Source organism: Schistosoma haematobium, chromosome ZW, assembly GCF_000699445.3.
Source record: "Schistosoma haematobium chromosome ZW, whole genome shotgun sequence".
NCBI classification, from domain to species: Eukaryota; Metazoa; Platyhelminthes; class Trematoda; order Strigeidida; family Schistosomatidae; genus Schistosoma; species Schistosoma haematobium.
The window spans coordinates 32,822,738-33,111,095 of NC_067195.1; the positions used below are offsets into that span (position 1 = coordinate 32,822,738).

At 35.4% G+C, this 288,358-nt stretch overlaps 7 protein-coding genes across 11 annotated transcripts; 4 read left to right on the forward strand and 3 right to left on the reverse strand.

The window, feature by feature from the left end:
• Positions 1-17,431: 17,431 nt before the first annotated feature.
• ERBB2_1 (Receptor tyrosine-protein kinase erbB-2) lies at positions 17,432-135,897 on the forward strand (the record flags this gene model as incomplete). The annotated part of the gene is made up of 26 exons (XM_012943434.3): positions 17,432-17,468; positions 17,504-17,557; positions 17,589-17,720; positions 17,757-17,966; positions 19,381-19,536; positions 52,327-52,416; positions 65,782-65,894; positions 67,489-67,630; positions 79,156-79,263; positions 82,343-82,472; positions 83,450-83,607; positions 84,021-84,212; positions 87,799-88,166; positions 88,931-89,114; positions 90,431-90,706; positions 93,672-94,012; positions 96,162-96,428; positions 97,261-97,602; positions 98,898-99,115; positions 100,691-100,887; positions 107,659-107,805; positions 110,599-110,696; positions 112,816-113,281; positions 115,489-115,953; positions 120,268-127,384; positions 134,917-135,897. 25 exons carry the CDS (start codon positions 17,432-17,434, stop codon positions 120,474-120,476), a joined length of 5,100 nt encoding a protein of 1,699 aa, XP_012798888.2. The 3' UTR covers positions 120,477-127,384; positions 134,917-135,897.
• Positions 22,434-23,373, reverse strand: MS3_00003327 (uncharacterized protein). The gene has a single exon (XM_051211087.1). It carries the CDS (start codon positions 23,039-23,041, stop codon positions 22,643-22,645), a length of 399 nt encoding a protein of 132 aa, XP_051071122.1. The 5' UTR covers positions 23,042-23,373; the 3' UTR covers positions 22,434-22,642.
• MS3_00003329 (uncharacterized protein) lies at positions 122,774-134,184 on the reverse strand. Of its 2 annotated transcripts, XM_051211089.1 has the most exons (8): positions 133,745-134,184; positions 133,536-133,708; positions 132,013-132,243; positions 131,837-131,968; positions 131,308-131,796; positions 129,748-130,051; positions 128,933-129,361; positions 122,774-123,692 (listed from the first exon to the last, which is right to left on the reverse strand). In XM_051211089.1, exons 3-8 carry the CDS (start codon positions 132,238-132,240, stop codon positions 123,301-123,303), a joined length of 1,974 nt encoding a protein of 657 aa, XP_051071123.1. In that variant the 5' UTR covers positions 132,241-132,243; positions 133,536-133,708; positions 133,745-134,184; the 3' UTR covers positions 122,774-123,300. The 2 variants fall into 2 exon arrangements, with proteins under 2 accessions (XP_051071123.1, XP_051071124.1); XM_051211088.1 differs by lacking the exon at positions 122,774-123,692 and having other exon boundaries at positions 128,153-129,361; positions 131,837-132,243; positions 132,300-133,708.
• Positions 135,898-137,149: 1,252 nt separating the features above from the next.
• KATNB1 (Katanin p80 WD40 repeat-containing subunit B1) lies at positions 137,150-172,465 on the forward strand. 2 transcript variants are annotated; one of them, XM_051211091.1, is made up of 13 exons: positions 137,150-137,223; positions 140,021-140,272; positions 142,176-142,276; positions 146,236-146,361; positions 149,219-149,473; positions 151,048-151,407; positions 154,102-154,215; positions 157,436-157,826; positions 158,503-158,564; positions 159,898-160,190; positions 165,303-165,377; positions 169,320-169,436; positions 170,846-172,465. In XM_051211091.1, the coding sequence occupies exons 2-13, from the start codon at positions 140,089-140,091 to the stop codon at positions 170,973-170,975; spliced, it is 2,208 nt and encodes a 735-aa protein (XP_051071126.1). In that variant the 5' UTR covers positions 137,150-137,223; positions 140,021-140,088; the 3' UTR covers positions 170,976-172,465. The 2 variants fall into 2 exon arrangements, with proteins under 2 accessions (XP_051071126.1, XP_051071125.1); XM_051211090.1 differs by having other exon boundaries at positions 158,503-159,772; positions 159,810-172,465.
• Positions 172,466-191,541: 19,076 nt separating this feature from the next.
• Positions 191,542-209,614, forward strand: DDX46_1 (putative ATP-dependent RNA helicase ddx46; the record flags this gene model as incomplete). Its single annotated transcript, XM_012944153.2, has 13 exons — positions 191,542-191,603; positions 192,351-192,738; positions 192,813-193,028; positions 194,901-195,391; positions 196,132-196,508; positions 197,084-197,331; positions 200,888-201,219; positions 202,065-202,311; positions 203,144-203,395; positions 203,971-204,023; positions 204,215-204,556; positions 205,984-206,254; positions 208,423-209,614. The coding sequence occupies 13 exons, from the start codon at positions 191,542-191,544 to the stop codon at positions 208,465-208,467; spliced, it is 3,324 nt and encodes a 1,107-aa protein (XP_012799607.1). The 3' UTR covers positions 208,468-209,614.
• Positions 209,615-227,617: 18,003 nt separating this feature from the next.
• Positions 227,618-246,445, forward strand: TMTC3 (Protein O-mannosyl-transferase tmtc3; the record flags this gene model as incomplete). The annotated part of the gene is made up of 19 exons (XM_051218723.1): positions 227,618-227,791; positions 227,828-227,964; positions 228,018-228,060; positions 228,107-228,203; positions 230,951-231,078; positions 231,112-231,350; positions 232,153-232,411; positions 232,627-232,835; positions 234,923-235,021; positions 236,208-236,345; positions 237,599-237,723; positions 239,300-239,489; positions 240,532-240,604; positions 242,130-242,216; positions 243,384-243,457; positions 243,864-243,984; positions 245,563-245,667; positions 246,043-246,126; positions 246,215-246,445. 19 exons carry the CDS (start codon positions 227,618-227,620, stop codon positions 246,443-246,445), a joined length of 2,613 nt encoding a protein of 870 aa, XP_051071127.1.
• A 1,633-nt stretch (positions 246,446-248,078) lies between these two features.
• On the reverse strand, positions 248,079-257,903 carry DDX46_2 (putative ATP-dependent RNA helicase ddx46). 3 transcript variants are annotated; one of them, XM_051211093.1, is made up of 12 exons: positions 257,815-257,903; positions 257,613-257,778; positions 257,525-257,573; positions 257,333-257,478; positions 256,872-257,283; positions 256,249-256,443; positions 254,286-254,366; positions 253,261-253,400; positions 251,216-251,300; positions 248,715-248,847; positions 248,248-248,371; positions 248,079-248,203 (listed from the first exon to the last, which is right to left on the reverse strand). In XM_051211093.1, exons 5-12 carry the CDS (start codon positions 256,893-256,895, stop codon positions 248,170-248,172), a joined length of 816 nt encoding a protein of 271 aa, XP_051071128.1. In that variant the 5' UTR covers positions 256,896-257,283; positions 257,333-257,478; positions 257,525-257,573; positions 257,613-257,778; positions 257,815-257,903; the 3' UTR covers positions 248,079-248,169. The 3 variants fall into 3 exon arrangements, with proteins under 3 accessions (XP_051071128.1, XP_051071129.1, XP_051071130.1); XM_051211094.1 differs by having other exon boundaries at positions 256,249-257,283; positions 257,333-257,492; XM_051211092.1 differs by having other exon boundaries at positions 248,120-248,203; positions 254,286-257,229; positions 257,262-257,283.
• Positions 257,904-288,358: the final 30,455 nt, after the last annotated feature.

The window sequence follows — 288,358 nt, forward strand, 5'->3', positions numbered from 1 at the left end:
TATATCACAGATTGATTGACTTATTCTCAATCATAGAGAGCCGGATACATTCATATGTCATACCTCACACAATCCTCTGTGTTTCACAACCTGTTGAAAAACACTATTTCTTCAAGTACCGTTTTACAAGCTTATCGGGCAGTTACAAGTTATGGACTGTGGGTAGGGCATCGATGCAGTGCTTTAATTGACCATAGTATAAAGTATAGTTTGCCAATCAGAGTATAAGCACTAAGAAGGGCATAATGTACGATAGTTGTTTATTCAAGCAGGCGGAAAAGTATAGAAGTATATGGGTTGTAGATAAGGTAATGAGTGGAGAAATAATATTAATTGCTAGCAAACATAGTGTACAAAAGAGTAAAACGCTAGTAAAGAATAAGCAGGAAGAAACTCACATTAACTTGATGCCGATGTTATTTTGTGTTGTCCTAACCATTTGATGGGTAACAGGCTACATAGATGCAAGACCACTGGCAGTTGGCAGTCGATTGTGCGGTCCTCTCGACTTTTGAGGGTGGTAGTGAGTGTCCCTTAGCGACCCAGTTTAGTTGAACAGTATCGATATGTCCAGTGAGTTACCTGTCTACTTTAAGTGAAGAAATAGGATGGAAAAAGTAACTGATACAGCTGCAAAGTAGGAAAAATAAGGCAAACTGAACTTGAGGTCTATTTTGGTCTAGATTTAGAGAGACCCTATGATGTCTGAGTGGGGCGCAGATGTGTTCGTACGTGCTAAATCAGTGCAAGTGAGGGCTTGATCTAGCAGTTTTACAAACGTATGTAGTTCATCTGCCATGCGTATATTTCGGAGGGAAGACTGTTCCATACTATTTCATACTTGATGAGGAAGAAGTTTTCCCGAGTTTTTGATCTGTATTTCTCAACTTTGACGGTAGATACTTTGCTTCGAACTCCGTATTCACGTGAATCTCGGGTTTTTGAGTAGTTTGAAGTAGAGAATCAAATTAGACCTAATACTTCACTTCCAAACGGGTGCTATTTCTAAGATTTGGCTTCGGGAACTGTAGTCAATGACTGAGTCAGTTTTAAGTATTTTGCGGGTAAAGTCTCGCTGTATTCCTTCCACCTTTTACTATATCAGATAGGCGTAGGTTCGAAAATGAGGACAAGCATTATTCAACGACAGGTCGTACACAAACTTTATAAAGAAGGATTTTAGATTCATTTTGATAGAAATTACGGAGAATGAAGCCAAGCAAGTTCCGCATTTTAGATGCTTTGGCTGAGATGTGTTCAGTAAAATTAAGACTGTGTGAGTAATTTACTCCTAGGTCAGTTACTGATGCCAGTCAGGGCAGTGTGTGATTGTTAAGTGTTAGTTTTATTTTAAGAGACGTGCCTCCTATACATAACCAGCCGCATTTCTCTGTGTTGAGCTGTAATCTCCAGCATTTGCACCAGTCGTATACCATGTTGAGTCCATGTTGGGTTGTTTGCATAGTACTACGTACATCGCAAACGTCAATTTTATAGATGACTTTTAGGTCATCGGCACAGAGGTAGGTCTTACCTGTGCTAAAACACTTGCATATATTGTTGATGTAGATTATGAAGAGCAATGGACCCAAGATACAACCCTGCACAACACTGGTTATTGGTCGAGGTATAGATGTTGTAGAGTTAATCTTGGTCATTTGGTACCTGTTCGTAAGAAAAGACTTGATCCATTGCAAAAAGGGATTTATTATTCCAACTGACTTAAGTCTGTTGATTAGAAGATCATGAGGTACTTTATCAAACGCTGTCTTAATATCGGAATACAGTATAACCTCGTTAAAGAAGTCTATCAGACACGTACCGCAGGACCATGTTCCAATGAAGCCATGTTGTGATGGGTCTATTAAGTCTTCCTTAAGCAAGTGGTCAGATAGTTGATTTTGTGTCACTTTTTCCTTTATGCGTGATATAACTGGAGTGATATTTATGGGTCTGTAGATTTCGACTAGGTTTCTCGGTCCGGATTTGTGTTTGGATGAACATACGTTACCTTCCAGGATTCCGGATATGTACCTGTCTCCAAAGATAATATGTATATTTTAAGTTATAGCGTCTGTATCCGGTCCTGTTATTTTATAAATGATTGGAGGGATGTCATCGGCGCCAGAACTCTCATTTGGCTTAAGGGTTTTGATGGCGGTATGTGTACTCCTAATGTCGAAGTTCATGGTACTAAGATAAGTTTTGCTGATGCACCTTATGTTGATATCTGGGACATAAGATATATTCCCATTATGAGAAAACCATTCACTTAATGGATCACCTATGATGGTTCGGTCATTATACGTCACTCCATCGTGCTTTCAAAGCACAATGGACCAGAACGTGCCGTCCAGTTGATGGTGGGAGGGTTGAAATCATCACATACAATTTTGTAAGTGAATTCAAGCGAGGCAGCCTGAGCAAATGATCCACTTATGGTAGTATCAGTTGAACTAGGAGTGTTAGAAATTCGATATATGCATCCGAATAGTATTTTACATTCATGAGTGTGCACAGTAAGCCATATCGAATCGGGACGTTTGCTGAGAACATGGTCGCTACAGATTTTGGCTCTCAAATTTTTTGGTACGTAAAGAAGACAACAACCACCCTTCTTAGTGACTCGATCACAGCAGAAGAGCTCACAGAAGTCTGTTTGTAGATATGTGTCTGTGGTATCGGAGGACAGCCAACTTTCCGTTATTATAACAAGTGAGCCTGAATAAAGCGCCAAAATTAGTTCCACTAAAAACAATCGTGAGTCTAGACAACTATTTTTCTCCTGATAATAATTTACGTAGAAGTCATATCTGGCCACTAGAATAACTATGTGCCGTCAAAGTAGTGATGGACGAGCGATGGAGGAGTTCTACCAAGTCAATCACGTGCCTCAGCTCTTTCTATTTGATAGCTGATTTGTGATGAGTGTCTGAAATGTAGCCGCTTGTTTTCGAATATAGAACGTTGAGACTGCTTCAGCCACTATGATTTCATTTGTTAAGACATTTTATAACAATTTATGTCTGAAAGTGCATATTTTGAGACAACTATTCACAGTCGCTCATAGCAGAAGGTGTATTAAGTCGACCTGAGGAGAAGACACATCTATTAGGTTAAAAGAAAAATCTATCAGTTTCATTCACATGTCAGTTTACCTCAGCTGCAAGGGGTGTGTACACGGTGTCTTTCATGCGTGATCTGGTGAGGATGTTTTACCCAGAGCCCTCAGCTAGGGTGTGTCTAGTAAAACAAACGAGACCAACATCAATGTTGAGGACTGGCAGAGCTATTTATTTTTGGGAATTGTTTATCGCTATAGCTTAGCCTAGTGGAGTGGAGGTGACCCTGAGACGTGGCCAGCCAGAAGTTTAGACCCAGCAAGCTCGTCGTTGGCAAACACTCTCCTGATAGCTTGCCACTTTCAGCAGCATCTGGTCGTCTTTCACTAATATAGGGACCATGTGTTCCAATGTAGCAATGAAAAACAGGTACAACGATAATTGCTAGCCATCATACTCTTCGTCAGTTTTTCATCTTTTCCTGCTGCCCCAGAAAAAAAGAAATTATATATGCATTTTGAAATACACTCGAACATGGTTAGGGACACAGCGTGGTAAAAAAGAAAACTGGTATACGCACGTGTAGATAACATGTGATAGAACAAACATATTGCACAATGCTTATTTTGGACAACTTTTAGGAAAAAATACACTCACATGAGCATATTGGAGGGAAAACACTTTTATTACAGTCTGTTTTACACAACAACAGAAATAAACGAGAGTGAACAGATATTGTGCAGTATCCTACTCGCATTGGTCCTTTAAGTGTTCTGAAACCCTTACACTTCTTTCAAAGTGCATTGCTTTTAGCCGGCTGTCAGGTTCCAGAAAAGTTTCTTTGTTATTGTCGATTATCTAGCGGGCTATTGTGATTGTGAGACTCATGCCGTTCAAGTGTACAGGGGAAAACTCAAAGTTATTAGGGGTACTTTCCAAATACGTGACTTCCGGACAGTCAATGCTGACGTTATCGTTAGTTCCGTTCCCACTGATAATACAGTATTCAAGTTTGCGATGAAAGACTTTGAAGGGTCTTTCGTATGCCATTTCGAGAGGTCGACGAAATGAATCGCGATCTACAAAAAGGAGTGTACTACATCGTAGAGTAGGTTGAACGAAAACATCAGCCAGGTGGTTGCTCGAATACCTAGGCTAGGAGAACTGTGCAACACATTGAAGACTCTGCGTCGACTATGTTTCGGAACTATTGGACGATGGGGATGTGTCACATAGTAAAGTTGAACATACTGAAGTGTTTGAATGTGGTCAGTTCTGGGTAATCCAGGATGGTAGCCACTTTGATTTCCAGAGGGCGCATACATCGAACAGCAATAATTCACCAGAGAATGTTCAGATAGTCGGTTCCGGTCTGATATTTCTGAATGTTTACACTACTGCCATATTTTTGTGGTCATTCGAAAACAAGTTCCAGATTATGCAAATGAGCAGTCATCAACAAACTGTCGTCTGCGCACGTGTGTACGGAGTTGTGACATCGAAAAACGTTGTTGATGAATCTCTCAAACGTTTGTGTAGCATTTCCTAAACCAAGGGTCATGCGCAAATATTCATAGAGTGCGAAGAGAGTGATGATAACCGTTGTAGGAATGTCCTCTAAGGTCATCGGAATTTGTTTGTATGGTTTAACCCGATTAACTTTCGAAAAAGACGGTTGCACATTTTAGGGTAGCTATCAGGTCGCAGATGTGAGGCAGAGGTTAACGGTTGGCAGTGGTTTTTGTATTCGGCCGTTGATAATCATCATTTGGAATAGGAGTGATACAAGGAGTCCGCTGTCTCGTTTCAGAGTTATATCATTCAGGTAGTCTACTAGGCATGTATCGCATGATCTAGACCTAAGAAATCCATGCTGGGAGGTCGAGATGAGATTATTATTTAGTAGATGTTGGACTACAGCCGCCTTAACTACTTTTTCCATCACTCTGGATACCACTGAAGTTATTTTTATGGGCCGGTAATTCTCAACGTTTGCTTCAGGTCCCGTTTTGATTTTGAGAATGATATGTGTAGTTTTCCAGGCATTAGGGTAACACGCTGTAGAGAGTGGTATCGCGAATAGTTTGAGAAGCAAAACACACATATCATCACCTCCACGTTTTAGCATGCTAGATGGAATACCATCTGTTTCATCAGTGTAGAAGTGTTTCAATGTACTAATTGCCTTGGAGATATTTTGTACATTGAATTCTACATTAGTAATTTCACAGGGAGGTACTGGGATTGGTTCTGAATCAGTAAATGGTTTTTCGTTAGTTGGTGAGAAACAAAAGTGTTCACTAAATAATTCCGTGACAAGTTTGGGATCTTTGTATACTTGTTTGCCTTTAATGAATATACTCCCTCTCGATTTAGAACGTTTAAGTTTATTTTGGAGTAGTATGGTGAGTGCAGAGGGGTTATTATTAAGTTCAACTGCACGTTTTTCCTGTGCGACTGCTTTTTGTTTACTTATTGCCTCTGTTCGGACAAGTATTTCTGTCATCGTTACTAAAGAGGAAAAGTCATTTAAGTTGTGGAATCGAGTACAATGTCTTTGAAGACGTCTTCTTGTACTGACCGGTATATAGAGATCTTTGGAGAACGTAGGTCTATAGTATTCTAAAGATGCGGTTTTGTTGATGATACTTTTGATGTTGTGATAAAATATATTAGTTAATGTGTCGGTATTGTTTGAGGAAAAGAAAGTACTCCAATCAGTGCTTCTTAGGCAATTGTGGAAGTTATTCCAACCAACCTTGCGATAGTTTCTACGAAGTGTTACGATTTTACGTTTACTGGTCGTGGTTTTTATATTAAGGCTGCATATGACAATGTTATGATCACTACCTGGGAACTTTTTTCCAATATACAAAGTATTGGGGATGAGGCCACTGGTAAAGACTAAATCTAAGATGTTTTGATGTCTGGTAGGGCTATTGACATACTGAGTCCATTATCCAAGCTCTAGACATTCAATAAATGATTCATAACGTCTCAGCGCTTTGACTGGGAGCCAAGAAATTTCGGGCATATTAAAGTCCTCACAAATGAGCTTGCCTGTGAATGAGAGGGATGATGCTAGTGTGATAACCTCCGATAATACTGCTATTTCATCTATTTATGCGTTAGGTTGACGATAAACACAGCCGAGCAGTAAGGTAACGGAATTCGACGGCTTTAATACAATCCACACCGAATCCTTCAGTTTGTTTAGTTCAGGCATATCACATAGTAGTGAGTTTAGGCTAGAGTGAGCGTAAATAAGGCATCCTCCGCCTCGTCCATTCAATCTATCGCTTCTATATAGGAAATAGTTATAAGGAGATATACTTCGGTCGGAAATATTACTGTTAGTCCATGCTTCATATATCATTATAAGTGATGGTTGATATATGGATACAAACAGGGATAGATCCGTGTTTTTATTGCAGATCGATTGAGCGTTGATAAGACATATATTAAGCAAGTGGCCTACTAAGTTAAAATGCGTGAGGGTATCTCGGATAAAGTCGTCGTAACCCTCACGGGTGTAAGGTGTGTTTGAAGTGAGGGATTGAATGTTCCTCAATAGCTCGATATTTTGATAGCTAGACTTAGTGGGAGATGTATCAAATGAGCTAGTAGGGTTGATTGGGGAGTTTACCCATGAGGAAAGGGTGGGAGTACTCTCTGATGGAAACTGTACGGAGGAAACAAGTTTACGTTTTGCATGTGGTTTGAAATAACTTGGGCTATATGCTTCAACAGAGGTGTCACTAGGGGTCTTATTCCAAAAAAATATTGTACAGGCCTACTGTGAAGTGTATGGTTATTTACAAATAGTCTTGATGGTTAGACTCATAGCCTCCGTTATAGCTATTTACGTTAGCGTGAGAGGGGTCTGCTGAGCGTAACTGGGAGGAGTTGCGACTGTTGTTATACATGGGAGCCGTTTTTATGTAATGTGTTGGTACAAGAGGGTGTGAAAAGCTTTCTTTCTGAGAGTAATTACAGTTGTGATCCTGGGGAATGTAGATAGGGTGTGGAGTGAGAAACATATTATTACCATTTCTATTAATGGTTTTGGGCGTCAGGGGGTGATTTGGGTGGTCAGTTCTCTGGTAGTTTTCGTTAGTCTGCGTGTGAGACGGCTTGTTACGCTGAAGCCCACCACTCATTTTGCAACTAAGAGGTGTTGAAGGCAAGTTATACGATGGCAGCGGGGAGAACCTGTTCACTGTTCTTGGGATACCTATAGAGCAGTCGGGTTCAATCTTACGTGTTTCACTATTGGGTATCGTGAGTTTTGTCTTCCCACTCTTTCTTGTCAGAGCTGGAGTCTTTCGTTGTCTCTGTGAGATGAACTTAGATTCATTCAAGTCTACTTGTGGGGTATCTTTAGGAGGGCAAATTTTCAAGTGCATAGGCTTAGTTGGATGTGTGTTGTCACACGACTCACGTCTTAGTACATTACTAAGCGAACAGACGGGATTAGACATATCGTTATTCTTTTTGGTGTCAGTTGGGGTCCGTATCTTATCCAGAGGTTTCTGATCGGCAGACTGATCTAGATCAACAAAGTGATCAGCCGTTTATGGAGTGATGTCATGCTTATTGTTCATGTGATTTAATCTACTTACTGTGTTACGAACTTTCTCCGACTGGTTATTTACTGTAACACTCCAATGCAGCCCTATCGTTTCACGTCTTCCCACACGACGTTGACAGGGCGTAAGGTCTGGAGTGACTTTTATATTTTTGTATGGAATTAGTGAGCTAATATTTTTGCTCGAATCAATAAACTGCTTAGCATCGTTACGTCAGCCAAACATAAACAGGAGGGGACAAGTTGATCTGTCTGACTTTTTTCTAAGGCGGATGACTTTACAGATAACGTTCGGCATACCGCATGCTCTAAGGCAAATATCCCTTAACTTAGATGAGTGTGTGCGGTCGGGGAGGTTATACACAACTGCATTGAAGGAGGACATCACCCTTTTCGTCACTTCTTCAGCCACAAACTGCAAAATACACTCAGCTTTAGTGAGTTGCCCAAGATTTCTATCAGTGTCTAGGCCCCATATATATGTGAGGGGTGCTAATTGCTCAAGTTTGCCGTCAACTTCAGATAGAGAGTTTTGTAGCTGTCGGATGTCATTACTATATCTATCAGTATCTACGTATATATGAGATGAACTACTGGGCACTTTCGTCTTTGAAATTTTAGATTTAGGCCTCGGTAGAACATACTGTCTAGTAGACTGTGCTGACTTTTCGATGCACGTCGGTATGGTGTCTTGTATGTCAACCAGTCTTACCGTTGGCATACTGCACGTAGAGACAGAGGGGTTGTAACAAGGAGAAACAGGTGGTGATAGTGTCATTTGTGTACAATACGCACATTGTTCAGTCGTTAAAGGTTCGACATTGTCAGATAATAAGTCGTCACTAATAAGGGTTACACATTTGGACCTTTTATTTGGCTTAGAATTTGGTGAAATTTCTCTCTTACTAGAGTTACTGGCCATGATTTGAAACTGGGTGAGCACAGAGCTCGTTAAATATAATATCTGACTATTAGTTGTTATTAAGTATTAACCCGGTTAATATTAGGATCAGAGACTATGAGTTTATATTAAATTTCAGATCTATTTAACACTTAAGTCCATGATAGGAATAATATTAACTGGTAAGTGTCCGTTGGAAATTTTTTCAGGGTAAAATGTACCCGATATGCAAGACAGGATGTTAGTCTCCGTATAATACACCCTACAAATGAATTGGTCTAACAGGTCTTAAACCACGTGAAAAACAGTTACCACTTTCAAATTTCGCGCATGATGAAGATGAGATACACAAATAGGCCAGAAAAAAGTACCTGAAAATATAATAACTATGTCATTTTGCAAAAATGGGAATTAAAAAATATATATATACTACCTTACAATAAGAAACAAGGAAGGCTATTTATATGTTGAGAAGCGTTTGATCTGTGCTGGCCAACAGGTACACATGCTTGATCCGGTACGGATTCATGATCGAGTCACCTCATCTAGAATATTTCTAGTAAAAGTAATGAGGTCAGCGTCAATGCAAAAGACTTACAGAACCATTTATTTTGGCAATTTATTTACTACTACAAAATATTGTGATGAAAATATGACTACTTTTCAGTACCTGGAATAAGTTACAATCAGTGTCTACTATCAGTGTTTTTGCGGAATTAAGATTCATTCTGTAAGTCTTCGATATTGATGCTGGTCTCATTGTTTTACTAGACACACCCTAGCTTGGGGCTCTGAGTAAAACATCCGCACAACACCACGCATGAAAGACACCGTGCACGCACCCTTTGCAACTGTTGAAAAGCTTAAATCAAACAATTCCCGATGCATCAATAGCCATCCAAATATATCTTCAAACCCCTTATCCCTGTCGTTTGGTTTGACCGGTTCGGTATACCTCGATTATAAAGGTGTTACATGTAAAGGCATTATCACACTCCAAATACCTGTGGCATCTTTACACTATATTCTGTCTGGTGGTGTCGACCCCATGGACTGACTTATTCTTTTCTGAACTTGATATATCCTAGAAAGCATACCTCAAGCTAGAGACGCAGTTGCTTCGGCTTATGTTTATATCATACTGATGTAATAAGTTGAAGACTATTTTCATACGATTTTCATTTTATTTGAATCAGAACCAGATAATTACTGGGGATTGTCTGCTACCAAGTGTTCGACCCTTAAATAACAACCACTTATCGTCCTTGTTTAATAACCGCAGATATCGATGGGTCCTATAGACCTAAATCTTGACAACAATGGGTTATTTATTTTAAAGCTAAAAAGTTCTGACAGTATATCGTGTAACCTAGCCTTCCACACTAGGATATTTTGTACCAGGCTCTCATAATCGATTTAACTCTATGGGCCAAAGGTATGACCTTAAGGTGTTAGATGCGTTGGCCATGGTTACAGGTCCTCGCGTCTCTGAAAGGCCTAATGGAACCGTTGCTGTCTCTTAATATGTTGCAATAAGCACCCAACGCTACAGTTCTTCAGTTATTTTCTGTTCGAAAGTTTTAATATTTGATTTGTTAGCAGCCTGATGCAAAATTGATAAGGTTTTCATTCCAGCTGGGCTTTATATTAAGAGATGATGGCAAGTCCACCAAATACTCTACACCGTCGCCCTAAAACCAGGCATCAAATGAGTGTCCCTTCAACCACTATTTCTGTGTACCCCAGTATGTGGGATAGAATTATTACTTTTTCAAACTATTAGATGTTGATTCAAGTTAAGTGGATGGTCAGGCATACTTGGCTAACTTAGGAACAAATTTTTGGATAGTCCAGGCAAACTTTCTCAGAGCTCTCGAACTATCCTGGTTAGCCCTGCGGTTTTTGCAGCTTACGGAGTTTTGAATCAATCCTTTTTACAAATCCTAGTCATATCTAAGCATCGGTCTCTGTGAGAAATGATGACTGGTTTAACTAGGACTCAGTTATATTTCATTGGCCCTACAGACTGTAAAAAAAGAACCCAATAAAAACAAGCTCCATTATTAGGATTTTTATTCAAATATGAGTTAGAGGCTTTTGAAAAATAGTAGCTGATCACAAATGATATATAAATTTTATCCAACCAACTGTTGCGTTACTTCGAAGTCTATTGTTGGACATATTTGTGCGGGATTGTATATCTGATCTCGTAGCTGTTAGGTTGGCGGTTAGCCAGCCTGTCTGATAGGTGTTTTATCTCCCTCTTTATATTCAGCCCTGGTCAGAAGTAATATGGATATACGTACCGGTTCTCAATAATTTAACCAGAATATTGCTGTATATATATGTCACGTCGGATATGTATGCCACATCCAAATTAATTATTCCACCCAAACCTGCAAGGGATACACCTTTTATTCCGAAGTTAAGGATTCGCCTGCGCCACTCACCTAGCAGTCATTGTGGTGCTCGCGACCAGGTTTACAATGTCGCACACAATGAGTCTCCACATTTAATTGGAAATTTTGGTGATCATGATTCATTTCATACAAACATTGAGTCTTTGGTGGGCGTTTGCTCTTTTTCAATGTTGAGAAATACTGCTCAAAAAGGTCCTCATCCCAACTCTTTTGCTAAGCTAAGCAAATCACGACAAAGACAGTTGTCTAGTTTTACTTCTGGATGTACTATTAGGAGAGCCACAAGCAAAAGAAAACAGTCATCTGCGTTTGTAGATACACTGGATCTGGAGAATCCTGATTCACTTTTGACGAAGGTTAATCTAAAAGTAAGTTTCGATGTTTTTTTAAAATAATACTCTACTGTCATACCGCACTTATATGTTGTTTGATTGTCCTCATTTCAATTTCTTCGTAGAGTTGATCGACAACTTTAGTATCAAGTCAACTGGCATATGATTCTCAGATGTTATTATATCAAGTTAGGTCGCGTGGCTGCTTGTGATGTCTTCATCCGAATCTCCCAATTTTGGGGAAAATTTGGTGAGACTATAGTTTATTGCCGAACTTTGGGCGACTCTGAAGTGACCATGTGGGTGGACACCTACTGATTAGGACTAAATGGAAGTTATAAAGCAGTTAGAATTCTCATTTTCAGTTGATGGTTAGGGTTAAAAACTAGATTTACGGTTCTCATCACTAACTGACATCAGTTATAATGCCAAAACTCAATTTAGCCAAATATATGGGTGAATTTCGCGCCAAAACTCGTGACTCGTTATCTTATATGTGGTTGGTTTGTCCATAAATTATAGTCTCTTCGAAAGTTTTATCCGTTTTGGGGATGACCATTAGACTTTGGGGGAAGCCCTGAAATAGAGAGATTAGGATCTTGACTACGAGTTAAAGTTATTTATATGCTAAAAAGCTCCCTTAAACGCCTTTTTACTGTTGTTGGTATAAGTGCTTGTGGCAGACCTAAATATTATTGAAGGAGGCCTAATGAGAATGATAGCCGGAAATGCGCCTCGCAGATATAAACTCATCCACTCAGTCTACATGTATCAGATGTTCACATAGGTGTTTGGATATATTCCACTCAGATATGCATGCGCACGCAGTACATGTGAGTCGCTATATCTCTCATTACATGCTGTGACTTCAAAGACTAAGGGAAGTTGGAGTGCCTTGTTTATCCACACTTCGTAATAATATGAAACGAAAAGCTAGGGGTAGAAATGTACCAAAACCAAGGGTATGAGCGCCAAATGGCAAATAGTTGGTACTAAGATATTCATGGTTTAGATGGAGATTAGGCATGAACTCAACTGTATCACTGACAAATTTTATAGCATACTGTGAGTTGTTTTCGATACGTAATATTGAGTGTTTCACTCAGCAGGCATACTTATTATGTACAACTTCGGTAAGAATTCAGTGAACTCAGAAAGATCAGTCCTTGAAATAGCTTATCATGAATATCAAGTTTCCTGTAATTCCTTCTTATTTCTGCCTTAGACATCAAGGTTTGATGTGTTTAGTTTAAATGACTGTTGTCAGGTTCGAAGAAAACTGATACTTTTAGTAAAGCCCAGTCGTCTTTGTTCTTAAATCCGTAACATCTTAGGCCGTACTGAGCCCCAATAACAAGAAGTAACCATGTATTTCGGGACGTTTAATCCTCAGGTAAGCTTGCAGCTGGACAATTTTGAATACAGACAACTAAGTGGCATGTATGACTTAGAAGTGAAATATTCTAAAGGCCTTTCACTCACCGTACAGGCTACATCCCGTGTCTCCAGAGCTCGTAGACTTATTGGACTTATTAATAATTATTTCCATGTAAAAGAATCCAAAATAACTTTCTATGGGGTATATGTTCGGCCCCTACTGGATTACTGCCCAATTATATTTAGTTGAATGCGTTCAATAGACCGGCGGAAAATTATAAAAGTGCAATGCCATTTTAAAAGAGTTCTCGCACCTGATCTATCATATAAAGATAGATGCGAAGCATGGAAACTGGAACCCTTATCGTTAAGACGAATTAACGTGACCTTATAATGCTTTACAAAATTCTATATAATAAAATTGTAGTAATTTGTGATGTGTTAAAGTTTGCCAAAACCGTCGGAATCGGGATTTCGTACTAACGATCTCGTGACCAAAAAGCTAAGTAAATTCGACTATCTTTGTTACACGTTATGCAGGCTTATGGAATGGGTTGCCAGTAAACATCTTGTCAGGTCAAACGCTAACTCGATTAAAATCTTCTCCAAGCTACTTTATGGACCAATCCAAAGTTTTCCACAGGCCTATGGAGCTTATCTAAGACAAGCTACACTTAAAAATTGATCATCCAACATATAAACATGTGATTAAATAACCGACTGGCACCTAGTCACTGTTTTCAGCACTGTATTTGATAACAACACATAATCCCATACTTCCAGCTTCTTTCTGAACCACTTCCATTTTTGGTTGTTTATCCACTCACATCTTGCTTACACTTTTTTTTCTTTAACATATTAAAATGATCTTGCCTAATAAATACCTTAATAAAAGAGAATTAGACTGAGTAGTCATACATTAAATATTCCTTCATGGACATTGTCTGCTCTGCTTCTCATCCTTTCTTTTTCTTGCACTCTTTTTCAGACCCCTTGAAATATGACACTGAAAACAGATGTGGAACGGGTGACTTCGTTCTGCACCTTCATTAAAGCCTCAGATATTCAGAGGGATATAACGTTGCGGTTTCTAGTAGCCCCTAACTTCACATGGATCTATTCTCGACCGTTGGTTGCACGTCGCGACGCAGCCTTCAAAAGGCGTGCCAACTGTGATATTGACAACACGATTCTTACTAAAACCATCTGCAATCATATCTCATAAAATATCAACCCAGCTGAGTAATTTACTACAGTGAAAATTGTATCTTTTTTGGTAATTTGATCTTGCCTGTAAACTGGCATGCGTCATGTAACAAACATATATTATTACTTTTATTATGTCACAAACAGCAACTAATCAACAACATGTTTGGTGAGTTTTTCTTTTAATCCCCATAACAATTGATGATGTTGTACACACTGAGCCTTAGAAGTACCTTGGCTTACGACAATGAATCACCCTTATCCCCTCCATCGACACCACATCTCTAGACCGAGGATCGTTGACTGATTGTAAAGAATCATCTGCAAACATAAACTGCATGAGCATTAAAAAATAACTTTTCGCCCACCAGTTCATAGTCAGAAAACTTGCTAACCCAGTGAGTGCCGCTCAACTATGTTCGATCATAGGAAGCTTAGACTACCTAAATAGTTGTGAGTTCCTTTTGTTGGTGATCCACTGCTACTAGACACAGAAGCCTGTCAAGCGAAAGCTTCTTCTATTCCGTCCACAAACATTTGGACCATTGATGCTAATCTTGTGCTGAGTACCTCCTTGACCCGTGTATGTAACCTGCAGTCAAAACTGGATAATTACGCCAAACAGGAGTTCACTCATGACTTTTAAAAGTTATAAAATAAAGACGAGTTGTAATAAATTTGACCAAAAAATGCCAGTCAGTGTTCGAAAACTGTTTTCCTAATGATTTTTAAAATACACAATCACAAACTTTCAGTTCTCTTAAACCATTTCAATTCAACGACATACTGTGGCTTGTTTTCTTGAACCTGGTGAAACATACTTGCTTAGAAGTTGATCTAATGAAAGAGAATGAGTCTTAGTGACCATACCTTTATTGTTCCATCACAAATGAAAACATGATGGGATTATAATTTGCGGACAAACTTGGAGCGACTCTAAAGTGACCCTACTAGCCGGGACTAAATGACGACTATAAGCCACCGTGAGAAATAAGGATTATGATTTGCAGTTGATGGTTAAGGTTAGGAATCAGGTTCAGGGTTTTCATTACGAACCGAATATATATGTGGAACTTATGATTTCGTCCTACACCACCAATAATACTTCCGGAATTCACCTGCTATGGCTACCAAAAAGCGCAAAATGATACGTTAAAGTTGTCATCTTCAAACGACTGCTCTGGACTTAAATCCCATTCATTCTCGACCACCAATAGCTTGTCGCAACGTAACCCCCATCAAATCTCACATTGAACATTAAAGTCTTACTATCATTAATATTCCGATGTATGAAAAGTTATCCTCTGTTTACGCAGCAAACTAGTCTTACAGCATACCAACGTATTTAAGTAACTTTTTAACGTAAAACCTGTAGCATATGTCACAGTTTGATCTTGTCTGTAAAATGACATGCCTCATTTTACATATTCTTATCTAGGAATATTTATTATTATTATTACTAGAGCATTAGAAACCTCCTAATAAATGCAGGATACTAATGGTCACCAATCATACTCTATTCATTGGATAATTTCTGAAGAATCCCGATATTACACTTTCCACCATTCAAAAGAACTTCCTCAAGTATCCTTTTTCACTCGCGTTCTGCAGTGAATAATCGGTACTCACTCATGAGGCCCTATCTAGAACACTCGGTAGCTTGACTTTGCAATTATTTGAAGTTGTTTACTATTTTTGCCTGACATTTGACCTTGGAAAAGGCTCTTGAGTTGTGTCCTCATACCTTGAGAAAAAACGGTTTACTTGGAGTGAGTTGGAAATAAGTAAATGAGAAGGCAACCCGACTGAAAAATATATCGTACTCAGATTGCAGAGAAGCCCTTAGTTTACACCTAGTGCAGTATGAAAAGACAAGAAGAATACTACCATGATGCATCATGCAGTTCACAATCCTCTCCACTTTAATAGATCATTGATACGCTACAGAAGTTATTCGTACATTAAAAAAATCCCATCGAGATAAGACACGACAAAAGTTGCATAAAAATCCCACCAAGCGTTTTGCTGTTTGAATATGCTATAGAGATAGCATCAACTGCAAAATCTTTGAAGGGGAGACCTCTTAGGTACTTTAAGTAATACTCCTTCATCACATCCATGAATAACAAAATTACTTTGTGTTCCATTTTCAAGGGGAAACATAGTAAGAATAATTTTTCTCCGTAACTGAAGATGCACTCGAACTACTTATATCCAGATCTCAAAGAAATAATCAACTCACTTGTTCAGCCTGACGATAATTTCGTGAATGCTTTTGCTACAATACAATATATACTTTTAATAGAGAAGGTTGCAAAGAGATCTCTCTCTGTTTTACTGCCTACGTGAATCTGAAACTACATAGAGAACAGTGTGTTTCGTATCAAAGTAAGTGGAGTGCAAGGGATTGGATAGTTTCAATATCAAGAGTTTCACAAGAATCAATCTTACATCCACTCCTATTCATGATCTTTAATAACGACCTGTTAGATGTAATTGACTCGACTGAGTTGATTTTTACAGACGACGCAGATATCTGGAAGTTTGTAAACAGCGATATGGGACTCATTTTACTTTCAAAAAGACATTACAGAAATAGAGGAATAAGCAGCTTTCAATTGATTAAAGCTTAACCCGTAGAAATGTCATGTTATGAATATACTACCTCATTTGATATAAAGCCTTTACGCTCCCTATGGAAATTCCCTCTCAGTTGACTCTCCTGATTTTCATCTCGCCCGTTGAACCACTAAGAGCTAGGAAACCGTCTCAACTGTGTGAGGGATGCATCCAAAGTTGGACTGAACTTTCAACTTTATGCTAAGACAACAACATCTCACAGTTGTTCCTAAAACTGTTTGAGACATACGCACGGCATTAATTTGAAGTGCATAGTGTCCTTGCGTCTCCTCTATTCTGAAGAGATATAAATCTATTAGGACAAATACAGAGACGGGTAACCAAGTGGTTGATAAGTCAAAAACAAAAATCTTACGAGGATAGACTCTAACACATGGGACCACTAGAATCATTATCATTTTCGCTTTCCCTCTTGTTATTTCAAGTCCATCTTCTCACAATGTCTGCATTACCAGTTAACCAACGTATTCGTTCATTCCTGAAACAATCACCTTAGCATTCGAATTATCACTTTGTTATTTTCACATTAAAATCAACCCACCCACCTGCTTAGTAGTGTGACAGCTCTTAGTACCCAGGATCCTTTCATTTCTGAGACATAATCGCTCATTGAAAACAATAATGTATGGGAATTCACGAATAATTATCAAACTGACTAGAATTGGTGCAGTTGAATGGCTTGGTTATAACAGTTGAACATTGTGAATTACCTGAAACTGTATGAAAACAACATGTAACGATCTCAAAAAAAACTAATCGGCGTATACGAGCCTGTGACAAAGATAATAAAGATATATTGCGGTTACTTGTTGGGTTTGAGTGCATTAATTTTGCCAACCCTGTAGGTTAATAGTGTTTGGCACGTTTTCAAAAGTTAATGGGATGTTCGACAGGATAATTCTTAAATGAATTTTTTATCACCGACTTTGGTTTTTATTTTCGGTATTTCATCTTTCCTCAGTAATACAGATTTTTAGCTCTTAATTGCTGGTCCTTAAAATTTTCCATTTCTGAGTACCCATGGATTAAAGGTCTGTGAAGTTTTTAATTTGATATCTTTAGCCTGTCGTGTTTGGGAGAGAGACTGCGGAAAGCCTAATCCAAAACATATACAGCTAACATACATCAAGTTTTTGTACGGGGGTTGTACCCACATAATCGGGAATTTGGTTATATGTGGTCTAGAGAAACTTGGTATGGTACCATATTGACTAGTGTTTGATTAAGTAGAAAATGGATCCGATCCTGATCTTTCTTTTCTTGAAAAGATTGAAGATGTGTCTGGTTATGTGTACATTGGTCAAAACAGCGTTAAAACGATATCATTACCTTCTTTGAAAGTTATTCGTGGCGAACCAGGATATCGTATCATGAATACTAGTGCTGCACTTGTCATTAATCGAAACAGTCTTGAAATCCTAGATTTGCGGAGTTTGACGGGTAAGAATTTTGTTTAAAGTGTGTTTGTTATTTTATGCATACGCCTTTACCATGCTGATGATATTTCTACTCCTTGTGTCTACGTGAATCTAACTTGAGTTTTCCACTAATTTGTGTTCGAAATCCAAGACGAGGATACAAGTCAAATAAAGTGAAGAATTTACTTAAGATAAACCATTTTGTTCTGATAAATTCACAATTACTAGGAGCCTCTGAATTTTTCACACGTACATTGAAAAAAAGGCAGGTGTTAAGAGTTAAAGACTTGCAAAGTAAACAAAATGAGTGAAGTTAATACTTTTACTTGTATGCTTATTTGAAAATATATTGAATCTGAAGTACCCTCTCTGCTTATTTTTCTTTCCTTCGTATATTTGCACACTTAGCTCTATTCAAAGTACTTGCCTTTACTATTAAATATGTATTAGTATTACAGAAATGAAGTTTATGTTATGTTTTGTATTGAAGCTTATTTTAATCACCGTTTGCACTTTTTCATGCCTAATTTGTAGTTAATGGTCAGTATGACACACTCTCTAAAATATCTAAGTTGCAGAAATTAATTCTCATATTTAAAAACTCTGGGATGGAAACTAAAACTTAAAACGTCATACTGATTGCCGTTGGTTAAAAGTACTTACTTCCTGACTGACACTGGATTGTATTAATTTGTGGCCTGTTGGGTTACATTTACTGCTATTACCCTAAAAATAATGGTCGTCCTCTTGCTTGGTCACTCTTTTTTAACACTCCACATTTTCTTAGATCTTATTGTGACATTTATAACTAGAATCAAATGAGGGTAATAAACCAGCGTGAGGAGTTATAATTATAATTTACAGTTAACGGTTAGGCTTGGGAATTAGATTTAGGGTTTTCGCCCCGAATTGACATCAGCTTTAATGTCAAAACTCTATTTAGCCAAATGGCTAGGTAGATTTCGCACCAAATTTTGAGACTTGTTATCTTACATATTTACCTGGTTGGTTCGTCCATAAATTAAAGTCTCACCTAAATTTGGTTCGTAACCACTGGCCAAAAGAGAAGCGTACAGTAATAAACAAGACAAGTTCTCTACTGAAACTGCCAAGTTCTGTATTGATAGCTTTTTATGATAGGACTTTATTCCTATGGCAGATATAAAAGCAGTATCATCGAACCTTATTTGAGGGAAGGAAAAACCAAAGCATATTGTTTTCGAACGTTTTCATCATAATAAGCTACAAACCCTGGTAGTCACACCGTTTTAATTGAGGAACAGAATATCTGTAGACAAGGGATGCATAATTATGGCTAACTATTTACAAAAACACTTCGTTTAGTTAGATCTCTTCTGAAACATATTCGACAGCATAGGTCTCAAGGCAATAATTTTATTGCTTAAATGACATTTGTTGTTTTCTATCCGTTTCAGCCATTCAACGCAACGATATTGTGGCGCTAAATAATCAGTTTTTGTGCAACTTTGGTTTCACGGTTGATTGGGTACAGATTTTTGAAGACAACAGTAAGCAGATGTTTATACCTGATAGAAAAGAAAAGACAGTTTCTCACGCCGGTTGTGATATTGGTGAGTGCAATGTACCTTTTTATTTACCTATGATTGTTGATTGGCATGTTGCTTGACGACTGTATGATAAAATCAGAATATTATTGCCTATTGTTGCGTTGTAACCTATCAGTTTTACAACAGATTTTTATTTTACTTGGATAAGTATTTCAATATGATTCTCAACTGTATCTTCACCGCTTTTGTTGCTTTAATTTTCCCAGCTATACGAAAATACACTGACGGTAGGTAATGCTTGCTAATCATACAGAGTGATTTGAATGATGTTTACCTGAGGAATCAAAAATATTTCATATCTGAAAGTCTGTTTTTGGTTTTGCCTGCAATTACACAATTTTATTTTACAGTACATAATTTTAATCATGTTTCTTTAGAAAAAACAAATATGGGTTGAAAATATTTTATTATTATATTTTTTTGCACACCAAATCTTAAGCCTAAATGCACAGGTCTTATAAATCGTGATTTCAAGGCTCATCGGCTTGTAAGCATAAATTTGGTTAAACATTCTGAAGTAATTATTAAAATGTTTGGTGAAAAATGATATGTCAGAGCAACCTAAACAAATTTTGTGACAGAATTTTGATATTTCAGCCATTCGTGGTTTTGGCTACCATTATCCTTAAAAATCTTGTTATTGTGATAAAACCGCTGACAAAACCCGATCTTCATCCCTTTGAGCGAATGTATAGTTTTAAGCTTTCACAAGAGATTAGGTTACTTAGAACGAACTTTGGATAATTGAAGAATCATGTGAGTTCAACTTTCATCCTCATTCGAATTGTCCAAAACAACATTTTTTCAAACCTGGTGAATAAATTTCGCTCATATAGCTGCACATTTTGTTTAAATTTCAATATCTCTCGACACTGTTGTGCATGAAGCAGTCCATTTATATTGTATACTGGAATGATTAAGAGTAAACAGTATTAGATAAAAATTAAAATACCAAAGGTTTTGTCGTTTTTTAATAATTTTCCTTTTATATATAAACTTGTCTCTTATCTTGATATTGCATGAACCATTCATTAAGCAAACGCATGGAATTGGACGTTTCTGGTTCAGATTACATTTTTTTGGGTTTGTCCAGGGTGTATATTTCACGTACACTTGTGATTGCTTTGAAATACAGTGCGACGGACGGATTGGTAACTTATAAGTTTTTTCAGTGCTTCTTGGTACGTCTTTTATTCTAGCATCTACAATCTTTGACTTTGGAGCTCCCACGATTCTCGTTTGTGAATTCAGTTTCACATTCGGTCATATAAATATATTTATTAACCCCTTTAGCATTCTTATTATCATTTGGATCACATTATACAAATGTTACTATGGTTTAACGAAGCTATGTGATCTTCATCCTTAGAATACTAATTTTATGTAGTTGAACCGATAGATGTGGAATGCAAAGCCCCTGCAGGACATCAAAATTATTTCGCGATTGTTTAGCCACAGTTAGCTTGGTTTCACATAAGCTGATTCATAAACAAAACATTACTTCTATTAACTCGCAAACATCGGTAAAATATTAACCTTAATTAAGAAGACTTAAGTTATTGAGGAAAACAAAAGTTGAAGTCTTTATTTCGACAATGATACCGCTACCTATCCCTTGACCACTTTGATCGAACCAAAATTTTCAGTTTAATGATATTCGATGTAACGGGCATTTTGAGAGGAAATAATTTCCAAAGAAATAAGTGATTACTTGATGGAATGTCAAAAAATATTACGTTTTACGTTAGGTCAAAAGGATTCTTTCAAAGTTTACTAATTTATGGACAATTATCATGAATAACAGAAGTCACTTTTAAATTGTTGCAGTTACCATCAACAAAACAACTGTATTTTTGAAAAGCATTCTCTAGGATCAGCATAACTTAGTCTTTCTATGTTAAAATAAGGTTAGCGTGGTCTAAAAACGATGATATTATTTCTTTAGCCGCTTATAATTTCCAGTACGATCTATCACTTTACAGCATTATTGACCTAATTGCAGACTCCATAAACAAAAGAATCATAAGCAGAGTTAGGTGTGAGGGATAATACGTATGTAAAAAATAACATTTAGTAGGAACTTTTGTCACAAAATTAAGGATGAATATTCACTAAGTTGTTACATTTGGTTAGACTGTAACTATTTGTCTTATCATAAGTCAGTGTTTATCTAAATATCATAAAGTATCGAAGAGTGTTGATGACAAAATGTTGTCCTCTAAATATTACCCCTCTTAATTTAACCAAATGCACCGGCAGATTGTTAACCTTTGTTCATATTAAACTGGTTAAAGTCAAGGGTTTCCTCCAAACTACTTCTAACCATTTAATATCATATATCCATTTACATGTAATATGCAGTACCCCTTCTGTTGCCAGAATCTGATTTGTACAAGCTTGTTTGAAGAAAGGTCCATTAAATTTAGGGATATACCAGTGAATCACGTAAAAGAAACTCACGTATCTTTAAAGAGTTTACAATATCAGACTTTTTTAAACCTATGCAGAAAATCTTACGGCAGCTATGGTTATGAAGCTTTGATTTCCTCGAAACGTTTCAAGCCATACAATCATTCACTTTCGTTTCACATGATTCGGTTATTACACATGAGTAGACAAGCTCTGGTTAACGTGAATATCCGAACATTGGTTACGTAACTTTTGAACTTGTAATAACTAGATTGAGGTGATTTTTAGCCCATGGTTAGGGTAGCTGGTCTACAGCATCAGTTTAATATACCTCGCTGTCTTGAATAGATGTTGTGACGTGTGACTGCAGATAAGAGTGAAGCGTATTATCGATCGGATCAATGGCACGAAAAACACGTACGAACGACCTAGAGTCCTGATTGGCCCTGCTTCGCTGTCTAGCCCAGCCAGTTGAGTCCAGAACACAAGTCTCAGCCTCTGAGATATGAATCATTATATTTCAGACATACTCTGTTTATATACCAATCAAACAAACCACTTCGTACCATAAAATAGAAAACAACATTTGTACAATATTTAACAAGTGAAATAAATACTGACCAATAGGGAATGTCCATTTAACGTCCAAGGACACCATTAGACTTAACATGATAATTATTGATATATTTATCCGAATATCCTAATACCTCCCTTTTTTTTGAAGATCCGGAGTTGGTGTCCGGATTTTAAAATTTTTCCGCGTCCATCCTCCCCCGCAAAATCGTGTTGGGTCCTCATATCCCCAAGTTACAATTAATTCGACTTTATTTAAAACATGTTTCCCGCATTGAGTGTAGAATCCACTAGAAATGACTAGATGGTAATGAACGATTTTTGATTTGAGGTCAGAGTTTGGTTCTTCTGAAGCATTATTTTCAAATTCATTAAGAATCTCATCAGCGGATGATGGGTCATTAGGAAAATCAACATCAAACAAAATTACATTAGATCTTTGACCATCATTTGACTCAGCCGATATATTTTCCTCATTTTTGTAAGAAATTTCATCAAAATTATGTGCATTATTATCAGAACCCATATCTGGTACATTGTCATTAGAAACTGGATAAGTTGATTCAATATAAAGGATCGTTTTGAGGAGGCGTCATTTAATTATTCTGAAAATAATATGAATGCTTTTTGATTCTTATGTTTCGATTCTTTTGGCTCAAGTAGTAGTAGTCAACAACATTTTATCAATCATCCCCAACACAAGCGTAATCGAAGTTATGGATTTATCTTATATGGCAACCAAGTGAAAATATATCTAACTTCATCGGTCCAAGCAAAACTGATTTCATAGTCTTTCCAAAAGGTTGTACACTTTTAGATTTGAAAACAGTGATGGGATTTATTGGAACAGCTGCGTTTTCGTTATTTCAGTGATATATATATATATATATATTTGAAATGCGTGCATCATATTACTGTTACGTTAACAACAGTTTGTTGACATTCGCAACAAGAGTTTCAGTTTAAAAAAGCTTATTCAAGTCTAGTTTTAAACGTTTATGCCTTTGTTTTATCTGATTATCTGTTTCAAACTATTCGAGATTGAATACCCTAACTTTACGCCTCAGTTTGGTAAAGTAGAGTAACCTCAACAATTATTGGGGATCACTTTTGTATTTTTACAGTTTGTGTGACAGATTATTTATATTAAAATAATTTTTCTTTTTTGCTTTCAAACGTAAACTGGTGTCCTAAATACCCCAATTTTTTTCATCTAAAATTGCATCAGGAATTCTTATCGTTGAAAAAAATGGAGAGCTAATTCACCTTTCTCTTTCAATCTGTGGTATCACAGGTGTTTATGGATTAGTGTGTGTCAGTTCATGAATGATTTATCGTTTCTTTGGTCATTAGTTTTTATCAGGATTTTCCTGATAGGTGTTTTGAGTTTGTATGAGCTGACCAGTGATACCTATCTTAAACATAAACATAATCGTTGCTCCTTCAGGTATCATTTAACATTGAAGTCAAGAATTTCATTATCTTCGTTAGGAAAATTAAATCATACTATTGGGTCACAGAGTGGAAGTTCCTGAAGTATTACCAGTTCTTTCAATGGTAAAAACATGCCTTACTGATGATTGGTACTATACAGGTCATATTTGAACATCCAGCAATAAGGCAAGCGCATACCAACGTGAAGTCGTTTAGCATAATCGCCATTTTAACAAGATTGTTTGAATTCTATGGACATAAGGACTATACAAGTCAACAGTCATATATTTATTCATTATCTTTGAAAGGACCTAACTATTCTGATGGGAGATCTAAATGCCAAAGTCGGGATAGACAACACTGGATACGAAGATATTATGGGACGACATGGACTGGGAGAAAGAAACGAAAATGGAGGAAGATTCGCAAATCTATGTGCATTCAACAAATTGGTCATAGGGGGCACAATATTTCCACACAAGCGTATACACAAGGCCACATGGATCTCACCGGACCACATCACAGAGAACCAGATAGATCATATTTGCATCAACAAAAAATTCCGAAGGGCAATGGAAGATGTGAGAACCAGGAGAGGTGCTGACATAGCTTCAGATCACTACCTAGTTGTGGCCAATTTAAAACTGAAGCTAAAAAAGAACTGGACAACTGAACAAACAGCAATACAAAGGTTCAACACAGCCTTCCTTCGAGATACTGACAAACTCAATGAATTCAAGATAGCTCTCAACAACAGGTTCCAAGCCTTACAAGATCTACTGAAAGAAGAAGAAACTAGTATGGAGGACAACTGGAAAGGCATCAAGGAAGCATTAACTTCAACGTGTCAAGAGGTTCTGGGTCTAAAGAAATACCATCATAAGGAATGGATCTCTACAGAAACACTGGACAAGATCAAAGAAAGGAAGAACAAGAAGGCAGCAATAAACAACAGCCGAACACGAGCAGGAAAAGTCCAAGCACAAGCTGAATACATAGAAGCAAACAAACAAGTGAAGAGGAGCATTAGATCCGACAAGAAGAAATACATGGAAGAACTAGCAACGACGGCGGAAAAAGCTGCAAGGGAAGGAAATATGAAACAACTTTACGATACAACGAAGAAACTAGCAGGGAAATACAGTAAACTAGAGAGGCCGATCAAAGACAAAGAAGGCAAGCCAATCACCGAAATTCAACAACAGCGTAACAGATGGGAAGAATACTTCGAGGAACTCCTGAATAGGCCGGCTCCAATGAATCCACTGGGCATCGAAGCAGCACACATAGATCTTCGTATAGATGTCAACCCACCAACGACGGAAGAAATTAAAATGGCCGTCAGACAAATCAAGAACGGGAAAGCAGCAGGACCCGACAACATACCAGCTGAAGCACTGAAATCAGACATCGAAACAACCACAAGCATGCTTTATCTTCTATTCAAAAAGATTTGGGAGGAGGAACAAGTGCCGATGGACTGGAAAGAAGGACACCTCATCAAGATTCCAAAGAAAGGAGACCTGAGCAAATGTGAAAACTACAGAGGCATCACACTACTGTCAATACCAGGGGAAGTCTTCAACAGAGTGTTGCTGGACCGAATGAAGGATGCAGTAGACGCCCAACTTCGAGATCAACAAGCTGGATTCCGTAAGGATCGGTCGTGCACAGACCAAATTGCGACACTACGGATCATCGTCGAACAACCAATTAAGTGGAACTCGTCACTGTACATCAACTTCATTGATTATGAAAAGGCATTCGACAGTGTAGATAGGAGGACATTATGGAAACTTCTTCGACACTACGGAGTTCCTGAGAAGATTGTCAATATTATCCGGAACTCATAGTGCATGGAGGACAGCTGACAGATGCATTCCAAGTAAGGACCGGAGTCAGACAAGGCTGTCTACTCTCTCCCTTCCTCTTTCTTCTGGTGGTCGACTGGATTATGAAGACCTCGACATCTGAAGGAAAACACGGAATACAATGGACAGCTCAGAATCAACTAGACGATTTGGACTTCGCAGATGGCCTAGCCCTCCTATCACGTACACACGAACAGATGCAGATGAAGACAGCCAGTGTAGCAGCAGTCTCTGCATCAGTAGGCCTCAGCATACACAAAGGGAAAACTAAGGTCCTCAAATTCAAAGCGGAAAACAGCAATCCAATCACTCTTGGTGGCGAAACTCTGGAAGATGTAGAATCCTTCACATACCTGGGAAGCATCATCGATGAACAAGGAGGTTCAGATGCAGACGTAAAGGCGAGGATCGGCAAAGCAAGGGTCGCATCCCTACAATTGAAAAACATATGGAACTCAAAACAAATTTCAACCAATATCAAAGTGAGAATCTTCAATACGAACGTCAAGGCAGTTCTACTGTATGGAGCTGAAACTTGGAGAACTACAACAACCACAATCAAGAAAGTACAAGTATTTATAAATAGCTGTCTACGCAAGATACTCAACATCCATTGGCCGGATACCATCAGCAATAGCCTTCTGTGGGAGAGAACAAACCAACTTCCAGCTGAAGAAGAAATTAGGAAAAGACGATGGAAATGGATAGGACATACATTACGCAAATCATCAAACTGCATCACGAGACAAGCCGTAACTTGGAATGCTGAAGGGAAGCGGAAAAGAGGAAGGCCAGAGATCACATTACGTCGGATAATAGAAGCAGATATGAAAAGGATGAATAGGAACTGGACGGAGCTAGAAAGGATTGCCCAGGACAGGGTTGGTCGGAGAATACTGGTGAGCGGCCTATGCTCCTTCACGAGGAGTAACAGGCGTAAGTAAGTAAGTAAGTAAGTAAGGTAATGAACTATAGTGTAGAGAATTGGTGCAAGACTTATCTATTTACTGTTCATATTAATCAGCATTAATAAACATATTATGAGAATGGTTTTTGTGGAGAGTTTTAGAAATTTCACAGGTTGAAATCATGAGTCGATTGAAGCTAGATCACCATGGAAAACGTGGAAGCAACGAAACGGCCGTCCAGTGCTTCCAGGTTTTCCATGGTGGTCTAGCTTCAATCGACTCATGATTTCAACCTGTGAAACATATTATGATCATCAGTAGGCATTCTGCAGTCTAACTTTAAGTTTTATATAAATATTTGATTATCACATAGTTGATTTTAATCTTGTGGATGTATATATCAGGTTTTAGAAGTGAGTAATTTTCTTATGCATTTATTTCGAAATCTTATCACCTTGTAAAAGTAGTTGATCAGTGAGAATAAATGGTTGTACATCAGTATGCACCAGTTTTACATATTTTATCACAATACAAATATCCATGTATTTTATGATAAGTTTGATTACATGAACATTTCAGTTTCCTAATTATAGTTACATTAAATGAACGATGAATTAGAATTGTTTGTGCTATTCGGTAAAAGTAACACGATGTTAAAGTCAGTGAAGTGGATAATGATACTGTAAAATGTTATATTAGTTAATCATACAGGAAAAAGCTTGTTTGAATCAGTAAAAAAGCAAACAAACAAAATAACCGATATTGAATTCCATTCATCTCTTCTAACTCATTAAAACATTTAAGGTGAATACAAACAGTGGATATGTTGTTTTAGGACACATCACATTCAAATGAATCAATAAGTGTACAGCACCGATGTTTGTGTGTGCGCACATGGTTAGAAGTTGAATTATCTTCACACTGGTTTACTAATGACGCATTGATAAGTTTTCTTCACTTAAGATTATTTGCATACATACAAATTTTATAAATGATATAGTTAACCAGCAGGTATATTTGTTAAAACGTACATTTATGTTCTTTTTTTTAATGTTTATTAATTCTGATGTCTGGCCATTTTATTATTGTTGTTAAATGATATTTTTAGGATTTGCCGGACCTAACCATAATATATCTGAAAAAAATCGTTGTTGAACTCTTATTCAGCGGCTTGTATATGATAACGGTAGAAGCAGTTCCCGAAAAATATACCCTGAAGCTTTAGATCACTCTCCAAGTCTTATACTAAGTTAGGAAATCTTAGCATTAATAAATTCGAATCGTGCTTATTGACACAAGTTAAGAAATATTGACTTGCATTATATAATTATGTATTAAACATTTTAGTTTACTTGGATATTTAGTATTAAGCGTCTTATAGAATAAATATTTGAAATGATGAAACTGACCTCGATCATACTTGTGAGGTTTACCATCTACATGATATATCTCATATTATTCGGCAGATGTTTGTCGAAGAATATCAGCCTGATTCATTTTTTTAAAATATGAACTACAATTTTTGTTGGGCAAAACTATTAGTTTCAAAGCTAAGAGACAATCAAACGATTCATATACACCCATGTCTGGTATCGTAAAATTTCAACAATTTATGTTCATTATGCAGTTCAATAAAGAAGTCGATGGATTTGCATAAGTTTTCTTTCAGGTACTTTGATTATTCGCAAGGGAAAAAATTTCTTGATAAACAAATTAAGATTATGAATAGGAAAAAAGTTATTGGCGGGTTTTTTTGTTCCTCCATTTTCAAAAAGAATCAGTCTTGTTATCCTAAACATCATATGTTACTATTTAGTTATCGAAATTATTACTGTTAGACAAACAAATTAAAGATAAATTGTTAACTTTTTAGTGGTTTTTAAATTGTATGAATATCACTTGATGAAATGTGTTCAAAGATCAAGAAACCTGAGTGTTCATATGGACTAAAATATATATATATAAGGTCATTCTAAATGGTTTCTATAGTTTGTTACCTTTTTGGGAGATTGAATGCTTTAGCTTTGGGAAAAATCACCATTCCGCTTGAAATGAATGGCACTTATATAAAGTATATGTGATTTGTGATGCTCAGTCGCTTGAAATTACGCTAATAAATTAATGCTTTTCTAGTCTTACCAGCTATTCTTTAAAAAAAATTCTTAGCTTTTCCGTAACCTTCTGATGCATTGCATAAACAAATTATAAAAGTAGTCAGTAAAACTTGGCCGAATTTCATATTCAATTGAACGTTATAACTAAGCGCCTTGGAATAGATAATTTTGATTTGTTTTCAATTTTGTTCAAGTTGAGAACATTTTCTTATTATCTCAGGTCACAACAGTTTAAGACTGATGGTAAATAAATTCACTGTGAATAAAGCACATATTTATAACTCTACTCTTAAACTCTGTGTTGATGAAATAGTTTAAGTAAGGATTATTTTATTTATTTATCACTCTTTGGAAAAATTGATATTTATTTGTTATTTTCTATGATGATTTATTAACTTTCTCTATGTTTACTTTACGATGGTAGAATAAACTAATAATTCATACAGTCTTTCTAATTTTATATTACTAATCATGTTAATCGTCTCAATATTTCAATTAGGAATTCATTAAGCCAACATTTAAGAACAGTTAATTGAACCATTTGCATGCTTGAAATGCTATAGTTTGTTAACACTTTTAATAATTTCTTAGTTAAGAATAACTAATTCATAAGTTCACTCCTGTTAGTTGGATATTTTCCTTTATCCTTCGCTATCTGCAGTAATTATTTTAAATTTATATTAAGTTTCCATTTACAGTTGTTTTGCACTGAAGTACATAAGTAGATTAAAGTTAATGCTGTTACGTTCGCGTCTTTAAAAAGAGAGAGAAGTCATAAGCCTTTTGTTATTGTACAAATTGTCACTATGTTTAATTTAAAATGCTTTCATATGTTATTTTTACTACATTATGTCCAGTAAAAATAACCGAATTCCCAACTTCAATCATCCAGATAGGCCGATAACTTATATGATAATGGAATTCCTTTAGTAAGCAACCAATCACTGAGCCCATCTGCTGGATTCGATTGGAAGTCATTGGTTCATTTAGTTTATTTGATCAAGGACACGAGAAAGCTAAAGGTTGAGAACGCCAACCATCGTAAATTTTGAAGATACTTTGTTTGATCACGGAAGTGACATGTAATGTTTATGATTGAGAACTCATAGACTAGAAGAAAATAACGCCTTATTATCAATGAGAGTTCAAACGACCATTACATATAAATTAAAATGTACCGCATCTCACAAGCCAGTGACTATCTGAATTCAGTAGCTTAATGGATAAAGTGGTGGCGTTTGAGGTTAGTTGTACTGGGCTGGAGTGCCATGGTGAATTTTTGGTGGGAGATTATAGAACAATGAAGTACATAAAGCAGTAGCCTTTCGGTTGAAGCACCTAACTATCAACCACTGAATCTCAAACATAAACTTCCCATCTACCTTAATTTTTTAGTCTAGTTGTATACCTGTTTGATATACTATAAATCTGTGACTGAAAGCAAAATAAGTAAAAATGTATTTGGTTACTAAGTCGCATCAGTTTAAATGTAAATTATCAACGTTAAGATTATGGTTAATCGTTCAGAAGGGGTCCCATCTTCAACACCTGAAAGTTATTTACTAGAAAATATATTTCACTAACCAATAATACTTCAAGCTCAGTTTACTGAGAGTAATACAAGATGTTGTTTTGGGGGACACGTAATATACATATATATACTCCTCTTTGGTCAACTGAATTATAAATGTCTGAGGCATCAGCTAACCAGTTCGTCATTCAATATTATTACCTACAACATCAGGGAATTACGGTGGTGAAGGACAATATTTTACGTTTAAGATGATTTTGTAAATTAACCCTTACTGTTAAGTGATGTCGAAAAGAAATAAAATTGATCATTTGAGTTTTTCTAAATGTCTCCTTAGCACACATAACACCAAACTTAATACATTATGATGTTTAGTCATTCAGATTACTGGTCACTTTGAAAATGTTACTAGTCAATACTAAATGTTGGAAAAGATCATAATATTTGCTATCATTCTACTAATTAGTATAAATATCTAACATTTTCATGTGGAACGTGTTGAAAATTGAAACAAATATATGGGCCTAACTCTAAAGTCTTAAACGATAACATCAATATTAATAAGTCTGTTTTAAATTTATTTGTCTTTATGAGTGATCATAACAACCTTACACATTCATTACAGTGCTTTAAAGAGCATGAACACGTATCATCGTTCAGGTTTATACTGAATGATCATATTTCTTTAATTAATCATTAATATAAACTGCATGTACATGATATTTCTATGTAGATGAATATTACGTTGAATGTTAAACTTGACTAGTCTATCTACGACAACAAAATAGATTGATTTTCCAGTCAAACACATGCTTAGAAATCATGATTCATCTGTTATAAAGAAACTTTACTTGCTCATTTCTTTTTTAAGTGCTTATGATGTTGTCAAGAAAGACAATGAGTGCTTCACAACTTGATCATTTAGCTCAGAAAACACAACACCAATACTATAATCATCGAAATTTTCTCTGCTTATAACTAAAGAATATAAACATCACTAAAATGACTTCAAACATTTCCTGAGTCTGAGTTGTATTGGTATTAGCCTTCGTGATCAATTAAATATTGGAATGTTTGTAAAACCTGAATTAAACTCAGGCAACAGTGCGTTTTTATCACTCACATAATAGATATGGAGGTTTAATAACCGTCCTAATCTGTATAGATCACTCGAATTTCCTAGATCCAGCTTGCGACTGACAAAAACAGAAATTATACATTTAGTATACCATCGAAAATAAAGTATTTAATACGGGCAAGCACTTTTGTCATATGAAGATATATAAAATAACTGCTGATATATGGGTATCGGCTAACATTATTTCACTTTAATGATATGGTGAGTGAAAATTATTTAAACTTCCAAATATTTCAACGATAAATGTTTTCCTTGTTTGGGATCACCTGAAGATCAGGATGACTGTTTCACTTTCGGAAACAAAAAATATTTATGACCCGTATACATTTAAACGGCTTTATGTAATTAGTTAGAAAAAGTATTTGAAGTTTCAGTAAAGTGAAAATTATTTGGTTGATTTACCCCAATGCAACTGTCACCTAAACACAATTACATGCTATGAAAATAAAGGTGACAATAGGGGGATTCTTTCATATCTATTTCTTGTTAAAGAAAAGAAACAGGTGCTTACTAATCATGCTTACGTTGTGTATGACTTTTAAGAGTGGAAGAAAACTGAAATAATACCAAGTGAACTGAAATTCACCCCATTACACAAGCAAGTGGCTATCAGGACTCAGTAGCTAAGTGGATAACGCGATGGCGTTTGAAGTGAATGGTACTGGGTTCGATTCCCAGAGTGAACATCAACCCTGAGATGCAGGTACATCCAGCTGACGAGTCCCAAATAGGACGAGACGCGCGTCCTGGATCCCACTGCTAGCCGCTATCCATCATTGCTTACAAAAAATATTTTAAATAATGTTTCTGTTTTTCCTGTCTGCAAAACTCCTTTTTATTGTTGTTTTCACATAATGTTAAATCTAAAACTGTTAGCAACTAGATCGGAGGGACAAACGGTGACAATATTTGTCATATTATTATTATTAGATACAAGCGGAAATGGTAAATGAAATAGGACTAAAACTAGGACAAAAATGTAAGTCAAGGAAATATATTGTGATGTTAACCATTTATCGGTTGTCATATCATTAGGGAATGGGTAAGCTGTAGCCACATATTTGCGATTATTAAAAAATACAACGTGCTTATGGTACACTTTATTTGGGTACATTCATTTATTTCTTAAACAAGAAAAAATCATGTGACATAAAGTAATGGCAGCTTAAAAAAAGAAGAAAAATCACCAGTTAAACAATCGTAACCCTCCTCTCAATAAATTTACTAAGGTTATCTGATGCAATTAAAATGTTTTCCTATAGTATTTAACCCGGAAACCTTTGTAAGTAAGCACATGTCATAATTAAATTATATATTTAATAACCTGTGATCCGAGCCTTGAATCGTGCAATTTTTGAATCACGAGGGTTTGTAAGTGAAATTTCTGTTCACCTTAAAACTATGGCTCATTCAACATATTTACTTCGCGTTCATTTTTATTTGTTAAAGTTTATTTACTAGATTGATGGTGTTTCATTTTCATATTGTTATCTTAGAATATGAAGATAAATGTAGAACTAGCAAAATGCAAATAGTGATAATATTATCCATCCACTTTTCAAAAATAAAATCTGAATTATAGTCAGATTTTTTTGATTGATCTATGAAACAGATATTCACTACCAAACTGTGTGTGTACCTTTCATGCATCTCACAGGTGATGTAAATAGTCCTCCAAAATAAAAGATCTAAGACCCACCTAAATGACAACTAATTTCAACGTCTATTTCTTTCTCAAATTTGAATAACCCTAATTAAATTATTATATTCATCATCTTAAAGACAGCATTAAGTCATTCTTTAACAAAAACCATCTACTGTAACGCAATAGTACATTCATATTATTAATTTACTAAAGCAGCTGAAAAAACAAGTCTAGTGAATAGCAAAAAAAGACAACAGAAAAAAACATTTGATTAATGATGAACAGATGTTCTTATTCTCATGTGTTTAGTTCAAAGAAAAATTTTTAAAAATTAAGTTGCCACGAATACTCATTCTTCACTAAAGTAACTTAAGTACACTCATGTGACTGACTCCGAGTTTTGTTCATTACATCGAATTTTAAACATTATTCATTTTCTGGTTTAACAACTGGGTATAAAACAGAACTTTTCTTCTTTGGCTTTTGAATTTATCTAGTCATATGGTAACCCGTCTTTTCTATGTATCATCAGAAGTTGAAATCATACGATCAAAAAGTCACCATATAAAGGCCACATATTTATTCGCTGATTCACTCGATGTCTCATTACATCGTGTTGAATACATGATTACAGGCACTTCGTCGTCGTACTCTAAAATTCACCTTTTTGTTCATTATTACTCATCTTCATATCACAAGTACAACTTTTGAGGATTTACACTGAGTCAGTTGGTTTTTTTAAATTTAGTTCCAAAACTAAAACGGTAGGTGTTGGACATTTTAATAAATAAGTTTTTAAGTGAGGATGGCGATATTCTGATCTTAGTTCTCTTGATTTTTGGGTATATCATACTTGTTTTCGTAATTATGCTGTTGTATTTATTATAACTTTTAAGTTAGTATTTGAACTGGTTTAAAGATGATACTCTTGCACACAAATTAACGTCCGCTCACAGCAAAGTCAATCTACACCTTTCATTAAAGCCCTGTATACCATGGATGTACAGTAATTGATCGTAATCTGGAGGGCTTTTATAACTTCACGAGATTAGGCGTTTGTTTTCAGTCCGTAATTTTGGGAAACAGCTTAGTTTTAATCTCAAGTTACATTTTGTGGTATCTCAGCATTACAATGTAATATAGCCAGGTAACTAATTTGTTCTAGCTTCTATATACTAATTTACTGGTCGAATCTGTGTCACCGTTGTATTTCTCACTCACTAGTTTGTTTTTGCGTTCTGTTGTGACTTTTCCAAATATACTGAAATAGTACTTGACTATGTCACAACTAGTCTGTCACTAAACAAACATGAACAGGATAAAAGTTCATTGTAATCTGATTGGGTCGCCATTCAAAACGCTTCATAATTTGTCATATCCATATGTTCAATAATCCTGAGCATGTCAGTTTACTGCTAAATATCAACTCTTCCAGATTGCCACTAAAATTAGACTAGTTCCCATAAACTTACTAATTATTTTCGTCCATCCATTAAATATATCTAGAATAAACAGTTTCGTGTGAATAAATGAATAATTGTTTTAAACCTTAAACTCTTAATAAAGAAAAATGAACTGTAGAATTACGTCGACAAAATGCAGAAGTGTAACCAATGTTACGATTGAATTACCATTCTTGACAACGAGGTATAGAATGATAATAATAAATATATATTTTGTTATATCTCAATTAGTAGTAGTGGGCAGAATTCGGTTATTTATTTACATTGAAGAAGTAGCCTAGATTAAGTCACGAAACATCAGAAACACAATTTTTCTACTCTTTGGGATATAATAAAAATTTTATTTATTATTGAATTTCTACCCCATGCTCAATTTTTTTGAAACTATTGAAATATCGAATGATTCATGCAGTTTAACTACTCCGCCCGACTGATCATCGTTAAGATACGATCTTTTTGCTGTTGAATAACTGAAGGCTATCATAAGTTAACCTTATAGACTGAGCTTATTATTATCAAGAATATACGATATAAAGATTAAAACTATGACAACCTTCCCTAAAATGTAACGCGAATTGCACGTTTGTTGCTATAGTTCCTATAAATCTCTTTTTTGAGCCAACAGCTTTATAAGGTGGTATTTGAGTTGAGTTTCTCTTGTAATTGACCGGTCATTAGTGATCGGTCCGTTTGAGTCTTTATTTTAATTCATTATGTTTGTTGAAACGAACTTTAAGAGGCTTGAGCTCATAACGTACAGCCTAGAAGTTACGGGTTACTCACTGTTTATTGATGCTATCGTTATTATTGCAGCACAATGATAATTATTACTATTGTGACTAATGAACAATAAACAATGATCGAGTATTGGACCTTTACATACCTATAGGCATTATACTGCTGGTTAGTTAGGATACAAGTTAAAAATTAGAACATTTTTGTTGATACATTTTCTATATTACAGGAATCAATAAGTAACTTAACTGAGAGTACAATATAAATTCATTATCAAATTTATTGTTCTCGATTCCATCACAACTCAAACTTCTCAGTTTTACTCAACAGTCCATCATGAATTCATAAATGAACACTCATTTTAATCTTTAAGTTACTAAATGAAGTATGTCAAATCTTTTTAACCACTTTGAACTGTGTCGGCTTTCAAAAACTGGCTTTCCACACATTTAAAAATTTAGTTTTCTATACAATGGACAGGATGACATGATCAGGAAGATGACGTGACATTTATACCATAAACAATTCGTATTTCATTAACTGTTTATTTTGTTGTATATGGGTACTCTTCAAATGCCATCTTTTACCTTGTAGGCCAGGTGTTTTTATGGTTGTATTATATTATTTTTTAGCACGTTCGAACAATAAGGATAGTATTCACTGTCATTTGAGCCTAATATTATACTGTATTTTCAGGCTGAAATAAATTTGACACAGCAAATATTTACTAAAAACATGAATTACATATTGTTTAAGGGGTTCTTAATCTCATATTTAGTGACTTTCATTTGAATTTGCACAATTTTCAGTGTGCACTATATGTATGTGATTAAACTGTATAACTCAGTTGTTAAAATTTAACATATTGCTTGGTGTTTATTTAGATTTTTCCTTATTTCTTATGTACACAGGTAATCATTTAAGTGGTTGTTCTTCTCTTATTCTATGATAATATTTAACTCAAAATGAACTCATTCAATTACAGGTCTTCAATACGCAACCCTTTCTATTTACTCATAAACTACTTTTGAAATATCTCGTCAGTTCCTAAACCTCATTTGAAGGTTTAGTTTATTATGTCTGAATCAGTCAGTCAGTCAGTAACAACGTAGAACTTCGTACGTACGTACATCAGTTCGAGTTGTCATACCACATTAGCACAGAGATGCAGTTATCGATTCAAATCCCGTAGTGGTAGAGGTAGTAAGAGTATAAGCAGTAATCGGAAAGATTAAGGTTTGGAGATGTTATTTAAAGAGTATAATCCAGTGAAATGAATTTGGGAAGAGAAAAAAAGAGACAAGGAGGAATCGGGAGATTAGAATTTGTGAGAACACAAAGAGTGTATGCACCTGCGCCATTGCAAACGATTTTGAGCCATGTCATTCAGGGTCTCTAACCATCGGTTGCTATCGTCTCACAGATCCCAACCACGTAGTCTACACCTACCAACATGACTCAGTCCACTTGTCAGTGACTTCATGGACTTGTGCCATGTTTTGGTCTGGCCGCCCCTAGCTTTCTTCCAACCTACTCCTATACTATTGAACATCGCACGTCGAGGCAGTCGGTCGTTGGGCATACGTATCAGGTGTCCCAGCCATCTCAACCCGTTTCCTAACAACTGCGTTACTTACTCGGTGGTCCCAGGATATAAGAGCAATGTTTCGAAGACACCCATGATCAGATACTAGTAACCTACGAATATCCTCTACTTTTACTGGCCATGTTTCACTGCCATAAATTAGGACGGAACGAACTGCTGTTCAGTGAACCCATATTTTGGTTGGTAGACGGATATCTCGCCTACGCCTTGAATGACGCAAGTTGGTAAAAGCTAGTCGAGCTTTCTGTATCCGTGCTGAGATTGCGTCACACACCAAAACACAAAGGCTAATGAGACTCCCAAAATAAGTAAAGCGGTTGACACGCTCAATTACTTCACTCCCTATCATTAGTTCCGGTGTCAATGCAACCCAATCCTGAAGCAACATTTTGCATTTCGAGGGGGAGAATAGCATGCCGAACATGCTTGCATTGTTGCTTAGAGTGGTCAGAAGACTCTGCATTTTGTCGGCGTCTTCACCAAATAGAACTATGTCATCGGCATATTCTAAGTCAACAAGTGAATCTCCTGGTAGAAGTTCAACCCCTGGAAATTTAGATGAGGAGAGTGTTATCTCTAAAAGTACGTCAATGACAAAGTTGAACAAGAATGGAGATAGTGGGCAGCCCTGACGAACACCACTTGAGGTAATTAATTCTGATGACAGTTCGCCACAAGCTCTCACTCTATCAGTTGTGTTGGAGTAGAGAGCCTTTACAAGGTTAATGTACTTCTTTGGTACTCCTTTCAGTGACAAACAATGCCATAGAACCTCACTATGGGCAGAGTCGAATGCCGCCTTAAGGTCGAGAAATACTACCATTGTGGGGCGTCTGAATGTGTGTCTGTGTTCTAGAACCTGACGTAGTGTGAATATGTGGTCTATACAACCACGTCCAGGTCGAAAACCAGTCTGGTTTTCTCTAGTCTGCTCTTCACGAGCTTTAGTTAGGCGTCGAAGTATTATTGAAGCTAATATTCTAGACACTATATTAGTCAAGCTGATTCCTCTATGATTGTCACAAGAGGACTTTTGTCCTTTCTTATAGACTGGCACAATCAGTGATTGAGACCAGTCAGATGGGATTACGTCCAGTTCCCAAATTCTACCTGAGACCTCAGTTAATCTCACTGCTAATACTGGACCACCATCCTTAAAAATCTCAGGAGTAAACCTGTCAGGGCCTGCTGCTCTCCCTCGCTTCAGATTTCCGATAGCTTTTTCAACTTCATAAAGAGTCGGAGGACCTACATTAACTTGCCATTCAGGTTGACCGGAGATCGTGGGAAACCGAAGTGTGGCTGAAGGCCAGTTGAACTGATCCCCAACGTGTTCTGCCCATCGATCCAATCTCCTGGATTGAGAATGTATAATATGTCTTTCTTTCTCTGAGAGTGTTTCGCTAACATTTGGGTTCCTAATACCGGTTTCCTTAACGAGTCTGAACAATTGTCTGCTATTACCTATTGCCGCTGCCTTTTCCATCTCTCTTGCTTTCGCCACCCACCACTGTTCGCGATCATTGCGTAGGCTTCTTGTCAGCTTGCGCTTAAACTGACTCCGCTCTTCGTTATGTTCAGATGCAGATGGAATGAATTTTCGAGAATCTATCAGTGCGATAGATGCTGCTTAGATCCAACGTTTCTCCCTAACCTTGTGGTTTACCTTACTAGCAGATATCACTGCTGTTTCCACAGCTTTTCGGATATAATTCCATGCTGCCTCGGGGTGGGCATCACATGTCTTAATCATAACTCAGGAGTAAAAATGTTATCGGAAACTTGAGTTCTCTGAAAAAATTGTTTATAATTTGCTACATTTTGTCGAGGAAAATGAAGGGAGAACGTGAAATCATACTAAAGGATATAAAGACAACTACATAAGTCAGTCTGGATAATTATCTCACTGATTATAAATCATAAATTTAGGTCAATTCACTCCATCCATGTGTATTTGATTACAAACTATCATTCAATTTGATAGTCTCAGAGTAACCAGTAGAAGAGCCAGTTAGGAAAGTTACGGCTCAGTTATTTCTCAAGATATAAAATTATGAATCTATGTGATCCCTGGAACGGTGTTCGTCTACGACAAACCTACTTAAAGTTTAAAAAAGAATATTATGTACAGCATGAAAACCGAATTTCAGTAAAGTACCGTGCTTGTATGTTTTTGGAATATTTGAGGAATAACTTATTTAAGAAAACTTTACATAAATGGTTGAAAGAGGCTGAAAAATAGCATAAAGCCAAGAGATCTGTAAGATCCTGTTTGAGACTGCCCAATAATGGATGACAACTATCGGAACTTGAACCGAACAAAGGAAAAAGACTTTCAGGTCTTTTACTCAGCACCACATTAGTGAAGCTACAACTTGTAGTTCACTGCTAGCAATCTTCGGCCATAATCGATTCGTGATACAGAGCACCTAGCTAATTCATACTCAGCTCGTCTCTTAATTCCTTAGCTTACATACAGTTTACAAATGAAGGGCTTGACATGTTTTCAGAACCATTTTTGAATAAATGAAGTCACAGAATGAATTATAGAATAAGGTTTTATTATTAGGATTAAATAAAATTAATAACATACTTACTAATTTGAGACCCAATTTTATAATGAATTAGATAATCTAAACAAAACAGAGACAGTAAAATTCGAAATCACAGCTGTATTTATTTTATATCTATAAAAAAGATAATTTTCGTTTTACCAAAAGCATGCTATGAGATACGAATACAATTAGTGATAAATTTCAGGAGGGAAAATCTCAACGATTGAATTTTCAGTAAATCCAACGTTTCGCTCTGCAATCGGGTTTAAGCTTTTTCAAGAAAATATAATCAAACATCAAAGTTATCTAATATAAGTAGGTACATGGTTCTATGGTTAATTATATACTAAACAGGTCATTTAATCAAGTTAGCTATGTTGAAAGTAAGAATTTTGATTGCGATCATGAATCGATTGATGTTAGACCACCGTTGATCTCAATCAGAAAACTTAACAATCTCCACAACTCCATACTGAAAGTAAGAATTAGATGTAATATGCATGTGACCCCTGATGTGTAAAGAAAAGTGTGTTGAGATAACGGATTGTGTGCATGTGTAACTGGATCTGAGGTTAGAGATATTTCATTGGCTATATGCCGCCTTTGATTGATGAATTTCTGAAAAAAAAACAGCCGATTTTATAGATGATATGAGCCAAGCATGTAATTGCATGCATAAAATGAAGATAAATAAACGAAATAAAATTAATTTTGTTATTATGTTGATCAAGCTAATTGTTCATCATATATTCAGATAAACCAACTGGTTAGAACAGCTGAAAATAATTATTGTTCAGATAATAAGTGATAGATTAAGTGGAATAAAGAGTTTTTAGTGAGACCCTTCATTTTGACGTCAATTAGATCGAATAATGTTGTCGACGGGCTCACCACTTTAATGACCCGGGATCTGACTCCAGTTAGATTGTATGAATGATTGTTAATGATTGATTGATTGATTGCTGTTGAAATACATATGTCGTCAATCCTCGTATATAATCAACTTGAATCGCGTTGGTGAATAATGGAATTAAATAAGTCAAATATGAGAATGAAGTTTTGAATAGGTATATATTGTACAATCGTTGATCAGAACAGACAATCAGAAAAACTGAGCGAAGGGAGCAAAGAGAAGAGAGCGAGGCGAAATGACGCGCAGTGGAGAAGGCGTGTGAACCAACTCGGTTTAACTAAGCGTGAATCACTATTTATAGTCAGATAAAAGTAAGTCACAGACACGTGATGAGTAAGATGGGAAATGCACACACACACACATTTACATAAAACCAGTCAAGGTTGACGAGCGAATATTTAATAAGGTCAAAATATAGCATGAGGAGAATGGATAAGTTGGTTTATTCAGAAGCAGGAATAAGCTATGTGCACTCGACATAGGACCAGCCACTACAAGTTATTAGTTGCCAGCAAATTACATACCATCTCTCCTATTAATACTGTTTGGACTCGTCCATATGCGAAGGGCTTCAGCTGTTAATCTAGCTTTGTAAGGACTAAAACCTTTTTAGATGGCTCTTGTGCCATTGAAATTGACTGTCTGGTCCAACTCTATTATGTGTAATGCTATCGTTGACTTGTTTTCGAGCCTTTTCAGATCATCTGATGATTTAGAAATGTGCTTCAAGCAAAGTTTGTGTTCATTCACTCTAATATTCAGTTGTCGTAACGTCTCACATAGTTAGAGTTACAACCACTACATTTGGTCCCATATACATAGTTTCGTTGTACCTTCTTTCGTTTTAAATGTTTGACTGTTTGCAGTTTAAAGTTTAGGGCATTGTTTACTCGAAAGAATACTCTTGTATTTTAGAGATTTACAATCTTTTTAATCTCTTCTGAAGTTCATTTATGATATGGGGTCACCACTATTTTATTTCATTCTTTCAGTTTATCCTTTTCCTTTTTGATCTTCTTTCTTATTTATTCTTTTTATAAAATCTCCAGGATATTTATCCATAATCAAAGTGGATATAACTAAATTCATTTGTTTCTTTATCACTTAGTTCAGTGAAGAGTTTTTGAACTCTGTTTATCAAACTCTTGGCTACTATCACTTTGGTGGAATGGGCATGTTCTGACTTCTAATATAGGTATTTCTCAGAAAGTGTTGGCTTTTGGAATACATTAATCGTTAAACAATCATTACGTTTCCTTTCAACCAAACAGTTCAGAAAAGGTAATTTTTGGTCAATGGATTCCATTTCCTTAATGAATATGATGTAGTTAGCTATAATGTTGACGTTCTTGAACAGTTCATCTAATCCATCTCCTTTTATACGGAAAAAGGTGTCCTCTATGTAACCCAACTACATTTTTGGTGGAAGGGGACACTTTGAGATTGAAATTGTTTCCAATGAATGGATAAATAAGTTGGCATCAGTTGAAGAAACAGGTGATACCATAGACACCCTCTGTTTGTCCGTACAATCTGACATCAAAAACGTTTTTCTGGATCGTTTGTCTGTTTTACTATTTCACAACTACACGTTATTCTAAACATTTATGAGCCAACGAACTTGCTTTCTTTATTTCATTATCTCCTCGAACTATGAAGTAAAGCTAGGTAAATTGATTATTGTCTTTCGGATTGAAAATAAAAACACAATGAAGTTTTTGTTAGGTAAACGTTTCTTTGCTTTTCCTTCTTTCTCATACATCTCACTTATCTGACCACATGACCTCAGATAAACGTCACAAATGTGTTGAGCATGTATAATGTACTTCAGAACAATTCATCTATTTAATAAAGAGAATAAATATTTTTACTAACAGGACCAATTATGAAGCTGTTTTGTCATAATAAACTGGTTCGAACAAGTAAAGAATGAAAAATCACTCTCTTGTACTTTTTTGATTTTATACAAAAGGCAAACACATGGATATACAAACACATATATGGTAACCTAAACAAATATTTGGTGTGCTGGAACACTTAGAGTCAGAGTTTAATCGATAAGTTAAGATTTCTGTTATGTGCACTGTAATATACCTCATAGTTCAAATGATTGGTGGAAAACCTTTACGTATTAAGTAACAAATCCATCCTAATTCAGATTCAATAGGTAATATATTAATTTGTGTTAGTACCTGATTTTAAACAACCCTAACTTAGTAGTTAACCAGATGTCAATTACCGAAATATCATTTGCACAGATTACTAAGGTTTGAGCATTTCTTTTAGAATCAGTAATTTACGAAGGTACAGTAGTCCAATAATCAGAATCAATCGACATTAAGTCTTTTTTGACTGTCGGGTTACGCCATGCAGTAAATGTATTTCTGGATAACTTCTGTACGTTTTGTGCTATAATGTTTCCCGACCATTTGGGAACCCACTACCTGAATGAATAAACGGAAAAACAAGAAATATATGCACAAGTATTATTCTGTTTGACCCACCAGTATCTGCTATATAAAGGAATAGTGATTGTGACTTTATTTTTCACTTGTTAAGATAGTCGGATCAGAAAAGACTGAAAGGAAATGCTTGGTTTTTTGCCACATTTGTAATTAGAAGTTTGAATACACATGTGTCTTCCTTCACAAAGCCTACCAAATTGATATAACCAGCTGGTTTTCAAATGGACTTCTGACTGCCTTTGCAGTTGGATGAGAAACCAACGATTGCTAGAATAAAGTCTTCAGTTCTCAGAGATTAAAGATAATATCGATTGTCATTGATTGTGTAGCATGTCGATTAGAGTGGTTTACATGAGTTTTCGAAAGTAAAGCATCTCACTTTTTCTCATACTTAGTAGTTTTTAACTCAAAATAATTCTAAAACACATTTCAATAAAATGACCATTATGTAATTTATTGAAGTAACAATACTTAGAGTAATGCTAATCATCAACTATTATATCTACTGAATGCCATATTTAAAGTCGATACTTTTCAGATCAACCAACTTTGGAAAGAAACAATCTTTCGTCTGCAATGGATTCACTTGTTGCACTTTTGTTGTTGATATTCTATGTCCATCAGTTTCAGTTATTGCCATACTAAGTTTTTTATCTGTTCTTAGTCTGTGTTTGTTTCTATTGAAATCAATGTGAGTAAGAGACTAAGTTTTGTACATCACGGTAATTTTAGAGTTTTTTTTCACCTATTGGATGATTTTAATTACATCTTATTCATAAGAAAATTTTCTATCCATTAGTCATTGATTATAATCTTATTTGATTCATATGTCATCCAGTAGTCTATCATTTTATATAGATTGTAGCATTATGGTTCGATAACTAGGCTTTATGTCAACGACGATAATGAAAAAATTCCATATTTGTTGTCAAATTGGGAAGGACTGAGTTGTGTGATTTGTCAAAAAATTATTCTCTACCGGAACACACCTCGTTTTCAAGAAATAAACATATGCATTTATAATAGATGAACAAAGCAAAAGAAAAAACGTTTTATGATAGTGCATCATTGTAATAAAAATAAGGAGCTAGAGAAGGATTTTGAGAAATACAGTAAATAAAAAGTAGTTTGATATAGACTGTTCATTAATGACAAAGAAATGAAAGGGATGTACTGCAAATTATAGATTCGAATAAGTAATATCATATCTTTTTTATTTCTGTGATGATTTAACCAACGGTTAGTTGTTTTAAGAACCTTTTAATTGTCTAGTAGTTTGGCTATTGTGCGACGTTTTTGCTATTTTATTCGATAAGTATACGATATCAAAGGGAACATTTACTCAGCATACAGCAGAAAACATTTCAAGTATACAATGTCAACAAAACTGATCTTATTCTACGTTTAAACAAAAGATAACTTATTTTATTGCTGAGACAGATGGTCACAATGTTTTGAAACTGTTGGTTATAAAAATATTGCCTTTTTAGCTATTTTCTGGGTTTATTAATTGTGTTTATTATTCATACAAACCAGAAATGTATACTGTTGAAAGTTCTAACTGTCCTTTATTTGCTACTGTTATATCTAGGAGCTCTAACAAATATCAAACAGGTCCTCTGCCCTCATAAACAATATTTTTTAGTTTGACAGTCCAGTAGAGTACGATGGTCAAACCAATCGAATCACATATTTTTGATAAAGGAGCCAAATCTAAATGAATAATGAGTTAAGTACATAAAGGGGGCATATTTAAAAAATACAACTAATTTTATCTGTTTTCTTGCCCAATAAAATAATATTTTATGATGGTTTTGAATTAAGCAAATCTACTAGCAAAAATAATAGTGAAAATTTTTAGAAGCGTTTGAATAGTAGCTGATTTATATCTCATGAAATTCCTCTATTTAGTTTAAACGCTAAGGATAAAGCCTCAAAAAATAACTCGTTCAATAATGTTTTCTGTTTTTGAGAATGATCTAAATTGTCAACTAGTTACCAAGTTTTCTGGCTATATGACTTCCTTTAATGTTAAGTATACTTGAATTAATGATATTTGTCTCGCAGTTTTAGACGTAAATAGACCCTAATTAATAAATACAATCTAGTGAGTCTGTAGGTGTCATTACTGAGGTTTGACTTGATAATTTCAAATAAATCTGTTTATTCTCTGAAGAAGTGGCTTACACTGAGTCACGAAACGTCAGGAAATTTAAAAATTCAATTTACTTATTCATTGGGATATTATATTACGAATATATTATTTTTATTAATAAATACAATCGTTTAAATTTTCAGTTTTCGGAAACATTGAAGAATATTTACATGGCTTATTCAGTATTTGTGTATGTATACAAAAAGCTTGGGAAAGTATGAAATATTACTAATCAGATTTTTCAAAATTCATCAGTGAATAAAGGATTTTTAGATGACATTAAAGTCTAAAAATGTTGAATTGAAATTATTTTCATGTTACACTGGATTTTGAGTAGTATTTATGTAACCAGTAACGTTTTCTCAGGTGTAAGAAGCTGTAGTAGTCAAGCTGCACATTTACAGTTTATGGGAAAAAAGTGCTATGAAAGTGGTTGGACGTCAATTACAATTTCGAATATAGATTCTTGGATTTTCTAGTAACCTCCCTAAATTAGATGCGGGGACTAAACAGTCATTTGGGAGTAACCAGTAACAAGCTGTCTAGTATTAAACTTGGTTTAATTTTTATTGAATAAGTTCTTGATGTGGCCGCTAACATAAATATATTCATATTATGCCAAATCCGTTTTCTGGATTCCACTGCTGGCCACAATTCAATTTTACTAAAAAATAACGGTTATCTATTTTTAAATAATAACTGTATAGCTAGAGATTGTTAATTTGAGTGTTCTTGGATAATAACGAATTGTTATTAGTATAATTATTCATAAACTGACCAAATAATAGTTAATTCATATAGTATATTTTTTGTGTTTTTAAGTTTTGAAATTCCCTATCATTAATTATCCAAAGACGTTTCTAGATATGAACTTTAAAACTCCAATGATATATGTGAAATCCGTCTATCTGTACTTGCAACGTCTAACTTTGATTAGCCTATAAATATTTTAATGTTTTGTTTTCGGTAAATATATACTTAAAATCCAGTGACAGTTCACAATGTACAACTGACGAGCCAAGAATGAAAATGTTATTTCTTTCAGAGGTTTGTATCATCTTAATTTGATCAATTTGTCGTAAATTCTTTCGGCGATTTCTAGGTCAAAAGGGGTTAGCGTTGTATTTATTTAGAAAAATTAAACTCTGAATACGTTACATTTTGAAAACTATATACTTTCTTTTAAATTTGCATGAAAATTAAATGGAATATTCATAAGAAATCTTTCCATTTAAAACCACTTTTAAGAAGTGACATACTTTTATATTATAATGAGCAACTACCTTTTGACATAAATAAATGCATTCTTCATTAAATGTTAGTCTTCAGCTTGTTAGTATACCTTAAACAGGAGTTTTTCGGTTGGAATTTTAGTGAACAGAGCACTTCTATAAAATGTTTAAAAGCGCACAGAGAAGACAAAAGTTTTCTAAATAATCTATTAAGTATTTTTATGAGCTTTTGAACGCTTGTTTTCTAGACTAGTAGTTTTGGTTTGGCAGATTAATTAAATTATAGGTTGTGTGTTATACATTATTGAGATAAAGAGTCAAGTTAAAAAAGAATGAATGCTATTTTGTCATCATTCTGTGTGAATTTTACGTCCAAAATTTAAGAAGGCAATTGATATTCATAAACTGGTGTTACTGGTGTACATCTTAACTAACTTTCCTTGGTGCTGTCGATAACTCAGTCTTTGAAGTTTGTGTATACTAAACATAATTTTAAGATAAAAGAGGTTAATATGTAAGTTGCTATTAGTTTTCATGTTCTCATAAACAGAGCCGTTGTTACTTTTTAGTTATGCAAACCGTATTTAAATTTCAGCATACATTAAATTTTCTTGCACCAACTTTTAACATGATGGAAATGTTTTTCCAAACATCTTTTTAGTTAGAACACTCATTCTTAATGGTGATACGATTTACTGACTTTGTTGGTAACGAAATACTTCATCAGCTATTATATTGACTAAATAATTGAATAATAAAGCTCATCATATTGCAACGAAAAGAGTTATTGATGGCTGACAGTTATTCTATTTCGGATTGACTGGTGAAGCATATGTGTTTTGATGTTTATACTGTCTCATAAACAATTAGCATTGTCTATCTCTTTAATAATTTTTAATATAAGAGAAAATTTTAAGGTTATTTCAAATAATCAGTAATGAAATTCTTTGTATATTACTGAGGAACACATCGATTGAATTCATTCATTAAAAAAAATAACATTCAAAGAAGATTCTGTCATTTCATTTGTGCATGGAAACATGAAAATCCATATTTTTCGTTGTGTGTTAATTCTCAGAATTAAATTAACTACGACAAATAAAAACTTACCTACATTTTAATGCACATCGATGAAGCAGTAATCGATAGTGTTTTAAAAAGAATTAACTTTATAGTTAATCGGTAGATAAATCTGTATTATTCATAAGGCACCTACAAAACAAAAAAAGCATATCATTCATTAATGAGTTAACATCAAAGCCATCATAAGAATACTCTAAACAATCAATTTTCTAATAAATTCGTAATAAGTCTAGTTTAAGTAGCGACTGAAATGTATCCTAGAAACATTTATTTTATCTGCTGTCTACATTATGTCACAAAAACTATAATGTAACAACTCTGGTCATGACTATTATTGCTTACAAATGGCGTTTAGAGCATATACGGAGATCCAGTCTATGTGCATCATATACTCTATATTGACACAAAGCAGATTAACAATCTCAAGAACTTTAGGAATAAAATCAATAATGGATTACATAAAAGCATCACTTTACGATTGCTTTAATCCTTCGTAATGCTTAATTGATGATAATTAACACAGAGCATTGAGTTAATGATGTTCAGTTTTCATTTAACGCCAGTTATTGTATATATTTTACAGTTTTACACACAATATAGTATATAGTTGTTTTTCAGGTCGATCAATTGTTTGGCATTCATTATTAGGCATACAACTATCAAGTATGGTATATTAGATACACATGTTTCAGATTCTATAAAATCGATCGTTAATCAACATACATTTATATTTGTGTTATTCAATCGATTTATGTGATATTTTGATTGTATTGGTTATTTAAAAATAAATGAAAATATGGTAACATTTTCTAAGAAACATTTTTTTTTGTAAATTAGCTCTTGAGGTGTTCCGCCTTAAGTAAACTTTCAATTCTAAAATTCTGAATACAATGTTTAAATTAATGTTAGAAACAACGTATAAATAGAGGATATGAACACTGTCAATTTGGATTTTGAAATGTGAACAAGAAAAGTTTTGATAATATAAAAATAAAACACAACTAAATGTTGATTTTTATTTAACTGAAAATTGATATATATAACAACAGTATACTGATTATAACGTTCACCACATTTGCGTATATATTATTTAAGACTGACAGACTTAAAGTCTTTACTTTCATCTCTTTATGAGAAATCTTCTGAATATATGTTGATCTTCATACTGACTTAGTTTCCTTTAAAACTTCCTGTCTTCTTACACATTGTAGCAATTAGACTAAAGTTGAAAAACACATTTTATGGTTTCAGCTGGACCAGATATTGTTGGATTTTAGGTTCTGTAATCTAATAACTTAATTAATATTTCATGAAATTTGACGTCTTATTAGTAGGCTTTCGTTACTATAGTTGTTAACAGCTGATAATATATGCTGGAATTATTTGGTTGGAATGATACAAGAAATCCAAATCTTTAGTCGAGGTAACCTTACAGTTAATCTATAAAGTTCTATATCATTAATATTTTTCACAATAATTTTTGATTAGTTTTTGTTTGGAAGTGTTTGCTTTATAATGCTTAACCGTTGGTCGTCAATTTTGCTACTTACTTAGCTATTATTAGGCTGAATTACTTTTAAACAACCCACTATATTTGAGTTTCTATCACCATGAGATATCATGTGTTCTATTATGAACCATAACTCAGTAGGCTGTTGTTGGAAAATTGTAAACTAAAACGAAAAATTTAGTCGTTCAATGTCCATTGACTTATAAAGATTCTGCAACTAGTTTCAATTCACATGGCAAAGTACTTGACTTTTGTTCATTAGGTAACGCAAATTTCTCCTTGTGATATATGGAAAAGAAGTTGAATATATTTGTATGAATTTCGGGCGATAAAATTTTAATGTTCAATCAACAGAACACTACTAATTCTCATTTATTTATTCGTCTCAGTTTTGTTTGTTGATTAGATTTATTGCTTTTGTCAGGTACGAACGAAGATTCACAGTTTACAACTGTATTAAATGACTCTATCTTTCTATACTGTTCCAATCTAATACCTGTGGAGAAAACTTTTTATTAGTATTCATACTAACAATAAGTATTGAATCAAAGATTGGTTTACATTAAAACGTCAAGTTTTAAAGTTTACGAGTTCAAACGTTTCACTATTGGTAAGCTGCAAAAATGCACTATTTATTGTAGATCTAGAATACCTACTATTCTCTGTAAGCTAGTGATTATTTCTTAGAATTAATTAAAAGTTATCCGTTGTACTAGTGATGTGAACATACCTAAATCACTGTATTCAGAAGACCGAAATACATTGCAATAAGACTTCCCTAAATTCTCGTCCTGCGTCTTAATTTGTATGTTGTTTCATTTTGAGCTTCTCAGATTCGAGGCTGACTGGAAACAGGTAACTATCAACTTAGAAAATTGACATTGAAACTGGTATCAAATCATTTAACTATCTACCAGCCTATCGAATTATAAAGGCTTTAATTTGTTCAGTTTTTCACTGTACAAAAATGTGGAATTCAAACCAGTATTCATAACTTATCACGGTTGTAAACAACTATCAGTGATTTCCAAAGTAGAGTTTCAGTGATACGTTAATCACAGTTGAGCACACTTAATCTACTAACGAATGACCTAAGAATTGACTTCTCAACACTAAGCAAAAACTATTTGGAAACATAAAGCAGCTTTAACAAGTAACTCACATATAATGGTTGTGTAGGTATCAATGCCAAGGTTGGACCTTATATTTTCAAATAAATTGAGCATTTTGTAGAAAGTTAATGATAATAACTATATTCTTATTATATCCCAAGAATATATTTATTATTACTAACTCACACATTTTTTAATTAGTAAATAATAATGGTTAGGATAATAACGTTCATGATAGAAATTTAATAGTTTTATCCCATATATAAGACAAAACTATCTGAACTAGTTCAATACTTCCTACCATTTTTATACACATTTGATAAATATCACGTCATGTCACTATCGAAATTCTCAATAAAAAACAAAATATTTTCTTTCAACATAATGTAACGAAGCAATAAAGCGTTTCATTATCAGTAATGAATTTCGAAAATTGTTTTACTTACTCATCCTTAACATTGTCCACTTGGAATAAATACTCTCTTGATCTACTTTCAGTCTTCAATCATTTGTCCTATTACATAAATCGTTTTTCACTTTGCCTTTCTATTTCTCTCTTATTTTCTATTCAAATTATTTTTAACTCTAATAAACAATCGAAAAAAATTCAGTTGCAAGCATTCTATGCAAATAGACATAACATTTTACAAGAACAGTTAACTGAACAAAAGTTTGGCACTCGCTTGACTTGCTTCAATCTGGACAACAGATTAGTATCGCCAGTCTCCAAGCTCGATATCAAGTCCATGAACAAAGTCTTTATAGATTAATCCTATCTAAACCACCATAGGAAATCTAGAAGCATTGGACATCTTACTCTTCTTGGTATCTGTCTTTAACTTGGACACTATTCACAACCCTTCTATACTAATAACACCTATTACTAACTAGTGACTAACATCGGATAGAAATGACTAGAATTCTCCAAAGATGCCATGGCCAGCGAAGTTCAGCCATGTCAAAAGTGAGACAATTTTTAAGTATTTATATAGCTAAAGTCATTCTTTGATACAGTTCCAACAGGCCTCTTACACAAATACGTGTTTCGTTACCACGTTATATTATTTCATAAATTAGAAAGAGACCATTTTCCAATACTGAGTGAAAAAAAATATTTTTTGTAGATTTAATTTGAAGACTTCAAGTGATATAAACTTTAAAAGTTAAATTCAAGAGTTTTAGCTTAATGGGTTATGTCAGTTTTAAATAATCAGATATGAGTCTAGTTGGTCGCACCATTTAATTTTCACACAATCATGAATTTATTATATGGTTATGATCTAATATGCATGAAACGTATCTGGGTTCAGCTTTAATTATATTTTCAGCATGTTCGGGTATTGTAAGATTGAACCCCAGAGATATTTTTCATCTTTTAGGTCCGTTGACAATAAGCTATGTAGAACTAATCATTTAAATGATTTCAAGATGTGACGTTAATTAATCGTTTATCATTTCAATTATGAAAGTTTCTGATGCACGGAGTATTAGTATGTTTGCGACATTTTGTATGAAATTCTAACCAAACTGGAATATTTCTAAATTCATTTTCGACTTCTTGTGGTTTCTGTGAATATATTTAAGCATTTCAGTCAATCAGGAATATCCGAAGAAAAAACCTTGTTTACGTTGTTTACTCGATGAAACAGTAATCCTATCCTTGTTAGATATTAGTTTTTCAAGTTTTTCCCAGAATCTAGTGTTAAATAAATCACAATCTTGTGATTTTATAAGTGATTATTTGAATTCCAAAGCCAGCAATACGAACTGAACTATATGATAACTTAGAAAGTTAGCAAGTCGTTTTTGAACATTGAATTTACCAGTCTATAGAGACTTTTTATCACTTGGTAAAATTTGCCTTGCTAGATGATAAATTACAAAGTGTTCTGTAGTATTCATACTAATTTCAAAGAAGTCGCTATAAAATTCTACTGAAATTACAGTCTGACTAGACTGATTTAAGTAGTATATTTAAATTACCAATCAATACTGTTAGCAAATGAAAACAATACTTTTATAAAACTAACAGATTGTGTATTGAATCGAATTGAGTTGGGTGCTATCAGCAAAGTGTTTTTGTAATTTTTATGCTAATTCAGTCTATTCACACTTCCAGTTTATCAATCTTTCATGTGTTATGGCTAAGTTACACTTTCCATATTGTTTTATATAAGTATATAGTGATTTCAAAGTTGAACAGTGAATACTAAGTTGTTGATTCTGAAATTTGTTCACAGTAAACTTTTAAAAAAGCATAATACAGGGTATTCTCGTCGGAAGTTTTTTTTAGAACACGTTATTTTCAATTCTGTCTTTTCGATTACTTTTCTACTTACAGATCGCACCAAACATTCCTGTCATGGTTCCTGTCCTGTGGTAAATGGACGAGGCTATTGCTGGGGTCCAAAGCCTGAGATGTGTCAAAAAAGTAAGCATACCAGTTCATCCCTACAGTTTCAGAAATAAATATCAGTTATTTGTTTTACAATAAACTTAAACAATGTAATTCATTCACAATTCATTTTGAGTCACATATTCTGCTGAATGACACCCAGCATATACGTCTACTTAAAGTGAACCTTAATTTTGGTATAAGTGGTATTTGTCTCTCATGATTCTTCGTGTTCTTGCAAACCGTACTGGGGTATCACCAACAAACTTAAAATAATCAGATTCCACTTGACTGAATTAACATCGATAACATAAGTGATCACAAAAATTCACCTTTAATAAACTACAAGCAATTTTATGGCATCTGAATGTTCTTCAATTTAATACACGATTTTCACGTGATCACTGTGCTAATTTTTAACAGACACAGTCACAAATCGTATGATTAGGGAAAAACTTAGCGCTTGTTTTCTTTTCTCTCAAAAACATCCTACAAATCACATTGTGTCATTTCTCTTAGTCTAGCTATTTAAAATTTCTATTTTATTTTACATATGAACACCTATTATATGGTCATTTTAAATAATAAACAATCTAGCAGTTGTTAAGATAACAACTGTTGGCTAGATTTTCACTTTAGCATGCTAATAATGAGTGAAAATGTAAGTAAAGTTCAGTCTGACTAATTAAAACAAGAATCTTTTAGAAAACAAATACCATAATTAGATCATTGGCTGAAGATGTAGTAAGAATTCAGGTTTTTAAAGTTGTAAGAAATAGCCAACTTAAGTTTGAGATCAGTTTATTATTCAACAGCACATTACTTTTGATTTCACAGTACTGTAGCCTTTAAATACACATTGGTATGTGTAACCTGAATAAGAAAACTACTTAATAACTCATACTACTGGAGTTTCACATTAAAATTCACTAAAACTAAAATCTGATATCCTCTTGTTAATCCTACGAATAACAAAACACGCAATAGAACTCTCTAATCAGTGATCGGGTTACTCCCCATTGCGTCATCAGTATCTTTTAGTACAAACCTCTTTCAGTCACACGTAGATCATTAGTGATCTGAAATTGAAAAGTAGGAAACTTTATCATTATTTAAAGGTGTGAATGTTCATAAACATAAAAAACCGTTTAAAAAATAGTTCTAACCTTCATACTCAGATTTCGACCTCTACTGACTTGTAACCATGAGTTCAACGACAAACAGGACTATATTCGACTGAAGTTGTGGCACATACCAGAAAACAGACTGATGCACTTATTCCTGTTACTCATCGTACAGGAGCATAGGCCTTCCAACAATATTATCTATCAAACTCTGTCAATACTTCTCAGTTGTTTCCAGGTGCTATTCATTCTTTTGATGTCTGCTTCCTATTCCCGACGCAATCTGTTCTTTGATTTGTCGCCTTTCCTTTATCCTTGAGGATTCCAAGTAACAACTTACCTCGTGATGCAGTTTTATGATATCTGAAATGTGTATCCTATCCATCACTAATGCCTTTCCCTAATTTCCTCTTCAATTGGAAGCTAGTTCGTTCTCTTCCACAATTGGTTGTTGTTGATCATATGCGGCCAACGGATGTGGAGTATCTTGCATAGACCACAGTTTCTAAAAGATTGCACCTTTTTGATAATGGTTATAGTAGTCTTCCAAGTTTCAGTTTCGTACAATAGAACCGTCTTGTATATATTGCAAATTCCGACCTGTGTGTTGGCTGACAGGTGCTTTGAGTTGCAGATGTTTTTCAGTTGTAAGAGTGGTGTCCTTGCTTGTGCATCTGTATCAGATCCTCTTTCTTTATAATTGATGCTTTCCAAGTACGTAAAAGTGTCCACCTTATCTAGAGCTTCTTCATCAAGTGTGATTGGGTTGATGAACTGTGTGTTGCATTTGAATATTTTGGTTTTTCTCTGGTGTATGTTGAGGCCCACTTCTGCATGTGCTGCTGCTGCACCGGTTGTGTTCACTTTCATTTGTTGGAGTTCAAGGGATACAAGATTTAGGTGATCCATGGAGTCTAAATTGTCTAGTTGTGTACGAAGTTTCCACTGTATCACATGTTTCTCTTAAGATGCGAAAGACCTTTATAATCCAGTCGATCACCAAAAGTGAAAGGAAGGGCGAGAGTAAGCAGCCTTGTCTGACACCAGTCTTCACTTTGAATGCATTTGTTAAATGACCTCCTTGCACGACTACTTTGTATGAATTCCGTATAATGTTAACGAACTTACCAGGCATACCATGATGAAGCAGATTTCACAAGGTTCTCCTATCCACACTGTCAACCACTTTTTCATAGTCATGTAATTTGATGTATAGTGACGAGTTCCATTCAATTGGTTGTTCAACAATGATCTGTAGTGTCGCGATTTGGTGTGTGCTCGATCGAGTCTTACGAAATCCAGCCTACTGATCTCGAAGCTGAGCGTCTACTGAATCTTTCATCCGATTCGGCAACACTCTGTTGAAAACTTTTCCTTGTACTGACAGTTGTGTGATGCCTTTAAAGTCTTCACATTTGCTCATATCTCCCTTCTTTGATATCTTGATGGGATATCCTTCTCTCCAGTCTGTCGACACTAGTTCTTCCTCCCTTATATTCCTGAATAGAACATGGAACATTTTCGCAGTAAGCTCTATATCTAACTTTGGTACATCAGTTGATATCTCATTCGATCATGCTAGTTCTCCGCTCTTGGTCTGTTTAATGGCCATGCTGATTTCCGCGATTGTTGGTGGGGTAAGGGTTATAAGAAGATTTGTATGTGCTGCCTCTTTGTCCGGTGGGTTCAGTGGAATTGGTCTACCCAGGAGCTCTTCAGATTATTTAACCCACCTATTCCACTGTTGTTGAATCGCAATGTCTGGTTTGCTTTATTTCTTTTTGACCGGTCGTTCTCACTTACTATATTTCCCTGCTAGCTTTTTCGTTATATCATACAATTGTTTGATAATTTCTTCTCTTGCAGCTTTTTCTGCTGTCGCCACCAAGTTTTCCATTTATTTCTGCTTGTTGGCTTCAATGCTGCTCTTCTTTCTTGTTTGTTTCTGTGTATTCGGCCAGTGCTTTGACTTGCGCTATTCTTGTTCCACTGTTGGTGATTGCTGTAGTCTTTTTTCTTCCTTTCCTGAAGCTTGTCTAGGTTTCCGAAAGAGACTGATTCCTTATTATGATACTTTATGATGCTCAGAACCTCCTGACATGCTTAAGTTACTTTTTCTTTTGTCCCTTCCCAGTTGTTCCCCGTAGAGCTTTTCTCCTCTTTGAATAAAGCTTGTGAGGCTTGAAACCTCTTGCAGAGAGAGATATTGAATTCATTGAATTTGTCAGTATTTTGAAGGAAGTCTGTATTAAACCTTTGTTATGATATTCCCACAATCGTGCATTGCTTCTTCAGCTTCAGTTTCATCTTGGCAACTACCAGGTTGTGATCTGAAGCTATATCAACTCCTCTCTCTTTTCTCACGTCTACCATGAACTTTATATATATTGTGTTGATGCAAATATGATCTATCTGGTTCTGTGTAGTGTGATCTGGTGAGACTTATGTAGCTTTATTTGTGAGCTGTGGGGAATGTAGTGCCGTATATAAACATTTTGTTGAATGCACATAAATTTACCAATCTGTCACTATTCTAATTCGTTTCTCCCAGTTCATGTCGTTCCTTATATTTGCATTATATTTGTCCATTCTGAATTTGGCGTTTAGGTCTCCCATCAGGATGTTCAGATCATTTCCTGGGCACTTCTCCACGTTCAACTACAGCCTCTCACAAAACTGATCTCTGTCTTCTTCATTGATATCGTTGGAGGATGCATAATGTTAGATAAAATTCATTGCGATTCACCCTTCTTTGTTTTGAAGAATGCTTTGATGATTCTGGATCCATGAGGTTCCTATCCAAGAAGTGCTGTTTGTGCTACTTTGGATAACATCAGAGTAACCCACAGAGTTTGTGAAGCATTTTCTATTTCGTGAACAGAATATGACAGCACCTCTCCCAAATCTAATCTTTTCAATTCAGCTTTGGTCAAATGGGTTTCACTGATTTCGAGCACCATCAAGTTGTATCTCCTCATTTCTGTAACTGTTTGATTGATCTTGGTTGACACTTTTTAGCAAGGTTGTTTTCTATGAGACGGGGTTGCTGATCCCATGTTCATCTCTCTTCCATTACCCCGGCTTCGGACGGGGAGCAACCCTAGATGATCGACAAGCGCAGTTGACTCTGTTATGTTTAATACCTATTTAGTGAAAACAAATATTTTATGAGATTGACATGAAAAGCGTTTTCCTGAGATTTTCATAATAATAATAATACTTTGAAGCTCTGTGTGCAATATTGTGACGGTAGAAAATATCTGTATATTTTACGCAGAATAAACATAACTGAAATTCGTTTAAAAATTGAAATTATGGGGTTCAGAATTTGTAGGTCATTAGCCGACCAAATAATTCCAGGCCTTAAAATCAGTCTCATTTACTGTGTTTCATGAAGTCACTCACAGACGCTTGGTCAAAATCATAAATTTTTCGGCTACTTGCTATAACTGACTGAATGGGAAAACAGAATTTTACGTATACCTCATGATGTAAATTTCTTTCATGTTACATTAAAGTGGGAGTGATTAACAGGGAAAACAATTTACATTGTGTAATCACAATTGATTGATCGCTGGGTGGTGATCAATTTCATATGTGTCAAGTTCTTCTTAGTGCGGATCGAATGCTATCGACCAGTCCTACAGGAGGTCGGTCGCGGCCCGGATAGCCCGGTGGTAATGTCTCTGACTGTGAAGCTGGGTGACATGGGATCGAATCCGTCAGGGAGCACCAGTTCCCAAAAGATTGCAGGTACACCTTACTGACCATTGATAAGTAGCACGAAACCCGGGTCCAGGGTTTCCTGTTGACTACCTCCAACCACCATCTTAAAAGTGACTTTTGTTTTATTGATTACAACAGTATGCATCGAGATATGGGTTCTTTGTTATTGATTAGGTGTTGGAAACAACAAGTGGCTCGTTTAAATAAAATGATTACTCAGTGTATTTACTTGTAGAGATTCAACTAGTGTAGGAAAGCCGATGTAAGTTCTTAGTGAAAACTGACTAGATAACTTATCGATGTAGAATTTTCATGACCTTTATTAAAAAGTCACTGTGATACTGATGAATTACAATTTTTGTTTGTTTGTTTTTCGGTTAATTACTGTGTGAAGGAAAATAGTTGTTCGTTGCGATCCTACCAAATTGATCAATATTATTGCGTTTGTTATTTTATACTTCAAAAATCCTGATTATGTTTACTAGACAAACATGAATAGACATGTTTCACTGTCAAAATATCTAATTAGACATTGATGTTAGTGTTTATATCTGACCGTCTATACCCTTATTAAATACGTATATTCGCTTTAATGAATGGGTGTGTGTACTTCCAGTTTTCTGTACAAATCTTTAAATACTGGAAAGTAAACATAAACGATAAAACGTTTACCGAATAAACTGTTGATTTGTTCTTATTTGTAAACTTTAACCCAAAATTTGTCAAATCAATATTGAAAGCAGAACAATTAGTTTCGTTTGTGAGTTTGTCTATCAATTTTTAAATGTCCAATAAGTTTGCGGTATATGGCACTTTCGAGAATTATTTTGTTAATTTAATGAGTGAGCGCTGCAATATGCGAGTGTAACTTCTGCTGGTAATTTCATTCCAAGCACTAGCTCTCACTACACATGTTTCTATTATCCGACGTGTTCGGATGTGCTACACTGATGTTTTCGTAGCAGACAAATGTGGATACTTGAAATAAAACCTCTGATGGAAATCGCGCTCTTACATTTAGCATTTATCCACTAAGTAAACGGAAAATTTCTCAAAAATGGTAAGTCTCGCATGTTTATAGAACATTAAAAGACAGATGGATAAACTCTGTTTCACTAAGATGTAGTTTGGAATTCTATTAACTGTTGGTTGTTGACATGGTTCTATCATAAGTTATAGATTCTATAGATTTATTTTTTAGATCTTACAAGACAGTTTTGTGGTAGATAAGTCATTGACATTTGGGCGAACTGCATACAATAGTACTTGTAGTGGGTGGACAATATCAAAACCCATTTGTAATATCAAGTAGAATTGTTTGAGAATTTGGCATCTAGAAAAGCAAGTAATAAAGTCAAGTCATAAGCTTTAATGAATAGACAGCTGAGAAAGTGTTGTACATAAAGAACACGTAAAAAAGACAACAATCATACGATAAAAGTATCTAGTGACTTACTTCTATGATTTAGGACATTAGCTTAAATAATTCCAAAATGTGTTGCGGAAGTGCCACGAGTCCATGAAATCTGATGAACTATATGAAACAACAAAATACATTTTGTTATCTCCAACCGTTATTACTGGATATCCTAACAATTAAGGATAATCTTTAGTGGGACTGAATAAATTCCTAGTAAACAATCGAAGTTACATACTTCTCTGTTGTCTGAGTTAAAGATTCAACAATCGCAGCTTCTGACTTAAACTTTTCTTTTCGCTATCTCACTAAGATAGGTTTCTTCATCGCACCTGTTTTTATCTATCGACTGATCTTTTACATGTGATCGAATAACGTTTACTGGCCATCGGTTTTCTGGTGTGAACTATTAATACTGATGCAAATGTTTGTCGCCACAACTGAAATATATGATGTTGGTTTGATTTGGTTTCTTACTCACAACCTTGTGATATTTTGATGGTTAGCTTTTTCAACAAGATTCTATTTTACAAGATACGGTTGCTAACCCCATTCCTAACCTTCCTTTTTTTATCCGGGCTTGGGACGGGCAGTAACTTAAAAAGGACTCCAGATGGAGTTTTATTACCTTAAGCTTCACGATATCTCTTTTTTCTCTGGGATTCTAGTTACATATATTCAGAGAGAACAGCCACTAATAGACAGGCGTTACTGAAATAAATCACATTTCTGTTTCCTGACGCTAAACGTAGTTTAGCGGATCAAAATGAAAACATGATGATTCCTATGAATAACCAGATGTTTGTTGAATAATGTATTTCAAAATGAAAGTGACTTCAAATAATATCGTAAATTAGCAACCGTATTCTATTATTGTCAACTGCGAATCTACGAAAAAAAAACAGTTATGTCCAATTCTAAACGGCATTTTACCTAGTGATGTTCTAGAAGTTTTTTTCTTCTTGATAGATATAAAAGTTCTGAAAGCAATTTTTTCGATAATCAAAAATATATGAGTAAAATACTGAAGTAACTATTCAAGATTTATGTATGCGCTTTACGTCCATGCAGTTTGTTATGAAAATCTTAATAATAGGCGTGTGATTGTAACAAAGGCCTATCAAAACTCTTAAAAAAACGCTCTTTAATGTTAAAATGTTTAATTTTTAAACTTATCAGTTCTCGATACTCTCAGTTTTCCCGCTTCTTACTGAATGATTCATGGCAGATCAGTTTTACAAGACACTTTAACCAATAATCGACAGCTTTTGGTACTTCGTTTAAACAATTTTTCACACGTCATATTAAATAAAATTCAGGCAGTAGTAGTTAGTGAATGATCCCCTAGAAAAAAAAGTAGAACCGAACAGTTCTTTGCAAGTTGCTTTCTTATAAATTCAATATTTCACAAATTTTTCTCTAGTGACCGTGGATGCTTCGGTGCATTCACCATAATGATTACATCATAGGTTAGATAACATAAGGTTGCAGGCCGCTATACGTTAGATAACAATGTCTTGGACTATAATTTAACTATAGTATACCGGTTATTCCAGTCAAGAATTTCTTGTCGGAACAGATATTTCGTATGCAGAAAACTTGTTTTTCAGCGTACAATGATAAATAGATAAGTGTGACAGATAATAAAATCCTATTATAGGTTCTCATGTATAATTCAGTCATTTGTGAATATTCCACGATTGGTGAAGTGGTAGTGAACAGAATACGGGTGGGGAAAATCGAATGTATTCCACATACAATTACAGAACTTGTTAATAAAATCTAACAATCATAAAGTAAATGCTTAATTTGCAAAATGTCCATCAATTGCCTCAAAATGACCCAGACTTCATTCTTTTGCATTTTCATACAAATTGCATTCTGTTTCGGTTCTTTACTGTTCGATCCTCTTGTCTCTCTGCTGCCAGACCTTCTGTTCACGACTAACATCATATACTACTTATGTCAGTATAAGTAGCACACACCACACTCGTCCCCGCTTTAAAGCAGTCGTTCTTGCGGTGGTTCATGCTCGCCGGGGCAACACACTACATTTGACTGGTTGGTTGAAGTGGTATTGACATTGCGATATCCTAACGGTTTGTAAAAGTACACATTACTTCCAGTTAACCGTAGAATCTGGAACGCCTATATATTCTTAATTGCAAATTAATATAGCTAAATTACATACATCTCATTAGTTTCTGATACTGCTTATAAATTTAAAATAAAGCATTCATGTCATATAATATGACACTCTCAGTAAGTTGATGACTGCTGATAGCCCCCTGCTATTCATCTGATGTGGGTTTGTTTATCAACTTCTAATTTCTCATTTTTAATTTCCTACCACAGACTCACTACGTAATATGAATTTTGTTTCACCACGATAGGGAAACTCTTGATTTCGAAGTAATGTTTTGTTAGTTAGAAATCTCAGTCCCTCAAATGAAGACTTTTTTTAATTAGTGAATAAACATTTTCCTTTAAAATATTCAATTATTGTCCTCACAACCAACAAGCCTAACAAAACTTAAACAGTCATATAGTTTGTAGGAAAATTAAGAAAGATTGTCAACTTAAAATGTCTAACATTATCATTTATATGAAAATAAACCGTAGAAGCGGAATTTTCAAAATAAAAAATCTAAATTTTAAAGATGTTTATCACATAAATTTTAATTTTTAAATTTAAAAAATCTAACTTGTTTAATCAAAGTAGATTTATTGTTTAATTTAGTCTCACTCAAATATTTTTGACCATCACTTTGTCTAAGCGCGTATTTTGTGTGCGTATACACATACGTTGTACCAACGTAAACACAAATGAAGAATGGTTTGTGGTCTATTAATAAAGATTTTTAAGAAATGTGCTTATGAGCGCAAACGTGTTGACTGGTTGATAAGTACGGGTTTACTTGTGATGTTGTTTACTGTCAGGTGATTCGTAATCAATATATAATGGGTTTTCAGCAAACAATGTAAATTTTAGTTTATTAGTCGATAGAAACTTTGTACTCTTCTTTTCTAATCTAGACTTAAACGCAAACATCCTCATCAGGTGATTGTGAGAAATGCTATTGCGAAAGTGTTTTACCTCTAAATTAACTCCAATTTAATGTTAAGTGGAGTATGTTATACGTATAAGAAGAAGCTGTTAAATACCATCAGCATTAATTCCCGAATTTCAAAACTTTCCATCCTCAAATAACTAGCTAATGTTACCTTAGTACAAGGTGAACATGCAGAAATAAGTGTAAGTTAAAGGCAGAGTATCAACCATGTTAAAAGAAAACTGAATGATTAATTGTATAACTAGTAATAACTACATCGACATATCATCTGTCGTCTTCAGATATCGGTCTTTCGTCTCAAAAATTAATGATAATAAACTATTTTTTAATAATAACGCGTACTAAGTTCGAAATTAACGTCACTTTACGCTGTCATGCTAAATGATTTATATATGCTTTTTAAATTGTGGGAAACTGCAAATGAAAGTTAATCCAAGAAAACAGATGATAGTTATCGGATTTGTATTTTAATAAATCATCAAATCATTCGAAAATAATCATGAGTTCTTTATTTTGATAAAAAATTTGAAAATGAGAAACCCTAATTCTAAGATTGTAACGCGCTAATTCTCTTACCTACAAAATTCTTTCGATAAATTAGACTAATCTGTCAATTGAAAATTTTCTGGAAAAAAAAGGGTTGATTTTTTTCAAAACGAGATGTTGGTAAAACCCTAAATCCAGTATATATAGTTAGCATAACCAACCAACCTTCAAATAATTTTAAACATATTCTTGTCCATCTAGAAAAAAATACCACTTTGAAATATAGACGAGATAAAATGTTATTTTGTGAAATAAATAACTTCTCATATTCGAGGAAGATATAAACACCCGATTGTAGAAACAAGCGAAGTCTATTTTCTAACGAAGTAATTATTATTGAGACGCTGATCGATGTTATTGTTGTTATGATTATCATTATTGTAGTTACGATAATCGGTTTCATGTAATGGTTTTGCGTTAATACATAACAACAATATTAACGTGAATAGTGGTGGTGGTGGTAATAGTGGTGGCTTTTGTGTGATTGTAGTTATGATTGTAGGAAGTTCATAGTTGTCATGTTGTTTGTTCTCTTCCGGTATGTTTAATTGGACCTTTGTGAATGTACAGTTTATTAAGACGAATATGTAATGAATGCAACGGATTTGTTAATGATTGATTAAAGAAATTGTAAGTCACGAAAGTAAGTGAATGTGTGTTGGGTTAGTGGACAATGTGTACTGTGTGATGGTTGGTGTAATCACATCATTTTTATTTTCATATTATGATAGAAGCTTGTCTATGTATTCGGATTCCGACAATACATTACAAATTGCAATTGAATACGTTTAATAATCATGACATTCCATTTCGGACCAGGCGGGTGTATTTGTTTAAGTGACCAATTTTCAATCACTAACATTTTCTTTTTGCTTATTGATGTATTTTTTTTTCTACGTACGTGGTCCTTGAAAAGTTATGCTTGCTCTTCTGTAAACGTTGCTTGCAAATAATGAACAATATGAAACGTACCGCAGTTTGTTAAAATTTAAATGAACATATAATATGGCAGCCAAACGGATGTTTTAATATTATCTAAATAAGATGGGACTAATCATTCTACATTTTTTATAAGACTTTATCCTGTTGATCATCTTAACCAGTTTTCTTATGTTAACTGACTTTCAGTACACTGGGTTAACACCACAAATAATTATATTCTTGAAGGTAGACCTTACTTTAGTTTTAACTGAGTTATTAACTGGGTTATAAAAACCAATATACTTATTTGCATATCAGTTCACGCTATGAGATATCTATGTAAAATAACTATAAATCACTAGAACGTATTCATGCAAGCTCAGTATGATAATGACCATAATCATTTACTTCCACAAAGAATCAATAATATACATTGGTCTCAGAATGACTTAGTAAAAAAATCGTATTGTTATTATAGTGATTTACACAAATCTATTTCAATAAAGCCATTACAATATATCCTACCTTATATAAGTCAAACCGAAAAGAAAAAGAAAAATGAAAATATACAAAATTTTGAAAATGTAATTTGTTTATTAAGTCAGTCGACTCTAAATATAGGCACACTGTACTCCTAACTCACTTACTTAGAGGGCCAGTAATTGATATTTTAATTCAGTTCTTATATCTGTAACTAAGTTGTCAAATAGTGTATTTTCTTGTGAAAAAGCAGCATGAACTGCTCGAAAATGATAAAATGCACATCATTATTTGCTGTTACACAGTAACCAATGAACTGTGTACATCAATTCATTTGGTTTCATGGTTTTACATTGATAAGTGGTGATTTCTAGCTGTATATATTGTGGGTTTTGTTGTACCAACTGAATTCCTTATGCTGAGTGAACTTTTGAGAAATCAGAAAATCCATGTTCTTTAGAAAATAAAATCAAGTCTGTTTACTGCTGTGTAGCATTGTATTCCTCATTATGTTAGTAAATTACTGCTTATTTTATTCAAACATTAAATAGAATCCAGTTCCATCTTGTTTCGCAATGTCTAACTGTGGAATTCAAAAACCATATATCATCTAATTAGGTAATTCATTACACTGAGTCATTAAAGAGGAATAATATATATTTGTAAAATCTCAGGATATTTTCCTTGAAAAAGCTTGGACCAGATTGCCAGGCGAAACGTTGGATTTACTTAAAATTCATTCGCTGAGACTTTACAAATGTATATTATTTCTCTTTAATGACTCACATTAACTCGGCGCCCAAATATTGTGAAACTATTCGTTCAAATTTGGACGAAACTTCTTATTTATTATTCTGCAATCGCATAAAATTCATTACACTGTTTTGAGATTTTAACCAGACGTCAACAAATGATTTTCAAAATTTCGGCGACTGGGACATAGGAGATAATCATTTGATTATAACTCACATTTTACGGTTTATTAAACTGAGTAATTCAACAGTAGTTGCACTAATTGTTACAACACAGCATTCGCAAATTACAAATAATTAGGGTGTTGAAACGATGACATTTCTGGAGTGTGATTTCATTAGATTTCCTATGAATGCTTGCATTATGAATAATAAGAGTATATTAATGCTGTTACATTGTTTAGGATCAGGGGTTGGGATTGTTAGTACTTTGATCACCAACTAATGGTGTATTGGTAAGCAAATGAGCAAATGCAGCTTTTGTGCTCACACTATCTTCACAGTCTTCTGTAGATAGAAAAGTAAGTTGATTACTCTAGGAAGATTTGCCATTGAACACATCCATGCATTCTCAAGTGTAAATAATGTTAACATATCCACCAAACTTCAAATAGGTAGAAAAAAGTGAAATACTAGCATATTAAGGCACAATTCATTAATTCGTTATTTAAATCTTTCCTCTGTTCATCGTACTTGAATGATTCTCTAACGCCCATCAGTTGAGTGAATAAATCCCCTTAACAGTACTGTCAACGCATTTATCGCACTTATTCTGTTGCCGAAAAAATGACAAATTACTCTTCTCTTTTAATTAAATCATTCAATCTAACGAAAACGTTTTGTGAAATCTAACTGTTAAAGTCACTTTGAGAAAGGAATATCATTGGTACAAGCAGCTCGGAAGAAGCTCTTTGCAACACAATATTTTCAATTTACCGTTCATAGGATGTATATCATGAAGTAACAATTTGACCAAAGCTTATGTAAGTTTTGATAGCATAACCTTTCCCATCAACTCAGCCTTTAATATTGCTTAGCGTTATTAATTATGAATGTTAGACGATTATTTGGTGTTTTTAAAAATAGTGTATTCAAGTCTTAAACACTCTAATTTATTTTTAAAAAGTGTATGGTTTAACTCCTGTTCTGTCTTTACGAAACATAATTTGTCTTTAGTCTACTTTCTACCCCGTCAGTAGTTCCACCCAGTCAAAGAGTTACTTAAAATTGTGTAGTTATTATTTGTTTGCTTATTTCTCTAATCATTTTGTATTGTTCACTTGTCTTTGTGTATTGTACCATCATTGTATATATAATTATTCCACTTTCTGTTTGTATTTTTTCTTCTCTCCATTTCAAAGTGCTGAAATGCGCTAACAATCTTGATAACTATTGTCTTGGTGGTAGAGCGACTACACAACCGTGTCTGGAAGAATGCTTGGGTGGATGCGAAACTCGTCCTGGCAATTGTAGAGTGAGTTATATAGTTTTCTTTCCTTTTAGCAAATAAAACAAAAGTTTTACATGTATTCTTACGTAATATGTTTATTTATTTGATATTATATTTACTGCTGTGATGAACGAGACTGAACGTAAATAATGGAATCTAATGTGATAAGGTGCTATTAGGGCACGGTCTGAAATCGTAATTTACTAGAACACTATCAGAATATATTAACGTGAGGACAGAAGCCCAAGAGTGGGCTGAAGGAAATGCTCCAATAATTTCGATGGTACCGTTAAGGTAAGTGATTTAATATGCTGGCGAACAGTTTAAATTGTTTTATTTGTGAAACTGCTCAATAAGATTCTGAAATAGGGTTTCAACCTTGTTACCTTTAATCGATTGATAGTTCTGCAGATTGGTGACTAGTTATGTAAGTTTACTGATTTTTAGGTGCATCATGCGGATCTGTCTTCGCTCCTCATGTGAATTTACTGAAATCATAGCGTCAAAGTGTTCTCTTTTAAGGCAATCTTCTATCTCAATATTTCCTTGTACTTTACCGTTTAGAGTCTATAGAATAATGATGAAACCCCTGAGCAATGTAGAGTCAAAATGGTGTGTAACTGTTATACATAGGCTGGATGATCAATTATATGATTAATACAGTATCTCAAAAGATTGTTGTCTTAGATTCTGATGTGTGAAGACATGAATACGATATTCCACTGATATGAGGAATGCTGACAGTACCAGTTATATGAGAACATTTGGGGATAAACGTACATTTTTCTCTCCTTTCGTCTTTTATCTAAAAAGATATAGACGATGAAAAGTCTTCAAAGGTAATTTTATAAAGAATCAAGATTTAAATTTTACATTTTGACTCATTTGTCGATTTACTTGTACACAGGTCACCGTGATATACTAGTCTTCATCCATCCACGTTTCAAATCTTAGTTTAATGGTTAATTGGATGGAGATATGAATAAACAGGATGATAAAACAAAAGTTTTTATATTTCATTCTATCTGTGGAATCACATATTAAACTCTAAACGTTTTAAAATATTCAGAAAATGAGCTGGTACTCTGAAATGCGATTTATCAAACCAGTGGTTTATATATTTCGTTTTTAACAAGCCTATATTGCTAAGTAACTGTAACGGGTAGAATAGATAAATTATCTTTTAGCAATATGATCATAAGTATTTCAGGCATATCCAAGTGATTCGGGTCACACGCCTTGTGATGAAAGCATTTAATAGAACGAGGTATAATTCGTTTTCATGCATTGATTATGAAATTCGTAATTCACAACTTTGAGAAATTTCTCCCGCTAAAATAAAATGGTTATTCTCTCTCTCTCCCTAAATATAATTAATCTTGTGATATTATCAAGGTTAAATGATCAGTCAATTTCTCGCCATTTTCGTGATGAAACCATAAAGTATTCACGAATAAATAATTATCTTATCCTATATATTGTAAATATTGTGTTCATTTTGAAGGATATAAGGAGAAAAATCGAGCTTTTACTAAACAAAAAAGTAGAAATCATGATTAAGTTTGATTTTCACCTAATTTATCTTAATATTTGTTTTGCTAATTTTCGGTTATCTTAGGCATGCAAACATGCGATGAATGATGGCAAATGTGTATCACAATGTCCTCCACCATTGATAGTTAGTCGAGAAGAGAGTAGAACTATTGCGAATCCAGAATTCAAATATAACTTTCATGACATTTGTGTTAAAAAATGTCCAGGTACGTTAAATCTATCAGTTTTGTGATGATATTAAATGATTAGTTATCAACAATCAACTAAACATTATTGTTTTTACTCTCATTTATCGATCGTGTCTACCTGTTGTTTTACCACGCTAAAAAATGTAATCGAAAATAAGTTAAGATTTGTGGAATGTTGTTTAACCAAATGTCCTCTTACCTCCTATATTTCGTGTATGAATTACTTTTGATTAAAAATCATTGCTTACCTGATATTTTATTACCGTCCAAAAGAAGTATCAGGTTTTTGGTTATTTCAATAATAGGATTTCACATGATGAAATATCAAATACTGTCAGCTTGCATTCATGTCATGCAGAATATAATAATTTACTTTTGATTAATACTACGGTTGTTTTTTAAATCTTTAGTCAAGTAGTCTCTTCAGAGTTTTATTACATCTGTTTGCTCATCTACATTGTTGTCGATAAGTACACTGACTAACGATTCTTAGCTCAAATAACAGTATTATGCTCAGTATTTACAGTCACTCTTTTATGTACAGGTATAAATCAGTTGTCTTTCTGAATATGTACATCTTGTACACGAAGTATTCAACTTCTGATAACTATTATTTGTTTAACTGCAGGCAGTTGGACTAAATAAAAAAACAGACAATATTAAGGCATTTAAAACAATCAGTGTGATGGTTGCTTTTATATTGAGCACACCAGCATACGAAGTTGGAGGTATATTCGATAATTTACTTGACACTTGGCCAGGATCAATGACTGAACTACTACACACTAGCACATGTATCGCCGACTAGGATTCCTCAACTATGCCTTGAGCTCTCTATTCCAACTGTTTCCAAGTTTTATTCACCCTTTTGATGTCCCTCTAGTTTTCAGCACAATATGTTCTTCAATCTGCTTCTTTTCCTTTTGTCTTGGAGATCCCAATATAGGGCTTACCTCGTGATGCAGTTTGATGATTTTCGCAATGTGCCATATCCACCACAAATGTCTTTTCTTAATTTCCTCATCAGCTTAAAGCTGATAATTTTTACAGATGAGACGCAGTAAATCAAAGTAGTGTAATGAGTGACAAAGAGATCGGTATATTCTCAGTATGGAAGGATTCCATGCGCTTTTCGTGTTTAGATCTTAGAATGTATGTTGAAAACAGCAACCTTTATTGATTTTTATTCAATAATTGTTTTTCTTATCACCAGTCTAATTAGTCCTTTACAGTTGAAACAAACGGTATTGTGAAATCAGTGTTGACCTTTAATAGATAATTTCAATGAAGGGTTTGGTAGACGTAGATGTAACTTTAACATTGGTTTTTTAGTGTTTTTAAACTAGATAATAAAATTATTTCTGAAATTCGCTAGCCAACCAAGTGAATTTCTACATAAAAATAAATTAAAATATGGACGTCTTGAGACTAAAATAATTTGTGTGTGCTTTATGACAGGAGAATACTGCTCAACAGATAATTTAATATTATACACTTAGGCTTTACTAGACTTTATTTTCTTCCATGGCTTGGCTTCCTTCTACAACATACTTGAAATATATATTCAAAATGCCACTATTCATCACAAGAAACTATTTTTCCTGGTGATAACAAGTAGTAATATATAAAAGCTTAACAAAAATCCGCTTCTCTAAATTCTCAATCTAACTACGTGGTATATAAGCTGGGCGCCCAATGTGAGGCCTAAAGGTCTCGAGTTTGGTTCTGTCAACCTATTTGGTGAAGATTTGATGTTTACATGCATTTTGTTTGTAAGATTAACAGTGAAAAGGATTATGTTGGAAGTAACTTTGAAAACTAACGAAATAATTAAAGTAGTTTCGCCTTTCAAAAGATTATTTTAAAGTAAATATTCTATGCTAAACGTTTACGCCCCATGAGAAACTTCGATGCACAAAAATGTAATTACCGCCTTCAGTATTGATATCTTAACACAGTATAGGGAGATGCATGGCGATAAAAGGTGAATGTCCACCACACTGAATGAAAATCTTACACTTGAAAATTCGAGAATCACATGTTTATTCAGTGGTCTACCGCGACTTCATTCAACTTTCCAAATCGTGCAGCGTATAAAAAGCATAGGCTATCTGGCAATAAGTGATGTTTACGTAATCATTTTCCTTGGAAGAATAATACGACCAATTTTAAACTTGATGAATGAGACAAAATGTTATTTTGTGAAATAAATAACTTCTCATTCGAGGAAGATATAAACACCCGATTGTAGAAACAAGCGAAGTCTATTTTCTAACGAAGTAATTATTATTGAGACGCTGATCGATGTTATTGTTGTTATGATTATCATTATTGTAGTTACGATAATCGGTTTCATGTAATGGTTTTGCGTTAATACATAACAACAATATTAACGTGAATAGTGGTGGTGGTGGTAATAGTGGTGGCTTTTGTGTGATTGTAGTTATGATTGTAGGAAGTTCATAGTTGTCATGTTGTTTGTTCTCTTCCGGTATGTTTAATTGGACCTTTGTGAATGTACAGTTTATTAAGACGAATATGTAATGAATGCAACGGATTTGTTAATGATTGATTAAAGAAATTGTAAGTCACGAAAGTAAGTGAATGTGTGTTGGGTTAGTGGACAATGTGTACTGTGTGATGGTTGGTGTAATCACATCATTTTTATTTTCATATTATGATAGAAACTTGTCTATGTATTCGGATTCCGAGAATATATTTTATCTTCGTGCTTACTGTGTTGTAAATATAAGTTCACTTTCGTAAAGTTTAAAGGAACAACTACCATATGAGTTGTTTTACTGATCTTTATTTCTGCACAATGATACTACATATAGAGAGATCATAAAATAAAATATCCATCATATATTATACTTAGGTAAAAATAAAAATACGTTTTCAACTTTACTTCAAACTTAGAGTAGTTATTAATATCTTAATTCACACTCAGTTTTGAAACTGTGCAGTCATACACCTGAAGTCATTCGAGAATATTGTGAACCAGTGGCTTATAACTAAACATCATATTAAGGTGTTACATAGCCAAATAAGTGTTTGCATTTTTAATCCTAATTAGTGTGTACTGTTAATAACATAGAATCCAATTAGTACCCTGTGGAGCTGTAGACTAGTGATTGAAACACTCATCTTTCAACCACTACATTAAACATTTGAAAGCCGGTCCACAGATCTCAAGGATGGAATTATCTGTAACTGTTTGTCATGGGTATGTCTGGAGTAGCACATATCCACATGCTGTTTGGCAAAGGGTAATATTTCAAAGATTAAGGCTTGAAACGAAACGTTTAATAAACATGACATTCTATTATGAATCCATCGCTTGCTTTTTGGACGGAAAATTGCTAGAATTTACTATATGAAGATGGTGGAGAAGATTTGTAGCTCAGGTGGTTGATTTCGATGGAGTTTTGTTCTCTGAGCTGGTTGGTTTGGTCGTGGAGCTTCCATCGTTCTTCCGAACGACATGTTCAATGTACTTACAGGGTAACACAGCCTATTTCAGTATAGAGTTCATCATAGTTTTCTAGCTCGTACACAATTACTGTGGTTCATTTCAATTGTAAAAAGCCGCACTTTTTGTGTATAATAATTATAAATTACTGATTCATTTACTTATTCAACAAATATTCTCATGACTATGAAAATTACTCTTGATCTAACTTTTAATCTGAATATTTAATTTTATTAATTACATTTATACTACTTCTTGGTATTTCGTACATCTAATCGATTAGTTATTTTCTTAACCTCTTTTTATGATCACTTCACGCGTAAATTATGTGGAATAGTGAACCAATAGGAGTTTTAACTTGTTTTATCCTATTGTTTCATTCATGTTCACATGATTTGCATGTGTGTTGTGCATATATATATAATAGGTCTGCACAAAATGCCACACATCACTGATTTTATAAGAGATTATCTTCTTTGTGTGTAGATCACTGATAAACTCTACATTTGTATTAGGTAATTTAGTGCACAAATATATAGAAAGAAAGAAATGCAAGTCAAAAGCCTACAAATTATTTAGGTTACATTTTACAAAGGTGAATATTCGAGTAGGTCAAATCCTATTGATATATATATCAGCTAGTTGAATTACTCTATAAAATTAACGATGTAATGTAAAATCTATTCCTGTTAAATGTTTTATTCGAATGAGGTTAACTTTTCCCTTTTTTTAGAATATAAAGAATAAAAGAATTACCAATATTATTTTTAATGTTAAATTGTTTGTTGAAAAATAAATGAAAACCTATTTCTTAAATACACCTTATTTCAATGATTTCTGAACAGCTGCTTACAACCTGAACAAATAAATATTTGTTATAATAACAAAATGACATAATTAATACAAAATATCCGAAAACATACAGTTGATGTTTTACAAGTAAATCATGCAGAATAGAGTATTATATGATATACTGCTCATAAAATACATTCAATTTTAAGATATCACTATAACAGACAGATAAGTTATTTTGGTTACATATGGAATGAACAGATCGATAAAAAAAGGGATTATCCAATCGTGTGAAAAAACTATCAGAATAAGATCGCTAGCCAACGCAGTAATAGCTAAAATAATACTATTAACAGAAGGTAGACTAAAGACTAAAGTAAAATGTAAATAAACCATTAAAGTGTAAAATAGTTAAGGAGTTTGCTCTTGATGCATTCTATCACAACAGAGAAATGCCTGACTTGTTAAAATATATGTTAAGTTTCTGTCATTTGGCATCGCATCCATATTCTTTTAAGGTTTTGTTTGATGACTGTTATAAAGACTCTTAGCTTGTTTATCAGGTGATGTGTCGAATAAGTAACGCTCATACCAATCGAAAAGCCTAAACCCCCAAGATGTACACTTTTGGATCTATCCTAGGAATTACAGTTGATATATACATATGTATTACGATGAAGCATACAGTTGCTTGTTTCGATGTATAAACTTTAATACAGGCATATGAACGAATATATATCGGATGAATGATATATTATAACCGATTTGGCTAAGGCTTTTTTGTAATGTTCACTAGTATCACTGTTTACTAATCAAATGAAATGTATTTTTCGATTCCGTTTGTCGCAAAAGGAACATAATGTGTTTTTCGTCCAGTCAGCATTTCATTACTCAGGTTCTCAGTAACAGAATGCATAAAGAAGTTTAAAACTGTAACTTATGGTCAGGTTTAAATCAAATGATTTACTTTCATTCTTATTAAATATGGATGTATTTCAGTTCCACTGGTTCTTTTGTTTGGTTATGCCGACAGCCGTTCTCAGAAGCAGTTTCAATTCTCATATGGCAAACAGCGAAGTCTTGTCATTCTCACACAAAACACCTTATATATGATAATAAATAACCGACTTTAAATAACATTTGGATCACTCAACTTCTAAATAACGCAAGGATAAGATCCTTTAATAGTACATACTTCCAAACTCGATTCGTTTACTGCAGAAGCAGTGTTTACTATTTTGTTCCTTGATTTCTATCATCTTGATGATGAAAATCTTCGTTCAACAGATGGTGATAAGTTGTATATCTAGTATTTTGAATGACAAACGATATCTTGTTAGCTACTGACAGATCTAAAGTACTAATGATATATATATATATATATATATATATATGTTATCTTATAGAAGAATAATAAATCACCATTCTTCTCGAAATTGATTACTTTGAAATGAAACAAAATATTAAGTTACTAAATATAGAAGTGATAGCACAAATTTAGTAAGGAAATTTTCGTTTCAAACCCATTTTCTTTAAGACAAAGTTATTTTTTAATGCTAACTAACACTATTACACAGTACCAGCGTGTTCTTTATGTATACTTCCTGGTTCGAATCTCGTTTGATCTCATAGCATAAGCTATGAATAACAGAAATAAAACTGTATAAACCAAGTTTCTATCTTACTGAAGACAATATGCAGCTTTAATTTGATGTAGGACTGTTTTGTGTAGTAAAGACAAATTAAATCAGGTGTTAGAAGTATCATAAATATGTTTAAAAACACGAGAAATAGATCAGTTGAGTAGGCAATATACCTTTTATTGCATCATCTAAACCCACAAATAGTGTTTCTCTACATCCTGAAGTATGTTTCTTATAAGTGGATTGACGTCATCTTTATTGAAAACCTCCAGTTTCGTTGGTTAGAAAAGTAGTTTCCTGAAAGACTTCCCAGTTTTAATTACCTAGATACTCATGAAAATTTGTATAGCTCATTGTATGCATTCTGCTAATTGGCGCAGGAAGAAAATAAATGTAATGATATCAGTTACGTAACTAGACCGGTTCTCTGTCTCAGTAGTGTTTATTTATACTAGATTCAGTACGTTTGTATTTACCATAAGACGTAGGTGTATGGTATTCAATTTGTATCAGGAATAAGACATTAACTATGGACTATTAAACTGATTTCAGGTTGAACGGATCTGAAAACCATTTGTTTTACCGTTGTCAGTTTGTCTGAAACAGGAGAGAGATACAACAGCTATTTTAGTAACATTATCAAAAATAACATTATTTAAGAATCTTTAATAAGTGATGCTTGGGAATGATGGTAATGGTGATGAGCGGTATTGACTAAGCAATAGCAGAGTTTAATTCACATGTTACTGATGACCTAATTAAAAACTGGTAATCATATTCTAAGAAGAGCATTTAAGCGTGTCTTTTTTTTTAATGAGTTTACATTTTTTTCAAATTACTTATTCTAATAATTGAAATAAGTTCTATTAGTTCACTTTATTGATGGAGTTTTGAAGAAACATATGTTGTTGAAAATCCTTTTTTCTCACAGAAAACAGCAAAGAATTTAATTAATTTATCAAATCCACTCATTTCAAATAATGTTTTTGGGATAAACGTTTCTGTGTATTTTCAACATGTAAGTGTACATGAGCATCTTTCTCAAAATAGTGTTACTGTCTGTCGCATGTAAACAATGTCCCTAGTATTTCTAAACGTGTCATCCGGAACTACTTATTAACTAATCGGGTGTAGACAAAGTAAAGTTTTTCCATTATACAATGAGCGAAAATTGTTTTTTACATCAAATAACAAAACATCTACATAGGCTGTAGAAATTGCATTATATTTCTACTATGCATGGAAATAATTAATCAGACTACACACTAACATTAAGATATGTGGATAAACTCTACTCTTTAGGTTAAATTGTCTTACATATGATTTAGAAATTAAGAAGATTGTTTACTGTTAGTTGAGCTTCTTATCAACTTAATAATTTATCCCTACGCAAAATATTTCAAAACACATCTGTTCAAACTATTTCGATTGAATGTTTTTACCTATGGTGGCTGGATAGTTTCTAAAAATGATAGTGAGATTCTAATAAATGAACTAAGAAAGACAGAGTAACACACTCGATGCCGATTCTATAGAGACGTTGTTAAATGGTCACAGTTCCGGGCGTGTAACTCACAGGATAATTTATACATGAATAGAGCTGAAGACTTGAAAGACATGACGGAACAGCTTTAAGTATTGAATTATGATGATGCTTCTCAAAAAGATATCGTACATTATTAATTTTCCTGATTCATAAGTTACGAAAATCAAAACTCTTACTCAAATATTAACTGCATTATCATATTATTTTTGCATTTGATAATATTTAACTACTTAATTAATACTCATACTTTTACTTATAATTCAACTGGGGTAGCAAAGATATTTAAAATGGAATAAATTAGTAAACTTTAGATTCATTTACAGAATTAAGATTGAAACAAAGTAAAAGAAAGATGTAATAGTCCGAATCACCATTTCTTTAAAGTATTATTCTGAGTAATAAAATGCAAACAGTGGTCACATTTTGTTTGGGTTTCCTGTCTCAATACTGCGGAAAATTGATCTCCCTGCTACTAGTGTGATCATTTAACCTCTTAGTACAATAGTGCATATTATATTTCACTCCCTAAATTAAGAAATTAATGTTGTCATTCAACAAGACAAGGCCGATTTTCCGTCATCTTGATCTTCTTACTTCAATTTATATTCAAAATCTGAATCAACCTATATCAGATTGAACCTGTTGATGTGTTTTACGGATTATGTTCAAATTGTGATTGCAAAGAAACTCTGTCTCCCTTTGGAATAAAATTGAAATTTTAAAATAAATTTACTTTGACAGCTACTTACTTATATCTGCAAACAACTGTTCAAGTTAATTAAACATATCAAATGACGATTACACTGTGGTTCAGTGAATCGAAATACATAAGGAATTTATCAATTTAGCTTCATCGAGTCCAAAAATGATTAATTTAGAGTATAACATTTTACGTCACTAATTCAAAACTCTAGAGTAAGTTTTCCTCTATCTGCCGTGAAATTCCGCACTATTTACTTGAGCAGTTAGTATTTCCTAAATATATATGTTTTATTTTTAAAGTTAAAACCAAAAAAATTGTCTGGTCATGTTTTAGAAATACAAAAAAACTTTACAAGGTCAGTATTTTTTTCTTAGTATATCAAGACCTTATTTTTAGTATCCATTACCAATAACATAAGGTTTCGCCTGAGTTATCAGGTCTATCGGAATCAAATAAAACAAATCAGTTATAAACAAACATAAATCATACGCTTTTTGAGCAGATATATCACAAATTATTATATTCTTATCCTTGTAAAGACACTTATAGACCCGTTCTATAGGTGTCGAAGAGAAATAAAAGAAAACTGTGCAGCTATTTTATATAGGTGAAAAGAAGTGACATTAAAGCAGATGGTATCTATTTAGCTATTTATTTTTTCATCGACACACACTGTTATAAATGACAGCTTCTGACGAGTACTATCATCGTTTTATTCATAACAAAAATATCGTTGAGAAAAACAAATCCTATCAGTTTCATTTAAATCTGTTACTTGATTATAAGATGAAAAGAATTAATCGAATATTATCCTTCGAAATATAATAGGTAGTATGTATAAATCAAATACAATGAACTACCCATCATTTTACTTTGAGTTTTAATACTATCACTCGAATCATATTTCAATTTACTCTCAATGAGCTATTCAGAATAATAACCTATTAACCATTATCTGACTATATCATAACATTTATTCATAAAACTTCAGTTTTCGAATTTCATTTCATTTTTTTGTATATTCCTTGTGCTAACTTACTTTATAGCAACAGTTTCTTCAATAAAGTGATTTCTCAGCTCTGTATAAAAAAACTATTTTAGTTAGATCAAGATGTCTTGTCGAACTGAGTGAATATGTAGTATTTATGTTTACTTGTTATTTCGGTGGTGACATGTTTCATGGTACATTTCCATTGTTCACCTTGATCACTAAGTTAATTTGTAATACTATGACTAAACTGCCATAAATGCATTACTACAGTGAACTTTGTATGCTAAAGTTCAACGAGAGGAATGTCTCTGAATAATATTTTATTGCTCTAGGAACTCAACACCATGACTATTGTTCCGTACAATATATTTAGTCACATTATTGGAACTGCCACTCACAGAAACTGTATTTTAACTAACAGATTTTGTATTGGGTTTAAGTGAAGTTAATCTGAATTTATTTTATCAACAGGAAATAATTTCATTCATGTATACAAAATTGCTGGAGTGATCCAATGGCCTATTTTTTCTGCTTTAGATGCTAATTAATTATCATTAGTTAAATCGTTATTCATTAAACAAATAACTGTCTCTGTTGACTGACAAAATTGGTTCATAAACATATTAAAAAGGGATTATTTATTCGTTTATTTATTGATTTGCTTTTTACTGCATTTACCATATCGTTATTTATTTATGATGTCAAGCCTATTACTTATCACAATGGCAAGTTAGATAGATCCTTCTATCTTTGAACACTGTGAAAATGGCTTAGTATTATTTAGTTTGATCAAACAACTCATAGTAATTACTCTATGAACCATTAAAATTATGATGAGAATGAAAATTCAACGAATGGTATTTATTCTGCCTTGAGAAATTTACTGTTCTGTATGCCCAGTTGAAACGTAAATTAAGTTTTATTATTTATTTCACAGATAAGACGAAAGTATGAATGAAATAATTGTTAGTAAACCTTTGATTCACGTTTTGGTTTAGTCGGCATTTATTTATATTACTTTCTGATAACCTTAGGGAGGGGGGAAATTCTCTGTATATTCACAGTATTTCGCTTGTCATTTAACCATTTTCAGTGATGTTTTATGCTCAATTACATTTTAATTATGATTTTTTAAGTATTACAAGTTTGTTCAACTATTTTTAAGGTATTTTCTTTACTTGAAGTACACTATCATATTTAAATAAATCTGTTTATTCACTGAGGGATATTTAAATTTATACGGTTATGTGTGCTAACTTTGATAGCTCACCTTTTTAAGACTAGTTGTTTACGCATCTTCGTAAAAGTTACACAACATTAAATATTCCATTGACTATGATATTATTCTACAATACTGGACAACTTTCATTATTGCTTCGTTACCTAATCTACAAACTGTAGAGAAATTAAGCTAATCAAACTAAAAATAAACATTTGACTTGTAAACTTAATAAAAACATAAACTTTTGCTTGACTTCATACTTAATCTCGAAAACATGAATGATGCTTAATGTTCTGATGCCACATTTCCTAGACAATCATGAATATTTAATTTTTGTGGAGCAGACACACTCCAATTCATAACGTCAAGTTCTCTATAATTAACTGTGAGTGATGCATTAGTGATGTCTACCGGCTCCCAGGAATCTAAAATTAGCGCCGACTTCACCACCATTAGTTGCCTATAGTTACTAATTACTTTAAAATCTTAGTTTTATTTATTCATTCTACAAACAGTGAAACTTAACCTCTGATCCTGAAACATAATTATTCAAAAATTCAGTTTTAAATTTCGGAGGGTCTGGTACACCATGACTTAATGCTGGGTGGAAAAGTGCCACCGATCATACTTTTGCAACTTAGTCCATCATCTTTGTATGTGCAATTAAATCTTTCATCAAGTCTATCTCAGTTACTTTATTTCTGGATGTGGATCATTTTTTCGATATAAAGATTTTTAATTTCAATGTAATGTATAACTGAACTGGCACGTATTATGTAACTTATGTAAATATTAGGATCCACATTTTATTTTCCTATATCATTTTATTATATTAGGAGAAATTATTATTGAAATCTTGTTGCTTTTTTATTAAATAAGACCTCAGGAGCTGTAAAATTTTGAAAAGTAAATTTTTGAAACTATGTTAGTCAAAGTACTTGCATTTGCTTAAAATGGAAAGAATATTTTAACTAAATGATATCTTTTTTAGAGTGTATAGTAAAACTTGAACAGATATCCAGTTACAAACTGATAAAGAAGTGATATCATGTTGGTTTTCATAAGCTTTAAATTCAGTACTCACTTCATATTTTGGTAGTAATCCTGTAGGATTGGTTTTACTGTATTATTTCTTACTTGTAAGATAACTGTAATTTCTATTGACTTCATATAGCACCATTTCTGAAATCAGACAGTTACTGCGTCATTGAATGTGACCTGAATACCCAAATTCCTGTTAATGGAACGTGCAAGGACTGTCCAAAATCTGGATGTCCTGAACGTAAGTTTTATGCAAAGCGTTTTACGTAAAATTTTATAAACATTTACCCATGCTACTAATTTGAAAATTTGTAATTTCATGCCAATTGAAATTGAAGGGATCCGCGGAATATAAATATCTTCACTTTTTCAAATTGTTGGTAAAACTTTCATGACTTTTCCAATAATTACTTGAACGCATACCGAAACTCATATTTTCATCGGTTGTTTCGAGTTTAAAAACTGGGGTATTGACAATTATGAAAAATCTACTTCTTTGATATGAAATAGTCATTTGCCTACTTTTTAACGCTGTTGACTTTGTGTATGCATTGTACAACACATTGAAGCAACTTCGATACCTCACATTTTTTTACAATAAATACAGTTAACTTTTTACACTTGGAACGATCAACTCATTTTTTAATGTGTAAATTTACCGGTAGATGGATGAATTCATTTTCACTGATGCTTTATGATGTTGAGACAGATCACGTAAAAAATAATAAACTATAAGTAATTCCATATTCATTGTCACGACATTTAAACTGCATCAATACATCATCAAAACAAAATAGAAGAATTACTACTTCATTTCAACAGGTCATAAGATGGCGGGAAAGTTTCTTCGAGTTTCAAGTTTGTTGTAAAACAGCTCAACTTTACACAGGCTAGATGAATTTAGAATACACCAGTTTTGAAAATGAATTGAATTTTATACTTTTAGTTTAGGAAAGCATAATAAAACTGAAGTAAAGCGTAACAGCTGAGTAGAAATAAAGCGTTTGTAAATGTATCCGGCTTAAAGTGCTCGCGATGGCAGTAATAATTTATAACCACCATGAACATTTGAACGATTTTCTTCTAATCTCACTTCCAGTTGAGTTTTCAATTGTTTATTCCAAAACTCTGTAGATGTTGAACGTTTTATCTACATGGGAAAATAAATTTACACCTTATCAGGAAATCATATTTTCGGTTTAGTTATTAATAAGTTATGACAAGCTGATAAAGGGTTAGTTCGTGTTTACTCTGTTTGGAATTCTCAAACATTAAGATGAAATGAGATGAAAGTAAGAAAAATGTGGATTCTACAGAACAGCTTCGTTGAATTTCAGAGTCAAGACTCTTCTACGTAGTACTTACGGTTACTTGTTCTTACTTTTAAGATTGTATTTACGAATATCAACCACTTTTTGATTTACCGATTTCGTGCTTACAAACAACAATCAAACACTATTACCTGGAGACGCACGGTGTTAAACATATATTTTATCCTCTTAAACCGTTTTCGCAATGTACCCTGTTCAACTATGATGTGAAACAAATTGAGTCAGATCCAGGCTTAATTTTTGGTAAAGGACATTCTGTTTGACATAGGAAAATGAGCATGAAATGTAACTCGTTTTGACAACTTTGTTTAGTTTGAGGTATATGAGACAGTCAAATTCATTCAAAGGTTTTTCGTAAAACAAACAATGGTCTTATATTTGAAACATCAAGTGTAAAAACCGGATAGCTTTCAAAATGATAAAATTTCTATCTTTCCGTAAGTTTTTTTAATCCATCATACACCTTTCTTCTACATATACTAAATCTCCTAAAAGCAACAGTTAGTTATATTTCTTGAATGTTTATAATTAGTTTACTTCCTTAGACAGTCCTTATACTTTCTTTCCTGTTTGAAGGAAACATGTCCACATTTCGGGTGGATAATTTAATTTGAAAACGTTGATTGTATAATGAAACTCAAATATTATACTAACTAGAACTCCGAAGCCGTTCAAAAATGAACTGGAACATACTGTCTGAAAGAGCCTTGCACGGTTTAGCTTATTGTATCACAGCTTTTGACTATGAAACTCAGTGGTAACGGAAATACCAAGGTATTGTAATGATATTTTATACGTTGAGGAAATTATATTTCAGTAATACTTTGGTTAATTATTTAATTTATATCCTCTTATCACCGGGAAGGACATTTAAATTTGAGGATAAAGCTGTATCAAGGAAACTTTACAATCAAGTTTGGGTTGATATTCCAATTAAAAGTATATAAAATAGCTACAATGAGGTCCTTGATATCTATATCAAGCTTTTTAGACTAATATCTTGCTACAAATAAATATATCTAACTAAATATCAATACAAATAATGGAATTACGCTGTTGTAAGATTTTTTGTAATATAAAAAGTCCCAAACATCTGCTTTACAAACTGGTAAGTTCCAAGTTTTGTTTTTCACTAATAATGGGGGGAAACTGAAACAATCTATTTCCAAATTCTCTATGTAAAGGACCTTTAGTACAGTCATTAAATAGTATTGATTATTTCGTTTTTCAGTCTATCAGTTAGCTTAAGAATAGGGATTGAAGTTGACTGTGCGAACGTTTAGTTTGGGCCTTAATACGAAGTAAATTAGTTATCTCTTCACTGGGATTTCACATTCAGGAATTAATTGAACGCATAAAAATACATTAGTAGATTTTTTCTGTTGTTTAAAATTACATCTAACTTTGTTACACCCAATCTGAGAGGATTCAAGTGTTCTACACCACTGCTCCGTGTAATTTACTAAGAAATACTAAAAATGATCACTATATGCCATGAAAATTGTTGCTTCAGATTGTCTGTTAACTCAACCAATGTTTTTGGGATTAAGCATAAATTGCGTGAGGTATCGCACTGGCTGAGAATTTAATCATGGTATTCTTTAACAATGATTGCTAATATGGGCTTCAAATGGACTGATTTTCATCAGAAATATTAATTTGATCATACAAGAAGTTTATGCTTCAGAAAACAATTCAAGCGATTTTAAATATTAAAACTTTAAGTTGATGGGCTGCTGTAACGATTAAACAATATTTTGAACTGATTAATCTTCTTAACTTTCCAATAATCTTTGCCTCTCGGTATTTCTGTGACGGAAATGCACATAAGAAAGATCTTTAAATTCACCATAACGTTTCAGTCAGTCAACATGAAGTTACTGTTTTCTTGAAACCAGAAATCTATTTTACAATTTTTCTTGTTGTTAAGCAATCGTTTTATTGCAAGGATGAAGGATTTTTGTCATTTTTTCTTAATTTTTACCACAGATTGTAAAGAAGAAACAATCTTTCTAAATGGAAGTTTGAATATCTTACAATCAAGTTCACTACGGAAATTTAAATCTTGTGTTTATTATACTGGTGGTTTGTATATAAGTAAAGAATCTTTTCAAAAAAGGTGAATTTGTGTTAGTTTTGTTTACTTCACGATAAAAGAATATTTGGCTATATTTCTTAAGATTATCTTATCAATATTGCCTTAGCTTTCCAAAGTTTACATTGTTTATTGTTTTACGAAACGAATGAGTTGTTAGTTGTAAATCATATTCTCAAATGAATTTTTATTATATTAGTTAGGTCATTAACATAATAAATCAAAGAATAAACTGGACTCAGAAAGGTATAAAAACTAACTGGTTATACACTCATTTGCAAAACTTCGATATGGACAACTTATTTGGATATCGTAATAAGTGACGATATCTAATGCGTAACTTCTAGAAAACCGAAATCGAATAGTTTACGGTATTCACAAAAATAATTTGTCTTACAGCATGGAAAGATTATGTCATATTTATTCACGACTCACATTTCCTCATACAAAATAACACCCTTAGTTATCCTTCGGATTATTATAATTTATAGTGACTATCATTCCATGTAATTTATTCTTACTTTTCTAGAAGACTTTAAGATATGTGATAATCATGTAACTGTATTGTCTTCAGTATCTTTGTTAGGTTGAAGACAGTTACTGACAGTTCTATGTAACCAAAATTCAATATACGATATCAAACTTCCTTGATGGTAGTTTGATGATATATTCGCTTCAGTATTAAGACAAAAATCAATTAAAAAAGTACGAATTTGACCGTTATTTTTTAAATATCGGATTACAATTTTTGTACAATGATCCAAGCCGTCTGATATGCTTGCTCACTACCTATGTGAGTGCTTTCAAATTAAATTAACAAACTTTTAAGAGTGAGTTTATGGTACGTTATGAAAGTAGAAAGAGAGAGAAATTGAACTTAGATTTACGATTTTATTTCGTTTGCTTCATTATAATTAAATAATATATTTGTTAGTTTGAATTCATTGTTTGAAACATTTCTTGTTATTGATTATCGATTTTTTTGTTTTTTTTGTTCACAGTTCACTGTTTCCAGATCCAATAGAAAACGTCAATGAACTCTACAATTTGTTGAACCTGAAATCAATTGTTGGGTACATCTATTTTGATTTACGTGGAGCTCCAGAAGAATTAAAAAATTTAACATTTCTGGAAAATCTAGAATCAGTTGTTTTGGAAGGTATGTTGAAGTTATATTGCAAAAAAATATTTAGAAGTTCGTGGGAAACAAAATACATACTAATGACCGTTTGAAGAACTTATGGTTAACTGAATACTATGGACGAGTTTTTAGAACAAATAATTCTTTAGAGCATCTTTTCTGACGTTTAACAGTATAGACTTATAACACATTAACCCTTGCAACTGGTTTGAACTATTAAATACCAGTAATGTTTATGTTATTCACATACTACGGGTTTCTGATAGGTGGAACTAGGCTAAAAATATCTCTAACCTTTGGTGATCAGCGCTATTATCGTATCTAATAATTATGACAGAAACGTTCACTTACAATTACATAAACGACTCAATAATAAATGTACCCATTATTTTCTAAGATTAAAAGTATAACATACTTCTAAACATTTTCAGTGAAAAGTCAATCGCCAGGAGCAGTGATTACAATTATGAACGGAGAACATATCGAGTCATTTGGTTTCAAATCACTTACTAATATTGGGGGTTATGTATATTTGAAGAATATGCCAAAATTATGTTATACTAGTGCGTTAACAAAAATGTTACCTGTACGTATGATAGATGTACAAGATGAAGAACTTTGTGGTATGTTCATATTTTATGTATGATCATTTAAAGTTGCCTTAGATCTTATTGACCTTCTGTAAGCATTCTGATAATCTAGTTTATGAATAGACTCGTCTTACATATATAATAGTGGAGTATTATTTGTCTAAAGACATCTGAAAAGAAAAGAAACTAAAGAAATATTTGAGTAAGGTTGCCTTGCTGCACATAAATACAAATAATATATGCTTATTTTACTCCAACCTAACGATACAGACCTTGATGGAACTTTGATGTATTACAGCTGTGAAGGTTACATCCTGAGGTATCGTGAAACAGATCGCATTCATATTTTGTAATAAAGTGCCACTAAATAGCATTCAAGTGCCTCTGAGAAATTATTTATCACTGACCATAAGAAAACGTTTAATTTTATGGAAAAAACCATTGTTTAGTCACGATATAACTCACCTAAAAATATTATTAATTTGTTATCACTAGTTGATTGAGAAATAACATATTTGCCGTTAAAACCAGCGTAGAGCTTTTCAGAGAATTATGTAATCTTTATTGAGCCTAATCATTTAAAAATCCCGTATGCATCTCAATGAAAAATGTATTGGAAAAAGATGATGTTTGTGTCAGATACTTTGTCATCATAACTTACCATCTGTGATATATGATGATAACAATCTATAAAGTCCATGACTATATACATCATAAATATTCCATACGTTAACGAACATTCATTTTTTATTATTTAGTTGTAACACCGAAAAAAGGCAATGTAGCTACAATTGTGTAGAATAAAAGTGATTACTTCCTTAACAAGAATGTTTTAATAACGAATTCGAATTCCACCTCTTCATAAAAGAAATTATCAGTATACGGAGACAAAAACCAACTTGTCATAGATGTGGAGTTGAGTATATATTATCGCATTAGCTCACTTATGATTGTTTTAAAGTAAGCAATATCGATCCCTAACACTTACTGATGAATACCTACTGTTTCATTTGCAACCTATTATTTGTCATCAAAAGCACAAAGTGGATAGGACACACAAAATTCTGATTTTTATCACTAGTTGTGTTCTAATGAACTAGACGCATCTCGCAACTAAAAAGTGAATCGTACTTAAGTACTGAGGTACTAATAATAAATAGATTTATTCAATATTATTTGTAAGGTAGAACAAGCACAACATAACCAACAGATCTGCAGCTAAGAGTGCTAGTGCAGTTGTGATAGGCGAACAAATTTCATGATATTTCATCATGAAAGTGATCGGTTGTCATTTTTCTAAAAATATATTCAGCATTCATATTTCTAACAACAATATATAGCTTTATTTTTCTGTGAGATTTTGTTGGGTTACATCGGACTCATCACCCAGTGTACGCCTTGAGGACGAATTCACCTTCGTTAAATCAAGACTAACATCCTAAAAAGTCGGCCAATTTACACAAAATAGCACCTTAAAAATCTCAATATTTACATCACGAATAAATGATCTTTAGAAAATCTTACTATCACGTTTGACCAGAATATATGTTCATAAAGGGACATGTCAATTTACTTTAAACTATGTATTTATGTAACGGTTATCGGTGATATCCTAAATTACCGATTCGAAAGTCGTTCATGTTGGGACAAAACAGACATTTTTGATCATGAAAAGTTAGTCATTTTATTGGTTGAATAGTAGCTACGTATAAGACTTACTGATTACAATCTCATAGAAATCGTATCAGTAGTTGTGTATTATAGATCTCCTGTCCCTATTATAGCTCACATACTTGTTCGTTAGTAAATAAATATCAGCTTTTGTAAGCTAAACGATTTAGCATGCTTATGAAAATATATAAGTGCGTTCTATCGACCACGTTCAATTGTAAAATATATACTGGTCTAGATCAGTCAGAAGCTGTTCATTATAAATCAAAAAGTACTCTGAGAAGTATTCTAAAAGGTGCCTAATCGTTAAGTTGACTGAAAAATTGATAGATAAGACATTCAACAATAATCTTTTCTATCTTCTAGCTCATAAATAAAACCAAATATGATATTGAGAAAATTTTTGTTCAAACTTAAACATGAAATTGTTCCGTCCAATAACAAATTCGATAGATTTCAGTTTCAAACACATACTAGGCACATAATCTCACTATAATAATTTATCTAATCAGCACGTTTTATAAATCCACCATTGAGACGATTGCAACCAGGCAGCTGGATTTAATGAGCTACTGAATAAGTTTAGTAGGAAACGAATTAAGCAGCTGTCTGACGTGTGAACTTCGCTGGGATGAAACAACACAGGATACGATAATTTCAACATTTTTAGTTGTAGGTAGGAAAACTGTGAAATCACCAATGATCTCCTAGAAGATTGTAAATCAAAGAAACTCATGAAATAGCTTGATGAAAAACTGTTTTAAAGAGCAGTATTAGTATGTGAGTGAAAGTGAATTATTTCGTACAATTATTTAGTAAATTGTAATACTCCAGAGCTGAATGAGTGTTACAAATATGAGGCGAAATTTTCTGCATACCAATAACTTGCAATTTGAAAAGATATGTATCAATATAACAAATCATGGTAGTTATAAACCTCCAAACACTACCATGATGTTATTTTGATGAAGTGAGAATTTACAATAATCAACATTTCAAAATAGCTTGCTGACGATGACAGTACGAGATATATATCTTTTTTTCCATTCTGTTATGAGGTTTTCAACAATTAGCACTGATATGATGGGTAATGTCTTAACTATTTTGAATGAGAGTAACTTGTAAAATTGGTTTTCGCCAGTCGCCTATGAATTTTAACACTTATTATTTTTCCGTTAATGTTTTACCTATTAGCATGTTATTTTCTTAGAGAAAAAACGTTTCTGTTAGGCAGATATATTATCTTTGAATATTAGTTAATTCAAAGATCTCTCAGCCACTTCGTATCATTGTATATCATCCATCGATCAATATTCTGTTCATTCTTTTTAACAATTTAAAGTATGTTCGCTTAGTAAATCCTAAATGACAACAGTGGCGGCAGGCGAAAACTCGATTGTTGAGATATGAATTATATTGGATGATGCATTGAAATTCTTATTGTTCCAGTTCATGCAACCATACTCATCAATTCATTTCTCAATGAGCTAAAAATTGAACAATATTCAAAAACTATTTAGTCTTACTCAATTGCAGCTTAAAAAGAATGTATCATTGAGAGACGTTTTAGTTCATACGAAAGTTTAGGGGTTCTAAACAATTAATTCAGAAAGTCAATGGTAAGTCTAAAAGTCTGAGCTGATTGAAATTGAGTAGAATCGTAGGTGTCTGAATTTCCATAAAACTAATCAGCCTCAGCTCTGGAATCTTCATCTTAATATTCTGAATGCTCAGTTTAGTCTACAGCATATTCAGCTGATCAGTCCCTTTAAACCACTTATCAAAGATACTCACGAAAGCCATTGACAGCCACAATTACAGAATGTCGTTGCATTTCAAACCATGTGACAAATTTTCAGCTTAAAGAGGAGGGAGGGAAATCTAAAGCTTATGTTTGATTAGCCATCTGCTTTTTATTAATATGCACATTCTGTTCATTTTCTTGTAGCTAAACGTGGTCACGTTTGCCACAGTGAATGTTTACCAGAACTTGGTTGTTGGGGTGCTGAGGCTAATATGTGTGCTCATTGTTGTGGTTTAAAGGCTGGTGAGTATTGCGTGTCTCGATGTACAGATCATCCTGGCTTTTATGAACTTCCAACATCTTTCAATCATTCAATTCTGGGAAAGACCAATAATAATCCTGTTTGTCGAACTTTACCCTTAACTAAAAGTGACTTGGCAAAAATGGATGAACAAGCAATCATTGCATCCGTAGTCCCTTCAGAAACATGTGCCATCTGTCATCCAGAATGTGCTCAGACATGTTATGGTCCTAATGCAAATCAGTGTGTTGGAGAATGTAAGCACTACCAGGTAAGTTGCGAAGCAGTAAAACAATTATTAATAGAACCAAATAAAGCAAGTAAATGAAGCAATTTAACTGAAGTAAACTTGTTCAGACAATTGTATGTAGACGACCTATATTTTGATATAAGTAAATGTATGTTTTTCTAAAGACAAGTCGAGATGTGAGTCAGAATTACACATTGGATAAATGAGATAAATGAGATGTATATCAATGCAAAATAAAAAAAGATAATCTGGGGAAAAATTGACCAAAAGATTACAGACTTTAAAATAAATCAGGCTACAAACTTGGAGAAAAAACTACTGATCAATTCTATCTTAGATAGTCCTTTCAAAAATGCCTTAAAAGGTAAACATTCAATTGCCCAGTATTCCTTTTATCCGATTAATTTCTGAATATATTTCGTTTACTAATATTTAGTTGACTATATAGAAAGTTATTTTACATGGATCGACAAAGTCATTAAAAAGAAATACTTATCCTGTAAACCTAAACTTAAATGAAGAGATTAACTGTGGATAAAATAGGCTAAATCTGAAATTCCCCAAGATAACACTAACTTTCCCCTAACTTCCACTAAGTTTAAGTTTACGTTTTTACATTTCCTGTGTAGTGTTGTTTATTATGGAACCTAATTTTAGCCAGAAAGGAAAGTCATTAGGTTTTGCTTTTCAGAATTATTAGTATTTGTAGCTGCTTAATGGTTCGTCTATAAAAGCAATGTTTTTTACCTAACAACATTTATTACCACTATCAAGTTTTTTTTCAGCATGGTGATACCTGCTTACCTGAATGTCCACAAAATACATACGTAGATCCACAAACCCATTATTGTTTACCTTGTAATGAGTCGTGCAGTCACATACTGACCACCGGGAAAAATCACTTATGTAGTGGCCCAGGGAACTTTCTTGGCTTGGGTGGTTGTGAAACATGTTGGACAGTTATACAAGGTTAGTTATCAATATTAAATCTAATCTGGAATTTTTTGTAGTTATGCTTCCTTTAGAAACACGGAAATCAGCAAATTACTCTCAGTTGTGTCAAGATACGTAAACTAATTAAGGGTCTATCTGATTCATTGAATATTCTACATATTCATGAAATACTTCCTAAAATGGGCTTCTTATTTTCGCTTATATCCAACCATTTAGATAAGTTAGATTAAGAATATAATTATATATATTACATAGACACAATGAGATATTTGAAAAGCAAATGCAGATTTTGTTGAGATCTATATAAAAAATTTGATATCTCTCAACAAATCATATGCTTTTGTTAGTTAACTTCACTAATCTTATTTAAGAAGCGCCTCAGGGAATAAAGAATAACTATTCTTTCGACACAACCAAATATAGTGACTTTCCTTTGGTGACTTGTTTCTTGATCACAAATGACGAAAGACATATCGATATAACTGTTAACTCTTGTTTTCTCTAGTTTCCAAAGCATATCGCTGAAATGAATTAGATCTATATTCAGTTTCTTAGATTAACTATTTCTTAGTATTATTCCTCTGAAAGGAAACATGGTACACTGAGAAACTCTGTACACCCTCATCACTCATTACTTTCTTCTTCCTATAGGCAGGAGTTTTAGAACCATTGTAAAGATTCTGATGTATGATATAATACCGTTTACTGGGTGTAAATATCTTATAGTTGAACTTGCATCTCTGCTAGTTAACATAGTGTGTTCATCAAGGTTAGATTAGTAAACTATTGAACGATGACTCATTAGTCTGAAGGTTAAGAGCTCTTCACGAAGTCCAAAGAACCTGGGTTCGATCCCTTAGTGGGCCGCGGATACTCATTTATTAGGAGCCTTAGACTGAGACGAAACGGTTGTCCGTTACATCTTGATTTTCAATGATTGTCTAATCAAAATCAGTCTGTGATGTTGAATTCCGAATAGTTTGTTCATGCCAGATATTCAGGAAGTTTCGCAACTCAATCCCCAGTGAATCTCGCGGTGTTCGCACCTACGCAGACTGGGACACAAATCAGTGTCTTATACACAGGGATATCGTTCATATCCACTTCAATTTCCTTTTGGTTTTTCTAGGTATATATGAGCGTAAATTCAATGACTTTACACGACTTCAACAAGACTGTCAAATAGTATTAAAATAATCCATACAACTGAAGTTGCTTGTTTACTGAAGTTAATAATAGGGTGATATTTTTATCTGAGACTAACTTTACTGTAATAGTTAAAAGCTTTATTAGTTAATTAAACAGAAAGTTTGAATTTATTTTGTCACTAGATAAGACAACAAACAAATACCAATGTCTACCCGATGATTGTCCTCCCAAACACTACACAGAATCTTATCAAACACAAGATTTTATAAACAAAGAAAATATCATTGTATCTTCTCATAATCAAGTTAAAAAAGGTGAACTTGGGGGTATGATCCGTGTGTGTAAACCGTGTCATCCATTTTGTGATTTATGTACAGCAAACGGAACACATGCATCTATATGTCATAGTTGTACTCATTGGTGGTTTAAATCAGAATGTGTAGAGGTTTGTCCACCCGGTAGGTTATTTATTTAACAAATCTCAAGACATTTAGTCCTCTAAAACGTTTTCTTTATCTGTGATATTTTAATGTCTATTTCATTGGATTTTTTAATGTGTAAGTAACAAAAAAAGTTCCGAATTCAAGAACTGTTTCATCTAAAAGAGATTGATGCTTTTCGTTTAGAAGATTTGATTCACAGCTTTGTCCGTTTCATAGAACAGTTATTTTTAGTGTGCACAAAACGAGTGGTATTATGGAAAGAATGAAATAAGAACTTATTTCACTACTTCACCAATCTGTCTACAAAATAAACGTTTCAATCGAAATAAAGAACCAATGCTAGAATGTATAACTCAGTCAATTGACCCATTTAACTAAACCGACAATAATTCATTCATAACCCATTCTTGGTTATCACTGCAAGATAGAAAATGATCACAAACGTATAACTATATGATGTAAAGTTGCACTTATACGGGGATGGGGTAAAACAATACAACTAGACTTGGAAAGTCTTATCATGTAGCTAATAGTTAATCAAGAGTGAACTCAAAAGTTTGGATATATGTGAAATGAAAGCAAGGAATACTGGAATTTTTTCTGAACAGTTTATTTTTTCAGTGACAGAATCTATTTTTACTTAGCACGGTGTATCGCAGTAATAAAGAAAACAATTGTATCTTTCAGTCTCGTGTGAATCCAGTAATATTTCGGTTCCTGAGAAGTCTGATAATGTGGAAAAAGTGTGACTAACTGATTCATGAATTCATAATCTTTAACGAAAATATGGTTCTCCACCAGATTTCATGCTTTAGTGATATGGGAAATCCGACTGACGAATTGATGTTAGCTTTACTTCAATACTCATCTTCCCTAGGATTTTTGTGCTTAGATTACAGATATGCATTAATAGTTCTCAAACAATAATTTCTATCAACTGCGTAATTGTTTAGATTTTACAAAAATCATATTCTGCATAACACTCTATTAATTAGATAAAATTCATACACTCCCAAAACAGCTAAGCTAATGCCCTTTCACACTTAACTCGGATAGCTAATAATTTGTATCTTCCAAATGTATTCATTGTTTTCCTACTACTGTTAAATTAAATTGTCATTTGAGAGAAAAGGGACTAATGTAATGACAATAATTGCAGTGATAATGTTGATATTCATAAAAAAATTGTTTCCAAGCATAAATTAACTGTGATTCGGTCAGTTTTGCTACTAATATCAATGAGTACAGTAAATTATGCTATGATGTTGCCTTCAAAATGCAAACGTGTACCCCAGATTGTGATAATAATAATAATAATAATAATAATAATAATAATAATAATAATAAGTAGAAGAATAGCAGAAATAATAAAAAAAAATTATTTATTGTCTACTTTATTTATTAGAATTAAGTCACAAATAAAAATTTATGAATACGTCATTGTTTTTAACAATGCCAAATAAATAACATTCATCACCCCTGTTCTCCATCAGCTTTTTTGTCTATTAGCTGGCTTCACCTGACAATAGTTTTCTTATTTTGTTACTGTATGAAGTTACTGAAAGCAAAGTGTGTCAATATTATTGGTGTATTTAAACACATACAAATACTGAATCTAAGGTAATAGCTAATAATATGAGAATATTGTGATCAAGCAACCAAATGGGACAAATTTGATGTGCTAAGCTGGTGTATTGTTCAACAGCGAAGATAAAGACAAAAGTATCAAAACATAAAAAGTTCTTTCCTTGGTAAGAAAAGTGAAGAGAAAGAGGTTTTTAATTACAGATTAAGTGGACGTCTAACAAGACTTTCTGTTTCAAATAAGTAGGAAATAAATAAATTCAGTTTCTTTTGGTTATTCATTATGATCACTAAGTCATCTAACGTGTTTACGATTTCTCTAAACACTCTCGAGAAGATACCGAATTCATTCACTAAATGGTTATCGCAAATTTCGTACTGAAATATGACCACATATTTAATTGCATGTCTGTTCTTCAAGTAACTTATTACCATAACAATTTGGAGAAGGAGCATATGAGTTTTTAATTTAAACAACTACATAATTAAACTAACTCAGAGTAAACGTCATATCAACGATTACAGTAACGTGGTGTCTCCACTACGTACTTGTCAGAGTTTTCCATTACTCCACTAACTGTAAATAAATCAATCTTTCTACTACACCAAATGAAGGACAAAAAAAGAATTTTTGTGAAATATCCATTTTTTACTTAAATGAGGAAATCACATTCCAAGCCGTTGAGAGGTGAGACTACAATTTATGAACGACCTTTGAGCAACGTTACAATGACCTTGGGATGTCCACCTACTTACTAGGAACAAATGAGAGTTATGCATTAATGTGAGGGATTAGGATTAGGATTTACGGTTGAATGCTAGTGACAGGAATTAGATCTAATGTTTTCATCATGAACTGACATCAGCTATAATGCCAAAGTGGTATTTAGCCAAACGAGTTAATGGATTTCGCGCCAAAACACAGGATCTGCTATCTTAAGTGTGATTGGTTCGTCCATAAATTATAGATTGAGTAACTCTACATTAGGATTCACTATATTTTTACTCTTGAAGACTGAAGATAATTGATACAAAGTCATCAACATAGGTTTCGAATTGGTTGACACGGCGAGACATGACCGGTTTACAATAAGTTAGCTTGAATAATACATTTGTATAAAGTGTTAGTCATTATATCAGTATCTCACTTGGGACATCCGTAAGCGTGAAATCGTGTGACTCTGGTTCGTATTCCTTGAGAATTACTATTCACTAGTACATATTCATGGTTGCTTTGAAGTTAGAATTTAGTTTGCTACTATGTACAGTTAATTTTGTTTCATAGGAATCAAGTTAACTTGTCACTGTATTTGATGTATTGTTGCTTTTACCAAGGAGTTCAAATTCAATTCAATTTCTAATTATTATGAATTTCGCATTAATATCATTATTATAGCGGAAACATATTCACTAGCGGGATCTGATAAAGAGTCGGACAATGAAGAAAATGATTTAATTACTCTTAGTAACAATACCCAGTTCTCATCAAATCAATTAAAAGAATTCACTTTTCTATCTAACGTTTCTGCCACCACTAACGCTAGCATTGATGCCAATCAACAAGAATACAAAACGTCCTCACTAGCAGCTCCAGTATTTCTAATTAAATTGAAACGTTCACAGCGTCGATGTTTGCTCTGTCATGAACAGTGTATTCAAGGTTGTTCTGGACCTGGTCCAGAAGATTGTGTTAAATGTAGAAATTATCAAATTATCTTGGATGAAGAAACGAATAAAGTAAGTTAATACATATCATACAGTTCTATCAAATAAGTTTAGAAATCTATCTGAAATAAAATTTTATCACTATAGTAAAATTTTTAGGAAGCAGGTACAACTTTAAATTAGATGGTGGTTGGAGGTAGTCAACAGGAAACCTTGGACCCGGGTTTCGTGCTACCTGGCACTCGTCAGCAAGGTGTACCTGTAATCTTGAGGAAACTGGTGCCCCCCGGCGGGTTCGATCCCGTGTCACCCAGCTTTACAGTCAGAGACGTTACCAATGAGCTATCCGTGAGCTATTAGTGTCGAGTCACCTAGACTGGTGGCCACATTGCAACATGATCGATAGCATTCGATCTGCACTAAATAAGGACTTGACACACATGACATTGATCACCACCCAGTGATCAATCAGTTGTGACAACTTTAAATATATTTCGTGCTTAATTGAGTGCCTCATAAAAACTCACCATAATTTTGATTCTAAGTTCCGAAGTATGAATGTTGTCGCTTACAATTGTTGTTATTATTCTTCATAATTGAGCTACTAAAATGAAGATTTGTTTACGTTTCAAGACCCATGTGAAAATATTTTAGGGTAACGGATATTAATGAGTCGAGTTTTTGTACGAATCGATCTTCTGAAGTTTCTACAAATTATTGCTACTTCAAAGTATAGAAAGCTTTCTAAATAACTCATGTAAATTCAATTATCAAATGGACAATGTATGTTAATACTAGTAAAACTCCTAATTTCCCTACTTCTTTTAATGGTAGGCCGTTTATATTTCAATGAACAAAATAACATAAAGTTGCTGCAAGATACTTCAACAAGCCAAACAATTTAAATTCTGTAGTACCAACCCTTCTTTATTTCTATCCATTAAATATGTGGAGTTGAAAGTAACCTTTCTTTGGGATTCGTTATCACTAAGTGTCCTCATTATTGCTTCAACTGTCAGAACAAGGTGCGTATTTTAGTTATTATCCACCTTATGATGTAATATTTGATCTATAAGCCCGAATCTAAGCCTGATAGATGTTTCTGGAAGTGTAATAACTGATCTGAAAAATTTGAGATAGTTAAATAGTCATAGGTAACAGGTACTTCGATACTGTCCTTAAAACTTTATTTTGTGATAAAGTTAACCGATACAATAATAAATATAGATGTTTCAAGTTCATTTGAGGTTTATTACATATGTACTTTAGTAGTTAATCTGCTGTTGATGTTTATTATTATCCAAACTGTCTTACTAAGTAGAACCTGTTATCATTAAATGGATAACGGATTAGTCTAAATAATATTGCTCTAAGCACTAGTTATATGTTTTAAAAGACATTTCAATCCAAAATAAGGGAAAAATAAAGAAAATATTATTTTAACTACATTTTGGCGGGAATTTTAATTTTAAGCATCTTATTGATGATAAAATAGCTTTGACTACTTTTAATTAAAGAACCATTGTAAGCTAAAGAGAACCAATCAACTCTGTTTGTTCTTGTTACGTATTCCTCCGTAAATCGTACTTTCAAGACATTTCAGCACTGAGTTTGAACGATTTAAATTTAATGAAAAGAGTCAAGGGAGTGGATTTTCACCATGACCACAATATCGTCGACCATTAATCCCACTAATTAAAGCTCAACTTATTTTTAATAAACGAATAATACAAAATGTCTTGGAATTATATTTTGAACGGCAAACTTTATAAACCAGTACAAGCAAACAAAGTGATAATTTGAAATGGCATATGACGAAACTAACCTGGCTTCCCGATGAGTTACTCTTATGTTTCACAAAATATTTTTTGGTATTTTCAGTTTTATTTAGTTTTAATTTCTAATTTTATTCTTAGGTAGTGTGTCTTAATAAGCTAATCATCTAACCTTCTTAATACCCGTTTAATGAACTACTTATTATTATTATTATCTTCGTTATTATCTTTATGGCAAATACGTAGTTAACCTGCCAAACTGATCTAACACCATTTATGTGGTATGGATTTAATACCTAATTTATAAATCTATATATTTGTATATTATTTTGACAATGAACTATTAAAAAGTTATGTTTATCAATGAAAATATTTAATCAAGAATTGTTGTATATTTTTGCAGTAACAGATAGTTAATACCGCATTGCCTTTCATTTGCCTTTCAGTTCGTTTGTAATTCTTCCTGTCCAGAGGATCGCAATCATATTTTTCATGGCATGTGTTTAACAGCTGAACAAAATGCACGTTTATCTGGTCAAACAGCTCGAGAATTGCGTAACAGAATTCTTATTGCTGTTTCTATTTCCATATTTATTATTATTGCACTCGTTACAATAATACTGGTGATATGTTTGAGACGGAAAGCTGAAGCAGAAAAAATACGTGAACAACTACGCTCAGCATATACTAACTTGTTAGAACCTGATATGAAAGTGAGTATCTAAAACGATATTCTATCAATATTTTAAATGATTATTAAAATTCATAGCTTTGGACAACCTTCTTTAATCGTAGGAAATTCTATGATTTCTCGATTACTGGTTTGAACACCGCCCATAGGAGTGTTTCTGGGAGTTTTACTGTAGTTACTTACTGATCCGTCGACGATCAGCAATGATCGGGTGACGGAAGAATAATAAATCATTTCGTTTACTGAGTATGAGAACAATGAGCCATTGAGATAAACGATGTGCTGAGTAATCAATATTCTGAATATCGCATTTCGGTCTGATAGGACTGATTGGCCCTACTTATTCCTGTTGCAGGATTTCTATGATGTATTGTTTACTCCTCAGCTTACAATCATTGTGCAAGTATTTGAATATCGTTGAGGTAGTATTTCAACTTCGTTATATAATAAAACATAAGAAGTTCTACTCAATCTATTTTATGTTCATTTTAGTCATGAATCCGTCTGCCAATATCTATTGCTTCCGATTCCAGCCTGTTTGCAACTAAACTTATATGTTATAATAGCCACTTCTAATGTAACATCCAAAATTCAAGCGGAGCTTGATATGCTCTAATCGAGTATTAACTTTTTCACCTTAGCTTAGTAAAATATTATCTACTTGTGTTTATTCGTATTAAAAATACAGGGAATATCAATTTTAACTGCGAACTTTAGCCTGTATATTGAAATTATAACTCGGAGTCAACTGGTATGCTTGTATCCTTATCTGCTTGGTATTTGGTTTGTTTAATTTAATACTTGCTTAACTCATGCCGTTACTGAAAAAACTTCGTTTCATTTTCTGTGTTAAGACCCAATCCGTAAGTCGTGAACCAAACATGGGGCGGCTGGAAATGATCAATCAGGATGACTTGTCTTGTGATTTCAACTCAGCTCCTCTAGGAACAGGATCATTCGGAGCTGTATACAAAGGTGTATGGAAAGTACCTAAACATGCTCTACTTCGATATAATTGGCATAGAGGTGCTCAACTAGATGTTGCAATTAAAGTTATCTTAAATGATTCACCTGAATGTTCAGTAACCACAAACCCATCGTCCCCATTTGAAGCTGGTAATTCGTCTTATTCAGAAGAAGAAGCGAAGCGGGCGTCCGTACGTGCTAATATTGAGGAACTTCTTCAGGAAGCTAAGGTATTTAAAAATATAGTTCACTTTACTGTTCTTTGTTATTTAATGAACGTGAAATTATTTGAATTTCGCTAAATGTGAATTTATATGTGAGATTATTATATTATTCCACGTTGAAAGAATGAAGTTAAGGAAGGGGTCGCAGTACAGGGCCATCATCCAATCAATCTTCCATCATGGTATGCTTGAACGATTATGTGAGTTTATAGAAACTTCAACATTAGCCTTACTGATCACTTTAATACCTGATAAAAGTCCCCTTATGACTGAAAATAGTCACTATCTTAATTGACTCTTGAATTATAAATGGTGGTTACCTTTTGAATAACACTAGCCGGGACTGTTGTCAATCATCTATCAATTATTGATAATCGAATAAACACCACATAATTGCATTATCAACTAAAATGCATATGCCAGTTGAGACTTTGCAAGCACACGGCGGTGTTTAATAAAATTAAAATACTTGTAGTACGAAACTGACCGATTATTATTTCAGATGAAATCACTGTGACTAAATATTCCTCTTTCTAAAAATTATAAGTTAGTTTTGGTTATAATATTAATCTAGGATAATTTTTCCCACTCCTAGTATTCCTGTCTTTTGGATGCTAAAATAATAAGTACGTTTCTTTAATTTAACTACTAACAATTTTTTTATGGAAATGTAATTTCACTATTCGTTTTCATATTCCTTTTCCCAAGTTCAATAACCACATATAAACTGTCTAACTAAGGTAACAACACAATAATTCGAAATTATCAGGTCGAACCCTGGTAATGATACATATAACACAATAATTCATTCGAGAAGCTATTAAGAATAAAATAGTTCTGAATAACTATTCTTTTATATTCGTTAACCGATAATCATTACACCTGACAGACTTCATGAACCTCAAATTTACCTCAGGATTTCTAAGTCCACGGTATACGCTTCAGTCTATTTTAAATCGCTGGGCATCGACAATGCCAACTGTTTGATACTCTGTTGAATAATCTATAAGGTAAAACATTTTACAAAACATTTATTGATTTTGGTCAATAATACTGAGACGTTTCAGCATGGGAGAAATAGATCTATAATATTTGTTGACATTCGACGATTATTTACTTTTTGTCAGTTTGTAAATAAAGATGCCTTCCAATATCAAACAGCTGTTTTATCAAAACACTCTTCAAACGTTTGGTATGTGTGGATTAATCTGTTTGTTGATAAAAATTATTCTTAGTATTATTTTTTTTGTATCCTGCATATTGTGTTCATTGTTTGCTGATATTACTTTCTTGTCTTACAGGTTATGGCATCTGTTATGCATCGTCATTGTCTTCCATTAATTGGAATATGTCTATCTAGTGAACGTCATTGTCTAGTTTCAATATTCGTCGAATTAGGGGCTTTGGATCGCTATGTGAAACAACATGCAGATGAATTAAATAGTCTTACACTTTTATCTTGGGCTGAGCAAATTGCTGACGGAATGAGCTACCTGGAAATGCGTGGAATTATCCATCGGTTAGTCATTCACATATTGCTAGTTACTTTTACTACATTATATTTTCATATTTTCTACTACATTAAATATTAGCTATCCCAAAGTTATAGTACTTTATACCTTGTAGATAGATCTCTTCATTGATCACTTGTTCTTTTCACCACTCCAAATAATAATGCCTAAGAACGTTAACATTTTGACAATATAGCATGACTGTCTGTTTTTTAAGCAGACTTCGATGAAGTAAAATTAGAGCTGTATATTATATTCGAATTCTTCTTAATTATTCTATAAACTTACTCGACTTCACATAAGTAACTAGTACGTGGTTTGTTGACTATGATTTAATTCGTAATTTCCCCATGGTGAAACATACACTCTAAAACTACACTGAGCATAATTCAATTTGAGTTTTTAAAACATAACTAGACAAATGTTTACTTTCTGTTACTAAATCCCCTTTTTTTTCTTAATTATGCGCATGTTCTGAATCATTCATTAAGAAAAAGTGTAAACAGGGTTAAGCGGACAGTCTCCTTTTTAATAGTGTTAGATGTGCTCTGAAGAAGCATATTCAAGACTATCATTCCAAATCAGTGTATAGTTCATTCGATTTGTATAGATAATATTTTCATCTTTATGAAATCTTAATAGTTAAAGAATGAGACAAATTTGGTAGTTGATAAATTGTCATTTAGACTAAATATCGTAATCTTAATATCCAAACCATACATTTTCTCACTAGGAAATAAAAACGAAATATAGTAATTGAGTAATTTCGTAATTAATTTATTGTCAAGCATCTATTAAAAGCATGAATTTCTTCAAAACTATTTTGGACAAAACTAAGGTTGTGATTAGAATTCAGTACGCAGAAAAACAAGCATATTTCTCCGACTGGAACTCAATATTTACATCAAATAGTGTGATATATTTTTCTAAGCCTATTTTGTACTTCACATAGAAACTATTACTTAATACTTGAACGGCTTTAAGTTCATCAATCTGATCGAACACATGTATTACCTTCTCTAATTTGTCATGATAAGCTGTTGCACAACGTGTTGACTGAGCTTAGATGTACTTATCAATGTAATCAACCTTGGAGGTCAAGTGTTAATATGAAATGTCTTTTGACTTTGGTCACGAATTTATCTATCTACTACTTGTTAATTCACAATATTCAATAATAAAGAGGAGTTGTATCACTTTGAAAACTTTCACTTAGTAGATTGCTTATTTTTATATTAAGTAAAAGGAGAAAAAGAAAACGCTTCATTTTACGTTTTTTTTCTTTTCTTAATGATACGGAAAGTTGCCAACTACAGACAGTAGATTTTGTCTCTTACAACAGTGAATCCTTAGAACTTCAGTGGGATTAATTCTTGGTTTGTGTTTCAATGTGAACAATGTCACATTAACAATTGGTTGGCTAACCCAAAATAAAACGAAATGTACCCCGTATATTACACTTCAAAGATCTTCTATATCTAATCATTTTCTTAGTGGAATTTAATATAAGTAGGAGCTATTGAAGTATTTAATTTATTTTTTAAATGATGATCACGTTTTTTGTATATTTCTCCAACTTTCAGAGATTTGGCTGCTCGAAACGTTCTCGTTCAGACACGTGAACATGTACAGATTACTGATTTTGGTTTAGCTAAAATGTTAGAACGCCGTGATGAAGACAGTGTCATCGTAAAAGCTGGTCGTGTGCCAATACGTTGGTTAGCTATAGAAACACTACAATATGGGATTTATTCTCACAAAACAGATGTTTGGAGTTACGGTAAGAGGAATTTTAGAAAGCTGAGTACTGATTTTATGTTATGTTTTTTGAAGTAGTAATAAAAATTATAATTTTCCAAGACCTTAAAGATTTTTAATGACTTACAGTCAATCTCAGGAAGGTCGTTAATGCTTATGTTTCAGAATAAACCAACATTGTGATCAGTATTCGAACAATTGGTACTCTAATGGTTCCCTGTATCTAATAGACACAAATAGATCTTTAGTCAATCATCTAAATCTTTTTGAGCTGAAAAAAATAATTGAATTCTGTTGTAAGTTGTACTTGAAATAGTCGAAGTGAGAGTAATAATTAAAAACCTTTAAAGTAGATTTTGTGAAAAACATACGGTTTTAATTGGTTTTGTATTTCATAGTATTATAACGTGTAAACACAAGATTTAATTGGTGAATAAGTTCAATTCTCGCTGAAGATGCAATGATGCTATACGTTTTCGAAAAAGAGTTACTTCTTCATGTCTTTAAATTATTCTTGCCTTTTTAGAATCTTGTCCATCTTTTGGTATTTTCATTTTGAAATAGTCGAAGATTTTTTGGACGAAATGGATTTATCTCATTCTTTCTTCGGCTTCAGTTCAACTTTAGAAAGATTAGAATGTCACTCATTTCAAATAATTTCATTGTTAAAGTCTCAATAAAACTAAAACAGAAACACATAAACCATCTGTGGAACACATTTTATTTATATCCCATAGATTAGTCAGTATAGCACTGTTTAAGCGACTTTAACATTTTTTTCTTACGATTCTGTATTTTGTTAATCTCAGTTAACACTAACGAGTTTATTTTAGAAAACTGAATACTGTCAGAAATGAAATGTCGGTAAATTCGTTAATCCAACTGGCCAGTTCTTTTATAAACTACATTGTTTAACTATTATATATACTTTCACGTCACAACTTTTTTGACATGATATAAAAATAATCCATTTTCCTTTATCGACTAATCTTCATACAGTTAGACATTCAGTCAATAAACAATAAGTGTACCTTAAGTCTAAAATACAATACCTCTCGTTTAATGTTTTTTTTTAAGTTTAAAAAAGAAACCTATTTACTATTAAAAAACTGTGGTGTCCGTTTGGCAAATACTTATAAAACACTTTCAACCTAAAAGCTAAACAATTTCAAGGTAATCTGAAAACAAACTATTTCTAGAATACTCTCTATAGATACATGACATGTAATTAGATTACTAAAAATATGGTTCACTTTAAAATCGGTCAGTATATTGAATGGTAGTGGGTAATAAGTACCCATATCCACTTTTCTCCTGACTTCATTGAATTGAAAGTGTTTCTCAGTCAATCATCTACACATTCTTAATAGTCCAGTTTTATACACATTTGAAGTTTTTCATTCAACTACTATCAATAAAGACAAGGTACTTATTGGAATAAAAGTTGACAAGGTGATTTATAAAGCTCTTCAATCAGATTAAAACTAATAGAACCTTTATAAATACATTATATAGGGAAATTATATTTGAAATAAACTCAGCGATTGAAATTTGAATAATACAAACATTGCGTCCAGCAAACTCGTCTGGACTTCTTAAGGATAAACGTTGGAATTATTTAAATTTCAATCGTTAAGATTATTTCGAATATAATTTTTACATATAATGGCTTCTCTATACTCGGTGCCCAATTTCTGTCAAACTTTATAGAGACAGTTTTATTTCAAATTTCTCAAGTTATTGAAGTCACAAAGTGATCTACATCAGATAACCATTGAGAACCTAGAAGCAGTGGATGGTCGTATCACTCTTTTAAGCGACTCTTCAACTGTATGCAACCACAGATTCGCAGCCGGGAATCGAATCCAGGATCTCCAGTCTCTTACGCGAACGTCTAACCTCTAGACTTCTGAGCCGGAATCCAGTGATGTGTAAGTCTAACTCCAGTCAATCCAGGACGCTAAGTGACCATCTTCCTCAACGTGTGTTTATCAGGGAGGAATTAGTAATTATTATTATGGGTATCATTTGCCATCTATTTTTCATTTATGCTTCATTGTTTGCATACCGGTGATCAAATGACATTAAGCTGAAATCCTATCACGGGTTAGGCTGTATTTCAGCACCATTTATCGACTTTGTTCAGATCTTAATTTCGGAGAATCACCTATGTAAAAATTGAGAAATATTCAAATTTGAAAGTACTTTTTGACCAGAGAATTTTAGGGTTACACATACATGTGTATATAAGTATCATTGATTCGTTACGTTCTGGAATGCATCAATGTAAAGCTTTCCTAACCATTAGTCATACAAAAAAATTGGTAGTATTTCACGAAAATAATCCACTGGATTTTAATTCATTTGTAGAGGTTTAAACCCTCTCGTTTTTAATGTCAATGACTGTAATTAACCAGTTACTTTTCTCCCGTGTGGTTTCTGAGAACAAGCCAGTGGCTATGTGAAATCAGTTGATAAATGGATAACTTGTTGTACATTCGAAGTCAAAGGAGTAAACATCAACACGGGAGTGAGTAGATCCAGCTAAATAGTTCTAGATAGAACGGATCTAGCGTCCTAGATTTTAATGTTAGCCATCACCAAAATTTGATTTCAATAATGTCTTGAACTATCAAAAATGTACACAAATCAACGAAGTATCAGTGGTTATTGCTTGTTAGTTTGCTTCAGAAACTCTATCACACCCTTGTCGTATTTCTTCATCTTTTAATCATGTCAATAGAAAATTTGTATTTTTTTGCACTGATTTATTACGTAACAAAAACGCACAGGTATAAATCAGATTTTGGTTAATGTATAGTTGACCGGAAGGGAGAATAAAAAAAGACAGTACTACGTAATTTAAACAATAACAGTATGTTGGTCCATTATTGAATAATAAGATTCTCAGTGGTTAAATATTAAGCACATTACCTTAATTCCCAAAGAATCAGATTTCCTAATTTTATTTTCAGATCTCAGTGTGATTACCACGAGGTCATATTTTTGAACTTAATAATTACCATTTTAAATAAAGTCCCTTACAACACATATTGTCTTGTAGCAATCCACATCATGTCTGCCTGAACGATGCTTTGCTTATTGACGTAAATATTTATTAGTATGAATATTTCTGATTATTAAACCCTTCCAAACCAATCGCGAATGAATAGGCTGAACCATAAGTTGACCCTAGTCTTATTTAGAAATATTTAGGATTGTACAGAATCACAGTATTATCTTTTGGGTACACAAAGCAATCTAAATGTACCGAGGAACTGTATACATTTTACTCTTGAATGACTAGTTTTCGTAGACATATTTCAAGTGTTGTCCAGTAAACAAAATTTGCGACCAAGTCAAGTGTTAAATTTATTCTTTTGACAAAACGTTCTGAAATTTAGGAAAATACGTAACCGATTGCTGGAACAAGAAAATTATTTGTGCTGTGCCTTAAACGTAATTTATCATTAATATAGCATTAACATGTTTTTGGAGATGCTATGTTCAGTGGTTTGTTCATAAAAACTTTATTGTCTTCATAGAAAAAAACAATATCAGCACATACTTCTTCTTGACATATGTGCTGGTAATGAAAGTTCCACGACTAAACCATCCAGCTCAATGAATACATCTCTTGAATTCTAATACTGAGCGACAAACATTTTCCATCAACTTGTTGACAAGTCTACTAACTGTTATTAAAGCTATACACTTTATTTATATTTCATCTATATATATTATATATTATATATATTTACGCCTGTTACCCCCAATGGAACATGGGCCTCTGATCAGCATTCTCCAACCCACACTGTCCTAGGCCTTCCTTTCTAACTCAATACAAGTGTCGTCCATTTTCCTCATGTCTGTCTCCATTTCTCAGCGTAACGTGTTCTTTAGTCTTCTTCTCCTCCTTTGGCCTTGAGGATTCCACGTGAGGGCTTGCCTTGTGACGCAGTTGGGTGCTTTCCTCAATGTGTGTCCTATCCACTTCCAGTGCTTCTTCCTGATTTCTTCATCCGCTGGGATCTGGTTTGTTCTCTCCCACAGTAGGTTGTTGCTAATAGTGCCTGGCAAACGGATCTGAAGTATTTTGCGTAGACAGCTGTTAATAAACACATATCTTCTGGACGATGGCTTTCGTAGTTCTCGAGGTTTCCGCCCCATACAGTAGAACTGTCTTGACATTTGTATTGAAAGTCCTGACCTTGGTGTTGGTTGACAGTTGTATTTTAATGTGTACTAATTAGACAAAAAACATAATAAACAGAGCAGAAGAACTTCAAAATTCTACAATATCTGTCTACTTGTTTCAATGTATGACAATAGTCTTTGCTTGTAAATGCTAATTCATTTACTGAACAACCATGCCTAAACAAGGGTTTCAATCAGTTACATACTTTATTAGGTTCCAATGTTCACTGAATAAATTTTGTATCGTTCAATTTAAAATTAATACATGTTTCTCTAGTTCATATTAATTCTATGTTGAATTGATCAACTAAGCTTATGAGCCATTCAACCTTTGCAAACATAAATGTTCTTTTACGTAACAATTTACCCTTTAAGAGATTTGGTTATATCACTGATAAATGTTACTTTGATCCGATGTATGCATATTTTGACTGATAAGTGTTTTTAATAGTCTAAAATTATAAATACTTATTTTGTTCAGTAAACACTTGACTAGTTTTTGTCTGTTGAATTAAGAATTCATGATAATCCATTTTATTTCATTTGTTTGGTTCTCTGTCAAAAATTCTACAATAATTGTTCACTTACTCTAGTTACGCCTCACAGCCAACCAGGATTCGCCAACCAACTCGTTTCTGTCCTCTCCTTACAGATATTCTAAAATGCTGTTCATTCTTTTGATGTCTGCTTCCTATTCCCGACGCAATCTGTTCTTTGATTTGTCGCCTTCCCTTTATCCTTGAGGATTCCAAGTTACAACTTACCTCGTGATGCAGTTTTATGATATCTGAAGTGTGTATCCTATCCATCACCAATGCCTTTTCTTAATTTGTATGTTCGATCGAGTCTTACGAAATCCAGCCTACTGATCTCGAAGCTGAGAGTCTACTGAATCTTTCATCCGATTCAGCGACACTGTTGAAAACTTTTCCTTGTACTGACAGTTATGTGATGCTTTTATAATTTATTTATTTATAACACATGCTTTCAATCTTTCTTTCTATTTCTTTAATAATATTCTCTTAAGTGGATTCAGGGCTTAAATAGATATAAATAAAATATTTTCGGTGGAATCGTTTATGCAGAAATATCGTTTCTAAAATATTTATACATCAACATTATAGTGGAAGAACAAACGAATACTGAAGACTATCCATTTTAACTTTAAAATAAATGAATTTACTAACTATATTGAGAACTGGAACAACAATATATAATTTGCTGTTCTATTCGTCCTTTGTAATTTGATAATAAAACTCAATTATTCAAATGAAATCACTTGTTTGTGCGTGTGTTGCTTTAAAAATGGTATTTACTTCACTAATGTGTCAATATTTACAATTTCATATTAAGTAAATAAAGGTATACAGCGTTTAAATTAATTTTCTAAATTCAGTTTTAGAAATGGAATTCATCCATGTGATATTACTATCAAATCATAGCCGTGTGACAGCCCACACCTAGACGGTACAGATTTTATCTCAGATCTTACTGAACTAAAATATGGACGACTATTTTGTCCATTTATGGATCGCTTGATTGTATTTAAATCTAGGTTTATCTGATTAATATATCTGGTATATTGTCAATTTTCAAATTTAAACTATTTGCAAAATCTTCAGAACGGCAGTCCGATACAATTACAATGTTCATAATGTGTATTATATCGATTATTACTCAATGAAAGTACCTATATTGGGCAAACAATACTTTGAATACCCCAACTTTAATATAATTCTCATTTCTCAGTCGACTGTCTTATAGCCTTCTATTTCTTGTCATCTAACGTATTTGGGAATAACTAACTTGATTTTCCGGATATCTTTCTTAATGTCGATTTTCATTACAAATAAATTTTATGAGTGAATAAAACCTTAAGTGGCTCTACGCAAAGTAGAAAGCAAAGATACGGGATTCATTTGATACAATAAATAGAACAAAATTTGTGGCTGAATACACGCATTTTTATGTTTTATTCAAAAGGATTTATAGTCAAAGTTTCAGTGAATTAAATTGAGTTCTATACATTCTTGGTTAACTGTCACAGTTTTAAACAACTATAGTAGTCTTCTTCAGAATGAACATATGATTATTTTAAGCCTAGCGTGCATGTGTGTAAAATGTCAAAGATGTTGCTTACACTCTTCTCATTCAATTTAAACGTTCACTGTCATACAGCCTTTATATGTCTTCTGTATATTTTTCACAGAACTGATGAAGAAACCAATATAGTAGCAGCAGATGTTTGTGAAAAGGTGTACCTAACATTTCCAGAATTTTAGCAATTGAATAGTGAAAAACTATCTGAAATAGTCTGTTTTCCTTTATCTTTTGAGCTTTCAAATTTTGTTCATTTAGCTGAACTGTAATTAATGCGGAAAAAAATGTCTTCGTTATTATTATTATTACTATTATTATTAATAATATTAATGATCTATCTTTCGATCATTTCTCCAGTTTGTTATCAAAGGGTGCACAGTATTTACGAGATATAATCTCCACTCCAGTAATAATTCCTCCGCGGTTAAACATCGAAATTTTTCTTGTCAAATATATTGACTAAACAAATCATCCGGTTAATACTTACTTTTATTAGGTGTGACGTTATGGGAAATATTTACATTTGGCAAACGACCATATGAAGATGTTGATACTGTAGATATTAAGGATCATGTAATCAAAGGTGGACGTTTGACTCAACCTGACATATGCACTTTGGACGTTTATATGGTATTGGTAAAATGTAAGTGAATTGCATATATTATGTGCATTAGAATTAATAATAACAATTTTATGTATATTACAGCTTACGCCTTCATGCTACGAGGGTACTTATGGTATCAAGCCCTAAAAATTTTGAAGTACTCTCAATCGTTTATAAACTTGGTGCTAAGTACACTGACGTTTTAAAGAGCTCACTTCATTTGTAGGAACAAACAGTTTGAATAGTAGTTTAGCGATGTTTATTAAAAAATTTGAAAAACTAAAATTTCCAAGGAAAAAAATGTTTTGTTTGCATTTCCACTTTAGAAGTTTATCATAAAAACTAGTCCTCTGTAAATATCCAGCACCCTCATGTTATGTTGGAAATCCGTTTCTTGTATAAAATAAAACAAATGTACTCTTCCGCATTTCCGTCATTACTATTGGAAAAGATCTAATTTAGTTTGTCGTCAATGAATATAGATTAGGAACCTCTATAATGGAGTTCATATTGATCTACAAATGTTTCGTTTTTGTAATAACATATATCTTTAAATAGATGAATTCTGGTTAACATTAGAAATCAAGACATATATTTCGTCATAATCGGGACTTGAAACCTGAATGTACCTGGATTCTAATGTTGACTTTTGCATTAGCACACTAACACAGTAAAATGCAGAAGATTTATAACAATTTATTGCACGTGTGCTGTTAGCTAAATACGAAATTAGAAAATACATTCTTTAACAGCACAGCTTTAGCGGTGTAATAAACATTTCATCGATAATCTACTTCAAGTCTGCGGATTTACGCTATGTAATACCTTTGGCGAGCATATTATTCATTACCATATGGTTTTCAGTCGAATCTGCTCTAACTAATCATTGTGAAAAACTCATCAGTAATAGGTATTAGCACAAACAGAAAATTTTTATTCAGCAAGTTAAACCTTAACCGTAAATGTCAAATTATCTAATAAGTTATGAAATGTATAGTGATATATATCAGAGTATGTGATTGAACGAGATACATTTGATATTCAGTTAACAATTACCTTTTAGTCTCCGCAACAAATTTATGACATTTATATTTAACAAACTTTTACGTTTGAAATCATTTTGCTCTGACAAAGTAGTCTATTGAGTTACGTCTATTCACCCAATAGTAAAATATATTCTATACTAGTTTTTTTCTTTTTCAATTGATAACCAGTCAAAAATATATCGTGAAAATTCCCATTTTGCCATTTGGTAAATAAAGAAGGAACGAATTGAGCGAAGAAATTTCTTTTCAATTAGTTTTTCATCATGGCTCTACACTAATATATATATATATATATGTTTTACAATAATAATATAATACTCATCGAGTAGATACGTTACGTAATAATTACATTTAAACTAACATTGATTCATTGAAAGAAAGAGGATTATTAATATTCAAAGTGATCAAGAAGTTGCTACGTTGCGTAATGTAAGAAACAAAGAAGGAACAGAATTTTAACGGATGGTCAATAGGATGGTAGTTACGTAAGAATCCCCCAATACTGATAATTAACATGTGCACACTAGTGACTAGCTTCGTGGGGGAATTCTCGGAGTTCTAGTGAGAAGTCGTGATCAGTGGAATTAATCCGTGTCGGGTAGAGACAGGTATCTACCTCAGTACAATGGATGGTGGTCGCGCAATTTCGTGCATTGGTTGATGTTAGACAATAACATCATTGGATGCCGGCTCAGTGGTCTAATGGTTAAGTGCTCAGGCGCGAATCCAGTAGGTCCTGGGTTCGGATCTCGCGGGGTGCGAGATCGTGGATGCGCACTGCTGAGGAGTCCCATACTAGGACGAAACGGCCGTCCAGTGCTTCCAGGTTTCCAATGGAGGTCTAACATCAATTAATTCATGATCTCAACCAAAAACTTAACATTCTCCACAACCCCCATACTGAAAATTACAAAAGTTTAAAAAAAACAAGTGGAAGAAGTATGAAAATTAGTTCTTTTGAAGGAAATCTTAAACTGATGGCCAGGGCAGGGAAAGTGGTTGTACGAATCTCTTTTGAATGCAAAGGTCAGGTTTGTGAACATGGATTGCGATGGCTTCCGCAATGTGCAAGAGGCGCACTCGTAAACCATGTGGCAAATTAGATGGGATATTGTAGATAACCTTAAAAGCTTTATTCAATTCGACTTGATGACCTGTGTCCACCAAGTGAGAGGGAATAGAACTTTTAATCACTTTTACCTGTCCTTTGTTTAACCACGACGGATGATGTTCAGTAATGCGATGACGGACTTGCCGAATTGTACGCCCAATATAACTGGCTCCACAGGAGCAGTTGAAACGATAGATACACATAGATTTGGCGAATTCAGGCAGTCTGTCTTTGTTGGCTGTTCTTATTTTGGGATAGTTGTAGAAGATTGCATTTAATCTGGCAGCATTAAATGTTTTTTGTACGGCTCTTCTTAGTTTCTGAGTCAAGATTTCTTCAATGGTGTCATTTATGAATTGTAGTTTTATGAATAGTACCTTCTTGTGGACGGTGGGTATCTTCGTCCTTGTTTTCTTCTCCATCATATGTTTGTCGATGAATTTCATGGGACACCCATTCATGCTAAGTAGGTTCCGAATATTATTCAATTCTTCCTCGATGGTGTCTTCAGAGCAAATCATTCTAGCCCGATGTGTCAAGATCTTTATCAAAAATATATCGTTTACAAAATTTGTATCAATCCATTTTAAGTAACTATTTAGGAAGTAATAAAATTAAAGATCAATAGACATAATCAAAACTTCTAAACCTTTATCTGTATCACATTGTATTCAGGTTGGATGGAAGATTACGAGTCTCGTCCTACATTTATTGAACTTATGCGTACATTTAATACATTTTGCAAAACTCCTGGCCGTTATCTATACATTGAAGTAAGCTTAAAATATAAATAAAATTCAATCAAATATTGTAATCTTTCATATCACATTCACATGCATACATTTTTTATGGCTTTATATATATATATCAAATAAGTAACTTTAGTTGTTCCAATTCATCAACTGAACATGCATAAGTTTTATCAAAGAGAGATTTTTTAAAGAAATGCATCTATCAGTAATAAAACCATCGTTTCGGTTATTCTGATATTTCCTTACTTAAACAACCAAATGTAAAAGTAATGCATAATTAACTTCAGAAATTTTCCCCATTATTTATTCACTGGTTCCATTCATGTACCAAATACTATTAACACTGTAAGACAGAATTTCATAGTTTATGCACCAGAATAATTTGACCCAAAATAATCTATTATCTTTCGTTTCTGTTACACCCTGAAGTTAATTCGTCATATATAAATAAAAGTATACTAAACTGCATAATCGGTTTCACCTCAATACGTAATGTTTCATAAATCTTCAAGCCTTTTTGTTGTATCAGACTTTCTGTAAGAAAATTAAGTGAAAGTTCAATACAGCATTTAGCCTCGACATTTTAGCCACTACTTTCATGTCGAAAGAAGTGCATCAAAATAAGAGAAAAACTGATATTATTCGACAAAATTATGTTCTACTTTCCAAATTCTGGTTTGTATTTTGGTGTCAGAAAAAGAATACTACGTGGCTCAAGAGATCAGATGTGATTCAATAGATTTGAATGTGTACAGTCCGCATATCTTAGATCTCCACAATAAAAATAATCACTATGTAATTACCGCATATTCGTACGTTTTTAGCTAACTTGAACTGCTTTAAGGCACTGCTCACAAAACACTCATTTATATTGGGATATTTTATGGCTCATCTTTGATGTAAAAATTTCTGGTTTTCCTTCTAATTCATTGTCTTCACTTTAAAAGCTGTTTACACAGTAAACTGTTCTTCGTTTCTGGATTTTTTTCTTTCTTAGAACATTAAATTTATATCGTTCTATAGATAAGCGAGCTCATACTTAAGAAACGAATACATTTGGATTATAAGATAAAGAATTGATATTCTCTATAAAAACTAATTAATCTGCTTCATGTCTCCTGTCTATTATTCGTTCATCCTTTGGAGACTGTTTCCACGGTAGGATAAAGTGTTATATTACTTTGAGCCCCTAGCACTAAAGTCGGGTGCAATGCAAAATGTCTGCACTTAGCTATCCACCCCAATATAAAGCTGGTTAAGTAAAGATATCCATAATGATTTGTGGTTTAGTTGTTTTTGTAAGACATTATAGTTTACTGAATTAAAATATTAGATGGGAGGTGAAACTTCCAGTATATATATATATATATATATATATATATATATATATATATATATATATATATATATATATATATATATATATATATATATATATATATATATATAATAGTAACATCTTTTCATTTTCTTTAGAATTCTGGTCTCCTAGAGGTCAGAGGCATACTCTTTTTAATATATCAAGAAAGGCATGTTTTACTAAAAAAAACGAATCCAAAACAGTGTAACTTTATCTACCATTGTTCCTAGTTTAATTAATATCTTACTGTACTTGGTTGTTGTTTACTTCTGAACTTCTTACTATTTTGTCTTAGTCCTGTTGTTGTTAGCCTTTTAGTGCAAATTAACAGTTGAGAGGTTGGGTATATAAAGTTTGATTTAGGAGGAAGAGTATCCTAGCATAGTTGATGGTTTTTAATACTCACCAGTTGAGTGTATCTCCCTCCTGTTACTGACCAGATTTTTAATGGATTTGATTCATAACATTGACAAAATAATTTCCTCGGAACTACTTACATCCGTACCCCAAATCATAAAAAATAAAAACAAACTTTGTCAAAACCTCAACTTTCGTCATACTGAAAAGTAATCATTCATTCTGACTAGTTAGATCTAGCGAATCCGTACATAATCAACAACAACGCAGATTGTAAGGGAATGGCAGTTCCATTACCAAAATGTTGGTTTTCTATACTGATCATTCGCTTTATTGTTCAACGTTTGCATATTATTTGTTTCCTTGTCTTCTTACAATAATTTTAATATGAGTTACTAAATTATTTTAAAATTTCTAATACAGGGTGATCAATATGCAATCAATTACTTTCACAACACAAATTCAGGTTCTGGGAACTTTTCTTCTGAGTCTCATGAACTCCAACCGATGTTGTCCGTACGCGGGGTCCCTGATGGAGGTACAACGCCACACAGGAATAATAGTTTACACCGTCATCATACTATGTTAACAGAACCAAGTATGACTAGACCTTATTCTTCAGGAAAGCTACTTCGAGCTTTATCTGACCAGCCTAGTGAAAGATCTGATCCATTTTCCGTTGGTCAGACTGATGAACATACAGAAACACAACTTTTGCTACCCATTCGATCAAATAATGGTAACGCTGGAAACCATTCTACCTGGCAATCACGGCAGCATGGAGTTGGAACTGGAGGTTTGTCAAATACCTCTGATACAAATTTTTCAGGGCTAGGTAGAATATGGAAGAGATCAAATTTTCATGACAAAGTCAACTCAGATAGTATAAGTAAGAATAATCTCTAAGTTGGATGAGTGACTTCACGTTTACAATTTTCTTCTTTTGATCACAAACCATAATATACATATTGTTTGTAAATCTTTCGCCATGTAAACGTAAATTTGTAATGTGACTTATTTTAGATCCAACAGCGAATTATTTTTAACAAATCCTTGCCATTCTCATAGACTTGATGGAATGGTTATTTAACTTTTTACGAAGTCAAAAATGATAAGTTAACAATGGGATAATTCAAATCTTTTCTAAAATGATATAAATAGAAGGTCTGTTCAAGTAGATTAGTGATGACATTTTGACTCCTGTGTACATGTTTATGTATCCCCACCACATATTCTTACCTTATACGTGCTAGCAAATTTAGGCTTCAGTTTAGACATTCCTAAAACTTTAAACACCTGACATAAGAGAGATGTATTTAGAAAGTAGTTATCTGTGGTGATTTAAGAATTCGTTCATCAACTCATAAATTCCCTTTCAATATCATTCACTGAGCACCGCAAATAATATTAGTCAAAAACGTCAGAAAATAAGAAAACACATCTAGTTTTTTTTTGTTGGTTGACAGCTTGATCAACTTATTCACTTAGTGAATTTTTTTAAGAGCTCAGTAGTACACGTGTTATATTAGATACATTTTTCCCTCGTGAGTGTGAAATATGGATTGTAGAAGACCGGTGTTTAAAATTAATTATTAATTGGTTCGAAATATAAACCACTTATTTTTCTTCCCGTCTTATTTCGAACCAGAAACTAAGGTCAGATTTCTTGGCTGGCCATGAGTACACAGTTTCCGAAGATTGTACTAATTTCACTGGGTTTTTCTTAATTTTTTTAAAGTAAACTAAACGACCGGATTGGATACAGAAAACTCTCAATTTTTCTTCTACTTTGTATGTGAAAAACTGTACACATTTGCCGAATTTCATTAGTTTTGTGACGAACAAAGTATCTGTGTACTAAATACCTCAGTGAAAGCAACGAATAAATTTGGAGCTTTTTCAACTTATATAAACAGTTAATCGGTTTTTTAGCTCTTTGAAACCGAAGGCTTAATAGAAGAATCTTCATCTTTAAAATCATTATTACCGTTGTATAATATTGCAGTAATAACTAAGGCTCATAAAATGAAAATTCTAAGAAACATATTACTGGTTTGTTGGAATCGCCGTGAAAACTCTGTAGCTAAAGCAGTATAAAAAGGTGAATTCTAACTTAAATAGCTACTTCTTGTAATCAATTCAAGAACAATAGAAATCATTATACTAATAGCACCTAAACTGACAGTAAACTTTCGTGGATGATAATAACCATTGAAAAAGTATTTTTGAAACAAAACTTTGGATAATTACAATCTAAATGTATGTTAAAGAGAAATTTATTTCAATAATGCACAACTGATGGTGTGACTTTTCTGCAATAAAATTTTTTGTTATTAATACAGCTTTTATTGGTATTATTATGTCCTTCTTAAGCCTACTGGTTCAGTTTTTAGATATATAGGGAAGTTGTTTCAGAACTGGTAAACGTCCTTGGTATGCTAGACTACCTAATGTAATCTTGAGACTGAATGAGTTCGTTCCGTACAAACTCGGTCTTATGGATAGAAACTATCCTATTGTGCGACCAATGATCTTCTACGAGGATGCTAATTGGTTACCTAAAGAGGGTGTGACTGTAGAGAAAATACTACAAATTCTAATCCGTCAACCATTCCGAGTCAGTTCAAAAAATACATGACGAAATACTTTAGCATACAGATCACGACCGACAACGAAACAAGTCGTTTAGGGTAGAAACCTTAATGCCACTCATAATTAACTTAAAGTGATTTAGGGATAGCATAATATATGTCAGAATTTATTGATAAAACTGAAACTTTAGATTAGGGGAATTAAGGAAACACATTACCCAATTGCTCATATCTACATAGAAAATAATGGTAATAATGTTTTGAAAAATGGGTTACTCAGACTGCTACTTTCCTTTATCTTTCTGGTTATTACATTTATTACGACTATTAAATCATTATTACTATCCCAGTATTTGGTCTACGAGAATTAGTATCTTAATGATCAGTTCTCATTCATATCAAAGCATACAGTATATCAGTAATTTGACGTTAGATCAATTTTTAAATAAACGCAACAATTTATAGTTGGCATGTTATTTGAACTTTGTATCTCATTTTCCAACAGGTTTGGTAAAACAACACAAGGCTCCTTTGGCTTCCCGAGAGGATTCTTGGTTAAACGATATTCCTAGACAGTCAGATCATCCTGAATCAATAAGTTCTGTTGCTTTATCTGACCCAGCTACTGCTTCTACCACTACTAAAACTTCCGAATGGTCAGGAATATCACCTTCTTATAATAAATCACGCAATCATTCCAATTTTGGTGGTAAAAATTTAGAAGAAATGAGCACTAAATTCAGCCCGCGCACACATGACAATTCATCAAACGGTTTTAGAAAAAATACTGTTTCAGACTATCTGCTTGAGCCACCACCGCCTGTACCACGTGGCTTACCAGATGACTACTTACAACCGAAGACTAAAAATCCTTCAAATATATCAAACGCATACAGTAGTGCGCCGTCAAAATCAATGAATTATACCGAATTGGGCCCACCGATGGTTACCAATGCTTCTACTACTAGAGGTTTGTGTTCAGAAATATAATACATTTCCCTATAACTTAGCTTCTATTGTAGATATACATGAATAAACTTGACTGCTTTTTAATATCCAATGTCAAACATTGCACTAGATTATGGTCTTACTATTTTTCAAGTCCACATCATATTTCCTAATTGGCTAATTTCAATGAATGCTAAGATTAGCATACCACTGGTTACTACCTGTTGATTATCTCGTTTACTCAATTCAGCCATTTAGAACTCTATTAGTAGCCGGAATACCTTGAGCTCAAAGTCTTTAGCATTGTTTAATAACTTGGTTGTTTCGTTAACACAAGCTTGCTCTATGATTTAGTTACTCCTAACTGGGAAGAAAATCATTTAATAAACCATCTGTACAATTTCTTTTACTGCGTTTTCCTATTCAATATAGAACGACACTATTCATCATATACATGGTTAACTTGCAATTAATTCAGCCTGAAAGGAACTTGTAATCTTGTAGAGCCAAAGAAATGTCACTGAATCCTGACCAAATTATCCAGCAGTCTGGTCAATGAATGCCGAACAGTCCATTGATCCGCCTCAGGGTCAAAAACAACTGGCGCGTGTCAATTAATCACACACCATGGACTGGCCCATACAGTGGTGGTCACAATTTCTTCCTTGTACCTACTGTTACTGATATATTTCTATATTAACCTTTGTGTTGTACGGCCATCGAACTAGCCATGGTAACTGGATACGACGAAAGGGTAATCCACGTTAGGTTCTGAACACGAAGTGTGACTTCAAAGTTAGCTGGTTCGTTACACCATCCCCGTCTAACTCGAACAGGCCCCAAATCATTCAACACAGATCATCTTTGTCGGTGATCTACAATTTCATATATATTTAAAAAAAGTAAATCGGCTTGAACCCTTAAACTAAACAGCTGATTACCCTGGTTATATTTGAAAACCGAAACCTGATGTTTGCTACCATGAAACCGCTTCATCTCTGATATATGACGGAGAAATATTTTTTTAACTTAGGAACATTTTTACAGTTGTTGGATAATTTGATAAATTATAAACTTAAGTATACTTCATATATTATCACGTTCAAATGTATAGGTTATCATATACTTAGTCCTTATCACTGTACTAGTGATGGCAAAACAGGTTTCTAACATAACCTAACAAATCACTTGTCATAAACATATATTGAATAGAATATAGCGAGATCGAACATAAAACAATGGACTTCCCATCTAATGTCCTACGCACTTAAGACATACGATATGATCCCGAGTCTCAATTAGGTGATCGACTAGGGTTTAAACAACAGTAAAAATCACCATTTTATGTTCATTTATAGTTTCAGAACTACATATATATCTCATTTTAAATCACAATATGAGAATTTTCCAAATTTGTAGTTTCATTTGCAATGAATTAGTGTAAAGTATTTGGAAATAACTGTACGACAATTGTAGACTTAATTTTTATGAACGTAAATGTTGACAGTGTGGCGGCCCATTAATCTGACTCCAATTTAGAATGTACGAATGATTGTTATCGCTGATTCTCGTATATAATCGTCGACTTAAATCGCGTTATCCAATAACGGAATTAAATAAGTCGAATAACGAGAATTGACTTGAGAATACATATATTTCGTACATGAAGTGAATGAAGCACAGCAAAGCAAAATGACACGTATGGAAGATGGCTGGGAAGCCAACTCCATTTTAATCAAGCGTTACTCAGTATTTATAGTCAGACAAAAATAAACTACAAACATGTGATGAGTCATGGGACATGAAGTGTACACACATATACGCTCATATATAAAAACAGTCAAGACTGATAAGTGAATAATTGACAAGGTCAAAATATGACTCAAGTAGAATGAATAGAATGGAATGTTCGAAAACTAGAATAAGATATATTATGGGCTAAAATTAATGACTAACACTACATAGCCCCCTCGTAGAAAATAGCACATTTAAAAAATGTCTGTTTTCGAAAATAACACTGAAGTGATATGAAGCTAACGTTAACAATAAGTAGCCAAAAAAATTGTACAACACTCGATAAAGTACAGTGTCACATGAGGGGTGAGTGTATTATATGAAAATGTCATACTTATGCAAAAGAATACATGAATATAGAAAAGGCGCGGACAAAAATGGAAACGTTAGCATGAGAATATGAGCAAATTAATAAGCGTAAAAAAATTTAACATGTACTAATGCTATGACTGTCTGAACGATAAAATAACACGTTTGTATGAGTGATTCAAATTGTAGTGAAAATAGTAGTAAATTGTTGGTGGGTATGACAGGGAAATAAATCGTCGAAATGAGTACAGTAGAGTATGACAGAAATTGGTCTGTGATGCTAACGAAGTAGTGAAATACGTTAAATATATGTTCTGTTGAGCCGCAGCAGAATAAATAGCATCGACTAGCTATGAGAGAGTTCGAATTTAAATGCGTAGTTCCCGTTCGTAGGATGATAATAGGCAAGTCGTGAAATGATATCTGCATCGACGGGTGATATTCGTTGCTGCACTGCAATTGATAATAATCATAAAATTTGAAGTCAGTGGATGTTGTCGTCTGCGTTATGACAAATGCACCGAGTTATCGTTGAATATGTATTAGTAGAATGACCAGAGGAACAGAATAGTGACTGAGTAGACGAGGTACATAGAGTCGTATTCCTTTTTGATCATGAAGCCTAGAGTGGTTTGAGGGAGATGCGCTCGATCTCGTTTGTTACAAAACCGTACCAAGGCATGACAAAATTACCAATACATATGGTTAGCGATGGCGACGTATGAGACTGACTTGGATGTAACGAACAAGAGTGTATCTTTGAGAGACTAGCTCTAAACTCTATGTTCTGATATACAGTGCAATGGGAATAGAATAGTAGTTGCAGTACTCGGATAGCGTTTTTGAGTGATAAGTGATGCAGCATGTAGTTATGCACGTGGAAGAATAGATAAAATGAACGTAATGGTTACTAGTCAGCTAGTTAGATGCATCCACAGACATAATAGGAGGCGATTTCGAAATGAAAAATGTATGCTGTGATAACATAAATTGTTGACCTCGACTAAGTGAATGAATGCAATATTAGATCAAAATGACATGAAAAATTGGAACGAACTCACTTAAAGCAGGAAAATTTCACGTTTTTGAATAGTAAAAATATCCCAATGCGTCCTCACAAAGTGGAGTGTAATTTTCATAAAATGATAATTTGTTCAGTGAGTGATATGATTGCGAAAATGTCAATTTAGTGACAGCACGAACAAGATTAATGATTCCACATTCGGTCATGATATTGACAATAATGTAATAATAAGCATATAATGATAATTTGAATCGTAATTAAACAACCCAACGAATGGATCAATGAGAATGGTTGACATGAGTACAAAGTATCGATAAGATAATACGACTTGAGCATGTCCATATCACGTTGCACAGACTGTGCTGATTGCGTCGGATTGGAGATTGCGCTGGCTTCGCTGAATTTGTTCGTCGAACGTATAGAGTGCAGAAGTTCCTTCATCGACGTAGCCTGCTGCGTTGCGTTCGTCGTCGGCGGGCTCACCAATGTGGCGGCCCATTAATCTGACTCCAATTTAGAAAGTACGAATGATTGTTATCGCTGATTCTCGTATATAATCGTCGACTTAAATCGCGTTATCCAATAACGGAATTAAATAAGTCGAATAACGAGAATTGACTTGAGAATACATATATTTCGTACATGAAGTGAATGAAGCACAGCAAAGCAAAATGACACGTATGGAAGATGGCTGGGAAGCCAACTCCATTTTAATCAAGCGTTACTCAGTATTTATAGTCAGACAAAAATAAACTACAAACATGTGATGAGTCATGGGACATGAAGTGTACACACATATACGCTCATATATAAAAACAGTCAAGACTGATAAGTGAATAATTGACAAGGTCAAAATATGACTCAAGTAGAATGAATAGAATGGAATGTTCGAAAACTAGAATAAGATATATTATGGGCTAAAATTAATGACTAACACTACAACAGTATATCCACCAGTAAATACCTTTGTTTTTCAAATCCAGGTTTGAATGTCCGACAGTTGAATTGCTTGAGTCACTAATACTTCTGTGTATGACACAACTATGTAAATCAACGAGAAATTAAGTTCGCACAGTTGAACTAGTGATGTGTTGAGTTCTATGCTGCATTTGTTTACAAAGTAATTTTTGCTAAATTATTACACAATAAACCGAAAAGACCATTTCTATCTGTCTCTGTAGACTTGATTTAATTTTCCTCATTTTTTAGATGAATACTTAAGTCCGAATATGCAGCCACCAGAAGAATACTTATCTCCAATATCCAGTGGATTTAGCGTAACCAATCCAGAGTATTTAATGGAAACATACGGTCATCCACATCAATACCCAGATCCAAATACATTAAAACAAAGCACAAATCCTGCTAGCGATTCAAATTCCCCGCTGAAATTGCAGGATAAAACAAACCAAAAGTAAACTCTATCCTGCTGCTTGTTTTTATCGTATCTGTTGTTACTGTGGTTTTTCGAAGCAGTTACTTTTTGCCTAATTAAATACATTTTAAAAACAAATTCTGCTAATAATATCGAATTTACTGTTAACGCCTCTATTTGTCAACTTTCGTTTTTATTTACTGCCCGTTTTGTTTATATATGAAATTTCCTTGGTTTCTTTTACATATTAGTGAGTCATCCTCGCTGGAATTATAGATACAATCGTTCCACTTTCTCCCCACCAGAATAGCGGAAAACAACAGACTATTCATTTTAAAGTGATATAGCAGTGACACTGAATGTCTGTTACTTCCTTCTATTTTCATTTTATTATTTGTCATACCTATAAAAACCAAATAAAGAATGATCAATGTGTAAACACTCCGGAAGTCAATGCACAAACATGTTCACTATGGAATTCGTATGGTTCATTCGTCGTGATGATAGGTATTGACATTTTTCAACGATTAAAGATAAAGTCAAGGATGAATGAAGAACAATAATACTGTAAGAAAAAGAGATGCATCTCAACATTCATGTCCCCTCCTTCTCCTTCCGTATTTTTAATTCCAGTTTATTGATTATATACAAACAGATACATACTGCTTCTTACTAGCATTTATATCAAAGTATTACTTCATACCATTGCTTCCTGTGTATTTCGGGTAATTCTCTTCTCAAAAAGCATTCAATTTATCTTGAATTATAATTGCTTGCTTATCTATGGACTCACTAAAATTGTTTGTTGGATTGTCTTCTATGCATCATTCGTTGTTCCCAAGATAGGCAGAAACCAGAACAATGAGGATATATATCGATATACCGCTTGTTCGTTATAAGCACTGTTTGCAAACACTGCCTTATAAACCAAACATGTTTTAGATGCATTTATTGTCAGATTCGACGACCTTTTAATGTAAATAGACATCATTCTTTTCGTTGTCATTTGCATGCTGGTTCTTTTTTAAACAAATAATATGAATACTATCTATTTTATATTCAATCCGCTATAAAAACAAATACTGAGGCGATTATGTTTTTGAAAACTACTACCTACTAAAATAATCCCAAGTAGCAAAATGAAGTTTGTTAAAATATTATACCCCAGGTAGGAATTTTCGATCAAAAATGACAATATATCTTACCCTTTGTCTGAATTGTCACATAAAAGTAGTATCTGTACTGAGTGAGAATCAGTTATCATATGAAAAAATTCACAATTGAAAGGGAAGCATGACTGTGAATGGACTCCCAGTGGTTTCCAATTAAAATTTGCCTACATAACAAACAATTAATTTAAGCTCATAAATGTCCGTTATACCATAAAATGTCTTAGTTATTCTCTTAATTACAAAACGCTTGGAAACTAAATAGTTCCATTATTTTAGACTTATCTATAACTAAGAAAACAAATGAGAGAGAACTTAAATGAAATAGTTTATACTGTCTAGTTTGATGCCGCATCAAATAAACAACCTACAATCGTTCTAAGAACATCTAGAAATCAAAATATTTATTTTTATTATAGAAAATAGCTTGATCAACGACCAACTGAAATCCTCTTAGTTTCAGTTCCTAAAATCCTTCAAGCCAATAAATGTAATTAAAGCAGTTAGTAGGGTGGAGAAGATAACGGATATTTATTTGCTTAAAGCATATTTTCGAGGGTATTTTATTTATTAAGCTAGAAAAACTGAAGCCACAAATTTTCCGAAAATAAATTTGTAAGGGTTTTTCTGTAGAAATGCTTTTAGAAAGACCATTTTTTAATTCACCCTTTGTTGTAATTCTCTCTTATTATAACCCAGCTATTCTTGGACACCAGTTCACTCGATAAGTCCCCAAATCAGAACACGGTTGAACAGGAAAGAGAATATATCCCAAATGACAAGGTTACATGGAAGTAAGAACCACAGTAGGAAAAACGTCAGTATATTTATAGTTTTTACATGAGAAGGTTCTAGTGTTCAATTATCGACTAGCGCTGATTGGATAAGAATTAACCAACCAATGTGCGCCAAAGCAATCGTGCATTGAGCATGCTTTAATTTATTTGCATATAATTATAAAACCAGAGAATTTCACGAGGTAAATTTTGTAACGTTTGCTTCCCACAATAACTAGATACTCATCAGTAATAAGTACTAGGTTAATAATCTCCAATAGCTGATAATACTTGTAACATATTCGATTCTAAACTACTTTCTTAAGTAGTCGAATTTCTCTACACTTGTGAGACAGTTATATGACTGTATACCAGTAAAATAAAAGTAAATCACATGAAATTATACTACGTCGTTATTTAGTGATAAATATATCCCAATTCTAACGTATTCGATCTGAATTAAAAAACTTAGTAAAATTATTGCATTGATAAACTGGTAAAATAAATAAACAAGCGCGTTAGTAGCATATCGATAAAGTGAAAGACATGAAAAAGTAAAATGAGTATAATTTATCGAGCTGCAAGCAGTAGGGTTAATGAAACCACTGACTAAATATGGTGTACGAATTTTCTACAAATACAAAATAATCAAAGCAAAACAAAGAGAAACAAGATTAAAATCAAAATGATAAACCAATAGAAAAAGACCATAAATTTTGTTCTAGAAATATACGAGATAAAGAAATAGTTATGATGAGTGCACTGAATATATATATATATATATATCCTTTGTATGCAATGATATGGTAGGAAGAGATGTTGTCAAGTCACTGAAATCAAGCTAGTCCACGTGACATAAATGGTACACATAGGCGGTGATAACAAGAGTCTTGAATAAAACAAACTATTTTTGTAGGATGAACTAGGACTGGAAAAAATCATCCTCCACTCCAACACATATATCTGAAAAGAAGCTGGGATCAAATAATGCTAGATTTGTTTGTGTTTCAACACTGTTCAACCACAATTCTATATCTTCATCAATTGTTTGAGTTTGATTGTGAGTGAAATCTACATTAGCTGACCAATCATGCTGCGTTGTTGTTTCCACGGTGTTCAAATTGCAATACTGTGAATTATCACAGGAAGTGGGTACAGTATTAGTTTGTACAGAATTTTTGATAGATGATGTAGATGAGCATTGTAACATTGGATCCGTCGAACCAGGTAAATCATAACCAGAATAATTTATTACATTAACACAAGCCCGAGTACCGGAATCTGTTGTTGTATCCATGTTTAATATCTCCATAACTTTGAAGGAAACAAATAAAATGAGGTTTAAACTAAAGTACATAGAATTGTGACTCAAAACAAAAACAATGTACCTGATAGTATGGGATAGAGGAAGCAATTTATATAAGACAGTAAACATTCTACAGTATGTATGCCTAGAAATTTCCATGAAACAAGCTTTCAAAAATCACTATGCACTTTGTTCTGTTAATGAAAAACAACTCAGATTCGAGACCATTTACATTTTCTATATTTGACTGAAGGTAATGCTTCTATTCACTCACGTTTACAATCCATTTATCTTGCAAACCAGTTAGCTGAAAAGGGATAGATGTTGATGTATATAATCGGAAATACAATAAAACCCCATTACACAAATGAGCACAAAAATAAGCTTTTGACGTTAAGCACAAATGGTGTACTCATTACGAATTTCAGATGTTTCGATGCGCAATGAACTTCCATACAGGCAGCAAATTTATCATGTAGAACATTACAGTTACCGCAGAAAAAAAAAGGATTAAGTAGTGGAAAGTAGAGTTAACAGATAATATGAAGAATATCATATCACAATAATGAAGACGTGGATGTAATTGATGAAATACTTAGCTGCTTTCTTTCGGAACAGTGAATTATTAGTATTATTATATCATACACATTCTACAAACTAACATAATCAGTTTTAGAGTTTTATTACCAGTCGTTTAACAAAATAGTTTAGTAGTACCTTCAAGATAAGATGCAAAAGCAACAAACAGACTATCGTGAAATCTTAGTAAAAAGCCAAGAATTTACAGTGGTTTTAATAGCTCACACAGTGACTGATCTTGCGAAACTCATCTGAGTGAACTACGACCAAAATGTGGGAAAAAAGTAGATTAAAAGTAAACTGAAAACGTCTACCCAACGCCCGGAAGTCAGTCAGCAACAACGTAGAACTTCGTAAGTACGAACATCAGTTCAAGTTGCCACACCACATTAGCACAGAGATATAATTGTCGATTCAAATCCCATAGTGGTACAGTTAGTAAAAGTATAAGCAGTAGTCGGAAACATTAGGGTTTGAAGATGTTATTCAAGGAGTATAATTCAGTGAGATAAATTTGGAAAGAAAATAAGGGACATGAAGGATTCAGAAGAATAGAATTTGGGAGAACACAAAGAGTGGATGCACCTGCGCCATTCCAAATGATTTTGAGCCATGTCATTCAGGGTCTCTAACCATTGGTTGCTTTCATCTCGCGGTCCCCAACCACGTAGTCTACACCTACCAACATGACTCAGTCCACTTGTCAGTGACTTCATGTACTTGTGCCATGTTTTGGTCTGGCCGCCTCTAGCTTTCTTCCAACCTACTCCTAAACCATTGAACATCGCACGTCGAGGCAGTCGGTGGTTGGGCATACGTAACACGTGTCCCAGCCATCTCAAGTGATGAAGTCTCACTACTTCATCAATTGATTTGCCATCCTTACCTAGTACCCGCTTCCTAAAAACTGCGTTACTTACTCGATGGTTCCAGGATATACGAGCAATGTTTCGAAGACACCTATGGTCAAATACTAGTAACCTACGAATATCCTCTACTCTTACCGGCCATGTTTCACAGCGGTAAATTAGGACGGAGCGAACTGCTGCGCAGTAAACACGTCCTTTGGTTGATAGACGGATATCTCGCCTACGCCATAAATGACGCAAGTTGGCAAAAGCTAGTCGAGCCTTCTGTATCCGTGCTGAGATTTCGTCACACCAGACCACAAGGGTTGATGAGACTTCCAAGATAAGTGGAGCAGTCGACACACTCAACCACTTCACTCTCTATCACTAGTTCGGGTGTCGATGCAACCCAATCCTGAAGCAACATTTTGCATTTCGAGGGGGAGAACCGCATCCCGAACATGCTTGCATTGTTGCTTAGAGTGGTCAGAAAACTTTGCATTTTGTCAGCGTCTTCACCAAATAGAACTATGTCATCGGCATCTTCTAAGTCAACAAGTGAACCTCCCGGTACAAGTTCAACTGGAAATTTAGATAGGGGAAGTGTTATCTATAAAAACACGTCAAGGACAATGTTAAATAAGAATGGAGAGAGTGGACAGCCCTGACGAACACCACTTGAGGTAATCAATTCTGATGACAGTTCGCCCTAAGCTCTCACTCGACTAGTTGTGTTCGAGTAGAGAGCCTTTATAATGTTAATGTACTTCTTTGGTACTCCTTTCAGTGACAAACAATGCCATAGAACCTCACGATCAACAGAGTCGAATGCTGCTTTAAGGTCGAGAAATACTATTATTGCTGGACGTCTGAATGTGTGTCTATGTTCTAGGATCTGACGTAGTGTGAATATCTGGTCTATACAGCCACGTCCAGGTCGAAAACCAGTCTGGTTTTCTCTAGTCTGCTCTTCACGAGCTTTAGTTAGGCGTCGAAGTATTATTGAAGCTAATATTTTAGACATTATATGAGTCAAATTGATTCCTCTGTGATTGTCACAAGAGGACATTTGGCCTTTTTTATAGACTGGCATAATCAGTGATTGAGACCAGTCAGATGGGATTACGTCCAGTTCCCAAATTCTACCTGAGACCTCAGTCAATCTCACTGCCAATACTGGACCACCATCCTTAAAAAGCGCAGGGGTAAACCTGTCGGGGCCTGCTGCTCTCCCTCGTTTCAGAGTGGGAAGACTTACATCAACTTGCCATTTAGATTGACTGGAGATCGTGGGAAACCGAAGTGTGGCTGAAGACCAGTTGAACTGATCCCTAAACTGTTCTAACCATCGATCCAATCTCCTGGATTTATGGTGAATAATGTGTTCATCTTTTTCCGAGACATTTTCTCTAAAAGTTGGATTCTTAATAAAGGATTCCTTGACAAGTCTGAACAGTTGTCTGTTGTTGCTTATTGCCGTAGCCGTTTCCATCTCTTTTGTTTTCGCTACCCACCACTGTTGACGATCATTGCGTAGGCTTCTTATCAGGCCGCGCTTAGGCTGACTCCGCTCTTCATCATGTTCAGAGCCAGATGGGATGAGTTTCCGAGCATCTATCAGTACGGCAGATGCTGATGAGATCCAATATTTCTCCCTCACCATGCGGTTTACCATGGTAGCAGATATTAAAAAAATCGGTGCAGGAAATGTAAAGCTATGGGCCATAAAGATGGATTTCGTCAAAAAAAGGAAGCCAAGTAGCTCCAGGAGTACCAGATAGCCCGAACCAACATTATTTCGTGGGAGAGGAGAAAGTCAGAAAATTTAAGGTCAGGGTCTAAACTTCAAGTCTTCAAAAAAAGGGCAGGTGTTATGACGGGATGAAAAGTCAAAATTAAATTGATTTACTCATTATGATTTTTATTCAATATCAATTCCGTTTAATTTATTTTAATGATCACTCAGTGTAGTATTTGTTTCGTTTTCCCCCATGACATTTTACTCTTTATAAAATACGATATTCTTGTATGAAATATTTTCCATGTATGTGATATATTCTGATTATTAATCAAAAAAGGGTGTATAACCAATATATAAATGAGTGTATTTCCGACTAGACGGGATAGGATTACTCGTGCTTTTGGCTACTTGAGGAATATATTTCCCCGTTTCGAACTTGGACTTCTCTCTCTAGTTAGCGGGGCTGGGACGCATCAGAATAGCTAGCATATTGGTCTTTGGTCACAGAGTCTTTATTCTGTTCCCAGGCTAGGTGAATTCGTAATCGCTTCAAACATAGCATTATGTCAAAAGATGTTTTCCTTATGCTTAAAGTTAGTGTTTGCAAGAAACAGGTAGTTATCTGAGCATAGCTGCAACAGACGGTCGCCATTATCTGTTCTTTGAGCCATGACACCATAAAATCCACCCAGGTGTCTTTCCTTTTCGCTTAGTTTACCTACTTGAGCATTAAATTAAGAGCCTAACTTTTTGGAGGAGGTCGGAAAGCTTCCTGTAAAACTCATCTTTTACTCCATTTGAGCTGCAATCAGTGGGAGAGTAGACAGAGACGACGAAGAGGCAACGACGAGTGTCCCTAACTTTCCGAGTCCTTATTGTTCTGTCTAGTCGGACAGCGCACAAAAAACTTTCTGATGGGATCCAGTCTAAGAGAGCTAGTTCTGCCCTAGGACTCAATGCTATACCTACACCAGCGAGCCTGTTGTCCTATTTGGCACAGTGCTCGAACGTTAAAAGCTCCTACATGTAGTTTAGAGCATGATTTCAGGAGACCAGGAATAACGTTCCGCGTACCCGAATCGTTTACATTAGCAGCGTGAGGTGATAAAGGAACGTGAGAAGGATTAGTCGTGGGAATAAGAGTTACTAAGAGGTGTAGGAAGGATTTGATTGTGACCAACTTGCTCTCGTGTGCTGATACGGGTATGAGGGCTGATGTCACTTCCTGGTTACCTACACCGTGGAAGGATATTTTATTGAGGAACCTGAAAAGGAAGTTGGATTAGTGTTGATCTTAACGACCTGGGAGTGTGACCGCAGAGCCCAAGGGACAACTGCTTGAGGCCGGTCACACACGGCCTTTTTGTGGGAAACTTATGACGTATTAGCTCCGTTTTTCAAAATGCCTTACCGCCGGAGACAGAAATCCGTCAGGTACGATGAGGTGTAACAATTTTAGGGTCGACCTTTTCTAACCCATCCTTCCTTGTGGGAAGGCATCGTTGCAAATGCTGGCTGTCTGAGGAAAACACCTTACTCTTGCCATACCCCTCTTCAGTCAGTAGTACGACTTAGGCCGCAGACCTTGAGTTACTGCTTTTAGTCTTAACGTCCTCCAATCGACCTGACTGGCATGGTAAAACCTACAGGACAAATGTTGCAGCCACTAAAGCTCGGTTGGGTCATCACGACAGGCAAGTCCGACCACCACATCAAGGTAGCAGCAACGGTTGGGAACGCCTGGAAGTGGGCGACAAGATTAAGAACCATAAATCCCAAGGATAACAGATAACAATAAAAAACATTATTAAGCCTATCAGCGACGTGGCTCAAAAAGTCAAAACTTAGTGACACAATTGGCGATAAAGAGGATCCAATTGTCTACTGTTTGAAGCATTTTCATAAGGTGGAAATATTGAGTGAACAACGCTGATGTTACGCGTACGGGATATGTTAAGTCTGTCGATGGGGTCATGAATTTTTATCGACTGGAGGTCGTGTTAACTATACCCAGCTATATCCTACTTAGATATGCTATCCTGGTTAAAGTAAGAGCTGAAAATATAATATGAACACTTACGAGGAGATTGGTTGTCTGAAATTTTCGCTTCATTCAGCAAACGATGTAAAGTTTGGCATGCAGTACTTAAATGAGTTCCAAGTGAAACAGTACTTTGTAACATAGGAGGAGGTGGTGTTTCAAGCATTCTGCTTGGAGTAAAGTAAGTACTGTGATCGGAGTGAGGATAATGAGTAGCAATTTCAGCATTTAAATTTTCCATAACATCGGTCTGCATAGCAGCGTTTTCACGTAGTGGTAGCAACCTTGCTTGAATTTCTTGATCCACACCATTATTTGAGCACCCAGTAAGAGAGATGTAGTCGCTCGACTGAACCGAGTTTTTGGTTGGCTTTAGTGATGAACAAGGGTGGTGTTCGTTGAGGGGACCCAATGTGACCTGTTTGGTCTCGTAAGACAACTTTCGTTCTTGTCTAACTTCGTAGTTATCTGAACATTACAAAAGCATAACAGTGAACGAGATCTTTAAAGACTATCAAAGCGATAAAATAAGGAAATATTATCTAATCAAACGGCACATTACTACCTCAACAGGGAAAAAAGTTAAACACTTCCAGTCTAAACATAAATACACCGGGGATACTCACTTTTAATGAACAGGTCTTTATAACAACTGCAACCGAGAAGTATGGATAATAAAAAAACACAAAATAGTTTACATTACACATCAAATAAATGGGGTGAGAACGCGAAAATGAACATTTATGAGATTATAACACTGAGATACCATCAATTTTTTAATAAGATATAATTTTAACTTTTATAAAGAACCGTTTGTCATGAATCGGGTATTATTGGATTTGATCAGAACTTACCATATACTGTACTTGCGTGAGGAAGATTGGCTTCTACTGCAGCATTACAGAAGAGACCACCAATGAATGAACTGATGTCATCCTCATCGGTGCATGTGTTCACAGACACAAGTTCGTGTGTCTGGAGTGTATGAGAGCATGGTTGTGATACAGTGATCGGTGTATATAACTGTTCAGTTTGTGTTGAGGCCTCCAAAGAAGAATTGTTTACAGGGACTGCGTAAAGATTGCAGAAATTTCCTAAATCGGGTTTTAAAACCACTGACGTATCGCTCGAATTTATTGCAGATTCAGAGAGATTAACCTTAAAGTGCAGGAAGATATAAGAAAATTTAATTTAATAAAGTGGATTAACAATAATAACTGAAACATTTGAACTTTATATCAGTACTTAAAGCTCAAATAACGTTACTCCTAATAAAGCTTCTCTAAACATTATGATAATTCTAAATCGCTACATGAAAAAAATTGTGGTTTTACTAGAATAGGATACTACCATAGATGACTGGAAAAGTATTAAAAGACAGTAAGTTTAACACAACAGCAGTAACTGGGCTCCAACAAGCACCTGAGTAAAGAATAGATCTTTGTAGACAGCCTGGCCTTGATTCAAGAAAGATAAGATAGAGACAGCAATCAACAACACTCAAACAAAAGCAGGGGGATTCAAGGCACATGCTGAATATACAGAAGCAAACGAACGATTGGAAAAGGTTGCTAGAGCTGACAAACGGAAATATGCAGAAAACCTAGCAACCATAGCAGAAAAAACTGCAAGAGAAGAAAGTACGGAATGACTGCATGGTGCAGCAAAAAAGCTTACAGGGAGACATGGTACGCCAGAGTGGCAAGTTAAGAATAAAGCAGAAAACTCAATGACTGAGGAGTGGGGACACAAGCGAACAGAGCACGTAGAGAAACTTCAACAGATCAGCACCACTGAATCCACTGGACATCGAAGCAACACACACAGATCACTTTATTGATGATGCCCCACCAACAACAGAAATTAGTACATCTATCAGACAAACTAAGTGTGGGAAAGTGGCATGAGCAAACAGGATATCAACTGATGCACCAAAGTCAGATATAGAAATAACTACGAAGATGCTCAACATTCTCTTCAGAAAGATTTGGGAGGGAGAACAAGTACTGATGGACTGGGAGGAAGGATGCCTTATCAAGATACCGAAGAAAGATTTTAGTGAGAGAACTATAGAGGTGTTATACTACTGTCAGTACCAGGCACAGTCTCCAACAGTGTCGTTGAACCGAGTGAGAGACCTAGCAGACGCCCAACTTCGAGACAAATAAACTGGCTTTCGTAATAATGGAACATGTACCGACCAAGTCTCGACACTACGGAACATTACTGAACAAGCAATTGAATGGAACTCATTTATAAATCTATACGTCTACTTCCTTGACTATGAGAAATATTTTATACAAGTGAGAATTAGTTAAGAATTCCCTACAATGCGAAACGTGTACATCCCTAGAATTTTGATTGTTTGACAGCAAAAGGGTGCAATAAAAAGCATCAAGTAATTTATATCTTACCTGGACATTTGGATTCGGAAAGATTTGTGTTGAAAGTGTACGAAGAGCCGAAAGAGCACTTGTATATAAAAAGTTCATATTCAAACACCCCAAAACATTGCTGTTCAGATTTTCTACATTCACATCACTTACGTTAGGTACAGTAACTGGTAAAATAAGAAGTGGGAGAACTAATGGGCCACATGATCCACTAGGAGGGATAGGATTACGTGCAACATACGAGCTTGGAATTGATGTATTCTTCGAAGGCGATCTGTTTGGAGTATTTTCGACTTTAGGAATAGAATTAAGAGATAAAGTGTTACTGTGCCCACTTCTTCGGTAATGCTGAAGTAAGTGCTTTTTACTTGAATAAGACCTGAAACAAAGTGAACAAGAATACGTTGCTCCACATAGTTTTTGATGATAGGCATGATATGAGGGAGTAGGGAAGAAATGTTTACATTTGTTACACTGGTAACTTTTCTGCATATGAACATGCTGGTAATGCTATAATATAAGAACATATTAATCAATAATCTCAGCATACCTGTTTTAATCTCCAGTAAGTGCTGAATCCACCGCCTAAACCAATATTGTGTTTACATGTAGCCACAGGGCAATGATAGATATAACTAACATTATACCTTTGCTTGGAATAAAATGCTACGTCTTTTGCATTCTGAAATAATAATACACATTAGAAGATGCAGACTAATATTCTACCTTCATGATCTTATGAGTTTTAATCTGATGAGCCCGTAAGTTAGCTTTTGTTTTCACTTTGATTCCGCATAACTCGCAAACATAAGTTGGTAATGGTAATTCTGTTAGTTCTGATTCTGAAATAACTACATGCAAAACGCTCGATTCTCTAATAGGAAAATCGTTGACTTTTTGGTCGTTGTCCTTAGATTCCGAAGGGAAAGAACGATAAACCTCACATGTCCCCATAATCTAACAGAATAATGGAACAGCAATGACCACAAGTTAGGAGTCATAGATTGACTTACCATAGTTTATCTCAAGTGATCACTTAATTTTTTTAAGTACCGTGAACAAAATTACGAGCTTTCTCAAGCCAGAGAATATAAGTAGACAAAATCTTACAAATGTCAGTCAACAGTTATTCACAAAATGCTCTTATACCTTCTCAATCAAATTCTTGCTGTTTTTGACTTGGAGCCCCTTAAAATTTTTCAATACTAATAGAATAAAGGCCTATGCAACACAATCAGATAATAGGCGATCAAATGTTGGGCAGGAGTGGGTAAACTATTTATTCACCTTCCTGTATGCAAAGATTCTTACGAATGTACATCCATCTCCTCAAAGCAGAAAATAAAGGAATACTGAAGATCAAACTCGGGATGATATAATGAAATAAATATCAACTAATTAAGTTGGCTTGCCGTGCTTTGAGTGGTAGCTATGCGAGAGCTACGGGCAAACCATACACCAGGGGCTGATGGGAAGAGTTGCCATCTTATTTTGCTGTATTTCGTATTATCACGAAAGCCGTAAGAGTGTTTACAGACAACTACTCAACAAGACGCTCACGACCCAGTGGTAAGAGACCATCAGTAATAATCTGCTTTAGCAGGGAAAAGTTAGCTCCTAGTTGAGGGGGGAAATTAGGGAAAAACTCTGGAGGTGGATAAGATTAAGGACACTATAAAACTACATCACAAAACAAGACTCGACATGGAATCCTCAAGACAGGAGAAAACGATGAAGACCAAAAACATGTGAAACTGAGAACCAAAGACAAATATCAAGACCATGAATAGCACTTGGCAACAACTCTGAAAGAAAGTTCAGGATATAGTTAGTTAGGGATCTCTGGTTGATGGCCTAAGCCATACGAAGATTAAATAGTCGAGGCGACCTCTAGTTAACTCGTGAGTGAAGCTGACCTCCAGTTCTGCTGGATTCAGATAGGTCTTCCATAGCATTATACGTAATAACTCCAAACTTAATGTATCTTCAGTAGGCTAACTCAAGACCGAATTAAAACTTAACTACACATAGTACGACGAAAAGGGAGGTGTCGCACTATCTTCCTACGACGGACGAAAAAGGAGACTTCGTAGTCAATTTATTAAACCCTTCCTGTCTTAAGGAATGTCCACTTTATTTCTCTCGTGTTAGCCCTTATCATCTCTTTTGAGTTCCCTTGAGCAATTCACGGAACTTACAATCCTGAGGCCTTAAGATCGACTCGAATGACAAGAAAACAAGGAACAAACCTAGTAGAATCGGACAATCAAAAGCCTTCTTCATTCATATTAAACCGGAAATTTATAAATGTAAGCAATGCTTCACAATAATTCTCCACAAAATGTACACAGACTCGAGACAATCATCAAAAATAACGCGGCATAATTATAATTCCAGTCTATTTCTCCTAGTATACCATTAACTAAGTAGAATATAATTCGGTACAGAAGTAACGTACTGCGAGCGACCAGGATGGTTTTGAACTGACCGCCTGTAAACAAACAGCATCCAATTCCAGTGATATTCTTGGCAGGGTAGTATGTACACTATTTGTTTGATCTAATTGAGAATGTTTTTAAACCTTTGATCTATGCGCCTCTAGATGACTTGAAGTATTTTTGCCTAAGCTCTTGAAAAACTGTTCCCTACTTTGCATGATGGTTCAAATGGTTCAAATGGTGAGCTATATTGAACGAAAAACATGTTCATTTTCTGAGTGAATATCGAACAACAAATGATAGGCTAGAATATTACGGCAGCTAGTTATGTAGCGGCAAGTAAATCCCAAAAATCAATAGCTCTGTGAGTCTCCAGCATTTGATTTTGACCGGATAAGTTTTACTAGACTCACCTAGCTGAAGGCGTTCGACCATTCAACAGCACCAGAAAATGAGTAGGTGAACCATGTTACGCATCCTTTTGAACTATTGGCCAGTTAGACCAAATGTTCCTTGACATGTTTACTAATTCCAAATATATCTTGAGACTCCTTCATTACTGACCTCTGACTTGAGCGGGTTGGCACCTAGAATAATAAGGATGTCAATGGTAACGGAGTAGTCGAACTCCGAATACTTGCGGCATAAAGATGGATTTCGTCAAAAAAAGAAGCCAAGTAGCTCCAGGAGTACCAGATAGCCCGAACCAACATTATTTCGTGGGAGAGGAGAAAGTCAGAAAATTTAAGGTCAGGGTCTAAACTTCAAGTCTTCAAAAAAAGGGCAGGTGTTATGACGGGATGAAAAGTCAAAATTAAATTGATTTACTCATTATGATTTTTATTCAATATCAATTCCGTTTAATTTATTTTAATGATCACTCAGTGTAGTATTTGTTTCGTTTTCCCCCATGACATTTTACTCTTTATAAAATACGATATTCTTGTATGAAATATTTTCCATGTATGTGATATATTCTGATTATTAATCAAAAAAGGGTGTATAACCAATATATAAATGAGTGTATTTCCGACTAGACGGGATAGGATTACTCGTGCTTTTGGCTACTTGAGGAATATATTTCCCCGTTTCGAACTTGGACTTCTCTCTCTAGTTAGCGGGGCTGGGACGCATCAGAATAGCTAGCATATTGGTCTTTGGTCACAGAGTCTTTATTCTGTTCCCAGGCTAGGTGAATTCGTAATCGCTTCAAACATAGCATTATGTCAAAAGATGTTTTTCCTTATGCTTAAAGTTAGTGTTTGCAAGAAACAGGTAGTTATCTGAGCATAGCTGCAACAGACGGTCGCCATTATCTGTTCTTTGAGCCATGACACCATAAAATCCACCCAGGTGTCTTTCCTTTTCGCTTAGTTTACCTACTTGAGCATTAAATTAAGAGCCTAACTTTTTGGAGGAGGTCGGAAAGCTTCCTGTAAAACTCATCTTTTACTCCATTTGAGCTGCAATCAGTGGGAGAGTAGACAGAGACGACGAAGAGGCAACGACGAGTGTCCCTAACTTTCCGAGTCCTTATTGTTCTGTCTAGTCGGACAGCGCACAAAAAACTTTCTGATGGGATCCAGTCTAAGAGAGCTAGTTCTGCCCTAGGACTCAATGCTATACCTACACCAGCGAGCCTGTTGTCCTATTTGGCACAGTGCTCGAACGTTAAAAGCTCCTACATGTAGTTTAGAGCATGATTTCAGGAGACCAGGAATAACGTTCCGCGTACCCGAATCGTTTACATTAGCAGCGTGAGGTGATAAAGGAACGTGAGAAGGATTAGTCGTGGGAATAAGAGTTACTAAGAGGTGTAGGAAGGATTTGATTGTGACCAACTTGCTCTCGTGTGCTGATACGGGTATGAGGGCTGATGTCACTTCCTGGTTACCTACACCGTGGAAGGATATTTTATTGAGGAACCTGAAAAGGAAGTTGGATTAGTGTTGATCTTAACGACCTGGGAGTGTGACCGCAGAGCCCAAGGGACAACTGCTTGAGGCCGCTCACGCCCGGTCATAGACAACTGGACAGATATACATTCGCATAACTCTTTTTTTCCGTGTTTTTTTCTATTATTTTTGTGATTGTTTCTTGAGTCGTAATTTCAAACAGTGTTGTCACACACTTCGTTTCCTTCTTTGTTTCAAAAAAATTTCACTTTATTCTCTCTATCAATCATAATCTATTAATGTTAGTTTAACACCATACAGATTCAATGTTCATAGACAAGTTCAGAATAAGAAATATATGACTAGGATATCAAGACTCGTTAAATGCTCGTGACCATCATCTTTGTTACAAATATATCATATATCTAGTAAGATTAGCTTGGTTTTCAACGGACCTTAAGAAGCACGGTAGCCTCTATGTCACACTTGGCTTGGTAAAGTTAGGTCATCTCCAATGACGTTACTTGGATGTAAGACTACGACCGTATGTCACTTACATTATTTTAGACGACCACACCAGGAATCCACGTAGGAATATAACAGGTCTTTACCTCATTCGATCAGCCTAGTCTATCTGTTCGTTTATAATTTGAAAATTATAGGGTTTGGGTGGCTGCGTCACAGAGGATACTGCATCTTTTTCTCCCATTAGTCGAGTCATGTTTGTTTAATTAAAAATATACTGGGTACCATGATATGACGGAGTTGGAACTCAAAACCTAATAAAATAGACGTATTATTCGTGTAGGGTAACGACTGTTTTGAATACATGTTTAAATCCAAAGCATTGCATACATGGGTGTACAATTTTTCTCTGTCTTAACTCTTAACCCACAGATGATTATTGAAGTACGTACAGATTGAATCTGCGAGCTATCTGTAATACCACTACATATAATAATACTACTATTACTATCGCTACTGTCATAACTACTTCTTTGAATAATCTTACTGCTCATCACTGCAAGTTTGATATTTAACATATAGAGCTTCTTCAGAATCACCTACTGACCTGACAAAACTCGGCACTTAATTTTTAAACAGTTGTGCTTTAAATCTTTTCCGTCATCAATTTTGAGATTAATTGAGAGTCAAGAAAAGAAAATACGATGACGAATAATGAATAACCAAAATACACTCCGGTTTTAACATGTTTCAGATAATCCGGACGTGCCAAAAAACAACTGAATGACTTACAATGCTAGAAGACAAATTCAGATAATAATCGGAGCCTGGTATTACAACTGATGTAGGTTAACTATGAAAACCCCACCCCTTACTATTTTCACAAATTCTTGTCACGTTTTAACTTTTACGTTATGAACCTGAAGCTTTTTCATTTCTCGATAATTCGATTATCCGCCCTACATTAGACGCAATCATAGCTCTCCGTCTCATCAACCTCTTTCTATAACTATAACACAGATTCTAAAAATCTAACTTCAACAAATATTAAAACCCGTTCTTAGGCGGTAAGTTCGAATGTCAAGGACGCTTGTGCCCTACCCTAGTCACTAACTTCAACATGAAAGCGTGGAAGCTACGTAAGTTGCACTCATTGTTAATTGTGGGGATGGCGTAATATTCAAAGCAAGTCATCTCCAATGTTTAATTGGATCCGACCAATGATCCCCTTGTTTTGACTCGATAATAATGACCACAATCCATTATAAACTGCCTTGTAATAATTGTATATTGTTCGGTTCAAGATTCTAAATAGTACACTATCGAAGAAGAAGACTCCCAGTGACGAGGTGGAGCATTTTCATCTTTTTGAGCGTTGGCTTTTTAAGTAACATATTTGTGACATAGTAGTTAGGTGAACCAGAAAAAATACTTCTGAATGAGAAAACAAGAAAAAGAAATAAACGTTTTTAGAAAGTAGCCGGAAGTATATCGACTTCTCATGAATGAATGCTTTAGTTTCGTCCTTCTGGGTATTCTAACCTTAAATCTAACACTCTAACTTTCCTATATTGCATGAAATACAACGTAATTTCAGTGGGCCTTGCTTTTTCGGACATATATTCACTGTCGTCTCCCTTGAATTTCCGTATCAGTCCGTTCGATCGTCATGTCTCGTAAATATTGTGATACGTTCTCATCAAGATCTGTTAATATGTGGTCAACCGAATACCCGTTTTTCTCTTATTGCTACCTAAATGACATTCTTAATTAGTATCTGCGCTAACAATGAAATCAACTACCTGTTCCTGAATTATTAGATGGTATTCTTTAGCTTAGCCACCAGTTCGAACCAATGTATACCCTTGTCCATTCGACTAGGGAAAACATCGATTTTAGAAGCACATAAAATATTCAGTTTTATTCATTTATTTTACTTGAAATATAAACATTGATACAAGTAGGTACTTCCTTAAGTAAATTCGGTAAGACTAATTTGTGGACGACCTTTGAGTGACTAAAGCGGCCTTGATAATATCCACCTACTGACTAGGGCTAAATGAGGGTTTCAAACCTATGTGAAGAATAAGGATTGTGATTTACATTTGATGTTTATGGATAAAAAATATATTTAAGGTTTCCTTTACGAACTGATATCAGAGAAAATGCCAGGACGCTATTTAGCCAAGTGGTTAAAGAATTTCGCGCCAAAATCTAAGATCTGTTATCGTAAATCTGATTGGTTCGTCCATAAATTATAGTCTTACCGTAAATTCCACATGTTAGTTGGGATATTTTTAAAATATGTGGGCTAGTTTTAGCGTTTAATTGTATGAACTTTTTATTACTACCCATATCATGTTTGCTTGCTTAAATTTATTTATTTAAACATAGACATTTGTACGAAGAGGCACCAAATAAATATGCGCGACACTTCGTCATCGGATTTGTGTGAGGGTTAGAATACTGCCCGTGTACTCAAACCGAAGCACGTGGTCTTCTTAGGAGGCCACACTGATCTGTCGACCGAAAGGTCTGATCCATAAGGCTGTTGAGCGATCTAAGGAGATACAGTCTCATGGTATTTATTTGAACACACATATTGACACAAGGGGGCACCAGATACATATTCGCCGTACAACAATAGTGAGAATGGGGAGAGATATCGAATAAAACGTGCATGTAAAAAGAAAAAAAGAACAATACCGACCACAGATTAGTGTAAGGTATAATAATAATTTCACAAGTTGAAATCATGAGCCAATTGAAGCTAGACCACCATGGAAAGCCTGGAAGCACTGGACGGCCGCTTCGTCCTAGTATGGGACTCCTCAGCATTGCGCATCCACAAACCCGCCCCCGCGGGATTCGAACTCAGGACCTGCTGGCCTCGCGCGCGAGCACTTAACCATTAGACCACTGAGCCGGCATCCAACGGGTGTTAATGTCTAACTTCAACCAATCCACGAAGTTGCGCCACCGTACACCATTGTCTTCAGTGAGTTCCTATCTCACAACAGACCTGGTTGAACTCCACTGGTAACGACTTCTCACTAGAACTCCAGGAGTGTCTCCTGAAGTCAGTCACTAGTGAGCAGGTGATTATTATTATCAGAATGGGTTTCGTGGAGAATTTTAGAAATTTCACAAGTTGAAATCATGAGCCAACTTCGTGGATTGGTTGAAGTTAGACATTAACACCCGTTGGATGCCGGCTCAGTGGTCTAATGGTTAAGTGCTCGCGCGCGAGGCCAGCAGGTCCTGAGTTCGAATCCCGCGGGGGCGGGTTCGTGGATGCGCACTGCTGAAGAGTCCCATACTAGGACGAAACGGCCGTCCAGTGCTTCCAGGCTTTCCATGGTGGTCTAGCTTCAATTGGCTCATGATTTCAACTTGTGAAATTTCTAAAAATCTCCACAAAACCCATTCTGATAATAATAATAATAATAACAGTAATAATAATGGGGGAAACAGAAAGGTACAACCAGAAAGGATCCTTTCAATTAAAGAAGTTACGGTCACTTTTCATAAGGAAGGTAAAACAAAGTTACAGCAGGATCACTGGCTTCTATTCTGAACCATATCTGACAACGTCTCTAGCCACTGTGTTGCACCATCTCTAGGACCCCAACCAGGGAGTCGTGAAAGACCAACAGAAGCCAGCCCTCTGTAGCTTTCTTTCACATCGGGACACCATATCATACATTGACTACCTTTCCGTTCATTCCAACCAGTCCCAGGGTCGGCAAATAATGCTCGACGAGGAATTCTATGGGACGACATTCGTAGAACATGTTCAAGCCACCGAAGTTGACGTCTCAAGATAGTGACACTAATTCAATTATCGTCTGTCCCTCACCTATTACTTTATATTTTGACCACCCAATTAACGGTCAGTTTCAGTAGCATATTTGTTTGTTCACTTTCTTAATATAGAGGAATGTATCGCTCATTCCCCAGGCGCCGTTACTGCGGCAACTTTGGGCCGTAAATCTGGTCGAGTAATGGCCACTGGAGGAGAAGATCGCCGCTTGAAACTGTGGGCTGTTGGAAAACCTTCTTGTATCTTAAGTTTGACAGGGCATACATCATCCATAGAAGCTTCTGAATTTAGTCAAGAAGAAGATAGAGTGGCAGCTGGGTCTTTATCGGGTTCTGTCCGTATTTGGGATTTGGAGGAAGTTAAAAGTAAGCCACATTCAGATGACTGTTCCTATCTTTGTTTTCTGAAACGAACTTAAACCTAGAAGCGTAGTGAAATGATTCAATTTCGAAGGCATAAGACAGTTTGAAAAGTTAACCCAGCCGAGGGATTGAGCGAAAAGATTCAATTATTTCAATTAGTATCAATATCTCAGTTATCACCTTCCTCGGTGCCCAAAAAATTCATTATTATGATTCAACTCAGTAATCAAGTACGGGTTTGTGTGTTCGATTGATTGTGAGGACTACAACTTTGTCGCTCAAACCGAAGTAGAGGGGGCGTGATTTGGACCTGAGACTCACTGGGTAACCTATGTATACTTTTACTACAGTGCATAGTTGTTCAGGCTATAATCAGTGAGTCAACTACAACGTAGGAATAGGCACATATATGCATCGGTCCAAGTTGCCACACATCATTAGCACAACAAGATGAACACCGAATTCATAGTAGATTCAGGTTCATATGTGTGGCTAAAAGTCTATCATCGTTGTTTTCGACTATCAGATACATTGTTACACTGCTTGTTTATGACTTTTCTTTTTTGACTAGAATATTTGTCTTATCTAAAGTTTGTAGAAGCAGTAACAGACAGAAGTAATCTATTTTACTTCTGAACCGGTAGATTATTTGGCATGCATGAAAAGTTTTATCCATAAGTGTTTTGCATTTTGATGACTAACTTTGATGCTCTATTTATAAGAGAATTTAGCGAATAGGAATATTTTAACGATCACACACTGAATCGTGTACTAGGTTATAAGTATGACCTACTATTTCATAGCTAACAATGAATAAGGTAATTTATATGTTTATCTATTAACAAATAATCATCCCAAGGATCTTGATTGCCATTGTCGCCGTTCAGCACTTTAGGCACTCATTTGTTCTATCATATCACAGGTCCGGATTCCATCTCATTTGGTATGAATTGGGTACCTGGGTGCTTTTATTTTATTCTGTACAATTAGCATTATTCACAACATATTGGGTGAGACAATGCTTGTTTGGTAAGCTTTGGATTTTTTAGGCAAAATAAGTCAGTAAGATAATGTACATTTGAAAAGACTATCCTCTAAAATACACGGATTTATTTTAAAATTATTAATGACAGTAACTTCGTCGAACCATAATAATTTTGAGTTCATCTTACTAGTCTAGACGTTTTGGTTCCAGTTCCTATGGAGCATCCACAAAACCCCAATAAAGACCCATCATTCTATTCTTTTGATATGTTTTCTTTGGTATGTACTTACAATCGAATGGACACAATTAGAGGTAAATTTAGCCTGAAACTTGCTGGCTTTTAACTCCTTTATATGGTGTAAAATAATTAGCTTGACGGTTGGATAGCTTTTCAGTGTAGCTTTTAGTCTAAAATTAACCTATTCATCTTAAAGCTGTTATAGAAATCCAACCATTGTATCAATCAAAATACTCTCCATTCACTTTGTTCTTGTACTCGTACTAAACGATGAACTCTTATAGATAAATATTACTTTTTAATGTTATACATGGCTTAACTTGTTTATCAAGTACAGGTCTATGTATTCAACTTTCAAACAATAGGTTACAGGTCTAAATCCCGCTCCACGTATTTTGATTTTGGCAGCCGAATAGCATCACTGAATCACAAAAATTACGGCTAAAAACAGAATTTATAAGCATGTAGTCGGCAAATAATTTACATTAATTATTAATGTCTTCAGATAATCATCCTGTAGTTTGTTATATGTGTATCCAAGTTACGCAATATCGACTACCACACGAATACCGTGAAATTTATGTTTCAATAATTATGCTTATGTTATGTAGCCAAATGACTGGTTGCTTTTTACACGATTGTTTCAATGAATAATCCAATGTTAGTCTCATTACTATTTATAGTTGTTCGAGCCTTGTCTGGTCACACATCAGCTATCAAAACTTTAGACTTTCATCCATATGGTAATTTTGTAGCTTCAGGTTCTATGGATACCCTTGTAAAGGTGAGATATTTCCCATTACCTAATTGTTTTACTTATAAAATTTTCTAATAAACTTGTATATCTATGGTATAATCCATTTTGTTTACTGTTCGAACTTATTCATTTGTAGAAAGAGTTCAAAACTAGGTATAATAAGCTAAATAAAATGAATGCATTGTGTTGTAAAGTTCAGTAAAGAATATAGTGTGGTTTTAGTGTATGTTTGGCGCAAATAGGCTCCAGTATCCTGAGGGAACAAATGGCATATAAACCAACAATTATTCACCGGCTACCATGGGACTGCATCTCCTCACGATGCTCCACTGCCTTGTTGGTCAGACCTTTAGGTCAAACGCTCGGGGTGTGGCCCCCTAAGAAAACTCCCTGCCTCGGTCTGGGCACCCGGGCAGTATCACAGCCCACACACAAATATGATGAATTGTCGATAATTATGGAAAATACTATTCTTGCTTCGATTAACAGTCAGACGATTCACATTATTATTATTATTATTATTATTATTATTATTATTATTTACTACGTCATTTATTCACTCTCCTTTTATTCCCACTTTATGTATCATTATTTTTCGACTTATACAGCAGCTCTTCTTTGGTGGGAATTCAACTCTGTCTAAACGTTCTCGAGTCACTGTCCGGTTGAAAATTGTATGTTAACACCGAACATGAGTACTGAAGCAGTTTTTCTGAAACCACGTGCACCATTCAAACTGTCTGCCTTTAACATTCGCACACTTATGCAGGTCGGAAAACAGATAGGGCTGGCTATGTCTTTAGAAAGTCTTAATATCGATGTTTGCTGTCTATCCGAGACCCGTATTCAAGACTCTGGTGAAGTACTACAAATTCACTCTCTATCTGTCGCTTCAAAAGGCTTTTTTTACGTGCGTTTATCCGGGGACCCTGTGGCATCTTCGTCTGGTCTTGCTGGCGTAGATGTCGCACTGAGCGCTAGAGCTGAGGCAGCACTAATCGATTGGATTCTATTAACAGTCGGTTATGTGCTGTTTGGTTAGAAAGTTCCATTAAAGTGAGAAGAAACCGGCATGAGAAACAATGTCTTTTCGTCATCTCCGCCTATGCCCCGACAGATTGCAGCCCGGATGCAATCAAGGATGAATTTTACTACAAGTTAACTGTTCTTCTATAGAAAGTACGTTCGACAGATATTGTAGTACTAGCCGTAGACTTGAATGGTCAGGTAGGGCGTCTAGGCACAGAGGAGAATCGTTTAGGTGGCTGATGGGGACTTGTTGGTCGCAGGTAGGATAATGGGAACGGTCTACTGCAACTGTGCACAGACCACAGCCTGTTTCTGGCTAGCACTAACTTTCGGCACAGTCATCGCCGATGTGCCACCTGGCGTCTTTCCTCTTCATCTCGAGCCTGGACTCAGATTGATCACATCGCGATTAGCTACCGCTGGCGTGGTTGTGTACAAGACTGCCGCTCCTTTTGGAGTACTTATCTGGACTCTGATCATGCCCTGGTCTGCGCCAATCTTACCTTACTTTTCAGTGGTCAGCGGAGTGACTGCCACCAAAGGATTGATGTCCGCAAGTTGGTTGCAACTTTTGTTGCAAGTAAGTATCAAACCGAGCTACCTTCTAGGCTAGCTAGCAATCCACCGAAACGTATAGATGAACATTGGCTGCAATTGCATGACGCCATGAAAATGGCGAGTAAAGTCGCTTGCGGCTGCGCGAAACGTCCCGCTTGTAAGCACTAGGTTTCTCCTGGCTCCTTACAATTCAATGAAGCCCGTTGGTCTACTCTGGGTGACCGTGAGTTCGATTACAAACGACGACTGTTACGTAATGAAATTGGGAAAAGCTTGTGTCAGGACCGAGAAGTCTGGTGGTTGGAGCGTTTCAACGAGTTTGAAGCAACAGCCGGAAGCTCTTCCAACTCACCCGAGCCACTGGTAGCAAGAAGTCTGGTGTGAGTGAAACAACCTGTGAGGATGACGGGATGCCAATCACTAACATCCATCGACGTCTAGGACGATGGGCAGAATTCTTCGAGGAGCAGTTCAACTGGCCTGGTCGATAGTTGTCCCTATCTTTCAAAAGGATTCACGTCACCTATGCAGAAACTATCGGGAGATAAGTCTACTTCCGACTGCGTCCAAACTATTGGCTTCCGTCATACTTCGTAGATTGTTCAGAACCCGTGGGAAATTGGTTGCGGGAAGCAGGCTGGTTTTCGTTCTGGTCGAGGATGTATTGATCATATCTTCACCCTCTGCCAAATGTTAGAACACCGTCATACAGGCCAACAATTGTAGTGTTTCTTGACATCAGGGCCGCCTTCGATTCGTTGAACAAGACTGTTCTCTGGGACTGTCTGTTGAAGAGGCGTGTGCCTGAGAAGCTTATTAACATCTGGAAGGCTCTATATACAAATACCTAAAGCAGAATGAGATACAACAACCTTTCTCCATTGTTCCATCCAAGCAGTGGGGTTAGACAGGGTTGCCCAATCTCACCATTCTTCTTCAACTTTGCCATCGATGACATTCTAGAAACAGCTCTGATGGATGTAAGCAGTGGCTGTGTGGATCTGTTGCCTGGAGAAAGACTTCTCGACCTTGAGTATGCGGATGATATTGTCTTACTGTGCGATAATGCCCAAGCCATGCAATCCGCACTTAATCAGTTGGCAAGTAGTGTCCGTAAGTATGGTATGTGCTTTGCACCTTCTAAGCGCAAAGTACTTTTACAAGACTGGCGGGACCCTGATCCTGTACTCACCCTGGATGGTGAGCAAGTAGAAGTAGTCGAGAAGTTCGTGTATCTGGGTAGCTGCATAAGTGCTGGTGGTGGCGTGAGTGATGAGATCAATGCACGTATAGTGAAAGCCAGAGCAGCTTATGTTAATCTGGGCCATCTTTGGCGCCTTCGTGATGTCAGTCTGGCTGTAAAAGGTCGAATCTACAACGCGTCGGTGAGAGCAGTTTTGCTCTATGCTTGTAAAGCCTGGCCTCTCCGAGTTGAGGATGTTAGATGACTGTTTGTGTTTGATCATCGTTGTCTCCGAAGGATTGCTGACGTCCAGTGGCAACACCATGTTAGTAATGCAGAGGTCTGGCACCATCTTGAAACGTCAACTTCGGTGGCTTGAACATGTTCTACGAATGTCGTCCCATAGAATTCCTCGTCGAGCATTATTTGCCGACCCTGGGACTGGTTGGAATGAACGGAAAGGTAGTCAATGTATGATATGGTGTCCCGATGTGAAAGAAAGCTACAGAGGGCTGGCTTCTGTTGGTCTTTCACGACTCCCTGGTTGGGGTCCTAGAGATGGTGCAACACAGTGGCTAGAGACGTTGTCAGATATGGTTCAGAATAGAAGCCAGTGATCCTGCTGTAACTTTGTTTTACCTTCCTTATGAAAAGTGACCGTAACTTCTTTAATTGAAAGGATCCTTTCTGGTTGTACCTTTCTGTTTCCCCCATTATTATTACTGTTATTATTATTATTATTATTATTATTATACCTTACACTAATCTATGGTCGTTATTGTTCTCTTTTTTCTTCTACGCTCCTTACCTTCTTTTGCTTCTCTTCCCATTCTCATTGTTTTGTGTGGTATATATATATTTGGTGCCCCTTTGTACCAATATTTATGTGTTCAAATAAAATAAAATAATAAAATAATCATTCCGAAAAGTTCACATATCTGACCTGTAAATTACATATCACGTTACTGATAGCGCTCCCATAAAAGCAAATTCAACTTAAAGTACATTTTCATTGAAGCATCCCTTTCTTAAAGTACATGGTTCCTTATTTATTTTTAAAGTAGGTATCAAGGTATTTCATAGTTTTCAAGGCTCATTGTTCGTTTCAAATCTGTAATTGTCACCAATAATTTTATAACTTCAAGTATTTAAATATTTCGTAAACAAAACTTATTGTTTTGTATTAACTGGTTACTCTAATTTTCTCATCACTTAGCTGTGGGATGTATCTCGTAAAGGCTGCATAAACACTTACCGGGGTCATACTGGTTCTGTTAACATGATTCGCTTTTCTCCTGATGGGAAATGGATTGTTTCTGCTGGTGAGGATGGAATAATTAAAGTAAGCTGTTACTGAAATGTTTGTTAAAATAATATGAAACTTGTATACTTTTGTAAATAACTCCATCTTCCACTTTGAATTGATTGATGACTTGATTTACCACAAATGTTCGAATACATTAACTGTTTCAACCATTTAATTCAAACTTTATAACCCCTTGTTTTTTTTGTTGTTGAAATTTTGAGGCATATCTGTACCTATTCATAGAGTCAGAATTTTTAATACAAGTCGTCGATTAAGTATACTATTGTTTCTTAAAAGTGCATTGTCAGCCTCAATACAGAAATTGGGTCCAGATGAATACACCAAAGAGTCATTTGGAACTTTACATTGGTTGTTTGTGTGAAATAAACGATGACATACACAGAAATCTTTCAGATTACTATCAGATATAAGATGGGAACATCACTCTATATTTGAAAGCTCTAGATCTTAATAATTTATGAAACAAAATATATTTTCAGAACATCCGCCTGTGATAAAATCTTTTAATATAGAGATAATCGATCAAGTTTATTTATTTTTGAAGCTATCATTTGACAAACTAGTATTAAAAACGTAGCTCTACCAAGTTATTTTGGTTTCACAAAATGAGACTAAAAATAAGCAGAGATAAATGGTGGCCAGCAGTGGAATCCAGGACGTGCTTTTCTTCCAGTTCGGGATTCGTAAGCTGGATGTACCTGGATCTCAGAGTTCATGTTCACTCCGGGACTCGAACCCAGTACCGTCCGCTTCAAACGCTGTCGAGTTATCCACTTATCGAGTCTAGATAGCCACTAGCTTGTGCAATAGGGTGAGGTTTATTTCACTTTTGTATTGTTTGTTTGAATCTTCCCACAGACGTTTCGGACTGCAATTAATCAGTCTCTTATTGGCATGTGTGCTTCCTGTACGGATTGCCTCGATATTGCCTTAAGTCACAAGCATTATAAGCATAGTATATCTGGATTTCTGCTTTCTTAGAACGGCAGCAACAACTGCATAATTATAAGCTAAAAATATAACTACTCAAACATGAGTTCTAATTCTATTATGACTTATGACCCTACTAATTTATCACGTCCTTATTTATTTATTTATTTGAACACATATATATTGGTACAAATGGGCGCCGAAGACATATGCGCCACACAAGTTACTTGATTTGTGTGTGGGCTGTGATACTGCCCGGGTGCCCAGACCAAAAGCAGGTAGTTTTCTTAGTGGGCCACACCCGGAGACTTCGACCTAAAGGTCTGACCCACAAGGCAGTGGAGCATCATTGGGAGATGCAGTCCCATGGTAGCCGGTGAATAATTGTTGGTTTATATGCCATTTGTTCCCTCAGGATACTGGAGCCAATGTGCACCATTGGTCTAGAGTCAGGGTTTTCCAACTCCCCTAGGTGAACCCTCCATGTCCACCAACCCAGTTAAAGTGCCGGACATTCGCTTTTCGTCCTCTCAATTTCGTAAACAACAATAATGCCGCGAGGAGGCAGTGAGATCGCCAATTAGACACCGACTTATACAACCAGACCAATGACGCATAAACCTGTACGAGCAGTCTAGAGTTCTTATTGGTCCTCCGAGATAATAGCTTCTCACCTAACCCAGTCAGTTCGGGGCAGACCGCCAATATCAGCCTCCACTATACGAATCATATATTTCAGACATACTTGGTTTATATACAAACTTGAGAGTAGTAAGTCGTATAATATTAGTTAATAGGTCAAATAAAAGCTTATGATAACAGGAATAGAAATATACATATAATATAGTTAATTAATAGTTATCCAGTAAGATTATATTTTACTATTCATCCTTTTCATGTCTGATTTCAATTCTCGACGTAGTATGTTCTTCGGCCTTCCTCTTTTCCTTTTTCCCATCAGGATTCCAAGTTAGCGTTTGCCTCGTGATGCAGTTTGGTGATTTTAAAATCCATTTATTCATGATTTCAGCAGCCGTATCTCTTTTAAGTCCGATATTCATAAAAAGAGTTTTCATTTGGACCGTTGTTGCATTTTCAGGATTCTGTCTTGTTGTTAAGTTCCTATAAACAAATCTAGGTGGGTAACTATTTCTGATGAATATCTGTCGAAGTTAAGGTAGCTCTTAATCTAGCGTGTTACTAGAACATATCCGCCTTGTCCTAGGGGATAAAGAGTGAATCTTCTGTCTTTCTACTCAATGTGACTCAGGTATGGAAATTCGTATAATGACCATTCCAGGTGGGATTTTATATATAAATCTCTGTAAGGAACCATCTGACCTTATTTTCAACCAGACATCAAGAAAATTCGATTCCTCGTTCTACTTTGCTTCCAATGTGAATTGACTTGAGTGATGACAATTATTGAATCAATCCAAAATTTCACTGGAATCCATATCTTCACAAATAATGAAAGTATCATCCACATATCTCCTATACAATTGAAATGAAGCTTGCTTTTGCGTACTAAAGATAAGTTGCACTATTGAGAAGTTTTACTCATAAGTAATTACATCTTAGATTGTTATACTAAATGCTTCTGATGAGAAATAAGTGGTGTAAAAACATGTTATTTATCTTGTACTACTCGATCTAGTAATCCGTATGTTGACGATGCGACTGTAACCCTTACTACTACTACTACTACTACATTAAATTTGTTCTTTCAACACCGTATATATATATACGAAACGTGTCGTTTTAACGCTAGTGTAATTCTTTTTTTACAAGAATTTGCTAAAATTGGCGTTATAACGATAAAGTGGTGAATTATGTCTGTTTATCACTGTGCTATTTCTTATTGCTGTTTCGAAATTTCGTTGGTTCTTACTTCAAATATAAAAAATCCCCACTTTGTCCTAATTTTTATTTCAACCAATAGCTTTGGGATTTATCAGCTGGTCGACAGTTGGCTGAATTAGTCGGCCATACTGGACCTGTTGTTGCAGTTACATTTCATCCTACAGTTCTTCTGCTTGCAACTGCCTCAGCTGATCATACTGTCCGTTTGTATGACTTGGAAAATTTCACACAAGTTGCCGTCACTGGACCAGAATTAAACGCCACTAATGTGAGGCGTATTGCATTTCATCCGGATGGTGTGTGTTTGTATGTGGCTACAAATGATTATCTCAGAGTGAGTTTGTGTCTAGGCATATATATATATATATATATATATATATATATATATATATATATATATATATATATATAAGCCTGTATACCGTTAGTTATATAGGCTAGTCAACATTAACTCTTCGAGCTTGTTAAGTCCCGTAACAGAATTGTATTTTCAACACATAAAATTGAAACTTTGTATTTGAAATGGTGTCTCTTAACAATATTTGAATAAGTCACTGCCAAAATTTTAGGATAATGATTAGTCACTTTTAATAATGAGTGCTTACATGTATTTATTGCTATGAATTGACCAATGTCATGTTTTAGTTTACGGTGCTTGTCGATTCTCATTGAGTTAGACATACTGTAAATCAAATAGTGTACCACGGTGAACCGATATAGTTCTTTTCATAAATTTGTGTATAATTGTTAGCGGGACATAGACTGGATTAAAGCATGCTCAATGCACGATTGCTTTGGTGCACGCTGATTGGCTAATTCTTATCCGATCAGCACTAGTCGATGGTTGGAGAATACTCTAGAATCTTCTCATGTAAAGACTATAAATATACTAACGTTTTCTCTATTGTACTGCTGACTTGCTTCTTACTTGCATCCATCTAACCTTGTTATTTGGAATATAATCTCTTTCCTGTTCAACCGTGTTCTGATTTGGGGTCTTGTCGAGTGATTTGGTGTCCAAGAATACTAAGCAATAGGAATAGCTGGGTCATAACCGTAAGAAAGAGATTATAACAATAATGAATTAAATTTTCTTGCTTTGAAATCACTTTGGTTATCGTTCGCCATTCATGTTCACCGAATGCACTGTGCTGTCTGAAAATTCAGACTTAACCAGAAGATAGCTACCATCAACAATACAGATAAAATAATTAAAAGAAATTTTTTCTTATATATTCTTCTTGAATTATTTGTCGTAGTCAAATTTAGGGTTATTTCCAGTACTCAAAGTAGCTTGTGTATGTTTTACAGATTATTCTTTAATTATAAAGAAATGATTATTCCCAAGCTCTGAATTGTCCCAACCCTATCTTTTCGTCTTATAACATTGTATTATCTGACCTGTCCTTCTATAATCAGTTATCTGGCTATTCATATTCATTTGTACTAGTGTACAAAAAAGTTGCCAAAACATTTCGCATGCATTTCTTTATGGAAGGTGTTGAGAAAAAATCAGATTTATTGCAACCACTCATATACACTTCGATACAGAGAAGTAAGACATATGTTTATCTTTTCAGCATAGGGTTATGGAGACTTGGATTTCATCGAGTTTATAAACCAGTCTAAATTAAGCCACTATTTAAAGCCTAGAAGCAATGGACGGCCGTTTCGTCCTATTATGGGACTCCTTAGGAGTGCATATTCACAATAACACACTCGGGACTCTAAACCAGGACCTTCGGTCTCGCTCACGAATATCTAATCTCTAGACCACTGAGTCGACATCTAACTGTGTGTATATATTTAGTAGTTGTTACATGTTAATTTTCCACACTACTGTTTTATAAGTTAGTATAATCTCTTTCTGTTCTTATATCATAATGAATAACTATTTATTTATCATAGATATATGATTACGAGAATATGTCTTGCCTAGAAACTGTACACGTTGGTTGGCGTGCTGGTGGCGGTTTGGACGATATGGCTGTTGCTCCAAGTTTCAATCAACTTGTTGGTGTATGTATCTCAAATTCGCTAATTACTACTTATGTTGTGGATGTGAAGTCTTGCATACCATTCACTGCAAATTATTCAGATAATATTGCCGAGTCAAATAAAAACGTTTGTGTACAATCAACTCAGTTGAATACCACCAGTGTGAATACATCAACCAATTACAGAGATAATGACAATAGTAATAGTATTCCTACTATCCATCCTGTACAACAGATATGTGGTAATAGTAATCTTGCCAATTATATGCAAGTAAGTTATTTGACGTTCTACTATGCTTCTATTTCATTAAAAAGTAAGATAGTTCATATATCTAATATTCATCTACAAATTTATCTGATGAACTATAAGCGTCACTTCATGAAATCTAGTAGTTCTACTCAGCTTCTTTAAGCGCTGTATATTGAAAGAATCAACTGATCGTAATCTCAAGGGTTGTGATCACCCTACTCATTATTGCGAAAAATATGTCACGTGTCGTTTGCACGTTTCTCACCTACTCTCGACTAGATTTTTTTCAAGCTTATGTTTTTTACATCATTGGGTGAAGTTATTAGTAGTGAAGATTAAGAGTTCTTGATTCAATCTCAACAGGAATCTCAAATACGGATTATTGTACAATTAAACAATAGTTCCATATTTATTGAGAATTTTCAATTGCTATATAGCAGGAGATATAGATTGTTAGTGAAAACCCAAGTTAAAAATTTTCAAAAACATTCTGTTTTGCATCTGTCGATGACTGTATAACAAAATGCTTATCTTTCCCTTCTCAAGCTCTTTTGTATTCTCTCTATCCACGTTTTCCCAAATTTCATTATTTCGAAAAACTGTTGATATGAAAAAAATAGATTATTACAATTACATTCAGGAGTAATACGTAGACTTAGCGCGTAAAATTTCAACCACTAATCGAATTTATCTCTTAAACTGGAAGAACACTGGAAATGTATTGATGCAGTATTCACTTTAATGAGGCTATAGCTGTTCAGCGATAAGGTATCAGTCAGCTTCAATCCAAGTCGTTGGTTTTTCAAATATCCAGTAAATCCATTTTACAATCCAATTTTACTGAATTTGTTATATTTATTATCTAGTGAAAGACTTGATCGTTTCTAATCAAACTTATGTACACATCCTATTCATTAGATTGTGCTTGACAAATTTGCAGCTTATTGATTTAGATACTGAACTTTCAACCAGTGGGTTATAGGTTTTTAAAGTTGCTTAATTTACCAAAGTTTAAATAACCTAGTAGTGCCACAATTCTCACACAATCTATACATAAACGGTTATCGAATTACCGTTTTTGCTCGTTTGTTTTTTCACATAGTAGTCCAATTCATTGAACGATAAACTTTTCTTGATATATATATGTATATTTATATGTTGGGTAGTCTCATATGTTTGTAATTGTAGTTGTAGTCCTTGTGTAGTTTTGCTATTTCATTGATTTCGGTATTAACTTCACTCTGATTTATCATATATCCTACAATTGTACTTAGACTAGTTAACCTATCTTGGTGATCAAAATCTACTTCTTTAAAAAAAATATTTGTAACACTTATGTATTTATGTTGCCATTTTGAAATAATCCATAAACAATACACCGTTGTCAGTACGTAAAATAGGTTTATTCAATTTCACAAATGTATTTCTGATGAAAAAGCAAATCAATCGATTGGAGATTTTTGGTGATAGATAACAACATAAAGCTATACTCAAAAGAGCATCGGTTGAACTCACCATACTCCACGACAGCAATAATCAGTTGACAAAAATCAAAACGAAATACAAATAAGAAATAAGCAAGAAAGGTATATATATGAAAGTCATAGTATATTAGTACTAATGAAATGTTCAAGATTAAGATCAAGGCTAAATATATGTGCGTTATTGTGATCGATTCTGCGTTAGTTCTCTTAGATTATCCAATTCTCTCACTATTTATCTTATTTGAGCCTCCCCTAAAAGAACTGGACTTTCGGCATTATATGATGCGGGAAACAGTCTCCATTTGACCCATTTTAAACCATGTACTTTTCAAAATATGCACAGAAACTAACCTGTCTATCTGGGATCACTAACCAATCAGCGGTTTACCGTGCGCGTCATGAAATTAACAACTAATGTCACTAAAGATGAAGGAACTGTAAATCGTAGTGTGATTTCTAGGGCTTTGTACATGTATAATGGCGCATATTTTGGTCGTTTAACGTTCACCTAAACTAAGCGTTAGAATTTCACATTGAGTCGATCATTTAAGTAATGCGAAGTGAAATATAGCGGTTGTACTTTTATATCAGATACCTTTATTTGAACAGTAGAAGAATAACGTGGATCGCAGAACAAAATAAATTCACTTCATTTCATGCCTTCATACCAGCTGCATACAGCCTGAAATTACATGGAGTAATATAATTATAAACCGAGATTTAAATTGCTATAGTCAGTAAAGTTTCAGTGAATGTCCAGAACGGAACCAAAAATCATAAGAAGGGGTATGCAGTTGATATAAAGGCATGAGATGGAGTGAATTTATTTTCTTCTGTTATCTACGTCGTTCTTCTAATGTTCGATTTTTTTAAGAGAAATAGTTGCATGAGATCCCTTTACCTTTGAACAAATACGACTATTTCAAATTATTGTTGTATGCCATTCTAACAATTTATGTTATGGAAATTGCGCTGACAAAGCTAGGATAATTATCACAATTTTATCCGAATTTATGTCGCAAAATAAACTCTTTTAGATTCCTTATCCAGTTGACCAGTCAGCCAAAGAAGCTAGTCACAAATGTAAAACTAGTAAGATGTTTAATTGTGATAAATATATGGGCAAGTTCATTATGGGATTTAGTTTAGTTTTGTATTTAATTCAGAAGAGTATTTGTACACTCGTTACAATGTCCATAAAATTGTGCTTAATGCCTTTTCTGTCCAACAGAGTAATGAACGTCCATTTACTCGTTGTGGTTCATCTCCCTCAAAAGCTCTAAGTTCTATAGGACGTAAAAGTTTCTGTCTTGTCGCTGAAGAAAATCTTCAAAATGTTATGAGTGTGAGTTCCTATATTTCTTTTATCCCTTTTCGGGATTTCATACACTGGATTTTTTATTGTACAATTTGTACTCTAAAACTCAACTATCATATTTTCTCATTACATGGAATATACATATCATTTTCTGTTGGACAGAGGTTTATGTTTCTTAGCTAACTTAGCTGCAGATCATATGTTCTTTTTTGTGTGGCCAGCGTATCTTACTCCAATTCGGATGAACGTATGACTACGCTATAAATATAAATCTTCCATTTAACTCCAAAGTGGGCTGGTAATTAATCTTGAAGTCATAACCTAAGAGTGTAGTTCCCCACCGTTTCAGTCTGTTTACTGTGTATACCGGAATTCCTTTCTTCGACCCAAAAATGGCTAGCAATGATTTATGGTCAGTTAATAGAGTGAACTGGCGTCCAAATATCATCTCATGAAACTTTACGGCAAAGATGATCGACAACCCTTCCTTCTCGACCTGACTGTAGTCACGTTCCGCTGCAGTTACCGATCTAACCGCATTTGATATAACTTTATCAGACCCATCTGGCATGATGTGAGAAGTCATTGCTCCAATGTCGTAGTTTGAAGCGCCTGATGCTACTACAATGGGTAAGGATGGATCTCAATGGGTGAGAAACAGATCCAAGACTAATATTTTTTTTAATTTCCTCAAAAGCAGCTTGACAATTTGCGGACCAATCCCATTTTACACTTTTCGCCAGAATGTTATTTAACGGGACACGTAGGTGATGAAGGTTAGGAATAAAAGCTCCATAATGACTAACTAGTCCCGAAAAGGGATCGTAGTGTGAGGACATCCGTCGGTCTAGGCATAGTTTCTACTACCTGGGCATTCTCTGGATCTGGTCTTCTGCCATCTTTGTCGATTATAAACCCTAAGTAGCGTATCTTTGCATACAAAAGTTTCATTTCTCTGCACAGAGCCGAAGTTAATATTCGGCTATACGCGACAGCACTTGGTCGAGCTTCTTTCCTAAATCTATCATATCCCCCTTCCCAACCAAACAAGTTGATGGAGCCTAGTAGGCCCTTCTGGAGAGAAACAGGCCACGTCAAAGCACGGAACAACTACCGGGGCTAGAATAGCTGTTTTTGCAATCCGTTAGATTTTGCTGTTGAACGAGCAACATGCATCACTTTTGTAAACTTTTTGTCGTTTTCCAATCCAAATGTAATTGTGCTGTGTTTCTCCGTGGATTTCGTAATCAGATTGAGGATATCGGTAAGAGTGGGTGATTAGCCCGATCTCCACCACCCGGGTTACCGCTCACGTTAGTTCATGAGTCATTCGTCCCACTATCCAGGAGGCACGACGCGAACGTGTGAGTCGGATTTTGTCTCCCCTATCATATCTATTCTCATAATTATTATATCATCCAGATAGGCTGCAGCACCTGTAACATCTAGTAACATAGTGTCCATAATACCCATTAATCTTGAGAGAAACATACTTTCTGCGGTTATGGGAGCTGGTTCTGTTAAGAGCTACCGTTACTTTCGCTGTTCGCGGCTTGAATCTTTTAGAATACACTTTCGGTTGACGATGTTTCCGGGTTTTGCAATGGCTTTCTTTGTGTCCTTTTATGGAACACGTAGTACAACGATGATTTTTAAACGGGCAAAATCTTTCTAAATACCAACCGTCACATAACCAGCATGGGGATGATGGTTTGTTGCTGTCATTACGATAATTGTGTGTGCTAGAACCTTGTAAGACTTTTCTCTCTACTGCATTGACGTAAAGGAACCGGGTTCTGTTTTCTACCATCGAGGTGTCGTGCTTCAAATCCACTAACTTTCGGCATTCGCTAGTTACTTCTTCTAGGATCATGTTGGGGCAATGTTCGAGCTTGATTAAAACTCTTGTTCGGATGTCAGCATCGTCGGCTGAGCGCAGGCTACAGACAAATACTAGGCATTTAAACTGGTCTTCTCTCATGGAAGACAACTTGAACCCCTCACATTCTTGGTTAACAATTCCTGCATGTTTCACCCAGTCATCTCCTGGTTCTTTCGTTATTTTCAAGCATTGGTAATGGATATTAAATAGAGATGGCTGTTCTCCAAAGATTTGAGACAGGATTTTAATTGTTTTATCAAAATTAAAATCTCGTGGGTTCTTTGGAAGAATAAAATCACTATACCGTTCATGTTCCATCGTCCCAAGTTTTCTTATAAGTATTCTGACTTTCGAGACGTCATCCAGTCTGCAGAGATCAATACGGAGCAGATCTTCATATTTTTTAAACCAAGAGTCAAAAGTAACACCTCCTACACCATCAAAATTAAATTCATGGATTGCATTAATGACTTAATCAGTATGGGATACCTGTAATTTATTAGAAGCAGGGTTTTGCTAGGATAGACATATTTCCTGCATGAGGGCCTCTATTATTCTGTTTTGAGACTGTTCAAACTGCTTCTCTTGATTCTCCATATGTGCTTCCAGTTGCTCCAAAGAAATATTCATTGTAATTTTCCCCTCGTCACTGATAAGTTTTCTAATTGAACGCTAGCTTCGGTTCCTAAGCTCTTTAGTAATCCCCAGGCTAGATCTCCACAGCAACTTGAATATGAGAGAAAAAGTGCGAAATATGGAAGAAGCACTTTACTCCAAAGGTTCGTTTGTGTGCAGAAAATCCAGGGTTTTTATAGTATTTTTGATGGTCTTGGGTTTCAGGGAAATTCTGGAACGCTAATAAACATCCAATCAGAAAGTTGACATGTGACTTTTCACTTTCTAGATATTTCCGGCAAAATTTTTAGTGAGCGCTGATCGAACCAAATGCTTCTCAGTGTTTTCAGAGCCTTTGTTAGCATTTTTGAGAGGTTTTCTGGATCTCCCTAACAACTTTTGCAACGAATTCATTCTGTATGTTGAGTATTTTTCTCCCTGCTAAGCACATATATCTCAATCATTTGACCGTCTAATTGTTAATTAAATGTGACACTATTAACTAGCAGTAATATTGAATTTCAACCTAGAAGTGGGCTAATTACACACATTATCCCTAATGGATGGCATAGTTATGCATTTACCCCTACGTAAAGTATATGTAATCTTGAAAAAAAATCATTTGATTGTTCTGTTAGTTGTTTGTCCGTTTTTAGACAAGGTGAATTGTTTCACTAACTGGTTTTGATTTTTTCTGTAACCTATATTAACACGCAGATTTCCTCTTCAACCGTATATTTTATTTTTCAGGAGGATCCTAACGATCCTGATGCACATTTACCTTATCAACCTACAACTGAGGATAGTGAATCGCTCAATGCAGCTGATATAACTGATCCAGATGAATATGATAGGATATTTAAACCACACCACACAGTTCCACGAAGTCCTTCTCAAGTAAGAGCTATGACTTCTAGAAGAAACGTTTCAAGTGAATATGGAACTGACGCAATCACAAAGCTAAATTTCGGTCTCCCTCCTTCATCACCAAACATTGTGAATCCCACACCCCATGAAGCAAAATGCGTCCAGTCAAATATCTTATCAGACAGATTCACTTCGGACAAACCATTTACACCTCCGAGTACCACTTCAGCTTGCATTTCCAGAAGACCTCATCAAACTACTATCTCACAAGCTGGTATGTTTTATTTATTTCAACATTTCTTATCCTGTTTTCCCACAAATATTTATTTGGTAGGCAGAAAATACTTTTTTTCTAATCTTCCGACAAGCTTCTTTTCTTATATTCGATAAGTTGTTAATAAAATCTTCCTGACAAAAAAAGTTTCAGTTAAGAGAGATGGTTTGTAATTATTAATGCGTAGTCAATAATCATACTAGAGTTGGAAAACTGTTTTATTGCCTTCGAGAATTAAATGACTTCCCAGAAAAAAATTGTGCTGTTCTTATATCCCCTGGTACTTATTGCTATCAGATTTATTCATATCTCAAGTACTTCTCCTGCACGCCTCTCAATATGCCATTGATCAGTCTTATCAAATATTTCGAGTTTTTTTCCTGTGAAAATAAAACCAGCCAGTTGCACCCAGATAGACCTACCCTACAATTTCCAACTTACAGATAATGTGTTTGGTGAACTCTGATTCTACGCAGTGTAACATAATACTGAATTAATATACCTTTTGACGATAAATCCAATAATCACTTCTTCGTATGATTTGTTAATTTACCAATTTATGTATTAAGATATAGTTCCAGTTTACTTCTGAATTAGAAAGTTTAGTTGAATCAAGTGACTAAATTTAGGGTATCTGAGTGAAATAAAAAAATTTTGTTTTCAATCTTTGTTTAAGCCCGAATAATTTCAAATTCTCCACACCCACCGGAACCGATTGAAGTGGAAGATTTTCTACCTGTAAGTTGTGATTCTCTAAGACACAAAATATTGAAAACAATCCTTACATTGTAAGTTTTCTCCTGTTAAAATATGAAAATGATATCGATGTATAAATATGGCGTTGTTACTGAATTATTTGGTGGTCATCAGTTGTTTTGCTAAGTCTTTAAGATTGGGTACTTGTCCTTTGAGAACTTTAAACTTTTTCTCGTAGACATGCTGGATTTTGTAATCACTGTTTGACATATAGGCTATACCTTTAATCCATCGTATTTTTCCTAGTTTGTACAAATGATGATTTATATTGTACCTCCTTTTAAACCTCATATTAGAGGGCCGAGCATTTAGTCATTATTATCATATCAAAAACCTGCTTTGAAAATAACTAGTTCAGTGTTTTGCTTGCTTGGAATTCACAAGTACCTATTTGTTGTTTTGGCGTGAGAAAATAGTTATTTGTATCAGAAGGGGTTTTGTGGAGATTGTAGTAATTTTAAACAGTTGATATCATGAGTCAATTGAAGCTAGACCACCATGGAAAACCTGGAAGCACTGGACGGCCGTTTCGTCCTGTTGTGGGATTCCTCGGCAGTGCGCATCCACGACCCCGCCTCGCGGTATTCTAACGGAGGACTTATCAGTCTCGCCCCAGGCGCTTAACCAACTAGACCACTGAGCCGGCATCCAATGGTGTTAATGTCTGACTTCAACTAATCCACGAAATTAAGCGACACATCCACCATTGTCATCAGTGAGTTACTACCTCACAACTGACCCGGTTGAACTCCACTGGTCACTGCTTCTCACTAGAACTCCAGGATATATATCTTGAAGCCAGTCACTAGTGAGCATATGTTGATTAGTATCAGAAGGGGTTTTGTGGAGATTGTAGTAATTTTAAACAATTGAGATTATGAGTCAATTGAAGCTAGACCACCATGGAAAACCTGGAAGCACTAGACATACTAGTGGATAGACTGATAGGCACTTGGTGTGTCACATATACATATATTTATTTCTCTGCCCTTTGTACTTATTTGATTGTCGGTCTGATTGTTAACTAATAAACCTATTAGTCAGGCAAAGCACGCATTTTTGGTGTGAGTTGTCTTGATACTGATTGGAATAGTGCTGGCTGAGTACCTAATATAGAGCGAGTGAATCGTATACACATATCACTCGTTCACTATTCGTTCTAAACAGTATAGTGTCTCATTGGTGTAAAGGTGGGAAGTACGAGCGTTAATTCATTATTTTATGCAGGATAGGACAGTGAATGTATAAATACGTGAATTTAGTACCATTACTATTCACGGCCATTCTGACTTCGCCTGTCTTGTTAAACTTTTAGCAATCACTGCCGACTATGATGGACTTTGCATTGAATCCAGTCCTTCAAAATATAAAAAACCCGACACATGATAAATCTGGAAGCCTTCATGAACCATCAGAAGCAGAATTGTTATTGAGAATTCGTAAACCTCACGATCCTTTCGTGAAAGTCATGTCATCACGTGTTAAAGGCTTGTCAACTGTTCGTGTGATGTGGAGTCCAGATAGTGTGAAAACAGCTGTTGAGTCTGCATTAATGATGAATGATACTGCAATTTTAGTCGATGTTCTTGGAATATTGTCAAAAAACAGGTAAGTGTTTTAGCTCTTATGTTCATCTTACCATACTTTTAGCTTTTCCTATGATGACATTAGTTTATGATGTAGCGACGGCACCATAATCGCTCGTCTATTCAGAATTAATAATTGAATTCGTGAGTCGATTAAAGCTAGACCACTATGGAAACCTGGAAGCACTGGACTATCATTTCGTCCTAGTGTGGGACTCCTCAACAGCTCGCGTCCATGATCCCACACAGGATTCGAACCCAGGACCTTCGGTCTCACACGCGAATGCTCAACCTCTAGACCACTGAACTGGCATCCAACGGTATTAAAGTCTAACTTCAACCAATCGTGAATGCACACTGCTGGGGAGTCCCATACTAGGACGAGACGCTCGTCCAGTGCTTCCAGGTTTTCCATGGTGGTTTAGCTTTAATCGATTCATGAATTCAACTATAAAATTACTACAATCTCCACAAAACCCCCTCTCTGGTAATATTCGTAATTAGCTAAAGTGATGGTAAGTTGTTTCAGTAAGTAGTGAGAACAATTATCTACTTGACATTCTACATTCTTTCATTGTGTATCATCCAGACCTAAAATTCACTATTCAAAAGAAAGTAAATCCGTCTGCTTGATTTTTCGATTTGCTTTTGATGGGTCGAAATGATGAATTCCTAAAGTGACCCATTTATTGAAGATAAACACGGAATTGTCAACTAACTCTCTGTTAGTCAATTAGTGTCATAGAGTTAACGTTTTATGGACTAGTGGTAAATATTTATTTTAAAAATGATTTTTGAAGTATGATGTTTTTCAAAATTTGTTGTGAGAATATATGCTACCAATTTAAGAAACTTTCTGTTAAACGATCGGTTCGTTAGGGGGTTTTTCACCTCTCAGTTGCTCAACGGGGTTCATATTAGAAGCAAAAAGATGAAGGTAAGTTCTCGTTTCGAAAGTTCGTTTGAGGGTGTATCTAATGAAAAAAATTCATTCGTATATACTAATCGTTTTTAGTACAAAGATCAATATTTATTTATTTTGTAATTAACTTGTTCGTTTATCTTTCAACGTTCATATTTTTGTGTAGAAAATATTTGCATAATCTATGCCTATTATACTTGGTCCATTCATGACAAATTTTATCTGATCCCTGATTTCTTGTTTATCTCTATTTATTCAGTTTACTGTTAACTTCTCAGGTACTTATGAGATTACATTGACTACTAAAACATCACTAAACTGTTTATTGTTAGGACAAAGGGTAATGTTCAATCTTAAGAATACTGTCAGCATAGCAGATGGAAATCTAGGTGGTATTTAGAGTTCTAAATGCACAAGGATTGGTTACTGAGTAGTGACCTATACCATGTTTGTCTAGTTCTTAGTGCTGGACGAGTTTTATCAATCAGATTGCAATATGGCCATTAGACAAAGTACCCCGATATTGCTTGCAGCATATTTTGTTATTAGATGTCTGGATGAGACTTTGAACCCTAGATTTCTTTCCAGCTGGTACTCATCGCCAAGAAGTACCTAATGCTCCCCATAAGATTCTGGATTCGTTAGCCATGAAATATCATTTTAGAATTACTAGACATTTTTTTCATAGTCGTAATTACTTTGCCTGCTGCTTCTATGTATAGGCAAATGTTTCTTTCTGCTTAATTGAATGCCCATAATGCGATTGTGATTGAATGTTCATTTATTCGGTATTTTTTATTGTTGTTCAGTTTTGAGGACTGTCAGTTGGTATTTTGATGTCAATTTCATGATAAGTTACCACTCAACTACAATCATCAAGCGACCACCACTTTATTTGTTGTTTCAGTGGTCAACTCCTACAATTAACAACAAAAGCCCCCTACGATAGCAATTTTTTTCACTAAGCGGTGACTTTTAGATGTAAAAAAAAGTAAAAGTGAATTTCCAATGATGATCTTTTCTGATGAAAGCTACGAATAATTGGTCAAGTATTATCCCTAAATCCATTGTGTAAATCTAATTTAGGCTAATTTAATCGTTATTTTCTTTTTAAGAGTTAGTAACCAAATTATTTACATAAATATTGATCTTTGTTCAGTTATATTAACAGGATGTTGGATACCTGATTACTAGTCATGTGTTGAGGAACTATCAAAGGAATTTGTAATGATGACAACCAGCAGGCATACTGATTTCAGTCGTCAATTAATTTTTTCGGATGTGTATTGGTAAAGACTGTTCCTGTCTACTAATAATTATGTGGTCATGTAAATTTTGTTAATCAGTCCTATTATTTTGCGTTGATGGAACAATTCACAAATTCATCACTAATTGTACTCATTCCATCCCAATTATCACTACAAAGAAATTTCTAGCATAGCATACTATTCTTACAACAGTTATGGTATAGTATCAAATTAAATTATCCAATTATAACCACCAAATGGCAAACTATTTGAGAACAGTCTGTATCGAATAACTGGTTTCACTAATTATCTTAGTTATATACACGGAATAGTTGTTTTATTAGTGTTGATAAACTTAATTCTTACTAGTTACGTTAGTAATTTCAAAATGTCTGTTCTTGTTTGACTTTATGAACTGAAGTTGTTATAATATGTTGGAGTCTAGTGCAAGCAATTAGAACGATTTTTCAGTGCTTTGAGTGATCTGATCCCATTCGCTAGTCCCTGTAATTGTCAAGAATAATTTCCAGTTAATTTTGTAATTCAGCAATGATATTTGTTTACTTATTCACTTTCTTATTAGATAAGATAATAACAGAATCAGTAGTTATTTTCATTACATGTTGATATTTATATTTAAGCTATACAAACTTGTGGGTAATGATCAAATTTTACTACTCTGGATCTTGCTTAACATATAACTCTGTTACACAAGACGTCCGTATTTCTTTGTGAACAGACTTTCCTTTTAATTTTCACTCTACACACACACACTCTCATGTTTCCGATTAGGAGTGTGACGGGTTAGTCATACAGTTTTTTATGGAATCAATTTTAGCTGACCTGTATCTTAGATACATCATAGCTTACATTGTGTTAATATTGTATTGTATTATTGTTCGTTGAATCTTTTTCTAACAATCGGTTTAAATACTCTTGTTGTACTGTCGGAGCTTACTTGTTTCTAAAGTTCATTTTCGATGCTATGAAGTTGACCAAACACTGTCACTATTCGTTGTGTATGATACGAAGCATTTGATGAAATGTTTCATTGTTAACAACGTAAACGGTTGGGATATTTTACACTATCGTAACAGCTATTTATATGAGTGAAGGGCTGGAATTCAACTAGAAGCTGTGTGAAATTCATTATAAAATAAAATCACATAAATATAAAGTTGCTGGTAATTTTAATCAAGTTAAAAGTAACGAATTGTTAAAAATTCTTGACCTCAAACAAATTCCAGATTCTTGGTAAACTAAGTTTTCAGTAACCTATTCTTTATCACATTATGTTTTCCTATTTTTCTGCCCTAATTACGTAGTTATTCTGATTTGCATTTGATTGCTTAGAAGTTTATATATGCTGATTTGATGACGTACTATTTCAACCTCTTAAAACCATACATCACTAGTTTGGTGACTTAACTTTTCATTGTTAGTTCATAAGTAGTTAGATATATTCCTCCTATCACCCGGAGAATGGATTTGAGGTAAACACCTGGATTTATTTTGGCCCGTCAAGGTATTTACTAAATACTACATCATTTTCGTATATTTTGTCTGTTACAGTGTCACTTGTCCTCTCTTATGTGTTTGTTATTTGTTGTGTAAATGTTATTTCATCTCCTTTTAATTATGTTTTCTGTTGGCTTACTTTAATTTGTACATAATTTACTTATGTTTATTTCTGGTACGGTTCAGCCGTTTTAAGCTTTACATTTATGGTTGTTGTTTTTCAAAGATTTAGTTAGAATGTAGTCATTTTTTCTTGTGTTGTTCTTCAACGATTAACACATGAATATATCACTTAGGTAAAAATACATGCATCCCATTAGTATCTGTTTCTTGAAGCTGGAATGTTCCCAAGATTTACTTTAAAACTGTTGGTTTCGTGCGTGTACTTCCGAAACCACTCAATTTACGCGTATCACTACTAGGCTAGGAACTTCAACTACGTCTACATTTAGCGGTGCTAACTGTTGACTCTTACTTTCCAATGATGTGTACAGCGTTGATCTGCACTTGAGGCTTCCAAACATCAAACAATAGTAATCCAACCACCCAACCGAACGTAAACATGAACAAACCAATTCACGACCAAACCATCCAGCTCAGAGAACAAAACTCCACCAAAACCAATTCACTCTTCAGCAGTCAGAGGAAATCTTACAAGAGAGTTGCATAATGGACACCTCGAACCAACTGGATTAAACCTATCAATCCACACTCCCACTCCATTGATTCCCCAACTTTTTGGTGAGCTAATTTAAGACCTCCGTTCATAGTAGCTACATTTAGGCGATGGTAATAACCACTTAACGAAGATTAGACTGTAGCGTTTAAGGTCTCTATCCTCCCTTCTGTCATCCACCAGTCCTAAGTCGATTATGATAGAAAACCACTTTTATTTAGTTATTGATTAATAAGTGAAATAATAAATCTAAGCATTTCATGCTGACTTCTTGCATTAAAAAATTCATACGAATGGGCTTTCCTCGGAGCCGTTCAAAAATTATTTAGATATTAAATTCCTGTGTGTGTGGTGTATGCTGACAGGTATAAGTAGTATGTAACATCAGAAGTGAAATACCTGACAACAGAAGATTGGATTGATGAGAACAGGAGGAGAAACTGACAACAATTGGAATAACAACAGAATTGAAAGAATCACGAAGCATGTAAAGGACAACTGAGGGAAGATGTGCAAATAATGTATAGTTTTCATATTTTATGAGGACACTTTAATTTTGCATTAAATAATAAGTCAGTTATCCCTACCAAGTTTTTGTTCACTACATATATACCTACCTTTAATAATTCAAATTATATATACTGAATCATATGCTACCTTTTATCACTTATTTAATATGATTTTTATCATAATGTTTTTATCTTAATATACTTCTTAAAATATTGGAGTTTTATTCCGGCCAACTATTTTATTTTTTCCTTTTTGTGCCAGCAAATATTGGAATTTGGATCTAGTCAGCTTTCTATTACCTCAATTAGTAGAGTTGATTCACAGTAAATATACCACGTAAGTTACATATGATGTTTGTACATTAATACATAGATATACTTGTCCAGGTATCCTCCATAAAGATGTACTCAAAAGTGCGAATGAAAAGAGGCTCATATTAGTGACGACAAGGACCTAGTGGGCAATTTAATAATACAATACACTGGTATATTATCTGACTAATTATAATAAATAAAAAATTAGCATCAAAAGCGCAGTTTATTAGTGTAGTACGGATGTAAATGTTACTTACATTTTTAAATTTTCAGAACACTATTTGCAAACTTGGGACGTCAGAGAGAAGTTCGTCTGACAACCACAAGGCGTATGAGCTTTGTGACAGTCCTATTTGTTCTGTTTTATGTCTGTGAAATATAGTTTATGAAAGTAGAAGGTATACGTAGGTTGCAGGTGCCTTCGCACTCTCGCTCGTATGTGCTGAGGTCGTTGAATTTACAATACTCAGATTATATACAGCGTACTAGGTAAGGATGGCAAACTGATTAACTAAATAGTGAGTGTTTATCAACTAAGGTTGTTGGGGACATGTATTACGTATGCTCACCCACAGCCTACCTCGACGCGGGATGATGGCTGGCATAAGGGTAAACTGAAAAAAAAACCGGAGGTGGTCTACTCAATATGTGACATCAGTCTGTGAAGACATTGACTGTTGGACTGAGCTACGCGGGTTGAACCGAACTACTAGGTTGAGGTCCGATTTATTAAAAGGTTGTAGAATTTGGATAGCATGGTTCTGATCCAAATGACCCAAATGGGTTCACCTTTATCTTCTAGTTTCTCAATCTCCCATTTTTTCTTCATGCACACCTTTCTATTCTGTCTTTTCATATCATATTCCTAATATTTAATCTTGCTTTTTATCATTGCTACTACATTATTTCGATTCACCTCGTGCTGATCAGATGTAGCAAATTGGGCCAGCGCACATTTGCATCGGGCTTTATTTTTATTATGTCTCTCCGTACATATCTAGATGTAAAAATTAGACTTGTGGGCTATTTCGCGTAAATTGTTAAGTACCAATTTGTTTCCTTAATTTCCTAAGGTCATTTTTGGGCGTGCTTCTATCACATTATACTTCCTTAAATGCTGTTATTAGACTCCTGCAACGAACTGCTCGGTCCCCAATTCACTCAAATGCACCCTTTTTTAGAACATAAATGAATTTACATATATTCGGATTACCGGGACCAATAAATTGGCTAGAGTCTGTATGCTACCCTTCTACCTCATTGTTCGCCTTGTAAAAATATATAGCGAAATTTGAAACGGCCTCGCACATTGTAGATCTTTGATCCAGATGTCTTCAAGAGAATTTGTGAATACTTTGGTTTCTCCTTCATTCTTTACGCAGAATGGTAACCCCATCGAAACTCCTAAACCCAGTTACCACATCTGAGACTGATGCAACTTTGATTCTACCAACCACCGAATCTCCAAAGCAAAATTCTAATCTGTACTATGACTTGATGATTGACATTGCCTCCGTCATATTATCTGGCCTGGACGGCATAAACAACCTCATATTCCATTTGGACATGCTCGTCGTAATTTTGATAAAGCTGAATCTTCATAATCAGCTGTGACAGTTAATGAATATTCCATCGGTATATGACTGAGAATATCACTCTGACAGTTTCCGATTCTGAGTTTTACTTTCATATAGAAGTGAATCCTCCCTTTTCTCAATCGTTATGCATTCTTATAACGGATTTAGTGGATCCATTGAACTTGGATTTAATACTAAAGTTTGATGGTCATGTCGTGCTCGCCGAGTTGTCTGCTCCATCTGAGTGACAAATGAAGTTGATCCGATACCGTATACAACAAACGCGGAGATGACGTAACTAGTATTTAATTTGTCACTTCTGTTGTTGAGTCTGTTCAATTATTTATCTTGTCGATTAATTTTTTGCATCTACATTAGCCCTAAGTAGGGTGATATTCTGTTCCATTAGTTGGTTTGCAATAGTTTCATATTTCTTGTGATAGTATTACCTATACTCTATCTTACGATATTCTATACGTTTTGGAATCTATTTATTGCTAACTATGTTCTCTTTTCTGAAGACCTAACCATTCACAGTCAAAAATTCAGTTTTCTTGTTAATTTTTAAGTATTTTAGTTCCATCCCTATAAAGCATCAACATTATATAACTCGGGATGTAGTTTGTAGTCTTTAAATGCATTCTGTATCTTTCCAAACTCTAGTCCGACAATTCATTTTATGAACAAGCACACCTGCACTACAATTAACTGGTCGTTATTTAGTTTTACATCTTTACATTTTCTGTCACTTTACTCCATACCCAAATAAACCATTCCAAAACAATTTGTTGGTTATTTGTCATTCACTTGCCTGTATTAATGTTCAACCCTTGTAAACTCGCTGTAGATTTGCTATATTTCATTCGTTAACATAATATTAGTGACGTCATTTTATTGTATTATTAAATCGCCCTTTTTTGCGCGCACCCTAGTTGGAGTAAACTAGACGATAATTAACATTTGATTAAAAGTAACAATCTTTTCTTTTCTCCATCATTACTAATCAAGAAGAAAACTAAAGCATATACTTAGAATCTGTTCATTAATTTATACATCTAAATTATCAGATATAATTGTGTTGGTTGTTTGAGAATAATCAACAAAAATTTATAAATGTAAGTCTTATTTTTCTAATGATGCCTCTGAACATGGAAACGTTTCCTCTTTTTGAAATACTTGCCTATCTCATTCACGTCTTAGTCAGTCATACCATATCTGCTGTGCTTTAGTAATTAAAGCGTTAAGCTTTCAGCTGCTAAGTCCCACGTTCGAACCTCACTTCACATACTTAGGTTTGGGCGACTGGATAGTATCATCATCCCTCATATCTGGAGTGTACCTGGTGAATAAACTGGTTTTAAATTTTTCAATCCTTCGATATACTGAATACGTGAGGCAACTCTATGTTAGTTGAAAGTGGTTCGAGAATATAAAACCTATTTGTCTGTACTTCAGTTTGCAAAGAATTATAAATTACAACGGACATTTTGGTAGTATGACTATTGGATATGATACCGTTTTATTGGACTTCTGCTCCTTTTGGTGATTCTGATATTGATCACATTTCAATTGTTCTTTTTTAAAAAAACATGATTTTCCACTCACTTTTTGAATCACGTATAATTTGTTGATCTATTCATTATAATACCGGAAACTTATGGTTTATTGTAGTTGCACATTAAATAACTTTCATGATGTAGACCAACAGCTGGTAGTTTATCATTTTAATTGTTGGTTAATGATTGTCAAAGCATTTTATCTATAATTGTGCAGTTAATTAATGTAGTTCTAAATATTTGTAGCAGAACAAACACATTAAGTATTTATTCGAATATATGTCTAATATTTGACTATTCACCCTTTCATCCAATTGACTGATTGAATGTATGTTCAGTTACCTGGGTTAAGTCAAGTCAAATTCAGTGGTGGTTAGCTTCATTTCGAATAAATAAGATGGTTATCTGTTGTCAAAATAACCCCAATGTACCTGTTCTTTGTTCACCACTTTTGTCAACGAATAAAAGAGTACTTCAAGCATTTATGAATACACCTTGTCAAACCATAGTGTTTTTAAATGTAGGCTGATATAACTGAAATAATATTTTTATCAGTAATCACAACTATTATTCAGAGATGTTTAATGAGGATAATAAAAGCCGTCTGTTGATCAATTATATGATGTGACCATTAGATAAAATGAGATCTGAGTTTTTAATGCTTAACGAAGCCTTGTCTTATTGCTATTCTATGTTGTTACCGTTTATTCTAAAATATCCACTTAGTTAAACTAACACTGATATCGAGTTTGCGAACATTTGTCTAAGTGTTTACACTTTACATTTTCATGCATGATTTTAACCTTATTTTTACTTAATCTTGGGTTTTAGTCATGTTGAAACAACTTGTCAAATAGTTCGTGTAATAATCAAAAATTTTGCCCCGGTGATTCGCCAAACTATCGAAGGCCCAACTCCACCTGGAGTAGACTTGATGCGAGAAGAAAGGTTGCGCATTTTTGGGTTTTAACTGTTATTCTAATTCATATCATATGTATTAGAATGTGTATAGCGTTTTATTACCTGTTTTATAATTGATTCACAAGAATTTATACGCAATCATGCTTAGAACTTATACATTCTTATGTTATATATTATCTAGAAATCATAGCATATTTCATTTGTATGTATATTTATGTTGTAGCTATTTCATCTCAAGCCATAAAAGTCGGTTCACACACGACTGGACGGTTTGGAATCATGATTAAAAAAACCATTCAGTTCCTTACAGATTGTTTGTTTACTTCTACTTTTTTCCCAATATTTAGGTTTTGATTCGTTTAGTTTCACCCACACAACTATACAGCATAAACGCAGTTATATTGTTGTATGCTATTCTCATGAAATCGACCATTTAGAAAGAAAAACAACCACTTAGACAAGACTACAGTTTATAGACGAACCAATCAGATTTAGGATTATATGTCTCGAAGTTCGGTGCGAAATTCGTTCACCCATCTGTCTAAATAGTGTTTTGGCATTCTAGCTGATGTTAGTTCGTGATGAAAACCGCAAATTTAATTGCTAACCTCAACCAGTAATTGTTAATCACAATCCTTATTTTTCACACTGCTTTATAACAACCATCTAGCCCTAGCAAGTGGGTGGGCGTTCTCAAGGTCACTTCGGCTCCGCTCAAAGGTCGTCCATAAATTATTGTTTCATCACCATTTATTTTTCCCACTCTTTTCCAAATGTTTAAAAGTAATGATGAAGCGGTAAACTCAACGTTTAAGGCATTCATTTATTAACTAAGAGGTTGCAGATTCGAATTCCGATTCACGTACTTCACTTTGCGTAGCCATGTAGCTCTCATATGACAGTACGCGTTTACATCGACCACATAAACGTGTGCTTACTTCAGTAAGAGTATTCAGAAAATAATTTCATTATTGAGAATTTATGAGTCGGTATATCAATCATTCTCAGTATTTCTCGTTTCTTAAATTTAATTGCTCTGAGTACAGAGTATTTATTGCCTCAAATTTCATCTCCTTTTCATATCTTTATGCATGTGAAAATGTATACCAATTGACGACTGATTCTATCCCAATCATTATATCATCACCCATAATTTTCTTGTGTATAGTTTCTCACTAATCAAACAGTTTTACTAAGTATTAACACTACACTTGTTTCACTCAGGTTTTTGTTCATTGAGCACATCAAGCGAATGTGTTCTACTGTACTCCAAATGTTTAATTTAGTTTTCTAAGGTTTAGATTTATAATTTCAGCTGTGAAAATAATTAAACAGAGGTTGCAGTTTTTATTAAAAATTTGTAATTTCAGTTCACATGATACTAAACTTGGTAACTTCACTTATTTAATGTTGTAACCTTCCATCTAATTTTCTAGACGTCGAAAATGTCAAGAATGCTTGTCCCATTTACTTACAATACGTTCAGCGTTAGGAACTAAAGATGTAGCAAATAAAGCTGGTCAATGCGGACGTGAATTAAACGTGATGTTTCAGCTGCTAGTATGATAATTTACTCAAGGAGGAATGTTTTCCTGTATATTTCTAACTTTTTTCTACTGGGATGAATTCTAAAAAAATGATTATAAACGCTGTAATCCGGTACTGCTGCATTTCGAAGATGAGATTTATGCCACACACAATTCTTGTCTGTTATATATTTGATATTGTATCATTTTGTTTCTTTATTTTATTTTCGCTGTGAAGCCAATTCCAATGTTTGTACATATATGGTAACATCTTCTGAATGTCGTTAAAGGAGTTATGCTATATTCCATTACTGCTTCTTATACACAACTTGCTGTGTCAAAATCAACATCAGAGATGTTTTTGAGCTTAATTTTTAGTCGTTTTTATTTCTTCCTGTTATATCTAGAACTTACATTTCGCTTGTTATACTGCCTATAACTTGAGAACTCGGACGCTTGAACCCTCCAAGTTGCAATTCAGAAGACTAGTGAAACTGAATCTTATTCTAAATAGTGTCAAATATGATACAAGACATTCAGGTATTAATAGTTTTTAATAAAAACAAACTCATCACTACCGTCATCCTATCCCTGTGCAGTGATTTTTAGAATTTGTCCGATTGGGAAGTTGCACATCAAGATTCTGTAATGTTCTTTCACAAAATAATTGGATGGAATATCTTCAGCTCTTTCAAAGTTTCCTTGAGTTCAACGGGGTCCGTCCCTACACTTTTCTTCCTGTTTTTGTGCGTTTTGTTCTCCAAAAGAACATAACCGGTCGTTTAATAATAAATATCTTTGTGTCGTCAATACACAGAAATATCACCTACTCAAGTTAGTTGTGTATAGTGTATTCCATGATAAAGTAATACCATTCATAGTCTAGTCTTATGTTCACCGAGTAAAGGTTTTATTTTTCGCTCCGTTTAAGTTTATATTAAGTTTCATCCACTACATTTCACAAAATCATTAACGTTTTACGTTCAGAGTCTCAGTCCGTTGTTAGTTCCATGAGAACTATAGATTACTATATGGTAGTGGTCTTTACATCAATGAATTGTCTGATATCTCATACATTACCGTTCGAATCTCAGTTGTTACAGGCGGAATTATTTTGAGCTACAGCATCGTTGTAAACATGACTTAACAGTTTAGACTTGGATAGCTCATGTTCTTCCCAATCCCAAATGTCGTCGTCATCGAAAAATTAACTAATCAGTCCAAACAAATAACACTCGGGCTTAGTTAGTCACAAATTACTCAATGCTGTAATGAAATAATGAACCGGAATGGGCGACAAATCAGTCCTCATGTCGTCACCAACAAATGATATATTCTATCTGTACAACTAGATCTCTACTTTTAAAGCTACTTCTGATTCAGATTTGTGTAGTAAGGACAGAAGGCCTGCGGCCTATGTTATTCCTTTTCTAGTATGCTTCTGTGAGTGTCCAGTCTCCTCTTGAAAGTGTCAATTAAAGGTGCGGACACCACTGCTTCAGGCAGCAGGTTCCAAGTATTGATGACTCGGTGTGGAAACCTGTATGCCACCGGTATTTTGTTCATTCTTGGCTTTTCTACTCGCCTGCTATGTCCTCTGGGATGTCCCGATCTAGTGGGAAGAAAAAGAGAGAATAAGTTAAGTCCAAAAACATTTCTCAGTATTCTGTACATCAAAATTAGATCTCCCCGTAACCTGCGATAGGACAGAGTAAAGAGTTCCAGTTTTTCAAGCCGCTCTTTGTGTGGTAAACCCCGGAGTTCTGGAATTGCACAGGTAGCTGCCCTTTGTACTTTTTCTAGGATATCAGAGTCACCTTTTAAACAGGGGCTTGCAGCCTGAACGCAGTTCTCAAGCTTAGTCCTCACTAAGGATGTGTATACTGTGGTGAACATTTTAGGTTCGCAAACCGAAGAAATCCTTGCCTAATTCCAAGTGTAAGAACATTCACTAGGTGATTTTTATTGTCGACTTGTTCACTATCATTTTGAAGTTATAAGCTCGCTTAATACTCCAATACTACACCTGAAATTAGATTTTGGAAAGACATTTCTTGGGTTTTGTGGATTCATAGTTACTTGGAGTAAATGCAAACACAAAATCAAAATATTAAAATGGTTTCACATCCACTTTCCAGAGAATTGTGCTACAGTTCTGTCTAGTATGGTATTCGTAAATTGATCTGTTCTCACTAAGCTTGTCGTTTTCGTACAGCAAACTATGAATCGAGTAATTATTATTCAGACGATTCCTACTCCAACTGTCTTTAAAGTTGCTTACAAATTGATGACTAGGAATCTTTGGAACTGATAATTCTCAGCATAATAATTTTATTATAATTTCTGTTATGAATTTTGTAAGTCGGCTAACACTTGTAGTCGGTTATGGATTACCTTCATATTGTTTCTCGCCAAGTAATTACGAACCACTATTATTATCCAATTGATCTAACAAGTTCCGTGTATTGAGTTCTTTAAGACTGCTTTCGTCTCAATTACCGATATAAAGTTCTTCAACAAGTCGGCCCGATAGCACTGATAACTAACTGCGATACGATAAAAAGAATGGGACGACTGTGATAATTTTTCTTTGATAATATTCTTATCTTATGTGGCTTGGAAGAAATAGACAGCAATACCAATTATATCTCCAAACCAAGTTGGAGATCCGTGTTCTTGATATTCTATTGTCATCTGTAGAAATGCCTTTGATTTTTTCTTCCTTTTGTATTTCCAAACTACATTTCATTAGGATCTCAGAGTTTGTGTAGACTACTTGAAAGCAAGAGTTGTTTCTTAGACTTGCTAATCTGCTTTTAGGTAATGGATAAATAACAAATTAATAAACAAATATTATGTGAATACGTTGAATTGTTTAGTGCATCATAAATTAATTTCTTCAGATGGATTCGTTGAAATTGGTCATTTTTAATTCATTCGCCTGTTTTCGTTCTTTCCATAGTCCATCCAATTTGTCACAGAAACGTTTCGGAAGCAAAAAGTGGAAATCGGTTATAGCTTTAATTTTCAGAGTACTTTTGTCTGACAAGCGAGAGGCTCGAAAACTGTATTTTTAATTACCAGAATATAGAATCCCAAATCTCATGTATTAATAGGTTTACCAGCATGTGTACGCTTCACTGAAAGTCAAAAATTGAATGTATAGCTTGGTCAACATAGAATAACAGTATGGGTTGCTCAGTTTTTTTCTTTGCTGCATGGTATTCACGGGTAAACTTGAAAATGTGAGATTACACCTAAACATGAAGACTTGTTGGTTGACAATGTTGAAGTTAGTCACTAATATCAGATTGTGAAAGTTAGGATTATTCGTATTGATTTGCTAAGAATTCCCGAAATAGTGCAGTTTGAGGTTGGTAGAGCCAAATGAGTCCAAGTGGTAGTACAGATTTCTGTAGTCAACTGCACATCTGCGTAGGTCTGTCGTGTCCTTCCGGTTGTGCATTGAGTAGACTATGTAATATCTAGAATGTACTCATCAGTATGTGAACTCGCGACAGAAATTTGATCAGACTCATCTGATTCCTAGGAATGTATTCGACCAACATGTAGGTTGTGTATAGTTATATCGTTGATGTCTAGGATTCCAACCATAGATTTTGTAACATTCTGTATCGCAATCTCCATGGCTTATGGAAGATCATTTTCATTGTAATATGTAACTTTTGCAGACCCTAGAAATCTCATATTCGAACGGAGAATCTTTTTGTTTAATAACATCGATGAAGTTCCTTTCGTTACAGAATGCTTGGCATTTCAATATTACAGTAGAGTTGTATGTGCTTCGAGGAAGAATTTGCGTAATGAGGAATGCATAACAACACCTTTATTTGAGGACAAGATATCATCAGGATTAGTGTATAACTCTTCGCGCTCGGAAATATAGAGTGAAAATCCAAGTTTCAGATAAGCATGCCACACTTTTCGTATAACACTAACTATGCATCCAAAATATCGATGTTTACCTAATCAGATCTGGATGGCTCAACAATAAATGTTGCACTAACAAACGGTCTGAAGTGTTAACGGGTTTATCTTGTAATGACTGTCGAGATGTTTGGCGAATATGTTGGATTCGTTTGGCGCATTTGTGCTTAATCGCATGGTTATAAGCACCGCTGACTCATAGAAGCTGAGGAATTTGTCAAGAACTTTTGATGATCAGGAATGTACTACAAGGTTTCATGATACGTAACGATGATGAATTTTTTCCCAAATAAATACTTACACCATGAAACAAAGCTAGTGCCTTTCTCTGAGTTTGTGAATAAATCCTCAGAAACAATAACTCTGTAGGTCTTCGACATTTGATGCTGACCAAATTAATTTTAATGGACTCACCTAGTTGAAAGGCGCTCTGTCACGTATCCACATCAGACCACAATTGGGAACGCGGTACTCAGTCACTTCTCGATATATTCATAACCTGGCAAATATATCTTCAAAACTCTTCGCTTCTGATATCACTCGATGGACACATTTCTACCACAGGTGTTGCTGGTTGATGTTTTGTCAAACTCCAAATACTTGTGGCATCACCTCACGCAAAATAAACGTATTTGGATTCGCAGTAACATTCTCTCTAATTAGGCGAATTAATAGAGCAATGATTTTCTGACACTAGCTACGTTTCCAGAACCCTGAATTATAAGATTGTACTGGCCTACTTTTATCAAGAGAACGCGACTGGTGCAATGGAAACAATTATTATTATAATCAATTGTACCAGGGACTGTTTTACCGTACTTGTTTGTTTAACTGTACCAAAACACATGCATTCTTCCTTCCGTCGATTATGACCTTGCACGCGCTCACGTTTGCTCAGTGATTCCGCTTGTATTCCTTTGGCACGATCACGGTATTCTTTCGATACCACGAGATCGCCAACAAATATATCTCGCTACAACCTCCAATCGCCTTCTGATATCTGGTATGCAACTTTCTTGGAGTGATGAACATATTCAACAGCGACTTGACGCCACACTACAAGATAATCTTGATATGTTTCAGGTTCACCGACCAAAATATCCATTGCTCCTTGAAATATAGTTGACAAAAGTTATAAGGTCTAAGAGCCGTTTTAATTTATGTTAAAACAGATGGAGATTGATTTATGGGAAATTGGATATAAACATATTATAAGTTAACTTCCCAAAATACTTTAGAAACATGAGGTCAGTTCAGATTATCCTTAGCTTCCACCGTCGTGCACGTTCACTACAACAAACGGGAATTCAGTAGCAATCAATAATCACCACATATTCTTGGGGGTCTTGTCATCAAACTTCCAGGGCGTAACAATAGTAGTACTCCACAGTGAAGGCTGATTTAGCTCAATTATTCTTTCTGCGAAAAGATCATTCAAAACTTATATACTGCTTCTGGAACACCATAAGAAATTAAATTTTTAAAAACAAATGTATCACCGTGTAATTGGAGTTCTACGAGTTGAATTCTCAGCCTCAGCCAGTTGTCATCATTCTAGACATGTTAAAGATCACTGATAAACAATGATGATAATCACAACCGCAACAAAATGGATGATATAAAAAAGTTTCAAGTCTACATGAAAATACTCAATCCGCTTAAGTATCACATCAATCTAAACCTCACAGATTCTAGACTGGATGAATGACAAATAATTTCCTAGATCGTGTTGCTTTAAAGGTATCTGAACAATGAAGACGACCCGGCGATGCAGTTGTGTCTAATATGTCGGACAGATATGCCCTTGAAGATATCAAGTCTAATCTGCTTAGAGCCAGCAATACGACAAAAGTACCATATGTGCGCACAAGATTTAAAAAGTCACCCTGTTATGTACTTTTAGTGACCCACTTTGATGAAGAAAACGCGGTTAGTGTAATGAAAACGTTTATTATTATAAGCAACTGTACCAGTGATTGTTTTACTGTATCTTTTTGTTTAATTGTGCCTAAACAATTACTCTTCCGTTGTTTGTGACCTTGCACGAGCTCTCGTATTCTCAGTAGTCTCGCTTGTAGATTTCGGCATGATCTCGGTATTATTTCGATACCACGAGATCGCCAACAACTACAGCCTACAACCGCCTTCTGATATTTAGCCTAAGGAGAGGTCTAACTTGGTCATAAAACTTACACAACTGACCACGCACTGAACGTCGATATATATGCGAACCTTACAAACCATCGCATGTATGTTTAACGACACTTGCCTACATAGAATAATAATAATATTATAATAATATGTTTCTGTATGTGCAGGTACACACCGTTTTTACAGGCATGATCTACAAATTACAACATTTGTTGGTTCACAAAATGTTTCCTAACTTATTAAGTTTATAGTTGTTATAAAGTGAAATCGTAGAGCGCTTGTGTAAACTATGACCTTGAGAGGACGCGTACGTCAAGTTTGTTCCAAGCGTCAGAAGTTTCATAGCTGTGCTCTCAGAGCAAGATTCTGAAGAAGAAAAGGAGAGAAACAGAAGAGCAGCAAGGCACTTGGATATGGACGCCAAACGTTGCTTAACATTGTGCAGTAGAACGGACAGAGGTATAATAAATTAGAATAAATTCATATTATATCTTGTTAGAGTGAAATGAAGTCAGAGGCTCCATATTAGAGAATGTACTAATAAAGAACAATTAGTTGTGATGTTTGACAAGTTGGAGTAAGCTCACATGAAGGAAGGGAAGTCAAGGTTGGTACAAAGGAAGCGGTTTATTAGAAGGGTGTGTATATAGAGGGTGAAGTGTTAAGAATACTAATGACTATATCTTTTGTTATCTTTTTTTTCCTTTTTTTTGTCTATTCGATGCCAGCCACACAATCCTAGTGTAAAAGTCCGAGTTAGCATGTTATAGGTTGTCTTAGTAGAATAGCTAATCCAGCATAATATTGAAAGCTAAACCAAACCACAAAACTTGGACATCAACGTACTGAATATGTTACAGAAACACCAGGTATAAAAAGTAATTCAAATTATAAACTGCCACCTAGTCACACACATAGAACTATTAGCCTTCTTCGTCCGGCTCCCAAGATGTAAACTATGTCTCTACCAGATGTTATGACCAATAACGATCAAGAGACGTTTTCGTCATCTCCACAGCTTATATGTATATACATATATATAATATATAACAAGTTGTTGAATCTGTAGTGACTCACATTTATCACGAGAACACGACTGGTTTAATAAAAACAATTATTATTATAACCAACTGTACCAGTGTTTGTTTTAATGTGCTTTTGTTTGACTGTGCTAATGACAGCTATTTTGTGCTTCCATTATTATACTTACACTTCGATTGTAACTTCGCGCGAATTCGGTTACGTTCTGTAACCAAGGTTGTATCCTGGCACGATCTCGGTATCATTTCGATGCCACGAGATCGCCAGCAAATATAACTCGACTTGGTCCATTAATTGCCTTCTGATATTTGGCTTCTCGGGGATTTTATGGAGTCATTTGGAACGAGCTTCTTACGCCTTCTGATCTATTTGGCACGTGTTTTTTGGTAGCGGTGTTCATAGTTAATCTCAACTCGACGCCACGCTACAAATCTACTCCCCCTCACAACACAAATTTTACCTCAGCCAATCCCATGAGTATTCATGGAACTTCCACTTGCGATCTGTACTTTGACCTGTTGTGATACCTCCCAATTTCTTATTCTTTCGATCAATGCCCGCCCTCTGTCCAATGAAATTATTCACCGAGCCCGAAAACCGACTAGGAGAAGTAATATACTTGATTTATTATTTACAATCAACGTCGAATCTGTCTCAGTGAACATCGGTCATAAGTTTTTTATGAGCAATCATAGAGACGTATTAAGTATTATTCATTCTCTAAACACCATACAATTGAAATCTAAAGATATAACAATGTACTAGAGAAGGCTTTCTGATCAACAAACCTGGGAGAGCACTGAAACTCTTATTCAATGCTTACCATGGGAATCTTGTATCACCACAAATAATATTGACACTGCGCCTCCTGACTTCTATTATAACCTGGCATATTTCCTTGACTGTACTGCTCCAATCATCGGTCATGTGGCTGATAATGCTGATAGGGGTCAGAATACTTTTAAAATCTTTAAGAAAAAGCTGAGAAAATTGAAACACCGCTAGCACAAGCATCATGACGTGTATTCACTTCAGAGTATACTTAACTTGATCAACAGAAATGTTCCTAAAAAATATGATGTGGGAAACTCACCGGAAAAAAGTCAGACGCCGTCGCGCTCAGACTGTGTATTTATAAATGAAGAATTCCTATTCGATAACTTCTTAATCCTGGCTCCCTTGGGGAGAGGCGATCACGCCGTCGTAGCCTTTATTTCTAATAAACAAAACTGAGTAAAAACATCACATCAACTGCAGGCCCTGGAACTTCAAACGGTTGAATGTGTCAGCATTACAGGACAGTCTACACTAGATGGACTGAGAAATTAACCCTCGACGTGATGTGAATACTCATTGGGATTCCTTACTGCACACGATCTTATGTGCTGCAAAGCAGTCTGTTCCACCAATGGTCCTCGAAATCTACAACCAGCCTACGATCATCAAAAACTGCACTCTTCGTTTGTCAAGCCTCAATAGGCACTGTTCGGAGGAATACAAAAGAACTGATAATAATGGCGCGTACAGGCAGTACAAACATATAAGGGACATGTGCACAAAGGCAATAACAGAAGACAGGCTGAAGTACAGATAAAGGTTATCGATAAATTTATTTCCAGCCTCTCTTCGACAATCCGAAATCGGAGGTTCCTAAATGCTAGGTTAGATAACGACGCTGACGCCACCAACCTTCTGGCTGAACAGTACTCTCGGATATTTCAGCTGACGCACATTAACTATATTGATGAAAGCTTCATCTGCAACTACACAGGACTTTCCGCACTGAACCTGAGCGCTGACTTGGTCTACCGGAAGAGACACATCCTGGTCCGGATATAGTTCATTCTGCTATACTGAGAGAAACAGCTTCAATCCTGGCAACACCGCTTAGCGTGATGTTCTCACACTCGCTAAGCCGAGGCAAACTAGTTTCATTCGTCCCCATTTTGAGTACGGAAACTCTTGGGCGTATCCAACGGTGAGCCACGAAATCAGTTCTGGGACTCAAATTCAAGCCTTATGAAGAGCGCCTGTAATCACCAAACCTCCACCCATTAGAGTATAGGCGTTTTAGAGGTGGCCTTCTAATGGCTTACAGCATCCCCAACACTTCTGGACATTCCCTCAAACACTTACTTAAGTTTGGCTCCAACACAAACCTGAGAGGTAACACCGAGAGACTGGGGATACAACACAGCAGAACGGATTGTAGACACAACTTCCATTTTTTAAGAGTTGTCAAATTCTGGAATTAACTGCCGGATGAGCTAGTCCAAGAGACTTCTCAGGACCCCTTGAAGGGGAAACTTGATCTATTCTTAAGAACTAAGGATATTATCTTAATATGACTGACCAACTTCTTTTTCCTTTACTATCGTTAATATACCTGGGTTCCTGCCTGGAGGCATTGGTGATCCACTTTTACTACACATGGAAGCACGTTAAGCAAAAGTTCCTTCTATTTCGTCCTCAACCATTTGAATAGAGATTGCTACCATGCAAAAATGGGTAGGACTATATTTTATGGACGACCTTTGAACGAATTTTTAAGTGACCTTGAAACTATTAGACAATCAGTGGAGAGTTAGTATAAAGTAAAAACATATTATAAAAAACTTATGGAATACAGCGGATATTCTTCTTTTACACGATTTATAAACTTTTCAAGGTTAGATAAAGTTTCAGATGTCCTGAAATCATAGTGTATAGGGTTAGGGTTAAGGTTAGGGTTTAGGGTTAGGGTGCACAAACCCAAATCTATGGAGGCGTCTATACGCTTTCCAATCATCGGTATATATCGTACTGCCAGGTTGCACGTACTGTAACATCTGCAAAAGCTGCAGCTAATGCTACTGGTGACCCCATTATCGAATTTGCAACAATTATCATGATTTGCTTTAGTCTGAGTCGTGATCGCGCAAAGAAAGTACAAGTTCGAGCAGATTTTTTCCTCCAACATTTAGTACAGCGAAATATAATGCCATCACGTTAGTCTGCACATCGTTCTGCAGTCATTTGACTGCCACAGTCACAGATACAGGAACTTCTTAATGGTCCCATCTGTTGTAGTCGCACAACAATCTCCTCTTCTCTAAAATCTGCTGTAAAACGATCGAATGTGAGAATCTCGCATCTAACTTAGCGCCGTGACCTTGAAATTCCTCAGACGCTTCTGATTGGCTCGTCCATAAATTAGAGTCTTACCCAAAAATGTATCTTACCCATTCTTGAATATGACATTTTAGTTTACAGTAACTGCAGACATAATAAGCTGATTAAAATTGAATTTTCACCGAAGCTAATTTGTGGTATTCCGACAACAAGGATTATCAGCGTAAATGTCAACAACTTTCGTTATAACCTCTCTGAATCAAACGCATCAAATCAAGCCTTGTCTTTACCTACCGACTTATTAATGGTATTTTATACTCTTCAGCATCCACGCATTCCTACTCTATGACACCATCCCACGACCGAAGTAATAAGGAAAATATTCTAGTGATTCCAAAAACCTACACAAACTAACGCCGGAATCTTTTCGTTATTCGCCTCACAATTATGTGGACAAACTACCAGTTGAACCCCGTTACAGTGAAACTATAAACCGGTTCGGAAGTCTAATAAATAAAAGTCGATATTTGATTATCCTATGCAATTAATTAAGACTTTCACAGCATCATTCTAAATAATTATTGCCCAAACGTTTATACTAATATCAAGTTTTATTCTGTATTCTATCACACAAATTTATGTGTATTTACCCGAGTGCATCTGTTGTTTGAATGAACTAATGATTCTTTTGTACTTGTTGAATGATTGATTTCGAATTCTGAATACAGTACATTCGTTCGTGCTTACCTAGTACTTCTTGATCCGATAATGTTATTTCTGGGATTCTTAGTTCATACTATAATTCAAATACTTCTAATATTCACAGTGCACTTAAAATATTTCAAAAAATTAATGGCTCACTTAAGAGATAGATATTAATTACACATTCATTGGCATGGCTGAACGTTGTCACTAGTTACTCATTTCATTTCCATCTCACTCTTTTCCATCTTAAAAATATTATTATTAAGTATCCGAAGTTCGTAATTATTCTTGTGTCACAATTAAATAAACTAACTGTTTTCAAATTAATTTAATCTTCTTACTTACTTACTTACGCCTGTTACTCCTCGTGAAGGAGCATAGGCCGCTTACCAGAAAAAAATTTAATCTTCACCATATCTATATTACTTATACATTTTGATATTTGACTATCCTTTGAAATTAACTGAAACTTCCATAGCATTACTTAAACTATTACTTCACAAACACTTATTCCATCGTCATATCTTGCTGCAATATTATTTTCTTATTTAGTTACATTATTTCATTTATTTTTGTTATTCATTTGGCGATACATACATAATCGTTCACTCTTGTTCCGTATTTACAAGCACGATTACTGAATTATTTACGTATTACGCGTTACTTTTCCTTATTCCTCTATTTTCTCCCTTCTTTGAAGCCAACTCTACGATTTTTCAAATTAAAGAGAACCTGATTTAATATTATTATTTTACTATCATTCTTTTCTTCTTTTTCTTCTTTTCAAATATGCCAAATATAATGCTTACATTATTGAAACTTGTGTTTGATTGCATTTTCGAAGAATCCCTAAGTGGTTCCTTCACAACACTTGTGTATCCTTATGTCTGTAAATAATAAAGTGAAGATTTATTAACCCCGTAACACGACGACGACGACCGTAGTCGAAAATACATATTTATATATTGATTTGTTCATCCATTTCAATTATTAATTAGTACGAGTCACATATATGAAAAATACTTAGAAGTATCCCATGCTACATGTCATACTGTGCATGGTTTATTTCAATTGAATACAAGAATATCGTATGTCATACAGAATAAAATATCATAAGGGAAACAAAACAAATACTACACAAAGTAATTATCACACTGAATTAAGAAGGAAGTAACGTTGAATAAAATATTACAATGAGTAAATCGATCTAATTTTGATTTTTCTTCCCGTCATATCAGCTTGACCTGGTACAACTACCACACTACTGTAACCTTCGCACTTAAAGATTTTGAGTTCTTGAATAAAATTATGGACTCTATACTGCTTGTGTCAACATTTGAGTCATGTGATGAACCAAGGGAGACATACAAATAAAATCTGAACTTCAGGGTCTATCATCCCTGGTAGTGAAATGAACATTAGCTTGGCAAACTGATGTGTCCCGTCTTAAACATTTAACAATCTTGTGCTCACCTTTGTTTATTACTTTTAAATTTTTCCTCGGCTTGTCCTGATATTTTCACGAGAATGGAAGTTATCGTTATTCAAACCCCCACCAGTATAAGACTGAGGATGGGTCGGGTTGTAATAACTAAATAATTTAGTAGAATTATTGATGTAGGCTTTATGCACTGTATCATTATCAATTAATGTACTTCTAGCATCTTGAAGAAAAACCTTCGACATTTGTATCAACTATCTTTCCAGACTTGGTATGATAAATCCTGCCGTCAGTCAATCAAATAAATAGAAAAGAAGTTGATAACAGTATTACACCTGACAACTTGTTTCTGAAATTCAATGATAAATTTCCTAATCTGATTGTTCTGACGAGTCATTATATCAAGTTTCGTTCTTTCATGGCATTCGAAATTTCTATAGTTTACGTGATTTACCAGTAGTTATTTGAGTTTCATAGCGAAGTAAAAAGGCTTATCTGCAGCCATCGTTTCCGACTACTGTAAGATAATAAGCAACGGTTGTATCATTTCTAACATTTTTCCTGATCATACAACAGATTTCAAACCTGTATATGTAATCTTCGAAAGCTTCAGAATTTGAGTGTATATCCAAACGTTCAATCGCAGAATCCATCTAAATGTCAGCATGTTGTAGTGACTCACATTTATCACGAGAACACGACTGGTTTAATAAAAATAATTATTATTATAACCAACTGTACCAGTGTTTGTTTTAATGTGCTTTTGTTTGACTGTGCTAATGACAGCTATTTTGTGCTTCCATTATTATACTTACACTTTGATCGTAACTTCGCGCGAATTCGGTTACGTTCTGTAACCAAGGTTGTATCCTGGCACGATCTCGGTATCATTTCGATGCCACGAGATCGCCAGCAAATATAACTCGACTTGGTCCATTAATTGCCTTCTGGTATTTGGCTTCTCGGAGATTTTATGGGTTTCTTTGGTTACGTCCAACCTTCGCCTTCTGATCTATTTGGCACGTGTTTTTTGGTAGCGGTGTTCATAGTTAATCTCAACTCGACGCCACGCTGCAATGTTATTGAAATTATTTAAAATGATTTTCTAATATTCCTCGAAATGGTACAAGTTAATACAGGTATGCTTAAATCAACACAACTGTGCGTATTATATTTAGAGTTCATAATAGCACAGAATAAATTACAAAGAAACAAACAACTGGTACAAATATAACACAGATCTAGGTCATCTTAGATCACCGATGTAGTTGACCCCTTTTTGATGATCGTGGTCTACTCAAGCTGGACATTACTGTTATAACCTTTTAGCCCACGTCGAAGCCAAATCACACAAGTATTACCTAAACTGGAATATCTATTCGTGGTATCCAGGTACTTTGGTTGCTACATAGAAGGAACCCGAGCTCACTAGAGAAATGCCTTAGTAAAGACAAAATACAAAGAGAGATAGCGAACTCTGCCGCTTGAGCCAGGCAGTGACGTTCAATTGACCGGTTTCGCGCAAGCTAACCTTGAACATGGCAATGTTGGACAAACCATCAAGCAAAAAATGATGGTACTAACAAAAAAGGTACTATATTCCTTCAGAACGTAATCAGGTAAATAAAGCAACTCAAGTGAATACTGTCAGACATACCTTCATGTTAGATGAAAAAGAATCTACAACAGCCACAAAAACATTAGAGAATAACAGAAACACTACTGAGTATCCAAAGCTGACGGTAAAGTATTAGTGTATTCTCATTTCAAAAAACGTGAATGCGATACTAAAGACTGTAAGAATTTAAAGCTAAGAGGACACATGTGATATGAGGTTTAAGATTATTTCATGAAGAAATTATGCGACGGTAAGAATGTCTACGAAATAAGTAGTTTTGTGAGTTCTCGACATTGGTGAGGATCTGATTAGTTTTCACAGACACAGTTAACTGAAGGCGCTCGGTAACGTATGTGCACCAGATCACGAAAAGGTACGCCGTACTACATAACCCTTGCAAATGCTAGCCAGTCTAGACACAACAATTCTCAACATACCGACAACCTTCCAACTATACTTTTGAACCACTTCATCTCTAACTTCTGATTTGACCGGGTTGGCATACTTTACTATAAATGTGCTACTGGTAAAATCGCTGTCAAAATTAAAATACATATGGCATGTTTAAGTACAGTGAAAGGATTTTATTACGCAACAAAAATAATACAGCGTTCACTTTGTTTTGTAATTCACTTGCACACACGAAATATAACGGAAACATTTCAACGTCCAAAAGGCAGTGCAACCATGGTGACGTGCTTAACTCCAGATAATCCAATTAAAACCAAATGGTAACACTTTCAACCCTTTATAAGGACTTTAGTAAAACATGAATGGAATATTGTGTCACATGGAACATAGCTGAGTATCTAGAATATCGGAAAAGAGATCACTTCGTGCAGGGATTCTCAAGACATTTGCAATAAATTATGACCACATTTAACATACCCCTTAAAATGTATTGATTGGATGGCACCGATCACATCACTGAGTCTGAAGTTTTATTTCCAAACAGAAACGTCAACGGGTACATACCTAAAAGATGCGCAACTCATAGATAGGTGGTATTTTGATATTGTACATTGAGAACGTTTCACATCATTTATCGCGCGTGCCCTGAATTCGCAACAAATATGGGGCGGTGAGTTATTGAGTGTTAGCTTTTGTTCCTATTTTTACGTTCTGCTTGAAACGTTCATTTAAATATATTGTTTGAATGTTATTTTAAGTACCATTAACTTCAGTCTAGCAGGATATGGAGGACAGATTGTCACGAACCGACCGACAGCATCACACTTTCGTGATATATGTGTTTACCGTTATCAAACTCCAGTTTTGTTATTCATTTGCAGCTCTAGGCATAGTCGACCTAAACATATCAACCCCCTGGTAGTATTCATATTTCTTAACCTACGGGTTAAAATAATAAACACTACGTCGGCTTCCGACTGATAGACGGGTCAAAGGTCTGCGTAAGTTTGCTGTGGTGTTTTTACCGAGAAGCTTGTTGGCTGAAAAATCACACTAAATTGCCATTGCGGTTGGCTTTCTGAGGTGATTTTCGTCTGGGAAATAGTTTTCGTTCAGTTCGGACATTTGCTTCCGGAGAAAGAGAGAACTATAAAAATCCACTTGTTTATCAACCCAAAATTTCCCCTACCTTGATATAATTGTGATTGGCATCAGTGTGTTAAATAAAGATGTCTTAACACTTTTCGTCAGGTGGGAAATGACCTAGTGGTTCATGTACTCAATCTTAAACCAGCGGGTTGGCTCTCCGAGCTCCACTTTCTTTACTTTGGTTTACTTTTACTATTACAATGTATGGATTTCTGTTCTGATTCAATATATTCGTTTTGAAAGGTATTTTACATGGTTTTATCGTTGGTTATGTGTTGATTGTTTCGCTGTAGTTTAGTGCTTGTAATGACTATAATAAACCTCCATATTTAGAACGTGATGTCATCTGGTTTTCAGAAATAAGTTAGTTTCTGTGTACAGTAATATGGGACAGACAATCCAAAAAGACGTTTCAATCATCAGTAAAAAACTCGTAAGAGAGCAGATACAAGGTGGGGTGTCTCAACTTTCTACATAGTACATTTTCCTGGTGAATACGTAGAAAGTATCCCTGTCATCGCTCTGGCTAATCTTCTAGAAAGGCAGTAACATTGCGTCTTACCGTGATTTTTAGGCTCTGTAGTCGTGTTTCTTAATTTCTGGATTTCCGCACTGTTTAGTATCCCTAGTCGAGTTTAAGTAGTTCATGTATGCTGGTACTCAATTCTAGTTTTAGGACTCAAGTCACTCTAAGATATATATCGATAACTCCACATCATTTTCAATGCGCTTGTTAGTATTCGAGCAAGATATTTGCTCACTGAGTGTCATAGTAAAAGCCTATCAAAAAACTTCGGTGACCAACTCTTTTCTTCGACCTCTTCATAGTCTTTTTCTGTGATGCATATTGTTTTGGCGCCGACTTGCTCCAATGTATTGTTTAAATAATTAAATAGATCAAGACACTACACCTATTCCTTTATACCATTATGTTCTGACCACTGCATCAATATGATATGATTCTCAATTTATGCAACAATGGAATTGTCAGATGTAGTGGTATAACAGAGTCGATGGGGCGTCCTGAAGTCACTGTCAATTCAAATTCAGTCATAGCATCGTAGTCAGAATGTCCTGGAAATCCTCTGGTTTCAAGCTCATTACACAATATTCAGCTGTGTCCACGACTCATACACTAAATCAAACTCTACAAACCACACATCAATCTCACGTGAATCAGTCAGTCAGTCAGTAACAACGTAGAACTTCGTACATACGTACATCAGTTCGAGTTGCCACACCACATTAGCACAGAGTTGCAGTTGTCGATTCAAATCCCGTAGTGGTAGAGGTAGCAAGAGTATAAGCAGTAATAGGGGAGATTAGGGTTTGGAGATGTTATTTAAAGAGTATAATTCAGTGAAACAAATTTGAAAAGAAAATAAGGGACATGAAGGATTCAGAAGAATAGAATTTGGGAGAACACAAAGAGTGGATGCACCTGCGCCATTCCAAATGATTTTGAGCCATGTCATTCAGGGTCTCTAACCATCGGTTGCTATTATGTCGTGGTCCCCAACCAGGTAGTCTACACCTACCAACATGACTCAGTCCACTTGTCAGTGACTTCATGTACTTGTGCCATGTTTTGGTCTGGCCGCCTCTAGCTTTCTTCCAACCTACTCCTAAACCATTGAACATCGCACGTCGAGGCAGTCGGTGGTTGGGCATACGTAACACGTGTCCCAGCCATCTCAAGTGATGAAGTCTCACTACTTCATCAATTGATTTGCCATCCTTACCTAGTACCCGCTTCCTAAAAACTGCGTTACTTACTCGATGGTTCCAGGATATACGAGCAATGTTTCGAAGACACCTATGGTCAAATACTAGTAACCTACGAATATCCTCTACTCTTACCGGCCATGTTTCACAGCGGTAAATTAGGACGGAGCGAACTGCTGCGCAGTAAACACGTCCTTTGGTTGATAGACGGATATCTCGCCTACGCCATAAATGACGCAAGTTGGCAAAAGCTAGTCGAGCCTTCTGTATCCGTGCTGAGATTTCGTCACACCAGACCACAAGGGTTGATGAGACTTCCAAGATAAGTGGAGCAGTCGACACACTCAACCACTTCACTCTCTATCACTAGTTCGGGTGTCGATGCAACCCAATCCTGAAGCAACATTTTGCATTTCGAGGGGGAGAACCGCATCCCGAACATGCTTGCATTGTTGCTTAGAGTGGTCAGAAGACTCTGCATTTTGTCAGCGTCTTCACCAAACAGAACTATGTCATCGGCATCTTCTAAGTCAACAAGTGAACCTCCCGGTACAAGTTCAACCCCTGTAAATTTAGATGAGGAGAGTGTTATCTCTAAAAGTACGTCGACCACAAAGTTGAACAAGAATGGGGAGAGTGGACAGCCCTGACGAACACCACTTGAGGTAATCAATTCTGATGACAGTTCGCCATAAGCTCTCACTCTACCAGTTGTGTTCGAGTAGAGAGCCTTTATAAGGTTAATGTACTTCTTTGGTACTCCTTTCAGTGACAAACAATGTCATAGAACCTCACGATCTACGGAGTCGAATGCCGCCTTAAGGTCGAGAAATAATACGATTGTGGGGCGCCTGAATGTGTGTCTGTGTTCTAGAACCTGACGTAGTGTGAATATCTGATCTATATAACCACGTCCAGGTCGAAAACCGGCCTGGTTTTCTCTAATCTGCTCTTCACGAGCTTTGATTAGGCGTCGAAGTATTATTGAGGCTAATATTTTAGACACTATATTAGTCAAACTGATTCCTCTGTGATTGTCACAAGAGGACTTTTGTCCTTTCTTATAGACTGGCACAATCAGTGATTGAGACCAGTCAGATGGGATTACGTCCAGTTCCCAAATTCTACCTAAGACCTCGGTTAATCTCATTGCTAATACTGGACCGCCATCCTTAAAAATCTCAGGAGTAAACCTGTCAGGGCCTGCTGCTCTCCCTCGTTTCAGATTTCCTATGGCTTTTTCAACTTCGTAAAGGGACGGAGGACCTACATTAACTTGCCATTCAGGTTGACTAGAGATCGTGGGAAACCGAAGTGTGGCTGAAGGCCAGTTGAACTGATCCCTAAAGTGTTCTGCCCATCGATCCAATCTCCTGGATTGAGAATGAATAATATGTCCATCTTTCTCTGAGATTGTTTCGCTAACAGTCGGGTTCCTAATTCCGGTTTCCTTAACGAGTCTGAACAATTGTCTGCTATTACCTATTGCCGCTGCCTTTTCCATCTCTCTTGCTTTCGCCACCCACCACTGTTCGCGATCATTGCGTAGACTTCTTGTCAGCTTGCGCTTAAACTGACTCCGCTTTTCATTATGTTCAGAGCCAGGTGGAATGAGTTTCCGAGTATCTATCAGTGAGATAGATGCTGCTGAGATCCAGTGTTGCTGCCTAACCTTCTGGTTTACCTTACTAGCAGATATCACTGCTGTTTCCACAGCTTTTCGGATATCATTCCATGCTGCCTCGGGGTGGGCATCACATACATGGATGCCTAACTGTTTTCCTAGTTGTTCCTGAAATATACTCTTAGCTTGACTATCATTAAGTAGGCCCCTAAGAGGTTTCCTTGCAGCGTCTTTCCTACGTCCAGTAAGACGCAAGCAAATACGCGCTCGCACTAGAGCATGATCTGAATCTAGGCATGTGCTCCAGAATGAGCGACAGTCTTCTATCGAGCCCCTCCATCGGTGGCTGATAGCGATGTGATCTATTTGGGTCCAACGTTGGGACGAATTAGGGGGTCGCCATGTTAAAAGATGTTTTTCCTTATGCTTAAAGTTAGGAGGTGTACGAAGGATTTGAATGTGACCAACTTCGTCTCGTGTGCTGTTACGGGTATGAGGGCTGACGTCACTTCCCGGCTGGCCCATACCGTGGGAGGGTATTTCTCGAGGAACCTGAAAAGGAAATTGGATTAGTGTTGGTCTTGACGACCTGGGAGCGTGACCGCAGAGCCCAAGGGACATCTGCTTGAGGCCGGTCGCGCACGGCCTTTTTGTGGAAGGTTTTTGACGTGTTAGCTCCGTGCTTCAAAGGGCCTTACCGCCGGAGACGGAAATCCGTGAGGTAAGGTGAGGTGTGACATTTTTAGGGTCGACCTTTTCTAACCCCACCCCTCCTTGTGGGAAGGCAGCATCGCTGCCATGCTGGTTGTCCGAGGGAAACACCTTACTGCTGTCACACCTCTCTACAGTCAGCAGTACGACTTCGCCCTCAGACCTTGAGTTGCTGCTTTTAGTCTTACCGTTCACCAATCGACCTGCCTGGCATGGTAGAACCTACAGGAACATATGTTCCAGCCAATATAGCTCGGTTGGGTCATCACGATAGGCAAGCCCGACCACCGCGTCAAGGTAGCAGCTTCGGTCGGGTCTCACGTGAATCATTGGCTTCGGACACGTCGGGTGCTAGCATCTTTATAAATTAAATCGCGCAACATGTACTTCGTTCAAAGAGGGAAAAGTGAAGTTTATTACTTTTATTTCATGTCAATATCCCGATTGCAACGAAAAAAGAGAAACACAAACATAATTTGTAATAGGATTGAAGAATATATGAAGCAAATTGAAAGTTTCATCTTTTTGTCAGTGTTACGACGGAAGGATTGTATATCATTCCGTGATGGTACGGCGCCTAAAAATTAGGCCCAACAGTTCGCTTTTAGTTGCTTGAAAAATTAGTGACGTATAAACTACTTACCTCTAATGACTGACAAGAGTTTTATCTCACCAAATATGCGAAACGTCCTTCATAACAGTACTTTGACGGGAAGTTAATTTCCTTGTAATCTAAATCGCTTCATTTACCGGTGAATGAGGATTTGAGTTAACATAGCTAATAAACATGAGTTTTTCATCCAGTGTGATATGTCATTTGTTTCGTAAAAGTTATCAATCTTCAACTAGTTAATGTAAGCTTTATCTTCAAATATATCCAGCTCGTAGCTTAGTATAAAACACTAACATTTATTAGAAAAAGTACATATGACTATACATGATTATTGTGCTCATTTGTGTTTGAATTAATGATGTTTTCCATTCATGAGGTTGAGGTCCACGTATTCGCTTTTGAGCCACAATGTATGCTAGGGTTAGTGAGGTCGAAACCGAAACACGTGTAGCTAGGTTTACACTTGGTACCCACTGGTTGAAAGCTGAGTGCTTTAATAACGAGGCTACAATTCCCCATTATCTAACACAAGTAGAGCGATGCTCAGAAACCCAAATGCAAGGTATCTATATTTATTTCAATTAAAACCCAAGAAACAAACATTAGCGTCTCAAAGCCCTCTAAAATTTCGTTGCTGCGAATACGTTACAGTTAGGGTAAATTAATACCGTTCAGCTGTTGTGCTTCCCGTTAATGAATTCTATCAATTCAAAATTATAAACAGAATCATAAATCGCCTAAGCAAACATCTGGGACAAGTTATTCAATATAATTAGGGGAAATTTTTAAAAATTAGATTGCAAACTGAGTACAAATAATTCTCATCTCACTGTCGGTAAAAGCTTAAGGCAACCAACCATAAATGAAGTCAAAATGAAGAAGAACTCTTGATGATAGAAACAGTCAATAGTTAAAGTGTAAGTCGGGATTATGATGAAACAGAGAAATTTTGTTGTATTCCTACAGAAAAGTATGTTACTTAACAAATAAAAATGAAAAGTAGCATGGACATATTTTTGTTGCTTTGTTGAATGCATAGTGTTTCTGAGAAGCTTCCCATTGCTTAAATAAACATGTTCTAGTTTTTTGGCCTAAACTACTTTACTTTCTATGCGCTTATCTATCATGTGTTAAGTTTAATTATGTCTGATAATTACTGCTTTTTAGACGTCGAGATGACGATCATTCGCGTAACAGAAAACGTCGGTCGCGATCTCGTTCCCGCTCTCGTTCTCCTGTTCTTCCTAGGAGGGCATTTTCATCTACTTTAGAAGGGTCTCTACCTTTAGCTGCTTCGTTGCCAACATCTTCATTAATGGGTTCGTTACTAGCTGCTCAGGCAAAAGCAGCTGAAGAAGCGGCTGCCAAAGCCAAGGCAGAAACGTCTAAACCTGCAGTTGGTACTATGACTGCTATTGCTAATGCAGCAGCTGATATGATCAAAGCTGCTCGTAATTCTGGTCAAGGTATCGCAGGTATGGAGGGTGCTCTTGTCATTACTCCGAATATGGACAAAGATATTGAACAGCGTCGTCTTGATCTTGAAATGCAAAAGGTAGGATTCAACTAACGAATTCTGTTTTTTTTTACTTACCACGATATCCCTTAATTTACGACTTTATATTATAGAGACGAGAACGAGTAGAAAGGTGGCGACGAGAGAGAAGGCTCAAACAAGATATTCTTGCAGCACAACAGAGACTTGCAGAGAGCACCAGAGGAACTACTATTAATAAGTGGAATCTAGAGGATGATGAAGACGAAGAAGATGCAAATAAAAAGAATGTTCAGATGGAAAAATCTACAGAAGATGATGACGTAGATCCACTGGATGCTTATATGCAGGTGTGTCCTCGTAATGAACCTATGTTCTGTTTTTTTAAAATGTTCGTTGTCGTTTGCTTTTGAGTGATTTGTCACGTGACTACAAACAATTAAGGCTTTTTATAGATAGGGATTCTATGTATCTTGAATTCTTCGGATACATGAGTTTTTTTAGTGTGTATTAAAATCTAATATACAAGATTCTAAGTCGTGTAACTGTTACTTGACAATTGAAAGCTAGACGCTTGTAACATTTTCGTATAATAGTTTTCTTCACTTTCATACAAGATAGCCAGTGATCGTTTCTTTTACAGTTTGAACAGTTACAGTTTGTTGCCATAACACATTGTTTTATATTCACCAATCCACTAAGGATCAGTTCGACATCTTATTGTTCATATATTTTAGGTATATAAACACGGCTCGCTATTCACAATCTACAGCTTCTGTCTTGTTTCCTTTGACCGTCTGGGTTCAAATTTTGTGCTTGTAGCGGTTATGGTGAATTATATATTAAATACACGAAATATTTGTTAATTATAATATTTTACTTTATCCCAATAACGTAATATCTGTAAACGTACATTTGTGTACATAATTCTTCCTTGCGAATTTAATAGAGATATTACTTGTTGAAAATGGATATCATTTAGATAATGTTAGATCATGTTTTTCAGATAATACTGTCTTACATTTTATACATATATAGTCATTAGTATAGAATGTTTGCTGTAAAATAAAGTAGTAACACAGTATCACATATAAATCTCTGGTATCTAATATTCCGGCGTACTTATGGACCTTCACCCAAGGTGTCATTTTTCAGTCCACTCAAACGATGAAGGACAAGCAAAGATCTGAGCTTTATCGGAAGTTAAGCATTTCAGGAGTTCATACTTCCATCATGGATCGTTGATAGAGAACTATCGAACCCTAAGTCATAATTGTTCGTTTCCTGGAGTTAGTTACTTAGTAATTATACCTATTAATATTGTTTTATGTCAACTTGATATGTTCGTGTGCTAAGCTACTATTTTGCAACTCCAGCAGTGGAGGCTGCTGTTATCTTCTTCCCTGCCCGCTATCTAGAATAAGTTCAGTAATTTTATAGAGGCTCTGTCGATAAATACCAGTAGAATCCAAAATATATTTTAGATAATCGGTTGTATATCAATTATGATGACCATAGTTTAGGAACTAAGTAATTTTCAGTAAACACAAATCATACTGAAAAATTCATTAAAAGGTGTATGGACAGAATAAATTAATGTAATGAAAATTCATCTCAAATCAATATTGATTTTGTTCCGCCCAAGTTGTATTTGGGAATTCACCACCTCCAACAGAGCCACCGTGTTTAGTGATGTAATGCTGCTTGATGTATCTCCCATATTGTGCTAGTCTGTCTTTTATGAAGGACTAAAATGTAATCCTTATAGTTACAGGCCGCATAGTAGAACTTCTGGGAAGTAAGTTTTATTACATTTCCTTACAGGGTAACAACGGATGCCTCAATCTACCAATCCCTGTGGTTCAATGACCCGGTTCATTTTGGACGAGACAACTTTCTATATTAATTTCAATGGTTTGTGGAGTATTGCCGTTTATAAAATTGTCCTACCTTCAAAGTTCGTCCAAGAATCATTTTGTATGTATGATATAACCAGCTCATATGTTTGGACTTTCACTGAGTATAATCAATATCAAAGGACAAGTGTTATCCGGAGTCGATCCCTATATCAATTCTCATGAAACTCAACTTATAAGGTAGTTTCTGGTGTCTTTGATAAATAATTATTTTCAGTTTCTGCACCCACTCCTATAGGTTTCCTAGGAAGGCAGATAATGTTTTCCACTTATTAGGATTAATCCACTGTTTTTTCTGCATTTCAGGAGTTGAATAATCAAGTTTCCGCTGGTCCTGAAACTACTAAAAAAGATACTAAAATTACTAAACAATCTGAAATTTCACTAAAAACTTCTAAAGATACCGATCACGCTTCTTCAGATCCTTCAGTCAAACCTAAACAACAGTTAGTAATTAAACGGAAAAGAATTATTGGGCGAGGTGAACTGATGGAAAGTAACATAGATGAATTAGAATATTCATCTGAAGAAGAAGACACAACAATTGAGGATGCATTGGCTCAGCTACAGAAAAAAGACAAACTTCAGCCTATTGATCATTCCAAAATTGAGTATTTCCCCTTTCGCAAAAGTTTTTATGTAGAAGTTCCAGAACTAGCAAAAATGTCAAAGGAGGATGTTAAAGCGTATAGAGCTAGTTTAGAAAATATCCGCGTCCGTGGTAGAGAGTGCCCTAAACCCCTACGCAATTGGGTCCAAGCAGGCATTAGCTCTCGCCTTTTGGCTTGCCTAAAAAGGTATGTTTTTTTCAATCATCAACATTTTGTTTATTCGGTAAGTTACACAAAACTATCACGATTCCATTCCCGTTTTGGTTACTGGTTTTCGTACTAGTTAATTATTTTCACATTAAACATGCAAAAACTTTATAATACTATGAATCAATTGCTTACTATGTGATTTAGGCTTAATAGTTGCATTTTTTGGTCATAGTTCTGACTTCTAAGTGTAATATGAATATGGTATGAGCCCAATTTTCCCTTGTTATAAATTTAGATGAAGTAAGAATAAGAATCATAGCAGAATAGTAAGAATCCACTTATTTCGCGAATTGTCTTCACCTGCTCAAAACCTAGAAACCATATCTATTTTTTAAAACGAATGCACATACTTTATATCAGTTATCAGAAAGTCTTCAAAGAAGATTAATGAACAAACAACAAATATCAGAAAATTATAAGAAGCGTTCATGGTGTTGAATATTTACGCGTTAATTAATGTGAAGATTTTAGAAAAGGATAATTAATGTCCAAAGGTACGTAATAACAACGAAAAAAAATTGCAAGATTAACAGAATAAAATCAGGAAAGGTTTGAAAAGATACATGAATATAGGAATTCATAATTGAAAAAAAAACATTACAATTATTGTTCATTTTCAAATGTAATTCATACGATTGATCAGATATTTGTATCGATAAGCTATTTAGCTCGGTTTATTTTCACTCAAATAACGTTCATTTAATCCTTTATCTCAGGAATAATTTCGATAAACCCACTCCAATTCAGTGCCAGGCGTTACCCGTTATAATGTCTGGTCGCGATATGATTGGTATTGCCAAAACAGGAAGTGGGAAAACCCTAGCTTTTCTAGTACCGCTTATGCGTCACCTGGAACATCAAGCTCCTCTAAACCCTGGAGATGGCCCAATCGCCCTTCTACTGGCACCTACTCGGGAACTTGCACTACAAATATTTAAAGAAACAAAAAAGCTATGTCAAGCCGCCGATGCTCGCGCAGTTTGTGTCTATGGTGGGACTGGTATTAGTGAACAAATTGCTGAACTTAAACGCGGAGCTGAAATTATTGTCTGTACACCTGGTCGGATGATCGATATGCTTGCTGCAAATGGAGGTAATGGTTTAATCTAGAAATACTCAACTATTTATTTCCACTGTTCATTATCACAGAAGTTCACCACATCATCAGACTTGGCAGTTCTCCTAGGCAACATGTTTATCACAAGATTTGATGATCATAAGTTCCGTCCTGTTTGAGTTGCAGGTTCGTACAATATGATTGTGTATTAAATTGCAACTTGCTCACCCTTCTCGAATTAGCACTCATCGCTTATCCAGGTCTCTGGAGTCTCAAAAGTTTAAATGACTGTTAACTCTGTATTTCATGTTTTATTATATAAAATCTAACATTTCGTCATTGTCTGTTAAAATAACAACTTTTATTGGATCATTTCCAATTAATTATTGCTAAATATAAAATGTTTAGTTTTAATCTTTTATTCCACTTAGACGAAAAATTATTACGTGAGGTCGTTATTAGAAATAGTACACCTTCAATATTTCGAGGGTGGTATGTATGTTTGGTTAATATTTTCATATACATCATTTTTTTCCAAACTATTTAGTTCATTGTTCTTTTAACTGCATAATTTGTGACCTGACATTTTCGTTTATCTTTTCAAAATCTAGGGAGAGTAACCAATTTACTTCGGTGCTCTTATGTGGTTCTTGATGAAGCAGATCGTATGTTCGATCTAGGATTTGAGCCTCAAGTTATGCGAATCATCGAGAATTGTCGTCCTGATCGACAAACTTTAATGTTTTCAGCTACATTTCCTAGACAAATGGAAATCCTTGCCCGTAAAGTGCTAACGCTTCCCATAGAAATCCAAATCGGTGGACGATCGGTGGTTTGTTCAGACGTGGAGCAGCATGCGGTGAGTGAAATCATACAACTTTGGCCTATCGTTGTAAAATAAAACCCAATTGTAATATCGGGTTTGTAGCGCAATATTATTACCTTTCCACTGAGTGTGCTGAAGTAAAAGTTGAAAGGTATATATATATATATATATATATATATATATATATATATATATATATATATATATATATATATATATATATATATATATATAGTTTTTCTAGTTTCTTAGACTGGGTTGCGTGAGAATGTTACAGCTTTGTACCTAGATTAGAAATGAAGTAAGTAGTTTCTGAAAATTAGCAAGCATTGCAACATTTGTCACTTAATTATATCTGTCGGAGATAAACTTCGAAAATATTCCAAGTAGTTTATTCTTAATAGAATACAAAACACTAACAACAAGAAACTGAAATAACGCCAAAACATTACTGATCATAAAAATCCCGTAGCAGAACTCATAGTTTACACCTCTCTTAAAAATCGTTGGGTGCATAAAATTTCGTGTTGTCTCTTACTGTCAGATAGGTTGATCAATATATTAGTAGATGTAATTAATTAACCATAATATCTAACTTCTAGTTAATGTCAATTCAGTTTATGACTGCAATTATATTGTAAATAGATTTTAAACAAGACAATGGGTGATGGTCGCACAGCAATGCAATATGGCTGAAGGTAGAAATGAAAACGATTGTATACCAATTTAACGACCCTGAGGTTAAGCGCTCTCCACGACGACTTAATTCTCGGTGTTCGGTCCGTGCTGGGTTTGCGAATTCTCACTGATGAGTAGTCCCATACTCAGACGGATCACCTATCCAGTCCTTTCTGTTTTTCAGTGATTGTATGACCAAAGTCAGTCCGTAACTTGAAAATTCAAATTCAGTCTTTTTATAATAGGGTTAAAACACGGCTATTCAGTAAGTCTAGAGTTTCATAATTTATTGTTTACATCAAACTTCTGTAAATGTTGTGTAATAGTTATCAGTCAGTCAGTCAGCTACAACGTAGGACCAGGCACATATGTGCATCGGTCCAGGTTGCCATACCGCATCAGCACAACAAGATGAACACCAGATTCATAGCAGTGGTTAGGTCAAAGGTGGTAATATATAAGAGAAAGATTACATATAGAGATATAGTACAAGAAGAAAAAATTGGTTCGTAGAAAGAAAGATATGAAGCAATTTTAATCTCTTAGTTTAAACGAAGACAGGTAGTGTATACACCGACGCCATTGTGATCGATTCTGAGCCATGTCACCAAGAGTCTCCAACCATTGGTTACGATAGTCACGCGGACCCCAACCAAGTAGTCTGCATCTATCAACATGGCTCAGACTAGAAGTTAGTGACTTCAAGGACTGATGCCACGTTTTGGTTTGGCCGCCCCTAACTTTCTTCCAACCATCTCCAATACCGGGTAGCACTGCACGTCGTGGTAATCAGTATTCAGGCATACGTAACACGTGGCCCAACCATCTCAGTCGATGAAGATTCATAACCTCATCAACTGATTTACCATCCTTCCCTAATGCCCTGCGTCTAACCTCACTACTACTTACCCGGTGATCCCAGCAGACGCCAGCAATATTTCTAAGGCATCTGTGGTCAAATACTAATAGCTTACGAGTGTCTTCTACTCTTAATGGCCATGTTTCGCTGCCGTAAAGTAAAACAGAACGGACTGCCGCGCAGTGTACTCGTCCCTTTATTAATAGACGGATATCTCGCCTTCGCCAAAGGTGGCTCAAGTTGGCAAAAGCCAAACGAGCTTTTCGAATCCGTGCTGAGATTTCGTCAGACACCAACCCATTAGGGCTGATCAGACTTCCAAGATAAGTGAAGTTGCCAACGCGTTCGACTAATTCACTCCCTATTCTTAGTTCAAGTGTTGACGCAGACCAGTCCTGAAGCAACAACTTGCATTTAGAGGGAGAGAAGCACATTCCAAGCATTCTGGCATTGTTGCTAAATGCTACCAAAAGACTGCATTTTATCAGCGTCTTCACCAAACAGGACTATGTCATCCGCGTATTCTAAGTCGATAAGTGGACCTCCTGGATTGCGATCAATACCCGAGAACTCAGTCGACGAGAAAGTTATTTCCATCAGTAGATCTATGATGAAGTTAAACAAAGATGGGGAAAGTGGACAGCCTTGACGGACACCACTTAAGATTGCAAAAGTAGATGACAGTTCGCCATAAGCTCTGACTCGATTGGTAGTGTTCGAGTAAAGAGCCTTTACAAGGTTTATGTACTTCTGATGTACACCTTTTAATGACAGACACTGCCACAGAATCTCACAGTCTACCGAGTCAAATGCTGCTTTCAAGTCAAGAAAGACCACCATTGTCGGACGCCGATAAATATGCCTGTGTTCTAGAACCTGACGAATGGTGAATATGTGGTCGATGCAGCCACGATCAGGTCTGAAGCCAGCTTGATTCTCTCGTGTTTGCAGTTCACGAGTCTTAGTTAAGCGTCTGATAATTATCGAGGCTAGTATTTTAGATACTATATTAGTTAAACTAATCCCTCTATGGTTGTCACAAGATGATTCTAACCCTCTCTTATATATTGGGACGATAAGTGATTGTGACCAGTCAGATGAAATAACGTCTAACTCCCAGATCTTAGCTAAAATATTAGTCAACCTAATCGCTAAAATTGGACCACCATCCTTAAAGACCTCTGGAGCCAGTCCGTTTGGACCAGCTGCCCTTCCTCGTTTCAGATTAACTATAGCCTTTTGAACTTCAGCAAGAGTTGGGGGACCTACTTCAATGTTCCATTCACACTGTCTGGGAATGGAGGGTAGTTGTAGAGTAGCTGAAGGCCAGTTGAACTGTTCTCTGAAATGTTCCGCCCATCGTTCTAAACGTCTGGACTGGGAGCAGATGAGAGTATCGTCTTTTTCTGATATAATCTCACTTACACTTGACTTATTAATTCCAGTTTCTTTTATTAGTCTGTAAAGCTGTCTTGTGTTCCCTATAGTCGTCGCCTTTTCCATCTCTTTTGCTTTCGTTGCCCACCACTGCTCACGGTCGTTTCTTAGACTTTTTCTTAACCTAGATCTGATTTGTTGTCGCTCTTCATCATGTTCGGAACCTGATGGAACGAGTTTGCGAGAATCCATCAGTGTGATAGACTTTTAGCTGCAGTCGGTGGGAGCGTATGCAGAAACGACAAAAAGGCAACGACGTGTGTCTCTATCCTTCCGAGTTTTTACGGAGCCGTTTAGCCGAACAGCACATAGACGACTGTTGACGGGGATTCACTCTAACAGTGCTTGTTCCGCCCTCATGTTTAGTGCTATGCCTACTCCTGCCAGTCCACAAGAGCTGGCCGTCGCGTCACCAGATACACGGAGGGTGTATCTCGTTGGCGGAGGAGGAAGACGGAGGTTGATTAGGAATACAGTGGTCTTGAGTGCTGTTAGAGGTATGAGGGCGGTTATCACTTCCCGGTTGCCCACACCGTGGAAGGGTTAATTACTTCGTAGTTTTTTAACTAATCAATTCATATAATGTAGTTCACTTATTCTTCCTTTTGATTTCAGTTCATCTTGTCAGAAGAAGAGAAAGTTTACAAAGTTCTTGAACTTCTAGGAATTTACCAAGAAGAGGGTAGTGTCCTTGTATTCGTAGAAAAACAAGAGAGTGCAGATGAGTTAATGCGTGTTCTTTTGAAGTATGGTTATCCATGTCTTTCTCTTCATGGTGGCATTGATCAATACGATCGCGATTCTGTTATAATGGATTTTAAGCGTGGCAATATTCGTCTTTTAATAGCCACATCAGTCGCTGCTCGTGGTCTTGATGTCACAGATTTGCTTTTAGTTATCAATTATGACTGTCCAAATCACTATGAGGATTATGTTCATCGTTGTGGGTAAGTTTTATATGAATTTGTAATCGTGTGTGCTGTATTTTAACAGCAGTTCGTGTTTATTATTTCTGAACATAATTATAGTGAATTTTCTTGACTACTGGATTCATTTTGGCAGAATTATTCTTTTGGATAATTAAATGATAATATTAGTTCATCTAATGGCCTTTCTAAATGCTATGATTTTGTCATCTTGTTTTTACTGCATCAAAATCTGATATTTTCAAACTAAAGGAGTGTATAACTTTTCTCTAGCATATCATTTACTTTTGGGAGTTCAGATTATTTTTTGTTCATAAATTGTTTAATCACACGACATATATTTTAAATAACTTACCAGATGCAGATATATGTACTTAATTCGGAGCACATGACTGGCTTTCAGTAAGATAATTACAGCAAAGAACATAAATAGATTTATATGTCTTATTTTTGTAGTTGTTATATAATACATGTGTTATAACGGTTGGTTTTTCACGTTTACACGTATGGGACGTTAATTTACCTTAGACGAATATCTCCACTAGATTCCCTCCCAGTGTCTATTTTACAGGACCTCAACATAACTCAGATCAAGAACACGTGATTAGCCTGACTAGAACCTAAATATATTTCCATACAAAACCCGACACAATCCAACAACAATGAACAATCAATAATAAGTGAGTAATAATAATAATAAGGATAGGGGAATATATAACTCATCTGACACCTGTTAGACTATCTACATGTCTGATTAAGCAGATAACCAATCATTATCATTCTCGTCGACACATCAACATGGTCTTTCTTTTCATGGTTACTTAGAGATTTAATCTTTATAATTCATCGTTGTTCTTATATTTTAGGCGTACTGGACGTGCTGGTCGCAAAGGGTTTGCCTATACTTTTCTCACTCCCGATCAGGAGCGCAGTGCTGGTGATGTTGTTCGAGCATTCAAGCAGAGTGGCCAAAAACCACCAGAGGAACTAATGAATATGTGGAATGCTTACAAGATACGAATGGAACATGTGTGTTTATGCTTATTTGTTTGTCATTGTATGCATCAACTGTTTGTTGGTAGTCTTTTTATTTTAGTGTGGTTTACTGTTAACGTATGCCAGTGTACGTTAGTGGAAAGCAACTTGAAAATGTCTACTTCTCTTGAATTAAAATGTGTTCTGAAATTATTTATTTTACAATCGGTCCTCAGTACTCATGCATTTAACTCAACGTGCTAGGTATGCATCAATAAGCAGCAACAAATGTTTACCATAAGTTATTTGGGAATGCCACTAAAGGTAGGATTTCAACATTTCATGGTTGACAGTTTCTCATCATCATTTGCAGCTGCGAAGAGGCATATTTCGCCTTTACAATTGCAGTTTTTTGGGCACTAACTCTTGCACGTGTTGTTCTCGCTTGATTTGGAAAAGCAATGCTTTTAACCTTAAGAAGTAACCTCAGTATAGTTCCTCAATTTTGAAAATTATTTATACTCCGATTGGAAGTGGTATAAACTTGTGTATGAAAATCAAATGTTTGATGAGTTCTGTTTGTAAGGAGGAAAAATAAACATATTTCGCTCTACGTGTCTAACACTTTCATAGCCGCTTTGAGTAGCATCTGTATTTGTTTCCAAGATTACTGTAAATTCATCCTCACAGTCGGAAAGATTGGTTTTAAGAAAGAAACTTGATTGCAGGCTAGAGATTTTCGTGTTGCAATCAAGCGTTTCTCATTCCTGTTTACCATAGTAATCGACGTTGTTTCTTAGTCAGTGTTCAGTTTTACACAAATTATAAGTTTAGAGATATTACTATTTCTTAATATTTCCAGTTTAATGGAACTAAAGTAAACAACTAGATTTTAGTGTTTATGAGTTCATTTTATGTATTTCATTAACTATGTATTGATCTCATTACACTCAAATAAATCTGTTATCAGGAAGGAAAAAAGGTATACGGTTCTTCAGGTTTCCGTGGTAAAGGATTCATGTTTGATGAAGTGGAAGCTCAGCTGAATAGTGAAAAACGACGCCTACAGAAAGCTGCTCTTGGTTTACAAGATTCAGATGACGAAGATGGTGATGGAAATGTCGATTGGGACTCGAAGATTGAAGATATGTTGGCCACGAAAACAAAAATTAAAGATGTATCAAAGAGTAATGCATCAGAAAATGTATCTGAAACTGTTGAAGTTAGGCAAGTTAACTTTCTAATAATATATGGTTGATTACAAATCAGAATTTTTATAATGTCAAGGATGAAAAAAATGTGCTGATTAGAGAGGAAAAATGTATTTGTAAAATCTCAGCGAATGCATTTTGAAGTAAATCCAACGTTTCGCCTGGCAATCTGGTCCAAGCTTTTTCAAGGAAATATAATCAAACATCGAAATTCATTCGCTGAGATTTTACGGATACATTTTTCCTCTTTAATGTCTCACATTAACTCGACGCCCAAATACTGTGAAAATATTCGATCAAATTTAGACGAAAGTTCTTATTTGTATGTACTGATTGGTTTGATCTCCATGGAAGCTCCTAAACTCATAAAAATTAACATATCACAAACATTTAACCTTTTTAGCTTTTTTCTAAATTCAAAATTCTCCTCCAGACTGAAGAACACTAGTTTTTCACGAATTGGTTCCAAATATTTCCCCAACCAAACTGAGTTTCTGTATCGATATTAAATTTAAGTCTGGTGGGAAGTACCTCATTGAATTTCACTTGTTTTCATATTACCTATGTAATTCCCTCTATTTCTAAGGAAGTCTTCGCATTAATGGGTCGTAATAATCGATCGTATTACTTTCACACTAAGTCAGTCATATTTTTTTGGTTTTTTGATTCACTTGATAATTATTTTCTTTATAGTTGTAAATACCAGAATAAGTTTTTTTCTCAAAAAAATTGTCTGGTTCCTTGTAAATACGATCTTCAATCTGATTATTAACATTTTTGAAACTACCTTGTGGAACGTAACTCATAAACTTCTGTATTTTCAATTTCAGTGCCCAAGCTGGACAAGCAGTTGTGAACGCAGCCTTAGCACTTGCTCGACAGAAGGCTGCACAGTTAGGACTCGTCAAACACTTGACTTCTGGTACTCCGACTGTTCCACAACCAAACGCTGTTTTGAATACCACCACAGTCAGCGACCCTAATGCTACTATTGCGGCTGCGGTTGCTGCTGTCACGATACCTGTGCCTCCAGCTCCCACAAGCCGTACGTTGGCTGAACAAGCTGCCGAACGCTTAAATGCTAAGCTTGGTTACACTAAACAAACACCAGGCGCTGGTGATGAGGAGGGTGCTGGTGCTAACACGAATTCGGGAAGTGACATGGTTAGAAGGTAAAATAATATTTTGCTTTCAACAAAATTATTTCCTATTTTAAAACATTTTATCTGCTTTGTATTATTGGTATCTCTAGTTTTCTATGTTCCTTGACACCGAGCAATCAAGCTTATAATATACGCACCATTATAAACTAACTTCTCGCAATCACTTCAGTTGAATTATTCTAGAGTTATCTTAGTGATCATTATCAATAATCTGATTGTCCAGTCCTGCGAAGAAACAAATGGATTCAAAAGTCGTCTTTCGAAAATGATACTATAACATGAATGATCTGTTTGATTCAATGTCTATCTAATGTAATCTCTAGTCACACTCTTTATGGTCATAAAACTGACAAATGATTAAATCTATGTTTTTGACCTTCGTGAAATGTCATTGTAAATGCTTGACCATTCCCCTTAAATTGACATGACGTAAACCATAATATCCTCGTACATAGTGTTAAGTTCAAAAAATTAGTAGGTAATGGAAATTTATTCAACTCAGTGATTGCTTTTCACCAGCTCCCATTTCTTTTGACTATGATGTCTGTACCAGATTTTATTCAAATCAACTAAGTAAAGCTTATAAATAAATATATTTGTAACATCCCAATGAGTAGAAAAACTAAATCTTCTGACGTTTGGTAAGCCACTTCTTCAGAGAATAAATAACCAAACCATTGGGATATTACAAATATATTAATTTATTTATAACAATCTACCCAATGCTCAATTTATTCGAAATTATCAAACCAAACATTGGTAATGATAACTATAAGTAAAGCTTGTTCAATTGTTTCTATGGATACTATTAAAATACATCCGGCTTATCTTGGTTTGAACAGAACGCTGTTATGCGATTAATTATGTCCGTAATATTGTTAAGATATGCGTGTTGTTTAAGTTGTATAACAAAGTTTCTGATTATTAGTTGTTTTTACTGAGTAACACATTCTGTTTCCAATCTCAGTGGTGCAAATACTCATAAAGATAGTAAGACCATAAAAGATAGCAAGTAACTACAAACATTTTCTTGAAAATAAACAGATTTGATACTTGTAAAATAATTCCAGAAGCTTCAATACCATTCCAGATAAGCTCTGACAATGTTATCCGTAATGACGATAAAAAATTTACAAATGAACCACCTAACTCAGCAAAATTTATTTTTATAAAACTTACCTACGCTACAAATTTACTCCATTTTACATGACAAAATTATCATCTAAGATCTGAATACTTCATTAACAACGAAGAAATCTGCACAAAAGTTTCACCAAAATATCACTTTTCAGGATCTCCAGCTATACTACTTTGATGTCACCAGTTTTTCGCAACTAGTGTAATCGTATCCATTATAAAACACGAATGTCAGATTTGAATTTTTTCGAAGAACATAATACTCGTGTTTATGTTTAATGGTACATTTTAAATTTCAGATACGAAGAAGAACTAGTTATCAATGACTTCCCACAAAACGTCAGGTGGCGTATCACTGGTCGCGAAATGCTCAATCACCTTAGTGACTATTGTGATGTTGGCGTGTCTGTACGAGGAGTTTATATGCCACCTGCCAAAGCTAAGCAACATATACCCGAAGGTACAGATGACAGACCACTGTATTTATGTATTGAGGCTGTCAATGAAAGACAAGTCGCTTTGGCTAAAAAAGAAATTATGCGTATTATCAAAGAAGAATTAGTCAAATTGGTATGTATTAATTCCCAGTTTATATTTCTCTATCGGCACATTAGATTGCTGTCTGTACTGTATTTATTAAGGTATTCACTTATTATTGACATCAAGGAACAATTGAGTAACCACCAAATTCGCAAAGCTGGGAAATTCATTTAGATCTTGGAACCTTTAGTTGTATTCATAAATTTCTCTACTAAATAACTAGAATATAACATCTCCCACTTGTTTCTTACAGTTATCCAAATTCTACGTGCTCGTGTTTGTACAATCTCTGTCACAAGCGTAGCTTTCAGAGTTGATTATAGTAGGATAAAGCAAATATTTTAAATCAAATTATTGTCTCCCGATTTCTCTTTGCTATAATGCTTGAAGAATTTTCTGATCTTATTCTGTTGTTCGAAGGAAGAAGAGCTTTACTGCACTATTTTTTCTCACTTCCAAAACGCTTTTCGTAATATAGCCATTAAAAATTACGAATCTATCTACCTAAATTGGAAGAATTATCGTTCTCAATAAACTGGTTCTAAAATAAGGCCTTCAGTACGCTGTTAAACTAAGTTGAAACCTGTCCGCTTTCTTGATTAAGTAGTTGTGAAATCATTCTAGCAACTCACTCCTATTTTTATATATCAGAATCAACAATATTTACTTTATTAATCCAAAAAATTGTCAGGTTTAAAGCAAAATACATCGTTTAAAATTGTAGTGTGTGAATGTATGATTGTAAGATGAAATATGATTGTTAATGTTGAATATACAGTATACAGTGTTAAATTGAATAAGCTTGTACGTTAAATAAAGTTGTGAAATTAATGATCAGAATAAATATGGGTCCTATAGGATAAGAGAAATAATAATGCCACCACAAATTTGATCAAATATTTGGTGAACGACCATATCGTGTATAAAGTTCTATGAATCTAGTAAATAATAATAAAGTAGGGTGAGTGCTAAGTAAATTAGTCAGTGCTCAGGAGATTATTAGTGACGTCAAACAAATATTAATAAGTACAAGGATATGTAAGTAAAAATTACGGAAGATTGTATGTACATTAGTCAAATTATATGATTCTATAATTAAGATTACCATTGATTGTTGTCCATGAGGTTGACCAAGGTAAGAAATATGGGTTGGATATATTTGTTTTGTACGCAGTCATGTTGCTTCTGCCGTTTAAAGGACTTCAGATCGAACTGGCTTTGGTAAAAGGTTAACAACCCGATAAATTCAATCAGTCAGCTACAATATAGGACCAGGCACATATATGCGTCAGTCCAAGTTGCCACACCTCATTAGCACAACAAGATGAGCACTGGATTCATAGAAGTAGTTAATTTAATGGTGGTAAATTACTGATAAAGATTAACTTGTACTGGCTATATGACCAGTCTCTACTGAATAGGCTAGTATTTAGCTGTTCACTGCCTTAAGTACAGCTCTACTTCGCCACACTGGGAGGAGTCCACTAGCACGAAGATGTAAATTCTTAAAACCTCAACCAATATAACTTGCTCCACAAGAGCAGTTGAATCGTTACATACAAACGAGGTGGCCAATCCACGTAATTCATCTTTTAACTTCAGTGTCACCATCGGGCAGTGCTTAATGTTCTTTGGATTGTTCTACGTAATCTCTGGGTTAGTATTTCACTGGTCGCATCACCTCTGAATGGTAGGGACATGAACACGAATTTCTTATTCCCCGTTTGTATTTCGCTTATTCTAACCTATGTGGTCATATATTTGTTGGTAAAATTTCCAGGTTATCCGTTTTCCCCAAGGGTATTACAAAAGACGTTTGCTTTTCTTTAACTAGATCAGTAGAGCATATAGGACGTATTCGGTAACTATGGGTTTTAAAAAATTCTTTGTTCATATATGAATGTCTTAATGTGACAGGGATTCCTAAAGAGCCTAAATTATTATTAATCGCATAGATATCTCCCTTCCCTTCAATATATATAAAACTTTTGTTGGTATTTTCGTTGCCTTGAGTTACTGCAATGCAAATTTTGTTCGCATATCTAACTTACCAGACTTGGAAAGAATAGTTACACAAATCGTTAAAACAATTTCGTTATCCATCAATCATGGTTGTATATGTGTGGAGTTTTTCCATTTCTGTTTCATCAACCTCATAATCACGTATAATCATGTTACTTTTTTATATTATGTTTTAGCAATCTGGCAATTCAATAAATCGCGGACGCTACAAGGTTGTTTAATTTATCATTTTAGTATTTCCATTTGAATTGTTGTACATATTCTGACAGTAATGATATCTACATTAGCAATCGCGATTTATTCTTATAAATAAATGCTGTCTTGTCATATACATCTTTGTAGTTTTATTGATATTTAAGTCGGAATTCAGACAATAATGTATTGTTTTATTTATTACATCTCTTACAACTTATTTTATGTCTAAGGATTGTTAATTACCTCAACTCACATTTCAGTTTCACTAACAATGCGTGATTGGTTGTTAGTCAAACTTCTGTTAAATATTCTATTCTATGTTTAAGTAATATGGTTCGTCAGAAATTAAGGTTTACGTCCGATGATCATTTAACTGATTCTATCACTGAAAGATTTATATAAATATCTCATCTTATATGGATCCCCGTAACAATTGTAGATATACAGATACAATTGTTTCGACGCTACTCTTAAATTAGTCACTTTCAGGTTTTCAATGGTGGTCAAGCTTAAATTGACTCGTGAATTCAACTGTTAAGATTACTACAATCTCCACAAATCCCCATACTGATATTGATCATCTGCCCACTATTGACTAGCTTCAAGATGGGATATCCAGGAGATCTAGTGAGAAGCCGTGACCAGTAGAATTAAAACTTCCTCGAGTGTGAGAAAGTTATCCACCCCAGATAATAGATGGAGGGTTGCTCAAGATCATGGATCAATTGAAGTCAGACACTAACACTGTCGTATACCGGCTCAATGGTCTTAAGGTTAAGCGTCCACGCACGAGGCCGAAGTTCTCGGGTCCGAGTTCGACGTGCGGGATCATGGGTGCACACTGCTGAAGAGGAGTACCATACTAGGATGAAACGGACGTCCGGTGCTTTTAGGTTTTCAATGGTGGTCTAGTTTATATCGACTCTTTAATACGGCTCTGAAAGTACTTTCACAATTGTGAAAAAATATCCTGTAGGTCACTACATCAGCTCACTTCTCGTGAAACGAATATCAGAAGTCTTGTTTACGTTTAATTAATGAGTGACACACCCATAGGATTTATACTTGTCTAGGAAGTGTAGACAAACCTTGATATGATAATGAAGAACAGCACTGCCCAACTTATGGAACCAATGATGGTTTCTCTTGATTTAAAAGCAGCACTCTGTAGACCGAGAGGTTCTGTGTCAGTGTGGCGAACTGTCATCTGATTTGTTAATTTCAAGGTGTCCAGCAAAGCTGTCCACTCGCCATTTCAGTTCAATTTCATCATTGCCCTACTACTGGAAATAACGTTCTCGTCGTCTGAATTTTCGGGAATTGATCTCTTACCAGCACGTTCACTCATCGATTTAGAATATACAGATGATATAGTCCTGTTTGGTGAAGACGCTGATAAAATGCAGAGTCTTCTGGTAGCACTGAGCAACAATACCAGAATGTTTGGGATGCGCTTCTCTCCCTCTAAATGCAAATTAGTGCTTTAGGACTGGCCTGCGTCAACGCCTGAACTAAAGATAGGGAGTGAAGCAGTCTAACGTGTCGATAACTTCACTTATCTTGGAAGTCTGATCAGCCCTAATGGGTTGGTGTCTGACGAAATCTCAGCACGGATTCAGAAAGCTCGTTTGGCTTTCGCCAACTGTCTGTCAATTAAAGGACGAATATACTGCGTAGTAGTTCGCTGTGTTTACTTTACGGCTGGGAAAGGTGGTCATTAAGGTTAGACGATACCCGCAAGTTAACAGTATTCGATCACAGATGTCTTAGAAATATTGCCCATATCTGCTGGGATCACCAGGTATGTAGTAGTGAGGTTGGAGCAGGGTATTAGGAGGTGTTTATCTTATTATGTTATTAAGATGTGGCAACTTGAACCAATGCATATATTTGTCTGTTCCTACGGTGTAGCTGGCTGACTGATTGAGAACCAGCATGAGTAGTAGAAAAAAGTATGAACAGACTGGTGTACGTAGGGTCAATGATACGTCACCGAGTGTTAGACCAGTCAACAATCAAGGTGGATAGTAGACACGGTACACTGCAGATTGCTGAACGTTAGACAGCTGTCGAAACACCATTTAGATCAACCCTGACTGGTCACTTGCACACTGTAGTCTGGCGCATGCACTAGCGATTGTACTACGTACTTCTGCAGCTTTTCCGTATAATAAATTTCGTTGGTGAGACCATGCTCGTTCCACGCAGCCAACAAGTAGGTAAAAAGCCTTGATATCATAACAAGATGGAATAGGTTGGTCCTCAACCGTGAAGTGTGACTCCGATATAATTCACACCACAAGATTTCTGTTCAACTGGAGTAGATTCGTCACTCTCATGTGTGATATACGTGTATGAATCGGACAAATATGAATTCAGATAACATTTAGCACAACGTGACATACTATTATGTATAAATCCATTTATCTAATTGGAGAATAACTTATATCTCAGGAACAAAATGCACTGTGAATATTGCTCTGGATAGTGGACACGTCTGCCCAATTTAGTTGCCTCACGGAGGTTTGTGGCTAATGCATTGCCTACTGTCAATTCCTCTATTGTTGTAAGGTCCTTTTGAAGGTGAACCTTCAGATCCCATCGTCTGTATTGATCAGTCCCACTGAGCTAAGCTTTTGTAGCAGTTAGATTGGGAACAGAAGTAGACCCAAGTCTATTCCTCATGAAACTCCTGATGTTGCTTTTTATTGCTATTATTATTATCTTTATTCATTATTATATTTTTTGGTACAATATAGAATTCTTAGTGCAAAGTATTTCAACAGGTTTCTGTTTCTTATTTCTTGATCGATCGTGACGATAAATATTGAGTGATCGCCAATTAGATGTCAGCAGTTCAGGAATCGACATCCGAATAATGTACATTGTTTTCGATGTACATTGCCAGCAACCACAACGACTTTGATTGTGCCCTTTTCTAACTTGTACAGCGAAAGGTCGTGAACTTTTCACAAGCACACCTGGTTACGTTGTGCAATTGATTGATATAGTGCTCTGTTGAAACAAACAAAAAATAGATAACTTGTTGAAATATCTAGATGGCAAGATCTGGTAGCCCAGATATTCAAGCAGGCCTTCCATACGTTCAGACCTTCCAACTTCCGTGGCCTTTTCTTACCTTGGTGCGAAACAATCTGTTATCTATGTAGCTTTGGGGCTAGGATGAGTGTGTCATTGAAACATATCGTTACAACCTTCTCTATGAAAAGTATATTGTACTGTGGCAAAGGCTTTTTAATATCGTGGAATATTAAATTGACCGGAATCTTATGTTCACAGGAAGTTGTCCAACTTTCCCATGCTATAAGGAAATTGGATACACAGAGCCTGTTTTTCCTGATCCCGTTCTGGGCTTCATACAGCATGTTGTTTTGATCCATGTATCCTCTCGTTTGTTCATTGACCAGTCCTTTCATTACCTGCGACAGTGTTGGCAGTAATGCGGTTGATCGGTAACAGGCTGGGTCTTTTCTATCTCCTTTGACTCTTGAAGTGACCTGCTCCCACCCTCTTGGCACTTAGTGTGGATCTAGTGAGTGCCTGAATAGGTCACGCCGGTATGCTAATGGCTTCTGCGCACTGTTTCAGGATAACATGCCGGATGTTATTACTTCCTAGTGACTGTCCTTGGCGCAGGGGTTTCTGTTTATTTGATACTAACCCATAAGTTGTTGGTTGTCTTCGGCAACCTAGATTTTAAAAGTGCTCTCTTCTGGCAGTGTTTTAAAAGCACTTTGCGCTTAGAAGGTGCAAAGCACATACCATACCTACGGGCATTAATTGCTAACTGTTTAAGTGCGAATTGCATGGCCTGGGTATTATCGCGCGGTAAGACAATATCATCCGCATACTCAGGGTCGAGAATTCTTTCTTCAGGGAACAGATCCACATCGCCATTACTTACATCCATCAGAGCTGTTTCTAGAATGTCATCGATGGCAAAGTTGAAGAAGAATGGTGAGATTGGGCAACCCTGTCTAACCCCACTGCTTGGATGGAACAATGGAGAAAGGTTGTTGTATCTCATTCTGCTTTAGGTATTTGTATATAGAGCCTTCCAGATGTTAATAAGCTTCTCAGGCACACGCCTCTTCAACAGACAGTCTCAGAGAACAGTCTTGTTCAACGAATCGAAGGCGGCCCTGATGTCAAGAAACACTACAATTGTTGGCCTGTATGACGGTGTTCTAACATTTGGCAGAGGGTGAAGATATGATCAATACATCCTCGACCAGAACGAAAACCAGCCTGCTTCCCGCAACCAATTTCCCACGGGTTCTGAACAATCTACGAAGTATGACGGAAGCCAATAGTTTGGACGCAGTCGGAAGTAGACTTATCTCCCGATAGTTTCTGCATAGGTGACGTGAATCCTTTTGAAAGATAGGGACAACTATCGACCAGGCCAGTTGAACTGCTCCTCGAAGAATTCTGCCCATCGTCCTAGACGTCGATGGATGTTAGTGATTGGCATCCCGTCATCCTCACAGGTTGTTTCACTCACACCAGACTTCTTGCTACCAGTGGCTCGGGTGAGTTGGAAGAGCTTCCGGCTGTTGCTTCAAACTCGTTGAAACGCTCCAACCACCAGACTTCTCGGTCCTGACACAAGCTTTTCCCAATTTCATTACGTAACAGTCGTCGTTTGTAATCGAATTCACGGTCACCCAGAGTAGACCAACGGGCTTCATTGAATTGTAAGGAGCCAGGAGAAACCTAGTGCTTACAAGCGGGACGTTTCGCGAAGCCGCAAGCGACTTTACTCGCCATTTTCATGGCGTCATGCAATTGCAGCCAATGTTCATCTATACGTTTCGGTGGATTGCTAGCTAGCCTAGAAGGTAGCTCGGTTTGATACTTACTTGCAACAAAAGTTGCAACCAACTTGCGGACATCAATCCTTTGGTGGCAGTCACTCCGCTGACCACTGAAAAGTAAGGTAAGATTGGCGCAGACCAGGGCATGATCAGAGTCCAGATAAGTACTCCAAAAGGAGCGGCAGTCTTGTACACAACCACGCCAGCGGTAGCTAATCGCGATGTGATCAATCTGAGTCCAGGCTCGAGATGAAGAGGAAAGACGCCAGGTGGCACATCGGCGATGACTGTGCCGAAAGTTAGTGCTAGCCAGAAACAGGCTGTGGTCTGTGCACAGTTGCAGTAGACCGTTCCCATTATCCTACCTGCGACCAACAAGTCCCCATCAGCCACCTAAACGATTCTCCTCTGTGCCTAGACGCCCTACCTGACCATTCAAGTCTACGGCTAGTACTACAATATCTGTCGAACGTACTTTCTATAGAAGAACAGTTAACTTGTAGTAAAATTCATCCTTGATTGCATCCGGGCTGCAATCTGTCGGGGCATAGGCGGAGATGACGAAAAGACATTGTTTCTCATGCCGGTTTCTTCTCACTTTAATGGAACTTTCTAACCAAACAGCACATAACCGACTGTTAATAGAATCCAATCGATTAGTGCTGCCTCAGCTCTAGCGCTCAGTGCGACATCTACGCCAGCAAGACCAGACGAAGATGCCACAGGGTCCCCGGATAAACGCACGTAAAAAAAGCCTTTTGAAGCGACAGATAGAGAGTGAATTTGTAGTACTTCACCAGAGTCTTGAATACGGGTCTCGGATAGACAGCAAACATCGATATCAAGACTTTCTAAAGACATAGCCAGCCCTATCTGTTTTCCGACCTGCATAAGTGTGCGAATGTTGAAGGCAGCCAGTTTGATTGGTACACGCGGTTCCAGAAAAATGTTTTAGTGTTCATATTCGGTGGTAGCATTCATTGAAATATTTACTTCAAATCGGTAATGATTTTTGTAGCTAGCTTTAATTTTCGAAAAACGGCGACGCACCTTTTTTCAATGTCAAGTAAGAGCTGCAGTCAGAAACTTTCAGAGTGAATTTCTACTTATACCATGATCCACTTGACCCGTGACAAGCGTTTTGTCCCGCCTAACCCAGGATCTTCGATTATCGGTTGTGTACAGCTCCTCACATACATTGTGTTTTTTATATCATTCTGAATGCTGTCTCTCTATGTAGTAATTCACCGTTAACCCTCACCACTCCTGTCGCCATTGGTGGTGCTACCCTATCATCATACAGTCTACTCTATTGCACCTATGGTTCGGAACTTCCAGTTTAACATGACTACACCAAGGTCAGTAATTTCCATCGGTTCGTAGATATGGTTATCCTCTACAGAAAGCTGTTCATTTGCCAGTATATAGCTTACGTTTAGGCCTTTACGCCCTTATCCCATCTCGTGGCTCCGCCCAAATGTTCAGTTGATCCTGAAATTCTAATGGCCGCGACAAGTCGCTTATGAAGCCACACTGTAGAGGTGGTACCTGATTGCCGAGATTTAGGGATTGAGTGTTGAAGTCTCCAGCTAGCTGTATTTGGTCCAAACCCAGGTTTGGTAACTTTGGTATTGCCTGTATTACCCCATAATTTTGTGCGTCAGAATCTGTAGGGGCCAGGTATTTCTTAACCAATCAGCGCTAGCAGATACTTGAAGAAGTCTAGTCTTTTTGTGTAAAAACTATAAATATAATAACCTTTTATCCAACTTTTTATTTGGAATATAAATACATTCTTTTTCAACCATGTTCTGATTCCGGGACTTGTCGAGTGAAGTAGTGTCTAAGATCAAGCAGAAAGTGTAACTGGGTTGTAATAGGTGAAACTATAACACTAACGTATCTAAAAAGTTTCATGTCTCTCAAGCTTACTTCTTAATTCGTGATATCTGATGATAGGCATGTTTCAGGCGGAGCTAAGATCTTCAGATACAGTCAAAAGCACATGTTTCCAATTTCTCTTAGTTTACCGCTTAGCCCTCTTAAGCTGCCATAGAGCGATTTGATGGTTTGTCTCTTCATCCATTGCTACTCTACAGAAGCGTCAGAGGGTTATTGTTTGAGGTGTGTTGACTAGTCCTGTGCGAACTGGCCTCTGAAGTTTTTACACCTGTATAGCTTCTAGCCTTAGCTGGGCCTGGTCTCTGTGTTCTGTAACGTGGGTTGTTGAACAAGGTCGATCAACTCTAATGCGTTTTATCAGGAGTTTTTGCCGTCACCTCACCTATTAAGGTTGGCTCTCTCAACATCTGATGTGGCTGGATAGATCGTTTTCCGATCTGTACCGAGCTTGGAGAGCCTCAGCTAGCTTCTTTCACTTTCTGCAGATTACAGTTGTCAGACGCCGAAACATAGTGGTCGTGGTGTGTAACAGACGAGGTAGACTTAACACGCTTACTATCGTAGTGGTGTAAACTTCTGTACTACGTGATAGCCAACGTCACTATTGAATATCGTGTTCACGAGCTACATCCCGACTAACATCCATTACCGCAGACACTACCATACTGGTTGGCCTTTGATTACCTGCTGACCAAGCAGTACCTCTTACGGCCCGCAGCTTGTTGTATGTGACTTGAATTTGAGAAGATCGCACAACCGAACGTTTCTGAGATATAAGTAGAATTTCTATCGTAATTTGTACTGAATTTACTGTTTCCCTTAGATGGTGAGGGTTTGCCTCTCACTAAATTTTGGCGCTTTTGCCAGCAGCATAGCCTGGGTAACTTGGTACCTTGTATATTTCGCGGTATTTGTCCCACTGTTTATAATCAAAGACTGCCCTGTGTTCCAATTAGTTACTCCCGGACATTGGAACATAAATTGAAATCAGGGGGTTTCGTTTAACGTCTCAGTCTACCATTTTTAGCGTTTTAGAAAATATGTTTTGCCATTTTCTCTCCTGACGCCCACCCACTGCTCCTTACTATCAAAACAATTTGAAGTATTGGCAAGAATCGTCAATCTCATTGGTGTGAGAGTTCAAGCTTTGGCTTCCACAGTCACGTTTTTGAATAAACCTGTGTTTGTCGATTCAGACATACTTGTAATGTTCTATATAATTTCTTTCAATGGGGACTTATGCTTCTATTTTATAAGCCCGTTTAATGTATTTTTTCCACTTTGTGAACAAATGTGCCAGAACCACGAACAGGAGTAACTGAACGTAAACTCGTAGTACTGCTTAGGTACTGCAGTATCACAACGACAGTGGAGCTAGCCAACGCAGAAATTACTTTCAACTTCTGAATCTCTAGTTTTAATGAGCGACAAGCATGCCATATTATTATCACTTTTGTGCTATTTCTCTCCGGTCGTAGCTTGCGACACAAGCAGATTAGGACAACTTTTTCTCACTTTTCTTTTTCGCATACTTGTTGTACTAGGAGCGAGGATCTGGGTAGAAGTGTGGTATTGGTTACTTATTGGGAAATTCAGTTTCAGTAATTGAGTTGAGTGGTCCATCACGGACACAACACTTGGAGGTTCTTTATCGGGTGTCGTCCCAAGCTTTATTATAATTATGTTGCTAAAAAGGAATATTAGACGTATTATTATCGTTTGAATTTGGTCTACAGCTTCTACTAGCCGTGCCTGTGGTGATGGTGTAAGTACTGTCGGTCAAACTATGGCTTTGCAAACCATTCAGTCGACCAAAAAGTAAAATGTGAGAATTTGAAGGGGAAGCACGCGAAACGATATTTCCAAAAAAATAATAGACTTAAGTGAGCACAGTCCACATGATAATAGAACTTGTAACACACTTAAAATTGTCACGTTACTTTTGACTGTCCCAGCAAGCAACTTCTCGTGGATTCAGTAGACCTTTCGGGCCTTGAAGTAACCCTCGTGCTATTGATAGAAGAAACCAGACAAGTAGTGAATAGGTCTTTATTTCGATCTTCGCGCAGTCACAGTGGAGCGTGGGATTATCTGTTCAGACAAACAAAGGCTCTCAACATTCAAGATAATAGGGAATATAACGCTTATAAAAAATAAGGAAGTGAATGAATACTTGAACAATACTGTTTTGGCATAAGCTTGGTTGTTTGGGGTCAACTCTTAACCAACCAACCTGAGCTGTTACATTAGCTTCCCCCTAGAATCGACTTCCGTAGGAACGTCGGTTCGATTAACCTATCTATCGAAAACACCTTAGTTCTATTTCTCATCCCAACGGAAAATTATCAACTCCCTCACTGTTTGACTTACAATCAGTGACGACTGACGCTGTCAACGATAGACCATGGATGTCTCCTCATTTACTAGCTTGTCATCTTATTTTGTAGCATGTGATCTATTCTACAACTATCGCCGACGGTTTACTGCGTGCTTTCAAGAGAAAGAGTGTGAGAATGTGGAATAAGAATATCTGAGGAAGTGCCGCGAGCGGGCTACCCAACACCATGTTGGTGAGGTACGATTTTTCCATGCTCAGACCGGCTATCAGGTGTTTACTCACCTGCCTCTTGAGTCGCCCTCAAGTAAAAAGTAAAGAAGAATCTACTTCAAAGGCAATAGTGAAAACCAATCAATTCTGAAGAACTGCTCCACTGCCTGCATAAAAATAATAAGATACAAAATGGAAATACAAAAATATAATTTATAATTGTTCGGTTCCATGTAAGTGATTGGCCTCCAGAAAGGATTGGTATTCTGGAAGAAAATAGACATAGTGTAGCCATCTTATGTACGAAAAGGTATGAACACAAAAAAAAATACTTTTTTATAATGCATATATGTAAAATGTAAACTTACTAGAAGTTGGACTCATTGTCAAACCCGATCAAATGTATGACCTTGGGCCTATGACGACCGCCTTTTATAACCAGGTAGGTAACCAAGGGTGCTATTGATAGAAGAAACCAGACAAGTAGTGAATAGGTCTTTATTTCGATCTTCGCGCAGTCACAGTGGAGCGTGGGACTACCTGTTCAGACAAACAAAGGCTCTCAACATTCAAGATAATAGGGAATATAACGCTTATAAAAAATAAGGAAGTGAATGAATACTTGAACAATACTGTTTTGGCATAAGCTTGGTTGTTTGGGGTCAACTCTTAACCAACCAACCTGAGCTGTTACAGACCATCCACATGTCTTATGTTTCCAAGAAAATCGATTTGCTTCCGTCGCAGTTGAAGTATTTTGGTAGAGAGCGGTTTATTGAAATAACATGATCCACCGCTTAGTAGTTCAATCTTTATTTAATTATGGTTGTCCGATTTGTCGTTGTGTTTACCTGACAGCAAGGTGAAAACTTGGTTCTTTTACGCTATAGCGTTCAAATATTCTAATATTATCGTGGGAAAATGTACGTATCCGGTCATCGGTGAGGGATCGTCGAGGTCACATCAGACACCATCTTAATTATTTCATCACAAACGACCAAGATTCACTAGCCATGAAAATTGCCTATTCTGCCGCTCGTTCTTATCTTCCTCCCTCTTGTTTAGCACCCTTTTGGTATACCACCAAAAATACACATATGAAACATATGTCTCCATCCTTTGTCTACTGTGATATCCTCAACATATCAGAATTTATCATTGTGTTTACTAAAATCGTGTCAACGTTGCTATCTGATAACACTACCAAGAAACAAAATAAAACGTTGAAGTTGACATTTTTAACTGAGTTGCCATGTATTTTCTGGCATACTTCTCGTTATAAATAGCTTTGGGCTTTACTTGCATTCACTCTCAATCACCATTTGCTTTGCGCAACGCAACCCCAATTGAGCTCTCCGACTCTTGTATTAGACATTCGAGTTATATTAACATTCATGTGCTATTGTTTCTATGACCAATATATCTTAAAAGTCATCAACCTAGCTGAGTAACTTAATGCAGTAAATTCTGTGGCATTTGCGACAATTCAATCTTACCTGCAAACTGTGGTGAGCCGTGAAACATATTGTTATTTGAGAATGAATTAGTATCACCATAATAGCGTGCGGCTTTTTTTGGTTTCTATCGAACACCGTCTCTTTCGACGAAAAACAATCGGAACAATATTCTGCTTGCTGTGAGATGTATACTCATCGTTACTATCATCTAAGATGCAACTTACTCCGTTCCCTAATGTGCTGTATAAGATGCTGGACATAGTTTGTCCGATTACATGGAGAATTTTGTTGTAAAGTAAAAGATTCTCAAAATGTATGTAAAGTAATTTTATGAATCAACCGTTTTGATCTTGAAATTTCAGTAAGTTGCCGGAATTAACTGCCTTCAAACTATCTCTCTATCAGTGGTAAAGTTTTCTGGCAATCCAATTTTCTACTAGCATTTGACCTGATTAAAGAGAAGCTCGACCTGTGTCAGCGGAAGTGTCGCCAAAATAATTCGATGGATGTAGTCTTTAGACAGTGCTGATGCGAATATGCTCAAGCCTGGCATAAAGACAATCTAATAATGAAGTGAAATGACGATGAACCTTTACCCTGTAGTAAAAACAGCATAGTAACAACCCATCTTTAAAAATTTCGGAAAATGTTAGACCAGAAACAATTGCCGGTGGTAAGTTTTAGCGTCAGTTTATTCGCTTCGTACGCGATGTTACGTCTGGTATGTCTTAGTATGTAAGTTCGAAAATCAAAAAGGATGTTGAGGAGAATCTTATTTCACATAAATCATCCCTCGCTATTAGTACCTATGATAACTTTTCAGCACATATTGAAGCGAATAAAGCTGTTAATAATATATCTATTCAGGATCTTTGATATCATTTACTTCCGTTTCGCACACTTCAAAAAAATATGCATGTTACATCGAAAACTGACTGCATTTTTTATGGTTTGTCAGAAAAAATTTCGCTCAATTTTCGTGATAATCGAAACTAATGACCACTGTTCATTTTACCACACATCTTAGGATCTCACAAGATAAATATATGGACGAGTGTTTGAGGCCTAAATTTCTGTGTTTTGTTTGAGTGGTAATAAGTCTTAGAAATCAATGGCAAACGTTACATTGATTGTCATCATATTACTGTAACAATCTTAAACCTTCGCCATCTTCTGAAGAATTCATCAGAAAATAATCTGGATAACCTGAAAATTGCTACTAATTGTTGCTACTATGGTAGTAATTAGGAAGTTAAGGCATACTTTAGTTTCCTGGGTTTTTTTCTTGGTTATTAAATTCCCATGACATTTACAGTCTTTAACTGTAGTTAAAGACAGAAATCAGAGTGTCCATTTTATCGATTAAGATAAAGATACAGTATTCCCAGATCATGAAATCATCGAAACAAATTAGACAGATTATACTCCTTGTTAATGACACTTCTGATAGTGGAACTTGTGTACGTTTCACATTGATGTAGTGATTGAAAAACAAGCACGTGCCAGCTAGTATTAATCGTCAGTTTTGATTTAAATAGTCGCTACTGGGTGTAGGGAACGACAAGTTGGTGGAAAAAGTGGTCTTCACTCTCGAAAATATCCTCGAATCTCAATGGGACTAGTCATTATCGCATTCGTTTGTAAGACTGTTAGACGCAATACAGACTGGTATGCTTCTTTGAATATATCTGTCAGTATATATCATTCATTTTTTGTTAATATATGTAATAAAGCATGGATAAAATGTTCTCTCTATCCTGACATCTAAATTGTTTTGTTACCCGTTGAACAAGTTGATATTAATTTCAATGGTTAAGATCATGAGTCAGTTGAAGCTAGACCACCATGGAAAACCTGGAAGCACTGGACGGCCGTTTCATCCTATTGTGAGACTCCTCAGTAGTGCGCATCCACGACCTCGCCCCCTACGAGATTCGAACCCAGGACCTACTGGTTTCGCGCCCGAGCACTTAACCACTAGACCACTGAGCCGGCATCCAACTGCGTTAATGTCTAACTTCAACTAATCCACGAAATTGAGCGACACATTCACCATTGTCTTCAGTGAGTTACTACCTCACAACAGACCTGGTTGAACTCCACTGGTCACTACTTCTCACTAGAACTCCAGGATACACCTCGTGAAGCCAGTCACTAGTGAGCACATTTTTGATTAATATCAGATGGGTTTTTGTGGAGATTGTAGTAATTTCAATGGTTAAGATCATGAAAATATGGAAATTATGGAAATATTTATAGTGGACGAAGACTTGGTGGAGAAAACCAATTTATTGTTTGATGAAAAATCCCACAGTGGCTCAGTAAAACATGAAAATCATACATTAAGTACATTATTTGCACATATTCCATCAGTTGGCCTGTACATACTTCTTGATTCTTCTAATTCTGTTTTTATTCATATTGCCTTCTGTTTCCCTCCTTGTTCTCTTCGATTCAATCTTCTGCTAGCAAGCATTCCACTTTCAATCCCTATTACATACTACTTATGTATGTCCGCATAACTAGCACACGCTACGAGGCACTCATGTGTTGTCAGGTTTGCAATTTACGCTCAGCCTAAGTTTTTGTAGAATTGTTTCTTTGAAGTGGAAATATGTTTGCAAACCCGATGTTTGCTTTATGGTCACTTTTGTAAAAACGGTGTTCAACAACATGCTTCAGGTCTTTATGTTACACTTAAAAATGTTATATTAAGCTATATATATTAACATCCTCTTGATCATGATATGTCTAGCATATTCGCGGAAGCTTTATCTGGTAAAGCTCGCCTGATAGTAACTTCACTGCCCGTCTGTATACGTTGGTAATGTTAAGAATAATCTAATATGGCGAAAAAACTCATTGCGAATGACATGTACAGGGTTAAGCAGTTCTTTTACTATTTAGTCTCAAATATATCCTCCAGGTCAAGATTCACTACAAGTAGCCGTTTCTATTAAGCTTTTTCCATGAAGAAAAAAAGCTAAACATTTCATCTAATGCATGAAAATCTATCCGGCAAAACGAGGTTCAATTCGGCAACCAAACCACTGTGTTCTCGATTGTACGACTAGAAGAACGTTCGAGTCACTCTCAGTCAACGTTAATGTTTCGGCGATATCATACTACAATTCAATGAGTAAACGTATGAGGTAGTGTTCCAGTGCTCCCTCGGTTCCATCGTAGCCTTAAACTACACAGGTCAAACATCCTACTACTTCCGGCTGTATTACTCCTCTGAACCACGACATACAACTTGTGAAGAGGGGTTTCAATAATATAATCATACATCGTACACTAGATGACTAACAGACTTCTTTTACGAGGTTACTCGCATACGTGACCAAAGTTGCTAAGGGTTGTACTGTACTTCGATATAAAGATAGCCTTTGTTAGGGTATTTCATTATCTAATCAACAGATTTTAGTCGATCAGAATTACTTACCTTCTATTGCAACGGACTGAACCTTTTCACAAGGATAGACACCAAATGAATAAAATTAAATCTATGACATCTTCACCTTGACCGATAATCAGTGGTTTTGTACAGCGTAGTGTCACGAGTCCACTGTTTTCTTCACAATGTACGCCAACAATATATGCAGATGCTTGAACAAAAGGAAGACCTGTTTTATGCTTATTACTTAAAGGAATCCATAAAGCTAACGTTTGAGAGGTACGTAGTATTTCGTACACAATTCCGCATGACTTCAATAAGGTACGTACATAGTGTAAGAGATAGGGCATAGACCTCATCAGAAACATTTGAGGCTGGCAGTGTATCGGAGACACATCTGTCAAGATAAAATCCACCTAACAAGAACCGACTACTCAAACATGTACCTGCAACTGACCTTGTGCTGCGTTACTCGTGTAGCCTAAACTTCCCTAAATATATCTCCACCAAATCATCTGGAATGCGAAAATTGCTAGGTTCCATTCCTCCCTAGAATCATTCTTCACAAGATATACGTAAGACTTGTCGTTGGATTATGCCTGTTCTTATCTTCCAAATTTCGCCTATCAAATAAAATGACGATAACAGGAATAAAACGGAATTTATTTGAGAAATGCCTAAAATTGATAAACCCATTGACTATCGCTCTCGAAGCCATACTTTAGGATTTCAGCCTCTCTGGAATCAAAGGCTTAGGTCCAATTCAAATCTCCCATACGAGTTCCCCGAAAATCTTGCTTCACTTTTAATATAGTCATTAACCGAAGCCCAAATATATATGACTTTGGAGATAACTTATATATTGGTTAAAGTTGAGAAATACTAGGCAACTCAGGAAACCTTCTTCTTCATCAAGTGTGCATTAATTCGGAACAGTCTTCCCTTCAGAAATGAGCATTGAAGATAGGTTCCATATGTCTGTAAGACTTCTTGATCAAACCCTTGCTTACACCGTCCTACCAGCACGTAAGAACACATCTAGGCAATATTAAGATAACGAAAGCAACTTATATATCCCAATCATACTGGACTCTGAGTTTTGTCTCTCTTCATCTACTGCGGGTTCGTATTAGACGAGTCGCCGTTGCTATATGTCCTCCCACCCTAATTTTTACTGCGAGTTGATAGGTAACTCACTGCACCAATAGATACTACCTAGAAGTTACCATGTGAAATTCACAATTTTCTGCCTACCGCTAATGGTCCTTCAACTAGAGATCCAGTAAACCATCCCCTTGTTCCGATAGCACAAAATACCATCAACTCAAATGTAATGTGGGTGTCTTTCTGTTTACTTTTTATCAATATACTACTTTCGCACTCACTTTATTGATTTATCATTAGTTACATTCCACTAGATTTAGCCAAACTCATTACTATTATATTCCTACACATTTCCTACTGCTTTGTTGAAAATTCATCGGGAGTTTTAACTTCTCAAATGATTTCACATTGTTTCAAAACCCATATTTTATACTATAGTCATTTAAAGGATTGAGTCGATGCCTTACCCCCATTCCATTATTTGCAAATGTCTAGTATGTTTGTAATAGAGTACTTGTAGGAACAGTGTGTCCTAACAGAATATTAAACATAGAGCCTCCAGTGAGACATAATACTTTGTCTGGAAACCACTTTTAATGAGACTAAAATTACAATGGTATGGGTGGAGTTGCCGAATTGCAAGCAATGATATCCTATACGACTGATTTAGACGACGGTGTGCGGTAGAGTATGTTCCCTTTAATTACACAGTCCAACGAAAATAAACCAACTCAAAAACAGTTAAAAATAGAACCAAGATGTAATTGTTCAATAATAACTAAACTGGGCGAAAAACTAAGAAAATGTTGTGCTAGACGATAACAAACAAATAAAACCTACAAAACGTCAGTATAAAAAAAATACCATTCGGCTGTAAATTGCATATTCATATTCAGCGAGGTAGTCCACACCACTCCTTGAGAGTTAGTTTATTCGGGTAAGAACTGTGGCTTCCGAGAGCCTGTTTCGAATTCTAAATGGTATGCCTTAGCTTGTGCACACAGAGTTTTTTAAGAGTAGAACACTCGTCCATAAATGACTATCAGCAAACGAATTGAACAGCTCTGAAAATTACCCATTTAGCATATCGAGTTCGATTACTTCTGACAACCACACAAGCTTCTAAGGTCTTTTATAGTCAGAATGTTGGATAAGCCGTATCCAAATTCCCTTGTACATCAATCTTCATACGATTTAAAATACTGTCTTTTTATTCAAACAAAACTAGGTCTCATACTCTTGAAGTTATTATACAGATACTGTTAAAAAAGTAATGGGGTGCATTTTTAGTAACGTGATACTTATCGAAGTTGATTATTATAACTTTGTAGTTCATTAATTCGATAAAATGGTTCATAACTAGAGATTTAACGTTTTAACTTTCAGTCTGCTTGAGACGAATAGTGCCTTAAATCAAATTAAATGTGCAAATCACAAACATAACTTATCTGTTTGGATAACGAATCTATTCCAGTTGGACAGAAATCTTGTGGTGTGAATTATATCGGAGTCACACTTCACGGTTGAGGACCAACCTGTTCCATCTTGTTATGATATCAAGGCTTTTTACCTACTTGTTGGCTGCGTGGAACGAGCATGGTCTCACCAACGAAATTTATTATACGGAAAAGCTGCAGAAGTACGTAGTACAATCGCTAGTGCATGCGCCAGACTACAGTGTGCAAGTGACCAGTCAGGGTTGATCTAAATGGTGTTTCGACAGCTGTCTAACGTTCAACAATCTGCAGTGTACCGTGTCTACTATCCACCTTGATTGTTGACTGGTCTAACACTCGGTGACTTATCACTGACCCTACAAGTACGTGATCTGTGAATTTACTTTTGAATGACGAGGTTATATAACTGACAAAGTGCCCTTTAATAGGATTGAAAGTGTACATTATCACTGATGTGTGGGCGATAAAATTACTTATTGGTTATCCCCCAAGTCAGGCCAGTAGGTAGTCTGACAGTTATTAGATTTGATTTATATTTTCCGACTCCTGATTTTTGTTATTTTCGCCGGCTGCTGGTTTTGAACCATACTCACGTTCTGGTGAGGTCAATCACGTGTTCGTGTTCAGAGTTTCATTGAAGTCCTGTAGAGTACATACTGGCACAGTGTCTAGTGTAGAAATTCGTCTAAGGAAAGGTAATATCCCATTGATGTAAACGATAAGACTGAACCACTTAAAATATATTATCCCGGAAACAACTCTCAGAAATCAATTTTTGGATGGGAGTTTAAATTTTAATCTAACTAAGCCGGATGTAGTCAAACTGACGGATTGAAATGAATAACATTTCAGCCACATCATCTGGCGAGTTTCAGCCTAATTAGTCCAAACCCGGTAGCCAGGCCTTAAACTGACAGGACCTGGTCAGTAAAATCCCTTGCTGATATGACGGGCTAAAAATAACTTTTTATGTATAGCATACAACTTTAGGGCAGCCCATATTGGTAATATGTCGCGATATGATTTAACATCCATAGTCTAGACAAAGTTCAGTAAATCATTCAATGTTTTAACATCCAGTTCATTTAAATTTGCACATTAGGGAGAATACAATGTACGAAGTATGCTATTCCTCAGTCGAAATAATGATATTATCTGATTTTACTTTGTTGACATTTCGGTTTTATCACTAAGCCTTCTTCTCCTGATATTAGTGTAGTTTGTGAAGCTATAATAATAACAAATATTTAACACAAACTTACCGTTTAGACAAAGCTGTAAGTATTAGTTTCTCTTCAATTCACTCTTGACTTCACAACAATTTAGATAGGAATGCACCATTATTATAGAATGTACATGGATATTGTTGTAAAACGAACCGAACGTTTTTTCTGATTGAAATTCTTCAGTCTCTTAGGAATAATTTGCCGCTGTGTTTCTCCCAGAACTTTAGGTGACATGACCTACAAAATATTTAGAACCTTTTGAGTGCTTACTAAAGAACTATTATTGAGGAACCCCTTCTGGCATGTCTTTTTACCCCAAGACCTTTATAACTCTTTTAGATTAGAACCACTTTAAAAAGTACTTTAAATGAATATGCAGCTCACTTACGTAGATGATCTTTGTCGAATGACTTGGGGGCCTGCTCTAGTCAGACGGGAATGAAGTGATCAAATAGCTAACGACGAGTTCATGTTTCGCGGTTAGAGCCTAACGCGGATAACCCTTTTGCTCTGTCCATATACTATGGTCCGTTTGATGATCGTGAAACACAAGCGACGTTATTAGAGAAATGCAATAGTAACACTAAGAGCAGATTGTGACTACTGCAATTAATTGATGATTGTTGGTTGTCCTTGAAAATGATGAGGATCGGTAAACTGTTCGATTTTCAGTGACCCAACTGCCGGATTACTTGGCTAAGGCTCAGTGACATTTCACTTAATGGTTTAAATTGTTTAATCCGGTTGGTGTTTTTCAGGGAGTTTTTTTCTACGGAATGGAGCTGCCGACCTCATACCCAATTCCATTCTTTACCCGGGGTTGGGACCGGCATTAACTCTTGAAGAGCTATAAGCAGAGTTGTGACATTTAACTAGCCATACAGACATTAGATTCAGATTACATTACAAATGCAATTTGTGCAGCCGTGAACAACTAGATGGAATCTGATCATGGTGCATTATATCGCTTATGATAATTTTCTTCCAACTGGATTATCAATACGATCCAATAATAAACTAAAATAAAAGGAGAGTCACGAAAGAGTCGGAACAAAATAACACGAAAGCTTTGGCATTTAGAATCACAACAAGAATTATTTATCTACGCACCCGAAAACCCAATTCATCAACCGAGATGCAGTTCTCAATGGACTTATAATTCTCCATTTTTTGTTCATGAACGTTTGAGTAAGTAAGGAACTAATGACCTTGGAAAACGCACTAATTTAGTGTAACGCCGCACTCTTATGTGGCCGGAGGTTTTACTGTGCCTGTTTTCTTCAGCAATTTACTTTAATTCTTTGGGATGCGGATTCGTTTTTGATGATGTGTCTGCTATTAGAGACAACCGAGATTTACGCCCGTCTACAAGTTTAGCAGAGCTTTTCAAAAATGATTTCTGGGGGACTCCTATGAATGAGGTTTGATGGAAATCGTTCTAAGTATTATTTTGTTAGGAAAGAAGCCATAAGTCATATAGGCCGTTCACTGTCCTCACATTTAGAGTTAACTATTTGTTTCATGAACTTAGTCCTACAGGATATCATGCCACAAATATCGTCCTTCATTCTGTCGTCGTGTTTTTGTTTTTCAAGTATCTTTGGGTTCCGAATAACACTTTAGATTGTGTTTGTGCTATTTGCAGAGGGAATCAGCCTTTTTCAGCTCTATTTTATTCTCTGCACATCCTGTTCACACGGAAGCTGTATGAAGAAATTAGCTAAAAATATTTTTAGGTTACTGGAGTTGTAGGAAGAGCTGAACTTCTATCCTCGGTTTTTTTCTTATCTGCTTTGCTGCTTTACATAAAAGTTTCGAATGCTTCTGCACAAAGTAAGTTTCATATACGGTTTTCATAATGTGCTTTCTTAGCCAGTGTTCGTCCTTAGGCGTTTTTGTCATTCCACATTAAAATATTTTGATCAGTGACACATATGTTTCACGGTTGTCCTTACGTTAAAGGAATTATATGACTATGTTTATCGGCTGTGATGAAGATACTTGATAAAATGTTATAAGATGTACATGAAGAAATAAAAACAATCGACATTAATGAATGTGGTTCAGACACAAATAAGATAAAATCCATTTGGCTTGGAATCCCCCCAAAATTTGTGAAGAATACAAAACAAAGGAGCTACAGAACTCACTTTCAATCAAAGTAGTTTTTCACAAGCTTCTGGTTTGTATCATTTGGGACCTTATCAAGAAACCAAATGAAATGATGAGTTTCGACAGCAGACATGTATCCCTAAGGAACGATGTGCGTTATACTTAAATTGGCATGCATTTTGTTTGGTTTTATCAAACCCTTCGTAAGATTTTTGCATTATCTGTAAAAGGCGAAAGTGACTAAGTACGCTGTATGGTTAGGACTTTCTTTTGGGTTTCATAATTGTTTTATGAGTTCTTCATTTTTCGAATCCCTATTTTACTTCTTCTATAGACTTCTTGTATTTAGCTCCGTCCTACCCTTCTAGTTTTCCTCCTAGGTTTGACAGTTCGTGGTTATGAAGTGCTGTCTCTGCTTTTTCAGAACTATCCGTATCCTCTCACGCAACTCAGATAAAATAAAAGACAATTTCTACTCATAATTTTCTAGTTTCCCTTAGAAAGCTAGATTTACGGATATATTGACCGGCGTTTTTAAAACCAAGGAAAACCCAAAGGAAATTCAACTGTAGACCGGTAAGAAGCTTGCGTAATAATGATCATATGCAGTGGTGGTTGATAAAAGCAAAAGAAAGGAGAAATATGGCATCTTTAATAGTTTTCGGACGATACTGAACGGAAGTCTGCTTACAGTATATTAATGAGTTTATAATCTGGTTTTATCAATTGATGGAGTAGTGGGCTTTATTAATCATTCACAATCGGTATTTTAACGATCATTCGTTAACTCTGTCTTGAGTGTCATGGATTAGGGTGTACTTCCTAAAGAAACCTCTGGGCTGAGAATAACAAATAAAATCTATATTGATACATATTAAGTTGTGACACACAATTTGAAGAATATACTTACGAGAGGAAATCTACTGACTTTTTCAGTCACTGATAGCTTGCAAATAAATGATAATCCACAGGACTAAATGATTTACCATCCGATAATAATTCATTATTCCCTTATTTTGCGCCTGGAAGTGTGAGAAAATAAACATGAATGGGTATTCCTCAACTTATAGTCTTAATGATGCGACAGATATTCAGCGCCTGACAAAGATTTTGTCTTTAACGCCTTTATAATCAAGGGATACCAACCCAGTCAAATAAGAAGTCAGGGATTAGTGAGTTCGAAGATATAAATATAAAGAAGCGTTTGATCTAGGCTCGCTAGCAGTTGCGAGAGGTGTGTAACACGACGTACTCAATCGTAATCTGATGCGGATGCGTAACCGAGTGTCTTCATCTGGGTGGTGTCCAATAAAACCAACCAAGGTCAGCATCAGTGTCGAAGACTTGACTATTTATTTTGGGGATTTATTCACTGCTACAATCTTGATAAAAAATGATATTCAAATCTCCCTAGATGTTCACTGAAACCATGACTTTGGGATTCCATGTTTTGATTCTCTACTAGATGGTTCTTACAGTAGTGAATAATTTCTTGTTTCAAAATCCACTTTGTTTAGTTTTTGTAACCACGTCACTAATTCATTATTATCTAACAAACAAAAAACAGTGTAACTGTAGTTTACCTTAATAACTGTTCCTGGACGCCCCAAAAAATTTTTAGTCCTCGTTCTGAAGAACAACAAGGATCAATAATAATACTAATTATAGTTTTCCAGTCGAAATAATATTTTGCCTTCCCGTAGAGTAAATACTTCATTCCTGCAGTATTTTCCATCCCTCTCGGCTCATCTATTCTTTTTATCTTTTACAGCGTAGTTTGTCGAATTGGGCTACCTGAATTGGCATGAAATTGAACCAAGCTTATACATTGATACACTAATTATGTTAATACAATTAACAAAGTTTTATGTACAGTTATACCTTATTACTATTGATTCTTCAGGTTAACGGTCTTTGGTATCAACGGGGTGATATTTCTCAAATGGTCAAAAATGGTTCACTTCATAAATTACTGTTTGCAAGCCTTTTGTAAGAAATAAATTGAATATAGTTACATTTGTAAAATGATAGACAAGTTGAACATAGAATGTAACAACTAACTGAGTCAATAGCTTAACAATGATATCTTGGATTTATTCTTTCCAACTGTGTTTCACATATTGTCAATTTCTATTATCTCATTTAGTAGCTTTTACTGTTCTATGGATACGTGTAGTGTTTTTCATGACTAGTAAGCAAGTAAATATGTAACACGTCAATAAACTAACCTTTTACTCTCTATAGGTCACACAATTTTAGGTATGAAAAAATGCTCAACGTATACATTTTTCGTAAAAATATAAATCTGAATAATTATCAAGTTGGGATGTTTTTGTGTTTTTCGCTTTGTGAACGTAACGTTTATTTTCTGTCCTGGATGTTCGGTTTATCTTTGTATTCAATCGCAAACGTAGGTGTCTGTTTTTCAAACAGCATTGTTTAACAAGGTATTCTACATTTCTCCATAGGTTTTTGGGCGAATTTGATTAACGTGCTCACAGTGGGCTTTTTAATATGTGTAGGAACATTTTGCAAGGAACAGTGTATCACCGTCTTCGGGATTTTTATCGCTTACGAACTTTATGCCGTTTATCAAGTAAGCCGCATTGTTGATTACCCATATTTCTAGAAAATTTTATCAAGTGGACATGACTTCTCGTCTAATAGTTTCAAAGACAATTGCCAAAAAGACAAAACGTTCAAGGATATAGTTTCATCTGCTTATAAAAAAATTCAGTTTAAGTTGTTTTCACCAGCGTGGTTTTCATGTGCACCCGTCTACAGAATGTTCATTCTTCTAGTGTTTTTCATTGCTATATTGATTGCACGTATTAAAATAATGGCTGGACAGTTGCCACATTTTACAGAGTAGGTAGCACTGATTAACATACTTTTTTCCTTACTATTTTTTATTAATCATTATTGTCTAATACGTTTGTAATCCCCCATATTTTTAATGGTATGGTACTGATAGTGCTTTCCAACACTCATTGTACGTGCGTATATAAGTTTGTTATTTCGTTGAAAGATGTGTGGTTTGTTGATTCATCATTTAATCACATATTTCAGCGCATCTAATTGTGAAGCATTTCTCAACATTTTCTGTTGTATCACTGGGTTTTCCTAATAGTTTAAATAAGAATTTTTCTTTGTCTGGGATGATAGGCATCAGAATTGCAAGACTATAAGTGATAAAACTCAATGAACTTAATCCTCATTTAAATTTTGAATAATTCAGTAATATCCATTGTCCTTGACTATCTAACTGAAGTCCTTTCGTGGTGTAAAACTAAAAATATTCATTCAACCTTCTCACCTAGTATATTTTTGTTTGTTTCATTCTCTTTAGATTTTCGTTTATTATGCTGTCAAATCCATTCACTTCTATACACAGTTGAAATGTTGATATGTTTAGCTGCATCAAAACCTTTCTGTTCAGATTGTATTTTTAACATTGCTCGTTCATATTCCCTTGGTTTTGATAATCTTAGCAGTTGTTAATGTACTCAAAATTGTTTGATTTTATTACTTACATCATATCTTACGTTTTATTAGAGTAGACTATTTCATTCCTGTCACTGGGCTCTAACGCTTATATGTAGAGGGGTAATTGCTGATCATTGTATGCACTTACTTATGATTCTTAAACTACTGTATCTTTTGTATGTAGGTTTGATAACCCAGCTTCTCATGCACCTCCACTGACTCGTCGCCTCACTCATCTTTACCTGGTTCCTGTTAATCTAGGCTTATTAATATTCCCTTCTAATCTATGCGCTGATTGGACTTTGGGAAGTCTAAAGCTTATTCAAGGCTGGGCAGATCCACGTAATATTTTGACGCTGATGGCCTTCAGTTTCATCTTATTGCTAGTTTTCATTACTGTTAATTGGAAAACACCTTTACATCAAGGTCGAGCTGTATGTATGGTATGTTATTTTTATAGCGTATTGTTCATCACTTATTCTTGAGAAAGTTTTGCGTGTGAAAAAAGGATGCATAATTTATCAGTATGCGTCTTATTCTCACTTGTTGTAACTAAAGCAGCTTAAGATTAGGTCCTGATTGTTTTATTTTTGTTGGTTAATTTATGATACTGGACTGCAGTTAACCAAGGTTTTATTATATGTCATTCTTTTCACAGGCTCTGAGTTTGATGATATTTCCCTTTATACCAGCCAGTAATTTATTTTTTCCCGTTGGTTTCGTTGTTGCTGAGCGTGTTTTATACACACCAAGTTTGGGCTTTTGTCTACTTATTGGTTTGGGTTTTGAAAATCTAATTGGTCTTAAGTTTGTCCAGACAAACACTATGACAAGTTCAAAATCATCTGAAGTAAAGAAAGTTTGCAGGTAATATAAATTTCAAGACTTATTCTGTTGGCTTTTAAACACTGACTGAAATTCTTTTTCATAAATCCACACTAGGTTTATTCAACATTGGTTATGCTCAAAGAGAGATTCGTTTTTATGTTTAATTTCAGTCGGCAGCTCTGAACGAAACTTTATTTTGTCATCTAAAGTTTATAGCGAATATCCAACTAATATGATAGTTTTTACTACTAATCGAAACCAGTTTATCAACTATTGAGAATCAGACATCACTGAGTGTCATTGTATGGGGCCTAATAAGGAGTTCTTTCTCGGGATCGTGACAAGTCTTTTATTATTAATTTTCTGTGACCACTAAACTGCTGGTCGATGAAGGCCAAAATGCTCAGTATTATTTCAATATCAGTCTGTTCAGTATACGGTAACTCACTTCCTAGTTAAGCACAGAGGTCTCAATTGACAGCCGGAACCCTTCGTGTGACCATTAGCTCACGGGTTTGATTGCATACAGAATCCATAGTTAGCTACGATAAGCCCTTTCAAATCTAAAATAAATGTCCGACAGACTTTAGTTTTTAAGTGTACACAAGCTGTCGTAACTGTTGGGATTTACAAGTTCGGTCCAGTCACAATACATAAGCTTTTTTAAACGCTTGACCGAACCGATAAGGAAACTAAAAATATGTTGAGAGGTTTGTGCTAGAGACTAAGTAATTATGTACATAAATTATATGCGTGGATAGTATTAGAATGATTCAGATTAAGAAATATAGGTGGTGAATAATTATCACAGTCATACTACCTTGCCGGGCTTTACCTTCCTCACTTCTATGTTCCCTTGAGACAACATGTAATTTGTATTAAATCGCCCCGCCTATAGTAAGCCTTTAGTGATAACTGTCTTTGAGCATACTTGATTTATCTTACCAAATTTGAATTATTTTCTTCACTACAACCAGATGGCAGAATAAAAGCAGACCTTCTAGAGCGTTTTTAGATATTGTATGCTTCTTTTTTTCCCATTTAGATGAAAGAAAACAGCAGAACCCCTGATCAAAGTCATAAAACAAATTTGTCTTAATCTCTATTAACTCATACAAATTTTATGAACATTTAAATGTCTTAGTATTGTTATTATTCGGAAGAAGACTAAATGAATGGTAACTGCCAGGATTGATCTATGGACCATTATATATATATATATATATATATATATATATATATATATATATATATATATATAGGGTTGATCATGTATAATTGATTTTTTATGGTGCGATACGGTCTGGTCTGCTTGTATATCAGTTAGTCAGCTACAACTTGGGACCAGACGCATATATGCATCGATCCAAGTTGCCATACCTTATTAGCACAGCAAGATGAACACCGGATTCATAGAAGTAGTTAATTCAGTGGTAATATATAAAAGAAATATTGCATATAATTGCATATAGTACAGGAAGAAAGAATTAGGTCGTAGAAAGAAAGATATGAAGTGATTTTAATCTCTTAGTTTAAGGGAAGACAAAGAGTGTATACACCGACGCCATTGTGATCGATTCTGAGCCATGTCGCTAAGAGACTCCAACCATTGGTTACGATAGTGGCGCCGACCCCAACCAACTAGTCTGCATCTACCAACATGGCTCAGACTAGAAGTTAGTGTCTTCAAGTACTGATGCCAAGTTTTGGTTTGGGCGCCCCTGACTTTCTTCCAACGATCCCCTGACATCATTAATTCTCTACTGCATATCAGTCCACGATGAATTCTAGGTATTCGTTCTGGCATGACAGGGAAGCTTCTTGCCTGCGACCAATTCTTTGAACTATGTACTAAATTCACCAAAGTGAACGATGTTTCAAGACATTACTTTGCTCACTGACTATCTATAACTTGTGTCATATGACAGTCAATTCTTCTGAGATTTCTTGTTACATTTTTATCTATTCCTCCGTGGTCACGATGGCTGATTTGGTGAATAAAGGAGAGTCAGAAATTTTATCAAAGTTTTTGCATTCAATTACGTAAACTAAATGTGGTAAGTTTGCACATACTTTTTAAAACAACTTATTAAACTTCTAATTTTGGATTCCATATATGTTTTTAGCTTCAAAAATGGTCTTCACTCTCGAAAATATCCTCGAATCTCAATGGGACTAGTCATTATCGCATTCGTTTGTAAGACTGTTAGACGCAATACAGACTGGTATGCTTCTTTGAATATATCTGTCAGTATATATCATTCATTTTTTGTTAATATATGTAATAAAGCATGGATAAAATGTTCTCTCTATCCTGACATCTAAATTGTTTTGTTACCCGTTGAACAAGTTGATATTAATTTCAATGGTTAAGATCATGAGTCAGTTGAAGCTAGACCACCATGGAAAACCTGGAAGCACTGGACGGCCGTTTCATCCTATTGTGAGACTCCTCAGTAGTGCGCATCCACGACCTCGCCCCCTACGAGATTCGAACCCAGGACCTACTGGTTTCGCGCCCGAGCACTTAACCACTAGACCACTGAGCCGGCATCCAACTGCGTTAATGTCTAACTTCAACTAATCCACGAAATTGAGCGACACATTCACCATTGTCTTCAGTGAGTTACTACCTCACAACAGACCTGGTTGAACTCCACTGGTCACTACTTCTCACTAGAACTCCAGGATACACCTCGTGAAGCCAGTCACTAGTGAGCACATTTTTGATTAATATCAGATGGGTTTTTGTGGAGATTGTAGTAATTTCAATGGTTAAGATCATGAAAATATGGAAATTATGGAAATATTTATAGTGGACGAAGACTTGGTGGAGAAAACCAATTTATTGTTTGATGAAAAATCCCACAGTGGCTCAGTAAAACATGAAAATCATACATTAAGTACATTATTTGCACATATTCCATCAGTTGGCCTGTACATACTTCTTGATTCTTCTAATTCTGTTTTTATTCATATTGCCTTCTGTTTCCCTCCTTGTTCTCTTCGATTCAATCTTCTGCTAGCAAGCATTCCACTTTCAATCCCTATTACATACTACTTATGTATGTCCGCATAACTAGCATACGCTACATATTGTCGAATATCTCGGTATCAAGTCTAACGACTCAAACTTCACTATTATGATAATCGTTTGCCAAAAGAATAAAGTGATGTGAAACTCGATTCATGTGGTCAAAATACATTGGTTTTTGTTGTGGTTGGATGCTTTTTATTTATCAACACCGCTTTTGTAACGTTAAGAAGATTCAAAATAGAAGAATGAGGCTCCTAATGAATTACATTTGTGCTGAGTAATACAACTCTATCATCCTTAAGTTATTCTTATCTTCTGCTGTGTGCCTTCACCCTTTTTGAGGCTAAAAATTTTAATTATCTTGGATTTTCTAGGTCGAACGAATACAATCTGTTTACATCAGCGTTAAAAGTAAATCCTAACAATGCCAAAATGTGGAATAATGTGGGGCATTCTTTGGAAGCTGAAGGAAAGTACTCAGAAGCACTTGGCTACTTTAGAAAAGCTGTCAAGTACGTTTCATATTCTCTCTAGCCCACATTTCTTTTGTGCCTAGCAAATCTTTTATATCAGACCATTAAGTATAAGATAGATATCTGTCATTGACTTTAATATTGCCTGTGGTCGATAATTATCATTTCATAGCAAATATTTTCTCTGATAAATACTTTCGCTTCAATTCCTTGTATTAACTTACTCTACCATAAACATAATTTGATGTAATCATAATGCATTTCAGTTGTCTAAATAGGCACATATCTTCTCGAGGTTTCAGACGATCCTTGTGAATTTGCCATAACAATAAAAAACCTCTGTTCCGAGCTTTTCATTTATTTCCTCAGATTGATCATGGAAGGTTATTATCCAATATTTTCAAATGTGTCAGCTGTATCCTCTGACTTTTGGTCCATGTTTAATTGATTTAACTCAGTCATCAATTTAGCAATGTTTAATTTAACCTGGTAATTTCTTAACATATACTTTTTATACTAGCCTCTCATTTCCTTTTGTAACCAAATGTTTTTTTCGAGATGGGGTTGTGGGTAAATATTATTTTCTATAGGTAACATCAATTCGTCTTTCGAATTCGATAATCTCACTTCAATCCGACATGTTCCGTCTGGCTAAAACCGTATTAATAACTTTCTATGCATTTAACGTTGACATGTCTTCTAATGGAACACTAATTATTATATTTGATCGTCGCGGATTATTGTCGGAATCACTTATCACTTATACTCGAAAACGAGGAAACACTGCAATTCCCACGACGCGAAAGTAAGAACACCACAACTGATACAAGTAAAGATTTATTAACCCCGTAACACGACGACGACGACCGTAGTCGAAAATACATATTTATATATTGATTTGTTCATCCATTTCAATTATTAATTAGTACGAATCACATATATGAAAAATACTTAGAAGTATCCCATGCTACATGTCATACTGTGCATGGTTTATTTCAATTGAATACAAGAATATCGTATGTCATACAGAATAAAATATCATAAGGGAAACAAAACAAATACTACACAAAGTAATTATCACACTGAATTAAGAAGGAAGTAACGTTGAATAAAATATTACAATGAGTAAATCGATCTAATTTTGACTTTTCTTCCCGTCATATCAAACGTATACTAAATTTCGTAGCCGGAAATTTCCTCATCATAAAAATCTTTCTACTTTGCTTAAAATCTGCAGAATAATTATACATAATAATTTCATTGTATACCTCTAAATTATGCATATTCTGTAGTGTTCAGCCAAATGATATGGGCGCTCGAATTAATGTTGGCCGCACATATGTAAACCTGGGAATGCCAGATAAAGCAGAAGAAGCGTATTACGGAGCGCTTGAATATTTCCCTAAACCAAAGAAAGGTATGTATGCTGTTTTTTAGTAATAAAAATAACTAGAAACCAAGATTAACGCTTGTTAACCCAATTAATCTGTAGAAATATTGTAACGACTGACATGGACGAACTGATAATTTATTGAAAGGATCAACTACCAAATACCAACTTCATAAATTTTCTTCTTGTGCTCTACTAACTACGAACCTGTTGACACTAAGCTGTATACTTTAAAAGCAATCAATAGTCCATGCAACTTCTATCTCCTTCCCCCAACTACCAATCAGAACCCTAGGAAGACTATATAAGTACCCCATACTAACCTGGACTGTTTGAATTTTAACGTCCATGTGATTATTCACATAAAATGCAGAATTGTGGTGCACAATACTTACAAAACTAATACATTTAAGATACAAATATGAATAACAGTTTTATGACTAATTAACAGTAATTTGTATGAAAAAATATATGGCGATAATTGGTGTCAGATAGAATTTTAGAACTAGTACAGTCTAGAATTGTATACACTGATGCACTGGAAGATAGCTTCCTAAGTTTCCCGTTTCCATTTATTTGCTCATCCATATTACACTTGAGATTTTAAAATGTAGAACCTTTGAAGAATTAGCTATATAGATATATTAAGTACTTGGAGCTGTTATGTATATGAAAAAATACTGAAACAAAATCGTATGACCTTTATTTGCTTGTCACGTAAAAAATAAATAACTAAAAGTGGAAGTAACTGTCTCAAAAACCAATGTTTATTCAATTGTGCTCGTTATAACAGTTTTCGACGAGTTAATGTGGTATTGGCTATTGTCAGTGTAATCTGAATGTTGTAAAATATATTTTCATGGATTATGTAGTTGGATGGTTTGATGAAAAGAATTCCTTAGCTGATAGAAAATGTTGTTACACAGTTGAAGTAGAATTAATTGTTAAGTCTAAACGTATCAGTAATTATGATGAGTAAAAAAGGTGCTGAATAACACTATTATGTTGCGGTTTATCAATTTAAGTACCCAACCCTAAACTCAATTATATCAAGTGTTTTAAAAGGGTTTCCTTCACAAAGTTTTTGTGAGAAGGTAATATTACTAAGTTGCACACCATAAATATGACCTTTAGTATACCAACTTATATACAGTTACTTGAATTGCACTATAAAATCTAGAGAAAAATTTGAGATTAGCGACTTTATTTGGAAATATCCGAGAAATTATCTCATTATAATGGTTTTACTTTACTTTTTCTTAGGGTTCACCGTCGGACTTTGATTTGTATTTGCTTGTCATAATCGTTTCTCTTAGCTCGGTCGTCTACTTAAAAGATTCCCTATATTTCTAGTACAAATGCTTCTGGTTTCTCAACACACTTGAAGCGCGACGACAATTTATTTCTGTATGTTGTATCATAACAAATCGGAGTTAATTATTAAAAATATATAAGGCTAGTAACCTTGCTTCCAACACATTCTTGAGCTTATTATGAGTGATGTTTGGTTTACGATTTTTCAGGCTTCCTTTAAATTCTTTTTTAAAATTTGGTCGCTGACGTACGCTGATACTATTCAGTGTTTGATTTATACATTTCATAGGTCAAACTTATTATGCTCGTGTTTCTCCCAAAGATCTAATGGTTTTTATCAATCTTGCCAATTTATATATCACTAAATCACCCCCGAGGCTTGAGGATGCTGCTACTCTTCTTCGTCGAGCCATTTCACTGCGATCTGATTTTGTGGACGCTTACCAGAACTATGGTAGTGTACTTATCAAGTTAGGAAGGTAAGTCCCCAATCTGAGCTCAAGAAAAGATGCTCATTTTCAAAACATTGTATTTGGTTGGTGATTTATATCTCAAATGTATATAGGCAAACAATACTCCTCCCAATAAACTAAGGTCTTCTGCTCAGTTTTTTTAATTTATACGGTAACCTTTTTTGTCATCAGAAGGATTCGGAACCTAACCACTTTTGGCAGATTGCTCTTAACTAAGTGGATAATTGAAAAAGAATGGTTGATGTTAACTCTAATGTCCGTCTGAACTTGATTCTCAAAGATCAGACCATTGGTAGTATTATATAAACCTTTACCCTTACTCACTCTGGAGGGTGCTTATCAGCACAGTAAAGTTAATTGATAGAACATTAACCAAATCTATGAACAGGAGCAGTTGAATTGCTAGATATACAGCGAAACTAAAAGACGAATTATCAGAAGGGGTTTTGTGGAGATTTTAGAAATTTCACTGATTGAAATCATAAGTCAATTGAAACTAGACCACCATGGAAAACCTAGAAGCATTGAACGGCCGTTTCGTCCTAGTATGGGACCCCTCAGCAGTGCGCATCCACGATCCCGCACTCCGCGAGATTCGAACCCAGGACCTATCAGTCTCGCGCCAGGTGCTTAACCGACTAGAATCTCGCGGGGTGCGGGATCGTGGATGCGCGCTGCGGAGGAGTCCCAAACTAGGACGAAACGGCCGTCCAGTGCTTCCAGGTTTTCCATGGTGGTCTAGCTTCAATTGACTCATGATTTCAATCAGTAAAAGACAAATGATCTAAACTGGCCATCTTTTTTTACATACTTCTGCTACATTCAAAAGTGTACAAGTCCGTTGAAGTTAGTTACGTAATATGCCCAGTTGTGTGCTATTTGTTCGTTAATTAATATCAATATTATCTCAGTTTCTCTTAGTCAATAGAATATAATGACTAAAATGTAACTTCTCTGGTAGTTTAGAATCTCAGCTTATTCATCTTCTGGTTTGTTAACTTCACCACAGTAATATTTTGTCTATTTCTTTTATTACTCAAAACTCTAGGTATAAAGAAGCTGAGGAAGCGTATAGAAATGCTTTATTGTACCAACCGAAAAGCCCAGATTTAAATTACAACGTAAGTATAATATATTGTTACTTCATCACCGTGCATATACCATGCTTGGAATCTTGCATCATATTGCTTAATAAATTTATATCGCTTGTTGTCACCGTGCAGTTTCCGAAACATCCACTTACAATACGAACATTAATACCCGATTTATTAGGAAATCAAGAACTTTAAATCCAAGCGAAAGAAGTAAATCCAGTATAGTGTAAAAGTAAACTAACACCTAAATAGTAATTAAATTGACAAAACATTATTCCTTGTAGTACAATACTTATACCAGTTAATACTTGTGAGACCACTAAGATATTTACCAGAAACGTGTCAGAATCTATTCAGTTCAAAGAAAGTTTTATTTGGATGATAACAAAATAGTTCTCATTCATTAAAATTAAAGCCATTCCTATTTGAAAATGGTTTACAACACCAACACATTTGTGTTGACAATCTGTCCATTCTTGTTCTAAGATGCATACGAATATTATTTAGGGACGGTGTCGAAGGTTCATATTGTAAATGATCTAATGAGGTAAATGGTGTGGAAATATAACTTCCGAGGCTATCATACGAGGGATTATTATTTATATTATTGTATAATTAGTAGCCGCTTGGATTATCGTATTATTCATTGAAATCATGAACCAATCAGTGTATTCTTTATTTTTATATTCGCCTATCGACAAGTAGCTGTCATCCGTCTCATTATTTCAGATTTATCATTAATTGTTTTCACTGAAATTATGAACTGATCTAAGTTAGGCCACTAATGAGAACCTGGAAGCACTGGATGTCTTTTTGACATTAGTACGAGATTCCTCATTACTAAAATTAATCATTTTCCCATTATTACGATTTGATGTCCATTAGGGTTAATTCATGTACATATTGTGATATTCAAATTGTGCTGCTATGTGGTCAGACATTTCAGTTATAATATTGTGAGTTTTTAGTCCTGGTTAAAACAGAGTACAATAGGGAATTAATCTGCTTTCTATCTTCGCCTACTGATTGGATACTGGGTTAAGTGCTCAAAGATAAATAATTGTCAAGGTCTTGGTTGTTGTTCGCTGTCATTTGATAAACAGGTCACTGGTCCTACTGGTAATATAGACGAACTAATCGATAACTGGAATAGATAGAATAAGACTACTGTAATGATTGCACGATCACGCGTCCCCCAATACAATCTAAATACCAATTTCCTCTTTTCGCCATTGAATCAATAAATGTGCTGGGCGATGTGAAACTTAATATAAGATGTTTGTAATAGCTTTTTACTGGTAAAGCACAAGAAACAAATTTGCACGTTTATTTTCTTTGGGAACAAAGTTAGTCTCAAGGTCCAGAGTTTTAGAACGTTATTAAGCAAATGTTTTTCATTTTTAAATATGATGTATTCATACTATTTCCTCATGGAAACAGTAACCAAACTGGTTGTTCGTATGCATTGTCGCTTTGACTAATTGATGGTTTTCACCGTGATGAATAATTGCTAAATTGGATCTCTTTACATTTCATTAACATTCTCTTTCAGTTGGGAGTTGTCCTCTTGGAGTCTCATAAGAAATCAGAGGGTTTGTCTTATCTAAACACCGCCTTAACTTACAATCCACAACATGAGGTATGTTTTATGCTGAATATCAATAGTATTACTATTCATTCAAAAATATTATTCATTCAGCTGAATTTTAGGAAATAACAAATTTCTTACTAAAATCATTTGAGCTCTCAAATATTCGAATTATTTATTCCTTAAATTAGACTTACGTCAGTGGGATAGCATTTGAATAAGAGTGACTTTTGACAAATACACTTCCAATGTTGATTGCCAAGGTTTGTGTTTTGTAGTTGTTAATCTGTAGAACTGGTTAGGTCAGTTACTATTGGCATACACATTAAATAGACCACCAGATATTGCTTGTATATGTATCGCTATTATATTGTGGGGAGACTGGTAGTGAGATTCAGTAAGTGCATTTACTGATATTTGAAACTTATCTGTTGAGTTTCTCTGCATCAGTAAACTTAAGGGCCACCAATGAAACGCGAACTGAGCATCTATTCCGTTGTGATGAGAGAACAAAGCATTAACCAATAGACTGCAGAGCTGTCACTATTATTATTTTCAGTGTTATTTGTTCATTTATTGAACAGAACTGGCTAGCCTACTATCGATGTAAGGATAGTGCTAAGGAGTTCGGGATCGGATACGAGTTTCAGCATATGACGAAATGCTTACAACAGATCTCACTGCTGACCAATACCAAATATGGCCATTTGTTAGTAGTATACATTATCTCTGATAAACATACAATTTCCCCTGAGAAAAATACGAATGGTAAGTTCCTTAAATGAGCAGTTCCAAATACAATGTTAACAACCTTTGATTTTAAAAGGCCACTGAAATCCATTATTATAGAAACCCTTAAAGATACTGCGTGTACTTCTTACTAATTCCCTACTAATAAAATTAGTCACAGGGTTGTCTTTTTCATTGGATATGCAATTTACAAAAATGGAAGTACCAGGTCCATAAATATCTCCACTTTTTGTCAATATTTTGTTTTAAACGCACAGATACATGCTAAAGCTCGGACGCGAAACTCTAAATCCACTAGAAAAAAATATATGATCCGATAAGTTAATAGAACATAATCTATAGTGAATGTAAAGCCACGTGAACATGTAAATATTTCACTACAATAACTTTTTTTAGAGAAAAAATTAACAGTAATGACTATTAAAGTGAGTTCTCACTGACTATATCGATTTATTTTATCATATTCAGCCTTCCCTGTTTGCTGTTGCATCAACTCTTGGTGAATCAGCTAATCCTGATGACCAGCTAAGAGCAATAAACATGCAAGTTAAACAAATTTTTGATAATTTGATTCTTTTACAGAAATCATTTTCCTCTTAAGAAATAAAAAAGAATCAGAATGTTAGGGATTTTTCATTGATGTTTGTTAGAACAAAGTGTTGATTTATCTTTAAACACATAGATGTCTGAATTTAATTAATTCAAATGCGAAAACCGATGGACACCCTGAAAGTCATACTGTTTTGGATTTGGTAGACCATGTACTAAAATTTGAGATGAGCAGCAGATTATCAAGTCCACTTACTGATCACTAAAGAGATTTTTCACTATCTTAACTCTCTATAAGTCTCTGTACTAATTATTTAATTTTAAATGAGCATCAAATCTATTGGCCTTATTGTCCAAAAACTCATCGAGTTTGTATTTACTGCTGTTTTTTATCTATAGCTATGAACATCTTCTCAAACAAAATTTTGAACCGATCAAAGTACATTTCGCTTTGGGTATGTTACAAACTGATAAAAAGAACTATATCAAAGCATCTAAACATTATCAGAATGTTATTATTGTAAGTGATTTATTTAAACAGGTATGATTATTACTTCAGAGCAATTTAAGAGACACAGAATTTTACTTTCTAAACGAAAAAATCTTATGCACTTACCGTATATCCCGATACTACAATATTAACCATCTTATTTAAATCATAAAACGATCAATGTTAGACCACCATCGAAAGCCTGGAAGCACTGGATAATGGCTTCGTCCTAGCATGGGACCCTTCAGCTCTGCGCTAACTACAACTCTGCACGTAGGAGTCGGACCCAGGACCTTCGGTCCTGCGCGCAAACACTTGACATATAAACCACTGGGCGGGAATCTAACGGTTTTAGTGACTAACTTCAATCAGTCCACAATATATTGCTCGACCATCTTTTATCGTCTACGGCGGGGAACTGCCTCACACCAGATACGATTGAACTACACTGGTCATGGCTTCTCACTAGAACTCCTGAAATTTCCCCAGTGAGCACGTTACTTGTCAGTAAAGCGTTGTGGAGATTGTTTAGTTTCAATCGGATCGTGGACCAATCAAGGTTAGACTACCACCTTAGCTCTTCATGTGCATCTACCGACCTCTTACTACATCATTCTTTATAGTTGAATTATTGTACTGTAGCCCGTTTTGGATTTTTTCATCATGTCATTAGTTTATAATGAACGTTCTGATCTTCAAAAGTAATACCAACGTTGCCCAATGATGCATGCAATGTAATTAGATTCTATATACGGATATATCATCTCTTATTAAGTTCAGTGTTTCCGTGTAGGGTTCAGGTATTCGCCTTTCTATAGAAGACTTTTTGTCCCAAATGTACTTTGATTAACCCTATTTCTTTGTTACTATTCTAGTTTCGAGCATTGTGTCATATATGCTGTTAACATAACATGAATTATATCGTCGAAAACCAAGATAGTTATAATTTTGCTAGCGACTCGTACTCATTTTCGTACAAAGAATTCGTGTAACCTTTATTTGAAATTAGACACTTCAGCAGGTCTTAAGATTATAAGAGACTACATATGACTAGATGCAGATACCACTTTACGGATTATGTACAAAAACATACAAAACTGAACTGGTGCTGGCTGGCCTATGCTGATGATAATGTCAGTAGCATTTGCAAAGAAGTAATTATTGTTTGAGTTGTTCCAAAAGCACTTAACTCGTCTATTTTATTGTAGTGAACGAAGGCTTGATGGGGAAAACCAATTTACTTTTTTTATGCAAAATCACATAGTGGCATTGTAAAATTCGTATTAAATACATCGTTTGTATATCTTCCCTCAGTTATCATTTACATACTTCATCATTCTTGCGATCGTGTTGTTCTCATTCTTATTTCTGTCTGTTTCCTTTCCTCTTCTTATTTCACTCTTTCTGGTAAACATTCTAGTTCGTGCTACATACTACCTATATTTGTCCGCATAAGTGCAAGCCGCATTATGTCTACTCGTTTTTTCAATCATTAATCTACTGATTTGTAATCATAATGATTATAACATTTTGTCCGTTTTAGATTACATACGTGTTTCTCATCCGGATATGTTTTTACCTGATATTTTTTATTTTGTCGTTTTTAAGCTGGATCCTGATCATAAAGGTTCATTATTTAACCTAGCTCTACTTTATCGGAATCATCTTGGAAAACCAGATGATGCAAGGAATCTCGCACTTCATCTTATCAAGGTAAATTTAGATTTATATTTATTAGTTTTATGCACCGAAAACCATTGACAGAGATTACTGTTTTATTAATTCAGTCAATGTGAATTATTGGAGTGATTGAATAAATATTTTAGTCCTAACTAGTTTAATTTTAATTAATTTTTGTTATTCTGCTTGTTAAATGGCTGAAAAAATTGTTTAGTGCTTCGTACTACAGCTGAAAGTTAAGTGCTTAAACCACATCAACAGAATTAAACGAAGGATGAAAACTGATAAACCTCTTTTGTCATTGTTCATTTTGGTTATCTGTGTGATCATATCTAAAGAGCAATGATTGATGTACTTTGTGACAAAAATTTGTTATTTCTCTCATATGTGTGACTTTTTCTTTTACAGGTTCATCCTTCACATATAAAGTCTTATTTACTTCTCGGAGATATAGAATTAACTGAAAAAGCGAACATAAAATTAGCAAAGCAAGTAAGCCTTTAACTGTAAATCTATGAATTTGTTAATGCTACTTCATCTTGAACATATGTCAACATATACTTACCTTTTTCCTACTTAGTATTTTGAAGAAGCGCTAAAATTGGACCCAAAGAACATTCAGGCAAAACATAACCTTTGTGTTGCTTTGGCAGATGAAGATGATCTAGAAAAATCGGAATCATGCCTTTTAGAGGCTATAGCCATGGAACCAAAACCTCAAAACTATTTACTACAACATCTAGAAATTATACGTGGACGTCTGCATTCTCGTGGAAAACATGCATATACCAAGTTAAACAATGATAAGTAATCGAACTATCGAAATCATACATGATTCGAATGTTTAAAAACTGTATCCATTATTTCTGTGCTTAGAAAACTGTCTTTTATACAGGAATATCGACAAAGGGACACTATTTATACGTCGACTATAATGTCATTAGCACCCACAAATACTTTTCTTCGGATCAGGTTGATGGGCGCATATTAAAAAGTGCGATGATCAAGTTAGGTGGGGGACTAAGCACACAAGGGTTTAAAATTTGATCGCTTCGTCTATTTGACCAACCGAAGCGCACTTATCCAAACGTTCAGTGTATAGTTTACTTTCAACAAATACTGTAAATTCCCGAATTTAGTAACAATTTTCTTCCCTATTACTCCAGTCATGTCCCATATATCTATTTTGAACAACGAAGCTGAAAATCTAGTTGGCCTGCTTAATAATTCGCATAGGGTTCTGCGACAGTGAGGCTTGGACGAATTGTGTTTTCTCACTTATTATTAGATATCATTCCTATATGGTATTCGCGACCCACTTATTGACCCATATATGTCAGCGAACTAACAGTATGGGCCTTCTTGAAGTTCACGTTTATGGGTATGAACCAAAATATTTATAAAGTGATAGGTTTTAATTAGTTATATCAATGAACCTTAGAATCATTTTGCGAAACCAACTTAGTTGAATTATGTGAAATGGGCATCTGAATATCATAGATACTCGCATTCCCGTGAGCATCCTACTTTACGATAATCCCACGATCTCACTAATTATGAGTTTTATAGTTGATATCTCGTTCGACCTACATTTAAATATGTACAACTGACTGACCATTTTCGGAACAACAGCTCTCTTCACCCGCATGACGAGGTGATCAATATGCAGTCTCTGTACGCATCAAAATATGCTATACTCTATAATACATGTTTTAGACCCAAAAATATACATGCTATCTAACAATATTTTTATGAATTGGTCATTGGAAATGGTTTAATTGTGCAGTCCTCCATGCCATCAAGCTGTTCGAGGTAATTTTAAGGGCATGAACACTAAACTGGATGATTCGTACATTAAAAATGAGTTAACCTCCCTATTGTATATGCAACAACTAATGCACACGAATACAGCCACTATAGCGGTGGTTTCAGCAGAATTACGCGGCAGTGTTTACAAACGAAAAGCGAAATTCAGAAGTATAAGGTAGACAGCACCAACCAAATCACACTTGATGGGGAAGTTGTGAAATAGGTGCAAGTCTTCATGTATCTGGGTAGCATCATTAGTAATCAAGGAGGATCTGATCCAGATGTGAAGTAACAAGCTAAAGAGTAGAAGGCCTGAGTCGATAAGTAATCAGAACAGAGAACTTGTGAATTCTTTCGCGCCTTCAATCTGTCCGAGGTAATTTTATGAGCACGAACACGGAACAAGATAATTGGGAGTCCCAGAAGTGTTGGTTCATGTAAGGATACTGGAAAATGACATAGTTTCGCAAAATGGTTTTTGCTTCAGAAGTCGGAGACTCGTGATTCAATAGAATTTTGCGTGCAAAAAAATAATTCGTGAAAATACTTTTTCAGGCTTTTGTCTGGAACTATGACAACGAGTTCATCTAAATATTTAGGTATTATTGATGTGTGCTGTATATCGTCACTAAAGGTAACACAGAAAACAATATTATATTTACATCGAAAAACGTTCATATGTTACAATCACATTCTATCAACAAATCTGTGCAATAGGGAACTTGTTTATAGCAACATTCGACGAATCGGTATTTCTCTCCTGTAAGTGTGAAAAAATAAAGTAGATCTTATTTTGTCACTTACCAGTCGGACAGTAATTCATTGCATACTGACATGCGCTGTTTTATTTCTTTCGATAATTCTTCCAAATTTGTAACACAAGGAAGTAAATGTTTTAGCTCTTTAGCCTTAAACGTCACGTCGTAGTCTGAAAAAGTTGTAAATTTTTGTTCAAATGATTGATTTAAAAAAATAGGTCAGTTATTGATAATTTCGACTGAATATTACTCAGTGTCAATAAACACTTGAATACTTTATTACTTCATATTGACCAAAACTACTGGAACAAAAGTGTGAAGTAAGCACGGTTATTTGCAATTGATAAAGATTTAAAATCTCAGTAAGAATTGTGACACCCATGAAGCATTGCGACTTTTTGAAATCTTGTAAAAATAATCCTGGAATGAAAATTACTATATTTACATATAGAAAAATTCATCCTATCAAATTATAATGATAATTGTTGCATTACAAAGAGACAGACATCTTACTTTGCAGTTTTTCACTAATGAGAATTTCTTTGTTTAAATTCATCAAAAGATAGTGTAACAATTTTAAACTATTCTCAGCTAGCCAGCTTTCTTTGATTTGTGTTAGAATACATTTCAGCAGGACATCTGGAATCTGTAATACAAACATAAAATCTGAAAATATTCATCTTCAGAATACATTTGTTATTTATAATAGTCTACTTGTGTCATTTAAAAAGCCTGAAAAAGTATTTTCACGAATTATTTTTCGCACGCAAAATTCTATTGAATCACGAGTCTCCGACTTCTGAAGCAAAAACCATTTTGCGAAACTATGTCATTTTCCAGTATCCTTACATGAATCAACACTTCTGGGACTCCCAATTATCTTGTTCCGTGTTCGTGCTCATAAAATTACCTCGGACAGATTGAAGGCGCGAAAGAATTCACAAGTTCTCTGTTCTGATTACTTATCGACTCAGGCCTTCTACTCTTTAGCTTGTTACTTCACATCTGGATCAGATCCTCCTTGATTACTAATGATGCTACCCAGATACATGAAGACTTGCACCTATTTCACAACTTCCCCATCAAGTGTGATTTGGTTGGTGCTGTCTACCTTATACTTCTGAATTTCGCTTTTCGTTTGTAAACACTGCCGCGTAATTCTGCTGAAACCACCGCTATAGTGGCTGTATTCGTGTGCATTAGTTGTTGCATATACAATAGGGAGGTTAACTCATTTTTAATGTACGAATTATCTAGCTGTGTCCATTATACTCCATCTAGTCAACAAACAGAAGAGAAAACTCGTCAATATGCACCCGTCAAAAGTTAGGCTTTATTTGGAATGTATCTGCATTGCAGTCTATCTTAATAATTCTGTATGTCGGTAACGATCTCAGGTATTCCATAGTGTCGTAGATAATCCCACAAGTTTTTCCTATGCAGGATTGTCGAATGCTGTTTCATAATTAAGGAAACTCATGTATAAGTGATGAGTTACATCCAATTGTTTGTTCAACAAGGATTGTCAGGCTCCGGATTCGGCTTAGGAACTCGAGAATATTACCTGGTACTGGCATCAGCGTAATATCTATGCAGGTCCCACATGCACTAAGATCATTGTTTTCCGTATATTGGTGAGAAACAGAACATATTGCTTCTGAATCTGACTTCAGTGCTGTCGGAGTTATTAATTCCTTAATCTCTTCTGAGTTGCTTGCAATAATGGTCTCTTCTTACAGTAGATTTGGTACGTTATTGCTCTTACCTATCTTAAGCTCATTTAACCCGTTAGTATGTCGAAGGAAAACTGTATTAAACCATTGTATTCACGCTTGCCGAATCGTTCAATACTTTAGTTTTAGCTTGGTCTTCACCAGGTAGCGATCTGAAGCTATATCACTTCTTCCATTTGATCTAACGCCTTCAATGGACCTGAATTTTTATTGATCTAAACGTAGTCGATGTGGCTCTCTGCAGCGTGGTTCGGTGGAACCCATGTAACTTTATTACTGCACATATGGGAGAAAATGCTGCCACTCATAACCATGTTTTTGGAAACACAGCTTACTAGTCTCGCATTATGTTTATTCATTTATCTGAGTCGTTATCTGCGTCCGTACCCGATTTTGTCAATCCTGATCTTGATTTTTAGCTCCCTTTGTCATGGTCGTTAGATGTTTCCGTGGGCATTTCTCTGGGTTGGCATCTAACATATTTACTGTTATCATATGAGGGTGGGTAGCACTGGATGACATTATTTTAAATTCTTTTCTTTAAGAGATGCTTTGATGGTTCTGGACTTATGGGTTTTGCGTTCTATGAGTGTTTGCGTGCTTCTTCGGAGAGCGTCATTGTGTCCAGCGGGTTCTACTTATTTCAAGCACGGCTAGGTTGTATCTTCTGACTTTGAATGACCATCCTGGCTTTCGCCATGAAAAGCCAACTCTGCCATCTGAAGACCGTTAGACTACTAGGAAAGACCTTAATTTATTTAACTTATTTTTCTGGTTGACGTTTTTCCAGTGCGGTTCTATTTTACGGAGTGGGTGTGCTAAGCTTTCCTTGGTGTTGAGATCGGGAGTAGCTGCAAGCGGAGTTTCGTCGCAATCACCAATACATAAACATCTTGGTAGGCAACATTTTTATCCAAGTGTCTAAAATCCGATGATTTATAATATAGCGTGGATCGTATCTTGACTGTTAAAGCTTTTAAAACTTCAGTACAGGTGCATGTTTTTGTTGGAATGGTTCCTCTTAGATATATGGTTTGATTTTTAAGTATGCGCTTAACATATGGTCCAGAAAACATTTAAAGCTTCTTAATGAAATCATCCAGCTCAAAGAAAACATTAAGTCTCAAAAGCATTGTTGGTTAAATATACGTAGAGACGTGGATAGACAAAAAGTAATTTGTGGAACTCGGGAAAGCAATATGCTAAAAGACTTACAAATTATAGTTTGTAGAAATATGATATTTCTAGTAGTAGTTGTAATCAAGAATTACTTCATCTTACCTTAAGATTAGGATCAAGAGAATATAAATTACAGCAATTTATGTATAGACTGTCAGCATGTAGAGTGTCGACGTAAGTATTACCACTGCAGGAAAAAGGTAAAACGGAAGATAAATTCTATAAAAAATTAATAGGCATTGGTGATAGTGTGGTTAATCCTACAGTAATATGTTGTAGCCATGTGGCAGTGCAAGTTTGGAAATGCTACCGACTTGTCTCTTAGTCAAGAGAATTGTAGTACCTACATGGTCAACACAAGCATATCTACAACTGGCTGATATCCGAAAAGCGAGATTCATTTCAATGTCAATGATCTTTTGACATTACTGGATCCCAATAAAGCATGCTATACATAAATATAATCTTCGATTACTCAGGCATATGTTATTTTACTGAGCGGAAATAACTTTACTTACTATCTGTTTCTTTAAAATTTCGTATCAATGTGTTCGTTCACAATCCACCTAAGTATACACTGATGACTTTATGATTATAATCATACAGTATTATTCCACAACGGTCATCTAATTGTGACTAGGTAATTCAAATATTCGTTAGAAAACTAGTAATTTAGTCCACATTTCCACCATGCCACACTTTAGAATACAAGCTAGCAACCCCTTGCTAATGAAAAACACAAAAGGCTCAAACAGGTTGTTAAAAACTGAGTTAGCCACTTCACTTGGTATTGTTTTGCCACTGCAAGGTCTGTTTTAATTTAATCCTATGTAAATACAATAAATGATAATACATGTAACTGAAGTTCAAGACAACGATAGCTTGGTTTTATTTACTTTTATGTTTGGCTGTTAGTACTAAGTTTATAAAATCTATCCTGAAATAACAGCGATAATTAAACAAATGGCGACAAGAAACAGCCAGTACAACAATAAAATTGCTTTACTTATACATCTAGTTACTCTTGTCGACTGTGAATTTTTAACGTCATGACGTGGTAAGTAAATTTGCATTAAGCCTTCAAACTTGTATAAATCTTCGGATCTATAGCTGATTATCAAATTTAAAAGTTGTACACCGTTTTACTCGTCTCATTCTTGTTAGCGTTCTGCATCAAGTTTTTCACAAACAACTTTGAATATATATCAATTCAAGTTGCCGGACCATATCGACTGTATGGCTGATAGCGACATGATGTATTTGCGTTCAAAATTAGGTCGAATTAACAGGCCACCCGTTAAACGATTCTCTTCTTTATGCTTAAAGATGTTGTTTGCTAAGAATAGACGGTTGTTCGAGCCTAGTCACAGCATTGCGTTGTTTAGGGAAACACCTTACTGCCATCACGCTTATGTATATTCCTTAGCACTACCTCAGCCCTTGAACATGAAGTCGCTGTTTTTAATCGACCTGCCTAATTATTTGGGCTAACTCATTCATCAGGTGCTTGGATATGAGCCACATTCTATGCATGAAGGCTAACAATCTTACCCGGATGCCCATATCAAAGTATGTAGAGCGAAGTTCAAATCACAGAAATCGTAATTAAGAGCCGAACATCTTAACCATCAAGCCACCGCTCCACAATCTGTTTGGCATGGTAGGATCTACAATAAAAAACGTCCCAGCTAATATAATTTAGTTGGACCATCAAGATATGCAACACGAACACGATGTCAAGGTACCTATGGAAACAACTAGTATAAACACAAGCATTAAGTTCCATGCCTTTTAACTGGGTAACAGAGACAATGTACTCATCATTATGAAATCCGCTAAAGTGCTGTTTATCAGTCTGATTAAGTTGCTGGTTCTTTGCATACGTACAAGTTTAGAAACCTGTTGTTTGAATATCTTGACTTATTATGGCTACTTTAAATTATCGTGATATGTGCTCACGCATCATCGACTTGTATTAAATAGCTGTATTATAGATATACTACTCAAGAAAGAAATTATAAATACATTTTGAAGTATCTAATCCGATAATTATTCACATTGAAAAGGAAAATAACACGATGTTTGCGGTAAGTATGTAGATATCAGCATTAGGAATCTGTGGATAGATTATCCCTACAAAGATTTACCTGGTAAATGTTCTTCTGTCGAATGAAATATCTTGAATCCTTTCATTAAAATCCTGCAGTAGATTGTTGCTTGTTAGTTCATGCGCCATTTTATGTGTATCAATTATCTGACCCGATAGTTGTTGCTTAATTTGTTTCGTCTAATTTAAAGGGATTTTATGAGTGTTAAGAATATGACCGAATGAAAAAAATTATTTAGACACAAACATCGTTTAAGTAGAAGTGAACAATAACATGGTACCTGACCGCGTGAAGGAACTCCGAATTTAAGCACAGATTCTTGTACTCAGTTTACAGTCACAGACTTTGCATCCTAGTTGCGTGAATTATCACTTGGCTACACTATACATCAATTCAAGCGATAGATCATTCATAAACCCATTATATTTTTTACGAGAGCGGCAATTGGAATAGTCAATCGTCAAAAACAATAATCATATTAAGTGAGTAGATAATCACAGCTAAAGCTTTTCAAAATACTTTTGGAACTTAAGCATCACTGACATTTTGTCTGCCGAATTCCTCCATATAGTGTGTTTCGCTTTCGATCTAGTCTCAAGGTCATTACAGATATATTCCCATTTCACAACTTTACCTGGGTCAATCGACTTTTACCGCTTCAAAAATCTGAGAAATATTTGTTGTTTTGAACAAAGCTGGGCCAAGGTAGGTTATCATTAAGGTATCAAAGCTGGATATATATCATCATATAGTCAGATGACTTATTTTCGCATCACACCAACTATGTGGATTTTTGTGAGTTCGAAGGTGTATTGCTTTGTAAACACATATATTTAAGGTATATATGTATCATGAAAGTGACGCCTTCCTTGAGGTGTTACGATTTCCTGATAATTATTGAGCTTAATAGTGAGAATTTCTACAGGATTAATAGGTTTGATAAGAAACAAATCAAACTTTTACCATATATCATCAAGCAGGTGTTTATAATAATAATAATTTTTTAGTACGTAAACGAATAAATGAGCATTTTGTCAATTGAAGTTAAGATAAAATTCACCTACCTCACGACATAATAAAGGGAGGTTATCTAACAGCTTTTCATTTTCTTCATGCAAACGGCGAATCGTTTCCCGTTCCTTTCTCTTTAAATATTACAAGATAAGAGAAAGACTACAGCAATTTCACTCATTACTTTTTATTTTAGAGTTCGTTTTTAAGATTTTTACCCATGTTAAATATTATAAACCAAATAAATATGTGATCAAATTGGACAGAAGTGAAAAGAGTATTGTTACTAATCTCGATCTGACGGTGTTAGGAGCTACCAGGCTAAATGATACGTCTCTATGCGTAAAATTGGTGCTAGCTAGGACTAAACGGTTATCTGAAAACGTTTGCAACAGGTTGATGATTTGTTTGCTTGAGTAGGACGCCAAAAGTCCCACTAAGTGTCTAAAGTTTGGCCAATTATGTTTACTTGAGAGCTCAAGTCATTTTCGAAAATAATGAAATCCATCTGGTTGGTTAACAAGTTAGAGTTGAGTATGTGTTACATCCACGAAACAGTCCGAATTCGATTAAATATTGTTTAATGTATACAGCAAGGAGGAAATCGAAATCAAGGATTAAATGAGTCGTTTAAATTATGTTGTGTAACATGGTCATATCATTGCTGTTACTGCTACTCATAACTGATGAATATAAACTTCATTGTGTTGAGATTACTGAGTTTTGTCAGTTCATCTGAAATTAGAACGTGGATTTGAGTCCATATGCTTACTAGATAACACGTTCCTAAACCTTGTGTAAAAAATGTGACATCTCCATTTCGTTTTAATAAATTCATTTGTAAAAGGTCCCATGTTTCACATTTATAGTAGATAACAACTCTAATGTTTTATTATTATTACACCATTGCTACAACTGATGGCAATGCATCGCAAATAGCACATGAGCATCGCGAGAACTAACTTCTGCATAATTATTAAAATTAACACATTTTTTATGTTATTACAATTAAGTAATTTGTCAATATGCCTAATCTATGAAGTCAGGTCTTATGTTGATGAAGAGTAGTAGCCCGTTCAGTTGACTTAACTTTCTTACTCGAACCTACATGCCTAACCTCAAAATAACTCAATCCGTCGTCCTACCTAACGCGAGCAATGCCTTAACAATAACTATGATCATTTACTTACGACCACACTCCTACTTTTAAAGATAATCTTTTACAATCGAGGAGCGATACAGAGCAAACTTCTGAGTAGTGCATTTGTCTTCGAAAATAATCTTCAGATTTCTAGAGTCCAGATATCCTTTTTAGGTGTACATGTGCATAAGGGGATAAACGGACAGGAAACAACGATGGTGAGCAAAATGAAAAGACAGACAAGCGACTTGGCAGAATAGGAAGAAATTTTATATGTCCTGATAATGGATAATTAGCGCCCCAATACACTTTAATAACTGAAGGCATAGAAGGCCTCGCATTTACTCCAGAAAATTGATAGCTACCTATTAGTGATAAGGATTTCTTAATGTAAGCGGTGTGTCTTTTTTATTAAACGTAAGGATGTAGGTAATATCGGTTTAGGTTAAGGTAACACGTGTGATGACCGTACTGAAATTTAGATTGGTTAAAAAATACGAACACTAAGACAGTTTTTATTATTTGACCTATGACCAACTGGTTATTATTAGCTACCCAAACAACTTGTGTCTGGCATCGGTAGCTTGCACCCTAATATCTGTTCTGCATACTCTCTTAATGTTATCCAGTCGATAGTACAAGACACTTCTGAACATTTGAATCGGAATCTACCACGTGAGTGAAAATAAAGAATAGTTCACCTCTCCATTTCTTTGTAAGTTTAACCAAATATATTTTAACACCAGACAAAGTTTTAGTAGTTCACAGCCCTATTGCGATTCTTAAGAAAATTTATTTAATTTAATGAAAGTCGATTTACTCTGAAAAGTACAAAAACTAGCAGTTGGTTGTAAATATGTCTAAACTCTACTCACCAAAAGACTTTCAATATTCACTATTTCTGTGCCTAGTGATTCATATTCAAAAAGGTTTGTTTTGTTACATTCTACGTCCAACTTTAACTTCCCGATACGGTGCTTCATGTAGTGGACCTTTGTCTGTAGCGTTAATAATTGAAGTTCAGCATTTAAAAAGTCTCTTGACACATTACATTTTTGTAGTTGAATGCGCTGGTAAGATAAAAGATAAAAACGAACAGTTAAAACTGTGATGACACCGGTTATAAGATTTGATTCTCTACTTATTACAATGATAACAAGAGCATTCTTTATATTGTAACTTAATGCCAGACAGATAATTTACTTGTGTTATCATAAGCACGACAGGATATAACCCACCTTTATCTAGCGATCAAATAAGCAACTAAACAGCTCACGATCTACTAACCAAAGCAAGAAAACATGAGCAGCTTTGTCACCATTTCTTAGTCTTTAACCTTAGAAACAAGTGACGTGACGCGATCCACTTAATATAATATGGTAGAACACATGTATTCAAACATTTACTACCAATACCTTGAGTTAACATCTTTTAAATTAATAGTTATATATACGTTTGTGTAAATTGACGAAAATATGATGAATAGACGCCAACTTACAATATTCAGAGATCCTACATTCATGTTGTTTCAAATCGTGCTCTGGACAATAAATCACGAAGCATGTTTAATGGTAAATGGACTTTTTGGTTGTCAGTAAAATTTCACACTGAATCTTCAGAGTAGTCAGAAAATATGTACTGACCGGAAGTTTGTACAACAACAAAGTAACTACCAGAATAATATGTGCTCAACGACAAATTTGGAAAATGGGAAAAACGATTAGAATCAAAAAAGTTCGTAAGAGCTAAAGGTAATCACTTGCTTTTAAGTTTTGAAGCTCAGAAGAAAGATTAAACAGATGTTTTCTTTTCCTGCTGATTTCAAGAAAACTTCTTATATGAGACAGTTGCTTATCCTCCAGGAATTTATAATAAAATTTGAACTTACAAGTGGAACAGTAGTGCTAGTCCTACAATATAAAAACCCCATTGAAAAAAGTATTGTATTCAAGCTCTTACCTCTTGTAACACACCGATTCACGTTTTGTGGATTCAAGCTGTTCAAGACTACGGATGACAGTTAACTCTAGCCATTTTGCTAGGTCACTGCTTTTTTGTGAGACATACAATTCACCAGCACTTTGAACTGAATCAACAGTGAACTTCTGATCACATATAACTGTCAGTACATAGTAAAAATAAAAAACATACTTGGTTTAACAATTCCGTGACCGATACATTTTGAGCACTTTCCAAATTACTTGAGTGGAAAAGTAATTACGATTAGAAAACGATTTACTTATTTTTGAACAGAAAACATAGCAACTTTTCAAGCAAACGTGAATTAGATTGTAGTTTCGACAAATGATTACCAATTGTTGTGACGATAGTCCCCATTAAAGTTGATTGCATAAGCAAACGACTCATACTATCCTCCATTGTGCTAAAAATAGAGTGAGGTCATACTAGCACGTCGGGACAGTAGGTAAAAGTGAACATACAATACAGGCACGGGGAAACGGCAAGGTAAGAAGGCAAGGTTTAAACGTTAGGTCCTTTTGAAATGTACCCGCCTTTTCGTTTCAACGACCTTGAACGGCTTGACTAGAGGCGGTCATTCCGTATTTCAATTGCCGTGGGTTTGTTGGTTGAATGAGTATAAGGTTTTTTCATATTTAAGTCATCCTTACCTGCGTTGAAAAGCAAAAAATAACTGTCAAAGGCGATAATTTAGCATGCTCTGTCTTGTAGTGTACAAGTTGTCTCTGTTGTTGCTTCATAACTTGATCTGTGATCGAAACTGCTGTAGTAAACCTCAACCAAATATCAAGTCACCGGTAACTCTTGAATATTTATAGTACTCCCTTCAGTTACTCTTGTTTCAAGGGGTAATTTTTTATAATTAATGATTGATGTTTGTAGTGCTTCATTGTCAAGTGACATTTCAGTCGACTTAAATGGTTCAAATGGTTGTGGACGGAATAGAAGAAGCTTTCGCTTAACAGGCTTCCGTGTCTAGTAGCAGGGGATCATCAAATCCTCCAGGCAGGAACCTAGGTATGTTAACAATAGAAGAGGAGAAAGAAATTGGCAAATCATCGTATGATGCTGTCCTTGGTCCTTAGAAATAGGTCAAGTTGCCTCTTAAAGGACTCCTGAAAAGTCGCTTAGACTAGCTCGGCCAGCAGCGAATTCCAGAATTTCACAACTCTTGAGGAATAGAAGTTATGTCTTCATTCCGTATTGCTATGTTGTGTTTCCAGTTTCTGGGTGTTACCCCTTAGGTTAGTGTTCGAACTAAGCTTAAGCAGGTGTTTAAGAGGATGTCCAGAAGTGTTAAGAATACTATAAGCCATTAATAAATCACCTCTAAGACGCCTATACTCTAATAGGTAAAGGTCTAGTGAATGGAGGCGTTCTTCGTAAGGTTTAGATTTGAGTCCTCGAACTGATTTCGTGACTCGCCGTTGGATACACTCCAAAGTGACCTTGTCCTTTTGGAGTGAGGGGGAGTACTATGTTTCCGTACTCTAAATGGGGAAGGATGAAACTATTGAAGATTGTATGGAAAGTTCGTCCGTCAAACTGTCCAAAAATGCGCTTCAACGTTACCAGTGCAAGGTTTGCTCGGAAGGCATTTTTGTCACAGTTAGCGTAAGACTTTAAATCATGGGGCACCAGGACTCCTAAATCTTTTTCTACTTGGGATACTACTAGAGAGGAGTTTCCTAAGTTGTAACTGTAGTTTGCGACATGTCGCAGATGGACTACTTTACACTTTGAAGTGTTAAAGGTAAGTCCGTTATCGTCTGCCCAACTTTGAAGTCGAGTCAGATCCTCCTGAAGTGGCTGTATATCGTCTTGGTTGCGTATCTCTCTCCAAAGTTTCACATCGTCGGCAAAAAGTAATAAGTCTGACGTTACCTGTTGAGAAAGATCATTTATGTAGATCAAGAAGAGAAGAGGCCCTAGTACTGAGCCCTGGGGAACCCCACTAGGACATTCCATAGCCTGAGATAAAGTGAAATTAACCCTAAGCTTAAAGTGTCGATTTTTAGGTATGAAGTAAGCCAATCGATTAGAGGTGGTTTGATATCTAGTCGTTAGAGCTTATTGATAAGACACAAGTTGTTAACCTTATCAAAAGCTTTTGAGAAATCAATTTAAATGATATCAACCTTTCCCTTGCAATCGAGGATGCTTGTCCATCTGTCCACCGCAGTCAGCAGGTTGGTTATACCACAGTCACCCTTCCTGAAACCATGCTGTTGGGGTGAGAAGAAATTTAAGGACAGTAGGTAGTCGTTTAAACCGTCGCATATCAGGGACTCCATGAGTTTTGAAGGTAATGACAGAAGAGCCACCGGCCGATAACTTGAAGTTCATTGCGTCGACCTCCTTTGAAAATTGGTGTGATGTGAGCCAACTTCCAATTTTCCGGTGATTTGCCTCGGCTTAGCGACTGTGAAAGCATCACGCTAAGCGGCATTGCCAGGACTGAGGCTGCCTCCCTCAGTATGGCAGGATGAACCATATCCGGGCCAGCAGAAGTATCTAGTCTTAAGTGCTGCAATTTCCGGAATACCAATTCAGCGCTTAGGTCCACTTCGGAAAGTCCTGTGGAATTGCAGATGAAACTGTCGTCAGTAAAGTTGATGTCAGCCGGTTGAAATGTTTGAGTAATGTGCCGCCAGAAGGTTAGCGGCGTCGCCATCGTTGTTGGCCGGGCCGTTAAGACCTACCAGTTGAGAAACTCCTGTTTTGGCTTGACGAAGAGAGGCTGCACAACGGAATAGGCTTCCAGGATTAGAGGCAAATTTGTCCATAAGCTTTGTCTGGTACTGAGGCCTGTCTTCTCTTATAGCCTTTGTGCATATGTTCCTTATATGTTTATATTGCCTATACGCTCCGTCGTTATCAGTTCGTTTGTACTCCGCCCAACAGTGCCTTTGGCGGCTTAGCAGGCGAAGGGTACGGTTCTTGATTACTGTAGGTGGCTTGCAGCTTTTGGGAACCGTTTGAGGAACTGAATGGTTTGTGGCACATAAGAGCGTGTGCAGTAGGAAGTCCCAATGACCGTCCACATCGAGTTCGGGGTGAACATCCCAAACCACCTGTTGTAGATAGTCATGTAGAGCTGCCACATTCAGCCGTTTAAAATTCCAACGCAAGTTATTGTTGGGATACCTTAGCTTAGTTTTGATGACAAAACTGAAGGCTATGACGGCATGATCGCTTTTTCCCAGAGGAGCCAGGATTGAGAGGTTGTCAACTAGGAATTCTTCGTTTGTGAATACACAGTCTAAGCGCGATGGTGTCTGACTGTTTCTCCAACGAGTCGCCGACCTCACATTTTCGTATAAGCCCAAGTCATCGATGAGGTTGAAGAACCGAGCTTCAATTGAGTTGTCGCCTCCAGTGTACGTATGTTCCGCGAAGTTGACTCTAGGGAGTTTAAAGTCCCCTTGAATCAGGATGTGTGTGAAACCGAGACGGGTAGAGCGGGATAGTCCTTCCAGCATACGACTATCGTACTCGATGTCGGCAATTGGCTTCCTGTAAATGGCTCCGACTAGACACCTCGAAGTACTAGACAATCTTACAGAGCACCATATGGATTCCTCAAGATTGTTAAACTCGAGGTTGTGAACTTGGTGCACCTCCAAGCAAGAGCTTATGTATATGGCTACTCCGCCCTCAATTCCTGTTTTTCTGTCGTTTCGGAACAAAGTCATCCCAGGTAATGCCAACTCTTGGTCCGAGAACTGAGAAGACATCCAGGTTTCAGATATTCCTATCAGATGGGCCTTATTAGCGTTGCTACGTTCACGTAATTCATCCAGTTTGTTTGGTAGACTCGCGGCGCTCATATATGAGCAGTTTATGTTTCAATTTGGAACGCGTGAGCTTCGTCCTGTTTTTCTGTATGAGCCTTACGTGAATGGACAGGTAGCCCACCTATACGAGGTTTTCCGAGGTGGTAGGCACTGTCCTTTACACTTTTTATCGTCTAGACAGTCCATAAGTGGAATGGTCTGTTCCAACTTGCCTTTGTGTTTGGTCCTAGCTTCGTATGGCCTATCCGAGTGCATGTGGATTCCAGGTGGCAGTCGACATCTGTTGGTACGAAATGCTTCCAGAGTTTCAGCCACCATATGGGAAGATGGGAAGGTTATCTTCATTAGACGGGGTCTAGAATCACCTTCTTGGCTAGTCTCGTCACATGCTGAGTCAGTATGTTTTTGAGCCTCAAGGACTGTCTGATGAATTTCCATTTCCTGATGTCAGTCTTTGATTGAGTAGGGTCAGTATATTCCGGCATACCTTGCACAATTGTTTCTTCCGCGGAAAAACTTCTCGCGAGATTCTTAAGGAATGTTCCGTATGATATTGCGCTCAGAGTACGGTATGTCGGGCAATATTCTTACGTTACCATCGGATTTCAGCAAGTGACTTGCTAGCAAGACGTCCTCTACGTCGGTAGCATTCTTAAGTGTTACTCGGAGAATCCTCGGGTGATTTAGATGCCTAGATTCCTTTCCTCGAGTGAGCCGGGTGACCGTCAAAGGCTATATTCTAGGAAGTTTGAGCTTCTTGTTCAATACACCCCAGAGCATCCTGTCATTTTTGTCCTGCAGACTGAGAGGAAGGTCAGGATTGTCAACGAGGTTCATGATAATGAGAGAATCGTCACGAACTGCTGTTAATTTACCAGGTTTCACGATGGGTTCAGGTTTAATAACTTGTTGTTTGGAGGTCAGTGCGCGTTCTTGAGTCTTGGGCTCTTTATTGACCGGACGAGCAGTCTTGGGAGTAGACTGTGCGACCAAATCACCAGTTATTTTCCGTACAGCAACACTTGGGTTGCTCGGCTTAGGCGGTGATGCCTGGTTCTTTTGGGCTCTCTTAACATGGGTCGAATCACCTACAGGGTTTCTGGGAACCACTGTTGTGTTCAGAGACCCTGAGCTGGGGACCCGAGTTTGCTTCGGGAGTCTGATACCGTCGACGTAATGATGGTGCTGAGCCTCGACACGACATCATTAGTGTTGATGGATGCTCCATCGATGGTACACCTGTCGACATCCCTATTTTTGTATCCGTCGCACGCTCTTGTTTGTCTACTGGTTTTTACTATCGTTATCCAAGTTAACTGACAACTTGTTCCGAAGACCTGTCAGTAGGACAATGATGTTACTCAGCAAGACTACAGCGTCCGTGCTGCACGTGACACATACCCACTTTCGGTCTGACTTGCTGAGTCTGTTGTAAGCAGTTGCTGTTAGATCTGTGCATGCTTCGTGGAACCAACCTTAGCAGTTGTCGCACTGCATGCCAGTTGTAACAGCAAAACGGCATCCCGGACGTTTGCATGAGTTTTTCATGACTATGTTGAGGCAAACTATGTTATAGATGCTTGCAAAAGCCTAAGACCTTTAAAAAACACTAAAAAGCACACTGAAAACGGACAAAAATGGATAAAACGAGTGATATAAACTGAAACTAGTCTATACGTGAAAAACAAAAAAAAACGAATAGTAAGCTGAGGCAAAACCACAGGTAACTATTAAATATGGTGAAACTAAAAAAGTAATCTACCGAACGTATAGCTCAGGATAGATTCTTTAGAACTGAAATGGTACTTTTGCTGCGTAAGAACACAGCAAAAGTTTGATAAATGCAAATCACGTTAGGACTAAACTTCCCGTTCAAAAAGCGATGCTTTTCAACGCATCATACTGAACAAGCGTTTTGCAAGCTGGGATGCCTTTGATAGCGCGCTAAAAGAGTTCCAAAAGTATGGAAGAATAATTTTATCCCTTCTCAGACTACCCATACCCATTATATCCACACAGAAAGCAAATCGCTCATGTATGTCAGGTTCAAATAACTTTTCAGGACATTTCACTGCACATTCTGTCATAAACGTAAATCAGGAGGTTTAACAGTGAATAAAGAACCGTGAGAACTTTAACTAATATGTAGCGTTTAAGGCCTAAGCATCTTAACTGCTAATCGAGGTCCCGCATAAGATTGGAAGCGGAAGGATATGTTATAAATTCATGCCAGATGCTGCATAATCATCATTGTCGTAGTTCATGGGTGGTTTGTGACCCATGGACCAGAAGATTGTCGTCCGAAGAAAAGGAAAATTGGAATCCTGTCATATTGCAGTCCCAATCAACAGATGAACTAATAGAAATTATCACGGATAGAACTGCTAAGCAGGTCAATGCTGCTGATGTGAAGACTATGAAAGCTAAACTCTCCATAGTTAAGCGTATAGAAGTACATATCAGGATCTATGATGCGAAAGCAAGCGGCGGATGTGTCGCAACAGAATGTTGAAGTGAGAGAGCATTATGAAAACGGATATGTGACAAGAATCTGCTTCAGTATTCATGAGCAGATACAGTTATACAATAAATATCCAGAAGTTGTTTGCATAGATTCCACTTACAATATCAACAATAGAAAGTGATGATGCTCTTTATTATATTGCACGTTGTAGATATTTCTTATTCCTGTTGGTAGTGACGGATAATTTTGGTCGAGGACGTCCTGCTATATTTGCTTGGACGCAGAATGAAATGCGTGCAAACGTGCCGATATCCTTGTCGCCATATACTACTGGCTTATGTTAAATAACGAACCATTACAGGTAAGCTTAATCGAATACGAAACATAAACTGTATAGCTCATCAAATTTTTAGGCATTGCAGTAGGTGGAAGTTAGATAATACGCAGAACTTACAAAATAACACAACAAGTTCATCACCGAGACGGAGTGATGAGTACATAAGGATTCTACGACGCCGAAGACTTTACAGACAACACAATAATAATACATCACTTCAGTATAAAAAAGTGATACTTATAGTGGATATAACTGTTTATGGCTGTATATTAGCAAGCAATATAATATTGATAAATAGTTTAACGCTTAATTGCCTCAACCTACATTTTATAAACAACTACCAACATCCATATTTATCATCACCATAATCAAGGAGGTGAACCAAATGTAAAATTTTTTAAAGCTTATTTTCCTTAAAACTCAATTTGCGATCTATTTTTGACTTGACAAATGGAGAATTTTACTGGCTTGATTTTGTATTGTTACAAATAACCACATTAGGCTGACTAAACATTCACTCAAGTTGTGAACAATAAATAAGTCAAACTACTAATAAACTGGAATAAAAGCTGTGTAATAAGCACACACATTACGAAAATTGACGTGTGACGGAAAAAAGGCTGACAATAGCTGATAAATAACGACACAAATAATCCGCGACAATATGTAACGTGTGCGCGAAGACCCTGGCCTACCGGATGGCACGTCCCTACAATAAACTTTCAATACTTTAAATTCAACCTCTTCTTAGTATTTCGACTTTAAAAACTTAAAATACAGTCCTCAATGTCCAATAAACCTAGTATTCTTATGACTTTTAATAAAGGCGGTCTTGTTACTTTTAGCTTAAATCTGGATGTTTATTTATAATTTCAGGCCTCCGTATAAGTGGTATCGATTTGTTTAATCGCGTTTGCCTTACGATTCATACAGATAATTTGAGTAAGCGCATTACGTGTATGAGTTAATGCATTTTCTCTAAGCAATGGGTTTGTCACAGCAAACTTTTATGGAAGACGATATAATAGTCAGTTTTTGGTGAATAAATGTTCACATATCGTTTGTCTTCTCATTAAATACGCCACAAAAATCTATAATGATGAGTTGTTTCTTCAAAATATCTATCTTGAAATTGTGATTAAACTAGTGACACACACAGTACGTCGCGTGGTTCGATTTCAAGGTTTTTACAATCAAGAAGGTTTTAAATATCATAGCTGTCCATTTTTAAATTTTTTCTGTGATTAAGAGAGTGTGATGGTTTCATTATTTTGATGCTATTCTTTGATAATTAGTGATATAATAGAATGCAGTACCTTATTAAATTACTTTCATACTTGGTTAGCCCGAAAATATCTCCCCAGAATAACTCATTAGTTATTTTATTCGAAAGCCTTAAAATCTTCATAAAATTTTTTTCCTTATATACAATATTACTGGACAAATAGTGGGAAGTCTGAGAACCTTAAACATTACCAACATACAGAAAAACCCAACTGAAATATCGATATTTCTGGGACAAACATCCTGATTATGGACTACCTGCCCCATATAAGTTCCCTGAACAGTTTGCGAGAAGTTGGCCTGTTTAAATTCGATCACGGTCAGAAAACAACACTGATCTTCTGTACAAGTTATCATTGACAATGTTAAAACTGCTATTTGAACAAATAGACACAAGTAATGAAATTTTGCTACGTGATACATCTGCTGGTAGGGGTCGTTTAGTCATTAGGAAGTAGTGTCGTCATAACATTTTGTCTAGACGTTCAAACTACCACCAACCTCATCATAAAATGATTTAGATGGCATGGTATGAATAAAGAATTGAGAGAGTGGGCACTCTCCTATGTCAGCTACAAAAGAACTAAAGTGACTGGACAGATATGTCTTTTCGGTTCTTTAATAGCCTTTGATACATTTTACATCAAATTCCATCTTGGTTTGATTAGACTCATCTCTTTATGTGTAGATCGCTAAAAACGATGGCCAAAAGCAGTGAATTTATAAAGGATATAATTGCTAAAACAGTGGCTCACGTTTTCGTCGGAAAGTGTGTCGCGAATTCCGATTTCCTTTCTGACCGTCCCAACGGACCACGAACATCAGTTGAAATTCGGACTCTTTCATTAGTACTAAACATCGTAGAGTCACTCGATTCTGAGTTACCGCCTATCACTTAAGAGCCCATGACTTAGTGGAAATACCTCACCGGTAGTTAAAAGCCCTGCCCTCAGTTGCGAATGTATCACAATGGACTGACGCTTTTCCAGTTGTTTCACTCGAAATTCGTGATGTTGTAGAAGCACAAACTGGATGTGCTGTAGTCAAACCCTTTTATGGCACGAAACTACGAGTTTCGAGGGAACTCATAAGTGCTTAACATTCTTCGGCATATGATTCCGTAGGTTGTGATTCGTTACACCGTTATTATTGGTGTTATCGGAATTCACGTTTAATTGTGTCCATGTTGCGTTTATATACAACCGATAATATATGGTCGCATTGGTCCCTAACCACACGATTTTTGAAGCTGAACATATAATTACTTGGAAGATTCACTTTCAACGTGAAACATCAAAATAAGGTCAAGAATAGTGAACGCCGGAACATTCAATCAATCGGATGGCATGGCTTAGCCTCACAGACGTGGTCATTATGTATAACTTGTTTTTATTCACATTAAATATATCCTTTCTTCAGCCTAAGTATGTTCCTCAGAAGTATTATATTGTCAGTTGTTACGATCCGATGAGTCAGAATAGACAATGGTATGAATTCCGCGCAAGATCTTATAGATTAGTATAATGTTTTGAATTATTTGAATTATAGTACGAACTAAGAGTCTCACAAATAATGCAATTGAATTAAGAAGTGAGACACAAGCAAAAACGAATGTATTGTATTTGGAATTCGAAATCGAGCATTCAACAAGTACAAAGGTATCATTAGTTCATTCAAACACCACAATTAGGCAGTCACGTCATAACACATATCCAATTTTATAATTACGTCTATTATAAGAATAGTACTGATAACGAAGTAGACCATGTTTCTACAAATACTACTATTTGGGATCTAGGTCATGAAAAGTATATATAAACCAGTTACGACGCTTAATTATTGTTTCTCAATGAAACGTAATTAAACATTGTGACATGACAAATGTAATTCTGAGAATTACCGGAGCGAATTTGAATATCAACGGATTAATACTACGACTTACTTTGAATCGATTGTTTTCTAACGATGCACTTTGCTTGTACTTCTTGAGATCAATACTGAGGGTTTATTGCGTGATTTGGCGACCTTAGCTCCTTCAAACAAAAAGTTTCCAACAAATCATAACCATACTGACATCTGAATAAACTGATCATAATAGTGAAAGTCTACTTATTCAGAGCGATTCGGTGTGGAACACGAATTTAACAGGGGTTCATGAAAAAAGAAGTTAAGCTACTAGGTTTTTAAATCATCATAGTTAGTGGCCTAAACATTTACACTAAACGGAAATTTATTCTACGTACTTGTGAAAAATTGAACATTAAAGTATGTTTGCCGGTATTTAACTGTGGGGCTTTCAAATAAAGAATACCTATTACAATGGGCTTATAATACAGTCTTATTTCGTATAAAGTCAGTGTTACTTACGGTAATACTAACCTTGTTTTTTGAGAACCACAGTATAAAGTGTTTTGACAATAATCCTCTCTTTAAAAAGAAGCTAGGGTTTTTATAGTTTTGATTTTTGTTCGTCCATAAACCTTATCTAGGCACATCAACAGTAAGTACATGATGCTACAACATGCTTCTTACTTAAGTTATATGATTATCATTTTTAGTGTACGAAACTATTTAGAGTCTTAACCAGAAGCAACTTGGTCCGGAATAAATTGTTTTAAAGAAGAATGCTTTCTCTGTAAGCATCCCGAGTATGTTTAGCTGAAAAATGATAATTACTCCATATATCACTGCCTTTTGCTCTCACTTAGAGAAAATATTGACCATTGAAAATGTTTTATACTTCCATACAATTAATTTTTTAACAACAAAACAATTCTTTGCCTTTGTTCCTCACCATCTGGGTAAAGTGCATAAACAGAACATATTACACAAGTTCAAAATAATAGGCGAGCTTCTCTACTGAGATTCTATGGGATAATAGGATTAAGGTGGTTGAAGCATGGCCATAATATTTGAGGAATTCAATATTCAAACCTTATTTGTTTAGCAACCGAAAAGACCAGTGTAAAGCCGTTCTGTGGTATCTGTATGGGCTGTTGATCTTTCTGTAGTCGATGTCTGCCTGATTTTGAATTCCAAATTCAGTACATTTTTGGTGCTCACCCAGTTCTTCTTCATCTAATTTACGTTGTTTCGGAAATTCCTAGTTCGTACGATGAATCAGATACTTCTAGTCATCACAAGTTCTTACATTTTTTAACTGCTACAATGCAGCCAGCTCAACCTTAAAAATATTGTCTCCCCACACTATTAACAAGGGCAGCATTACGTAATTAAACTACCTCTTAGTTCTAGAAGTACCAATTTAATTTTTAGAGAATCTTTTCTTTAAAATCGTTAGATCGTCAACACAATATAAGTCCTAGCTACTAAATCTTCTCACTAATAAACTTTTGTGAGTATGTACAGCAATTCTGGGTACTGTATACGAAACACTTTTGCTGAAATACCATTTGACATTTAAGGCGACAAGCCGCTGTGAAAAATTTGAATAGTGTGTTAAGAAGACAAAGATTATCCGAACTATGTAGAATTTTAGTGCAATGCACTTCGAACAGTCTGAATACATATACATGTGACATATATCTCGATTACTCACCCAGACATATACTCCATTTCTCAACGAAGTATGTACAAGGTGGCCACCTAATAGACACTTGCAAGAAGTCTATATTCAACCGTATCGACCCTAACAGTTTTAGTTTAAACTCCAGTAATTTAACCAGTAGTAGTTTTAAGAGCAGTCAGATAGAACTTGGGCACATCCAAACTATTCAAGAATTTCTACAGTACAAATATCTAATCACTGTTCCAGAGGGATTTCGGTCTCGAAATTATAAAAAACACTGAAAAATAATTGACCATATATCATCCGAAATGTTGAAAAGACTACAGTGTATGCAGAATGTCATTGTTTATAATATAATCAATAGTGCGAACTTAAACTGAACTAAAAATACTGTAGTATGGGAATGTGTATTGTCGCAACCTTGATGTGTATCAAGAAGATTACTCAAAACATGGAATAAAGCTTCTTGTCTCATTCTCTTCCAATTTGGTAGTAGCACAGAAGCCAACCACTCCATGAATAGCCAGTCTTTACTGAGACGTATTCTAACATTTAAAAATATTAGAATCATCCAAGACAGGACTGATATGCAGAGTTGAATCTTCAATAAATTGTAAACCAGTCACTCCGTCCACGCACTAGCGACAGACACAATGTTGCTTACTGCACAAACCCTTAAGCCTCATTACCTATACCTCACAAAAATGGGAGAACATCGAGTGTGTCTACTAGTCCTTAGGACAAAACCCTTAAGAGAGAGGTAGCAACCATTCATCCTGGGCCAAACTCAAATGTTTACGAATCTCAGTTAATTTATACCTCAACACTGCCCCAGAATTGCTTTAGAGGCTCCGATATAGCCAAAAAGTCCATAAATAATCCTCCCACGAATTATTCTAAGCACTATAGCTGCTCGGTCACTGCGCTACGAAATAATACTAAACATTCAGTGGAAACCCAAAAGTACTCCAGCACCCGTGACACAAAATTCACCTGTCCATATCAGTAGAACGCCCAGCAACAAACACAGTGGATTGGTACTAACCATTCACCCTAACGTAAGGCTGTAGTGGCATTGAAAATTAACCGCACAATCCACAAAGCTGAACACGAGACTACTCAGAAAATAGATATTCAATATTTAACGCGGATAAATACCTAACAATGCAGAAGGCGCGAACAATGAATTGGATCGACTGGAGTTGATCGAGTGGCATGGCTCGGCCATGCAGGCGTGGTCTCTGCTGAATGTTACCTTATATCTTCTATTCATATTAGATATATTGTTCTTTCTCTAGCCTAACCTTGTTCTACATCATGTATTGGTAATTGATGCGATACAGTGAGTTGGTGTAGTCGATGGTGTGACTTCCACGTAAGATCTTATAGATTAGGCAGTTATATCACGACAAATCTACAAATTTAGGATTAGGTCTATTATTAGAGCAGTACTAATATCATAGTAGACCATAAATCTACATTGGTGAGCCCAACTAAAGAAACGCAACCTATTATTGTTGATCTTTATTTCCACCTTAACCTTCTCAATCGGTTTTTATTTTTGTAAACCCAGTATTCTAATAGTCCTTTGATTAATGGTCACACATATTATCGTAATGTTATATCTATCAGTTTACATAAGTTACTAGCTCAATCGATGATAAAAGTTGATCATCTATATCAACTAATTAGCTTTGATGGTTCGTTAACAAGCTTTAATAGCATTTACCTGCTTCAGCGACATAGACTTGTTTAAACATCAAGCTCTAGCAAATATGACCTGTAAATAGCGTCAATATACATTGACTAACAATGCAATCAAGGATTGAATAGTTATCTGGATCTAATTCTTAGTGTTCCTTCGCTTAGCACCTCATCCTGTTTTAAACTATGCACTATCCTGTAATATCTTTTCTTCCGACCACTGCCTGCCTAATTTCATATTCTCGAGTTCCATTGCCAAACAACAAGGATGACACTTCTCCAAAAACATACGGTGAGTTCCAGCTATAGGTTTTCTGCAATCATAAGGTCATTTTTAGATGGTTCGTTCAATGACAACCACACAATTATCTGGGTTCATTCGATTGTTCTGATCCGAGCGAGTGGCAAAAACCTCAACAGCATCAAGCACCCTGGAATTAATTGCCATACTGCATGTTTTATTCTGGATGCTTTTGGATCAATACTACTCACGAATGGCGTTATATATGTCGTCCACTGAATGATCTAATTTTCAAAAATAATCCAGGCGAGTTCAACTATTTTACTGGATGATTTTTTTTGTACTTAAGATGTATATGTTTTCAGCTGCTTTTGCCATATATTTGTAAGTGTCACTAAGCTAAATGCAGTAACTTCTTATGGAAGGTTTATAACGCATCATATTCCTGCCTGAAGTTTCACAAGCAGTCTTAACTTTAAAATTATTTATCTGGTCATGTTCATTATTTTTAAATTGTCATATACGTCAACAACCTGCTTGTTAACCTGGCCCGCACATACGTTACACTATATCTTCATGTCTCCTAAATTTAGGAATCATCTGAATCGCCTTTAACATTTATCAATAAACCCGAAATAGTCGTTGTTGCTAATCGTATTTGGGTTTATGGATTGGTTTATCATATTAGCAGCCTAAAATGCGAACATAGTTTAGATAGTAAGATTAAAAATTTAAGTACTATCAACTGCACTAGTAAAATAACTAAATCCCTAGGTAGCTGTTAGCTAAACAAACGTTTAAAATCAAAACTCCGTAGCCTACTAGAATTAACACTAAACGAATCTTTCTGAATTAAAATTTATAATTAAATTAGGCGTCTCGGATTCTTTAACGTTATAAATTTCTGATAATTTCGAATCACCTAAAGCAACAATACCTATTTTTCTACTGACTAATCCTCAATCAACACTATAACTAGTTAAACGTAATAGTTTCAGGATATCGTCATAAAGCATTGTCATGACTTGACAATCACGTAATATGATTGATAAAATTAATGAAACTATTAACATAACCGGTCATCAAATCGACTTATAATTATCACTAGTGTTGTTTTTCTTTTATCTTCATTCACTACAGATGATTACAGTATGTTTCTCTACCAGTTGCTCATTCAGTAAATATCTCAAAACCTTGTCAGTCTAATTGATGGTCGAATGTTGCTATAAACAAGTTCCCTATTGCACAGATTTGTTGATAGAATGTGATTGTAACATATGAACGTTTTTCGATGTAAATATAATATTGTTTTCTGTGTTACCTTTAGTGACGATATACAGCACACATCAATAATACCTAAATATTTAAATGAACTCGTTGTCATAGTTCCAGACAAAAGCCTGAAAAAGTATTTTCACGAATTATTTTTTCGCACGCAAAATTCTATTGAATCACGAGTCTCCGACTTCTGAAGCAAAAACCATTTTGCGAAACTATGTCATTTTCCAGTATCCTTACATGAATCAACACTTCTGGGACTCCCAATTATCTTGTTCCGTGTTCGTGCTCATAAAATTACCTCGGACAGATTGAAGGCGCGAAAGAATTCACAAGTTCTCTGTTCTGATTACTTATCGACTCAGGCCTTCTACTCTTTAGCTTGTTACTTCACATCTGGATCAGATCCTCCTTGATTACTAATGATGCTACCCAGATACATGAAGACTTGCACCTATTTCACAACTTCCCCATCAAGTGTGATTTGGTTGGTGCTGTCTACCTTATACTTCTGAATTTCGCTTTTCGTTTGTAAACACTGCCGCGTAATTCTGCTGAAACCACCGCTATAGTGGCTGTATTCGTGTGCATTAGTTGTTGCATATACAATAGGGAGGTTAACTCATTTTTAATGTACGAATTATCTAGCTGTGTCCATTATACTCCATCTAGTCAACAAACAGAAGAGAAAACTCGTCAATATGCACCCGTCAAAAGTTAGGCTTTATTTGGAATGTATCTGCATTGCAGTCTATCTTAATAATTCTGTATGTCGGTAACGATCTCAGGTATTCCATAGTGTCGTAGATAATCCCACAAGTTTTTCCTATGCAGGATTGTCGAATGCTGTTTCATAATTAAGGAAACTCATGTATAAGTGATGAGTTACATCCAATTGTTTGTTCAACAAGGATTGTCAGGCTCCGGATTCGGCTTAGGAACTCGAGAATATTACCTGGTACTGGCATCAGCGTAATATCTATGCAGGTCCCACATGCACTAAGATCATTGTTTTCCGTATATTGGTGAGAAACAGAACATATTGCTTCTGAATCTGACTTCAGTGCTGTCGGAGTTATTAATTCCTTAATCTCTTCTGAGTTGCTTGCAATAATGGTCTCTTCTTACAGTAGATTTGGTACGTTATTGCTCTTACCTATCTTAAGCTCATTTAACCCGTTAGTATGTCGAAGGAAAACTGTATTAAACCATTGTATTCACGCTTGCCGAATCGTTCAATACTTTAGTTTTAGCTTGGTCTTCACCAGGTAGCGATCTGAAGCTATATCACTTCTTCCATTTGATCTAACGCCTTCAATGGACCTGAATTTTTATTGATCTAAACGTAGTCGATGTGGCTCTCTGCAGCGTGGTTCGGTGGAACCCATGTAACTTTATTACTGCACATATGGGAGAAAATGCTGCCACTCATAACCATGTTTTTGGAAACACAGCTTACTAGTCTCGCATTATGTTTATTCATTTATCTGAGTCGTTATCTGCGTCCGTACCCGATTTTGTCAATCCTGATCTTGATTTTTAGCTCCCTTTGTCATGGTCGTTAGATGTTTCCGTGGGCATTTCTCTGGGTTGGCATCTAACATATTTACTGTTATCATATGAGGGTGGGTAGCACTGGATGACATTATTTTAAATTCTTTTCTTTAAGAGATGCTTTGATGGTTCTGGACTTATGGGTTTTGCGTTCTATGAGTGTTTGCGTGCTTCTTCGGAGAGCGTCATTGTGTCCAGCGGGTTCTACTTATTTCAAGCACGGCTAGGTTGTATCTTCTGACTTTGAATGACCATCCTGGCTTTCGCCATGAAAAGCCAACTCTGCCATCTGAAGACCGTTAGACTACTAGGAAAGACCTTAATTTATTTAACTTATTTTTCTGGTTGACGTTTTTCCAGTGCGGTTCTATTTTACGGAGTGGGTGTGCTAAGCTTTCCTTGGTGTTGAGATCGGGAGTAGCTGCAAGCGGAGTTTCGTCGCAATCACCAATACATAAACATCTTGGTAGGCAACATTTTTATCCAAGTGTCTAAAATCCGATGATTTATAATATAGCGTGGATCGTATCTTGACTGTTAAAGCTTTTAAAACTTCAGTACAGGTGCATGTTTTTGTTGGAATGGTTCCTCTTAGATATATGGTTTGATTTTTAAGTATGCGCTTAACATATGGTCCAGAAAACATTTAAAGCTTCTTAATGAAATCATCCAGCTCAAAGAAAACATTAAGTCTCAAAAGCATTGTTGGTTAAATATACGTAGAGACGTGGATAGACAAAAAGTAATTTGTGGAACTCGGGAAAGCAATATGCTAAAAGACTTACAAATTATAGTTTGTAGAAATATGATATTTCTAGTAGTAGTTGTAATCAAGAATTACTTCATCTTACCTTAAGATTAGGATCAAGAGAATATAAATTACAGCAATTTATGTATAGACTGTCAGCATGTAGAGTGTCGACGTAAGTATTACCACTGCAGGAAAAAGGTAAAACGGAAGATAAATTCTATAAAAAATTAATAGGCATTGGTGATAGTGTGGTTAATCCTACAGTAATATGTTGTAGCCATGTGGCAGTGCAAGTTTGGAAATGCTACCGACTTGTCTCTTAGTCAAGAGAATTGTAGTACCTACATGGTCAACACAAGCATATCTACAACTGGCTGATATCCGAAAAGCGAGATTCATTTCAATGTCAATGATCTTTTGACATTACTGGATCCCAATAAAGCATGCTATACATAAATATAATCTTCGATTACTCAGGCATATGTTATTTTACTGAGCGGAAATAACTTTACTTACTATCTGTTTCTTTAAAATTTCGTATCAATGTGTTCGTTCACAATCCACCTAAGTATACACTGATGACTTTATGATTATAATCATACAGTATTATTCCACAACGGTCATCTAATTGTGACTAGGTAATTCAAATATTCGTTAGAAAACTAGTAATTTAGTCCACATTTCCACCATGCCACACTTTAGAATACAAGCTAGCAACCCCTTGCTAATGAAAAACACAAAAGGCTCAAACAGGTTGTTAAAAACTGAGTTAGCCACTTCACTTGGTATTGTTTTGCCACTGCAAGGTCTGTTTTAATTTAATCCTATGTAAATACAATAAATGATAATACATGTAACTGAAGTTCAAGACAACGATAGCTTGGTTTTATTTACTTTTATGTTTGGCTGTTAGTACTAAGTTTATAAAATCTATCCTGAAATAACAGCGATAATTAAACAAATGGCGACAAGAAACAGCCAGTACAACAATAAAATTGCTTTACTTATACATCTAGTTACTCTTGTCGACTGTGAATTTTTAACGTCATGACGTGGTAAGTAAATTTGCATTAAGCCTTCAAACTTGTATAAATCTTCGGATCTATAGCTGATTATCAAATTTAAAAGTTGTACACCGTTTTACTCGTCTCATTCTTGTTAGCGTTCTGCATCAAGTTTTTCACAAACAACTTTGAATATATATCAATTCAAGTTGCCGGACCATATCGACTGTATGGCTGATAGCGACATGATGTATTTGCGTTCAAAATTAGGTCGAATTAACAGGCCACCCGTTAAACGATTCTCTTCTTTATGCTTAAAGATGTTGTTTGCTAAGAATAGACGGTTGTTCGAGCCTAGTCACAGCATTGCGTTGTTTAGGGAAACACCTTACTGCCATCACGCTTATGTATATTCCTTAGCACTACCTCAGCCCTTGAACATGAAGTCGCTGTTTTTAATCGACCTGCCTAATTATTTGGGCTAACTCATTCATCAGGTGCTTGGATATGAGCCACATTCTATGCATGAAGGCTAACAATCTTACCCGGATGCCCATATCAAAGTATGTAGAGCGAAGTTCAAATCACAGAAATCGTAATTAAGAGCCGAACATCTTAACCATCAAGCCACCGCTCCACAATCTGTTTGGCATGGTAGGATCTACAATAAAAAACGTCCCAGCTAATATAATTTAGTTGGACCATCAAGATATGCAACACGAACACGATGTCAAGGTACCTATGGAAACAACTAGTATAAACACAAGCATTAAGTTCCATGCCTTTTAACTGGGTAACAGAGACAATGTACTCATCATTATGAAATCCGCTAAAGTGCTGTTTATCAGTCTGATTAAGTTGCTGGTTCTTTGCATACGTACAAGTTTAGAAACCTGTTGTTTGAATATCTTGACTTATTATGGCTACTTTAAATTATCGTGATATGTGCTCACGCATCATCGACTTGTATTAAATAGCTGTATTATAGATATACTACTCAAGAAAGAAATTATAAATACATTTTGAAGTATCTAATCCGATAATTATTCACATTGAAAAGGAAAATAACACGATGTTTGCGGTAAGTATGTAGATATCAGCATTAGGAATCTGTGGATAGATTATCCCTACAAAGATTTACCTGGTAAATGTTCTTCTGTCGAATGAAATATCTTGAATCCTTTCATTAAAATCCTGCAGTAGATTGTTGCTTGTTAGTTCATGCGCCATTTTATGTGTATCAATTATCTGACCCGATAGTTGTTGCTTAATTTGTTTCGTCTAATTTAAAGGGATTTTATGAGTGTTAAGAATATGACCGAATGAAAAAAATTATTTAGACACAAACATCGTTTAAGTAGAAGTGAACAATAACATGGTACCTGACCGCGTGAAGGAACTCCGAATTTAAGCACAGATTCTTGTACTCAGTTTACAGTCACAGACTTTGCATCCTAGTTGCGTGAATTATCACTTGGCTACACTATACATCAATTCAAGCGATAGATCATTCATAAACCCATTATATTTTTTACGAGAGCGGCAATTGGAATAGTCAATCGTCAAAAACAATAATCATATTAAGTGAGTAGATAATCACAGCTAAAGCTTTTCAAAATACTTTTGGAACTTAAGCATCACTGACATTTTGTCTGCCGAATTCCTCCATATAGTGTGTTTCGCTTTCGATCTAGTCTCAAGGTCATTACAGATATATTCCCATTTCACAACTTTACCTGGGTCAATCGACTTTTACCGCTTCAAAAAATCTGAGAAATATTTGTTGTTTTGAACAAAGCTGGGCCAAGGTAGGTTATCATTAAGGTATCAAAGCTGGATATATATCATCATATAGTCAGATGACTTATTTTCGCATCACACCAACTATGTGGATTTTTGTGAGTTCGAAGGTGTATTGCTTTGTAAACACATATATTTAAGGTATATATGTATCATGAAAGTGACGCCTTCCTTGAGGTGTTACGATTTCCTGATAATTATTGAGCTTAATAGTGAGAATTTCTACAGGATTAATAGGTTTGATAAGAAACAAATCAAACTTTTACCATATATCATCAAGCAGGTGTTTATAATAATAATAATTTTTTAGTACGTAAACGAATAAATGAGCATTTTGTCAATTGAAGTTAAGATAAAATTCACCTACCTCACGACATAATAAAGGGAGGTTATCTAACAGCTTTTCATTTTCTTCATGCAAACGGCGAATCGTTTCCCGTTCCTTTCTCTTTAAATATTACAAGATAAGAGAAAGACTACAGCAATTTCACTCATTACTTTTTATTTTAGAGTTCGTTTTTAAGATTTTTACCCATGTTAAATATTATAAACCAAATAAATATGTGATCAAATTGGACAGAAGTGAAAAGAGTATTGTTACTAATCTCGATCTGACGGTGTTAGGAGCTACCAGGCTAAATGATACGTCTCTATGCGTAAAATTGGTGCTAGCTAGGACTAAACGGTTATCTGAAAACGTTTGCAACAGGTTGATGATTTGTTTGCTTGAGTAGGACGCCAAAAGTCCCACTAAGTGTCTAAAGTTTGGCCAATTATGTTTACTTGAGAGCTCAAGTCATTTTCGAAAATAATGAAATCCATCTGGTTGGTTAACAAGTTAGAGTTGAGTATGTGTTACATCCACGAAACAGTTCGAATTCGATTAAATATTGTTTAATGTATACAGCAAGGAGGAAATCGAAATCAAGGATTAAATGAGTCGTTTAAATTATGTTGTGTAACATGGTCATATCATTGCTGTTACTGCTACTCATAACTGATGAATATAAACTTCATTGTGTTGAGATTACTGAGTTTTGTCAGTTCATCTGAAATTAGAACGTGGATTTGAGTCCATATGCTTACTAGATAACACGTTCCTAAACCTTGTGTAAAAAATGTGACATCTCCATTTCGTTTTAATAAATTCATTTGTAAAAGGTCCCATGTTTCACATTTATAGTAGATAACAACTCTAATGTTTTATTATTATTACACCATTGCTACAACTGATGGCAATGCATCGCAAATAGCACATGAGCATCGCGAGAACTAACTTCTGCATAATTATTAAAATTAACACATTTTTTATGTTATTACAATTAAGTAATTTGTCAATATGCCTAATCTATGAAGTCAGGTCTTATGTTGATGAAGAGTAGTAGCCCGTTCAGTTGACTTAACTTTCTTACTCGAACCTACATGCCTAACCTCAAAATAACTCAATCCGTCGTCCTACCTAACGCGAGCAATGCCTTAACAATAACTATGATCATTTACTTACGACCACACTCCTACTTTTAAAGATAATCTTTTACAATCGAGGAGCGATACAGAGCAAACTTCTGAGTAGTGCATTTGTCTTCGAAAATAATCTTCAGATTTCTAGAGTCCAGATATCCTTTTTAGGTGTACATGTGCATAAGGGGATAAACGGACAGGAAACAACGATGGTGAGCAAAATGAAAAGACAGACAAGCGACTTGGCAGAATAGGAAGAAATTTTATATGTCCTGATAATGGATAATTAGCGCCCCAATACACTTTAATAACTGAAGGCATAGAAGGCCTCGCATTTACTCCAGAAAATTGATAGCTACCTATTAGTGATAAGGATTTCTTAATGTAAGCGGTGTGTCTTTTTTATTAAACGTAAGGATGTAGGTAATATCGGTTTAGGTTAAGGTAACACGTGTGATGACCGTACTGAAATTTAGATTGGTTAAAAAATACGAACACTAAGACAGTTTTTATTATTTGACCTATGACCAACTGGTTATTATTAGCTACCCAAACAACTTGTGTCTGGCATCGGTAGCTTGCACCCTAATATCTGTTCTGCATACTCTCTTAATGTTATCCAGTCGATAGTACAAGACACTTCTGAACATTTGAATCGGAATCTACCACGTGAGTGAAAATAAAGAATAGTTCACCTCTCCATTTCTTTGTAAGTTTAACCAAATATATTTTAACACCAGACAAAGTTTTAGTAGTTCACAGCCCTATTGCGATTCTTAAGAAAATTTATTTAATTTAATGAAAGTCGATTTACTCTGAAAAGTACAAAAACTAGCAGTTGGTTGTAAATATGTCTAAACTCTACTCACCAAAAGACTTTCAATATTCACTATTTCTGTGCCTAGTGATTCATATTCAAAAAGGTTTGTTTTGTTACATTCTACGTCCAACTTTAACTTCCCGATACGGTGCTTCATGTAGTGGACCTTTGTCTGTAGCGTTAATAATTGAAGTTCAGCATTTAAAAAGTCTCTTGACACATTACATTTTTGTAGTTGAATGCGCTGGTAAGATAAAAGATAAAAACGAACAGTTAAAACTGTGATGACACCGGTTATAAGATTTGATTCTCTACTTATTACAATGATAACAAGAGCATTCTTTATATTGTAACTTAATGCCAGACAGATAATTTACTTGTGTTATCATAAGCACGACAGGATATAACCCACCTTTATCTAGCGATCAAATAAGCAACTAAACAGCTCACGATCTACTAACCAAAGCAAGAAAACATGAGCAGCTTTGTCACCATTTCTTAGTCTTTAACCTTAGAAACAAGTGACGTGACGCGATCCACTTAATATAATATGGTAGAACACATGTATTCAAACATTTACTACCAATACCTTGAGTTAACATCTTTTAAATTAATAGTTATATATACGTTTGTGTAAATTGACGAAAATATGATGAATAGACGCCAACTTACAATATTCAGAGATCCTACATTCATGTTGTTTCAAATCGTGCTCTGGACAATAAATCACGAAGCATGTTTAATGGTAAATGGACTTTTTGGTTGTCAGTAAAATTTCACACTGAATCTTCAGAGTAGTCAGAAAATATGTACTGACCGGAAGTTTGTACAACAACAAAGTAACTACCAGAATAATATGTGCTCAACGACAAATTTGGAAAATGGGAAAAACGATTAGAATCAAAAAGTTCGTAAGAGCTAAAGGTAATCACTTGCTTTTAAGTTTTGAAGCTCAGAAGAAAGATTAAACAGATGTTTTCTTTTCCTGCTGATTTCAAGAAAACTTCTTATATGAGACAGTTGCTTATCCTCCAGGAATTTATAATAAAATTTGAACTTACAAGTGGAACAGTAGTGCTAGTCCTACAATATAAAAACCCCATTGAAAAAAGTATTGTATTCAAGCTCTTACCTCTTGTAACACACCGATTCACGTTTTGTGGATTCAAGCTGTTCAAGACTACGGATGACAGTTAACTCTAGCCATTTTGCTAGGTCACTGCTTTTTGTGAGACATACAATTCACCAGCACTTTGAACTGAATCAACAGTGAACTTCTGATCACATATAACTGTCAGTACATAGTAAAAATAAATTTTTCATACTTGGACTAATCCTCAATCAACACTATAACTAGTTAAACGTAATAGTTTCAGGATATCGTCATAAAGCATTGTCATGACTTGACAATCACGTAATATGATTGATAAAATTAATGAAACTATTAACATAACCGGTCATCAAATCGACTTATAATTATCACTAGTGTTGTTTTTCTTTTATCTTCATTCACTACAGATGATTACAGTATGTTTCTCTATCAGTTGCTCATTCAGTAAATATCTCAAAACCTTGTCAGTCTAATTGATGGTTTAGCGACACAATCATGCATGCAAATAATCAATATAAGCAGTCGAGCAAATCTCCTGCAAACTGAAAACATCAATGTCGAATTTACCCCAACACTGACTAAGGTTCAAGCCATTATCATAGACATGAGTTGGGAGTGTACTCCCTTGGTTACAACTTGTGTTCTTCCTGATAATCACATGAGCATCTCTCACTGTTAATCATCTTGTAAAAGCTTATTTAGCCGAATACATCCTGCAGCACCACATCACCTAGTAATATGACACAGGCCTAACTGATTTCAATAACTTATAACCACTATATCTCAATTAAATCGTATTCCGCCTTATGATAAACTGCATACTTGCAACTAACTTGTATGCATCATCAGCCGTCAGGTATAAATATGTATAAATAGTCTATGGCAACTCAGAACATTGAGTCTAGAGCATGTCTCTTACGAATACACTCATGTTTAACGATTTGTTCTTAGCTATCTGTCCAAAACTCATATAATTATCACTCATGTATTGAAATTTTGTTTTAATAACCATTCATGTGTATTAGTAGTATTAATAAATTCTATCACGGTCAAGTAAAAACAAGGTTGAGAAAATCTCCACGTAACTAAATAAACCGTATCAAACTAACTGGAACACTAGTTGGAATTCTTTTCCATGGTAATACTTTTGTTCTTTCAGTTAGCCTACTAATACAGATGCAATTGGAAATCACATATGGACGGGTTACCGGCATAATTGTTAATTGGTTTCATAATTTAAACCAAAACTAATACCAATATTAACATTTCTACAATATTCATTACTTTAATATTTCTAAACACAAAATACTTACTACCTATACGTCAAGTTATTAACCAACGGCTATTAACACGCATTGTTTTATTATTATTACTGTAATCCCATTTTTTATAGCTCAAATAATCTTCACCCAAACTGTCATTTTAAGCGTGTCAAGCGTGAAGGCAGATTTTTTAAGAAAAATTATTACATGTATTTCCCGACCAGATGCTGCCGCCTTCTTTTTGAATTATCTTTCAGCTTATCATTACCCGGGGATTCTTCCTAGTCTTGGTAACCTTCAACGCACGACTCGGTATCGAACCAACATCACGTTGATTCTGGTGGGAGAGTAGTGTAATGGCATTGAACAATAACCGCACAATCCACAAAGCTGAACACGAGACTACTCAGAAAATAGATATTCAATATTTAACGCGGATAAATACCTAACAATGGAGAAGGCGCGAACAATGAATTGAATGGACTGGAGTTGATCGAGTGGCATGGCTCGGCCATGCAGGCGTGGTCTCTGCTGAATGTTACCTTATATCTTCTATTCATATTAAATATATTGTTCTTTCTCTAGCCTAACCTTGTTCTACATCATGTATTGGTAATTGATACGATACAGTGAGTTGGTGTAGTCGATGGTGTGACTTCCACGTAAGATCTTATAGATTAGGCAGTTATATCATGACAAATCTACAAATTTAGGATTAGGTCTATTATTAGAGCAGTACTAATATCATAGTAGACCATAATTCTACATTGGTGAGCCCAACTAAAGAAACGCAACCTATTATTGTTGATCTTTATTTCCACCTTAACCTTCTCAATCGGTTTTTATTTTTGTAAACCCAGTATTCTAATAGTCCTTTGATTAATGGTCACACATATTATCGTAATGTTATATCTATCAGTTTACATAAGTTACTAGCTCAATCGATGATAAAAGTTGATCATCTATATCAACTAATTAGCTTTGATGGTTCGTTAACAAGCTTTAATAGCATTTACCTGCTTCAGCGACATAGACTTGTTTAAACATCAAGCTCTAGCAAATATGACCTGTAAATAGCGTCAATATACATTGACTAACAATGCAATCAAGGATTGAATAGTTATCTGGATCTAATTCTTAGTGTTCCTTCGCTTAACACCTCATCCTGTTTTAAACTATGCACTATCCTGTAATATCTTTTCTTCCGACCACTGCCTGCCTAATTTCATATTCTCGAGTTCCATTGCCAAACAACAAGGATGACACTTCTCCAAAAACATACGGTGAGTTCCAGCTATAGGTTTTCTGCAATCATAAGGTCATTTTTAGATGGTTCGTTCAATGACAACCACACAATTATCTGGGTTCATTCGATTGTTCTGATCCGAGCGAGTGGCAAAAACCTCAACAGCATCAAGCACCCTGGAATTAATTGCCATACTGCATGTTTTATTCTGGATGCTTTTGGATCAATACTACTCACGAATGGCGTTATATATGTCGTCCACTGAATAATCTAATTTTCAAAAATAATCCAGGCGAGTTCAACTATTTTACTGGATGATTTTTTTGTACTTAAGATGTATATGTTTTCAGCTGCTTTTGCCATATATTTGTAAGTGTCACTAAGCTAAATGCAGTAACTTCTTATGGAAGGTTTATAACGCATCATATTCCTGCCTGAAGTTTCACAAGCAGTCTTAACTTTAAAATTATTTATCTGGTCATGTTCATTATTTTTAAATTGTCATATACGTCAACAACCTGCTTGTTAACCTGGCCCGCACATACGTTACACTATATCTTCATGTCTCCTAAATTTAGGAATCATCTGAATCGCCTTTAACATTTATCAATAAACCCGAAATAGTCGTTGTTGCTAATCGTATTTGGGTTTATGGATTGGTTTATCATATTAGCAGCCTAAAATGCGAACATAGTTTAGATAATAAGATTAAAAATTTAAGTACTATCAACTGCACTAGTAAAATAACTAAATCCCTAGGTAGCTGTTAGCTAAACAAACGTTTAAAATCAAAACTCCGTAGCCTACTAGAATTAACACTAAACGAATCTTTCTGAATTAAAATTTATAATTAAATTAGGCGTCTCGGATTCTTTAACGTTATAAATTTCTGATAATTTCGAATCACCTAAAGCAACAATACCTATTTTTCTACTGACTAATCCTCAATCAACACTATAACTAGTTAAACGTAATAGTTTCAGGATATCGTCATAAAGCATTGTCATGACTTGACAATCACGTAATATGATTGATAAAATTAATGAAACTATTAACATAACCGGTCATCAAATCGACTTATAATTATCACTAGTGTTGTTTTTCTTTTATCTTCATTCACTACAGATGATTACAGTATGTTTCTCTACCAGTTGCTCATTCAGTAAATATCTCAAAACCTTGTCAGTCTAATTGATGGTTTAGCGACACAATAATGCATGCAAATAATCAATATAAGCAGTCGAGCAAATCTCCTGCAAACTGAAAACATCAATGTCGAATTTACCCCAACACTGACTAAGGTTCAAGCCATTATCATAGACATGAGTTGGGAGTGTACTCCCTTGGTTACAACTTGTGTTCTTCCTGATAATCACATGAGCATCTCTCACTGTTAATCATCTTGTAAAAGCTTATTTAGCCGAATACATCCTGCAGCACCACATCACCTAGTAATATGACACAGGCCTAACTGATTTCAATAACTTATAACCACTATATCTCAATTAAATCGTATTCCGCCTTATGATAAACTGCATACTTGCAACTAACTTGTATGCATCATCAGCCGTCAGGTATAAATATGTATAAATAGTCTATGGCAACTCAGAACATTGAGTCTAGAGCATGTCTCTTACGAATACACTCATGTTTAACGATTTGTTCTTAGCTATCTGTCCAAAACTCATATAATTATCACTCATGTATTTAAATTTTGTTTTGATAACCATTCATGTGTATTAGTAGTATTACTAAATTCTATCACGGTCAAGTAAAAATGAGGTTGAGAAAATCTCCACGTAACTAAATAAACCGTATCAAACTAACTGGAACACTAGTTGGAATTTTTCCATGGTAATACTTTTGTTCTTTCAGTTAGCCTATTAATACAGATGCAATTGGAAATCACATATGGACGGGTTACCGGCATAATTGTTAATTGGTTTCATAATTTAAACCAGAACTAATACCAATATTAACATTTCTACAATATTCATTACTTTAATATTTCTAAACACAAAATACTTACTACCTATACGTCAAGTTATTAACCAACGGCTATTAACACGCATTGTTTTATTATTATTACTGTAATCCCATTTTTTATAGCTCAAATAATCTTCACCCAAACTGTCATTTTAAGCGTGTCAAGCATGAAGGCAGATTTTTTTAAAAATTATTACATGTATTTCCCGACCAGATGCTGCCGCCTTCTTTTTGATTTATCTTTCAGCTTATCATTACCCGGGGATTCTTCCTAGTCTTGGTAACCTTCAACGCACGACTCGGTATCGAACCAACATCACGTTGATTCTGGTGGGAGAGTAGTGTAATGGCATTGAACAATAACCGCACAATCCACAAAGCTGAACACGAGACTACTCAGAAAATAGATATTCAATATTTAACGCGGATAAATACCTAACAATGGAGAAGGCGCGAACAATGAATTGGATCGACTGGAGTTGATCGAGTGGCATGGCTCGGCCATGCAGGCGTGGTCTCTGCTGAATGTTACCTTATATCTTCTATTCATATTAAATATATTGTTCTTTCTCTAGCCTAACCTTGTTCTACATCATGTATTGGTAATTGATGCGATACAGTGAGTTGGTGTAGTCGATGGTGTGACTTCCACGTAAGATCTTATAGATTAGGCAGTTATATCACGACAAATCTACAAATTTAGGATTAGGTCTATTATTAGAGCAGTACTAATATCATAGTAGACCATAAATCTACATTGGTGAGCCCAACTAAAGAAACGCAACCTATTATTGTTAATCCTTATTTCCACCTTAACCTTCTCAATCGGTTTTTATTTTTGTAAACCCAGTATTCTAATAGTCCTTTGATTAATGGTCACATATATTATCGTAATGTTATATCTATTAGTTCACATAAGTTACTAGCTCAATCGATGATAAAAGTTGATCATCTATATCAACTAATTAGCTTTGATGGTTCGTTAACAAGCTTTAATAGCATTTACCTGCTTCAGCGACATAGACTTGTTTAAACATCAAGCTCTAGCAAATATGACCTGTAAATAGCGTCAATATACATTGACTAACAATGCAATCAAGGATTGAATAGTTATCTGGATCTAATTCTTAGTGTTCCTTCGCTTAACACCTCATCCTGTTTTAAACTATGCACTATCCTGTAATATCTTTTCTTCCGACCACTGCCTGCCTAATTTCATATTCTCGAGTTCCATTGCCAAACAACAAGGATGACACTTCTCCAAAAACATACGGTGAGTTCCAGCTATAGGTTTTCTGCAATCATAAGGTCATTTTTAGATGGTTCGTTCAATGACAACCACACAATTATCTGGGTTCATTCGATTGTTCTGATCCGAGCGAGTGGCAAAAACCTCAACAGCATCAAGCACCCTGGAATTAATTGCCATACTGCATGTTTTATTCTGGATGCTTTTGGATCAATACTACTCACGAATGGCGTTATATATGTCGTCCACTGAATAATCTAATTTTCAAAAATAATCCAGGCGAGTTCAACTATTTTACTGGATGATTTTTTTGTACTTAAGATGTATATGTTTTCAGCTGCTTTTGCCATATATTTGTAAGTGTCACTAAGCTAAATGCAGTAACTTCTTATGGAAGGTTTATAACGCATCATATTCCTGCCTGAAGTTTCACAAGCAGTCTTAACTTTAAAATTATTTATCTGGTCATGTTCATTATTTTTAAATTGTCATATACGTCAACAACCTGCTTGTTAACCTGGCCCGCACATACGTTACACTATATCTTCATGTCTCCTAAATTTAGGAATCATCTGAATCGCCTTTAACATTTATCAATAAACCCGAAATAGTCGTTGTTGCTAATCGTATTTGGGTTTATGGATTGGTTTATCATATTAGCAGCCTAAAATGCGAACATAGTTTAGATAATAAGATTAAAAATTTAAGTACTATCAACTGCACTAGTAAAATAACTAAATCCCTAGGTAGCTGTTAGCTAAACAAACGTTTAAAATCAAAACTCCGTAGCCTACTAGAATTAACACTAAACGAATCTTTCTGAATTAAAATTTATAATTAAATTAGGCGTCTCGGATTCTTTAACGTTATAAATTTCTGATAATTTCGAATCACCTAAAGCAACAATACCTATTTTTCTACTGACTAATCCTCAATCAACACTATAACTAGTTAAACGTAATAGTTTCAGGATATCGTCATAAAGCATTGTCATGACTTGACAATCACGTAATATGATTGATAAAATTAATGAAACTATTAACATAACCGGTCATCAAATCGACTTATAATTATCACTAGTGTTGTTTTTCTTTTATCTTCATTCACTACAGATGATTACAGTATGTTTCTCTACCAGTTGCTCATTCAGTAAATATCTCAAAACCTTGTCAGTCTAATTGATGGTTTAGCGACACAATAATGCATGCAAATAATCAATATAAGCAGTCGAGCAAATCTCCTGCAAACTGAAAACATCAATGTCGAATTTACCCCAACACTGACTAAGGTTCAAGCCATTATCATAGACATGAGTTGGGAGTGTACTCCCCTTGGTTACAACTTGTGTTCTTCCTGATAATCACATGAGCATCTCTCACTGTTAATCATCTTGTAAAAGCTTATTTAGCCGAATACATCCTGCAGCACCACATCACCTAGTAATATGACACAGGCCTAACTGATTTCAATAACTTATAACCACTATATCTCAATTAAATCGTATTCCGCCTTATGATAAACTGCATACTTGCAACTAACTTGTATGCATCATCAGCCGTCAGGTATAAATATGTATAAATAGTCTATGGCAACTCAGAACATTGAGTCTAGAGCATGTCTCTTACGAATACACTCATGTTTAACGATTTGTTCTTAGCTATCTGTCCAAAACTCATATAATTATCACTCATGTATTGAAATTTTGTTTTAATAACCATTCATGTGTATTAGTAGTATTAATAAATTCTATCACGGTCAAGTAAAAACAAGGTTGAGAAAATCTCCACGTAACTAAATAAACCGTATCAAACTAACTGGAACACTAGTTGGAATTCTTTTCCATGGTAATACTTTTGTTCTTTCAGTTAGCCTACTAATACAGATGCAATTGGAAATCACATATGGACGGGTTACCGGCATAATTGTTAATTGGTTTCATAATTTAAACCAAAACTAATACCAATATTAACATTTCTACAATATTCATTACTTTAATATTTCTAAACACAAAATACTTACTACCTATACGTCAAGTTATTAACCAACGGCTATTAACACGCATTGTTTTATTATTATTACTGTAATCCCATTTTTTATAGCTCAAATAATCTTCACCCAAACTGTCAT

Excerpts from the sequence above, each read along its gene's own strand:
- DDX46_2 (XM_051211093.1), bottom strand. The coding sequence starts at position 256,895 with ATGAATGTAGGATCTCTGAATATT. Across the intron at positions 256,444-256,871 it reads ATGTAGGATCTCTGAATATT|CGCATTCAACTACAAAAATG; the intron begins GTAAGTTGGCGT and ends TTATCTTACCAG. Across the intron at positions 254,367-256,248 it reads TGAATATTGAAAGTCTTTTG|AGAAAGGAACGGGAAACGAT; the intron begins GTGAGTAGAGTT and ends TAATATTTAAAG.
- KATNB1 (XM_051211091.1), top strand. The coding sequence starts at position 140,089 with ATGGCCACTGGAGGAGAAGATCGCCGCTTGAAACTGTGGGCTGTTGGA. Across the intron at positions 146,362-149,218 it reads GTGAGGATGGAATAATTAAA|CTTTGGGATTTATCAGCTGG; the intron begins GTAAGCTGTTAC and ends TTCAACCAATAG. Across the intron at positions 151,408-154,101 it reads ATCTTGCCAATTATATGCAA|AGTAATGAACGTCCATTTAC; the intron begins GTAAGTTATTTG and ends TCTGTCCAACAG.
- MS3_00003327 (XM_051211087.1), bottom strand. The coding sequence starts at position 23,041 with ATGGGTTCTGATAATAATGCACATAATTTTGATGAAATTTCTTACAAA.
- MS3_00003329 (XM_051211089.1), bottom strand. The coding sequence starts at position 132,240 with ATGGGGACATGTGAGGTTTATCGTTCTTTCCCTTCGGAATCTAAGGAC. Across the intron at positions 131,969-132,012 it reads AAACTCATAAGATCATGAAG|AATGCAAAAGACGTAGCATT; the intron begins GTAGAATATTAG and ends TTATTATTTCAG. Across the intron at positions 131,797-131,836 it reads CTTACTGGAGATTAAAACAG|CATTACCAGCATGTTCATAT; the intron begins GTATGCTGAGAT and ends CTTATATTATAG.